The sequence below is a fragment of the Equus przewalskii genome, chromosome 26, assembly GCF_037783145.1.
Source record: "Equus przewalskii isolate Varuska chromosome 26, EquPr2, whole genome shotgun sequence".
NCBI lineage: Eukaryota > Metazoa > Chordata > Mammalia > Perissodactyla > Equidae > Equus > Equus przewalskii.
The window spans coordinates 31825401-32099218 of NC_091856.1; the positions used below are offsets into that span (position 1 = coordinate 31825401).

The 273818-nt window shown below is 52.2% G+C and overlaps 13 protein-coding genes and 3 long non-coding RNA genes across 78 annotated transcripts in view; 9 read left to right on the forward strand and 7 right to left on the reverse strand.

Moving 5' to 3' along the window:
• Positions 1–254: 254 nt before the first annotated feature.
• KYAT1 (kynurenine aminotransferase 1) lies at positions 255–26161 on the reverse strand. Of its 13 annotated transcripts, none has more exons than XM_070596824.1 (15): positions 26022–26104; positions 12774–12858; positions 12401–12529; positions 9369–9427; positions 6484–6631; positions 4451–4600; positions 4284–4370; positions 3933–4061; positions 2587–2707; positions 2166–2242; positions 1947–2036; positions 1677–1863; positions 1518–1597; positions 894–980; positions 255–797 (listed from the first exon to the last, which is right to left on the reverse strand). In XM_070596824.1, the coding sequence occupies exons 3-15, from the start codon at positions 12494–12496 to the stop codon at positions 732–734; spliced, it is 1377 nt and encodes a 458-aa protein (XP_070452925.1). In that variant the 5' UTR covers positions 12497–12529; positions 12774–12858; positions 26022–26104; the 3' UTR covers positions 255–731. The 13 variants fall into 13 exon arrangements, with proteins under 13 accessions (XP_070452925.1, XP_008518250.2, XP_008518251.2 ...); XM_008520028.2 differs by having other exon boundaries at positions 12769–12858; positions 26022–26067; XM_008520029.2 differs by lacking the exon at positions 12774–12858 and having other exon boundaries at positions 26022–26155.
• A 51-nt stretch (positions 26162–26212) lies between these two features.
• Positions 26213–54415, forward strand: LRRC8A (leucine rich repeat containing 8 VRAC subunit A). Of its 4 annotated transcripts, none has more exons than XM_008520024.2 (4): positions 26213–26373; positions 29577–29683; positions 44969–47133; positions 52559–54415. In XM_008520024.2, exons 3-4 carry the CDS (start codon positions 44977–44979, stop codon positions 52832–52834), a joined length of 2433 nt encoding a protein of 810 aa, XP_008518246.1. In that variant the 5' UTR covers positions 26213–26373; positions 29577–29683; positions 44969–44976; the 3' UTR covers positions 52835–54415. The 4 variants fall into 4 exon arrangements, with proteins under 4 accessions (XP_008518246.1, XP_008518248.1, XP_008518247.1 ...); XM_008520025.2 differs by having other exon boundaries at positions 26244–26373; positions 29577–29710; XM_070596814.1 differs by lacking the exon at positions 26213–26373 and adding an exon at positions 27127–28991.
• Positions 54416–55781: 1366 nt separating this feature from the next.
• LOC139073304 (phytanoyl-CoA dioxygenase domain-containing protein 1-like) lies at positions 55782–67138 on the forward strand. 15 transcript variants are annotated; one of them, XM_070596859.1, is made up of 14 exons: positions 55782–55829; positions 55937–56142; positions 56232–57415; positions 58702–58723; positions 59511–59681; positions 62190–62265; positions 62401–62448; positions 63486–63541; positions 63624–63686; positions 64322–64343; positions 65425–65553; positions 65652–65768; positions 66448–66574; positions 66676–67138. In XM_070596859.1, exons 4-14 carry the CDS (start codon positions 58709–58711, stop codon positions 66719–66721), a joined length of 870 nt encoding a protein of 289 aa, XP_070452960.1. In that variant the 5' UTR covers positions 55782–55829; positions 55937–56142; positions 56232–57415; positions 58702–58708; the 3' UTR covers positions 66722–67138. The 15 variants fall into 15 exon arrangements, with proteins under 15 accessions (XP_070452960.1, XP_070452957.1, XP_070452967.1 ...); XM_070596853.1 differs by lacking the exons at positions 55782–55829; positions 55937–56142 and having other exon boundaries at positions 57297–57415; positions 62134–62265; XM_070596854.1 differs by lacking the exons at positions 55782–55829; positions 55937–56142 and having other exon boundaries at positions 57298–57415; positions 59511–59698.
• A 2509-nt stretch (positions 67139–69647) lies between these two features.
• Positions 69648–71527, reverse strand: LOC139079747 (dolichol kinase). Its single transcript, XM_070596823.1, has one exon. It carries the CDS (start codon positions 71415–71417, stop codon positions 69801–69803), a length of 1617 nt encoding a protein of 538 aa, XP_070452924.1. The 5' UTR covers positions 71418–71527; the 3' UTR covers positions 69648–69800.
• A 194-nt stretch (positions 71528–71721) lies between these two features.
• On the forward strand, positions 71722–95037 carry LOC139079750 (nucleoporin NUP188-like). Of its 4 annotated transcripts, none has more exons than XM_070596875.1 (9): positions 71722–71874; positions 78082–78136; positions 79381–79454; positions 82013–82097; positions 82619–82699; positions 83430–83465; positions 90506–90598; positions 90744–90863; positions 91562–93123. In XM_070596875.1, the coding sequence occupies exons 1-9, from the start codon at positions 71843–71845 to the stop codon at positions 91565–91567; spliced, it is 582 nt and encodes a 193-aa protein (XP_070452976.1). In that variant the 5' UTR covers positions 71722–71842; the 3' UTR covers positions 91568–93123. The 4 variants fall into 4 exon arrangements, with proteins under 4 accessions (XP_070452976.1, XP_070452973.1, XP_070452975.1 ...); XM_070596872.1 differs by lacking the exon at positions 91562–93123 and adding an exon at positions 94903–95037 and having other exon boundaries at positions 71775–71874; XM_070596874.1 differs by lacking the exon at positions 91562–93123 and adding an exon at positions 90971–91475 and having other exon boundaries at positions 71775–71874.
• Positions 95038–95168: 131 nt separating this feature from the next.
• LOC103550871 (phytanoyl-CoA dioxygenase domain-containing protein 1) lies at positions 95169–106584 on the forward strand. Of its 14 annotated transcripts, none has more exons than XM_070596843.1 (12): positions 95992–96099; positions 97403–97424; positions 98213–98400; positions 101124–101199; positions 101335–101382; positions 102649–102704; positions 102786–102848; positions 103478–103499; positions 104581–104709; positions 104808–104924; positions 105866–105992; positions 106094–106584. In XM_070596843.1, the coding sequence occupies exons 1-12, from the start codon at positions 96067–96069 to the stop codon at positions 106137–106139; spliced, it is 927 nt and encodes a 308-aa protein (XP_070452944.1). In that variant the 5' UTR covers positions 95992–96066; the 3' UTR covers positions 106140–106584. The 14 variants fall into 14 exon arrangements, with proteins under 14 accessions (XP_008518258.2, XP_008518261.2, XP_070452949.1 ...); XM_070596842.1 differs by having other exon boundaries at positions 98213–98383; positions 101068–101199; XM_070596845.1 differs by having other exon boundaries at positions 95999–96099; positions 97403–97439; positions 98213–98383.
• Positions 106585–106587: 3 nt separating this feature from the next.
• On the forward strand, positions 106588–107290 carry LOC139079753 (uncharacterized). 2 transcript variants are annotated; one of them, XR_011533672.1, is made up of 2 exons: positions 106588–106674; positions 106806–107290. It is a non-coding gene; the product is annotated as an uncharacterized lncRNA (long non-coding RNA). The 2 variants fall into 2 exon arrangements; XR_011533671.1 differs by having other exon boundaries at positions 106611–106679; positions 106806–106999.
• Positions 107291–109101: 1811 nt separating this feature from the next.
• Positions 109102–111022, reverse strand: LOC103550872 (dolichol kinase). Its single transcript, XM_008520042.2, is given in 2 exon segments — positions 109102–110495; positions 110498–111022. Coding segments are annotated over 2 exon segments (1614 nt in total). The 5' UTR covers positions 110871–111022; the 3' UTR covers positions 109102–109254.
• A 194-nt stretch (positions 111023–111216) lies between these two features.
• On the forward strand, positions 111217–158958 carry LOC103550873 (nucleoporin NUP188). Of its 5 annotated transcripts, XM_070596808.1 has the most exons (45): positions 113428–113524; positions 113913–114008; positions 117266–117320; positions 118056–118129; positions 120684–120768; positions 121290–121370; positions 122092–122136; positions 122903–122995; positions 123141–123260; positions 131189–131400; positions 132155–132269; positions 133142–133342; positions 134230–134319; positions 137405–137470; positions 138471–138590; positions 139134–139260; positions 141024–141176; positions 141376–141502; positions 141717–141804; positions 141897–141973; positions 142720–142834; positions 144248–144368; positions 144495–144561; positions 145265–145393; positions 145723–145862; positions 146821–146927; positions 148191–148397; positions 148515–148684; positions 149383–149452; positions 149855–149922; positions 150350–150545; positions 152234–152311; positions 152640–152725; positions 152987–153132; positions 153441–153622; positions 155075–155275; positions 155447–155539; positions 155956–156114; positions 156454–156591; positions 156994–157068; positions 157155–157388; positions 157500–157631; positions 157898–157971; positions 158108–158237; positions 158364–158958. In XM_070596808.1, the coding sequence occupies exons 9-45, from the start codon at positions 123258–123260 to the stop codon at positions 158538–158540; spliced, it is 4674 nt and encodes a 1557-aa protein (XP_070452909.1). In that variant the 5' UTR covers positions 113428–113524; positions 113913–114008; positions 117266–117320; positions 118056–118129; positions 120684–120768; positions 121290–121370; positions 122092–122136; positions 122903–122995; positions 123141–123257; the 3' UTR covers positions 158541–158958. The 5 variants fall into 5 exon arrangements, with proteins under 5 accessions (XP_070452906.1, XP_070452907.1, XP_070452910.1 ...); XM_070596805.1 differs by lacking the exons at positions 113428–113524; positions 113913–114008 and adding an exon at positions 111217–111318; XM_070596809.1 differs by lacking the exons at positions 113428–113524; positions 113913–114008 and adding an exon at positions 111271–111349.
• Positions 141074–147233, reverse strand: LOC139079751 (uncharacterized). Its single transcript, XR_011533669.1, has 3 exons — positions 147102–147233; positions 144669–144740; positions 141074–141201 (listed from the first exon to the last, which is right to left on the reverse strand). It is a non-coding gene; the product is annotated as an uncharacterized lncRNA (long non-coding RNA).
• Positions 151512–154104, reverse strand: LOC139079752 (uncharacterized). The gene is made up of 2 exons (XR_011533670.1): positions 153874–154104; positions 151512–152809 (listed from the first exon to the last, which is right to left on the reverse strand). It is a non-coding gene; the product is annotated as an uncharacterized lncRNA (long non-coding RNA).
• A 1001-nt stretch (positions 158959–159959) lies between the features above and the next one.
• On the reverse strand, positions 159960–177675 carry SH3GLB2 (SH3 domain containing GRB2 like, endophilin B2). Of its 9 annotated transcripts, none has more exons than XR_011533662.1 (12): positions 177479–177636; positions 172989–173130; positions 172095–172223; positions 167195–167328; positions 166823–166915; positions 164520–164582; positions 162741–162764; positions 162156–162245; positions 161714–161814; positions 161062–161302; positions 160449–160719; positions 159960–160335 (listed from the first exon to the last, which is right to left on the reverse strand). XR_011533662.1 is itself a non-coding variant. In XM_070596818.1 (12 exons), the coding sequence occupies exons 1-12, from the start codon at positions 177539–177541 to the stop codon at positions 160612–160614; spliced, it is 1203 nt and encodes a 400-aa protein (XP_070452919.1). In that variant the 5' UTR covers positions 177542–177636; the 3' UTR covers positions 159960–160611. The 9 variants fall into 9 exon arrangements, 6 of the variants coding, with proteins under 6 accessions (XP_070452919.1, XP_070452918.1, XP_070452921.1 ...); XR_011533661.1 differs by lacking the exon at positions 164520–164582 and adding an exon at positions 165861–165938; XM_070596818.1 differs by adding an exon at positions 161429–161443 and having other exon boundaries at positions 159960–160719.
• Positions 177676–181974: 4299 nt separating this feature from the next.
• MIGA2 (mitoguardin 2) lies at positions 181975–206312 on the forward strand. The gene is made up of 16 exons (XM_070596878.1): positions 181975–182090; positions 184553–184791; positions 185703–185913; positions 187515–187627; positions 188343–188460; positions 188851–188987; positions 194233–194350; positions 195767–195867; positions 196452–196567; positions 197587–197659; positions 197847–197933; positions 201813–201911; positions 202248–202382; positions 203225–203278; positions 203953–204069; positions 204300–206312. Exons 2-16 carry the CDS (start codon positions 184696–184698, stop codon positions 204504–204506), a joined length of 1782 nt encoding a protein of 593 aa, XP_070452979.1. The 5' UTR covers positions 181975–182090; positions 184553–184695; the 3' UTR covers positions 204507–206312.
• A 13449-nt stretch (positions 206313–219761) lies between these two features.
• DOLPP1 (dolichyldiphosphatase 1) lies at positions 219762–228758 on the forward strand. Of its 2 annotated transcripts, XR_547796.2 has the most exons (9): positions 219901–220058; positions 223201–223301; positions 223545–223629; positions 223727–223826; positions 224035–224133; positions 224685–224813; positions 225309–225398; positions 225561–225620; positions 227283–228758. XR_547796.2 is itself a non-coding variant. In XM_008538241.2 (8 exons), exons 1-8 carry the CDS (start codon positions 219983–219985, stop codon positions 227317–227319), a joined length of 717 nt encoding a protein of 238 aa, XP_008536463.1. In that variant the 5' UTR covers positions 219762–219982; the 3' UTR covers positions 227320–228758. The 2 variants fall into 2 exon arrangements, 1 of the variants encoding a protein (XP_008536463.1); XM_008538241.2 differs by lacking the exon at positions 225561–225620 and having other exon boundaries at positions 219762–220058.
• Positions 228759–232140: 3382 nt separating this feature from the next.
• On the reverse strand, positions 232141–246067 carry CRAT (carnitine O-acetyltransferase). Of its 4 annotated transcripts, none has more exons than XR_011533674.1 (15): positions 245462–246062; positions 243121–243258; positions 242164–242427; positions 239907–240025; positions 238626–238679; positions 237919–238084; positions 237361–237535; positions 236691–236869; positions 236058–236158; positions 235542–235661; positions 235271–235393; positions 235023–235172; positions 234609–234671; positions 233741–233878; positions 232141–233110 (listed from the first exon to the last, which is right to left on the reverse strand). XR_011533674.1 is itself a non-coding variant. In XM_070596877.1 (15 exons), exons 2-15 carry the CDS (start codon positions 243145–243147, stop codon positions 232895–232897), a joined length of 1881 nt encoding a protein of 626 aa, XP_070452978.1. In that variant the 5' UTR covers positions 243148–243258; positions 245462–246062; the 3' UTR covers positions 232141–232894. The 4 variants fall into 4 exon arrangements, 2 of the variants coding, with proteins under 2 accessions (XP_070452978.1, XP_070452977.1); XM_070596877.1 differs by having other exon boundaries at positions 235037–235172; XR_011533673.1 differs by lacking the exon at positions 243121–243258.
• The window catches only part of PTPA (protein phosphatase 2 phosphatase activator), a 31149-nt gene continuing 3398 nt past the window's right edge, over positions 246068–273818 (forward strand). Inside the window, exons 1-9 of the mRNA XM_070596879.1 lie at positions 246068–246392; positions 250986–251083; positions 254235–254321; positions 260678–260803; positions 262515–262632; positions 264429–264528; positions 265427–265551; positions 266547–266647; positions 271627–271734. Coding sequence (XP_070452980.1) covers positions 246362–246392; positions 250986–251083; positions 254235–254321; positions 260678–260803; positions 262515–262632; positions 264429–264528; positions 265427–265551; positions 266547–266647; positions 271627–271734 — 894 coding nt within the window. The 5' untranslated portion in view covers positions 246068–246361. The remainder of the gene's footprint in view (positions 246393–250985; positions 251084–254234; positions 254322–260677; positions 260804–262514; positions 262633–264428; positions 264529–265426; positions 265552–266546; positions 266648–271626; positions 271735–273818) is intronic.

The following is a 273818-nucleotide window of genomic DNA, read 5'->3' on the forward strand; positions in this document are numbered from 1 at the left end:
ACACACACACACACACACCAGTAACACAGACCATCTGAGCCCTGGTTCAGGTTCGAGGCCTGGCTTGACCATTAACTAACTGTGTGACTTTGGAGAACTCCCAGGTCCCCATCTTTGGGCCTCAATTTTACTCCACAAAACATTTCTGTACAAAGAGGGGCTGGGATCTGAGTTCGCTGGGGTGCCTTCCATCCTGACCACGTCCCCATCCACAAGTAGCACCCGAGTGTGAAGCATAGAGAAGCAGCTAAGAGTTTGGTTACTTAAAAGTTTATTACGGGCAAAAGGTACTGGCTCGAGGACTCAAGCCAAAGGCAACTTCCCAAGGCCGAGGTTAGATAAGGAAAGGGAGGGATGCCCGAGCCTCAGCTGGGGCCAGCTCAGGGCTGGGGGTCAAGGCCAGAACACTGTCGTATTCTGCCCACTGAGTCCCAGCCAAGACAGGGGAGGCCCAAGGGGACCCAAGACCCTATGACCCAACCTGGGGAGGGGCAGGGAAAGGCACAGGTCAGGCCTCCCTCACCTCTGTGACAGGAATATAGGCACCATGGGGAGGTGCTCCTGACTCCCCCAAGACCAAGAAGGGGGCTCTTCCCTGGGGACATTCTGTGTCACAGAGAAGGTGTCCACCAGGACCATCTATCCCCAACCTGGGAGTGGCTCAGACTTGGACAAACACGGAGGCCTGCAGAGCGTGCGGGACCAGGTAGGGCGGGGCCGAGGGGGCAACGTCAGGGCCCGAGCTCATCCTTCCACTTCTGCAGCTTCTTGTCCATGGCCTGGAGTGTGGATTCATCCTGCACCAACACAGACGGGTCTGACCCTCTCCCCACACCCCCAGCGGGCCTTGGGAAGCTCGGGGAGCCCTTCCCTCCTCCAGCCCTGCCCTTTACCTTCACAAAACAGATGCGGATATAATGGTCAAAGTGCTTGCGATGGGGCGCACTGTAGAAGATGGAGACCGGGATGGCCCCCAAGCCCTGGAGAGGAGGGAACGCATGCTCAGCACAGCCCCACAGCCCGCAGGCCTCGGCGGGAAGCTTCCACGATGGGCGGGGGAAGGCCAGCTAGCTTCAGTGCAGCGCCCTCCAGTGCCGTGTCAACGTCGGAGGAAAAGAAACCCAGAGCATCATTCCAAGTCCCTCGTTGTGTACAGAGGGCAGATGGGGGCCGAGAGGGGGGACAATTATGTGGCAGGTCCGCGCAGAGCCAGAGAGGAAATGAACCTTAGAACCGTAGCTCTGAGCTGGATGGATCAGAGTTAATGGGCCAATGCCTCACTGAACAAAGGGAAGACCAAGGCCCTGAGAGAGCAGGAATTCTTGCCAGCCCACATGGTATCTTTGTGCAAATTAAAAATAGACTCCTTATTCCTTGAAATGGATGCAACCCTGTACCAGGGCTCCTCGCAGAGGCTGGGCTGGATTTTGGCCCATGAGCCCCTTGGTCGGGCACCCTTGAACAGTGCACAACCTGTAAAACCATATCCTAGGGGCTCCGGCAGAGGCCCAGCCTACCTTGTTCTTTATCATCCACTTGACGAAGCGGCTGTCGTACGGCTCATCTGTAGCGCCTGGCAAGTCAGGCATCTTGCTCTCTGCCGGACAGAGGCCATGCTGAGCCCTGGGCAGCCTCCAGCCCCCGGGACTCTGCCCAGCCTGGCCACTCCCACTCACTCAACTCCGAGATGTCCGTGATGAGGAAGTAGCTGCCCTGCGGGATGATGGGCCTCAGGCCCACGACCTGCAGGCTTCGCATCACGTGGTCGCGGCTGCGCTGTGAGGCCTGTTGAAACTGCACAAAGTAGCTGCTGGGTTGGCCAAAGTGCAGCTGCTCCCACTCGAAGCTCTCGGCTACTGCGGCCTAGGGGGATGGACGAGCAGTCAGGCGGGACCTGACCCTGGAGCCCTCCTCCCCCCACCGAGGGGTCCCCTGCCCCTCCTCACCTGGGCCTGCGTGGGACAGTGAAAGATAGAGTTCTGGTGTACAGTGTGCAGGTGCTTCAGGAGACGACCCGGGCCCAGCACCCAGCCCACCTGGACCAGGAGCACAGGTAGGGGCTGAGGTCCTTCAGGGCCTGGCCAAACCTGTTCTTAATTCCCAGGCCAGCCTCACCTGCCAAGGATCATAGCGGGGAGGGGTTACACCCACCCTCATCAACTCACCTTCCAGCCAGTGGCACTAAAGGTCTTGCCAGCGCTGCCAATGGTCAGGGTGCGATCCCACATGCCAGGAAGGCTGGCTGCCCAAAGTCAAAGAGAGTAGCTGCTGAGATGGGGGAGGGGCGTCAAAGGGCTGGGGGGGGGGTCCCCGTGGGCACTCAGGCTCTCAACACCCTCACTCCGTTCTGTGCTAAGTTATTTACAGGACTTATTTCAGCTCATCCTGACGGCAACCCTGGGAGGCAGGTGCCATTGTGTTTTCCTGTTCTCGGAGAGGTGAAGTCACTGCCCCAGGTCAACCACTTGTGTGGCTCCTCCCACCCCTCAGTCCCAATCACCAGGCCTCTGCTGACTCCCAGATTGGGCTCAACGTCCTGCCACAAGTGTCCAGGGGAATGGGGGCACCCTGGCTAGCTCGGCTCACCGATGCTGACGTGCTGATACCCGTCGTAGACCAGCCACTGGTAGACCTCATCGGCGATGCAGACCACGTCATGCTGTTGGCACAGGCTGGCCACCAGCTCCAGCTCTGCCCTGGAAAACACCTGTGGGGCCCGTCCCCAAACAGAGAGCCCTGCTCAGGGAGATGCAAGGATACAGCCAAACCCAGTGCTAAGGGCTTTTCTGCTCCATCCTACTGAATCCCCGTGTTGACCCTGCGAGGCCTGTGTGAGATCATAGAAAACACATGTATTGGTCTCTGCCCCCAGTTCCTGGCACAGAGCTCCTGAAACCCTTGTAAATTCCTAAGTGCCAAGAGCACTAGGAGCATCTTTTGCTCTAATGAGGTGACTCTGGGTGGGCTCCTGGATGGGGGCTGCTCACCAGAAAGGGCAAGCCATGATTAGAAGTTTGGAATTTTCAGCCCCGCCCCCCATCCTTCAGAGAGGGGAGAGGGGCTGGAAACGGAGACAATAATTGATCCCGCCTACGTGAGGAAGCCTCCAGAAAAATCCCAGTCGTACGAGCTTCCAGGTTGGTGAACAATCCACGTACTGAGCGGGTGACACACCCCAACTCCACAGGGACAGAAGCTCCTGTGCTCAGGACCCTCCCTGACCTCACCCTGTGTATCTCTTCATCAGGTTGTTCAGCTGTGTCTTTATCACCTAAGTGTTTCTCCGAGTTCTGTGAGCCGCTCTAGCAAATTAATTGAACCTGACGAGGGGGTTGCGGGAACCTCAGATTTATAGTCCCAGGTCAGAAGCACAGGTGACAACCTGGACAGCATCTGAAGTGGGCTGGGGGCAGCCTTTACCTGTGGGAGCTGACGCTATCTCCAGACAGACAGCGTCAGATTTGAATTGAGTTAAACTGTAGGACACCCAGCTGGTGTCACAGAATCGCTTGGCGTAGGGGGACCCCTCCCCCCATATCCGGCGTCAGAGCGTTGTGAGTGAGGAAGTAGTGTGAGAGAGAAGAAGAAACACAGGTGGAAGATGGACCATTCCTTTACATGGATTGGTTCTGTCATGTTCCCATTTTACAGATGAGAAAACCCTCCGAGAGTTGAAGTCACTGTCCCAGGGTCACAGGGAAGTAATGGGGGCACCCCTTGGTGGTGCTGGGCTCTGCCAGCCCAAACCCTGACGCCTTCCCCAGGGATTCCTGCCCTGTCCCTGGGACCCCTGGGAGACCTGGTCCTCTGAGCTCATTGCAGGTAGTCCTCCCACCTCACAGATGAAGAAACTGAGGCCCCGTGGCAGCACAGCAGTAACAGAGCAGGGACACCTCGTCTGCAGGGGTCTGCGGAAGGGGTGTCTCAGGTACCTTTCCTAGGGGGTTGCTGGGAGTGTTGAGGATTAGGGCTTTGGTGCGAGATGTGAACTTGCTGGCCAGCTCCACGGGGTCCAGCTGCCAGTCGCTGCAGGAATCCAGTTCCCCATCCCGAGTGGGGCTCTGCAAGAGGAGGTAGGGGGGGATGGCAGTATTCACCTCCCTGACATTCAGCACTAGGCATTTGTCCCCACCCTCTCTCCTCTGGGGCTCTGGACACCGCTCTCCCCATCCTGGAGGAACTGGCCTCCTTCACTTCCTTCCCCCCTTTCCCATCTCCCAGGGTCCAACGCAGCACACTCCTTGGACCCCGCTGCCCACCCAAGCCCCAACCATCATCCTCACCGGCTTCAGCGACACAAACACAGGGCGACCCCCCGCCATCAATGTCATGGGCTCATAACAGTCAAAAAACGGCTCAATGATGATGACCTGGTACAAAGGTCGGATCAGCTGGGGTCAGCACCTCTGTGACCCCTCACTCCCACCCAGCCCTAGCCTTGCCCACTTGCCTCATCTCCTTCATCCACCAGGGCCTGGAAGGCTGTGAACAGGGCCCCGTAGGCACCCACGGTCACCAGCACGTTCTTGCGCGGGTTTATCTCCTGTCCGAGAAGCTTCCCAAAGAAACTTGCCAGGATCCTCGTCAGTGGTGGGTAACCCTGCCAGCACAGCAGGGGTCAGCTGCCTGGCTCAGCCTGGCCCTCCCTCCTGCTCAGTGGCATCCAGCCAATTCTAGCACCTTCCAGAAGCAGGCCTGGGGGCAAAGTCAGCTCCTGTGGAGTGGGTTCTTTCATTTCTTCTGTCAGCGCTTGCCAGGGAGCCTGATCTGTGCCAGGCCCAGCGCCAGGGCTGGGACTTGGTGGAGAACCAGACAGGGTATGTGCCTTCCTGGGGCACAGTCCAGCGGAGCCCCAGCGTAGGAGCAGCTCCACACTTGAAACACCTCCCTTCAAGTTGAAGAAGCACATTCGTGCCATCTGATCCTCCCAGCAGCCTTGCTGGAGAAGTATTATTTGATCCCCACCATTTGACAGGTAGAAAAATAGAGACCCAGAGGAAAGGAAACAACTTGCCCAAGGTCATGCAGGAATAGGACTTTTGTTGCAGCTTTGGAAGCACCCTGCTTTGAGAGGAAGATTGGATCCATATGCCTGTTTGCTGAGGACACTTATAAAACACTCAAGGCCAAGCCAAGCAACCGAAACCTGAGGTCTAGAACCTAACTAAATCATTCACTAAACCAGATGCGACTACATAAAAATTAAAAATTTCTGTACAGCAAAATATACCATGAGCAAAGTGAAAAGACAAAAAAACACTGCAACATAAGAGAAAGAGGTAAGATATTTAATATATAAAGAGCTCTTACAAAGCAACAAGACAACGTAGACACCCAAATGAAAACATGGGGTAGGTCTTGAAAGAAAAAGTGCTGATTCCCAATAAGCAAATGAAAAGAACTTTCCTGCCAGCTCTGAGACTAGTCTGTTGGTAGGGATGTGAGTAAACCTTACTGGAGGGCAATTTGACAATATCCATTACGTTTCAATGCTTACAACGTTTGATTCCCCACTTTTACTTCTAGGGATTTATCTGAGAGAAACACACGTATGTGTGCAAAGACATACACACAGATATTCACTGTGGCATTGCTTATAATAGTGAGATATGCAAACCAGCCCATCAGTGCAGGACTGGTGACATAAATTACAGCACATGTAGGCAATGGAATACTATGCAGCCACGAAAAAGCATGAGGCTATTTCGACATGTTGTCCAGGACATATTATTTAGTGAATTCCGACAGGTAAACTTGTCCATGACATGCTGTTTAATGAGATAAACATGTTACAGAAGATTATTTATAGTATGAGTCCATTTGTATTAAAAAAATGCAAATCTCACGTGTGAGTACATGCGTGTGTGTGTGTGTGAGGAGGTATTTATATAGCATCTAGTAAAGTTAAAAGTTAAAAAGTCTAAACACTCTCGGCAAAGCAGCCAACTGCTGGCAGTGGTTATCCGTGGACGCTGGAACTGGAGGGAACTTCATCCAGGAAGTTCTCATGCATGCCAAAGTTTAAGAATGAGGCTCTCCTCCAAGGGGTGCCAAATATTTACTCTGACACTTTGCAGAAAGAGTTTGGATTTAGAGTCAAATCAATCAGCAGCTGTCTCTTAGGGCTCAGCTCAGGTGTCACCTCCTTCAAGAAACCTTCCCTGATCTCCCGGGTTTCATTCCCTCCTTCCTGCTCCCACAGATAACCCCATCCTCCTCCATCACAGTGTATCAACTGCCTTTGTTTTCTGCTTTTGTGTTGTTTTTCTGTCTGCCTTTCCCCAGACCATGAGCTGTCCCAGGGCCTGCAACACAGGGGACACTAAGTGAACACTGAACTATGGTCAGACTCAATTTCCTGGGCTCTGCCCCATGAACCCTGACACCCAGGAGGGCTTGTGCCCAGAAAGGCCTGCTCCTTCCTCCCCCCGGGCCTCCTAGAGGCTTGTGTCCAGGGGCCCCGGGAGGCATTGGGAGACTCACAAATGCCGTGGTGTACTGGTTGAGCATGAAGTCCCCGCTGACGGCGTGCTGAAAGGCCTCCACGGCGAAGGCTGGGGGTGGGAAGTCGGGAAAGCCTTGGCCCAAGTTCACAATATCGTCCTCACTGGACAGTTTGATAAACTCCACCCTGGGGAACAAATGGAGAGTTGGCCGGCCCACCCCTCCACCCCGACCTGGATTTCCACCTGTTTCCAGGACAAAGAGCAATGCACTGGGCTCATTCTAGAACAACTGGACAACTAGCATCTGCCCTGGCCTGAAGGTCTGTGGAGGCTCAGGACTTGTCCCACACTTTTTTTTTTTGAGGAAGATTAGCCCTGAGCTAACATCTGCATCTGCTGCCAATCCTCCTCTTTTTGCTGAGGAAGACTGGCCCTGAGCTCACATCCGTGCCCATCTTCCTCTACTTTACATGTGGGACACCTGCCACAGCATGGCTTGCCAAGCAGTGTCATGTCTGCACCCGGGATCCGAATTGGCGAACCCCGGGCCGCCGAAGCAGAATGTGCAAACTTAACCGCTGGACCACCAGGCCAGCCCCTGGTCCCACGCTTTGAGATTAGGTGGGCCAGGGACTGTGCCAATGACTTGTCTCAGCCCGGGGGCTTTCAAACTCTTGACCATGATCCATCATCTTTACATCCCAAACCCTGGAGAGCACAAACATGGAATCAGCATTATCCTTCTGGCGTGATCTGCAGTATTTCCAACCCTATCCTACGCTGTTTAGAAATACTTGTTGAGACCCTCTAAGTGGATTGCATGACCCCTTAATGCATTTGTCAACACCACAGTTTGAAATGCGTGCTCACATAACCTTCCAGTAGTCTCTGGGGCACGTCCTGTTCCTCAGTCACAATGGGAAGGGAGAAACTGAGGTTCGGGGTGACGTCCCAAGGGCTCCTGGTTAGTGCACGGCACAGCCAGCCTTTGATTCCGTCTGTCTGAAGCCAAGTTTATGCTCTTGACCTTTACCCTGGATAGAATGGGTCCCCACCAGCCCTGCCATCTGCCATCTCTGGCCCCCAACAATCTTTCTTCTGGCCCTGCCTGGTGGCCAATTCTTCAGGGAAACTGGGAGACAGGCTGAGACGCTGGATGAAGGGCTGGTATGTGCTGTGAGGTTGGTTGAGGGCAGAGGAGTCAGGCTGGGCTGAGTTGAATTTGCATAACAATAAATATCATTATATCTAAAATTGGTCATTTTCTCCCCAGAGCTTCACAATGTCTCTGAAGACACACAGCTGCTGAGGCTCAGAGAGGCCGGTGGCCTGCACAGAGTCACACAGCAGCTAACGGCACAGCCGAGGTAGAAAATCAGGTGGTGGATGTTTCATGGTGGTTGGGACAGGGGAGCCAGGCTCAAAGGCCCTAGAGAGACTGGCTGGCCTCTAGGTAGGGTCTCTAGGGTCCTGATCCTAAGGCCACCACCCTGGGGCCAGCAGGAACCTGGGATCTTCCTTTGCCCTGACTCTCACGGCCCTCATCCCTCCTGACACTCCCCTCCTGTCCCGTGCATTCCTCCCAGGCTTGGTCCCACTCTGCCCTGCCTCTGCATGAGACTTAGACTCCCCTGGCCTCGGTCTTCCCCTCTGCACAGTGGGGGTGAGGGGGTCGCATCTGCCGGGTCTGTGGGCCAGGACAGGTTCTTGCTGCCTCTCCCAGCCATCTCCTCGTCTCCCCACTCTGAGTTGGACTTTACCTTATCTGCAAAATGGGCCACAAGGCTGCCCAGCCTCTTCAGAGAGAGGACAGAGGATGGCAGCCTGCGGATCAGGACCCCGGAGGCCCAACCTATAGGGCAGCCGGATCCATAGGGCCTTTGGGCCTTGCTCCCTCTGTCCCAAAGCCCCAAAAGCCACGAGACATCAAAGGAGAAGATGGAGGTGGAAGATCTTTGCAAAACACAAGTGCTGTCCATGAGGAGAGTTTGAAAGAAAAAACGGTCCCATTTTTTGTAGAAACAAAGAGCAATATATTTTTTTTTTTGAGGAAGATTAACCCTAACTACTGCCAATCCTCCTCTTTTTGCTGAGGAAGACTGGCCCTGAGGTAACATCCGTGCCCATCTTCCTCTCCTTTATATGTGGGACGCCTACCACAGCATGGCTCTTGCCAAGCAGTGCCATGTCCACACCCAGGATCCGAACCGGCGAATCCTGGGCTGCTGAGAAGTAGAACGTGCGAACTCAACCACTGCGCCACCAGGCCGGACCAGCAATAATTTTTTTAAAGTGTAGAGGTGTCTATGTTCCTGGCCAAAGGCGGGGGGAGTGGGAAGATCATTAAATCTTTCTTATGCATCTTCCCACTGCGTCTACTGTGTCACTAGTAACAACGGGCACGTATGCCTTCTGTGTTTGGAACAAGTCAATGAAGGAAAGACGGTAACCTCTGCAAAGGTCTGGGAGGAGCTGCATGTATCTCACCTTCTTAGCTTACTGAGCTCACCCTACTCTGTACTGAGTGTGGAAGAGAATCACCCCTGGAAAGCCCTCAGCCTGGTGCCTGGGTACTGGCTATGGCTGTCATACAGCATTTCACCTTATCCTCCCAAGGCCCTTCAATTGAAATCGAATTATCTCCATTGCGCAGCTGGGGGGCCAAGGCTCAGAGCAGGTGCCTTTTCAGCCCCAGCGCCACAGCCAAGCAGGGTGAAGCTGAGGTTCGGACTGAAGCCTGTTGTTTCGGGTCTCGCCTCTCCCGCCCTGTGGCTGCAGGGCTCTGGCTGCAGCTCTCACAGTCCAAGTACTGCAGCTGCTCCGGGTACCACTGAGTCCCTGCAAACCCAAGGACCGCCAGCCCCTTCCCGCCCCTGCACCCAAGGGGACAGCCAGGCACCTCCCCAGCCCTGCCCGCCTCACCAGGGGTTGTAGTCAATCCCGTCCAGCCTTCGAGCCTGCAGCCTTTTCGCCATGGTGAGCTGGAGACAGAGCAGTGGAAAGTCAGAGTGGGAGGGGCAGCAGCCTCACTGGCCCTGGGAGACGGCTGTTTTCTGACTGCAGCCTCAAGCTGTCCACTCGCAGGGAGGAGGCGGCCCTCAGCGCTCCCCAGGTAGCAGGGCAGCCTCGAGCCTGCCTCCCCAGAACCTGTCCCTGCTCCCTGAGCCCCCGTCCCCACCAAGCCCCTGCACCTGTCCCTGCCGGCCCCCGCACCTGCTCCTCCTCATTCACCAGCCTTGACTTGCCCATCTGCCAGCGCGGGCTCCACATGTCCTGACATGCACAGCCCGGATTCAGTGGGGTTAAAGTTTGACCCAGGACGGGCTGGAGGCTGAGGAGGAGGAGAGGGAGGAAGGAGGATGTGGGGGAGCGGGGGAGAGATCCTAGCAACAGTGACAGCAGCAGCTTCCCTTTATAGAGGTCTGGCTAAGCTCTTCCATTTACTTCTCAGAACACTCTGATGGGCCCATTTTATAGAGGAGAAAATCGAAGGGGGAGGGAGGGGAGTGATGTGTTCAAGGTCACCCAGCAAATACACTCAGACTCAGGCCTGAGACAAGGCACATTCTGACTCAGGGAAAGGGGATCCTTGCTCAGTCCTGGGGGGCTCAGGGGCCCTCCTCCAAGCTGGCCCCTCCCCTCCTCTATGTTCCTTCTAGGCCAGCTTTCCCCTCATCAACAGGTGCGCAGACACTGGCCAGGCCTGACGGCTGCCAAACTCGGGTCCTAAGCCCGCCTTGGCTGGGTGACATTGGACAGGTGACTTTGCTCCTCCTGGCCTCAGTCTCCCCATCAGTACAATAGGTGCACGGACTTCCCGTCCCTGGGAGCTCCGCTCCTGCAGGCGGGTGGGTCTCAGACGGCTGGCAGAGGGTGGGGCCCGGGCTCTGGTGTTCTCCTCAGCCGCCTGCTGTGGCTAACACTGAGCCCTTCCTGCTTCTCATGCTCTTGCTAGGTTCCCACAGCACCCCTCTCAGAGGTGCTCTGATGATCCCGATCTGAAGATGAAGACACGGAGGCTCAGAGAGGTTCAGGGACCTGCCCAAGGTCGGAGGAGGAGCTGGACAGGACCCTGGTCATGGGGGCGGCAACACAGGCCTGGGGACTGTCTGTATATGGGCCAGGTTCTTCCATAGCCTAGGGGTCCTGCTCATGTGAGCGCTGCGCAGAGCCCAGCCGGGGGCCTGGCACCTAGTGGGCGCACTGCCAACATTGCCAGCCCTGTCCCTTCACTGGATCCCTGACAGGATCACCAGGCCTGGCACTCATTACACGTTGAAATAGTTTTTTTTCTTTTTTATAAGATTGGCACCTGAGCTAACAACTGTTGCCAATCTTTTTTGTTTTTTTCTGCTTTTTTTCTCCCCAAAGCCCCCTAGTACATAGCTGTATATTTTAGTTGTGGGTCCTTCTAGTGTGGCATGTGGGACACCACCTCAACATGGCCTGATGAGCAGTGCTAGGTCCGCACCCAGGATCCAAACCAGTGAAACCCTGGGCCGCCAAAGCAGAGCACATGAACTTAACCCCTCGGCCACGGGGCTGGCCCCCAAGATGCTTTAAAATGAGGGTGATCTCTGCCAGGGAGAATCACGTTATCCCCAAAATGTGAGTTAACGGTGATTACCTTTGGTTGTTTGGTTAACAAATATTTTTTCTTCTCTATAATTTTCTTATTTTCCAAGTTTTCTAAAATAAACGTTTTAGTTTCATGATTAAAAAATGTGGGAGAGGGGCTGGCCTTAGCAACTCACTGGTTAAGTTCGGCACACTCCACTGCTTCCTGGGCGTGGACCTATGCCACTCATCAGTGGCCATGCTGTGGTGGTGACCCACATGCAAAAAAGAGAATAGCACAGATGTTAGCTCAGGGCAAATCTTCCTCAGCAAAAAAAAAAAAAAAAAAAAAGTGGGAGAAAATCACATTTTAGGAGAATATTTATCAATGTGATATACTGATATCAATAAAATAGGCTACAAAATAGTGTGTACAGTATGATTATATTTTAATCATAAAAATATACCCTGATATACATAATTTTTTCTACGACCATATATGAATAGGAAAAAAAAGTCTGGAAGGAAATATATCTAAAATGTTAAGTTCTCTCTGAGTGGTGGAATTATAGGTGATTTAGCTGCATGTGTGTGCTTCTCTATGTTTCCAAGTTTTTTGGACAGAGACCACACCCATATTTGATCGATTCTGATACATGCATTCTTTCGCATTGTCCTTTCTCTGAATTCAGACGTGTCTTACGATGTATAGCATGAGTTTCACTGGCATCTCCTTCCCTTACTAGTTCATAAAATAACAGTGCATTTACAAGTGACGGCATCACGGATTCAAAGACGTAAGGAATTACTTTCGAATTGCGGATGCATGATATTAAAAGAAAAATAAAGTGAACATGAGCTGGGGCAGTGAGGGGAGGTGGGGGATAGAAGTGAAGTGAGGGAAGTTTGAGGAGGGTGGGGTGGGGAAGGAGTAGAGGGGTGCAGAGGCACAGAGAGAGGCAGAACAAAGGAGGCAAACAGAGTTGAAAGTGTTTAGGAAGGAGATACAAATAATGCGGGAACTCCAGAACCTTGGGGTGCTCAAAGAAGTGACCTTCAAATACGTGCCATGGAGAAGTGAGGAAACAGTGCCTGTTCCTGGGCTTATGCATAATGTATTCATTCAGTCACCATTTATTGAGTACAAACTGTGTAGCGAACACTGGGCTGGGCACAGGGGATGGTGGGGAGGCAGCAGCACCAAGTCGACTACTCAGATGCAAGAATGCAAGTTCTAGACTAGAGGCAAGGGCAAGGTAGGGGCCACACCCAGGCTGCAGTCAGGGAAGGCTTCCTGGAAGAGAAGGCTCATGCACAGCTTTGAAGCCAGGACCAAGCCAGATCCCAGGAGCCCCAGGTTGTGCAGGGGGCAGAGCAGCTGGGGTTAGAACACTTACAGTCTGGTGAAAGCACTGGGTGAGGGAAGCTCCAGTCTTCTTTCCCCGGAGGGGCCCCACCAGGTGCAAACAGATGGCTGCCACATTCTTGAACATGCCTCCCAAAGCCACGGGCACTGACAACTCCTCCTCCACAGGGAAAGGAGAAGGGAAGAGAATGTCCCGGCCAGAGAATGGCTCTGAGTCCAGGACCTGGGTCCCAGACACAGCAATCATAACAACCACAACAAGGGCTAATATTTATTGCGTGGTCACTGTGCACCAGGCATGGCCACAAGTGCTTTGTTGTAGGATTATCCCTCAGTCCTCAAAAACCCCCTGAGACCCCCTCCCCCACCAGCAACCAGAGTGACCTTTTCAAAACGTACATCACCTCTAATGAAAAAAATCATCCAGATGAAGATCCTGGATGGCCCCTCGCATCACAGAGAGAGTTGACCCTACGCCATGTTCTGACTCTGAAAACATACACACCACCTGCAAATTATTCCTGTGCTAAAACCAAATCTAAATCACATCGTGATCATGCCTCTGAGTTACCAAAATACAAGGGACAGAAGAACATGTTAAATGACACCACGCAGATGCAATCAACAAATTCAGAATGATGGAAAGTCTATAGAATAAATGACCCTGTTTCTTCAACAAATAAAGGGAAAGGGGAAAAAATGTCCAGGGCACTAGATTAAAAGAACTTAGACATATATAAAAAACTGAATGCCTTGAAAAAGAATAAAAATGTTGGAGGACCCACTGTGCAACTTCAAAGCTTACCAAAAAGCTACAGGCACTGAGAAGGTGTGGTAGCAACATAAGGACAGACATATAAGTCAATGGAACAGAACTGAGAATCCAGAAATAAACTCTCTCACATTTATAGTCAATTGCTATTTAACAAAGGTGCCAAGAAAATTCAATGAGGAAAGAACAGTTTTTTCAACAACTGGTGCTGGGACAACTGGGTATCCACACAAAAAAGAATGAATTTGGACCCCTACCTCACACCATACACAAAAATTAACTCCAAGTGGATCACAGACCTAAATAGAAGAGCTAAAACTTTATATAAAACTCCTGGAAGAAAACCGGAGTAAATCTTGGTGACCTTGAGCTAGGAGATACAACACCAAAAGCACAAGAAACAAAAGAAAAAATAGATATACTGAACTTCATCAGAACTGACAACTTTTGCTTTTCAAAGGATACCATCAAGAAAGCGAAAAGACAACCCGTGGTATGGGAGAAAATATTTGCAAATCATAAATCTGAATTTCTCCAAAGAAGATATATAAATGGCTAATAAGCACATGAAAAGATACTCAACCTCATTAGTTATTGGGGAAATGCCTTATCAAGATACCACTTCAGAGCCCGCCCTGATGGCCAAGCAGCTAAAGTTTGGCGTGCTCCACTTCGGTGGCCCGGGTTTGGTTCCCAGCACATGGAACTACACCACTCATCTGTCAGTAGCCATGCTGTGGCGGCAGCTCACACAGAAGAACCAGAAGAACTTACACATGCAACCACAAGAAGTACATATGCAACTATGTCCTGGGGCTTTGGGGGCGGGGGGAGAAAAAAGAGGAAGACTGGCAACAGATGTTAGCTTAGGGTGAATCTTCCCATACAAAAAAAAAAAAAAAGATACTACTTCATATCCATTAGGATGCTGTAACAAATAAGATGGATAATTATAAGTGTTTTGAGGATGTTGAGAAATTGGAACTTTTTTTCTCTTTTTGCTGAGGAAGATTGCCCTGAGCTAACATCTGTGGCAATCTTCCTCTATTTTATGTAGGATGCCTCCACAGTGTGGCTTGACAAGTGATGCTAGGTCTGCACCTGGGATCTGAACCTGTGAACCCCGGGCCACTGAAGTGGAGCATGCAAACTTAATCACTATGCCACCGTGCTGGCCCCCAATCTTCCTCTTTTTTTGCTTGAGGAAGGTTAGCCCTGAGCTAACATCCACACCAATCTTCCTCTATTTTTTTGTGGGACACCTCCACAGCATGGCTCATGAGTGGAGTAAGTCTGCGCCTGGGATTCGAACCCACGAACCCTGGGCAGCTGATGTAGAGTGTTTGGAACTTTAACCACTTGGCAACCAGGCAGGGCTCGAGAGACTAGAACTCTTGTATGTTCTTTCTGGAAAAGTAAAATGGTGTAGCTGGTGTGGAAAACAGTCTAGAAGTTCCTCAAAATGTTAAACATAGAGTCAGTCTATGACCCAGCAATTTCCCTCCTTAGCATATACATAAGAGAAATGAAAACATATGTCCACACAAAAACTTGTCTGTGAATGTTCATAGCAGCATTATTCCTAAAAGCCCCAAAGTGGAAACAATCTACCTGTCTACCAGTTGATGGACATCACTTGACAAACGAAATGTGACAAATCCATACAGTGGAACGTCGTTCAACAGTAAGAGGGTAGGAAGCACTGATCCATGCCACAACTTGGATGAACCTTGAGAACATACGCTAAGTAAAAGAAGCAAGGCACAAAAGATCATGAGTGTATGATGCCATTTATATGAAACAGGCAGGTCCGTAGAGGCTTAATAGTGATCGCCTTGGGCTGGGAGTGGGTGTCGAGGGGTGGGAATGCGGAATGACTGCTAATGGGTGCAGAGCATCTTTTTGGTGTGATGAAACTGTTTTAGAACTAGATTGTGGTGATGGCTGCATAAATGTGAATACACTAAAAACCACCGAATGGTACACTTTAAATGGTTGAATTATACGGCGGATGTATTATTATATCCCAATAAAGCTGTTTTTAACAATTCCCAAGCTTTGGGGGAAAAAAAGGCAGTGCCCTTGTGGTGGCCATGGGAATGTGTCGCTCTGACTGCCAGGAGCCTAACGGACGGACGGAGGGGACGGCTGCGCTCAGAAACCCAACCCCAGTCCTCAGCACTGAGGCCAGGCTCTCACGGGCTGCTCCAGCCAGTGCCTGAGGGACTCTCCAAGACGCTCAGTGGCTTTGCCGGAACTTTCTGAGAACGGCACCTCAGTCTGAGACTTCTCCTTCCAGCCTTTCTTCCTCCCTTCTCTCCTCCAAGGGGGTCAGAGCACAGCCCTCAAAAAGGAGTGGGTGTTGGAGGTTGGGGTGGGGGGCGTTCTAGATTCAGAGACTAAAGGGTCACAATAAGCAAAGGCAGCATGTGAGTCTTAACTGGATTCTGGACTGGCGATGACAACAACAACAATGAAAGCCCACAAAACACAGTTTTGGGACAACTGGAGAAATCTGAATGTGGCCTGCATATCAGGTGACACAACAGACTCAATGGCCAACTTCTCTGGTGCGACAATGTGGGCGGGTTACATAGGGGACGGTGTTCTCAGGAGGCACATGCTCAAGTACTCAGAGGGGAAGTGTCAGGATGTCTGCAACTTGCTTTCAAAAGATTTAGCCAAGAAGACATTTCTCTACAAAGGCAGGGCAGGGAAGACAGAGACATGGGCAAATGGGGTGAAATGTTACCTAGTGGTGAATCCGGGGGGTAGGCACACACGCGGCCACTGTCTGGTTCTTTCGCCTTTCCTGTATGTCCAGCTTTTTCAATAAGCCGAGAGGGAAAAGAGGCAACGTCCAGACCTCGTCTGGGATAGTGATGCAAAGACGCGCGATTCTGACTGGTGCTGCCCTCAGTATAAGTCTCTGCTTTAGGGAGCTGCACCTATGACAAACACTGAACTAAAAGACGCTAAGGTGGGGCCGGCCCGGTGGCGCAGCGGTTAAGTGTGCACGTTCTGCTTTGGCGGCCCGGTGTTTGCTGGTTCAGATCCTGGGTGCAGACATGGCACTGCTTGGCAAGCCGTGCTGTGGCAGGCATCCCACATAGAAAGTAGAGGAAGATGGGCACGGATGTGAGCTCAGGGCCAGTCTTCCTCAATAAAAAGAGGAGGATTGGCGGTAGATGTTAGCTCAGGGCTAACATTCCTCAAAAAAAAAAAAAAAGTCGCTAAGGTGCTTATTTTCTTGTCAGGCTCTTAAGGAAGGTTTGTAAAGTTTGGTAACTGACTGAGTAAGAAGGGTTACAGGAGAGGGAGGAACAAGCTGAGAGAGAGAGAGAGAGACAGCAAGCACGCACACAGTGGGCATTGTGGGTGGAGAAAACCCCACCACTGCTCTGAGGAACCAGAGGAAAAGCGCTGCTTGGTGGGCTCCATTGTGGCCCCACAAACGGGAGGGGCAGGTCTGATGGGACAGACGTCAACAGTGACCGGGCATCCTACGATAGGAAGGGATCATTAACTTTTTAGGTGTGCTAATGGTATTGGGGATTTCTTTCTTCCTTTTTAATAGTCCTTATATTTTAGAGATATATCCTGAAGTATTTATGACATAATATCTGAGATTTGCTTCAAAATAATCCAGAACGATCCAGATGGAGGAGGTAGAATGAAGATGGGCCATGAATGGAGACTGGAGGGTCAGGATGCTCGACTCTCACCTGTTTATATTTGGAATGTTCCATCCTCATGAGATGGAAGTCAGAGCCACAACATGGAAGGAGCCCGAGCCCCTCGTGATGGAGGAAACTTCCCCCCCTCTGGAGTTAGTTGAGAAGAAAGCAAGTGAGAGAGAGAGTTAGATCTTGTTTAAGCTACTGTTATCTTGGTTTCTCTTTCATTCACAGCAAACCAGGCCTGACTGATAAACCCTGTCAGTGCCCTCAGCCACAAGCCACCAGGAGCACAGCTGTGACTGAAAAAGTGCAGCGAGGGCAAGCGCACACAGGGAGCCATGGCACGTCTCAGTAAGAGGGTGCTAGAACGTACAGGGTTAGGACTTGGCGGGGAGTGATTTGGGGGAGGTTCTATAGCAGCCAGCATCAGCAATCTTTTTCCGTACAGGGCCAGAGTAAAACGTCAGGCTTTGTAGGACATACAGCCTCTTTCACAGCTTCTCAACTCTGCCGCTGTAGCAGGAAGGTAGCCTTCGCGTGTAAACAGATGAGCGTGTTTGTGTTCCAACAACCCTGCATTTACAAACACCAGGGGCAGACTGGATTTGCACCGAGGGTGCCCCCTGGAGTTTTTAACTCTCAGATCTGTTCACACCGAGCTTCCAGCACATTGTCAGCCTCAGTTTAGGGTTCCTACTCCCTCGCTGGTCCCTGCGGAGGTTTCTGCTCCTGCGGGTTGTGATTCTCTGAATCTGCCTGTCTGTCTCTCCAGTTCCAGGGGCAGCGGTTTGCCCTGTGACCTCACTTCTCTGATGGAACCAGGAAGAGGGCAATTTCTCAGTTTGTTCAGCTTTTCACTTGTAAGGACAGACTGACGACTTCCAAGCTCCAGACACGCAGGGCTGGAAACCGAAGTCCAATAGAACCTACCTATTCACAAGATTTCATAACTATCAGTATAATGCTCTAATGTCATTATAGAGGAGAAATAAAGGAAAGTAATGTATAACCCAATAATGTATATTTTAGTATGTAAATGCTCAGGCTCGCCCACACTAGAAGATTCCATGAAGTAGTGAGCTGCTGGCACCTGCTTCTAAGAAATAAGTTCAGTGTGCCTGGGGCAGCCCCCTGGCCGAGTCCTTCTAAACCCCCTCCCAACCCAGCCTCTTCAATGTCCTTCAAAGCATTTCAGAGCTCTGGAAATTAGCAACCTGCCAAAAGGCGGGGCACTTCCTCCTCTGTTCTTCAATCGCCAGCCTCTCCCCAGAATGTTCCCTGGCACAGGGCTGAGACTACGGTGGGGACCAGGCCCACAGGGCCCCGCCATAGGGGCTCACAGTGTCACGGGGGCGAGAGACATCCCACAAGCACTGTCTCCTTCATTCATCCAGCAAGTACTTCCTGACAAGTGCTAAGAGTGTGTTATGGCTTGAACTGGGCCCTCCAAGAGGACGTGTTAAAGTCCTGACCTCTAGTACCTGTGAAGGTGACCTTATTCGGAAAGAGGATCTTTGTAGACGTAACCAATTTAAAATGAAGTCACAGTGGATTCGGGTGGACCTTAGTCCAGTATGACCTGTGTCCTTCTAAGAAGAGGAGAAGAGACACAGACACATAGGGAGAATGCCGTGTGAAGACAGAGGCAGAGAGAGTGATGTGTCCGTAAGCCAAGGAAGACCGTGGGCTGCTGGCACCCCTAAGGCTAAGAGAAAGGCAGGGGACAGATTCTCCTCCAGCGCCTTCAGAGACAGCATGGCCCTGCCGACACCTTGACTTTGGACTTCTAGCCTCCAGAACTGGAAGCCTCTAGAACTGTTGTTAAAACCACCCAGACTGTGGAAGAGAGCTGGGAGAGTCCAGGTGCTGGGGAGTCAGCTGGCCAGAGTTCACCCTCTGTTTTCTTAGAATTGAGAGCCAGCTCCCGGCGGGGCCGTGCAGGAAGTACTCCTTGATCCCTGTGGCTAAGAACCAGAGCTGGAGCAACAAAGAGTAGTGTGATCATTACCCGAGGAGGGACATTCCATGCTGTGTCATCAGGGGGAGGGGAGGGTGTGCTTTGGCCTCACTCAGTCAAGGGACACAAGGCCCAAGGCCAGGCCTGAGCCCAGCGCTGGTCACAGTCCACACCCCGTGCCTGCTGTGTGTTCTAGGCGGACCAGCCATGGGGGGACTTGCCTGGGATTGAGGGGTTTCTTGGGATATGGGACTTTCAGTAATAAAACTGGGACCATCCTGGGCAAATGGGACACTTGGTCCCCTTAGATTGGCCAAATGCAGGGCTGGCTGCTCCTGTCCTGTACCTGATGTCCTGCCAACTCCTCCAGATGGACTTAATCCTAGAGGGACCCCTGCACCCCCCACCACCTCCTGATCACTTGGTTCAAAATCTCCAGAGGCCTGGTAGGCTGACCCTCTCTCTGACACCGTCACCCACATCACTCCATGTCTATCAATTCTGTCCTTTCTCTGAAAGTGATTACACCTCCTGTGCCCCACATCATGCCTTTATCATCTCACCAGATTACAGTGGTAGGAACGACATTACCACTAATATTATATAGCCGTAATTATACCACTAATAAATAGACCTGATTGCTCTAATTTGTTGAGTGCTTGCTCTGTACCAGGCACTGTGATAAGGACTATACATATGTCATTGGACCCTTTCAACAATCCTGGAAAGTAGGTGCTATCCTCACCCCCATTAATAATGTGGGGGATCAGAATCAGTCACCCCAAAATGTGTCTCTTTGGCTTGATTATTATTATTGGTATTATTATTTTTTTTTTGGTGAGGAAGATTAGCCCTGAGCTAACATCTGCGCAAATCTTCCTCTATTTTTTTTCGCAGATGGGTCGCCACCTCAGCATGGCTGACAAGTGGTGGAGGTGTGCGCCTGGGATCCAAATCTGGGGTGCTGAAGCAGAGAACACCAAACTCAACCACTACACCACGGGGCCAGCCTCTGGATTGATTATTTTTAAGAACAAAAGATGCTGTAAGAAACTTTGACCTTCCCCCTAATTGCCTAAAAAAATTTTAGAAGGCCTGTTCCAGGAAGGAGCCAATATCACAAGGTAACATTGTCTATAGCCAGCCCAGTAAACATTTGTTTATCAAACATTTGCTTTGCCATCTCTATGTAAATTGCCTTCCTCCTCTGTGAAGCCCTAAGCCACTCGCCCCAAAATCCTCCTTTGTCTTTAGCTGAAGATGGTATTTAAGGGGGCCACTTTGGCCATTCTGGCAAGTCACTCAGTTTTCCTGGGTCTCTCCCATGTATGCATGTTATAGAGCTTTGTTTGATTTTCTCCTGTTATTCTGTCAATTTAAGTTGTAGACCAGCCAGAAGGACCTAGAGGGTAGAGGCAGTCTTCTGCCCCTACATAGGCAAGGACATTCGTAATAACGATCTGATAACAGCTGACAATCCTGTGGAGCTCCTGGAGGTCAGGGGAGGGTCTGCACCACCCGGTGCCCTGCATGGGGCAGAAACTCACACGGGAAAACATCCCCGCTGTGGCCCTCTCCCCTCCTGTGCCACAACCTCAGCCCCTCACCCTCTCTGGGCACTGCCAGATCTTGGGAAAGCTGGTGCCTTGGGGCTGGAGGTGGCCTGGCTCCCCAGAGGGCAAGGAGAGCCTGTGTTGGACAAGGATACGCTGAACGAGTCTTGAGGCTGGGGCTGAGGCTGGAAACCAGATTGGGCTTTCCCCTCAGGGGGCTGCCAGGGCAGGGGCTGGTGAGTGCTCCCTGGGCGAGTCTGTAGGCACAGGAGTGGGCATTACACTGCACCCTCCATGGGGCAGGTCTGTCCTGCCAAACTCTTGGTACCCACGCAGGACCAGGCCCCAAGCAGACCCCCAGGAGTGGATTAGAACACAGGCTTTGGAGTCACACAACTACATGCTTTGCTGTCTGTAAGAGGCATGATGACCAGCCAGTGACAGGCTTTGAAAGAAGTGCTGTGATTGGTCACTGACCATTAGGCACACCTCTCATTTCCATAGCGATTTGTGGACTGAAGAGCTAGCAAGCAGCAAAGCCCATGCGTTATGCAATTACAGATAGTGAATACTTAGAACATGGCAACTCACATTTGAACCGTGTTGTCGAGGGTCTGGCGTTACTTAAATCGAGGTGCCTAAAACTCGTTCACATCAGAAGCGTGCAAAGCAAGGACTGTTGATGATGTGCGTGTTTGTGCATAAGGATGTTTCTAGGGCCATCACTAAATTATTAACGGTGGCTTTCTCTGGGATTGGGATGGGGTCTTATAAACTTCTAGACAGCTTGACTTTTTTTCTTTTTAAATGAGCCTGTGAAGCTCTGAAATCAGACGGACCTCAGACTGAAGCCATTTACTTACTTGCTGTGCGACTTCTGGCAAATTACTAAACCTTTCTGAGAACCATTTCTGAAATGAGAATAATGACAGTAGCTGCCTCATAGGGTTGTACTGAGAATCAGGGAGTAACACAAGAAAATCACTTAGCGTGGTGCCTGGCAAAGAGTGCGTGTCCGGCAAATGTCATCATTATTCTTGTTACGACTTACAAATCAGTTTACAAAGAGGTACCGCCGTGCAGGCAGGTCCAGCGCTGTGGCGAGGGGAGCAGAAACGCACCAGGTGACCTTTAGGACACCTTCCAGTGCAGCTTCCCAAGCATCTAAGATCTCAGGATTCCTTGCTGCCAGGTTGGGGGCCAGTAACCTGTGGTCCGTGTCCTCCCCCAGCACACGCCTCCTTCAGCCTGGGCAGCTACTGGCTACCTTCTTGGCCAGAAGGCACCATGACCCGTTACCAGCAAATGGATGACCCTAGGGAAATGCCGCAGTAACCAATACTCTGGTGGCTGACATCAGCTGCATCTCCTATTGCAGTGGCCTTGCCAAGCAGCCTGTCTTGATACCGGATAAAGTCCAGACCCTCCTTAGCCTTGTCAGCAGCTTCCATATGCTCTCCTCTTTCAAATGGACAAATCCTTTGCTTCTGAATAGATGTTGCCCACCTTTGCTCAACTTGTGCCCCTGCCTGGCATGTCCTCCAATCCGATCCCCTGGCAGGGCCTAGCCCCAGCCGTCCCTCCTCTCTGAAGCCTTCTGTGTCCATGTGGGCCCTCCTCTGAACTTGGAGAGCACCCACCATGTGCCCGACCCTTGTGGTAAATTCTCTCATTTTCCCCTCTCATCTTCTCTAATCTTCCACGATCACTAGGAAGGTATGCTCATTCCTATTTTTCTCAAGAGGAGAAAGAACAAAGCTCACTCAGCTGAGACGGCCTGAGCTGGGACTCAACCCTGGTTCGTCTGTTTCCAAAGTCAAAACTCTTTCCCCCCAAATCCCTCTCTCAGGAGGTGGGTGCTGCTGCCTCCCGGGGGACAGGAGCCATGCCTTGCCCCGCTTCCACCCCACATGGCAGCTTGCAAGGGCAGGCAAGGTGACCTCGGCTTTGCAAGCTGGCCCCACGTCACCTAAGTCAATTCTATGCAATGAGGATTCTTGGTTTCAGTGAATCTCAATAGGGGCACACTTGGTATTTGGGGTGAGTCGGTTGTTTATTGGGCAGATCTGTCCAGCGCCTTGAAGGATGTTTAGCATCCCTGGGCTCAAAATGTCAGGAGCCCCCCAGTTTCTGAAAAAACACAAACCACACCACCTCTGGAGAAGGGGCCTGGGGAGCAGGTACGACGTGTGCGCAAAACCAGTGTGTCACATGAACAACCACAGAAGATGAAGGCTCAGACTTGGATAACGTGGTCCCAGCTGTACTCTGAATTAGCTATGGGACCTTGGTCATGCCGTACCATAGCCTCTCCAGGCTCAGCTTCCACATCTATACAATGGGGAGAATAATGATAATGCAATCACGCACAGGAACATCTAGCACAGGTCCCAGCTCACAGTAAACTGTCAATTACAAGAAGCTATTAACATCTAAACCGGTAAGGTTTTCCATAAACATTAGTTAACCGAGCATACCGACAAAGTCTCTCGCTGGATAATGAATTCTGACTTTTTTTTAGCTCTAAAAACAGTGTCCCTGGGGCCGGCCCGGTGGCGCAGCGGTTAAGTGCTCACGTGCGCTTTGGTGGCCTGGGGTTTGCTGGTTTGGATCCCAGGTGCGGACATGGCACCACTTGGCAAGCCATGCTGTGGTAGGCATTCCACATATAAAGTAGAGGAGGATGGGCATGGATGTGAGCTCAGAGCCAGTCTTCCTCAGCAAAAAGGGGAGGATTGGTAGTAGTTAGCTCAGGGCTAATCTTCCTCAAAAAAAAAAAATCATACAGACTTAATAAAATATTTTTTAAAAAACACAAAAAACAGTGTCCCTATAAGACAACTGTTTGGTGAAAACTTGTCAAGTCAATGGTTCTGCCGCAAGAGAGGTGACAGCCTGTCTGGGGAGATCTAACAAGCACACTGACTTATACACAGTTCCAGAAGAGAGAGAAATGACTTCTGGAGCCTTGACTGCACATTCTGGGGCCAGGGGGGTTGGTGGCGAACCCTGAGTGACACAGACAGTAGGTAGACCACTCTTTATCCCTCCTGGCACGGGATCCAGATCCAAACTCAAAATCTCACTCTTCAGAGCAGTTTTACATACGGAGGGGAAAAATATATATATTATATAATAAATAAACACATAAATATGTATATTTAATGCCTGGCAGGAAAAGTAGGGAGATCACATCAGTTTTACAGATGGAGAAACTGAGGCTCAGAGTGGGGGAATGACTTGAAGTCAGAGTCCTGGAAAAGCACAGAGGGACCGCAGCTGTGAATCCACAGCTCATACCACTGTCTGGGAATGAAGAAGTGGGATGACTGTCTTGGAAATTTTTCAGGGAGCTGGCAGTGCCATCCGGGAGTGGGATGTGGCCCGGTGACTGTTAGGGCAGGAGAGACGTGACTCCTCTCCCGCTGCAGCTGGTGTGACTTTGGCCTGCTGGCTATAGAAGGTGGCGGGTAATCAGTGTGAAGGACTTCCTCATGGCTATTAACTCCCCTGTGTTCTTCTGTCACCTCCACCTGGATTATAAAATTAGGGAGTCCTACCCTTTGGAGATGCATGAGCTTAAGTGTGGGGTACAGGGTGGGAAGCCACAGATGTTGCCACATGGAGGCTTTCTCCAGGAGGGAAGAGCGATTCACACAGAAACCAGAATGAACGTTTCTAACCTGCAGAGTCTCTGATCATGTCAGGAACCTTCAGGTATGAGTGCGTCTCTGCTCGAGTCTCCAGCCTCATCATTTCCCCTTCCGGACATCCTATGCATCTCTCAGTCACAGATTAAAAGTCACTTCCTTTGAGAAGTCCTCCCTGACTGCCCCTGGGCCGAGCCAGGCGCTCCCTCCTCCATGCTTCCAAGGCCTCAGCTTCTGTCTACTGCAGGCCCATGACAGATGCTAACTGCTGGGTAGTCTGCCGCCCTCACTAGACTCCAAGGACAGGAACTGTGTGTCTGTCCTGTTTCCACCTGATGCTCAGCCTCTGGCAGTTCACTCAGCACATTGTACGTCCCCCAAAGCATTAGTGCTGATGATCCCGGGAGGCTGAGGAGTCGGGGAGCAAGGCCTTGTGGAGACCCCCTTTGGGCAACTTTCTTTACTTTTTAAAGATCGGCGCCGGAGCTAACATCTGTTGCCAATCTTTTTTTTCTCTTCTTCTCCCCAAAGCCCCCCAGTGCATAGTTGTATATTCCAGTTGTAGGTCATTCTGGTTGCCCTATGTGGGACGCCTCCTCAGCATGGCCTGATGAGCAATGCCATGTCTGTGCCCAGGATCCAAACGGGAAAAACCCTGGGCCACTGAAGCAGAGCGTGTGAACTTAACCACTCAGCCACAGGGGTGGCCCCTGGACAACTTTGTTAACCTCTCTCTGCTTCACTCACTCATCTGTAAAACTGGGCTCATCTGAGTGTAAAACACAAAGTGGGACACATGGGAGCCCTCGGGTCAGCTACTATGGTCATGGCTGTTAGGTGTACAGGCCAGGACACGGAATTCAGGGAGGGCTGTGCCAGGTCCACAGTCTCAAAGTTGGAAAGGGGCCGCCCTGGATTCCAGTCTGGACTCTGGCCTCCAATGTTTGCCTCTCTTCATTCTACACTTCAGGTTGTCTCCTGTTTGTTGCACATATTCAGTCAGTAAACAGTTAATAAACAGTTACCGGAAGCCTGCTGTGTTCCAGGCCCCAAGCTTGGTACTTGGATAACTAAAAAGCTTCTCAGTGGGGAGTGGGATAAGTGAGAACGTGGGCATTAGTGTGAAATCCTCCAGGGCTCCAATTCCAGCTTCTCCACTTCCTGGCTATGTGATATTACTAAGGTCCCTAATCTCAGAGCCTGTTTCCTCCTCTAAAAACAGGGAAAAATAAGACCCCCTGACGGGAGAGCTGAAACCAAGCACTGGCTCAACACTTGATGGATGGGATTATCTTCATCATCCTATTTTTAAAATAACCAATCTGTGCACAAGGTAGCAAATTCTTCCCCCTTGCCCAGGTACCCAGGACCCCAGTTCTCCTAACCGACGCCACCACAGTTAACTTCTTGCGCATCGTAGAAGCCGGCGGGTGCGCACACCGGCAGACATCCACACCCCACACACCTTCTGTTACACAAACCGTAGCGCCAATCAACACTGTTCTTTTTGTCCCTTCCTTTTCTCCTCTAAGTTATCTTGGAAGGCGTCCTATATGAGTACATGTTGAACACGTTTCGTTTTAGTGGCTGCACAGTATGTCACTGTATGGGTTATTTTTTAACGTAGCTGCCGTTACTATTACCAGTCTGGGAACTGAGAGGACTCAGGATCCACAGAGCTGTAGAGCTGGAGTACGGGACGGGGTTCCAGCCCAGGCTCTGCCCAGAATTCGCCCAGTTCCCTTGGGCTCCATCTTCCCCACCAGTACGATCGCGGGCGGTTGGGGGCGAGGGATGTGGGTGCAGAGAGGACCAGCCTGGCAGGTCCCAGTGTCCGAGTGAGGGTCAGCGAGAAGCGCACGCAATTTATTCTCACCAGCTGCTCCCGCTGGGTCAACATTTCGGCACAGCTATTTCGCTATACCAGAAGCATCAAAAGCCGAATGGACTCTGGTATAATCGAGCTCGGAACCGGCTACCAGGCCCTCCAGCCGCAGCACCCGACCTCGGGGCAGCAACAGTTAAGCACCAGCTACTCACCTCCGCCTCGCTCGCTTCACTCCTCGTCCCCAAGAGCGCCCTGAAGGTTACAGCCGTCCGTGGCCCTTTAAGAAGGTCGAGCCCGGGCTCAGCTACTTCCGCCCCAAAGCAACATGGCGCCAGCACGGTACGGAGGGGTGTGGACGCGAAGAGAGCCCCCCTCAAAAAGATGGCGACGCCCTGGCCGCCGCGTTCGCGCCCGGCGGTGACGTCACTTCCTGGGCGGAGGAGGCTGAGTGGTGCAGTGAGGGACAAACAAAAGGAGGCGCCGGAGGGGCGCAGCGGCCGGCCGCGGGACGAAGCGGCAAGGGCCGGGTGCTGCCAGCTGGGCGGCCGGGTGCGGCGGGCTCAGGTGAGTGGGTGGGGTGGGGAAAAGGGCGCGAGCTGTCATCTCTTGAAACCCACTCCTACACGTCCCTGGCCAGCTGCCCGGCCCCAGGCGCTGGGCAGCTCGGGCTCTGCCCGGAGCCAGCTCCCTGGGGGCTTCCCGCGGCAGTTCAGTTCGGCCTACCTCCGGGCTCCCGCATCCCCGGGGTCTCCGGGGCCCCACCCTCTTCTCGGTGCCGCGGCGCGCGAGCCCCCTCCCAGGCACCCCAGTGCTTCCCTGCGCTTTCCATTCCGGGAGTTTCCGCCTCGGCTTCTCCGGGTCCTCTTGTCATCCCCTGGGTTCCCCCAGATCCTCACCCCTCCACACACACACTCCCCCCTTCCTAGAGGTTCCACCTTTGGACTGTCTCCTTGGCAGCTTTTTTCGTTTCCAAAGGGTCCCCCTGCTGTCTTCTCCTGCGCTCCTGGCCCCCTCCTCTTTCCCCGGACCCCTCCCTCCTCTTGATCCGGCGGGAACAGTGCCCTGACTTGAGGGCAGGATCCCTGGCTAGGCTCTTGGGGCCTGTCTGGGCTGGGGTTCCTGGGAAGATCGGCCCAGGGTCCGAGACTCCGGACCCTGCCCGTGCCCTTTGCGTCTTGATGGGCCGGAGAGGCGGATCTGATGAGGTCCGGGCTGGAGATCTAGAAAAGTTGGCTCCCGGTCGGAAGGAGCATAGCTGCCGCTCCTTGGGGTTCATGATGATTCTGCTCCTTTCTTTGACTGCCTCTTGCCCTTGGTCTGGACTGGAGTGAACCAAGGGCTAGTTCTTAGCTGATGCAACTGCTGCCTTTTTTGGGAAGGAGGAGAAATGGTTGGGGGTGTCGACAACCTCCTCCTGATGGGGACTTGCCTGGAAGGGTGGGGCCGTTTTTCGGTGACCACACTCTGACGCCTCTTCCCCAGGAAGCCTTTTGGGGATGAGGTGTGAGGATGGAGAGGGAGAGAGCTTGGTGAGGGAAAGCGAATTTCGGCCTCAATGGCGGAGGACGGGTTTGAGGGAGCTGAGAGGCTACCAGAGGCCTCTCCCACCTTTTCCATTAGGAGGACCTTAAACCTCTGCCAAACTGTTTCCTGCCCTCTGAGCAGACAGACTAGCAGACAGACAGACTGAAGGCAGGAGGAGTGCTGCTGGTGGTGATACTTCCTGTGGAGGGGATGGGGGAGTGGGAGTTTGTGCAGAGGGCCTGGGCAGTCAGTGCCCGTGGCTCAGTCACACTGGCATTGCCTTCGTGAAGGTCAGGTCTTCCTCTGGCTCACGGGGAGAGGCAAGGACAGGTGACTTGTGGTGGAGGACTGGCTTTTGGAGAGATGCTGGGGCATGAATCACCAGCCTTGGCTTCCCTGTCTTCTCGGTTTGAGAGATTCCTTGGGGTTGGGTCTGATGCCCCTCTGCCTGTGGGCTGTGGGACACAGAGCAGGATCCAAGAATGTTTGTGACTTCTCCTGGGAATTCAGCTAGGTGGTTTGCACTCCATGTCTTGGGCACACCCGCTAGGAAGCAGTTTCCTCTGCAAACTTTGAACGGCCTTTCTGGACTGTGGGGTATCCTGAGGACTGCCCTGGTAGGTCAGAACCAGGGGAGGTCGCTGGGCCTTGGGTGGCTGCCTGGCTTGGCTCGGACCTCCCCTATAGGAGCTGGAGGGAAGGAATCAACCTGGTTCCCCACTCCCTCTCCTGAGAGTGGAGGTGATGCCAGGTTTCCACATGGGGACCCTGAGGCATGGGCTAATGGTATAAGACCTCATGGGGAGTCAGGTGGGATGGATATGAGGCCCTAGAGCCCAGCACACTATCTCGCCACCCCTTGACTCATTCATTCATTCAGTCAGTCAGTCATCCTTTAGTAAGTGCTTGGCCTGGGCCAGGAATAGTGGTAAGAGAACACAGTCCCTGGCCTCCTCTGAGCTGCCATCTAAGACGAGAGGCAGATAGGGAAACAGCAATACGGTGGCCAATGTAATAATGGCGACACAGAGACAGCCCAGAGGAAGGAGGCCTCAGCTCTGGGGGAATATGCAGGGGTGGTCAGCCTGTGTTTCTTGGAATAGGAGGGACTAGAAGAATCAGTGACAGGGAGTCCAGAGCTGGAGTTCTGGTCCGGGCTCTGCCACGGGCGAGTGACTGGACAGCCCAGCGTCGGTGGGCATCCCCATCCTTGCCGAGGAGGGTGGGTAGGGGCAGAGGCTGGCTTGGATGGCCTCTGTGCCTCTGCAGCTCTAAGTGCTTTACGGTCACAGTCACCTGAGTGGGGTTGCTGGCTTATTGACCTGTCCCCCTGTGAGGCTGGAGGCTGCCTTCTGCTTCTTTTCTCCCAGTGGAGTGCCTGGTGCTGAGTAGATGTGATAAATGCTCAGTGGCATCCATGGTTGCAAGGCTCCACAGTCCCTCAAAGAGCCGTTCGGGTCCCTTTGTCTGCCTGTGTCCCCTCTTCCCCCACTTCCTCCTTCCTGCTAACTCCTCCTTCTCCTTGGGCCACACTCCCAGCTCCTGGCTGGTGGAGGTGCTCCCCCTTCCCCTGCAGTGGTCTGATCACACTTCTCTCCCTACCCTGCCAGCTTGTCTTGTTCACGCGTGTGAGCAGTTCTGAGCAGAGTGCCTGGCATGTAAGTAGATGCTCGCTCAATGCTCCTTGACTAATCAACGATGGTTGGAGTTGTGTTTGAGTCGAAGTGGTGTGTCTGGGCTGAGGCTGTGTCTTTGCCTGGATCCAGCTCACCCCACCATAGCTCATCTCTCCCCACTTCCCACGTCCAGTGGGATCTAGCCAGGCCAAAGCACTCAGCGTTCTCTAGATGTCACGTTCTCTCCCCTCCAGGCAAACATACTGTTCCTTCTGCCTGGAATTCTCTCTCCCCAACTCCTCCTCTTCCTCGGGAGTCAACTCAGGCAGCACTTTTTCCAGGGAGCCTTCCCTGACCCCCTTGGTCAGGATCCAGTGGTTCTCCCATGTTCCCATAGCTTCTGGGTTCCGCCCAGCAGAGCCCTGGGCTCTTAAGAGCCAGTCGTCATTTTTGACTTGGCGTGTCCCCAGTAGACTGTCTAATTCTCTCTTGTCAGCCCAGAGCCCAGCCCAGGGCCTGGCACCGGTCAGGTGCTGAGAAAACGTTGGCCGCACAGCAGGTAACGCTGATAGTCACACTCAGCCCTTCACACTCAGCCCTGTTGACGTAGCTCTTGCTTCCTCGTAGGGAGGGAGCTTCCATGGAGCGAAAGGAATGCCAGGACCCTGCCCAGACAGATGTGGGCCAGCCTCAGCGCCGACAGCCAACACGCAGATAGCAGAGCCGTCCACGGGGTAAGGACTGGGCCCCTCTCCCTCCAGGTCAGCCACCGCCTCCGGTCAGGTGCCTTCCCCACCCTGGGGAGCACAGGGCAGTGTTTCCTTCTCTGTGGTCCTTTGCTCTTATTGCTGTAGGTCCAAGGCATCTAGGGCAGAGGTGGTGGGAGACAGAACTCTTCCTCCTTCTCCTGCCTCAGTGGCCAGCTGAGAAGTATATGGTTGCTGGACTCTTTGAACGCCGATGTCAAGCTTCGTTGCGAACCTCTGTTTTTTCTCGCTCAGCCCAGATCTTGTCAGTCTGGATTGTTGCTGCTGTCTTGTGATCACATTTCCCAAGGTGTGTTCCATGGAACACCAGTTTTTTTGGTCACGGTGGTTAGATAAGTCTGGAAAAAATAACTTATTGTCTTTGCCGCAGGACTTCTCAGAGCCTTGAACACATTGACCTGAGTATGATGAGGCTCTGAGAGGGAGCTAGCAGGTCGTGTTTCCCCACACTCGCTTGATCACGTGGACATATTTGGGGACTGGTTTCTTGGCCTACACTTTGGTTCCCAAAGGCAGGAGAGGGCACTGGTTAGGACCCAAATTTTGTAGTCACACCTGGGTTTGAGTCCCAGCTGTCACGTGCTTGAGGAGTGACTCTGGGCCAGTCACTGTACTTCTCTGAGCTTCAGTTTCCTTATCTATAAAAGGAGATAATATTAGCACCTTCCCTTCCTTTAGGATATTTTCAAAATTAAATATGTTGATAGAGGGAAGGCACTTAGCAGAGTGTGCATCCCAGAATGTGCTCCCTAATCGGAGTGGGGTGTGTGTAGACTGCTTTATAATTCGTAAAACACGCCCTCATCAATGATCTCCTTTGGTCATTTGAAGAAGCTCACGCAATGGCCTTTATCCCATGTACAGATGTGGAAACAGGCTCAGAGGGAGGAAGCCACTTGTCCCAAATCTTCAGGAAGGAAGGCAGGGACATGGGACTTGAACTAGACCCCAGGATCCTGAGCCAGGGTCCTTTATCCTGTGCCCGAGACCTCCCTGCATCTGCCTCCCAGCTCGGCTTTTTGTTAAGGAAGACCTGGCCGTCCCCAGCCTGGATTTTAAAAGAAAGTTATCTTCTTATTTTTGTTTTGTAATTACTCATACAGTTGAAGTTCATTATAGGTTCTTCTGTTTTGATCTTAGTGTCACATGGAAAGAGAACGTCTCCTGTGATCCCCATCTCCAGAGGTGCGAAGGGGAGGGGTGCGCCCTTCCACGGGTCTTATTACCATTTGCTTGTTTTTCCAAAATTGAGTGCTGTTAGAGCCGCTGGTTCCTACTTCCTCTTGCTCCGTTCACTGGTTCGGGCTGGACCTCTCTCCCAGGCCAGCATGGATGCGTGAGTCCTGTCAGCAGGGCCGATACCTGCCCGCCCGCCCACATTCTCACGTCTGGGGTTTTTGAGCTCCTTGTCGGGCATTGGGGCATTCGCAGCAGTGGAGCGGGTGGGAAGTGCCTGGTGGGTGATGTTGTTGACGCTCCTGTTTATTGGGACAAGGTCAGCAGATCCTGGCCCTGCCCTGTAGGAGTTTCCTGTTGGTTTTGAGGAATTCTGCCCCCTGCAGAGAGGAGGCCTGAGCTGAAGCCTTGCTGGCTGCTGTGAGCAGGAAGCAGCGGGTCCTGCTTATCTGGGAGCAGAATTCCTCCTCCGGGCCAGAGACGCTGGAGGGTGGCACGCTGGCCTGAGAGCTTTTGGCCTCCAGGTTTTAGCCTCCGCTGTGTGCCTGAGGCAGGGGTCGGGGTGGGGGGTAGGGAGGGACATGCATGAGTTCTTGCCTTTGCCTGAGTCTGGCTCTGACTCAGTTTACCCAGGCAATTCCTGGTGGAAGCCTCAGTCTTTGTCCCCTTGGAATGCTCCTTTCAGGTTTTCGCCTTGAGGGTGGGCAGGCGAGGAGAAGGCAGAGGGGCTGCCCTGTGATCCGGGTCTAAAGACACTCTGTTGGGGGGCTGGCCCCATGGCCGAGTGGTTAAGTTCATGCGCTCTGCTTCGGCAGCCCAGGGTTTTGCCGGTTCGGATCCTGGGCGCGGACATGGCACCGCTCATCAGGCCATGCTGAGGCAGCGTCCCACATGCCACAGCTAGAAGGACCCAGACCTAAAAATGTACAACTATGTACCAGGGGGCTTTGGGAAGAAAAAGGAAAAAATAAAATCTTTAAAGTTGCTCTGTTGGGGCTCAGGCGACCTCAAGATGGGATTCGGCAGGGGGATTTCTGGCCTGGCAGCCTGGTTTCGTGGAGCCGGGAGAGCGTGGTTTGGAGGATCAAGCTGGAAGTGGGGTCTGTGCCAGCACTCCCTGTCCCCTCCCTGGTGCCCCCTCAGCTCACTGTCCTCACCCTCTCCCTCTCCTGAGTTTCTTCCTCCCGTTCTTTCCCTGGAGTCTCTTTTTCTTTCTCCCATGAGGCCCTCCTGGCAGGGAGCCCCAGGAGCTGGCCCAGTAGACGATGCCCAGCCCCTCCGCCTTCCCCTCCTTCCAGCAGCAGGACCCGCATGGCCTGGGCTCGTCCTCAGTGGCTGTGGGCCTCGTGCTAGGCTGCGTGCCGGTTCCCTGCAGACCTTTACCAGCTTGCCCGCCACAGCTCCTGTGGGAGGAGGGCCACCATGTCACAGGCAGGGTAGGAGACCAAGGCTCGGAGGCACTTGCCCAAAGTTGTACAACTTAGGTGGCACAGCCAGGACTCGAACCCTCTTTGCCTCAGCAGCCTGTGCTCTCTCTATCCCACTTTCTACTTCCCTTTTTCTCTAGGTTCCCAGAGTCGCCCAGGAGCTTGCTAACAGTGCCGGTTCCCCTGGGTCCACCAGCACACGGCTGCAGAGTCAGAGCCTGGGGGCGGGCCCGGGAATCAGCTCGTTGAAGAAGCTCCCAGGCTTTCGCGAGGCAGGCCGCAGACCCTGCCGGGGTACACTGCCCAGGGCAACCCTGCAGCCCCGGGCCCCAGCTCTGGTGAGGTCCGTCCGCCGCCAGAACTGACACCTTGGGAGTGGAAGCAGGGCCGAGCTTCCTGCAGGATGGTGGCTTATCGTGACTTCCCAGTGTGTGTTGGAGGTTAGCCTTCCCTCCTCGAGGATGTGTGGGGCGAGGTTTCTCGAAGGGCTTTTACTCCCAGCCACAAACATCCTCTGCTCTCTTTCCCAACACGTTTCTGCTGCATCTCGCATCTCGTAGCAAGTTCTATGTTTAACTGTCTCTTGAGGGCCGAAAACCTCAGAATTAAATAGGCTGCTGCACGATAGCCTCATGCCTGGAGCGGCCTCCACCGGAACCAAGCTGGCTGTAAAATTCCACGGCTTCACGCGCCACCTGGACACCCTCAGAGGTGCTGCTGCCAGGCTCCCGCCCTCTGACAGATTCGGCGAGCTGACCCAGGCGCTGACCAAGCTGGGGCAGGGCGGCGCAGGAATCCTGCCCTTCACAGCTCCCAGCCGGCACTTAGCATCAGGGTCCCCGCCCAGAGAGCCGGGCCCCTCGGTCCCAGTCCCAGGGGGCTCGGCAGAAACTGCATCTGCAGCCCCCCTCGGGGGCTCCTGTCCACGTTTCATAACCTGTCCAGGAAGGCAGTGCTGGGGGCCAATCAAGCCCCGTCTCCAAGGCCCGTCTGCCCCGATGGGCCCAGGCCGGACACCTGGCTTCTGGGCCCAAACCCAGAGCTGGGCTCCCTTCCAAAGTTTCCTTAAAGCCATACCTGAGAGACCAGAGGCATCTGAGCATGGCCTGCGAGGGTTCGCCGCAGAGGCCTTGAGTCCATATACTGTTAGGAAAATTGGGTGTTGTCCCACAAAGCATTTCTAGCGTTCTAGGTGCCCAGGGAGGCCCAGGAGACCTGCTTGCCTTTGAGGCAGATTGGCATGATGGAAAGTCAGACCTGGGATGCTCTTTCCCACCATCTTCTAGCTGTGTAGCCTTGGGCAGGTCACTTAACCTCTCTGGACCTCAGACTTCGCACCCATAAAGGGACTGATAAAACCTGTCATTAATATTAACAGCAGCTAACGTTACAGTCTTACTTTGTGGCAGGCACTGGGCCAAAAGCTTCCCATGGACTGGCTCATTCAGTCCTCGCTACAACCCTGTGAGGAGTAAACTCGTCAGCCGTTTTATAGATGAGGAAACCAGAGCCCCAGAGGTGAAGTGACTTTCCCAAAGTCAAACGCTGGTGAAGTGGGGAGCCGCCTCACTGATGCGCGTGGAGATCAGGAGCTGAGGCGGAGGGAGTGCTGGGTGCAGTGCTGGCACACAGTGCATGTCAGGGACCGGGAGCTCGAATGCCAGCCTGGTGGCGTGAGGGGAAGGCCTGGCCTGCTGCCTTGTGTGCTTGGCGTGGGGAGCCAGTGGGAGGAGCCCCAGCTGGGTGTCCCTCACCTGTCACCCTTCACCTTGAAAGCTGGCCACGCCCTTGCTAGTTTTCGTGAGGACAGACCTGTTTGGGAGGCTCAGCTCGAGTGTGAGAGCAGTTTGGAACTGAAACTTGTTTCCTCTGCCTCCTGCCCCAACTGTCTCCCCTCTTCCTTTCCCCCGGAAGTGAGGGTGTGCCCTTCTATGCAGGGTGAGCACCAAACCAGGCAGCGCCCCCAGCCGCTGACTCACCCCAGACAAGTGTGGGGGCCCAGAAGGCCACGCTCTGCTCTTGGGTGGGTGGGGGCTGTGTCACCAGGTGACGAGATGAAACCTCTCCTCCCCCTCCTGGCTCTGGGACCAAAGGAGGCCACTGAGCAAGGAGCAGATTCACAGGCCCGGAGCTCTCCCAGGACAAGGCCAGTGACCCAGAGTCTTCCTTGGGCCTCTAGGGAATGGCCCTTCCCCCGGGACGGGGCTGGAGGAACAGCCTTCCTGAGAGCGGCGGAGCAGGGCCGCCTCCCGCCTCCCCCCTGCCCGGGAAGTCTTCCCAGCATTGCTGTTTGGGCTTTAACAAAAGGCTCTCTGTGCCATGTTTACCCGCGGCCCGACCTGCCTGCCACGCTCAGGTGTGAGCGCCAAGCCTCTGGGACGAGGGGTGGCGTGTCAGGCCTGGACTCCCTTCCCCGTCCATAAGGAGCGTCCAGAGGAAGTCAACAGCGCAGCCCAGGCCTGACACCTAAGGGGTGGTTCTGAGAGCAAATCGCCAGCTCTCTCCTTTCGTCCTTTCCCGGGGTCCTGACCCTGCGAGGGTCCCCAGAAGTCCACGCTCCTGAGTGTGGTTGGTGAGTCCTGGAGGCTCTGGGGGCCCCTGGCCGTCTGGTCTGTGCTCAGCGGTGTTTGTCCTTGCGGCTCAGCCCTCACCTGGGTGTCCCCCTACTGAATGCTGGAGGGTTTTCTGCGATGGCAGGTGGGTTGTAGTAACTATAGCCCCGCTTCCTCTGTGCCAGGTGTTGGACTGTCAACGTTAGATGGTGTTATTTTCAGTTCTCACAATAGGCTTCCGGGATGGGTACTGTAACGTTCCCATTTTACAGTTGAGGAAACTGAGGCTCCGAGAGGACACGTCGTTTGTCGCGGGGTCTGAGCTCACCCCGCTGCTTCCCTGTAGGGAGGCGTCCTGTTGAGGAGCCCGTGTCCCTGGGGAGGGCAGGCACGGGCGCGCTAACCTTTCTCTAACCTCAGAAACCACGTGGTGAGGGAGCTCTTCTGTTTTTTTCCCAAGTATTTTTTCTACTCAGAAGCACTAAATTTCAATCATAGGAGAATGTATAATGTAGGCGACCCTCTACAACCTTACCCACCCTCAGACTCACCCACATAGAGTTCTGTGTATAGCTTTCCAGATGTTTCTATGTTTACAGTGGTAAGTTTGTTGCTGACATAATTTTTTATAACAAGAATGGGATCCTACCTGTTTCCCCTAATTTTTGTTATTATAGTAAAATATATATAACGTAAAATTTAACATCTTAATCATTTTTAAGTGTACAGTTCAGTGGCATTTAGTTACATTCAAACATTATGCAACCGTCACCGCCATCCACCTCCAGAACTTTTTTCCTTGTGCAGAATTGCAGCTCTGCACTGTTGGACACTAACTCCCCTTCATCCCCTCCCCCGGCCCCTGGTAGCCCCTGTTCTACTTTCTGTCTATGAATCTGACGACTCTGGGTGCCTCCTGTGGTTGGGATCAGCAGTGTTTGTCGTTTTGTGACTGGCTTCTTCCATGGATCATACATTTTATATCCTGGGCAGCTTTTTTTTTTTTGAGGAATATTAGCCCTGAGCTAACATCTGCTGCCAATCCTCCCTTTTTTTTTTTTTTTTTTTTGCTGAGGAAGACTGGCCCTGAGCTAACATCGGTGCCCATCTTCTCTCCTTTTTATGTGGGACGCCTGCCACAGCATGGCTTGCCAAGCAGTGTATAGGTCCACACCTGGGATCCGAACCACTGCACCACCAGGCCAGCCACCCCTTTTTTCTTTTTTTTTTTTACTACTCAATATCTCTTGGACAGCTTTTGCATCACTGTATACAGATCTATGAGGTAGGGAGCATTATTCTCATTTCAAAGTTGCCAGAACACAGGCTCGGGCTAAATAATTTGCCTGAGGTCAGGGAATTAGCTCATCCTGGAGCTGGATTTGAACCTGTGTGCTCCTGACTCCAGCGCTCTTGGCTTTGCACTCCTCGACACCCGCCTGCCACTGAGGGGATGATAAGGCTGTCTGGGTTGCTTTATCTGACTCCCCTGGGACAGGGCTGCTCCAGCCCTGCCGCAGGAACCTGGTCGCGCTCCTCCCCACCTGCGTGTGCTGCACTGTGGGAAGGGGCTAGCTTCTTCCTACCCACTTCCGCGCGTCTCCCTGGGGCCGGGCGGGCGGACCAGGCAGGGTGCTGCTGCCCCGTGCTGGCTGTAGTATCCTCAGAGGCCACAGGTGCTGCTGCGCCAGGGAGGAGCAGGCCAGTTGCAAGGAGGAGCCGAATCTGCTGCCCTGGCAATTGGTCCACGCGGTAGCCGCTGCCTCCCGCTGAACCTGGCCCGGGTGAGGACCAGAGGGAGCACCAGCCAGGAGGAGCAAGAACGGATGATTGTTTTGGTAATTTGTATGCAATAGTTTAAGCACAGAGAAAAGTATAAAACTAGAACAGATGTCTTTGTATGCAGGACTCAGCTTTGTCAGACCTTAAGGTTTTGCAAGTCACACACACTCTCTCTCAAATTATTTCAGACACAATCCCATCCTCCTCCCTCTCTCTGGGTGAAATTATTATCTTGATTTTGGGGCTCTCCACGCATGTTTTTATAGCTTCCCTACACTTGGATAGATAGGTTGTAGAAAACCTTATATAGTGTGCGTATTATTCTACAGCTTGTTTTTTGGCTCAGCGTTGTTTTTGATGTCTATCCATGTGGATATGTATAGCTGTGGTTCGTTGACTTTCATTGCTTTCACGTTCCGTTGTATGATTAGAGCAATTTATCTTTTCTCCTGCTGATGGACATTTCGGTTCTTGCTAATTTTTTACTGTTAGGAACAACTCTTAGCATTCTTGTCGGTGCCTTTCCAGGGCTTCACACTTATGCATAAAGCGACTCTCTAAGGTCTGTAACTAGGAGAGAAATTGCTGGATTGTGGGATGTGTGCATCCTCATCTAGGATTTCAGCATTTTTGCCAGTTGCAGGGAGTGGAATATGTTGTAATTTGCATTCCCTGACTAGTAATGAGGTTAAGAATTATTTCACGCCTCAATTTCCATTTGTGTTTTTTTCCTGTGAATTGTCTATTTTTTCCTGTTGGCTTGCCTTTGTGTGTGTTTGTAGGAGTTCTGTATTCTGGATGTTAATCCTTTGCTAGTTACGTTGCTGTCAGTGCTGCTCACTCCTAGTGACCCTGTGGACAGTGGAGCAGAACCCTGCCTGGTCTTTCTGTGCCATCCTCTGACCTTCTGGCGCTATCAGACAGTGCTCCTATTGTCTGCTGTTCATAGGTTTTCATGGCCAGTTTTTCGGAAGTGGATAGCGAGGTCCTTCTTCCTAGTCTGTCTTATTCTGGAAGTCCACCATGGGTGACCCTGCTGGTATTTGAAATACTGGTGGCATAGCTTTCGGCATCACAGCAACACAGAGCCACCACAGTGTGACAACCTGCAGACGGGTGGTGTGATTCCCTGGCCGGAAATAAACCCGGGTTGCAGTGGTCAGAGCACCGAATCCTAACCACCAGACCAAGTCTGTGGGTTCTTTTCGCTTTCTTTTTATTGTATCCTTTGATGTGCATACATTGTAAATTTAATGTGATCGGTATATCAATCTTTTCCTGTGATGGTTCATACTCTTTGTGATGAGAAATCCTTCCCTGTCTTAAAGGCATTAAGATGGTCTTTTAGACTTTTTCTTTAAATGTTTTCAGGTTTGCCTAGGTGTTTAAGTCACTGGAATTTATTTTCCTGTGAGGAGGTAGATGGGCTATGCTTTTTTTGTGTACGTAACTGACAGCCGGCTCTGTTTATGGACGCCCATTCTTTCCCCCTGACCTGCAGAGCCAACACTGTCATGTCTAATTTTCCAGAAATTTGGGTGTCTGTTTCTAGGCTTACTCTTCTGTGCCTTTGGCCCACCAATCTACCCCTCCATCAGCACCACGTTGGCTGAATTCCTATAGCTTTGTAGTAAGCTTCCTCCCACCTTATTCTTCCAAGTTGTCTTAGCTCTTCTTGATCCTTCAGAATCATGATTTTAAAAAATCTTTTTTCTTAATTACCTGAGTAACATGTGCTTATGAGAGAAAATACAGGTAAGTTTGGGGTGAAAAAAGATTATAAGTAGCAGTCTAATCTCACTGCCAATATTGTTCAAATATATATACGTATGTGTATATATAAAACTTAGCGCAGAAGCGTTGCTCTGTCACGGTTTTGTCACCTACCTTTTGCATTTCACACACTTTGGACGTTTTCTCATTCTTTAAGTCATGAAGCGTTTTGCTCTAACGTGTTCCGTTATTTCGTGGTTTTCCATCATCTGATCATTTAATAAATATTCAACCGTTCACTTAATACCGGGCATCTGGGTCGTTTACAGTTTTCCTGGGGTATAAATAACACTGGGATGAACATCCCAGTCTTTCCCAGACAGTGGCCGTCCTCCCTCCTGACACTTCTCCATCCTGGGCTCAGCCCAGTGCAGCAGCCCTGCTCCGCCGTCTGTACTCCGGGCTCTGCACAGGGCTGGGATGAATCTAGAGGGTCCGGCAGGGCACCCAGCCTCCTCACTCCCCCCGACCCCTCGGCGGTCCCTTGCCCACTGCCTCCCTAGCTTTACTGGGGTGCAGCCAGCAGTCTCCCCCCTCACTGGTGGGTGCTAATCCCCAACCTCTAGGAGGGCACAGCCTCCAGCTTAAAGTGACACATCTTTCTGGAAGACGGGGAGTTAGCTAGACCAGAGCTCGGAGGACAGCGGCACGTGCCTTTTTGTCTTTTCTCAGCCGCCCTGATTTCAACCCTTTAATCTTTGTCCTCTATTCAGAATCCTGTCCAAATTCTCCATCTCTTGGGGCAGAGACCTGACCTGACCCGGCTCCCCATCGCCCGCTCAGAGCTACAAAAGAACATCCAATCCCCACACTGGGGGCCAGTTTTTTCTTTCTTTTTTTTTTTTTTTTTGGCTCTATTTATTTTAAATTCTGTGCTATTTTTCAATCACAAAGATAATGCATGCTGGTAACAAATTACAGTTTCCTTTCATTCTGCCCCTGTTCCCACTCTTAAGAGGGAGCCTTCCCCACCGTGCGGGGAATGTTGGTCAAAGGTTTATCAAAATGGGATTGTCTTTATTTATTATTCTGGATCTCGCTTTTTTTCAAAATGACATTACGTACAGAGCTACTTTGTTCCACTGAGAGGGCCCTGTTACATTCGAGTGACTCCTTCAATGTCCCAGGATGTGCTGATTGCCCACCTGCCGTGTGCCAGGCCTTAGCTAACTCTGTGTCTGCGAGCCCCGTGGGCGGTCTCCTTCTTGCGTTTCCTTCCTTCATGCTCTGGGTCTGCACACTTTTCGTTCACCCGTCAACGGTCTGTTGAAGTCAAGATTGCAGGCTTGTGTCTGTTTTAGCCCCATTCCATGCATGGGGGGCCTAAGGCTCAGAGAGGTGAAGTCACCTGCCCAGTGTCACTCCACTGCTGGGTGGCAGAGCCCAGACTGGCCCCGGCTGTCCCTCTGCCTCTAAGCTCTCATCACCGCTGCTCAGCACTTGCTGTCCACCTGCCTGAGGTCGCACACACAGCAGTTTGGGAAACCTCATTCCTATGACTTCTTGATAGTCCTGGGAGCTTGGCAGGGCGTCTGTTACTGTGCCTGTTTTATGGGTGGGGAGGCCAAGGGGCCGAGAGGGGATGGAGTCCTGGCTCCTGGACAGCGCCTCTCCCTCCCTCCTGGCTGGCTGGCAGAACCGGCCGGGACAAGGGTGTCTGTGGCGGCGTCAGGGCTCTAGAGCTGGAGCCCTGCCCTCTGACCTGGGGGTGGGCTGCAGTCAGTGTAAGGGAGGCCCCAGGATGGGCAGGAGCCTGGGATCACACGCTGCTTGGTACTTTGACCACCTTTTACAAAACATGGCACATCCATGACACATTCTCTGCTCCCTTCCAGACGGGGAAACTGAGGCCCTGGGGGAGAAGCTGTCGCACTGCCTGCAGGAAACTTCCTGAAGAGGACGCTTTCCATAACTGGGACTAAAGGTCCCCAGTGCCCTGAATCTGCCCCTTTCCCTTAGGGGTGCTCTCCTGACCGCACCCAGGTGTGCCCCGGGGCAGCTGTCAGGTGGGATCTGCTCCGTCTGAATGGCCCCCCGGAGGTGCTGCTTGTCTGGCGCCATCACAGATCCGGGTTTGAAGGTGGCCTCTGTCACTTACAGGCGGTGTGAAGTCGGGCACATGACTTCTCTCCCTGAGCCTCAGTTTCCCTATCTATAAAATGGACGTGAAGAATATTATTCAGCCTTAAAAAAGAAGGAAAGTCTGACACATGCTACAACACGGATGAAATTTGAGGACATTATGTTAAGTGAAATAAGCCAGTCACAAAAGGACAAGTGCTGTATGATTCCACTTCTGTGAGATACTGGCGTTGTCAGAGTCATAGGGATGGAAGGCGGAACGGTGTTTGCTGGGGTCAGGGGGTAATGGGGAGTCATTGTTTAGTGGGGATAGTTTCCGTTTTGCAAGATAAAAAGAGTTCTGGATGGTGGTGATGGTTGTACAACAATGTGAATATACTTCATGCCACTGAACTGTACACCTACAAATGGTTGAAATGGTAAACCTTATGTGTATTTTACCCCAATAAAGAAAGAATTTTGAGGGAAAAAATGGCTGCAAAAACTATAGGCCTCCTGGGCTTGTGAGGGTTCTGGGTTGGCCTTTGTCATCAGTCTGGGAACCAGCAGCTGCTCCAGCTGAGGGTGTGTAGTCACCTTGAGCTCCTGGGTGGGTCCCTGCCCTGGAGCTCCCTTCCTGGGCTCCGGCTGCTTCCCCCGGGCCCTCAGGGTTGGGCAGGGGCAGGGAGAGCCCGAAGCCACGCCTCTGCTGCGTCCCTTGGCCCCGCCCTCATCCACCTGAAACTCTGCCTTCCCCCCCATCCCTTCCCTGTGCCCCATTCCTGCCCCGGCCCCCTCACAGGCACTCTCTTGAGACCCGCTGAATTTATTGAGCACCTACTGTGTGCTGAAGACTCCCATCCTCAAGGAGCATCTGACCTCACCCGGGTGACGGGTGACGAGGAGGGTGAGGACAGATGACATCAGCCAAAACCATCTGCCCGCCCCACTCTGCCCTGAACGCTTTAAAAGCGTGAATTCGTGGACTCCTCCCAGTGGCCCTCTGAGGTACTGTCCCATTGTGTTTGTGAAGAACCTGAGGCCGGCAGCCGGTGAGGACCTTGCCCAAGGCCGTGCAGCAAGGCCCAGGCTGCAGGCGGCCAAGCCCAGGCCTGCACCTACGTCTCCGGCAGCAGCCACTCCAGAGGGGGCCCTGGCCACCTCCTCCTCCCTGGCACCCCTGGGGGCTAGAGCCTGGGGTTTGGTGCCTGCACCTGCTTTCTAGATTCCCCCCAAAACCCCATCAGAGAGGGGCAGTGGCTTGTCCAGGGTCTCACAGTGAGTTGGAGGCAGAAACCTGGGTGCAGCGAGAGGGCGACCCCCCTCAGACAGGTCACCCACACGAGGCCGGGCCTGCGCTGGACTCCCAGTCCTGCCCTTTTAACCTCCGTGACCTGGGCCCCAGCTCTGCCCCTCTGAACCTCCGTGGCCTCCTCTGCGCAGTGGAATGGTGACACCAGGGGGGAGCCTCAGGGACCGGCACAGGACTGTCGCCTCCACGAAGCCCTTCTCAGCGGGAGGGTGGCATTTGTCCCTCCTCTTGCAGCCAGGGCTGCCCCTGCCCCCACACAGGGTCCAGTGTTTCCGGCCTTCGTCTGTCTCTCCCACCTGCCTACGTGCTCACACTAGACCGAGAGGCAGACACACCTTAGTCACTCTTGTTGCCCCCAGGGGACCTAGCCCAGGGCTGCACCGAGAGCTCGCCATGTGCTTCCAGACTGGGTGTTGCGGGTGAGGGCGGTTAGAGCCATCATACCCGAAGGGACTGGCTGTTCTGCCTCTCTGAGCCTCAGGCTCCCTCACCTGTAAGGGAGCTGTGAACCTTCCCGCTTCAGAGCCAGCAGGAATCAGGAAGGCCACACGGGCAGAGCCCAGGACAGCGGGCCCAGGTGCAGCTCCTGCCTAAGAGCTGGCGCTCCAGTGGGTCGACACACCCACTCCCCTCCCAACTGGTGAGGCAGCAACCACATCCTGCCTGGTCATACATGGCCCCCACCCCCCGTGTCTGTCATCCTGCCGTGGCAGTCTCCTTCTGGACTCTCCAGGGCAGGCTGTTGCATGCCCTCAGGCCCTCTGTCTTGGCCCCTCCTTCCTTCCGGTCCCCAATCTTTGGGCGCCTGCCTGGATGTGCACTCGGGGATCCGGGAAGGGAGGGACGAGTATCTGGGTGTCTTTCAGCTGGAGGCCAGCCGTGTGATTCAGCAGGCCCTCCCTGGAGTGCCACTTTCCCAGGAGTGTGGGTGGCGTGAGGAGCCAGCTGGTCATTAGAGGGCCCGGGCCTTCCTGGGGGGTGGTCACTCACCCTGGCCTCTGAGTCCTGGCCTTAGCAGGAGGGCTGACCCCTGGGCTGGAGCCGCCGGCCAGGGCGGGTGGTGGTGTCTGCTGGCCCCGTGGTGACCTGAGCTCTGGGAAACCCCAGGGGGTGGGGATGCTGGACTCCTGCCCGTGTGTGGGGCCTCGGGCAGGTGGACAGGGTGCCTGCGCAGTGGTGAGGACCTGGACAGGGAGGTGGAGAGACAGGCCTGGGCTTGGTCTCGGCTCTGCCCTGAGTGGTACAGGGGCTTGGGCAGGTGACTTCACCTCCCTGAGCCCTAGTTCCCTCATCTGTGGAAGGGGGACACAGATAGGCCCTACATCTGGGCTTCCAAGGGATTCCATGAGGCAATTCCACATGGGGTAAGGGCTGGCCTAGCGCCTGGCACATGTCCATCTGTTAAGTGCCCCGCTTCCCTCCCAGGGTCTGGCTTGCCTTCCTCCTGTCCTCCCCACCCATCCCTGTGTGTTCTAGACATACGGCCTGGGAAGCATTTGACTTTTGCAGGGAGGCCCTGTTTTCTGAAGTGTTCGTTACCATGGTCATTATTAATATTACCAGTAATCAGAATGAGGTGGCCCAGTCCCATAACCTGGGCCCCCTTGTTCTTCTCCCAAAAGAACAGACCCATTTGTCAAAACACAAGTATGTAGGGGGCTGGCCCCACGCATAGTGGTTAAGTTTGGCACACTCTGCTTCAGCAGCCCAAGTTCACAGGTTCAGATCCTGGGTATGGACCTACACTACTCGTCAGCCATGCTGTGGAGGCATCCCACATGCAAAATACAGGGACGTTGACACAGATGTTAGCTCAGGGCTAATCTTCCTCAAGCAAAACAAGAGGAAGATTGGCAACAAATGTTAGCTCAGGGCGAATCTTCCTCAGGAAGAAACAAAACAAAACACTCCACAGGTATTTAAACCTTGATTTAAAATGTAGATTCTAGATTAGAAAATAGGGAGTAAAGTAAAATCACACTATTATTTAAAAAAATATACACAAAAAGAACCAGAAGGTTATTACTCCGTGAAAAGTCAGCAGTGGGTAACCCAGGCCAGTGTTCTTCAAGGAATTTCTCTTGTGGTCCTTATGCTTTTTTATATTTTCCCAGCATTCTCCAGGGAACATCCAGTACATTTTTTATCTCGTTACAGCCTCACAGGCTGTTCGTTACAAGCAGCATATCGTGGCAGGGCGGTCCTGGACGAGGTGATCCGAGGACGGGATTCCTTCCACAGGATTATTTTGTTGTACAGCTCCTGGATGTCACTGGCTGGATTTCCTGAACGTGGCAAATCATTTGTGGCACTGAAGTCACGTGTTGAAAATCAGATTCCTAGGCTCTGCCGGAGACCTGCCCAGTTGGACTTTCGGGGAGAATCTGCTGCTGTCGATTTAGTTTCTTTATACACACCCACGTAGACGCACACAGCCAGAGATGATTTTACAGAAATGCATAAGTGTGATCATGTCATCCAGCTTGGGCTGGATAGCCGTCTGGTTTTCTTGTCCTCCCCCTGTGTGGCCCCTCCCCCGGGAGCCTGTCATTACACCTGCTGTGTGTGTGTCCTTCCGGTTTCCCCTTGGAGTTCCCAGAATCCTGTATGGACATAACTGCATGCACACAGGTACAACTTTTAAAATCTCCCTATTTTTCCTACAAAAGTGAGTGCATATTAAACTCTGTCTTCCGCATTTGGCTTTTCTCACACTCCGCATAAATCTCTTTGGGTCACTGGTGCAACTTCACGGCGGCTGGTTCCTAGTGAGCCGGAAGTTTTCGCCAAGCCCCTCTGGTCAGTCTGATCATTAGGAAGATGGGGTCTAGACCGGAATTCCGAATGCTCTTGCTGGAAAGCAGGGGCTGCCCCTGTGAGGCTGCAGGAGCATCTGTCAGCGTGGGCCCTGACCTCAGGGCTCGGTCTTCCGTCTGTTAAGTGGGGAGGCTGCCTGCCTTCCCCTGGGGTGGTTTCCCAGCCTCCCAGGACCATGTGGTTTCTGGAGAAAGGCCAATCCATGGGCCGCCCAATGAGTGGCAAAGCTATGACTCCCAGCTAGACTACAGGTGGAATTTTGGATCACGGCCCCGTTGTCTCCTTCCCCTGACCCCTGGATCCCAGAAAGGCAGGCCACCCTGCAGTAACCCCTTGCTGTGGTCTGTTTCAGGTTGAACCATGATTCCAGTGACAGAGCTCCGCTACTTTGCGGACACGCAGCCAGCGTACCGGATCCTGAAGCCGTGGTGGGACGTGTTCACCGACTACATCTCCATCGTCATGCTGATGATCGCAGTCTTTGGGGGCACGCTGCAGGTCACCCAGGACAAGATGATCTGCCTGCCTTGTAAGTGGGTCACCAAGGACTCCTGCAATGACTCTTTCCGAGGCTGGGCAGCCCCTGGCCCAGAGCCCACCTACCCCAACTCCACGGTCCTTCCAGCCCCTGATACAGGCCCCACGGGCATCAAGTACGACCTAGACCGGCACCAGTACAACTACGTGGACGCCGTGTGCTATGAGAACCGCCTGCACTGGTTCGCCAAGTACTTCCCCTACCTGGTGCTTCTGCACACGCTCATCTTCCTGGCCTGCAGCAACTTCTGGTTCAAGTTCCCACGCACCAGCTCGAAGCTGGAACACTTCGTCTCTATCCTGCTTAAGTGCTTCGACTCGCCCTGGACCACGCGGGCCCTGTCGGAGACAGTGGTGGAGGAGAGTGACCCCAAGCCGGCCTTCAGCAAGATGAACGGCTCCATGGACAAGAAATCGTCAACTGTCAGCGAGGACGTGGAGGCCACTGTACCCATGCTGCAGCGGACCAAGTCTCGGATCGAGCAGGGCATCGTGGACCGCTCGGAGACGGGCGTGCTGGACAAGAAGGAGGGGGAGCAAGCCAAGGCGCTATTTGAGAAGGTGAAGAAATTTCGGACCCACGTGGAGGAGGGGGACATCGTATACCGCCTCTATATGCGTCAGACCATCATCAAGGTGATCAAGTTCATCCTCATCATCTGCTACACCGTCTACTACGTGCACAACATCAAGTTCGACGTGGACTGCACTGTGGACATTGAGAGCCTAACGGGCTACCGCACCTACCGGTGTGCCCACCCCCTGGCCACGCTCTTCAAGATCCTGGCGTCCTTCTACATCAGCCTGGTCATCTTCTACGGCCTCATCTGCATGTACACGCTGTGGTGGATGCTGCGGCGCTCGCTCAAGAAGTACTCGTTCGAGTCCATTCGCGAGGAGAGCAGCTACAGCGACATCCCCGACGTCAAGAACGACTTTGCCTTCATGCTGCACCTCATCGACCAGTACGACCCGCTCTACTCGAAGCGCTTTGCTGTCTTCCTGTCAGAGGTGAGCGAGAACAAACTGAGGCAGCTGAACCTCAACAACGAGTGGACGCTGGACAAGCTGCGGCAGCGGCTCACCAAGAACGCGCAGGACAAGTTGGAGCTGCACCTGTTCATGCTCAGCGGCATCCCCGACACTGTGTTTGACCTGGTGGAGCTGGAGGTTCTGAAGCTGGAGCTCATCCCCGACGTCACCATCCCGCCCAGCATCGCTCAGCTCACGGGCCTCAAGGAGCTGTGGCTCTACCACACAGCAGCCAAGATCGAGGCGCCCGCCCTGGCCTTCCTGCGTGAGAACTTGCGGGCGCTGCACATCAAGTTCACGGACATCAAGGAGATCCCGCTGTGGATCTACAGCCTGAAGACGCTGGAGGAGCTGCACCTGACGGGCAACCTGAGCGCAGAGAACAACCGCTACATCGTCATCGACGGGCTGCGTGAGCTCAAGCGCCTCAAGGTGCTGCGGCTCAAGAGCAACCTGAGCAAGCTGCCCCAGGTGGTCACAGATGTGGGCGTGCACCTGCAGAAGCTGTCCATCAACAACGAGGGCACCAAGCTCATCGTCCTCAACAGCCTCAAGAAGATGGTGAACCTGACGGAGCTCGAGCTGATCCGCTGCGACCTGGAGCGCATCCCCCACTCCATCTTCAGCCTCCACAACCTGCAGGAGATCGACCTCAAGGACAACAACCTCAAGACCATCGAGGAGATCATCAGCTTCCAGCACCTGCACCGCCTCACCTGCCTTAAGCTGTGGTACAACCACATCGCCTACATCCCCATCCAGATCGGCAACCTCACCAACCTCGAGCGCCTCTACCTGAACCGCAACAAGATCGAGAAGATCCCCACCCAGCTCTTCTACTGCCGCAAGCTGCGCTACCTGGACCTCAGCCACAACAACCTGACCTTCCTCCCCGCTGACATTGGCCTCCTACAGAACCTCCAGAATCTGGCCGTCACGGCCAACCGGGTGAGTGGCCCTGCAGCAGCTCCATACACGGGCTAGCGGGCAAACTGGCCGTGGCCCATGGTGGGGGTGCTCAGGAGGCCCAGTGTCGCTGGACCGTCAGGTGCGCCCAGCTTTGGAGTGCTCACCTGTGGTTCCCACAGCCACCCAGGACGAGCTTGTTGAAAATACAAATTTCTGGGCCCCACCCCAGACCTGCTAAATCAGCATCTCTGGAGTTGGGAGCCTGTCTTTGTCACAGAATGCTGCAGAGTTCTCCTGCCAGGAGGGATGGTGTGGTCAGATGGGACCTGTCCCCACGGTGACCTTGCGCTGGATCCTCATAGGCAGGCATGTGCATGGGGAGGAGGTCCAAGGCCTGTGTTCTCTCTCACACCCCTTTCCTGTTTGCGTCGTAGGGGTGGTGGAGGGCAGAGTTGGGCTTAGTTGGGGCTGGCTTGTCACCATCTGCCTTTCTGGAGAAGAAATTGCGTAAACCCCTGCGGGCCAGCAGTGTGGGAGGCCATGCCCTAGAGATACTCTTGAGACCGTTGGCAACCCCTCTGCACCAGCCCTTGCCTGGCCAGGGAAGCCCCTCACTGAGGGGCCCCTCCACGGAGGCAGGTGAGTGGGGTGGAGGGCAGGGTGCTCCTATGGCTTTATGGAAACAAAGCTGTGGCCACTCGGGGGACCTTCCCCTGCCCACCTGTCCTGGGGACCTGCAGGGACGTTGACATTAGGAAGAACAGATCTTCTGTGTCCATACCTTCATGCTGGAGACTCTCAGAGTGAGAGTGAGGCGGGTGGTGTGGATGCCCGAGGCCAGGGGCTGGGAGACGGGGGAGACCCGATGCAGTGGCCACCTCTGCGCCTCCATTGCACGCAGCAGCACGAAGCAGCCCCATGGTTTATGGAGCACTTGCTCTGTGTCAACCCTGTGCCGGGCACAATGCCGCCAGCATCTTGTAGGGTCCTCGCAGCAGGAGCTCTCTAGAGGCTCAGGCCTAGAGGCAGGTGGCCCCTGCAATGCCCCTGCCCAGGAAAGGATGTGCCTTCTCCAGCCTCACTCAGAGTGGAGAGTCCGGGCACCCCAGACCTCTGACTGCTTCAAAGCCCCCCTCCCCTCTTCCCTAAGCCTCTCTAAGGGCAAACCAACCTGTCTCCTCCATATATCAGAGATTGTGACGAGTCCCTCCTCCCTTCCCCAGATCGTGACTCTGCACATGTGAGAGTGTGCGAAGGCAAAGGTCAGGTCCTAGGTTGCTTTACTCTGGAGAATCTGCCCCCAGGACCTGGCACAGGCTCCTGATCAGGAAAATTGGACTCCTGGGGAGAAGCCACGTTTGGCGAGCACTGGACAACCCAACCCCTTCTTTAATGTGTGGAGGGAGCAAGTGGCTCCCAGAGCACAGCGTGGGGCCAGATTGCCCCTGGAGTTGGTTCAGGCTTGGACACCCCACGACTTTCTGTGACACGTGCTCTGTCCTTGAACTGTGTGCCCTGGGGCTTGACGGGCCCTCCTACTGGGTGGAGGGTGCAGCCGGCCTCCAGCCTGGCTCCCCGTCCTCACCCCCAGCTCCTCACCCCCAGCTTGCCTGTTAGGTCAGGCCTGTTGGCTGAGGTCAGCCCTCAGGAAAGGAGCTGGCGGCAGGCGCGCCATCCTGAGGAAGGAGACCATCTGGCATGGTTTATTGTGCTGCTTACTCACATCCTGTTCCCGCCCCGACCCTGGAACGCCAGCGGCCTTCGAGGGAGAAGAGCTCCCGGGCCAGTCCTGTTCTGGCTCCTCCTGTTCAGCTGGAGCCCTTCTCCCTGCTCCCTGTCGGGCCTGGGGGTGTTGGAGACAGGACCGTAAGGGCCAGGCAGGGCCGGGCTGGGTGGGTGTGGCCCGGCTTAGGCCCTCGGCCACTGTTTTCCCAAGCTCAAACTCCTACCAATGAATATTTTGACAAGGCAGGCACTCATTCATTTGTCCACTCGTTCATTCGTCCACTTATTCATTCCTTTGTTCATTGATTTGGCAAATGTTTTTGAGCACTCCTAGTGTGGAGCAAGGTGCCCAGGACACAGGGATGAACAAGACCCCTGGGCTGCCCATCCTAAGCTCACCCTCTCGTCGGGAGAGACAAGTAACCAGCGGTTAGCACAGTGCGGCAAGAGCTACCTGGGAGCACAGAGGAGGGCCTCAACCTAGACTTAACTGAAGGCAGGTGGCCTCCTGGAGGAAGGGACCTTTCACCTGGCCCTGAAGGATGAGGAGGAGTTAGCCAGGGGACGAGGAAAGGGAGAGGCCAGTACCCTTCTGTCCCTGAGGAACTGGAAGCTGGCGGGAGGAGCGGTGAGCTGGAAATTGGACTTTCCCTTCAGGGCGGGGGCCAGGCTGTCCTCCAGGGCCTGTAGGAGCGTGATTGTATCTTCCTTATTCCATGTGCACTCCCCCTGCCGGGCCATAACCTCTGATGACAAAGACCTTAGCTCTCCCGTCAATGCCTGACGTGCAGCAGATGTTTACCGAAGTCTTGCTGACTGAGCAGATGCAGGAACGAGCTGACTTGCGATCAGAGAGGCTGTTCTTGCTGCAGCAGGAGGGGCTGGGTTTGAGGAGGCAGGAGGAGAGGTCAAGAGCGGATGAGGCCTGGAGGCAAAGGCTGCCAGGGGTGGAGAGAGACGTGGGCAGATCTGGGGGAGACTGGAGGCAGACTCCGCAGGTTGCGGGCTGTGTTTGATGGGGGAAGCCGGGGAGGTCTGAGGTGACTCGAGGTTTCTTGCTTGGCTCCCTGGGCAGATGGAGGAGCATTGAGACAGGACGCGGGCTCTCAGAAAAGGTTTTCAGAGAGGAGAGTGTGTGTCCGTGTTGGGTGTCTGGGGCCCCTGGGATGTCCAAGAGGCCATGTTGAGGCAGGCTGAAGCTCAAGAGTCATCGCCCCAGGCCTCATGGGTGAAGAGGGCTCCTTGATGAGGGAAAGGATAGAGGGGGAAGGAAGGGAGTCTGGCTCGAGCCTTCGAGATGGAGGGCGGAGGAGAAAGGCCAGGCAGAGGCGTGTGGGCTCACAGCACATGGTGCAGTCGGGTGAAAGGAGACCAGGTTCAGGTTCAGTGGATTAGGAGTGACAGCTGGTGACTCTGGCCAGACAGTTTCAGGGGTGGACGGGGCAGAAGCCAGATCATGGTGGGCTGAGGAGAGAGACAGCGTTTGTCAAGATGGTTTGTCAGGAAGTCGGAGAGTGATGGAGCAGCCCTGGAAGGCTCCTGGAAGGGTTGTCTGGGAGGGTTGCAGACCTGAGGCCACTTCACTGCTGATGGGGGAGCCACTGAGGTCCTTGAGGAGGTAGGAGAGAGGGGGATTGGGGGTGACAGGAAACGACTTCAAGCCTTCAGCAAACGAGCGACACCTTGGCAGGACGGACAGGTCCAAAGGACAAGTGTGGCTCTGGTGACATGCTAAGCCCCTGAGGCCATCTTCTCTTTTCCCTGTGGGGCCTGGAGAGAGCTCACTGGCTGGGGCGTGGGGTGTTCTGGGCTATTCTGAGGAGCGAGCATTTCAGGGAGGGAGCTCTGGAGCCAGGCCGACCTCATATGAACCCCAGCTCTGCTACTCACTGGCCGGAGCCTTTCCCACTGCCTCTGACAACTGTGTGGTCAGAGGAGGACGCTGCGGGTGAGAGCGGGGTCCCTGCGAGGCTCGGGTGCCTCAGTCCTGCCAGAGCCCACTTCCCGTCTGTCCTCTCACCTTCATGTCCCTGAACTTCGGCTGTGTTGGCTGGGAAGCCACCTCTACCCCATTCTTGACCACTGGGCACAGTGGTGGCAATTTTGGAGGCCTGAGTCAGGCATCTCCTTTAAAATGTCCACATGGCCCAGCCGTGGCCACACTGACTTCCCTGCTGGGAAGGGCAAGTTCCTCACCTGGAACCAGCGTCCTCTCCCAAAAACAGACAGACAGGATGAGAGCCTGGGAGGTCCAGGTCTGCCCAGAGGTCCTCAGCCACAGAACATCTGAGCCGAGAGGTGTTTCTATCCTGCCCTTTCATTCTACAGATGGGGAAACTGAGGCCCGGGGAGGGAAAGAGCCTTGCCCAGGGTTACACTGCCAGTGAGCGCCCTATTTGGCAGAATGGGGATACAGCGCGGCCCTGAGTTGGAGGGAGCAAGCCTTGCACCCTCTCCTGCCCCTTGCTGGCTGTGCGGCCTCGGACACGCTGCCTCTCACCTCTCCAGACCTCAGCCTCCTCAGCAGGAAAATGGGGACAGCGACAGAGCAAGCCCAGAGAGGTTATTGTACAGTCTTCCCATCGTCCTCACATGCGATCGGAGCCCAAGTCTCCTGGCTGCTGCCCTGCTGGTAGGGTCTGTCCTGCCCATCATTTCTGGAGGAGATCGTTTCAGGGCACTAGGCTCCATAAGAACCCTGAGCACTCACAGAAGGGTAGGGACCTGGTGTTTGTGGAGCTCTTCCTGTTTGCCAGCAGACTCAGCATGTCCCCCCTCGGGCCACAGTGTTCTTGCTCCACCAGCAGTGTGGACAGTGGGCTGTTGAACCCATGGGTTCAAATCTTGGCTCCACCACTTTCCAGCTGTGAACCTCTGGGCTTCTTCAGGGCCTCAGTTATCCCACCTGTTAAATGGAAGGAGTCTCTACAGAGTATTTACAGGTAGTCCTGAGGGTTCAATGAGTTAATAGTTATCGGTGCTCAGAGCGAGACTGCCACGGAGTAAGCTGCTTATGGGTGTTGCCCATTATTCAGGTTTTGTAAAATCAGAAGGAAGGGACTCTGAATGGCCAATACTGGCCCCCCTGCGCTCACGATCAGCCTGTGACTTGACAGACGAGGAAAGTGAGGCCCAGGAAGGGGAAGCGACACAGCCAGGGTTCTCACCTCTGTTGGTGAGCTCTCTCTAGTTCTCAGAAACAGTTTGGGGTGTGGAATGTTCTCAGCATTCCACTCTGCTTTCATAGCTTGCTCTTAAACCAGGCAGGACCGACAGCCTAGCTCCTGGTGAGTCCTGGGCAGTGGAGGAGGGGGATTGGTAGTAGCTGGCTCGTGTGATATGCTTCTTAGGGTGCCAGGTGCTAGGAGACAGCAGGGAGCAAGGCGGACCCAGTCCTGCCCTCTCAGAGCCCACAGTCCCGGTGTGACAGGCGATCAAGCAGTCTCACTATAGAGGGACCAGTGCTGGGGGGGTGGGGGTGCCGTAGGTTACCCAGGAGGTCATGGAAGGCTTCCTGGAGGAAGTGACTCCAGAACCAGGACCTAAAGTACAGGTGGAAGTGAGCCAGACTTTGGTCTAGAGTGTGCTGGTGCCTGGGGCCCAAGGGAGCTAAAACGGGCCTCAGAGAAGGTGCTGGTACCTGGGGGAGGGAGGGAGGAGGGAAGGGAAGCCTCAGGCCTGGAGGCCCCGGGTCTGAGCCTGGCTCACCTCACTTTGGCCCCTGCTCCTTCCCCTCCAGATCGAAGCGCTGCCCCCGGAGCTCTTCCAGTGCCGGAAACTGCGGGCCCTGCACCTGGGCAACAACGTGCTGCAGTCGCTGCCCTCGAGGGTGGGCGAGCTGACCAACCTCACCCAGATCGAGCTGCGGGGCAACCGGCTGGAGTGCCTGCCCGTGGAGCTGGGCGAGTGCCCGCTGCTCAAGCGCAGTGGCCTGGTGGTGGAGGAGGACCTGTTCAACACCCTGCCGCCCGAGGTCAAGGAACGGCTCTGGAGGGCCGACAAGGAGCAGGCCTGAGCACAGGCAGGCAGCCGAGCACGGAGCCAGCCCTGAGCGGCCAGCAGCAGGACCCCGAGGAGTCCGCAGGCCCAGGAACCCAGAAACCCCGGGACTACCATCCCAGGGCCAGATGCGAGCTGGGCCTGGTGACAGGACAGTACCTAAGGGGCTGGCCCCTTCTCTCCCTCTGAGACACGTGCCCCCGGGCAGGCGCCTTGGGGGATCAGAGACCTGTAGTCCATCCCAGAGCACGGTATTCGGACAATCAGGGCCTCCTCCCTGGAGGCCACCTCTGCCCCAGAGGCTGAGCCAGTGCCAGAGGTCCAGGGACATCTACTTAGCTCTTGGTATTTATTTTTCTCCACCTCATGTCCCCTCCTTGCAGATAACTTATACATTCCCGTGGAAGCTCAGCTCGGATGGGGGTGTTGGAGGAAGGGTGGGCTGTGTCGCCTTCTCCTTTTTCGGTGATGCTGTGGCATGTACTGCCCACTCAGAGTGAGCAGAGTGTTCCAGTGCAAAGCACCTGTGGGGCAGTTGCCCAGTGGTGCTGGGTGGGCTTTGGCGGCAGGGCCTGTGGGAGAGCAGGCTGCCAGGTGGAAAGGCCAGGCCTGGGACTTGCCTCATCCATTTTAGATGTTGGGTTTTTTTTTTTAAGTAAAAAAAAAATTTTTTTAAGCTTTGAAAATTGAGGGTTTGGGTATTAAAAAGAAAAAACTTAAAAAAAAGACACTAAAGGCCAGTGAGTTGGGGTCTCAGGGTGGGGCAGCATTGTCCTTCAGCAGACCAGCAAGACCTGAATTGTGTCTCCTCCTCTCTGGTGGGCACAGGCTGCAGGATGTCTTCCGAATCTGCTGTGACCTTGGTCCAGGAGTTCTGTTTGTTCCTCTCCTAGGGTGGGGATTTTTGTTTTGTTTTTGGTGTCTTGTTTTCTTTCTCCTCCATGTGTCTTGGCAGGCGCTCATTTCCGAGGCTGTTGGCCAAAGGGAATGTTCTGGAGCGGCCAAGAAGGGGGGAGACGTGGGCTGACAAATTCCTGGATGAACGGTGCTCCATCCCACCCTCCCTCATCGCAGTGTTAAGGAGCTGAGAGGAGCTACCTCGCCCGGACTCTGCCTTCCCACCTTGTGTGTCATGAATTTGCCACCGCTAGCCTCAGCTGCTTACATCAGCCCTGTCACCACCTGGTCCCTGAGAACAGACTGTTGGAGGTGGGGTCGTGGGTGGGGAGGTCACCACTGGGAGGGCAGGCTCCCCACGTTTGGGTTCCAGTTTCTGTCCCAGGCGCCCGGTGCACACAGCCCCCTTAGGGCCTGGGGGTGGGAAGCCAGCTCGCTTTAGATCAGTCACCGGGGTTCCCGCCTTAGAAGGGTCCCCACCTTAGATCACTCACTTGGACACTAAGGCACGTTTTAGCGTCTCTTGTCTTAATGATTATGTCCATTTGTCTGTCCATTTGTGTTTTCTGCATCATGTCGGCAGATGTAATCCTCAGAAATAATGCACACTGGCCTCTGACAACCATGAAGCAATCTGTTACATGTGGGTCTGAACTTGTAGACTTGGTTCAAACATCAAATAAACCTATAACAGAAAGTACCTCTGGAGGCCTCCATCTCGTGGGGGTCCCTTCCCTCAGCTCTCAGGGGCCCAGTGGGCCCTGTGCACTAGTTTGTTGAGTGACTATTCGTTGGGCACCTACAAGATAGTTAGCTCTGCTCCTCTCCCTGCCCCATGCAACTGTAAGCTCCTTAGAGGCAGCTGCTGGACGACAGCTGGATGGAGCGTCTGTTACAAGTCACGTGTGGGCCCAGGCCGGGATCCTGCAGTCAGCACATTGTCTGCAGGCCCAGTGGCCTGTGGTTTGGGCCCTCGTGAGCTTTGCTGGATTGGGGGAGGGAAGGGAGGGCAGTGGAAAGGGAGGCAGTCCTTGTCCCAGCTCAGTCATCCCCTGCCTGGAGCTGGGCAGATGCCTTCCCTCCCGTGGCCTCCATATCCCATCTGGAATGGGCATTGCCACTCCGTGCCCTCACAGGTCCCTTGTGATTCCAACAGCCAGTCCCAGGGTTCTGCAGAGGTGGGGCAGAGAGTCACCGTGAGAGGGCCTGAGCTGCTCGCAGCCCCTTTGGGACATTGGGAAAGGTGCTGGGGTCCAGGGCAGAGGCTCAGAGAGGTGGACAGGGCTGCCTTCTAATCCTAGCTCTGCCATTTATTTGATGTGGGGCCTCAGTTTCCTCATTGGTAACATGAGGATGGTGTTGGCAGCCATGCAGCATTGCTCTGAGGCTGACTCCTGATGATTCTGCATTTGGGTGGACTTTTCAGCAGAGGGCCTAGCTCCCAGTACCCAGTCACGGATATCTTCCTCCCAGACCAGAGAGGCTTGTGCTGGACTGACTAAGGGGCCCTGGGACAGGGGTCTTTGGGGGAAGAAGAAAGGCCATCGCTTCTGACCTCAGCCTTACGGTGAAGCCTTAGCTGCTGCATGGGCACTTCCTCTGGAACAGGCCGGAGTCTGCCTTTCCTCCCTCCATGGGACTCTGACCCCTCCAGGTGACCTCAGGACTGAGCAGCTGGACTGTGACCCCCCTCTCGGACCCTCCTGTGTCTCCAGAGTGGAGGTCTTCCCCTCCTGTCTGGTGCTACCTCTCTCTCCCCAAACTCCCATGCCCGGACCCAGCCTTGGGGCCTCCCAGTGCCTGGAGCAGCACTGTTCCATCTGGAGCTGGTTAGTTTTTGGAAACAACAGCAATGTGCAAACGCCTCCCACCGCTTCCCAGAGCCTGAGCAGAATGAGTAAACAAACGCCAGGCCCAGCACCACCCGCCACATTCCCTCCCTGACCCCGTTCCCTCCCTCACAACCTCCTAACAAAAGCTCCCCACTCCACTTAAACCACAGGGGTGGTCTCTCTGACTCCAAGCGCAGTTTGAAAACCTGGGGAAGTTCAAAAAACAAATGAAAAATACCCTCACATTCCACCCAGAACAGCCCCACTAACGTTCGGTGCACGGTGAGTACGCACTCACTGAGTGCCCAGCTCTGTGCCAAGCTCCTTGTCAGCAGTAAGAATTCATCTTCCTCCTTACAAAACGAACTTCTGTTATCCCGAAATTGCAGATGGGGAAAGTAAGGCCTGGGCGTGGACTCGACCCCAGTCTGCCTCACTGAGCCTCCACCGCGAGTCTTCACTGGGGGTTCCCAGGGCAGTTGCTAGCCCAGCACGACAGGCCCTCCCTGTACTGGTGGCACATGGCAGGTGTCTCTGTGTTTTTTGGAGGACCCCCTCAGAAGGGGCCAGGACAGCTGGCCACGCCCTGCCTCCCGTGAGCTGAGTCTCAGCTGTATTTCCCGTGGTTCTGTCTTCAGCCTGCCCTCCTCGCCCAGCTTAACCCCTCTGACCCTCTCCTTCCAGCCTCGAGAGCCCAGTGGGGCTCAGCCCTCCCCCGGCCCTGGGCCCTCGGGAAGCCGGCATGAAGCAGCTACTCCCAGTGCAGTGCACTGGCCCAGAAGACACGACTTGACTGGGGCCAAAGCTCCTGAAGCCTGAGCTGTGTCCCCCTGCTCATTCTCAAGACGCTCTGTGTCTTTGCCATTCAGAAAGTGTCATTTCAGGGAAGGCTGGTGGCCAGTTTTCGGAAGCTGAAGCCAGAATTGCCCTGTCAGCTGCCAAGCAAGGCCGGCTAGAAGGGTGGGTGTGCATGTGCTTTTCCCAATGTGGACAGCAGACATGTTGGGGCTGGGGGTGGGGAAGTGGGAAACAAGAACCACGCTTCTCTCCCTCATCCTGAAGGCCCAGGCCCCCACTCTCCAGCCCCTTCTTTCTAAGATCCTCCTGTCTTCTGCCCTCCTCTGAGCTGCAGACTCATCTGTACATCGCTTCCATAATCCTCCCAGCACCTAGAGTTGCAGGGGATCAGAAGTGGGAGGGGCCCTGACAATTCTCGGAGGACCTCTTCCACCTTTGGAATGCACAACCCTTCAGCGGGGTCTGATGTGCATGTCCCCCAGACCCACTCTGCATCCCACCCCACCCAGGGGTTGATGTGGGTGGCCCAGGGACACTCTAATCCTCCCCTGAGGCCCAGAGAGGGACAGATTGGTTGGAGGTCACAGTTAGTGGTGGCACCTGGGCTCAGGTGTCCTGTCTGCTGGATTCTCCTAGAACACAACTCCTGGGCACCTGGTAAGCAGCCAGTGAGCTGGGAGCTGTGTCTGGAAACCAACTGGGAGGGAGCAGTTAAAAACCAAGAGGGGGATCAGAAAGGGCTAATCCTGGCTTAGCTGGGGGATGAACGTAGGTGTGGGGCTGGGGCTGAGGCAAGGGCCCATCCAGGGGCAGGAGTGACAGGGTGCAGGTGAGGGCTGGGGCTCAGCCTGGAGGGTCCCAGGCTGGTCTGTGTGTGTTCGGGGGAGGGAAGCTGGGGGCCCCAGTTGGGTTTTCTCTGGGTAGAGATGGGTTAAGTCCTCCAGGGCCTCCTAGGCTCCACCCTTTCTCCCCGCCCAAACTTCCTCTCAAGCCTTAGGCACAGCACACAGATCCACCCTGCACCCTGTCTTGACATCATGACCGGCCTGAGCCCCTCACAGCTCCAGAAGGTAGGTGCCTGCAGAGAGTGGGGACCCAGAGGGTCAGATAGGAGTCGGGAGTCCCTTGGGATCTCCAGTAGTCCTCGGGAACTCAGCCCCACACCAGGCCATTTTTCCATAAGAAGAAAGTGAAACCTAGAGTGTTTAGTCCCAATCATGACCCCTAACTTCTGTGCATGGAGCCAGGGGCGTCCAGGCTGCAAGACCTAGCTGGCAATGTGTGTGTGTGACCAAAACTGGAATAAAGCACCAGGATCAGGCAGTACTGGTCTAGGCGGACATATGAAGGGCTCCGGGCCCCTGGGAGCCTGGCACAGGGCAGCCGGTCCGCATGCATTCCAACACAAAAGGCTACCCCGTGGGAATTAGAGCGAGCAGACTCTGAAAACAACATGACCCTTGTTGGGTGTTCCTGAGAGCAAGGGAAAAATGCAGAAAAATACAGAAAAGCTCAAAGAAGAAAATGGAAAACCACCCATAAATTCCTACCGTGAGACAATATTTTGGTAAATAGCCCTAGAATCTTTAAAAGGTCCATCTTACTGCTCACGCTTATGGAGCGCTCGCCGTGTGTTTCATAAAGGAGGCACTAGTGTCCTCCCTGTTGGATGGTCTGAGGGTCAGAGAGGGGAAAGCACTTGCCCAAGTTCTCAGAGTGTCTAGGACATTAATTTGCATTTGGCTGGTTTTTTCATCTCAGAGTAGACCGGGGACGTGTTCCCATGTCGGTAAATATTTTTCTACCACGTGATTTTCATCAGCTGGGTTGTGTTCCGGGTAGACGAACCACACTTTGTTGAACGAATCCCCTGCTGCTGAGCATTCAGGTTGTTTCCAACTTATTGCTTGTTTAACAAGCCTCCGTCAGTACCCCCCATACATACACCTTTGCTCCCCTCTTTGCTGATCCTCCACCTTCTCATGTCGGGGAGTCCTAGCAGTGTGTTTACTCGATCACGTGTACACCGTTTGTGTGGATGACCCAGTTGCCAAGGAGGCAATCACTGTTCAGCTTGCTGCTGATATGAGGATCAAGGTTCTAACATGCAGAGCTGCCCAAGGCAGAAGGGCCTGTGGTGGGTGGTCATGAATGCTCCAGCATCCTGTGTGTGGAAGGCAGAACTGGGCATCCATGGGACAGGGAGGGAGGGAGGGAATGGGGGTCAGTAACTGGAAATCAGACACTTCACAGTGGTTTCTAGAGGGGACTTCCAAGGCTCTTGTTAAGGTTAAGACTTTACACTTGTCTGCAAGGAAACACAAAGATATTCTTTCTCTCCTCCTTGTCTCTATAGCCTCAGAATGAGAGGAGTGGAGGCAAGTCAGAATAAGGCATGTGTTTTCACTGCCCACTGGCCGCCCACTGCACTCAGGATCAAGCCCAGCTTCTTGCCTGGCCCGGCTCGGGTGCCACTTTCCTGCCTCCCTTCCACCCTCACTCTGCTCCATCGGGTCCCAGCTCCTCGTGTCCCTCCCGCACTCCCTTGGCCTGGAATGCTCTTCCCTGTCTCTTCCACTCCCAGTATCCTGCTGGTCCCCATAACATGTCACTTCCTCAAGGCTGCTGCCCTCAGCCCCTGTGCCCTCCCCATCTGGTTGACAGTAGACTCTTCTGCCTTAGCTCTCAGCCCTGTCCCTCCGTGCACTAAGCAGCCTGTGATAGTGTGCTCCCCTGTGTGCTGGTGTCTTTGATGTCAGGCTCCTTGCCGAGATGGTCAGTTCCGGGAGCACAGCCATCATGGCTGGCTGGCTGGCTGGCTCGTTACTGAATCTCCGGCTCCTAAAACCGTGTCTGGTGCACAGTAGGTGCTCAATCAATTTTAGCTGAATAACTGAGTGAGGTTGTATTCCCATGTGACCCAGGCCCCTTGGAGGGGAAGGGTGAGGACATCTCTCCTTCCCCTCCCTCCTGCCTTCCTTCAAGCAGCCGATACTGATGGCTCCTCACTGGGTGCCAGACAGCATGACCAGGCTGGGGCCAGAGCAATGAACAGGACCCTTGGTCCTGCCTTCACAGAGCTTCGGGTTGGGGGAGAGGTCCAATCTGTCCTCAGAAAGAGCGGCTGAGGGAAGGGGGGAGCCTGAGTGTCCTCGCTGCCCGCAGTTCCAGGAGGATGGATTCCTGGTGCTGGAAGGATTCTTGTCTGCAGAGGAGTGTGTGGCCCTGCAACAGAGGATTGGCCAGATAGTGGCCGAGATGGATGTCCCTCCCCACTGCCGTGCGGAATTTCCTCCTCGCATCCTCAACAAGGCAGAAGAGCAGCAGAAAACCCAGGTGGGCACCTGGGGCAGGTGAGGAGGGGATGTGGTCTTTGTTGGGCGTCCCCGTCTCCAGCCAGAGCAGCAGCCCTTGGGCTTGTTCTGGTAACAGTCAGGCCAGAGCCTTCCCCGTGCCGGGCTCCAGGCCAGGCCCCTTATATGCACGTTTCCTTCACTCCTCACTATGAATGTATGAGGTCGGCATTATTGCCCCCCTTTGACAGGTGAGGAAAATGAAGCTCCATTCTTTGGCCCCAAACCTGCACGGTTAGTAATTGATAGTGCGAGGATTTGAACCCAGATCTGGCTGATACCAAGTGCGTGCTGTTCCCTGCTTGCTGCGCTTCCTCAGTATTTCTCCTCCCCCAAAAGGGCCTTTATCAGCCAGTAACCCAGCCCACGCCAAGTGATTCTGTGGGCCCACCTGTGTAAGCCTTAGGACCCAATGAGACTAGAAACTGTGTTTCCCCCTAGTGACTTAACATGACTCAGTACAGTCTAAGATGGGTATATTGAGACTCACCGGTTCTCCCACACAGTTCTCTTAACTTCCATAGTCTGGATTTAGGAGCCTGTCTGTGGCCGGCCCCTAAGTCAAAGCTGCAGGCCAGGCTCACTGATGGGGCTCACTCATGCTGAGGAGCTCCTGCCATCTGGTGGGCACAAAGGAAACAACAACAGCTGGAAGCCCTGCCACCCAGAGAACAGGCTCTTGGGAAGGAAAAAGGGTGACAGAACGATAATTTCCTCCCAAAGGTCGGTTTCATTGGGCGACATGGCAGCCTTCTAAGTGAAGAAAGGAGATACGGGGGTCCTATGTCCAGAGACAGGTCACTCAAAGGCTCCGAGGAGTGAGGGGGCCGAATCTTGTGCCCTCCAAGCTGCCTTCTGAGAATGCTCCAGAGACCAGGGAGGGGGTGGGGGATGGAGGGGAGAAGAGTGTATATGCCTTGGTTTATACTGCTTGCGAAGAGCTCGGCACCGTGCCTGGCACTCAATAAGCCCTCAATATTCACTACTGATATCGTGAAAGACTTTGAAACGGGTATTAAAAGAAAATCAGACCAGTGGATGTCCTGTCTAGATCTCCCTGCCGGCCGACCTCCACCGTTCCTTGTCTTTGAGTTATTGGACAACTCTGTGAGTTGTACAGAACCGATAATCATGCACAAGATACTTGTCCACAGAAAGGGACATAAACTGGGTCCAGCGGAATGCAGTTGTTGCCCCGCAGACAGATCAGTTTTGCATCGATGTGTAAATTGGTTTCAGCATTGGTTAATGCCTATATGTATGTGGTTCTTGGAATTCTCCTTCGAACATCTTACTGGTTCCCCCTGTGAATTAACGAGTTCAGTAAAATCCTTGACACATTTAGCACCACTGCTGTACTATCATTGTTATCTCCTTATGCTTCCCTGACTGGTTTGCCTCATCCTGATCCTAGTGCAGAGGAGCTAAGAATGTTGAAAAACACTTCTAGTTTCCAGTGGGAAGGGCTTTGAAAGGGCCAGGCAGGCACCCGTGAGAGCAGATGTGTGCACGTGAGGGAGTGGTGGGGCTCTGCCACCTGGGGAGCCCGGGTAGGGGGTCGGTGCCACTCAGCTCCACTCATGAGGCCATGCAGGAAGGTAGGGTGATATATATGATGGTGGTCAAGGGTGGCGAAAGCCACAGGGAAAACACGGGGCATCTTCCTGGAGCCTCTCTTTCATACGATGCTAAGAAATTTAAAACCTGATATTAAAATTAACAAGGAGAGGTTATTAATAAAACGGAAAAAGAGCCATAGCAGCTTACATTTATCGAACATTGAACCATGTCCTAGCTGAGTATTTCCTATGTAGCAGCAGCAGTAGTAATCATAATAAAAGCAAACATTCACATGGCACATAGCACATTCAAAGGACAGTTCTAGTGCTTTCTATATACTGACTCATCATCCCTACAACACCTTCTGAGAGAGGTACCACTAATAGCATCTTTGTTTTATGAGGAAACTAAGCCCAGAGAGGTTCAGGAAGGTGGTGTGGTCACACAGCCAGTGAGTGGCAGAGCTGACATTTGAAGCCAAGTCTTCTAGCTCCAGGGTCTGTGCTTTCAGCTGGTATAAGATCCAGCCTCAACTTGAAGCCTCCAACCATGCGGGGGAGGTCAGTTCTATTATTATTCCCTTTTACAGATGAGGAAACTGAGGCTTTGGGAGGTAAAACAAGTGGCCCAAGGCTACCTGGGGAATCTGTTTGACCGTAGTGCCTGTCTTCTGAATCACATCATATGGAGTCTAAGAGTGCCGTGACTTACGGAGGGGTTTGCAAGAATTCCACGCTTGTAGGTTCCAGCTGTGCTTCCAGGCAGTAGGGTTCCCATTCACTGTCTGTGCCTCAGTGGACAAGTTAGAGAAGCGCCAGCGGGGTCTGTGGACCTGTGGGGTGGGAAGCATCTGAGTCCTCTTCCCTCTCTGCCAGGCCCAGCTGTGACCCCGTGTCGCTGTCTCAGTCCCTCTGATACCCCCTCTCCACAGGACAACACAGAGTATTTCTTGAGCAGCGGCGACAAGATTCGATTCTTCTTTGAGAAAGGTGTTTTTGACGAGAAAGGTTCGGAGCTGGAGCCCTAGAGGTGTGGGAGGGGCTGGACCCGGGTATGGGCCCCAGGGCTGGGGGGCACTGAGACAGCTGCCCGGGGCAGAGTGGACTGCAGCTCTTCTGTCTGTACCTGCTCCTTTGCTACAGGAAATTTCCTAGTCCCTCCGGAGAAATCCATCAACAAAATTGACCACGGTAAGCAGGTGCCTGGAGGAAAGGAATTGGGGAAACTGAGGCTTGCAGTGTTTAGGGCCTTTACCCAAAGCCCACAATAGGTTAGTGGCCCAGCAAATGGCATTTCTGGCTGCGGCTCCCCCTCAGGCCCTGCTTTTCTGCATCTTATGATGCTAATCACATGGCATGCCCCAGAGCACTGGGAAGAGGTTCCACTTGAGCCTGCACGCAGGTGGGCACGTGCAGACCCCTCAGCTCTCTACTGCCTGGCCTGGGGATGATCCAGGCCCCAGGGAATGGCGTCGCCTGTGTCCCACTGCTTCCTGGAGCCTCCTTAAGGAACACCGAACATGTGGACGTGGTCCCTGTCCTGAGACCCCAAACCAAGCTAGGAAACTGTCTCCCTTTTTTTTCTCTTTCCGGGATGATACATTATAATTTATTTTCTAGACCACTTATTTTTAAACTTGAAGATATCTCATGGTAGCTTTGTAAAAAATTGTGGTAAAATACATATAACATAAAATGTATCATTGTAACCTTTTTGAAGTAGGCAATTCAGTGGCATTAAGTACATTCAATGCTACTTTTTGTAATAATAGCAAATAGTGAGAAGAGGGGCTATTCTGCGCAGGGCCGGCTGTGGTTGCACCCGCATTAGCCCATTGGGTCCTACGGCGGCCTAGGGGCAGGGCCACTCTTCCAGTCCCATTGCACAGAGAGGAGGCTGAGGCTTAAAGGAGAGAAACGATGGCTCAAAGTCGCATACTGTAAGTGCCAGTACCAAGATCGCTAGCAAGTTATGGGCCCTGTGAAGTCAGAGCTGTGAGGTTCCCAGATGGCTGGAAGGTCAAGATGAAGGTCATGGGTGGGTGGGTCCTGGGGTGGGATGAAGCATCTGTGGGGCCCATTCCTCAGTTATAAACAGGCACAAAGCTTAATGCACACAAAATAGGTGAAAATGTCAAAGTGAGGCCTGAGTCTAGATGCTCAGGGTTAGGCCCGGAAGGGACTCATGCGGGTGGGACACTGGCCCCTCCACTGTCTCTGTCCCGCAGCTCTGCACGCCCACGACCCTGTCTTCAAGGGTGCCACCCACTCCTCCAAGGTGCAGGTGAGCAGGGGTGGGGCGAGGGCAGGTGCGTGGGCCAGATGTGAGTGTGGGCAGGCCGGCAGTGACCTCTGCCTCCTTCCAGGCCGTGGCCAGAAGTCTGGGCTTCCATATGCCTGTCGTGGTGCAGAGCATGTACATCTTTAAGGTGAGCTTCGCGGCCTCCCCAGGCCTCAGCTGACCCTCTGTAAAATGGGCAGAGTGCTCTTCCAAAGCTCCTCCTTACAATGGGCCAAAAGCTGCTTCCCTGAGGAATTTTTGTTAAGTTGGGGGAGAAGACACAAAGTCAGTCTTCTCTGGTTAAAGTGCCAGGCACTTAGTTGGTGCTCAGTTCAAATTCGGTGGTGGGAAGGAAGGGGATTCCCAGGACTCCTTCCTCCCTTCATTGGCTATTGAAATGCTCTGCTCTGGGCTTTCAAGGCCCAGCTCAGTGCCATCTCGTCCAAGAAGCCTTCCAGGTCCCTTAGGAAGAGAGGGACCCATCTCTGACCCCGGCTTGACTTCACGCCTGGGCCCCAGCCTCTCCTGCTGCCCATCACTCATGCCTCGTGTCCTTGTTAGGCATGCATGTGCTCACACTGGGAGCGCCCCATCAGGCAGCGTGCTCATTCTCTCTGAAGCCCTCCTGGGCCTGGCACACAGTAGGTGCTCGATTCTGGTACTCATGTGCAATGCTTGGAGGTCAACACCTGTGGTAGGGAAGAGCATCTCCCAGACTCAGAGCGGGCCCCTGCTCCCCCCAGCTCTCCTCTGGCCTCAGCTGGCCCTTCGTCTCTCTTGCAGCAACCTCGTATTGGAGGCAAAGGTGAGCTGAGAACAGGCTGTGGGGCCCAGCAAAGGCCACGGAGGGAAGTCTGGGCCATTAGTGGTTATCAGGTCTTTGTGAGGAGGGAAAGTAGCTGCTGAGATGTCTGTAGGCAAGAGCCTGGGCCATTCCTTCCTGGAACCATGGATTGGGAGTGCGACCTGGAGGCCTGGGAGCAGTGGTTCCAGAACCTGGCAGCAAGTCCCAGCTGGTTAAAAGTACACATTCCTGTGTGCCATTCCCTGAGATCTTCCAGCAGGACTGCAAGGGCCTGGGAATCTGGATTTTCACAAGTTCCCTGGAGGACTGGTGTAACATAGACTTGCTGATGTAATTCCAAACCCCGGCCTGCACAGATGCCCTTGACAGCCTCCCCCGGGTGGAGGGATGACCAGCCCCTCCCCAAGGCCAGCACCCCACTTCCTTCAGCCAATCCACCTCAGAAAGCTCTGGAGTGCCACCACTAGGACACCTTCCTCTGGACACTGTCGGATTGTCACAGTCCCTCTTAAAGTTTGGTGCTCGGAAAACACCCAGCTCCTCGGGGAGGAAGGAGGAGAGATGAACACCCTCTACTTTGTTATTAGGGGCTCAGGTCCTCTGTTGGGTGGTCTGCCATCCGGGCTGGGCCCCAGCAGCACGTGGCAGGTTAAAATGTGGAGGTTTGGTCAGTTGCCCCCTGTTACCGCAGCAGCTGGATTCTCTGGTGGCTGGAGATCCTTGTCCCTGGCTCAGGACAGTGGCTTTCGTTACCTGGCTGGAATTAAACAATAGCAGCTACTTTGTAGCAAGCCATTTCAATGTTGGGCCCTGTACCGAGCACGTCTCACACTGTCTCACGGACTCCTCCAGCAGCCCTATGAGGCAGGTTATTGTTGGGGCCACTTTGCCCTTTAGGACCTGGAGGCCTTGAGAGGGGAACTCTCTTGCCCCGAGTCTGTGGGCCAGGAAAGTGGGGAGACTGGAACTGATCCCGGGATGGGAAGGCTGGACCTGGAGTGCTCTGAGAGGACTGGGGAGAGGGAAGTGAGCTGGGGTGAGGGGAGGCCGGGCTCCTCATGCCAAGGCGGGCCTGCTGCAGTCCCTGCCCACCAGGATGCCACCTTCCTGTACACGGAGCCCCTGGGCCGGTTGCTGGGTTTGTGGATCGCACTGGAGGACACCACGGTGGAGAACGGCTGCCTCTGGTTCATCCCTGGCTCCCACACCAGTGAGAACACCTGTTTCTCCCTGCCCACTAGTACCCCACCCTCATGGGAGAGGGACCAGGGAAAAAAGAGAGGCTAAAGGCTCCATCTTTGCCTGCAGGTGGAGTGTCCAGAAGGATGGTCCGGACCCCTGCTGGTTCCATGACTGGGATCTCCATCCGGGGATCAGACCCAGCCTGGGACAACAGCCTCTATGTGCCCACAGAAGTGGGGAGAGGTAGGCAGGATGCAGAGGACAGTGAGGCAGGGCCCTGAGGCCATGCTCGTGGGCGTGTGCTTTTAGCACCCAGCTCACCTGAGGGCTATGAAGTCACAGAAAGAGGGAAGGTCAGACTGGGAAGTCAGGAAGCAGTGGGAGCAACAGTTCTCCCAGATCAGGCTAGAATCCAGACTCGGCTATGTTGGGGCTGTCTCTTTGAGCAAATGACTGAAACTCTGCAAGCCTCAGTTTCCCCAAATGTAAAGCGGGGAAGTCAGTGGGATGATGTATATAAGATGCATACATGGAAGCTGTATGGTGCACAGCAAGTGCTCAACAGATGCTGGCTATTAGGACAACCCCTTCCTTTTAGAAAAGGGAGAATTGAGGTCCAGCTCAGCGTCCACTGGCGAGGTCCCAGCTGCCTGGCACAGAACAGACAGCTTCTGCCTGGGTCTACTAATACCACGCAGGGGATGCCCTTGCTCAGGCTTGCCCAGGGCATGGGACACAGCAGAAGGGACTGATCCCAAGGAACCCAGGTTCAACAGCACAGCCTCCAACCCTGGGGCAGGCTGCAGGCCCCTGAGCCGTCAGGGACGAGAATGGGTGTGAATAGGCCACAAAACCTCTTGAGGGAGGGGGGCCCCATGTCCCTTCCTGCCCTGAGTGTTCTGACCTGCTGTGTCCCTGCCAGGATCCCTCATCCTAATTCATGGAGAAGTGGTGCACAAGAGCGAGCAGAACCTGTCTGACCGCTCGCGCCATGTCTACACTTTCCATCTCATGGAAGCCTCTGGCACCGTCTGGAGCCCAGAGAACTGGTAGGTGGCAGGGTGTGTTGCAGCCCAGGCTCCTGAAGACGTCCTGGAGGCTGAGAGCAGTGGTGCTGGCATTTCAAGGTCACCTCTTCTATCCTCTGCAGGCTCCAGCCAACAGCTGAGCTGCCCTTTCCCCCACTGTACACCTAAGTGCCGTCTCAGGGTGGGGACACTGCCCCTCCTGGTGAAGCCGTGGGCTGCAAATACCAGCGGGTCACCTGAACCCCCAGCTGCAACCAGGAAGCCGTCTCTCTCCTCCTGGGCTTTCCTTATGCCAGTATCTGCACCCCTCGGCCCTGCAGATGTGGCTGGAGGTGACAGCCGGGCAGCAGGAGCCCGGGCTGGGTGGCCTTCTCAAGATCTCTGTCTCTCTGCCTCCCCGCTGCCCAACACCACCTCCCTCTAGAGCCAGCCTCTCAGCCGTGAAAGGGTTCTGGCCACTTCCCTGCCGGCTTCTTACTCTTCTCTCCTCTCAGATGGAATTCTGATGATTGCAGTGCAAGATACTGAATAAAAATAACCCCTGATTACTGATGTGCTAGATATTGAATAAAAATGACCCCTAAATGCAGCTTCTCCATCCTTCTTTCCCAAGCAGCCTCGCTCTCAAGATCAGAGCCCAGCTGAAAATCATCCCAGACACCCCAGCCCAGCCTGGTGAGGGCTGCATGATTTTAATACCAATACGTGACATTTTGTGGGCACTCACCGTGCCGACCGCTCTACATGCTTCATCTTACTGAGCCCTCACACCTTCCAGGTCTGTGCTCTAACCACCCCCATTTATAGATGAAGAAGCTGAGGCATGCGAAGCTTAAGAGACCTGCCCGTCACAAAGCTGTGCAGTTGTTCAGCGATGGCAGCCTGATCCAGAGCCTGTGCTTCTGCCCTCTCCGTTCCTGGGCCTCCTTGCATGCGGAGGGGAAAGAAGCCCAGGACTGGGAATCCAGAGTCCCACATTCTGGTCCTGGCTCTGTGACCAACTCGCTTTCTGGCCTCAGGCCAGGCCCTTCCTCTCTCTGGGCCTGTTTTCCCACTTGCACAATCAGGGGGCCAGATGAGGGGCTCCATGGGTCCCTCCATCTTCGACATGCTTCCTTCTGCAGGAACAATGACCGAATCCAAAACCTGCTTAGCCGGGGCCTGGCCTGGAGGGTGCAAACTGGGGGCCACCGGCTGATTCCAGCCCGCAGACATGTTTTGTGTGGGCCTCAGCATTTTCATAAACACTTTTGAAATTTGGGAGATTTCACATAGCGATCCAGGTCTCTAAGCTTCCTTGAACGGGAGGTCAGCCACACTGGGCGTGTCGCCTAGCGTGGTGACGACTGGCTGGAGCTGCCTTTTAGAGGCACACGAGCTGCTTCCCACTTCCACTGTCCTCCTTCGTGGCGTTACCTGCAAGGCCTGAGCAGCCATGTAAGTTTGTAACCTTGATTTCCGGCCCCCACTGTCTACAGGACAAACCAAGGCCCAGAGGACAGAGCCCTTTCCCGAGGCCGCCCGGGGAGTCGCAGAGGCAAAGCCGGTGCTCCTCCCACATTCAGCCACCTCCTAAGCAAGCAGTAGAAGGGAACCTGAGAGAGGGAGGATTTGTTAAGGCTCCTCGAGCCCCAGGGCACGTCCTCTGAAGGAAACGACTTGGAGTGATTCCCAGGCAGGACCATAGTCTCCCGAGAGCTCTGCTCCGGGCCTCTGGCCTTGTTGGGCCAAAGTTCTCACGTCTTCCTGGTAGGCCCCTCCCTGTTAGGCTGCGTGAGATGGGGGGGATAACCTTGTCCAGCCTCATGAAAGCTGCTGTGCTCTTCTCCCACTGATGGGCAATGTTCATCCATTTGGGGAACCTCTGCCGAGATCGTGCTAAGTGCCAGGTTCCTCTGGCACTGGGGGTTGTGGTGGGGAACCAGGCAGATCCAGACCATGCCCTCACAGTGAGCAAGGCCAGAGCATGGCCCCCACAGGAGAGCCATTCTGAATTCTCAGTAACCTCTGCCGGCTCCCCAGGCTCTAATTCTTGCCAAGAGAAGAGACAAACACAGGTTTGGACAAGACTGGAGTGTGAGAGGGTCTCACGAAGGACCCGCTGACAAGGACCCCGTGCTGTCCAGCCCATCTTTCTTCAGCACCACTCAGCCAGGCAGCAGAGACCCTGAGGCAGGGGTGGGGTTGGCTGAAATGGGAAGTCAGCCCAGGGCCTGATCCTCTTCCTCCAGCCCTTTCACATGTGCAGTGAGGAGATCCCCTTTCCTCTCAGCTCCTCCTGGGTCCTCAGTCCCAATGGGAGAAACCACAGGCACTTGGCTCTTGCCTCTTGGCTTCTCCTCCAAGTGAGGCCACGGGAGGAAGGTCACTCTGGCCTCCAAGGACAACCCAGAAAACCCCTTGGCTTGCCTGGCTTTTTGCTGAGGTGAGGACTGGCCTTGGGTAACAGTGACACTTTCCCTTACTGATTGCTGATTATGTGCAGGACCTGGGCTGGACACTTCACACACCACACCTCACCGCGTCCTCACGACACGCTGGGAGGTGCAGGTTCTTATTATTCCCATCTTGTAGACAGGAGAATTGAGGCCCAGAGCGGTTAAGAACCTCACACAGTTAAGGAGGGGCGCAGCCAAGGATTCTGATCAGATTAGTGTGACACCAGAACCGTGAGTCTTAGCCACTATGTTCTAGTGCCTCCAGTGTCTACTCTGCTGCCCTCTGAGGACTGCAAGGTTGAGGTGGGGGGGTCTACCGCACACTCAGGTTCTTTGGTTGTTGCACTGCCTTTTCAGCCTTTTAGCTTATGTTTTGTTTTTGTTTTGTGGTGAGGAAGATGGACCTGAGCTAACATCCATTGCTAATCTTCCTGTTCTTGCTTGAGGAAGATTGTCACTGAGCTAACATCTGTGGCAATCTTCCTCTATTTTGTATGTGGGATGCCGCCATAGCATGGCTTGATGAGCAATGTGGTCTACACCCAGGATTTGAACTGGCGAATTCCTGGCCACAGAAGTGGAGTGCGCAAACTTGACCACGACACCACCAGGCGGCCCCTCTTTTTTGCTTTTTAAATATTAGCAAAACTAGAAACTAGGAGAGCTTTGATTTTTATTCTGAATCTGAATCAACTGAAAAGTCAAATCTGCTTCTCACCCTTTGGTTCTTCATGCCCAAGTGGGTGGCTGCTGCGTGGACCATTCATCCTACCCTTGTGCCAGTTTCCTCCATGGCTGTGGCACAGCAGCTAGGCCATCAGTAATATCAGCAGGTAGAGAGGCAAAAGGAGATTGTCTATCTGCGTAGTGTATGCTTCTAGGAGGGACACGATGCTGATGGACCCCAAAATCCAAGCATAACTGTAGTTTAGGTCCACTCCACTGTCAAAGATTAAGATCAGAGCCACAGAAATTATCTGGGCAAATACAGACGTCATGGTCCCCTCAAAGGTCTTTTTGGTTCCAGGCCAGTGGATCTCCCCCATGGTGCTGCCGAAGATGGAGGCCACAGTGTCACCCACACCCACAGCCAGGACACCCGCATAGGGGACCAGGGCCCTTGCTCCCCCCAGGCTACCCTTCTGTGTGCAGGGTCTAGGGACTAGCCAAATGGGAAGAGACATCCCCAGCAGCAGGTAGATGTGTGTCAGGATGAGTGGTCCACTGTCTCGTTCATCCAGGAAGAGGGACAGGAGGCTCCGCAGAGTATGGCCCAGGGGCTTGATGCGGAAGTAGCGCACGTACTCCAGGAAGAGGAACACTGCCAGACATACAGTGGCGGCCACATAGAGCAGAGACCGGTCAAAGACGATACCTGGGACGTAGGTGGCCACTACAATGAAGTGGAAATACTTCCGGGCAATGGTGGGGGCCTGGTGCTTTTTGGACTCAGAAGATGACCTCTTGGCATTCTGGTACAGCACCACCAGGCAGGCTACGGTGGCCAGCAGAGTCCAGTAGGCCAGCAGGTAGATGCGGGTGTTTGTCTGGAAGAGGAACTGAAGAAGCCAGAGCAAGGGGTTCCTGTGGATGAGCCGGTGCAGCCAGGGCAGCACCACGCCCAGAGCCAGAACACAGGTCATGAGGTGGAAAAATATGGAGGAGGCCCAGGTACCTGAGTCCATGAAGACAAAGAGGGTGCTGAAGAAGACGCCCATGAGCACCATCCCTACCACCACGACCAGCAGGAAGAAGTCCACCGGATCGCCCTGGCTTTCCACCACAGTCAGAGAGCGCTTGATGAGCTGGTTAAGCATGAAGCTGATGCCACCCAGTACCAGCAGTGCCTCCCCAGGGGTGAAGCAGCGGGGCAGCAGGTACAGCAGGATCATGTTGAGGTAGACGAAGATCAGCAGGACCTCCAGGACCTCGATCACCTCGCCCACACTCAGTGAGTGCTTCATGATATAAATGATGACACCTCCAGCCAGGCCCGAGATGACACAAGTGTTGCTGGGCACCGGGCGAGTGATGCCAAGCGCCAACACTGATGAGAAGAGGGCCACAGCCATGCCAGACGCTGCCACCACAATTCCAAAGCGCTCGAAGTATGGGTTCCCCGCAGACTGGCAGCGCTCCTTCATGACCAGTCCGAGCAAAGGCATGACCACTGAGGCGGGCAGTAGGCCACTGTTTGCGGACGTTCGGAACCGGAAGACAGCGCTTCCCTGCTGCAGCAGCCGGTCCCACTTGTATTGGACATAGAAGGCCTGCACTGCGAGGGCCACGGCGCACCACGAGTATCGGTCCCACACGGCCGCGTGGATGCTCAGCACCACCGCGAACACCACTGCCGCCTCTGCCAGCACCGACCCGCTCAGCGGAGCCCCAGTGCCCGAAGCCGGGGAAGCGCACTGTCGGGTCATGTCACTAGACCTGGGACCTCGGAGAAACCGAGGTAACTACGGACGCCTCGGACTCTGGGAACCCCAATCCCTGCCAGACAGAAATCGGCAGCTTCACCCAGGCAGCACCTTCTCTCCCCGTTCTCCGGCAGCGGGAGGGAAGCTTCACTGTAGGCCGCTCTTTTCGGCCTGGGAGCTGGTGCGTGGTCACCGCCACCGTCTCTCATCTACGCAATGCACGTCGCCACTCGGCCGCCTTCTTCACACACTCGGCCGCCCTCGCCGTAGGATACTCTGCTACCTGGGCATCGCCATCTTGGCTCCGCCCTGCGCCACCGTCACGTGACCGAAGGGCCCGCCCACGCGCTCGCAGGGACGGTCGGGTCACGTGGGCGCGGCGTCTCGGGGCGGGGCTGGAGCGGCGCCGCGCGTGCGCGCGCGCGAAGATGACGGCGGCCGCCAGAGGGCGATGTGTGAGGTGCAGAGCTGCCAGAGTCAGCGGGACGGGTGTGAGGCACGGAGCATAGCCTAGCGGAGGCGGGGCGGGAGAAGGGCGAGATGGGGTTGTGGCAACGGGGCGGACCCAGGCTAGCTGGACGGGCGCCGACACGGGAGGCGGTTACGTCCAAACGGTGCCCACGCGCGGGGATCTGAGGCGCCTTCTCGGAGAGGGGCCGGTGCCTGGGCCCTCTGCTCGGCGCCGGCCTCCGTCTCTTCACCCGCTCTTTCCCTGCCCTCGTCCCCAGCGGCGCGTCCCTCGGCGGCCCCCGCGCCTACTCGTGCGGCGTGACGCTCCCTCGAGGCAGGACGAGGCGCTTCGCTGTCGCCGCGACAGCCTCAGCCCGGACCGCCGCCGCCCCCCGCTTCCCTGGCGGCTACCCGGTGCCCATGTGCTCCGGCCGGAGTCCGCGTGTCGCCGCCCCCGGGCGGCCCTGCCCTCCGTGCTCGCAGCCTTCCCTCCATCCGTCTGCTCGTCCTCCCGTGCGCGGCGTGGTCCGCCGACCTGCCCGCGGCCCCCAGAGAGCCAGGCGCCGTCCCGGGCTCGGGGCGAGGAGCTGCCGTCGACGGAGGGGAGCCGGTGCTTACCCAGCGGCGCGTCGTCTCCTCGTTGCCCGACGCCGCGCGCCCCGCTGGTGACAGACGCCTCGCGGCCCAGCCCGCAGCTCCGGCCGGATCCCCGCGGCTCCGGTTTCCCCGTCGCGGCGGTGTCCCCACTCTCCCCGCCGCCCGCCCTCCCGAGTTCGCGGACGCCCCTGCCGCTTCCTGCTCCCTGGCCCGCGGCGCTGCCCCGAGTTCTGTCCGGTCGCCGCTGTGTCCCCAGCCCGCGAGCGCGCGTGAGAGGCGCTCGGTCAATAGGCGAAGCGCCGGGCCCCGCTGATGGCGCCGCCCTCGCCGGCGCTCGCGCGAGGCCGTGGCGTCCGGGCCCCCGCTCCGCGTGTGCGCCTGGCGAGCGCCCGCTGCGCGTCCTCCGCCGCTCCTCCACGGCAGCCTCGCTTCGGGCAGCCCCGCGCTTGCTGGCCGGCCTGCCGCAGGCGCCGGTGGCAGTCGGCGCGGCGCCGGGGGCGAGCTCAGCTGGGCGGGGGGAGGCGCGCTCCGCGAGGACAGCGCGAGGCCGGCGCGCGGGCGCTGGTTTGCCTGCAAGGTGCTCGGCTGGTCCTGGGGACCCTACCCGGCTCGGACCCGAAGGGGGTTTTCCAGGCGCCGCCCCGCTCCTAGCCCGTGTCCCGAGAGTGACCCTTTGTGAGCTGGAGGGCCCGTCGCGACGACTGGGATCGTGCTGGGCAGCAGCCTTCTGCGAAATGCCTGGCGGTCTGCACTAAGAGAAAGCTTAGATTCCGTTCCTGGGCTGCTGACTCGCAGGTGACCTCAGACAGGCCAGCTGCCCCCTGGAGCCTGTTTCTGCAGATGTGAACCCTTTTGAGAGCAGTGCTGAGCATGGAGGGAAGTCACTGTGAAAATGCAGTAATATCCTGACATCAGTCACTCAGGGCTTGGGGAAAGTCAGTTGAATATTGGCATTTTTGCGTCTCTCCTACGGTCTTCACTTAGTGTGTCTGTAGAAGTCTGAGTGGTGTGTGAGTTGAAAAAACAGCTGTGGTTTGAAAAGCTTGCTGCTAAGCGTGAATCTCAGTACACGCGGAAGAGGCGGCCTCATCCTTGGAGTCAGCATCCGTGGGCAGCGGCCACTTCTAGCTATCGTGTCCATGTGGGCTATGACTCTGTTCCTCGAGAGAGCCATCTCAGAGTGGGCTGGCTGTGTCTCAGCTTTCCACCGAAAGGACTCTGTTGTAGAGACTGGTACTCCCAGCCCCCTGGGAGCTTCCGCCCAAAGGTTTCCAGCCGCGTGGGTCTCTAAGGAAGGTAACTTCCAGGTTCCGTTGACCCTGGCTCTTTCAGGAATGGAGTTCCTGGTGTCTTCTAGAACATTGGACTGGAAGTCAATAAGTTTTTTAACTTTACCTTTGAGGCACGTCGTTTAATTTCTGTGCCTCAGTTTCTCCCCTAAATACTTAGCTCGGATTTATTCGTTGTGCAGATGAGCGAGAGACAACGTAGCACTTCGTTTGTTCCTTAAAATACAGGTAGAGGTGTTACCCTGAGGCTTTGGATTGCAGAGCACAGTTCCGGTCGTGTGTGTTGTGTCTTGAGAATCACCTGTTGAAACCTTCAGGTCTGCATTTGAGGTGAAGTCTCTCCTTGATCCCTGGGTCGGTTCCCAGTGAGCTCTCTCTTCGCTGACTCTTTTCTATGTCATATGGTTATATTCCTTTGTAGCGTCCGATTGTTAGCATCCTGCTGTTTGCTACTTTCTACTTTTTTGCTGATTGTGTGATGTGTGTTTAATGTCCTTTGTCATTCCCAACACTAAGCTTCTGAGCATCGTGAAGGTCTTTGATTTATTTGTGTCCCCATCATTCTTTGATCATAAATGTGTAGGAATTGAGGAAGCAGTAACACTCATTTCCACAATGATTCCCTTCCTGATGAACGACCATTTTCTCCTTTATTCGTCCTTCTCTTGGCACTTCTGTATATAGTATTTGTTTTCCGTAATTTTTCTGTTCCAATTAGAGTACAAGTGTGAAAGGGCCTCGTGGTGTTCTGCTTTGATGCTTGTTCATCGCACGTCTTTTTGAGCCTCTCCTATGTTCCATCCAGCGTGTTAAGGTATGGTCTGCTGATGTAGACAGGAACGCTTCGCTTCAGTGTTTGCTTGCTTGCAGGGTGAATTCTTGGGTGCAGCTTGAGGCCGTGTAATGCCCTGGTTAAACTCGGGAGTCATGTAGGCCTCGGTTCAAGCCCTGGCTCCAGTATAGATTAGCTTTGTGATCTCAGGCTAGTTCCTTAACCACTCTTAAACCTGAGTTTCCTGCTCAGATAGTGGGAACAGTAAGAGTATCCGCCTCATAAAGGAAGTTGTCAATATTCAGTAAGACCAAGTGTTAAATACTCACTTAGGACAGTGCCTGACAGGTAACTGCTCAAGAAATGTTGGCTGTTCTTGTTATCAAGAACTCACCTTCAGCAAAGATTGTTCTTGACACCTTATAACAAAAAGACCATAACATGACGTGGTTTTACCTGAGTTGTAATTTGCCAGAGTTGTAATAGAGGGACCGTTACATTTCTAAAGTATAAAAGTTACTGCTTTGGACCGGCCCCGTGGTGCAGCGGTTAAGCGCATGCATTCCACTTCTCAGTGGCCCGGGGTTCGCCAGTTTGGATCTCGGCTGGGGACATGGCACCGCTTGGCAAAAGCCATGCTGTGGCAGGCGTCCCACGTATAAAGTAGATGAAGATGGGCATGGATGTTAACTCAGGGCCAGTCTTCCTCAGCAAAAAAGAGGAGGATTGGCAGTAGTTAGCCCAGGCTAATTTTCCTCAAAAAAAAAGAGTTACTGCTTTGCTCTAGAGCTTGATCTCCAATCTTGTTAGTAGGAGAATCTCCCCCCATCTCCTCCCCGTAAAACAGCTAATATGTCCAGCGGAAAAGGCAGAGAGGCTCTGTACTGACCAGGCCTTTAACCTGCTCCTCTGAGGCAAACTGATGCCCTAGAGCAGTGGGAATTGAGGGATGCATTTGGGTACTGGTTTTAAAGTGTAGATTTCCCGTGCTCAGCCTCTGAGAAAGAGTAGCTGTAGGTGGTGAGGAGGATTCTGAAGTGTTGCTGTGTTGTTCCCAGGTGATTTTGCTCTTTGTGGTCTAAGGACCAACTACATGTTTGAGAAATCCTCCTTAGGGACATTGTATCTTTTCCCCTCCCCAAAGCAGCAGGGCATGGTTGTATATCCTAGTTGTAAGTCCTAGTTCTTCTATGTGAGCTGCTGGCACGGTGAGGCTACTGACAGGCGGGTGGTGTGGTTGTGAGACTGCGAAACAAACTCGGGGATGTCACCGAGCTTTAACCACTAGGCCATCAGGGCTGGCTTAAGACAGTGTACTTTTTCCAAAAACTATACAGATTTTGGTGTAAGAAATACCCAGAGCTTGAATTTGAGAAAACAAGGAATTCTTGACTGTATTGGTCTTCTTAGTCTCTTCTGCGACTCACTGCTACCTAGCTTGTTATAGACCTGAGTTCTGAAAGCAAATGCAGATAAATTAAAGGTCATAGATGCCCAGGCTGTTTGAAATTGGAAGATGGATGATCAAGAAAGAGTGATTTAGGGGCTGGCCAGTGGCGTAGTGGTTAAGTTGGCATTCAGTCGTGAATGCTTTCTTGTTATCAGGAAAACGATTAGGGATTCCACACTGATTTTCTTTTTCTCTTCAAAGCCTTAACCCCTAGGAAAGAGATTTATAATTTTTAGGTGTGTTTAACTGTTTTGATGGGAAGGTACTGAGAGACAATTTTAGATAGATTGAGCTAGTGCTGTGTATTACAGTCTTAATGGGGAAAACATTTTCAGTTGATGCTCATAGTTAATACAGGTTGCATTCTTTTTGTTAAATGTTTAGTCCATTTTATGAGGATGTTTTTGTCTTTTCTCTGCAGATAAGCTTTCTAAGAGTGTTAATTATTTCCGGTTACTATTCTAGGGCTGATTTAGGTTCTCGCAAAATATAATCCCCATAATTTTGTTTATTTGTTTTGGTGAGGAAGATTGGCTCTGAGCTAACATCTATTGCTAGTCTTCCTCTTTTTTGCTTGACGAAGACTGTCCCTGTGTGCCATTCTTGCTCTATTTTATATGTGGGATGCTGCCACAGCCCTGGTTGCCGAGTGATGTGTAGGTCCTTGTCCAGGATCCAAACCTGCGAACCCTGGGCCGCCAGAGCAGAATGGGCAGACTTAAACGACTATGCCACTGGGCCAGCCCTCCCTAGGCTTTATACCCCTTTCTTGAGAGAATTTCTTAATGGTTACATTTTGAAATTTAATTCTAGTCTTTAAAAAAAACCCCAAAGTATGTTTCCTGAAATTCTAATTGCATGGATTTGGGATGAAGGAAGGAATTGGGGTAAGCCCATGGTGGGCAGGATATCTGAAGAGCTCACTGGGGGCAGGGACTGTATCTGCTGTGTGTTTCTTTATCCTATGTGTGTAGCGATGCATGTGACACCTAGTGGGAATTCATTCATAAATTAATGAACATAGTACCATTGATCATGACTGTTCCACTCTACTTGGTTGAGAAAGTGAATTATAGCATGAAGTTAGAAAATTTTCTGGAGGTGATGGGGGTCCTGAAATATACAAAGTCCTTTTCTAGATTGTTCTTCCTTATCGGTCACTACATTTTAATAAGGAAGGAGATTGAAATACTAAATTGAAGCATCTTCTTAGCATAGAAAACGTACTGTAATTTCTTAGTGTGTTTCATTAATTCTAAAGTACACATTTTTTCACACTTTAAATACCTCTGAAATTGGAATATGTTTTCTTGTTGATGACTTGTAGAATGTAGATAATCATGTGTCCTGCAATTAATGGCATCTTAAATGTGTTGAAATATGGTGGCCATCCTCATTTGTAGCACAATATCTGCTTGGTTTAGGTTAAAATCCTATATTTTAGGGTGTTTTTTTTTTAAGGTTTTATTTTTTCTTTTTCTCCCCAAAGCCCTGTGGTACATAGTTGTGTATTTTTAGTTGTGGGTCCTTCTAGTTGTGGCATGTGGGGCGCTACCTCAGCTTGGTTTGATGAGCAGTGCCGTGTCCGCGCCCAGGATTCGAACCAACGAAACACTGGGCCGCCTGCAGTGGAGCACGAGAACTGAACCACTCGGCCCCAGGGCCAGCCCCACATTTTAGTTTCTTAATGTTTATTTTTTATTTATTTTTTTAAAGATTTTATTTTTTTTCCCCCAAAGCCCCCCAGTACATAGTTGTATATTCTTTGTTGTGGGTCCTTCTAGTTGTGGCATGTGGGACACTGCCTCAGCGTGGTTTGATGAGCAGTGCCATGTCCGCGCCCAGGGTTCGAACCATCGAAACACTGGGCTGCCTGCAGCGGAGCGTGCGAACTTGACCACTCGGCCACGGGGTCAGCCCTACTTAATGTTTATTTTGAACATCAAACTTCCAAGAACAGTAAAACAGGAATACCGTCCAAAATTTTAACAAATTGTTTTGCGTGTTGAGTTCCTTGCTTTCAGAGAAGACAAAATAGCTGTGAGACAGCTTAGTCAAGTTTGTACAATCTAAAAGAGCAAAATCACCACTGCTTTCTGTAATTTTCAGGAGCAGTAGAGAACTGTGGACAATTCTGCTTGGAAGGTCGGCTCTGAGAGAACTGGTAAGTGGTGGTGTTCTTGAGTGGATTCTATCGTTCTTTGTTTGTGTAGCTTATATTAGGGAAAAACCCTGCCTTCTCTTTGACCTGGGAAGTAAACACATTTTCTTATTCCTAAAACTTTGTAAACATGCATTCCCTTTTTCTCTCTGCTGAAATGCGGTATGTCTTAGAGCCTGGCTGCTGAAGATTTCTAAATCTCCACCTTTCTATGTCCCTTAGTGATTCCTTTTCTGAAAAGCTCCCAGTGCTGCTTGACTGGCTACTGAGGGTAGAGGTACAAATACCACTCCATTTCCTCAGGCTAAGAAAGATTCTCAGACCTTTGTTCCATCTCATACTTGACTTGCCTTTTTTTCCTTTTCCGTCTAGCTAGCTCCTGAGGTCACAGAGGCTGTGGTTTCTAGGACTCTTCCAAGTGTATAATCAATAAAGGACAGTTCTTTGTGTTGATCCTTGGGTGTTCTGACCTGTGAGGGTGAAGTGTGAAGACAACATTCAATTATTGCTCCTTTTGTTATTGTAATTAACATAGTGAATGTTACACTTTTTTTAGAGCCTTAACATTTTTGTGATGACCTCATCTGATCATTCCACTTCTCGGAATTTATTTTATTCTATTTTATTTTTTTTATTTTTGAATTTTTTTAAAGATTTTATTTTTTCCTTTTTCTCCCCAAAGCCACTTGGTACATAGTTGTATATTCTTCGTTGTGGGTCCTTCTAGTTGTGGCATGTGGGACGCTGCCTCAGCGTGGTTTGATGAGCAGTGCCATGTCTGCGCCCAGGATTCGAACCAACGAAACACTGGGCCGCCTGCAGCGGAGGGCACGAACTTAACCACTCGGCCACAGGGCCAGCCCCTCGGAATTTATTTAAAAAAACTGAATCTTGAAAACGTTTTGTGCACAGAGCTCTTTACCATAGCGTTATTTATGTTAATAAAGAATTACTGTCAGCTTAAGTGTTTCTAACATTAGAGGGATGATAAATAAATTATGATCTATCCACTTGGTAAAATATTATGCAACTACTAGAAAGGATGTTTATCAAGATTTTCATAAGAAGGTCAAGTCATTTTGTTAGAGTTAAGCAAAGAGAAGGAGGCTGCAGAATTCTGTATTCAAAATGATTTCAACTGTGGGGGAAAAGGCATATTAAATAGACTCAAAGGAATATGTTACCCTCAGTGTGATCCTGGAGTATGATTCAAATTGCATTTTTATAATTTCCTTACTCTTTTCCAGAATCAGATTGAGGCAGAACTGAGTAAACATTGGCAGCGGCTGTTAGAGGGGCTTTCTTACTACAAACCTCCCAGGTATGGCTCTTCTGTGCGTGTGGTTAGAGTGATTCCCCTGAGGATCCGGCGTGGATGGACCCATCCTCATGTTAGGAGATTGCTGAGAGAACGCAGTTTGGTTACCAGGGACAAGAGTAAGGCACGTGTTTCTGTCTGTTGAAAGGAGGGGAAATTCCTTCTAGAAATACGGTATTGTTGAATCCAATTATGTAGCCCAAGTGTCTGGGCATGAGGACTTATTAAATATTGAGTCACTATTCTTAATATTTATTTTGGTCCATCAAGTTTGTGTGAGGCACTGTCAGCACCACATTCTGGGGTGTAGCAGTGAACGATGATAATAGCAGCTGATGTTTATATAGTGTTTACTATGTACCAGTTACTTTCCTAAGCATAGACTTAGCATAAGTTATTTAATCCTCACGTCAGCCCTTTGAGTTACGTACTATTTTTATTCTTTGTTCAAATATATAGATTTTCTTTTACTGAGCAGTTGGAAACAACAATGGTAAAATATAAAGTGGTTACAAAAGAGAATGCACCTTGTCGGAGTAGACTCTTGTTAATTCCTAGTCCAGATCTCATTCTGTCATGGATCATAGTTCCCAAGCCACCCTCATTTCCCTTCTACTTCTGAGCATTGGTTGATTTTGTTACGTCTTCACCTTCCATCTTCATTCTCTTAGGTTAGTGAGGATCTTTCATTTTTCATCCTGTCACCCCTTCCCCCATAATTGTTCTGAAGTAGCTCCCAGACGTCATATTATTTTATCTGTAAATGCTTTACTCTGTATCTAAAATATATGGACTTTTAAAAAGGATAATCAGTATCTTATCACATTTAGGTACTTTTATTATTGTTTCCATTTTACAGATGGGGAAACTGAGGCACAAACAGGTTAAGTAACTTGCCCAAGGTCACACAGTAGTAAGTGGTAGAACCGGGATTTGAACCTGGCAGTCTTACTCCAGTGTCTGTGTTCTTCATCATCATTCTGTGTTGCCCTTTCAGAACTTATTGTTTAACCTTATGCTAGCCTTTGTGTTGGGGATTTTCTGTGAAATGTGAGTCTCTGTAAAAAAAATGCAACAAGAACAACATGCTTTAGTTCACAAAATGGACGTTTGTGGCGTTAGTTTCCTTTTTGAAAGCGAAAAGTTCTGTTTGTGGTAGCATGGGATTTGAAGTCTGACAGAAATGATTTTTTCATTTTTTTGTTTTTTTGACTGCAGGCTTTATTTGAATCTAACCTTTCTTTCTTTCTTTTTTTTTTTTTTAACGTCCTCTTTCTTTCCAGGATACAATCCAGGGTACCAAATTGCATTTAGTTGTCATGTCTCCTTAGCATAGCTGTGACAGTATCTCAGTCTTTCCTTGTTTTCATGACCTTAAACAGTTTTGAGGAGGACTGGTCAACTGTTTTGTAGAAGGCCCTGAATTTGGATTTGTCTGCTGTTTTTCTCATTACTAGATTGGGGTTGTGGGGTTTGGGGAAGAATACACAGAGGTGAAGTAGCATTCTTGTCACATCATGAGAGGATGCATGTTGTCCATGGAGTCACTGGCGATGTTAACCTTGCTCACTCGGGTGGGGTAGCATGTGCTCAGCTTCTCCTCTGTAAAGTCCCTTTTCCCCCTTTCCCTCTTCTGTTGTTTGGCAGTGAGTCACCGAGTGTAGCCCACTCTCACTGTGGAGGTGTGGTGGAATTCAGCTCCACCTCCTGAAGGGGGTAGCATCTATGTATATTATTTGGACTTCTTTACAGATTTCCCCTTCTCCCCATTTGTTTAGTCACTCATTCATTTATGTCACTATGGACTCATTTATATTTATTTTACACTTCGTTTATACCTTGTTCCAACTTTGGCCATTGGGAGTTCTTTTAGTTTGGCTTCTGTGTCATTTTGACATGCCCCCATCCTTTTGTTTTCTGAGTTTTCCCTTACTTTCTGACATTACCAGATGCTCCAGGCTCATCTAGTATATTTCCCCATGTAGCTCTAGAATCAGCTATTTCTCCAAGGAGTCCTGGTACCTTTTATTAGAGTATAATATTAGAAACCAAGATTTGGGTGCTGAGTGTGCTTGCTGCTACGGGGGTGTCGTAGCTCCTGGGCTTTCTCAGTGGACGGAGCTGGGTAATATATGTATGTATACTAACGGACCTGGTTTTAAATGTCACCTCCACTTTGTGTTAGCTGTGGGATTTTTGGTAAGTTATTTATCTTCCTCAGTGTTGGTAATTCCATTTGTAAAATGGAGATCATAATACTTACCTTTCAGGATACTTTTAAGCATCAAAATGAATTACTGTAACGTAATATATTTACAAATAATATCTTTAAAACTATAGTTTGTAACAGACGTATACTATAATTATTACTTGGGCATAAATAGTTCTTTGTTATGAAGTCTGTAAGGATGAACTTGTGTGTGTGTGTGTGTGTGTGTGTGTATTTTGTAGGCATCTAAAAGGCAGAAAAAAGTATGTAGTAAAAGTATCTTTAAGTGCTTTTATTTTAAACCCTAGGGGTCATTGAGAAAGAGGAAATGATTCATTGGTTTTTTTCATAGTCCGAATTCCGCTGAAAAAGTGAAAGCTAATAAAGATGTAGCTTCACCTCTGAAGGAACTGGGTTTAAGAATCAGCAAGTTCTTGGTGAGTAAAAATGAGCACCAGCTCAGTTTATTACCTGCAGTGTGGATGAGAGTGGTTATATCGTTAGTGATTTTGGTGAAAATTCCTTTTATTTCAGTTTTGGAGATGAGATTGAGCATACTGTGTTTCAAAATACCCAAGTTGCAACTCTTCTTGCTAAAAGCCACAGATCAAGTTGCCTGACCTGGTTACTTCTATCACAGAGTTTTCTTCAGCACATGTGGTGGTCTTTAAATTGGCTAGATTGTATTTAAATATGTAGCTGTTTTCTTTTCATTTTGGAAACTCAGATCGCACCTCTATAGTACTGTTCTTGGGGAATCAGCACGGTTGTTTCTGACCTGTAAATTACATGTCAGTGACTGCCTCCTTTTTTCTCCTATTTGGGTTAAAATTGTTATGTTGTATGGAATCTTTTGAAAGGGTTTTGCTGATTCAGGTTCTGTGTCCATTGCAGAGGACAAACCTTTAGAATGCTCTCATGGTGTGTGGTTTCCTCACTGAGAACCTCTGTGTTTCAGGGTCTTGATGAAGAACAGAGTGTACAGTTACTCCAGTGTTACCTTCAAGAGGATTACAGAGGTACCCGGGGCTCACTGAAGGTTGGTAGTTACGTGCAGCTCCCTTCTACTTTTATCCTTTTCCTTGTTGGTTTGAGATAACGTAGGGTTTTGGTATCAGTTCTTTGCAGCAGGGGGAGGTGATGAGATATAGTCCTTCTCAGGAAAGACTAAAGGCTTAAAAAAACATACTTAAGGGGCTGGCCCCCGTGGCCAAGTGGTTGAGTTTGCTCACTCTGCTTCGGTGGCCCGGGGTTTCACTCGTTTGGGTCCTGGGTGTAGCACTGCTCATCAAGCCATGCTGAGGCGGCATCCCACATGCCACAACTAGAAGGACTCAAAAGTAAAATATACAGCTATGTACTGGGGGGCTTTGGAGAGAAGAAGGAAAAATAAAATCTTAAAAAAAAAAACCCAAAATCAAAGAAACAAAACAACATACTTAAGCTGAGTTCTGTCCTCAGACTTGGAGGGGTGGAGAGGTCAAAGATTGACGTGTTAATTATAGAATCTCAGGGTATCAGAGCTGAAAAGGACCCGACATCTGGCCTTTTCAGCCCCTCATGTTACATATGAGGAAATGGAGCCCAGAGGAGGGGGGCCGAGAATTGAGCACAGACTTGGATGTGCTTAGGTAAAAACTGTTTCCAGAAATGAGTGGGCGTTTATAATCTTGAAGGGTGAGGTGAGGGTGTTTACCTTTTTCTTTGTTAATTGAGTTTTGCTTATAAGACGGCTTCTTGACTGTTCTTTTTTCCTTCTCTCGGTACAGCAAGATGAGAGGCAGAGCCAGGCCCTAATCCTGAAGGTCAGTAGTAGTCACCCTTTCCATTGTTTGGTGTAGAATTGGGTAATGGCTTCTTGACCTTGTTCTCCCGAGTATTGCTGGCCTTTGCCTCTTGTGTTAGGTGAGCATTGAGGTCTTAATGGAGAAGCTTATTAACTCATTTGTGAAAGGAGGCTCTTTTATCCCCTGGACCCAGCTGATGGCTTTTTCCGAAGGAGATTCTTCAGCCCCTGGGGGTGAGAACTGGTTGATGGATATTTCTTCTCTAGGTCTAAGTGCAACGGGATTAATTTGTATTTCTTGATTACTTAACATTCCCCCTCCCAACCTCCCAAAGCAAGCTTTTCACGTAGAATCTCATTTTATTTTATTTTGTTATTTTTAAATTTTTATGAGTTAATGATAGGTTACAATCTTGTGAAATTTCAGTTGTACATTATTGTTTGTCAGTTGTCTTGTAGGTGCACCCCTTCACCCTTTGTGCTCCGCGCCCCACCTTTCCCCTGGTGGCTGCTAATCTGTTCTCTTTGTCTACATTTTTAAATTCCTCATATGAGTGGAGTCATACAGAGATTGTCTTCCTCTATCTGGCTTATTTCACTTAACATAATTTCCACAAGGTCCATCCATGTTGTTGCAACTGGGACGATTTTGTTCTATTTTTATGGCTGAGTAGTATTCCATTGTATGTATATATATATATATATATCTATATATCTATATATAGATATATCTATATATATATATCACATCTTCTTTATCCAAACATCAGTTGATGGGCACTTAGGTTGCTTCCATGTCTTGGCTATCGTAAATAATGCTGCAATGAACATTGGGGTGCATGGGACTTTTGGAATTGCTGACTTCAAGTTCTTTGGATAGATACCCAGTAGTGGGATAGCTGGATCGTGTGGTAGTTCTATTTTTAATTTTTTGAGGAATCTCCATACTGTTTTCCATAGTGGCTGCACCAGTTTGCATTCCCACCAGCAGTGTATGAGGGTTCGTTTTTCTCCACAACCTCTCCAACATTTGTTACTATTTGTTTTGGTTATTTTTGTCATTCTAATGGGTGTAAGGTGATATCTTAGTGTAGTTTTGATTTGCATTTCCCTGATGAGCAGCAATGATGAACATCTTTTCGTGTGCCTATTGGCCATCCGTATATCTTCTTTGGAGAAATGTCTGTTCATGTCTCCTGCTCATTTTTTGATGGGGTTGTTTGATTTTTTGTTGTTGAGTTGTGTGAGTTCTTTATATATTATGGATATTAACCCTTTGTTGGATGTATGACTTGCAAATATTTTTTCCCAGTTAGTGGGTTTTTTTTTATTTCAATCCTGTTTTCCCTTGCTTTAAAGAAGCTCTTTAGTCTGATGAAGTCCCATTTGTTTATTCTTTCTATTGTTTCCCTTCTCTGAGAAGACATAGTGTCCAAAACGATCCTTTTACAACTGATGTCAAAGAGTGTACTGCCTACATTTTCTTCTAGAAGCCTTATGGTTTCAGGTCTTACCTTTAGGTCTTTGATCCATTTTGAGTTTATTTTGGTGAATGGTGAAAAAGAATGGTCAATTTTCATTCTTTTATATGTGGCTTTCCAGTTTTCCCAGCACCATTTGTTGAAAAGACTTTCTTTTCTCCATTATATGCCCTCAGCTCCTGTGTCGAAGATTAGCTGTCCATAGATGTGTGGTTTTATTTCTGGGCTTTCAATTCTGTTCCATTGATCTGTGCACCTGTTTTTCTACCAGTACCATGCTGTTTTGATTACTGTAGCTTTGTAGTATGTTTTGAAATCAGGGATTGTGATGCCCCCAGCTTTGTTCTTTTTTCTCAGGATTGCTTTAGCAATTTGGAGTCTTTCATTGCCCCATATGAATTTTAGGATTCTTTGTTCTATTTCTATAAAGAATGTCATTGGGATTCTGATTGGGATTGCATTGAATCTGTAGATTGCTTTAGGCAGAATGGGCATTTTAACTATGTTTATTCTTCCAATCCATGTACATGGAATGTCTTTCCATGTCTTTATGTCATCATCTGTTTCTTTCAGAAAAGCCTTGTAGTTTTTGTTGTATAGGTCTTTCACTTCCTTAGTTAAATTCACCCCAAGGTATTTTATTCTTTTTGTTGCAATTGTGAATGGTATTGTGTTCTTGAGTTCTTTTTCTGTTCATTTGTTATTAGAGTATAGAAATGCTACTGATTTATGTAAATTGATTTTATACCCTTAAACTTTGCTGTAGTTGTTGATTACTTCTAAAAGTTTTCCAATGGATTCTTTGGGGTTTTCTATATATAAGATCATGTCATCTGCAAACAGCAAGAATTTCACTTCTTCCCTCCCTATTTGGATTCCTTTTATTCCTTTTTCTTGCCTAATTGCTCTGGCCACAACCTCCAGTACTATGGTAAATCAGAGTGGTGATGAGGGCATCCTTGTCTCGTTCTTGTTTTCAGGGGATGGTGCTCAGTTTTTGCCCATTAAGTATGGTGTGGGCTGTGGGTTTGTCATATATGGCCTTTATTATGTTGAGGTAGGTCCCTTCTATCCCCATTTTGTTCAGAGTTTTTATCATAAATGGCTGTTGGATCTTGTCAAATGCTTTCTCTGCATCTATTGAGATGATCCTGTGGTTTTTATTCCTCAGTTTGTTGATGTGGTATATCACGTTGATTGATTTGTGGATGTTGAACCATCCCTGTGTCCCTGGTATGAATCCCACTTGATCATGGTGTATGATCCTTTTGATGAATTGCTGAATTTGGGTTGCCAAAATTTTGTTGAGAATTTTTGCATCTATGTTCATCAGCGATATTGGCCTGTAGTTCTCCTTTTTCGTGCTGTCCTTGTCAGGCTTTGGTATCAGCGTGATGTTGGCCTCATAGAATGTGTTAGAAAGTGTTCCATCCGCCCTAATTTTTTGAAATAGCTTGAAAAGGATAGGTATTAAATCCTCTCTGAAAGTTTGGTAGAATTCCCTAGGAAAGCCACCTGGTCCTGGGGTTTTATTCTTTGCGATGCTTTTGATTGCTGTTTCAATCTCTTTCTTTGTGATTGGTCTGCTCAAATTGTCTGCTTCTTCTTGACTAAGCTTTGGGAGATTGTAGGAGTCCAAGAATTTATCCATTTTCTCTAGGTTATCCATTTTGTTGGCATATAGTTTTTCGTAGTATTCTCTTATAATCCGTTGTATTTCTGTGGAGTCTGTTGTTATTTCTCCTCTTTCATTTCTGATTTTGTTTATTTGAGCTTTCTCTCTTTTTTTCTTTGTAAGTCTGGCTAGGGGTTTGTCAATCTTATTTATCTTCCCAAAGAACCAGTTCTTTCTTTCATTGATCCTTTCCACTGCCTTTTTTGTTTCAATAGCATTTATTTCTGCTCTGATTTTTATTATTTCTCTCCTTCTGCTGACTTTGGGCTTTGTTTGTTCTTCTTTCTCTAATTCAGTTAGGTGTAGTTTAAGATTGCTTATTTGGGATTTTTCTTGTTTGTTAAGATGTGCCTATATTCTGATGAATTTCCCTCTTAATACAGCTTTTGCTGTATCCCATATGAGTTGGTATGGCATGTTATCATTTTCATTTGTCTCCAGGTATTTTTTGATTTCTTCTTTAATTTCTTCAGTGATCCATTGCTTGTTCAATAGCATATTTAGTCTTCACATCTTTGTGCCTTTCTCAGCTTTTTCTTGTAATTAATTTCTAGCTTTATAGCATTATGATCGGAGAAGATGCTTGTTATTATTTCGATTTTTTTTTTATTTGTAGAGGCTTGCCTTGTTTCCCAACCTATGGTCTATCCTTGAGAATGTTCCATGCCTAGTTGAGAAGAATGTGTATTCTGCTGTTTTTGGAAGAAGTGTTCTATATATGTCTATTAAGTCCAACTGTTTTAGCTTTTCGTTCAGCTCCACTGTTTCCTTGTTGATTTTCTGTCTGGATGATCTGTCCATTGATGTGAGTGGGGTGTTGAGGTCCCCTACTATTGTTGTGTTATTTTTGATATCTTCTTTTAGGTTTGTAAATAGTTGCTTTATGAACTTTGGTGCTCCTGTGTTGGGTGCATAGATATTTATAAGCGTTATTTCTTCTTGATGAAGTGCCCCTTTGATCATTATATATTGGCCCTCTGTGTCTCTCTTTACTTGCCTTATCTTGAAATCTGTTTTGTCTGATGTAAGTACTGCAACACCTGCTTTCTTTTGTTTGCTATTAGTTTGGAGTATTGTCTTCCACCCCTTCACTCTGAGCCTGTGTTTGTCCTTGGAGCTGAGGTGTGTTTGCTGGAGGCAACAAATTGTTGGGTCTTGTTCTTTAATCCATCTTGCCACTCTGTGTCTTTTTATTGGAGAGTTCAATCCATTTACATTGAAGGTGATTATTCATGCATGAGGGCTTAATGCTGTCATTCTGTTGCTTGTTTTCCAGTTGTCCTGCGTTTCCTTTGTTTCTCGTCCTGTGTGTTTTAGCCTACCCATTGACTTCTGCAGTTTCTTATGCTGGGTTTCTTAGCTTTTTCCTTATTTATGTTTTGTGTCTCTGTTCTGTTTTTTAGTTTAGTGGCTACCTTGAAGTTAGTTTCAGAATCTCGTGCATAACAGTCCATTTTCTGGTGGTCTCTTACTTCCTTAGCCTAAACTGATTCAGTCCCTTTCCTCCTCCCCTCCTAAATTGTTATTTTCATCTCTTATTCCAACTTGTGATGTGAGTTTGTGGTTAAAGTGATAAGATTGTCTTTGCTTTGGTGACTTCCTTCCCTTTATCCTAATGCTATAGTTGAATATTTGCTATCCTGTTCTGATTCTATCTGTTTGTCTCCCTACTGTGTGTTTTGTGACCCTTTCTCCCTTTTTTTCTTTTTTCAGGTATGAGGGCCTTCTTGAGGATTTCTTGGTGGGGGACGGGTCTTGTGGCTACAAAGTCCCTTAGCTTTTGTTTGTCTGGAAAAGATTAAATTTCTCCCTCATATCTAAAGGATATTTTTGCTGGACAGAGTATTCTTGGCTGAAGATCTTTATCCTTTAAAGTTTTGAATATGTCATTCCAGTCTCTCCTAGCTTGTAAGGTTTCTGTAGAGAAATCTGCTGAAAGTCTGATAGGGGTTCCTTTGTAGGTTATTTTCTTCTGCCTTGCTGCCCTGAGGATTCTTTCTTTGTCATTCATTTTTGCCATTTTTACTACTATATGCTTTGCAGTGGGTCTTTTTACATTGACAAACCTAGGAGATCTGAAAGCTTCCTCCACACATTTCTCTCTCAATCCCTAGGTTTGGGGAGTTCTCTGCTATTGTTTCTTTGAGCATGCTTTCTGCTCCATTTTCCTTTTCCACACCCTCAGGAATACCAATGATTCTTAAGTTGCTTTTTCTCCTTTAGTCGGCTGTTTCTCGGAGTTTTTCTTCAGTTTTTTTTTTGCTCTTCGTTCTCTTCCTTCCTCTGTCTGGAGCCATTCAGCCTGTCTATCTTCAGTTATGCTAATTTGCTCCTCTGTGGTGTCAACACGAGCATTCCGGGAATCCGTATTGTGTTTTATCTGATCCATTGTATTTTTCATCTCTAGTATTTCTGATGGATTCTTCTTTGTAGTTTCAATCTCTTTTGTGAAGTAACTCCAGAACTCGTTCACTTGTTTCTCTATATTTCCCTTTACGTCATTGAGTTTTTTGATGATAGCTATTCTGAATTCATTGTCACTTAGTTTACCTATTTTCAAGTCCTCAGGACATACTTCTGTGTTTTTATTGTTTTCCTTCTGGTCTGGAGCTTTTATAAATTGCTGGATGGTAGAGGAGCGGTTTTTGCGCATAATACTATTCAGTTGCAGTCACTGCCTGTTCCCACTAGATGGGGGTTGAGAGCAGCGCATTCTGAGCCCTCCACCTTCAGCCGCGATGGCAGTGCACAGCGTGGGTTGGGGGAGGAGGGGCACTTTCTTGTGCGCAGACCTGGATTCCCATCAGATCTCGCTCTCTGCTTTCAGCTTTCGCTCTCTGGTTTCCTGGGGCCCTGGCTTGATGGGGTTCCCCCACGCAAAAGCTTTCTCCTGTTAGAGAGTTTCCGCTGCATGGGTCTGTGGGAGTCCCAGACGATCCCCTGGACGGGCGGCCCCTCCCCTGCCCCTTCTCTCACCTGCGGCAGCCATCCAGTCTCTAGGGGAGGGAGCGAAGTTCTCTCTTACCCCTTCCAGCTCCTCTGAGGGGGGCTCCAGCCTCTCTGCCATCCGTTGTTTGGCTGCTGTGGGTCTCTGATGATTTCTGTGCTATTAGGATTTTTGTTGGAATGTGGTTGCTCCTTTTGGTTATAATTTGGAGGAGAGAGAATCCCAGGCAAGCTCACTCTGGCATGACGCTTACGTCCTAATCCTAGAATCTCATTTTAAAATGATATTTGACCATGACTTCTGAAGTAGTTTCCTATTTGGTATTTAGTGAGAAGTAAGTACATTAGTTACAAACAATTAGGACATATAACACTGGTATTTTTATATTTTCTTTTGTGTATTTGGCCTGTCAGTTTATAGCATTGTGTGTTACTTGAATGCTCTGAGAAATCATGCTAGAAAACTTACTCATGTTATAAATAATTCCTTTTATCTTGCATGACTTTACTCGTATACTAGTTCATGAAGGTCTTTTGCTTTCTTTTGAGCTAACAGTATGCTTCCATTTCTGTGATTGCTTATAGAAACTGACCATTTCCATTCATACCCTTTTTTTTTTTTTTGAGGTAGATTAGCCCTGGGCTAACATCTGCTGCCAATCCTCCTCATTTTGCTGAGGAAGACTGGCCCTGAGCTAACATCTGTGCCCATCTTCCTCTACTTTATATGTGGGACACCTACCACAGCATGACTTGCCAAGTGGTGCCATGTCCACACCTGGGATCTGAACCAGTGAACCCTGGGCTGCCAAAGTGGAATGTGAGCATTAACTGCTGTGCCAGCGGACTGGCCCCTCCATTCATACTTTTAAGTGATCTCTTTATAAGCAAATTTAAAATTGAATATCTTCTTTACAAAGGTGAGTTACTGATTTTGAATCTTTGGGTTCTTCCCAGATTGCAGATTATTACTATGAAGAAAGAACCTGTATCCTTCGTTGTGTCTTACACCTTCTCACTTACTTCCAAGATGAAAGACACCCCTATAGGGTAAGCCCATTTCGTCATGTTGGTTCTCTTTACCCTATAAAATTCAACTCTTGTTAATAATTTTATATTATTCATATTCGTTTTCATTTGAATATTTACCTTTTACTGTAGGCATAAGTTGCTCTGCTTTGGATTTTCTTTTCAGGTTGAGTATGCAGACTGTGTTGATAAATTGGAGAAGGAGCTAGTTACAAAATACAGACAGCAGTTTGAAGAGCTTTATAAAACTGAAGCACCAACGTGGGAGACACATGGAAACCTCATGGTATGTGGTTAGTGGCCCCTCCTATAAGTCTTAGGAGGATTGTATACTCCTCCCCATTGAGCTCCAAGTAAATTATTTATTCATTTATCAACTTAAAACACTTATAGATTATCGTTCTTCAGAGAAGTTTAAACATGTTATATGGACCAAAACGTTGATGACTTCAACTAATGGTACTTACTTTTGGACATTTTCCCTTGTCTTTGTCTCTCCAGTTACCTAAAGTATTCTGTTAGTGGTTAAATGGTTAAGTCTAAAAGCGAGATTTCATTTTCTTTATTATCGTTATCAAGTGTGTGACACTAGTTTGATTATTTTATCTTAAATCTTAAACCACTCTACATTTATAGTTTGGAAGATGACCTTTTTTGTTTTGAAAATAATACGTTTATTAAAACAATTCAACGAAAACACAGACAGTAGCTATTTAAAATATTTAGTAGAAGAGCCCATTTACAGTATCAACGAAAGCATAAATTCCTCAGGAATAAGCTTACAACAGTGAAAATCTAAATGAAGGGGACTTTAAAATGCTGTCAAGGGTGTATCAAAGAAGTTGTAACCAAATAGAAAGACATGCTACATTTTGAATAAAGAGTCGGCTCTGTGAAAGTGTTAGTACTTCCTATATTAACTTGTAAGCTTAGTGCCGTCCCAGAAAAAATACTAACAAGTGTTTGTCTTGCCTTTTATTTTAGAACTAGACAGACTGATTCTAAAGTTCACCTGATGGGGCTGGCTTGGTAGCCGAGTGGTTAAGTTCTTGCACTCTGCTTGGGCGGCCCAGGGTTTCGCCGGTTTGGATCCTGGGCTTTGACATGGCACTGCTCATCAGGCCATGCTGAGGTGACATCCTACATGTCACAACTAGACAGACTCACAACTAGAATACACAACTATGTATTGGGGGGCTTTGGGGAGAAGAAGGAAAAAAAAAATTAAAAATAAAATTCTTGTGAAAAATAAGAATAGCCAGGAAATTTTTGAAAAAGGAAAATAATGAAGGAAAATTAGCCTTAGTAGATAATAAGACTACAGTAATTTAAAACATGGTATTGGCACTTGAATAAATAGATCGACGAATAGAGCGTAGTAGGAAGTCTACCTATAGACCCAAATACTGATAGAGAATTAGTGTATACTAAAGCTGCCATTTCAGATCAGTGCGGAAATGTTGGATTATTCAATAAATGCTGTTAGAACCATTGGGTAGCCATCTGGAGAAAAATTGAACTGTATCTGTTTCATACCTTCTACCAAAAGAAAATCAGATAGATCAATGATTTAAATTAAAAAGAAATTCAGCTATGAAAGTACTAGAAGAAAACATGACAGGTGGTTTTTTTTGTTTCTTTGTTTTTTGGAGGTTTCTTTGTTAGGAGTTTTTTTTTTTTAGATCTTATTTTTCCTCCTTTTCCCCAAAGTCCCCCGTTATGTAGTTGTATATTTTTGCTGTGGGTGCTTCTAGTTGTGGTATGTGGGACGCCACCTCAGTATGGCTTGATGAGTGGTGCTAGGCCTGTGCCCAGGATCCCAACTGGCAAAACCCTGGGCTGCCGAAGTAGAGTGCGCGAACTTAACCACTTACCCGTGGGCTTGCCTTATTGTTTGTGTCTTTTTGATGAGGAAGATTGACCTGAGCTAACATCTGTTGCCAATCTTCTTTTTGTTTTTAATTTCCTTTTTTTTTTTTCTTCTTCTCCCCAAAGCCCCCCGGTATGTAGTTGTATATTCTAGTTGTAGGTCCTTCTGGCTCTGCTACATGGGTCACCGCCTCAGCATGGCTTGATGAGTGGTTCTAAAACCATGCCCAGGATCCGAGCTTACATCAGCCCTGTTACCACTTGGTCCCTGAGAACAGATTGTTGGAGTTGGGGTCATGGGTGGGGAGGTCACCACTGGGAGGGCAGGCTCCCCAGGTTTGGGTTCCACTTTCTCTCCCAGGCGCCCGGCGCATACAGCCCCCTTAGGGCCTGGGGGTGGGAAGCCACCTCACTTTAGATCAGTCACCAGGGTTCCTACCTTAGAAGGGTCCCCACCTTAGATCACTCACTTGGACACTAAGGCACGTTTTAGCGTCTCTTGTCTTAACGATTATGTCCATTTGTCTGTCCATTTGTGTTTTCTGTGTCATGTCAGCGGATGTAATCCTCAGAAATAATGCACACTGGCCTCTGACAACCATGAAGCAATCTGTTACATGTGGGGTCTGAACGTATAGACTCGGTTCAAATATCAAATAAACCTATAACAGAAAGTACCTCTGGAGGCCTCCATCTCGTGGGGGTCCCTTCCCTCAGCTCTCTGGGGCCCAGTGGGCCCTGTACACTAGTTTGTTGAGTGACCATTTGTTGGGCACCTACAAGATAGTTAGCTCTGCTCCTCTCCCTGCCCCGTGCAACTGTAAGCTCCTTAGAGGCAGCTGCTGGACGACAGCTGGACGGAGCGTCTGTTACAAGTCACGTGTGGGCCCGGGCCAGGATCCTGCAGTCAGCACATTGTCTGCAGGCCCAGTGGCCTGTGGTTTGGGCCCTCGTGAGCTTTGCTGGATTGGGGGAGGGAAGGGAGGGCAGTGGAAAGGGAGGCAGTCCTTGTCCCAGCTCAGTCATCCCCTGCCTGGAGCTGGGCAGGTGCCTTCCCTCCCGTGGCCTCCGTATCTCATCTGTGCAATGGGCATTGCCACTCTGTGCTCTCACAGGTCCCTTGTGATTCCAACAGCCAGTCCCAGGGTTCTGCAGAGGTGGGGCAGAGAGTCACCGTGAGAGGGCCTGAGCTGCTCGCAGCCCCTTTGGGACATTGGGAAAGGTGCTGGGGTCCAGGGCAGAGGCTCAGAGAGGTAGACAGGGCTTCCTTCTAATCCTAGCTCTGCCATTTATTTGATGTGGGGCCTCAGTTTCCTCATTGGTAACATGAGGATGGTGTTGGCAGCCATGCAGCATTGCTCTGAGGCTGACTCCTGATGATTCTGCATTTGGGTGGACTTTTCAGCAGAGGGCCTGGCTCCCAGTACCCAGTCACGGATATCTTCCTCCCAGACCAGAGAGGCTTGTGCTGGACTGACTAAGGGGCCCTGGGACAGGGGTCTTTGGGGGAAGAAGAAAGGCCATCGCTTCTGACCTCGGCCTTACGGTGAAACCTTAGCTGCTGCATGGGCACTTCCTCTGGAACAGGCCGGAGTCTGCCTTTCCTCCCTCCATGGGACTCTGACCCCTCCAGGTGACCTCAGGACTGAGCAGCTGGACTGTGACCCCCTCTTGGACCCTCCTGTGTCTCCAGAGTGGAGGTATTCCCCTCCTGTCTGGTGCTACCTCTCTCTCCCCAAACTCCCATGCCCGGACCCAGCCTTGGGGCCGCCCAGTGCCTGGAGCAGCACTGTTCCATCTGGAGCTGGTTAGTTTTTGGAAACAACAGCAATGTGCAAACGCCTCCCACCGCTTCCCAGAGCCTGAGCAGAATGAATGAATGAACACAAAGCCCAGCCCCTCCCCTTCTTCCATTGCTCCCCACTCCACTTAAACCACAGGGGTGGTCTTCTCTGACTCCAAGTGCAGTTTGGAAAACCTGAGGAATTTCAAAAAACAAATGAAAAATACCCTCACATTCCACCCAGAACAGCCCCACTAACGTTCGGTGCACGGTGAGTACGCACTCACTGAGTGCCCAGCTCTGTGCCAAGCTCCTTGTCAGCAGTAAGAATTCATCTTCCTCCTTACAAAACGAACTTCTGTTATCCCGAAATTGCAGATGGGGAAAGTAAGGCCTGGGCGTGGACTCGACCCCAGTCTGCCTCACTGAGCCTCCACCGCGAGTCTTCACTGGGGGTTCCCAGGGCAGTTGCTAGCCCAGCACGACAGGCCCTCCCTGTACTGGTGGCACATGGCAGGTGTCTCTGTGTTTTTTGGAGGACCCCCTCAGAAGGGGCCAGGACAGCTGGCCACGCCCTGCCTCCCGTGAGCTGAGTCTCAGCTGTATTTCCCGTGGTTCTGTCTTCAGCCTGCCCTCCTCGCCCAGCTTAACCCCTCTGACCCTCTCCTTCCAGCCTCGAGAGCCCAGTGGGGCTCAGCCCTCCCCCGGCCCTGGGCCCTCGGGAAGCCGGCATGAAGCAGCTACTCCCAGTACAGTGCACTGGCCCAGAAGACACGACTTGACTGGGGCCAAAGCTCCTGAAGCCTGAGCTGTGTCCCCCTGCTCATTCTCAAGACGCTCTGTGTCTTTGCCATTCAGAAAGTGTCATTTCAGGGAAGGCTGGTGGCCAGTTTTCGGAAGCTGAAGCCAGAATTGCCCTGTCAGCTGCCAAGCAAGGCCGGCTAGAAGGGTGGGTGTGCATGTGCTTTTCCCAATGTGGACAGCAGACATGTTGGGGCTGGGGGTGGGGAAGTGGGAAACAAGAACCACGCTTCTCTCCCTCATCCTGAAGGCCCAGGCCCCCACTCTCCAGCCCCTTCTTTCTAAGATCCTCCTGTCTTCTGCCCTCCTCTGAGCTGCAGACTCATCTGTACATCGCTTCCATAATCCTCCCAGCACCTAGAGTTGCAGGGGATCAGAAGTGGGAGGGGCCCTGACAATTCTCGGAGGACCTCTTCCACCTTTGGAATGCACAACCCTTCAGCGGGGTCTGATGTGCATGTCCCCCAGACCCACTCTGCATCCCACCCCACCCAGGGGTTGATGTGGGTGGCCCAGGGACACTCTAATCCTCCCCTGAGGCCCAGAGAGGGACAGATTGGTTGGAGGTCACAGTTAGTGGTGGCACCTGGGCTCAGGTGTCCTGTCTGCCGGATTCTCCTAGAACACAACTTCTGGGTACCTGGTAAGCAGCCAGTGAGCTGGGAGCTGTGTCTGGAAACCAACTGGGAGGGAGCAGTTAAAAACCAAGAGGGGGATCAGAAAGGGCTAATCCTGGCTTAGCTGGGGGATGAACGTAGGTGTGGGGCTGGGGCTGAGGCAAGGGCCCATCCAGGGGCAGGAGTGACAGGGTGCAGGTGAGGGCTGGGGCTCAGCCTGGAGGGTCCCAGGCTGGTCTGTGTGTGTTCGGGGGAGGGGAACTGGGGGGCCATGATTGGGTTTTCTCTGGGTAGGGAAGGGTTAAGTCCTCCAGGGCCTCCTAGGCTCCACCCTTTCTCCCTGCCCGTGAGAGGAACTTCCTTTTGTTTCTAACCCTTGGTACAGCACCCAGAGCCACTCTCCACCCTGTCTTGACATCATGACCGGCCTGAGCCCCTCACAGCTCCAGAAGGTAGGTGCCTGCAGAGAGTGGGGACCTGGAGGGTCAGATAGGAGTGGGGAGTAACTGGATCTTGAGTAGTCCTCGGGAACTGAGCCCCACACCAGGCTGTTTTTCAAGAAGAAGAAAGTGAAACCTAGAGTGGGTAGTTCCAACATGACCCCTAACTTCTGACACAGAGCCGGGTGCTTCCTGGCTACAAGACCTGGTTGGGGTGGGAATGTGTGTATGTGACCAAAATGGGAAGAAAGCACCGGGATCAGGCAGTATTGGTCTAGGCCTGGACCCTGCAGGGGCGGACATATGAAGGGCGCCGGCCTCTTGGAGCCTGGCACAGGGTGGCCGGTCCGCGTGCATTCCAACACAAAAGGCTACCCCGTGGGAATTAGAGCGAGCAGACTCTGAAAACAACATGACCCTTGTTGGGTGTTCCTGAGAGCAAGGGAAAAATGCAGAAAAATACAGAAAAGCTCAAAGAAGAAAATGGAAAACCACCCATAAATTCCTACCGTGAGACAATATTTTGGTAAATAGCCCTAGAATCTTTAAAAGGTCCATCTTACTGCTCACGCTTATGGAGCGCTCGCCATGTGTTTCATAAAGGAGGCACTAGTGTCCTCCCTGTTGGATGGTCTGAGGGTCAGAGAGGGGAAAGCACTTGCCCAAGTTCTCAGAGTGTCTAGGACATTAATTTGCATTTGGCTGGTTTTTTCATCTCAGAGTAGACCGGGGACGTGTTCCCATGTCGGTAAATATTTTTCTACCACGTGATTTTCATCAGCTGGGTTGTGTTCCGGGTAGACGAACCACACTTTGTTGAACGAATCCCCTGCTGCTGAGCATTCAGGTTGTTTCCAACTTATTGCTTGTTTAACAAGCCTCCGTCAGTACCCCCCATACATACACCTTTGCTCCCCTCTTTGCTGATCCTCCACCTTCTCATGTCGGGGAGTCCTAGCAGTGTGTTTACTCGATCACGTGTACACCGTTTGTGTGGATGACCCAGTTGCCAAGGAGGCAATCACTGTTCAGCTTGCTGCTGATATGAGGATCAAGGTTCTAACATGCAGAGCTGCCCAAGGCAGAAGGGCCTGTGGTGGGTGGTCATGAATGCTCCAGCATCCTGTGTGTGGAAGGCAGAACTGGGCATCCATGGGACAGGGAGGGAGGGAGGGAATGGGGGTCAGTAACTGGAAATCAGACACTTCACAGTGGTTTCTAGAGGGGACTTCCAAGGCTCTTGTTAAGGTTAAGACTTCACACTTGTCTGCAAGGAAACACAAAGATATTCTTTCTCTCCTCCTTGTCTCTATAGCCTCAGAATGAGAGGAGTGGAGGCAAGTCAGAATAAGGCATGTGTTTTCACTGCCCACTGGCCGCCCACTGCACTCAGGATCAAGCCCAGCTTCTTGCCTGGCCCGGCTCGGGTGCCACCTTCCTGCCTCCCTTCCACCCTCACTCTGCTCCATCGGGTCCCAGCTCCTCGTGTCCCTCCCGCACTCCCTTGGCCTGGAATGCTCTTCCCTGTCTCTTCCACTCCCAGTATCCTGCTGGTCCCCATAACATGTCACTTCCTCAAGGCTGCTGCCCTCAGCCCCTGTGCCCTCCCCATCTGGTTGACAGTAGACTCTTCTGCCTTAGCTCTCAGCCCTGTCCCTCCGTGCACTAAGCAGCCTGTGATAGTGTGCTCCCCTGTGTGCTGGTGTCTTTGATGTCAGGCTCCTTGCCGAGATGGTCAGTTCCGGGAGCACAGCCATCATAGCTGGCTGGCTGGCTGGCTCGTTACTGAATCTCCAGCTCCTAAAACCGTGTCTGGTGCACAGTAGGTGCTCAATCAATTTTAGCTGAATAACTGAGTGAGGTTGTATTCCCATGTGACCCAGGCCCCTTGGAGGGGAAGGGTGAGGACATCTCTCCTTCCCCTCCCTCCTGCCTTCCTTTAAGCAGCCGATACTGATGGCACCTCACTGGGTGCCAGACAGCATGACCAGGCTGGGGCCAGAGCAATGAACAGGACCCTTGGTCCTGCCTTCACAGCAGCTTCGGGTTGGGGGAGGGGTCCAGTCGGTCCTCAGAAAGAGCGGCTGAGGGAAGGGGGGAGCCTGAGTGTCCTCGCTGCCCGCAGTTCCAGGAGGATGGATTCCTGGTGCTGGAAGGATTCTTGTCTGCAGAGGAGTGTGTGGCCCTGCAACAGAGGATTGGCCAGATAGTAGCCGAGATGGATGTCCCTCCCCACTGCCGTGCGGAATTTCCTCCTCGCATCCTCAACAAGGCAGAAGAGCAGCAGAAAACCCAGGTGGGCACCTGGGGCAGGTGAGGAGGGGATGTGGTCTTTGTTGGGCGTCCCCGTCTCCAGCCAGAGCAGCAGCCCTTGGGCTTGTTCTGGTAACAGTCAGGCCAGAGCCTTCCCCGTGCCGGGCTCCAGGCCAGGCCCCTTATATGCACGTTTCCTTCACTCCTCACTATGAATGTATGAGGTCGGCATTATTGCCCCCCTTTGACAGGTGAGGAAAATGAAGCTCCATTCTTTGGCCCCAAACCTGCACGGTTAGTAATTGATAGTGCGAGGATTTGAACCCAGATCTGGCTGATACCAAGTGCGTGCTGTTCCCTGCTTGCTGCGCTTCCTCAGTATTTCTCCTCCCATCGAGATAGGAACTGTGTGTTTCCCCCTAGTGACTGAATAAGACCAGTACAGTCTAAGATGGGCATATTGAGACTCGCGGGTTCTCCCACACAGTTCTCTCTGTAAAAAAAAAAAAAATTATTTATTTATTTATTTATTTATTTTTGAGGAAGATTAGCCCTGAGCTAACATCTGCTGCCAATCATCCTCTTTTTTGCTGAGGAAGACTGGCCCTGAGCTAATATCTATGCCAATCTTCCTCTACTTTATACGTGGGACTCCTACAACAACATGGCTTGATAAACGGTGCGTATGTCCTTGCCCAGCATTGGAACCAGTGAACCCCAGGTCACTGAAGCTGAGCGTGCGAACTTAACCACTGAGCCACCTGGCTGCCCCCCGCCCCAACACAGACACACACACAGTTCTCTTAACTTCCATAATCTGAATTTAGGAGCCTGTCTCTGGCCGGCCCCCAAGTCAAAGCTGCAGGCCAGGCTCACTGATGGGGCTCACTCATGCTGAGGAGCTCCTGCCATCTGGTGGGAACAAAGGGAATTACAACAGCTGGAAGCTCTGCCACCCGGAGAACAGGCTCTTGGGAAGGAAAAAGGGTGACAGAACGATAATTTCCTCCCAAAGGTCGGTTTCATTGGGCGACATGGCAGCCTTCTAAGTGGAGAAAGGAGAGACGGGGGTCCTATGTCCAGAGACAGGTCACTCAAAGGCTCCGAGGAGTGAGGGGGCCGAATCTTGTGCCCTCCAAGCTGCCTTCTGAGAATGCTCCAGAGACCAGGGAGGGGGTGGGGGATGGAGGGGAGAAGAGTGTATATGCCTTGGTTTATACTGCTTGCGAAGAGCTCGGCACCGTGCCTGGCACTCAATAAGCCCTCAATATTCACTACTGATATCGTGAAAGACTTTGAAACGGGTATTAAAAGAAAACCAGACCAGTGGATGTCCTGTCTAGATCTCCCTGCCGGCCGACCTCCACCGTTCCTTGTCTTTGAGTTATTGGACAACTCTGTGAGTTGTACAGAACCGATAATCATGCACAAGATACTTGTCCACAGAAAGGGACATAAACTGGGTCCAGCGGAATGCAGTTGTTGCCCCGCAGACAGATCAGTTTTGCATCGATGTGTAAATTGGTTTCAGCATTGGTTAATGCCTATATGTATGTGGTTCTTGGAATTCTCCTTCGAACATCTTACTGGTTCCCCCTGTGAATTAACGAGTTCAGTAAAATCCTTGACACATTTAGCATCACTGCTGTACTATCATTGTTATCTCCTTATGTTTCCCTGACTGGTTTGCCTCATCCTGATCCTAGTGCAGAGGAGCTAAGAATGTTGAAAAACACTTCTAGTTTCCAGTGGGAAGGGCTTTGAAAGGGCCAGGCAGGCACCCGTGAGAGCAGATGTGTGCACGTGAGGGAGTGGCGGGGCTCTGCCACCTGGGGAGCCCGGGTAGGGGGTCGGTGCCACTCAGCTCCACTCATGAGGCCATGCAGGAAGGTAGGGTGATATATATGATGGTGGTCAAGGGTGGCGAAAGCCACAGGGAAAACACGGGGCATCTTCCTGGAGCCTCTCTTTCATACGATGCTAAGAAATTTAAAACCTGATATTAAAATTAACAAGGAGAGGTTATTAATAAAACGGAAAAAGAGCCATAGCAGCTTACATTTATCGAACATTGAACCATGTCCTAGCTGAGTATTTCCTATGTAGCAGCAGCAGTAGTAATCATAATAAAAGCAAACATTCACATGGCACATAGCACATTCAAAGGACAGTTCTAGTGCTTTCTATATACTGACTCATCATCCCTACAACACCTTCTGAGAGAGGTACCACTAATAGCATCTTTGTTTTATGAGGAAACTAAGCCCAGAGAGGTTCAGGAAGGTGGTGTGGTCACACAGCCAGTGAGTGGCAGAGCTGACATTTGAAGCCAAGTCTTCTAGCTCCAGGGTCTGTGCTTTCAGCTGGTATAAGATCCAGCCTCAACTTGAAGCCTCCAACCATGCGGGGGAGGTCAGTTCTATTATTATTCCCTTTTACAGATGAGGAAACTGAGGCTTTGGGAGGTAAAACAAGTGGCCCAAGGCTACCTGGGGAATCTGTTTGACCGTAGTGCCTGTCTTCTGAATCACATCATATGGAGTCTAAGAGTGCCGTGACTTACGGAGGGGTTTGCAAGAATTCCACGCTTGTAGGTTCCAGCTGTGCTTCCAGGCAGTAGGGTTCCCATTCACTGTCTGTGCCTCAGTGGACAAGTTAGAGAAGCGCCAGCGGGGTCTGTAGCCCTGCGGGGTGGGAAGCATCTGAGTCCTCTTCCCTCTCTGCCAGGCCCAGCTGTGACCCCGTGTCGCTGTCTCAGTCCCTCTGATACCCCCTCTCCACAGGACAACACAGAGTATTTCTTGAGCAGCGGCGACAAGATTCGATTCTTCTTTGAGAAAGGTGTTTTTGACGAGAAAGGTTCGGAGCTGGAGCCCTAGAGGTGTGGGAGGGGCTGGACCCGGGTATGGGCCCCAGGGCTGGGGGGCACTGAGACAGCTGCCCGGGGCAGAGTGGACTGCAGCTCTTCTGTCTGTACCTGCTCCTTTGCTACAGGAAATTTCCTAGTCCCTCCGGAGAAATCCATCAACAAAATTGGCCACGGTAAGCAGGTGCCTGGGGGAAAGGAATTGGGGAAACTGAGGCTTGCAGAGTTTAGGGGCTTTAACCAAAGCCCGCAATAGGTTAGTGGCCCAGCAAATGGCATTTCTGGCTGCGGCTCCCCCTCAGGCCCTGCTCTTCTGCATCTTTTTTTTTTTTTAAGATTTTTTTTTTCCTTTTTCTCCCCAAAGCCCCCCATACATACATAGTTGTATATTCTTCGTTGTGGGTCCTTCTCGTTGTGGCATGTGGAACGCTGCCTCAGCGTGGTTTGATGAGCAGTGCCATGTCCACGCCCAGGATTTGAACCAACGAAACACTGGGCCGCCTGCAGCAGAGTGTGCGAACTTAACCATTCGGCCACGGGGCCAGCCCCTCTTCTGCATCTTTTGATGCTAATCACATGGCATGCCCCAGAGCACTGGGAAGAGGTTCCACTTGAGCCTGCACGCAGGTGGGCACGTGCAGACCCCTCAGCTCTCTACTGCCTGGCCTGGGGAGGATCCAGGCCCTGGGCATTGTGGTGTCCTGGGCCCCAGTGCTTCCTGGAGCCTCCTTAAGGAGCACCGAACATGTGGACATGTTCCCTGTCCTGAGACCCCAAACTAAGCTAGGAAACTTTTTTTTTCCCCAGGATCATACATTATAATTTATTTTCTAGACCACTTATTTTTAAACTTGAAGATATCTCATGGTAGCTTTGTAAAAAATTGTGGTAAAATACATATAACATAAAATGTATCATTGTAACCTTTTTGAAGTAGGCAATTCAGTGGCATTAAGTACATTCAATGCTACTTTTTGTAATAATAGCAAATAGTGAGAAGAGGGGCTATTCTGCGCAGGGCCGGCTGTGGTTGCACCTGCATTAGCCCATTGGGTCCTACGGCGGCCTAGGGGCAGGGCCACTCTTCCAGTCCCATTGCACAGAGAGGAGGCTGAGGCTTAAAGGAGAGAAACGATGGCTCAAAGTCGCATACTGTAAGTGCCAGTACCAAGATCGCTAGCAAGTTATGGGCCCTGTGAAGTCAGAGCTGTGAGGTTCCCAGATGGCTGGAAGGTCAAGATGAAGGTCATGGGTGGGTGGGTCCTGGGGTGGGATGAAGCATCTGTGGGGCCCATTCCTCAGTTATAAACAGGCACAAAGCTTAATGCACACAAAATAGGTGAAAATGTCAAAGTGAGGCCTGAGTCTAGGTGCTCAGGGTTAGGCCCGGAAGGGACTCATGCGGGTGGGACACTGCCCCCTCCACTGTCTCTGTCCCGCAGCTCTGCACGCCCACGACCCTGTCTTCAAGGGTGCCACCCACTCCTCCAAGGTGCAGGTGAGCAGGGGTGGGGCGAGGGCAGGTGCTGGGCCAGATGTGAGTGTGGGCAGGCCGGCAGTGACCTCTGCCTCCTTCCAGGCCGTGGCCAGAAGTCTGGGCTTCCATATGCCTGTCGTGGTGCAGAGCATGTACATCTTTAAGGTGAGCTTCGCGGCCTCCCCAGGCCTCAGCTGACCCTCTGTAAAATGGGCAGAGTGCTCTTCCAAAGCTCCTCCTTACAATGGGCCAAAAGCTGCTTCCCTGAGGAATTTTTGTTAAGTTGGGGGAGAAGACACAAAGTCAGTCTTCTCTGGTTAAAGTGCCAGGCACTTAGTTGGTGCTCAGTTCAAATTTGGTGGTGGGAAGGAAGGGGATCCCCAGGACTCCTTCCTCCCTTCATTGGCTATTGAAATGCTCTGCTCTGGGCTTTCAAGGCCCAGCTCAGTGCCACCTCGTCCAAGAAGCCTTCCAGGTCCCTTAGGAAGAGAGGGACCCATCTCTGACCCCGGTTTAACTTCAGGCCTGGGCCCCAGCCTCTCCTGCTGCCTGTGGCTTCTGCCTCGTGTCCTTGTTAGGCATGCTCACACTGGGAGCGCCCCGTCGGGCAGGGTGCTCATTCTCTCTGCAGCCCTCCTGGGCCTGGCACACAGTAGGTGCTCAATTCTGGTACTCATGTGCAATGCTTGGAGGTCAACACCTGTGGTCAGGGAAGAGCATCTCCCAGACTCAGAGCGGGCCCCTGCTCCCCCAGCTCTCCTCTGGCCTCACCTGGCCCTTCGTCTCTCTTGCAGCAACCTCGTATTGGCGGCAAAGGTGAGCTGAGAACAGGCTGTGGGGCCCAGCAAAGGCCACGGAGGGAAGTCTGGGCCATTAGTGGTTATCAGGTCTTTGTGGGGAGGGAAAGTAGCTGCTGAGATGTCTGTAGGCAAGAGCCTGGGCCATTCCTTCCCGGAACCATGGATTGGGAGTGCGACCTGGAGGCCTGGGAGCAGTGGTTCCAGAACCTGGCAGCAAGTCCCAGCTGGTTAAAAGTACACATTCCTGTGTGCCATTCCCTGAGATCTTCCAGCAGGACTGCAAGGGCCTGGGAATCTGGATTTTCACAAGTTCCCTGGAGGACTGGTGTAACATAGACTTGCTGATGTAATTCCAAACCCCGGCCTGCACAGATGCCCTTGACAGCCTCCCCCGGGTGGAGGGATGACCAGCCCCTCCCCAAGGCCAGCACCCCACTTCCTTCAGCCAATCCACCTCAGAAAGCTCTGGAGTGCCACCACTAGGACACCTTCCTCTGGACACTGTCGGATTGTCACAGTCCCTCTTAAAGTTTGGTGCTCGGAAAACACCCAGCTCCTCGGGGAGGAAGGAGGAGAGATGAACACCCTCTACTTTGTTATTAGGGGCTCAGGTCCTCTGTTGGGTGGTCTGCCATCCGGGCTGGGCCCCAGCAGCACGTGGCAGGTTAAAATGTGGAGGTTTGGTCAGTTGCCCCCTGTTACCCCAGCAGCTGGATTCTCTGGTGGCTGGAGATGCTCGTCCCTGGCTCAGGACAGTGGCTTTCGTTACCTGGCTGGAATTAAACAATAGCAGCTACTTTGTAGCAAGCCATTTCAATGTTGGGCCCTGTACCGAGCACGTCTCACACTGTCTCACGGACTCCTCCAGCAGCCCTATGAGGCAGGTTATTGTTGGGGCCACTTTGCCCTTTAGGACCTGGAGGCCTTGAGAGGGGAACTCTCTTGCCCCGAGTCTGTGGGCCAGGAAAGTGGGGAGACTGGAACTGATCCCGGGATGGGAAGGCTGGACCTGGAGTGCTCTGAGAGGACTGGGGAGAGGGAAGTGAGCTGGGGTGAGGGGAGGCCGGGCTCCTCATGCCAAGGCGGGCCTGCTGCAGTCCCTGCCCACCAGGATGCCACCTTCCTGTACACGGAGCCCCTGGGCCGGTTGCTGGGTTTGTGGATCGCACTGGAGGACACCACGGTGGAGAACGGCTGCCTCTGGTTCATCCCTGGCTCCCACACCAGTGAGAACACCTGTTTCTCCCTGCCCACTAGTACCCCACCCTCATGGGAGAGGGACCAGGGAAAAAAGAGAGGCTAAAGGCTCCATCTTTGCCTGCAGGTGGAGTGTCCAGAAGGATGGTCCGGACCCCTGCTGGTTCCATGACTGGGATCTCCATCCGGGGATCAGACCCAGCCTGGGACAACAGCCTCTATGTGCCCACAGAAGTGGGGAGAGGTAGGCAGGATGCAGAGGACAGTGAGGCAGGGCCCTGAGGCCATGCTCGTGGGCGTGTGCTTTTAGCACCCAGCTCACCTGAGGGCTATGAAGTCACAGAAAGAGGGAAGGTCAGACTGGGAAGTCAGGAAGCAGTGGGAGCAACAAGTTCTCCCAGATCAGGCTAGAATCCAGACTCGGCTATGTTGGGGCTGTCTCTTTGAGCAAATGACTGAAACTCTGTAAGCCTGTTTCCCCAAATGTAAAGCGGGGAAGTCAGTGGGATGATGTATATAAGATGTTTACATGGAACCTGTATGGTGCACAGCAAGTGCTCAACAGATGCTGGCTATTAGGACAACCACTTTTATTTATTTATTTAGTTTTTTAAAGATTGGCACCTGAGGTAACATCTGTTGGCAATCTTTTTTCTTCTTCCCAAAGCCCCCTAGTACATAGTTGTATATGCAAGTTATAGGTCCTTGTAGTTGTGTTATATAGGACGCCACCTCAGCATGGCCTCATGGGTGGTGCTAGGTAGACATCCAGGAACTGAAGCAGCAAAATCCTGGGACGCTGAAGCTGGAGCACGAGAACGTAATCACTCAGCCACAGGGCCGGCCCCGCCTTCCTTTTAGAAAAGGGAGAATTGAGGTCCAGCTCAGCGTCCACTGGAGAGGGCCCAGCTACCTGCCACAGTACAGACAGCTTCTGCCTGGGTCTACTAATACCACGCAGGGGATGCCCTTGCTCAGGCTTGCCCAGGGCATGGGACACAGCAGAAGGGACTGATCCCAAGGAACCCAGGTTCAACAGCACAGCCTCCAACCCTGGGGCAGGCTGCAGGCCCCTGAGCCGTCAGGGACGAGAATGGGTGTGAATAGGCCACAAAACCTCTTGAGGGAGGGGGGCCCCATGTCCCTTCCTGCCCTGAGTGTTCTGACCTGCTGTGTCCCTGCCAGGATCCCTCGTCCTAATTCATGGAGAAGTGGTGCACAAGAGCGAGCAGAACCTGTCTGACCACTCGCGCCATGTCTACACTTTCCACCTCATGGAGGCCTCTGGCACCGTCTGGAGCCCAGAGAACTGGTAGGTGGCAGGGTGTGTTGCAGCCCAGGCTCCTGAAGACGTCCTGGAGGCTGGGAGCAGTGGTGCTGGCATTTCAAGGTCACCTCTTCTATCCTCTGCAGGCTCCAGCCAACAGCTGAGCTGCCCTTTCCCCCACTGTACACCTAAGTGCCGTCTCAGGGCTGGGACACTGCCCCTCCTGGTGAAGCCGTGGGCTGCAAACACCAGCAGCTAACCCGCCTCCCCCCTGCCCCACGGCCACCCCCACCCCCCTCCCCCCAACCAGGAAGGCACATCTCTCCTCCTGGGCTTTCTTTCTGCCAGTGTCTGCACCCCTCAGCCCTGGAGATGTGGCTGGAGGTGACAGCCGGGCAGCAGGAACCTGGGCTGGGTGGCCTTCTCAAGATCTCTGTCTCTCTGCCTCCCTGCTGCCCAACACCACCTCCCTCTAGAGCCAGCCTCTCAGCCGTGAAAGGGTTCTGGCCACTTCCCTGCCGGCTTCTTACTCTTCTCGCCTCTCAGATGGAATTCTGATGATTACAGTGCAAGATACTGAATAAAAATAACCCCTGATTACTGATGTGCTAGATATTGAATAAAAATGACCCCTAAATGCAGCTTCTCCATCCTTTTTTCCCAAGCAGCCTCGCTCTCAAGATGAGAGCCCAGCTGAAAATCATCCCAGACACCTCAGCCCAGCCTGGTGAGGTCTGCATGATTTTAATACCAGTACATGACATTTCGTGGGCACTCACCGTGCTGACAGTTCTACATGCTTCATCTCACTGAGCCCTCACACATTCCGGTCTGTGCTCTAACCACCCCCATTTACAGATGAAGAAGCTGAGGCATGCGAAGCTTAAGAGACCTGCCCGTCACAAAGCTGTGCAGTTGTTCAGCGATGGCAGCCTGATCCAGAGCCTGTGCTTCTGCCCTCTCCGTTCCTGGGCCTCCTTGCATGCGGAGGGGAAAGAAGCCCAGGACTGGGAATCCAGAGTCCCACATTCTGGTCCTGGCTCTGTGACCAACTCGCTTTCTGGCCTCAGGCCAGGCCCTTCCTCTCTCTGGGCCTGTTTTCCCACTTGCACAATCAGGGGGCCAGACGAGGGGCTCCATGGGTCCCTCCATCTTCGACATGCTTGGCAGGCACCCAGACCTTCTGCAGGAACAATGACCGAATCCAAAACCTGCTTAGCCGGGGCCTGGCCTGGAGGGTGCAAACTGGGGGCCACCGGCTGATTCCAGCCCGCAGACATGTTTTGTGTGGGCCTCAGCATTTTCATAAACACTTTTGAAATTTGGGAGATTTCACATAGCGATCCAGGTCTCTAAGCTTCCTTGAACGGGAGGTCAGCCACACTGGGCGTGTCGCCTAGCGTGGTGACGACTGGCTGGAGCTGCCTTTTAGAGGCACACGAGCTGCTTCCCACTTCCACTGTCCTCCTTCGTGGCGTTACCTGCAAGGCCTGAGCAGCCATGTAAGTTTGTAACCTTGATTTCCGGCCCCCACTGTCTACAGGACAAACCAAGGCCCAGAGGACAGAGCCCTTTCCCGAGGCCGCCCGGGGAGTCGCAGAGGCAAAGCCGGTGCTCCTCCCACATTCAGCCACCTCCTAAGCAAGCAGTAGAAGGGAACCTGAGAGAGGGAGGATTTGTTAAGGCTCCTCGAGCCCCAGGGCACGTCCTCTGAAGGAAACGACTTGGAGTGATTCCCAGGCAGGACCATAGTCTCCCGAGAGCTCTGCTCCGGGCCTCTGGCCTTGTTGGGCCAAAGTTCTCACGTCTTCCTGGTAGGCCCCTCCCTGTTAGGCTGCGTGAGATGGGGGGGATAACCTTGTCCAGCCTCATGAAAGCTGCTGTGCTCTTCTCCCACTGATGGGCAATGTTCATCCATTTGGGGAACCTCTGCCGAGATCGTGCTAAGTGCCAGGTTCCTCTGGCACTGGGGGTTGTGGTGGGGAACCAGGCAGATCCAGACCATGCCCTCACAGTGAGCAAGGCCAGAGCATGGCCCCCACAGGAGAGCCATTCTGAATTCTCAGTAACCTCTGCCGGCTCCCCAGGCTCTAATTCTTGCCAAGAGAAGAGACAAACACAGGTTTGGACAAGACTGGAGTGTGAGAGGGTCTCAGGAAGGACCCGCTGACAAGGACCCCGTGCTGTCCAGCCCATCTTTCTTCAGCACCACTCAGCCAGGCAGCAGAGACCCTGAGGCAGGGGTGGGGTTGGCTGAAATGGGAAGTCAGCCCAGGGCCTGATCCTCTTCCTCCAGCCCTTTCACATGTGCAGTGAGGAGATCCCCTTTCCTCTCAGCTCCTCCTGGGTCCTCAGTCCCAATGGGAGAAACCACAGGCACTTGGCTCTTGCCTCTTGGCTTCTCCTCCAAGTGAGGCCACGGGAGGAAGGTCACTCTGGCCTCCAAGGACAACCCAGAAAACCCCTTGGCTTGCCTGGCTTTTTGCTGAGGTGAGGACTGGCCTTGGGTAACAGTGACACTTTCCCTTACTGATTGCTGATTATGTGCAGGACCTGGGCTGGACACTTCACACACCACACCTCACCGCGTCCTCACGACACGCTGGGAGGTGCAGGTTCTTATTATTCCCATCTTGTAGACAGGAGAATTGAGGCCCAGAGCGGTTAAGAACCTCACACAGTTAAGGAGGGGCGCAGCCAAGGATTCTGATCAGATTAGTGTGACACCAGAACCGTGAGTCTTAGCCACTATGTTCTAGTGCCTCCAGTGTCTACTCTGCTGCCCTCTGAGGACTGCAAGGTTGAGGTGGGGGGGTCTACAGCACACTCAGGTTCTTTGGTTGTTGCACTACCCTTTCAGCCTTTTAGCTTATGTTTTGTTTTTGTTTTGTGGTGAGGAAGATGGACCTGAGCTAACATCCATTGCTAATCTTCCTGTTCTTGCTTGAGGAAGATTGTCACTGAGCTAACATCTGTGGCAATCTTCCTCTATTTTGTATGTGGGATGCCGCCATAGCATGGCTTGATGAGCAATGTGGTCTACACCCAGGAACTGGCGAATTCCTGGACACAGAAGTGGAGTGCGCATACTGGACCACTACACCATCAGGTGGCCCCTCTTTTTTGCTTTTTAAATATTAGCAAAACTAGAAACTAGGAGAGCTTTGATTTTTATTCTGAATCTGAATCAACTGAAAAGTCAAATCTGCTTCTCACCCTTTGGTTCTTCATGCCCAAGTGGGTGGCTGCTGTGTGGACCATTCATCCTACCCTTGTGCTAGTTTCCTCCATGGCTGTGGCACAGCAGCTAGGCCATCAGTAATATCAGGAGGTAGAGAGGCAAAAGGAGATTGTCTATCTGCGTAGTGTATGCTTCTAGGAGGGACATGATGCTGATGGACCCCAAAATCCAAGCATAACTGTAGTTTAGGTCCACTCCACTGTCAAAGATTAAGATCAGAGCCACAGAAATTATCTGGGCAAATACAGACGTCATGGTCCCCTCAAAGGTCTTTTTGGTTCCAGGCCAGTGGATCTCCCCCATGGTGCTGCCGAAGATGGAGGCCACAGTGTCACCCACACCCACAGCCAGGACACCCGCATAGGGGACCAGGGCCCTTGCTCCCCCCAGGCTACCCTTCTGTGTGCAGGGTCTAGGGACTAGCCAAATGGGAAGAGACATCCCCAGCAGCAGGTAGATGTGTGTCAGGATGAGTGGTCCACTGTCTCGTTCATCCAGGAAGAGGGACAGGAGGCTCCGCAGAGTATGGCCCAGGGGCTTGATGCGGAAGTAGCGCACGTACTCCAGGAAGAGGAACACTGCCAGACATACAGTGGCGGCCACATAGAGCAGCGACCGGTCAAAGACAATACCTGGGACGTAGGTGGTCACTACAATGAAGTGGAAATACATCCGGGCAATGGTGGGGGCCTGGTGCTTTTTGGACTCAGAAGATGACCTCTTGGCATTCTGGTACAGCACCACCTGGCAGGCTACGGTGGCCAGCAGAGTCCAGTAGGCCAGCAGGTAGATGCGGGTGTTTGTCTGGAAGAGGAACTGAAGAAGCCAGAGCAAGGGGTTCCTGTGGATGAGCCGGTGCAGCCAGGGCAGCACCACGCCCAGAGCCAGAACACAGGTCATGAGGTGGAAAAATATGGAGGAGGCCCAGATACCTGAGTCCATGAAGACAAAGAGGGTGCTGAAGAAGACGCCCATGAGCACCATCCCTACCACCACGACCAGCAGGAAGAAGTCCACCGGATCGCCCTGGCTTTCCACCACAGTCAGAGAGCGCTTGATGAGCTGGTTAAGCATGAAGCTGATGCCACCCAGTACCAGCAGTGCCTCCCCAGGGGTGAAGCAGCGGGGCAGCAGGTACAGCAGGATCATGTTGAGGTAGACGAAGATCAGCAGGACCTCCAGGACCTCGATCACCTCGCCCACACTCAGTGAGTGCTTCATGATATAAATGATGACACCTCCAGCCAGGCCCGAGATGACACAAGTGTTGCTGGGCACCGGGCGAGTGAGGCCCAGGGCCAACACGATGAGAAGAGGGCCACAGCCATGCCAGACGCTGCCACCACAATTCCAAAGCGCTCGAAGTATGGGTTCCCCGCAGACTGGCAGCGCTCCTTCATGACCAGTCCGAGCAAAGGCATGACCACTGAGGCGGGCAGTAGGCCACTGTTTGCGGACGTTCGGAACCGGAAGACAGCGCTTCCCTGCTGCAGCAGCCGGTCCCACTTGTATTGGACATAGAAGGCCTGCACTGCGAGGGCCACGGCGCACCACGAGTATCGGTCCCACACGGCCGCGTGGATGCTCAGCACCACCGCGAACACCACTGCCGCCTCTGCCAGCACCGACCCGCTCAGCGGAGCCCCAGTGCCCGAAGCCGGGGAAGCGCACTGTCGGGTCATGTCACTAGACCTGGGACCTCGGAGAAACCGAGGTAACTACGGACGCCTCGGACTCTGGGGCCCCCAATCCCTGCCAGACAGAAATCGGCAGCTTCACCCAGGCAGCACCTTCTCTCCCCGTTCTCCGGCAGCGGGAGGGAAGCTTCACTGTAGGCCGCTCTTTTCGGCCTGGGAGCTGGTGCCTGGTCACCGCCACCGTCTCTCATCTGCGGCGTAGACGTCTCTACGAGGCCTCTTCCGTCACCGCCTCCGCCATCCTGGCCGCAGGTTCCCTGCCTTTCTGGGCATCGCCATCTTGGCTCCGCCCCGCCCCGCCGTCACGTGACGGAGGGGCCCGCCCAGTCGCTCGCTGGGAGGGGCGGGTCACGTGGGCGCGGCGTCTGGGGGCGTGGCTCGGCGGGCGCGCGCGCGCGAAGATGGCGGCGGCCGCCGGCGGGCCGTGTGTGAGGTGCGGAGTGGGCCAAGTCGGCTGGACGGCTGTGAGGCACCGAGTTCTAGACGACCGGATGCGGGGCGGGAGAAGGGCGAGATGGGGTGGTGGCCGCAGGGCGAAGCCCGGCTTGTTGACGGGCGCCGACACAGGAGGCGTTTACGTTCAAACGGTCCCCGCGCGCGGGGATCTGAGGCGCCTTCTCGGAGAGGGGCCGGTGCCTGGGCCCTCTGCTCGGCGCCGGCCTCCGTCTCTTCACCCGCTCTTTCCCTGCCCTCGTCCCCAGCGGCGCGTCCCTCGGCGGCCCCCGCGCCTACTCGTGCGGCGTGACGCTCCCTCGAGGCAGGACGAGGCGCTTCGCTGTCGCCGCGACAGCCTCAGCCCGGACCGCCGCCGCCCCCCGCTTCCCTGGCGGCTACCCGGTGCCCATGTGCTCCGGCCGGAGTCCGCGTGTCGCCGCCCCCGGGCGGCCCTGCCCTCCGTGCTCGCAGCCTTCCCTCCATCCGTCTGCTCGTCCTCCCGTGCGCGGCGTGGTCCGCCGACCTGCCCGCGGCCCCCAGAGAGCCAGGCGCCGTCCCGGGCTCGGGGCGAGGAGCTGCCGTCGACGGAGGGGAGCCGGTGCTTACCCAGCGGCGCGTCGTCTCCTCGTTGCCCGACGCCGCGCGCCCCGCTGGTGACAGACGCCTCGCGGCCCAGCCCGCAGCTCCGGCCGGATCCCCGCGGCTCCGGCTTCCCCGTCGCGGCGGTGTCCCCACTCTCCCCGCCGCCCGCCCTCCCGAGTTCGCGGACGCCCCTGCCGCTTCCTGCTCCCTGGCCCGCGGCGCTGCGCCGAGTTCTGTCCGGTCGCCGCTGTGTCCCCAGCCCGCGAGCGCGCGTGAGAGGCGCTCGGTCAATAGGCGAAGCGCCGGGCCCCGCTGATGGCGCCGCCCTCGCCGGCGCTCGCGCGAGGCCGTGGCGTCCGAGCCCCCGCTCCGCGTGTGCGCCTGGCGAGCGCCCGCTGCGCGTCCTCCGCCGCTGCTCCACGGCAGCCTCGCTTCGGGCGGCCCCGCGCTTGCTGGCCGGCCTGCCGCAGGCGCCGGTGGCAGTCGGCGCGGCGCCGGGGGCGAGCTCAGCTGGGCGGGGGGAGGCGCGCTCCGCGAGGACAGCGCGAGGCCGGCGCGCGGGCGCTGGTTTGCCTGCAAGGTGCTCGGCTGGTCCTGGGGACCCTACCCGGCTCGGACCCGAAGTGGGTTTTCCAGGCGCCGCCCCGCTCCTAGCCCGTGTCCGGAGAGTGACCCTTTGTGAGCTGGAGGGCCCGTCGCGACGACTGGGATCGTGCTGGGCAGCAGCCTTCTGCGAAATGCCTGGCGGTCTGCACTAAGAGAAAGCTTAGATTCCATTCCTGGGCTGCTGACTCGCAGGTGACCTCAGACAGGCCAGCTGCCCCCTGGAGCCTGTTTCTGCAGATGTGAACCCTTTTGAGAGCAGTGCTGAGCATGGAGGGAAGTCACTGTGAAAATGCAGTAATATCCTGACATCAGTCACTCAGGGCTTGGGGAAAGTCAGTTGAATATTGGCATTTTTGCGTCTCTCCTACGGTCTTCACTTAGTGTGTCTGTAGAAGTCTGAGTGGTGTGTGAGTTGAAAAAACAGCTGTGGTTTGAAAAGCTTGCTGCTAAGCGTGAATCTCAGTACACGCGGAAGAGGCGGCCTCATCCTTGGAGTCAGCATCCGTGGGCAGCGGCCACTTCTAGCTATCGTGTCCATGTGGGCTATGACTCTGTTCCTCGAGAGAGCCATCTCAGAGTGGGCTGGCTGTGTCTCAGCTTTCCACCGAAAGGACTCTGTTGTAGAGACTGGTACTCCCAGCCCCCTGGGAGCTTCCGCCCAAAGGTTTCCAGCCGCGTGGGTCTCTAAGGAAGGTAACTTCCAGGTTCCGTTGACCCTGGCTCTTTCAGGAATGGAGTTCCTGGTGTCTTCTAGAACATTGGACTGGAAGTCAATAAGTTTTTTAACTTTACCTTTGAGGCACGTCGTTTAATTTCTGTGCCTCAGTTTCTCCCCTAAATACTTAGCTCGGATTTATTCGTTGTGCAGATGAGCGAGAGACAACGTAGCACTTCGTTTGTTCCTTAAAATACAGGTAGAGGTGTTACCCTGAGGCTTTGGATTGCAGAGCACAGTTCCGGTCGTGTGTGTTGTGTCTTGAGAATCACCTGTTGAAACCTTCAGGTCTGCATTTGAGGTGAAGTCTCTCCTTGATCCCTGGGTCGGTTCCCAGTGAGCTCTCTCTTCGCTGACTCTTTTCTATGTCATATGGTTATATTCCTTTGTAGCGTCCGATTGTTAGCATCCTGCTGTTTGCTACTTTCTACTTTTTTGCTGATTGTGTGATGTGTGTTTAATGTCCTTTGTCATTCCCAACACTAAGCTTCTGAGCATCGTGAAGGTCTTTGATTTATTTGTGTCCCCATCATTCTTTGATCATAAATGTGTAGGAATTGAGGAAGCAGTAACACTCATTTCCACAATGATTCCCTTCCTGATGAACGACCATTTTCTCCTTTATTCGTCCTTCTCTTGGCACTTCTGTATATAGTATTTGTTTTCCGTAATTTTTCTGTTCCAATTAGAGTACAAGTGTGAAAGGGCCTCGTGGTGTTCTGCTTTGATGCTTGTTCATCGCACGTCTTTTTGAGCCTCTCCTATGTTCCATCCAGCGTGTTAAGGTATGGTCTGCTGATGTAGACAGGAACGCTTCGCTTCAGTGTTTGCTTGCTTGCAGGGTGAATTCTTGGGTGCAGCTTGAGGCCGTGTAATGCCCTGATTAAACTCGGGAGTCATGTAGGCCTCGGTTCAAGCCCTGGCTCCAGTATAGATTAGCTTTGTGATCTCAGGCTAGTTCCTTAACCACTCTTAAACCTGAGTTTCCTGCTCAGATAGTGGGAACAGTAAGAGTATCCGCCTCATAAAGGAAGTTGTCAATATTCAGTAAGACCAAGTGTTAAATACTCACTTAGGACAGTGCCTGACAAGTAACTGCTCAAGAAATGTTGGCTGTTCTTGTTATCAAGAACTCACCTTCAGCAAAGATTGTTCCTGATACCTTATGACAAGAAGACCATAACATGACGTGGTTTTGCCAATGAGAGTTTTAATTGCTAGAGGAACAGCTGTATTTCTAACGTATAAAAGTTGCTTTCGGGCATGATCTCCAATCATGTTTGGTAGGAGAATCCTCCCATCCCCTCTCCCAAAAAGAGCTAATATGTCCAGCGGAAAAGCCAGAGAGGCTCTGTACTGACCAGGCCTTTAACCTGCTCCTCTGAGGCAAACTGATGCCCTAGAGCAGTGGGAATTGAGGGATGCATTTGGGTACTGGTTTTAAAGTGTAGATTTCCCGTGCTCAGCCTCTGAGAAAGAGTAGCTGTAGGTGGTGAGGAGGATTCTGAAGTGTTGCTGTGTTGTTCCCAGGTGATTTTGCTCTTTGTGGTCTAAGGACCAACTACATGTTTGAGAAATCCTCCTTAGGGACATTGTATCTGTTCCCCTCCCCAAAGCAGCAGGGCATGGTTGTATATCCTAGTTGTAAGTCCTAGTTCTTCTATGTGAGCTGCTGGCACGGTGAGGCTACTGACAGGCGGGTGGTGTGGTTGTGAGACTGCGAAACAAACTCGGGGATGTCACCGAGCTTTAACCACTAGGCCATCAGGGCTGGCTTAAGACAGCGTACTTTTTCCAAAAACTATACAGATTTTGGTGTAAGAAATACCCAGAGCTTGAATTTGAGAAAACAAGGAATTCTTGACTGTATTGGTCTTCTTAGTCTCTTCTGTGACTCACTGCTACCTAGCTTGTTATAGACCTGAGTTCTGAAAGCAAATGCAGATAAATTAAAGGTCATAGATGCCCAGGCTGTTTGAAATTGGAAGATGGATGATCAAGAAAGAGTGATTTAGGGGCTGGCCAGTGGCGTAGTGGTTAAGTTGGCATTCAGTAGTGAATGCTTTCTTGTTATCAGGAAAACGATTAGGGATTCCACACTGATTTTCTTTTTCTCTTCAAAGCCTTAACCCCTAGGAAAGAGATTTATAATTTTTAGGTGTGTTTAACTGTTTTGATGGGAAGGTACTGAGAGACAATTTTAAATAGAAATAGATTGAGCTAGTGCTTTGTGTCACAGTCTTAATGGGGAAAACATTTTCAGTTGATTCTCATAGTTAATACAGGTTGCATTCTTTTTGTTAAATGTTTAGTCCATTTTATGAGGATGTTTTTGTCTTTTCTCTGCAGATAAGCTTTCTCAGCAGTGTTAATTATTTCCGGTTACTATCCTAGGGCTGATTTAGGTTCTCACAAAATATAATCCCCATAATTTTGTTTGTTTGTTTTGGTGAGGAAGATTGGCTCTGAGCTAACATCTGTTGCTAGTCTTCCTCTTTTTTGCTTGACGAAGACTGTCCCTGTGTGCCATTCTTGCTCTATTTTATATGTGGGATGCTGCCACAGCCCTGGTTGCCGAGTGATGTGTAGGTCCTTGTCCAGGATCCAAACCTGCGAACCCTGGGCCGCCAAAGCAGAATGGGCAGACTTAAACGACTATGCCACTGGGCCAGCCCTCCCTAGGCTTTATACCCCTTTCTTGAGAGAATTTCTTAATGGTTACATTTTGAAATTTAATTCTAGTCTTTAAAAAAAACCCCAAAGTATGTTTCCTGAAATTCTAATTGCATGGATTTGGGATGAAGGAAGGAATTGGGGTAAGCCCATGGTGGGCAGGATATCTGAAGAGCTCACTGGGGGCAGGGACTGTATCTGCTGTGTGTTTCTTTATCCTATGTGTGTAGCGATGCATGTGACACCTAGTGGGAATTCATTCATAAATTAATGAACATAGTACCATTGATCATGACTGTTCCACTCTACTTGGTTGAGAAAGTGAATTATAGCATGAAGTTAGAAAATTTTCTGGAGGTGATGGGGGTCCTGAAATATACAAAGTCCTTTTCTAGATTGTTCTTCCTTATCGGTCACTACATTTTAATAAGGAAGGAGATTGAAATACTAAATTGAAGCATCTTCTTAGCATAGAAAACGTACTGTAATTTCTTAGTGTTTCATTAATTCTAAAGTACACATTTTTTCACACTTTAAATACCTCTGAAATTGGAATATGTTTTCTTGTTGATGACTTGTAGAATGTAGATAATCATGTGTCCTGCAATTAATGGCATCTTAAATGTGTTGAAATATGGTGGCCATCCTCATTTGTAGCACAATATCTGCTTGGTTTAGGTTAAAATCCTATATTTTAGGGTGTTTTTTTTTTAAGGTTTTATTTTTTCTTTTTCTCCCCAAAGCCCCGTGGTACATAGTTGTGTATTTTTAGTTGTGGGTCCTTCTAGTTGTGGCATGTGGGGCGCTACCTCAGCTTGGTTTGATGAGCAGTGCTGTGTCCGCGCCCAGGATTCGAACCAACGAAACACTGGGCCGCCTGCAGCAGAGCACGAGAACTGAACCACTCGGCCCCAGGACCAGCCCCACATTTTAGTTTCTTAATGTTTATTATTTATTTATTTTTTTAAAGATTTTATTTTTTCCTTTTTCTCCCCAAAGCCCCTTGGTCCATAGTTGTATATTCTTTGTCGTGGGTCCTTCTAGTTGTGGCATGTGGGACGCTGCCTCAGCGTGGTTTGATGAGCAGTGCCATGTCCGCGCCCAGGGTTCGAACCATCGAAACACTGGGCTCCCTGCAGCGGAGCGTGCGAACTTGACCACTCGGCCACGGGGTCAGCCCCACTTAATGTTTATTTTGAACATCAAACTTCCAAGAACAGTAAAACAGGAATACCGTCCAAAATTTTAACAATTTGTTTTGCACATTGAGTTTCTTGCTTTCAGAGAAGACAAAATAGCTGTGAGACAGCTTAGTCAAGTTTGTACAATCTAAAAGAGCAAAATCACCACTGCTTTCTGTAATTTTCAGGAGCAGTAGAGAACTGTGGACAATTCTGCTTGGAAGGTCGGCTCTGAGAGAACTGGTAAGTGGTGGTGTTCTTGAGTGGATTCTATCGTTCTTTGTTTGTGTAGCTTATATTAGGGAAAAACCCTGCCTTCTCTTTGACCTAGGAAGTAAACACATTTTCTTATTCCTAAAACTTTGTAAACATGCATTCCCTTTTTCTCTCTGCTGAAATGCGGTGTGTCTTAGAGCCAGAGCCTCGCTGTATATTCTTCGTTGTGGGTCCTTCTAGTTGTGGCATGTGGGACGCTGCCTCAGCGTGGTTTGATGAGCAGTGCCATGTCCGCGCCCAGGATTCGAACCAACGAAACACTGGGCCGCCTGCAGCGGAGTGCGCGAACTTAACCACTGGGCCACAGGGCCAGCCCCTCAGAATTTATTTAAAAAAACTGAATCTTGAAAACGTTTTGTGCACAGAGCTCTTTACCATAGCGTTATTTATGTTAATAAAGAATTACTGTCAGCTTAAGTGTTTCTAACATTAGAGGGATGATAAATAAATTATGATCTATCCACTTGGTAAAATATTATGCAACTACTAGAAAGGATGTTTATCAAGATTTTCATAAGAAGGTTAAATCATTTTGTTAGAGTGTTAAACAAAGAGAAGGAGGCTGCAGAATTCTGTATTCAAAATGATTTCAACTGTGGGGGAAAAGGCATATTAAACAGACTCAAAGGAATATGTTACCCTCAGTGTGATCCTGGAGTATGATTCAAATTGCATTTTTATAATTTCCTTACTCTTTTCCAGAATCAGATTGAGGCAGAACTGAGTAAACATTGGCAGCGGCTGTTAGAGGGGCTTTCTTACTACAAACCTCCCAGGTATGGCTCTTCTGTGCGTGTGGTTAGAGTGATTCCCCTGAGGATCCGGCGTGGATGGACCCATCCTCATGTTAGGAGATTGCTGAGAGAACGCAGTTTGGTTACCAGGGACAAGAGTAAGGCACGTGTTTCTGTCTGTTGAAAGCAGGGGAAATTCCTTCTTGAAATACGGTATTGTTGAATCCAATTATGTAGCCCAAGTGTCTGGGCATGAGGACTTATTAAATATTGAGTCACTATTCTTAATATTTATTTTGGTCCATCAAGTTTGTGTGAGGCACTGTCAGCACCACATTCTGGGGTGTAGCAGTGAACGATGATAATAGCAGCTGATGTTTATATAGTGTTTACTATGTACCAGTTACTTTCCTAAGCATAGACTTAGCATAAGTTATTTAATCCTCCCGTCAGCCCTTTGAGTTACGTACTATTTTTATTCTTTGTTCAAATATATAGATTTTCTTTTACTGAGCAGTTGGAAACAACAATGGTAAAATATAAAGTGGTTACAAAAGAGAATGCACCTTGTCGGAGTAGACTCTTGTTAATTCCTAGTCCAGATCTCATTCTGTCATGGATCATAGTTCCCAAGCCACCCTCATTTCCCTTCTACTTCTGAGCATTGGTTGATTTTGTTACGTCTTCACCTTCCATCTTCATTCCCTTAGGTTAGTGAGGATCTTTCATTTTTCATCCTGTCACCCCTTCCCCCATAATTGTTCTGAAGTAGCTCCCAGACGTCATATTATTTTATCTGTAAATGCTTTACTCTGTATCTAAAATATATGGACTTTTAAAAAGGATAATCAGTATCTTATCACATTTAGGTACTTTTATTATTGTTTCCATTTTACAGATGGGGAAACTGAGGCACAAACAGGTTAAGTAACTTGCCCAAGGTCACACAGTAGTAAGTGGTAGAACCGGGATTTGAACCTGGCAGTCTTACTCCAGTGTCTGTGTTCTTCATCATCATTCTGTGTTGCCCTTTCAGAACTTATTGTTTAACCTTATGCTAGCCTTTGTGTTGGGGATTTTCTGTGAAATGTGAGTCTCTGTAAAAAAAATGCAACAAGAACAACATGCTTTAGTTCACAAAATGGACGTTTGTGGCGTTAGTTTCCTTTTTGAAAGCGAAAAGTTCTGTTTGTGGTAGCATGGGATTTGAAGTCTGACAGAAATGATTTTTTCATTTTTTTGTTTTTTTGACTGCAGGCTTTATTTGAATCTAACCTTTCTTTCTTTTTTTTTTTTTTAACGTCCTCTTTCTTTCCAGGATACAATCCAGGGTACCAAATTGCATTTAGTTGTCATGTCTCCTTAGCATAGCTGTGACAGTATCTCAGTCTTTCCTTGTTTTCATGACCTCAAACAGTTTTGAGGAGGACTGGTCAACTGTTTTGTAGAAGGCCCTGAATTTGGATTTGTCTGCTGTTTTTCTCATTACTAGATTGGGGTTGTGGGGTTTGGGGAAGAATACACAGAGGTGAAGTAGCATTCTTGTCACATCATGAGAGGATGCATGTTGTCCATGGAGTCACTGGCGATGTTAACCTTGCTCACTCGGGTGGGGTAGCATGTGCTCAGCTTCTCCTCTGTAAAGTCCCTTTTCCCCCTTTCCCTCTTCTGTTGTTTGGCAGTGAGTCACCGAGTGTAGCCCACTCTCAATGTGGAGGTGTGGTGGAATTCAGCTCCACCTCCTGAAGGGGGTAGCATCTATGTATATTATTTGGACTTGTTTACAGAGTTCCCCTTCTCCCCATTTGTTTAGTCACTCATTCATTTATGTCACTATGGACTCATTTATATTTATTTTACACTTCGTTTATACCTTGTTCCAACTTTGGCCATTGGGAGTTCTTTTAGGTTGGCTTCTGTGTCATTTTGACATGCCCCCATCCTTTTGTTTTCTGAGTTTTCCCTTACTTTCTGACATTACCAGATGCTCCAGGCTCATCTAGTATATTTCCCCATGTAGCTCTAGAATCAGCTATTTCTCCAAGGAGTCCTGGTACCTTTTATTAGAGTATAATATTAGAAACCAAGATTTGGGTGCTGAGTGTGCTTGCTGCTACGGGGGTGTCGTAGCTCCTGGGCTTTCTCAGTGGACGGAGCTGGGTAATATATGTATGTATACTAACGGACCTGGTTTTAAATGTCACCTCCACTTTGTGTTAGCTGTGGGATTTTTGGTAAGTTATTTATCTTCCTCAGTGTTGGTAATTCCATTTGTAAAATGGAGATCATAATACTTACCTTTCAGGATACTTTTAAGCATCAAAATTAATTACTGTAATGTAATATATTTACAAATAATATCTTTAAAACTATAGTTTGTAACAGACGTATACTATAATTATTACTTGGGCATAAATAGTTCTTTGTTATGAAGTCTGTAAGGATGAACTTGTGTGTGTGTGTGTGTGTGTGTGTGTATTTTGTAGGCATCTAAAAGGCAGAAAAAGGTATGTAGTAAAAGTATCTTTAAGTGCTTTTATTTTAAACCCTAGGGGTCATTGAGAAAGAGGAAATGATTCATTGTTTTTTTTCATAGTCCGAATTCCGCTGAAAAAGTGAAAGCTAATAAAGATGTAGCTTCACCTCTGAAGGAACTGGGTTTAAGAATCAGCAAGTTCTTGGTGAGTAAAAATGAGCACCGGCTCAGTTTATTACCTGCAGTGTGGATGAGAGTGGTTATATCGTTAGTGATTTTGGTGAAAATTCCTTTTATTTCAGTTTTGGAGATGAGATTGAGCATACTGTGTTTCAAAATACCCAAGTTGCAACTCTTCTTGCTAAAAGCCACAGATCAAGTTGCCTGACCTGGTTACTTCTATCACAGAGTTTTCTTCAGCACATGTGGTGGTCTTTAAATTGGCTAGATTGTATTTAAATATGTAGCTGTTTTCTTTTCATTTTGGAAACTCAGATCGCACCTCTATAGTACTGTTCTTGGGGAATCAGCCCGGTTGTTTCTGACCTGTAAATTACATGTCAGTGACTGCCTCCTTTTTTCTCCTATTTGGGTTAAAATTGTTATGTTGTATGGAATCTTTTGAAAGGGTTTTGTTGATTCAGGTTCTGTGTCCATTGCAGAGGACAAACCTTTAGAATGCTCTCATGGTGTGTGGTTTCCTCACTGAGAACCTCTGTGTTTCAGGGTCTTGATGAAGAACAGAGTGTACAGTTACTCCAGTGTTACCTTCAAGAGGATTACAGAGGTACCCGGGGCTCACTGAAGGTTGGTAGTTACGTGCAGCTCCCTTCTACTTTTATCCTTTTCCTTGTTGGTTTGAGATAACGTAGGGTTTTGCTATCAGTTCTTTGCAGCACGGGTAGGTGATGAGATATAGTCCTTCTCAGGAAAGACTAAAGGCTTAAAAAAACATACTTAAGGGGCTGGCCCCCGTGGCCGAGTGGTTGAGTTTGCTCATTCTGCTTCGGTGGCCCGGGGTTTCACTTGTTTGGGTCCTGGGCGTAGCACTGCTCATCAAGCCATGCTGAGGCGGCATCCCACATGCCACAACTAGAAGGACTCAAAAGTAAAATATACAGCTATGTACTGGGGGGCTTTGGAGAGAAGAAGGAAAAATAAAATCTTAAAAAAAAAACCCAAAATCAAAGAAACAAAACACATACTTAAGCTGAGTTCTGTCCTCAGACTTGGAGGGGTGGAGAGGTCAAAGATTGACATGTTAATTATAGAATCTCAGGGTATCAGAGCTGAAAAGGACCCGGGACGACATCTGGCCTTTTCAGCCCCTCATGTTACATATGAGGAAATGGAGCCCAGAGGAGGGGGCCGAGAATTGAGCACAGACTTGGATGTGCTTAGGTAAAAACTTTCCAGAAATGAGTGGGCGTTTATAATCTTGAAGGGTGAGGTGAGGGTGTTTACCTTTTTCTTTGTTAATTGAGTTTTGCTTATAAGATGGCTTCTTGACTGTTCTTTTTTCCTTTAGTCAGTACTGCAAGACGAGAGGCAGAGCCAGGCCCTAATCCTGAAGGTCAGTAGTAGTCACCCTTTCCATTGTTTGGTGTAGAATTGGGTAATGGCTTCTTGACCTTGTTCTCCCGAGTATTGCTGGCCTTTGCCTCTTGTGTTGGGTGAGCATTGAGGTCTTAATGGAGAAGTTTATTAACTCATTTGTGAAAGGAGGCTCTCTTATCCCCTGGACCCAGCTGAGGGCTCTTTCCAAAGGAGATTCTTCAGCCCCTGGGGGTGAGAACTGGTTGATGGATATTTCTTCTCTAGGTGTAAGTACAACAGGATTAATTTGTATTTCTTTATTCCTTTATATTCTCCCTCCCAGCCTCTCAAAGCAAGCTTTTCACCTTAGAATCTCATTTTAAAATGGTATTTCACCGTGACTTCTGAAGTAGTTTCCTATTTGGCATTTAGTGAGAACTAAGTACATTAGTTACAAACGATTATGACATATACCAGTGGTAGTTTTATATTTTCCTTTGTGTATTTGGCCCATCCGTTTATAGTGTTGTGTGTACTTGAATGCTCTGAGAAATCATGCTAGAAAACTTATTCATGTTATTAAATAATTCCTTTTTATGTTGCATGACTTTACCCGTATACTAGTTCATGAAGGTCCTTTGCTTGCTTTTGACCTAGCAGTATGCTTCCATTTCTGTGATTGCTTATAGAAACTGAACTTTTCCCTTCATACCTTTAAGTGATCTCTTTATGAGTAAATTTAAAATTGAATATCTTCTTTACAAAGGTGAGTTACTGATTTTGAATCTTTGGGTTCTTCCCAGATTGCAGATTATTACTATGAAGAAAGAACCTGTATCCTTCGTTGTGTCTTACACCTTCTCACTTACTTCCAAGATGAAAGACACCCCTATAGGGTAAGCCCATTTCGTCATGTTGGTTCTCTTTACCCTATAAAATTCAACTCTTGTTAATAATTTTATATTATTCATATTTGTGTTCATTTGAATATTTACCTTTTACTGTAGGCATAAGTTGCTCTGCTTTGGATTTTCTTTTCAGGTTGAGTATGCAGACTGTGTTGATAAATTGGAGAAGGAGCTAGTTACAAAATACAGACAGCAGTTTGAAGAGCTTTATAAAACTGAAGCACCAACGTGGGAGACACATGGAAACCTCATGGTATGTGGTTAGTGGGGCCTCCTATAACTCTTGGAGAATTGTATACCCTGCCTTTCGAGCTCCAAGTAAATTATTTATTCATTTATCAACTTAAAACGTTTGTAGATTATCATTCTTCAGAGAAGTTTAAACATGTTATATGGATTAAAACGTTGATGACTTCAACTAATGGTACTTACTTTTGGACCTTTTCCCTTGTCTTTGTCTCTGCAGTTAATTTACTTTCTGTTCTTACCTAAAATATTCTCGTAGTGGTTAAATGGTTAAGTCTACAACCGAGATTCCATCTTCTTTATTATCATTATCTATTAAGTGTGCGACACTAGTTTGATTATTTTATCTTAAATCTTAAAGCAATCTACATTTATAGATTAGAATATGACCTTTTTTGTTTTGAAAATAATACACGTTTATTAAAACAATTCAACGAAAACACAGACAGTAGCTATTTAAAATTCTGAGTAGAAGGGCCCATTTACAATGTTAATGAAAAAGCATAAATTCCTCAGGAGTAAGTTTACAACAGTGAAAATCTAAATGAAGGGGACTTTAAAATGCTGTAAAGGGTGTATCAAAGAAGTTGTAACCAAGTAGAAAGATGTGCTACATTCTTGAATGTAAAGACTCGGCTCTGGAAGTGTTAGTACTTCCTGTATTAACTTGTAAGCTTAGTGCCGTCCCAGAAAAAATACTAACAAGTGTTTGTTTTGCCTTTTAGTTTGGAACTGGACAAATTGATTCTAAAGTTCATATCAAAAATAAGTAGGAATACTAGGAAATTTGTTTTCTAATAGATTGGCATCTGAGCTAACAACTGTTGCCAGTGTCCTTTTGTTTCTTCTTCTTCTTCTCCCCAAAGCCCCTCAGTACATAGTTGTATATTCTAGTTGTGAGCGCCTCTGGTTGTGCTATGTGGGACGCCACCTCAGCATGGCCTGATGAGCAGTGCTATGTCCATGCCCAGAATCTGAACTGCTGAAGTGGAGCACGCGAACTTAACCACTCAGCCACAGGGCCAACCCCAGGAAATTTTTGAAAAAGGAAAATAATGAAGGAAAATTAGCCTTATTAGATAATAAGACTACAATAATTTTAAGCATGGTATTGGCACTTGAATAAATAGATCGATGAATAGAGCATAGTAGGAAGTCTACCTATAGACCCAAATACTAATAGAGAATTAGTGTATACTAAAGGTGGCATTTCAGATCAGTGGGGAAATGTTGGATTATTCAATAAATGGTGTTAGAACCATTGGGTAGCCATCTGGAGAAAAATTGAACTGTATCTATTTCATACCTTCTACCAAAAGAAAATCAGATAGATCAATGATTTAAATTAAAAAGAAATTCAACTATAAAAGTACTAGAAGAAAACAGATTTTTTTTGTATGTGTGAGGACAATTGTCCCTGAGCTAACACCTGTGCCAGTTTTCCTCTATTTTGTGTGTAGAACACCACAGCATGGCCTGGTGAGTGGTGTGTAGGTCTGCACCTGGGATCCAAACCTGCAAACCCCAGGCCACCAAAGTGGAGCATGCAAACTTAACCACCACGCCACTGGGCCAGACCACAGGTGGTTTTGTTTTTATCTTTTGAAGTGTAGAAGACTTTTTATTTTATTTTATCTTTTGAGGAAGCTTAGCTCTGAGCTAACATCTGCTGCCAATCCTCCTCTTTTTTGCTGAGGAAGACTGGCTCTGAGCTAACATCCATGCCCATCTTCCTCTACTTTTTATATGTGGGACGCCTACCACAGCATGGCTTGCCAAGGGGTGCCATATCCGCATCCAGGATCTGAACTGGTGAACCCTGGGCTGCCAAAGCGGTATGTGCAAACTTAACTGCTGCACCACTGGGCCAGCCGCTAGAAGACTTTTTAAAGTAAAAGTCAGAAGCCATAAAAAAAAAAAAGACAAACACAGTAACATCAAATCAAAAACTTTTTCAAGGCAGAAACCAAAAATAGCACTATAAAATTGTCAAAAGATTCACATTACAAAGGATGTGTAAAATAGAAAGAACTCCTATAAATCACTAAGTAAAACCAAATTGAAAAATAGGCAAACCAATGAACATGTTCACATGACAACACTCTTGTCTAAGGGATGAGATAATGGGTTCTCACTCATATTTCACTGTATACATTGGTATGTTTTTAGTGGAAAACATTATCACAGGATCTAAAAATTGAAAAGCACGTATTTCTTAACCTAGCAGTTCCACTTTAAGTTTATCCTATGAATACATTCACACTTCTGTGAAATGACTTGTGTAAATGACAAATCTGTAGTACCTCCTCCCCCCGGCTTTATTCAGGTATAATTTCCATCCAATAAAATTTACTCATTTTAAGTATACAGTTTGAATTTTGGCAATTGTATATAGTTACATGCAGTAGCCACTTGTATGATCAATATATAGAACATTTTGTCTCCTCAGAAAGTTTGCAATCAATCTGTGACCTCTGGCCCCAAACAACCACTAATCTGCTTTCTGTCACTATATTTTTTTTAAATTATGATTTTGTTTATTATGGTAAAATATACATAACTTGAAATTTATCATTTTAACCATTTGTAAGTGTAACTGTCACTATATCTGCCTTTTCTAGAATTTTATATAAATGGAACCATACAATAGGTAGTTTTTCTGTTTAGCTTCTCTCACTTAGATTAATGTTTTTGAGATTTGTCCATATTGTACTTCATTGCACTATACTTCATTCCTATTTATGGTTGAATAATATTCCATTATTTGGATATACACGTTTTGTCTATCCATTGATTAGTTGGTGGACATTTTGGTTGTTTCTGTTTTTTGGCTATTATGAGTAATGTGGTAGATCTTGGTGTGGACATAGGTTTTCATTTCTCTTGGATGAATAAATACCTGAGAGTTGGATTATTGGGTCATATTATAAGCATATATTTTTATGTGTATAAGGCACTGACAAACTGTTTTCTGTAGTGGCTGTACCATTTTCCATTCCTACCAGAATGCATGAGAATTCTTTTTGGTCCATATCCTCACCAATACTTAGTGTGGTCACCGTTTTTAATTTTAGACATTCTAATAGGTGTTTAGTGGTATCTCATTGTAGTTTTAATTTGTGTTTCCTTGATGACTAGTGATGTTGAGCATCTTTTCACATGCTTATTTGCTTATATCTTTTTTGGTGAAGTGTTTATTCAAATCTGGTCCATTGTTTTTATTGGGATGTTTGTCTTATTATTGAATTTTAAGAGTTCTCTATTTATTGTGGAGACAAGCCGTTTGACAGACAGATGTTTTACAATTATTTTTTCCCACTTCATGGCTTGTTTTTTCTCACCTTAATGTGTCTAAGAGCAAAAATTTTAAATTTTGATAAAATCTGTTTTATCAGCTTTTTTCTATTATGATTCTTGCCTTTTGGCCCTTGTTTAAGAAATCTTTGCCTAACCTAATGCCACAAAGATTTTGTTTTCTTCTAGAAGTTTTATAGTTTTAGCTCTTATATTTACGTCAGTAATTTTTAGTTTTTTTTGTGTATGGTGTGAGGTAAGGGACAAGATTCATTTCCTTCACATCTAGAGAGCTTCTTCCAGTACCATTTATTAAAAAGACTGTCTGTTCCCATTGACTTATCTTGGCATCTTTGTAAAAAATCAGTTGATCATGTAAGTGTGAGTCCATCTCTGGTCTGTTGAACTCTACATCTGTCTTTATGCCAATATCACACTGTCTTAAGTACTGTAGCTTTATAGTAAACCTTGAAATCAGGTAGCGTAAGTCTTTCAATCTTGTTTTCTTTTTCAAAATGTTTTGGCTACTCTAGGTTTTTTGCTTTTCCATATCTACTTCAGAATAAGCTTGTCTCTTTCTTCCAAAAAAAGGGAAGCTTGCTAGGATTTTGGTTAGAATTTTATCAAATTTGTAGGTCAATTTGGAGAGAATTGACATCTTAATAATGTTGATGAGTCTTCCAATCCGTGAACCTAGTATATCCCTTCATTTATGTACATCTTTAATTTCTCTAAATGGGGTTTCAGTGTTTTCAGTATTCAAGTATTATCCATCTTTTGCTAATTATTCTTAAATATTTATTTTACTTCTTTGGATGCTATTGTAAATGTTGTCTGAAAATTTCTTTCCAGTTGTTCATTGTTAGTATTTAGAAATACAGTTTATTTTTGTACATCACTCTTGTATGTTGTGATGTTGCTAAATTCACTTATTCTAGTAGTTTTTTCTAATATACGTGATCATGTCATCTGTAAAAAGGACACTTTGACTTCTTTTCAAATCTGTATGTTTTTTATTGTGTTTTCTTGCCTTATTGTCTGATTGGGACCTCCAGTACAATATTGAATAGAAGTGGTAAGAGAGCCAACGTTTTTACCTACCTTGTTTCTGATCTTGGGTAGAAAGCATTTAGTCTTTTACCATTGAGTATGCTGTTAGTTGTAAATTATTTTTTAAGCTGTCCTTTATCATAGTGAGGAAATTGCATTCTATTCTCAATTTTCTGAGGGTTCTTCATTTTTATTAGAATGAGTGTTAAATTCTGTTCATTTTCTTTTGTGTCTGTTGAAATCATCTTAGGTTTTTCTCTTTTACTTTACATAGTGAATTACATTGAGCTTTTAGATGTCAAACTAATCTTGAATTCCTGGTGTAAATTCTAGTTTGTCATGATATATTTTGGTTTTTATATATTGTTGGATTTGACTTGCTAAATTGTTTTTTTGTGTGTGTATGAGGAAGCTTGGCCCTGAGCTAACATCTGTTGCCAATTTTTCTCTTTTAGCTTGAGGAAGATTGTCACTGAGCTAACATCTGTGCCAGTCTTCCTTTTCTTTGTTGTTGTTAGTTAGGAAAACGTTATTGCTCATACAGTTTGCAAACTGGGGAAATGTGGCCTTCACAGCAAAGCAAAAGTATGCTCCCAGAGAACAAAGAAAGTGGCTCTTTTAAAGAAAAAGTTTCTACCCAGGTTCCCACTCAGGTCTGCTTATGCAAGTGAGAGCTGCAACCCTGCTTAGTCCTGATTGGTTGGTGCAGGTCACAGTTTTATTTTTTAAGATTGGCACCTGAGCTAACATCTGTTGCCAGTCTTTCTTTCTTCTTCTTCTACTCCCCAAAACCCCCCAGTACATAGTTGTATATTCTGGTTATAGGTCCTTCTGGTTGTGCTTTGTGGGACGCTGCCTCAGCATGGCTTGATGAGCTGTGCCATGTGTGCACCTGGGACCTGAACCAGTGAAACCCTGGGCCGCCAAAGCAGAACACATGAACTTAACCACTCTGCCATGGGGCCGGCCCCAGGTCACAGTTTTATTGGTTGGGTCCAGGTGGCTGTTAGGAGTTTTGTAAAATCAGGAATTTTGGCGGAGTCAAAGCTTAAGAGTGCATTCTGTGGTGTTTTTTGAGAACAGAGTATGTGACTGCATCCCAGTCTGTCGCGGCCACTTGTTTTTTTGCCTTGTTTTGTTTTTGTTTTTGCAATTTTGTTTTTTGTCTTTATTTTGCAGGGTAAGATTTGCCCTAAGCGAAGTTTTCTCTTATCCTGTTCCACTTCCTCTGAGGGGGGCTCCAGCCTCTCCACCCTCTGTCATATGGCTGTGTGGGTCTCTCAGGCGTGTTTTGTGTTGTATTTGGATGTCCTCTGTTGGAGTATGAATGTCTTTTTCATTGTATGGTGGAGGGGAGAGATTATTGGGAAAGCTCACTCTGCCATGATGCTGACATCACTCCCAGTTTTCCTCTATTTTATGTGGGATGCTGTCACAGCCTGGCCTGATGAATAGTGCTAGGTTTGCACCTGGGATCCAAACCCACGAACCCCAGGTGGCCAAAGTGGAGCATGTGAACATAACCCCTAAGCCACTGGGCCGGCCCCATTGCTAAGATTTTGTTAAGGAATTTTGTCCCTAGGTTCATAAGGGGTGTTGGTCTGTAGTTTTCTTGTGATGTCTTTGTCTGGTTTTGTTATTAGGGTAATATTGGCCTCATAAAATAAGTTGGGAAATGTTCCTTCTTCCTCTGTTTTCAGAAAGAATTTGTGTAGTATTGGTATTATTTCTTCCTTAAATATGTGGTAGAATTTACCAGTGAAGCCATCTCAGCCTACAGTTTTCTTTGTGGGAAAGTTTTTAATTCTGAATTCACTTTTCTATAATTGATACAGACTTACTCAAGTTTCTTGTTTCTTTCTTGTGTCAGTTTTGGTAATTTGTGTCTTTCAAGGAATTTGTCCATTTCATCTAAGTAGTCAAATTTATTTGCATAAAGCTGTTAATCTTATTATCGTTTTACTCTCTGTAGGATCTGTAGTGATGTCTCCTGATTCATTTCTGATAAGGGTAGTTTTTGTCTTTCGTTTTCTCTCTTGTTTGTCATTTTATATTTCACTGATTTCTGCTCTTCAGTATTTATTTCTATTTACTTACTTTGGATTTAATTTCCTCTTTTTCTATTTTTTTTAAAGTAGAAACTTAGATAACAGATTTTAGTTCTTTTCTAATAAATAACCATAAATGTTGCTTTAAGCATTGCTTTTAGCTGTATCCCACAAATTTTGATATGTCATATTTTCATTAGCATTCAGTTCAAAATAGTTTCTAATTTCCCTTGTAATTTTCTTTGACCCTTGTATTATTTAGAAGTGTGCTTAATTTCCAAACATTGGATATTTTCTTAGATATCTTATTAGTATTGATATTTTTTCCTACGTTTTCTCCCCAAATCCCCCGAGTACATAGTTGTATATTTTAGTTGTAGGTCCTTCTAGTTGTGGCATGTGGGACCCCGCCTCAGCATGGCCTGATGAGTGGTGCCATGCCTGCACCCAGGATCCAAACCAGTAAAACCCTGGGCTGCCGAAGCAGAGTGCACAAACTTAACCACTCGGCCACAGGGCTGGCCCCATTATTGATTTTTCTTTTCTTTAAGATTTTATTTTTTCCTTTTTGTCCCCAAAGCCCCCTGGTACATAGTTGTATATTCTTCGTTGTGGGTCCTTCTAGTTGTGGCATGTGGGACGCTGCGTCAGCGTGGTTTGATGAGCAGTGCCATGTCCACACCCAGGATTCGAACCAATGAAACACTGGGCCACCTGCAGCGGAGTGCACAAACTTAACCCCTTGGCCACGGGGCCAGCCCCCATTATTGATTTTTAATTTGACTTCATTATGATCAAAGAACACATTCTGTATCGTTTTAGTCTTTTAAAATTTATTGTCCCATGATTTATGGCCCATGATATGATCTGTCTTGGTGAGTCTACTATGTACACATGGAAAGAATGTGTATTTGGCAGGAGTTGGGTTTGGTGCTGTATAAATATCAGTCAGGTCAAGATTGTTTAGATCTTCTACGTCTTTGCTGATGTTTTTGTCTAGTTATTCTGTCAGTTGTGTAAGATTGATTTTAATAGCAAAAGATTGGTAATAACCTATATGCCCATCCATGTGTGTTGGTTAAAATAAATTATGGCATTTCCATGCAGTGGAATACTATGCAACGTAAAAAACAATGAGAGGACTGGTTGATAGATTACTATGCAGCTCTGAAAAAGAATGAAAAATAAGGAAGTTCTTAATATACTGTTAGAGAAATAATCTTTATGATATATTGTTAAGTAAGATGCAGAATAGTTTGTGTAATATGTTATTTGGTTTAGGGATGAATAGACAGGCAGACTATTGAATGAATGAATGAAGGAATGAATATGCATGGTATTCCTGGAAGGAGAGACAGAAACCTCTAACCTTGGTTGCCTCTGGAGAAAGGTTTGGAGGCATGGGCAATAGGAATTGTAGGGAGGGAGACATTTTTTTTGCTTTATTCTTATATGTGTATTACCTAATAAAAGTAACTTAAAAATGTTAAATATGGTTTTAAATCTGCCTTATTTTCTTTATTTTTTTCCATTGGTTGTGCAGACTGAGCGCCAAGTGTCTCGCTGGTTTGTTCAGTGTCTTCGGGAACAGTCCATGCTGCTAGAAATCATTTTCCTTTATTATGCATACTTTGAGATGGCGCCTAGTGACTTACTGGTATTAACCAAGATGTTTAAAGAGCAAGGATTTGGTAGTAGGCAGACCAACAGGCACCTGGTGGATGAGACCATGGATCCTTTTGTGGACCGGATTGGGTAAGTCTGAATGAATTGAGGCCATAGAACTTGTACAATGTTTAGAGCATTGATATTATAGTAGTCCTGTGACTACTGTGACTGGGAGGCAAGTGGGGGTAGGTGTACTTTTCCCTTAATGAGTGGGTAAATAGATGGGTGTACCACCATGTTCCAAGTCATAGGGGGAGTAAAGACTGGGATTGAGAGGGACATAGTCTCTCAAAAGAAATATTGCGTTCTATTCTTTTACTTACTGTCTTCATCTAAGAGATTCATCCATTCATTCAACAAAAAATTTGTTGTGCAACTGTTGTAGGCCAGGCACCACGCAAATGCGAAGACGACAGTGATAAACAAGGCAGATGTGTTCCCTGCCCTCTTTGAGGTGTCATAGTCTATGGACTTCGAGTTTTATGGCAATGGGTATATCCACATTTTAAGGCCTGTTCTCTCTGTGAACAAAGATACACACTTGAGCAGTGAGGCAGTTTATCCGGGTCAGATGTCATTGGTGGCTTTAGAAACCTCCAGATCTGCCCCCTGGTAGGCACAAGTGACGTATGACTGCTGAGCACATCAAATGTGACTGGTCAAGTTGAGATGTGCTGGAAGTGTAAAATACATACTGGATTTAGAAAAGTTAGTGTGAAAAAAGAATGTAAAACAACTCATTAATGGTTTTTTTTGTATTGTAGTGTCCTACATTTCACCTTATTCTCCAATGAGGGTCAGAGTAGCATTTATGACAACGTGATGCTATATTTCTTTCCAGCTACTTCAGTGCCCTTATCCTGGTGGAGGGCATGGATATTGAATCCTTGCATAAGTGTGCTCTGGATGACAGGAGAGAGCTGCACCAGTTGGCCCAGGACGGGCTTATTTGTCAGGTGAACTTGGAACAGCCTCTTTTCTTTTTGCAGACAGCTTACAGTTTTAGTATGTTTTTTAATCACTCAACTATACTGCTGCATAAAACGTTCCTTGTTGTGGAACTTGAGGTTCTACATTGTTAAGAAGTTAACTGGACCGGGAAGAAATCTTGGATTTGTCAGTTAGCTGCCCAGGAGTGATAGTTGAATCTGTGAGAATGAGTGGAGTCACTTGGGGAGATGCTATAAGGACAAATAGGCCCAAGGACAGAACCTTGGGGGTTGTGTGCATTTATGGATCCTGTACAAGAAGAAGAAAGGAGAAGAACATTGAGATGGGATGGTTAGAAAGATAGAAAATGAGGAGAGATCACAGAAAGTACAAGAAGGATCAGGGGAAATTTTCTAAAAAGTCTCCATTGAACATGTATTTTAAAATCTTAGGGGCCAGCCCCATGGCTGAGTGGTTAAGTTTGTGCGCTCTGCTGCAGCGGCCCAGGGTTTTGCTGGTTTGAATCCTGGGCATTGGACATGGCACCGCTCATCAGGCCATGCTGAGGCAGTGTCCCACATGCCACAACTAGAAGGACCCACAACTAAGAATATACAACTATGTACCGGGGGGTTTGGGGAGAAAAAGGGGAAAAAAATCTTTAAAATCTTAGATTAGGAATACTTAAAATCAGAAGAAAACAATTGTGGGTAAGGGAAGAGTAATTGAGGGATTTATTAGTGAGATGGCTAGGGATTTGGGAAGAGTAAAATATCAGAATGGGAGAGTGGGCTACCATGGATGAATGGAAGATTTATCAAGCACGATGAAGGAGCCTATGGAAGGGTCTTGACCCTTTCTGTTCAGTGACACAGACGTTGTTTTCTCTTTTCATTAGGATATGGACCGTTTGATGTTGACCTTTGGGGACATTCCACATCATGCCCCAGTGCTTTTGGCTTGGGCTCTCCTCCGTCACACCCTGAGTCCAGATGAGACAAGCAGTGTTGTCCGGAAGATAGGTGGCACGGCCATCCAGCTGAATGTATTTCAGTACTTGACCCGACTACTCCGCTCACTAGCCAGTGGAGGAAATGATGTAAGGCTCAAGCTGTTGGTGTTTGAGCATGAGAATGGCAAAGAGCAGTGCAAAGCTCATTAATGAATCATGGGAATAGTAATTGTAATAGTGACGTGAATAATGATGATAATGTTGTAACTAACCGCTATAGAGCATTTACTATGACCAGACACTGTGCTCAGTGCTTCTGTACATTATCTTATTTCATCCCTACAACACTTCTTTACACTAGGGATTATCATCCTGTTTTACACATTAGGAAATTGAGGGAGACGTAATTTCCCCATAGGAGTAATAATCGCAATTAGTGGTGGATACGGTTTGAACCCTCTTTGCCAGTGTAGTGTATTGTGTCAGTATAGTTTATCTCCTGAAAGATAGTTTTGGAGATGTTGACTGGAGAAATCTTTTTGGGGGGCTTACTCATTCAACTAGAACAGGATGAATTAGAAATTCTCTTGAGTCTTGTGTTGGGGCTTAATTTGAGTGGCACAGTTTAGTCAGCTTGTTTTGACATGCTGAAATGAAACCTCAGCCGACAGGCCCCACTTTTTGGCACTGGGTGATTTATCTTGGTTACAGTTCAGGCAGCTGTGTCATTCTTATCAGCACAGAGACTCTTTATCTTTTCTCTAGGCTGGATGTGGTTTTCTTCCCCACAAAAACTGATCATTTTGAAAAGAGTTCCCTTTTGATTTTATTCTTGACTGTGTTGTAATATTTGTGGTTCCTGATTTCTCTTTCTCCCTTTGTCTTCCTGATGCTGGGACTAAATTAGGAAAATTATGAATCCTCGGATTCTCTTCCTGTTTGTAAACAGAGACTATATTAATGTGATAGGCATGTGCTGAATCTGGGGAAGAATTTGTTATTCAGAATTATTAGTGATTCCTTTGCTGTTACAGTGTACCACCAGCACTGCGTGCATGTGTGTCTATGGACTCCTTTCTTTCGTTCTGACCTCGCTGGAGCTGCACACGCTGGGCAATCAGCAGGTCAGTATCTGGCTTTCATGAAGCTGTCTATACTCCCCAGCTTTGTAGTCATAGCCATAAGATACCCTTTTAAAGCTGATGTAACACACACCCATATACCCGAGATGTACTTTGTTTATTGCTGTTTGTTTTCATTTATTGTATTATATACATGATACGTATTAATAATAGAAAAATCAGAAAGTGCCAGTAACAAGAAAAAAAGTGTAATCCCACCACACAGGGTAACCTCTGTTAACATTTTGATGTGTTTCCTTCCGAACATTTTCGGCATATATATATACATAATAATATGATAATTCTTCTCTAGAAATGAAATCACCTGTATATACTGTTTTGTAACCTCATTTTTTTTTTTAGCTTAACTCCACCTTTTTTATTTATTTATTTTTAAAGATTTTATTTTTTTCCTTTTTCTCCCCAAAGCCCCCCGGTACATAGTTGTATATTCTTCATTGTGGGTCCTTCTAGCGTGGCATGTGGGACGCTGCCTCAGCGTGGTTTTATGAGCAGTGCCATGTCTGCGCCCAGAATTCGAACCAACAAAACACTGGGCCGCCTGCAGCAGAGTGTGCGAACTTAACCACTCGGGTATGGGGCCAGCCCCTAACCTCATTTTTTTTACTCTGTAGTGCATCTATCCAAATGTCCGTGGGTGCTAGTATCTTCTGCAATAGGTTTTTTTTTTTTTTGAGGAAGATTAGCTCTGAGCTAACATCTGCCACCAATCCTTTTTTTGCTGAGGAAGATTGGCCCTGAGCTAACACCTGTGCCCATCTTCCTCTATTTTATATGTGGGATGCCTGCCACAGCATGGCTTGATAAGTGGTGCGTAGGTCCGTACCCGGGATCTGAAGGGCGAACCCCCGGCTGCCAAAGCAGAGTGCGCGAAGTTAACCGCTATGCCACCATGCTGGCCCCTGCAATATTTTTTTTTTTTGAGGAAGATTAGCCCTGAGCTAACATCTGCTGCCAATCCTCCTCTGTTTTGCTGAGGAAGACTGGCCCTGAGCTAATATCCATGCCCATCTTCCTCTCCTTTATATGTGGAATGCCTGCCCCAGCATGGCTTGCCAAGCAGTGCCATGTCTGCACCCGGGATCCGAACCAGTGAACCCTGGGCCGCAGAGGTGGAACGTGTGAACTTAACCGCTGCACCACCAGGCTGGCCCGCAGTATTTTTTAAAAATGAAACATTTCAAGCTGATACCAAAGTAGACAAAATTTTATAATGAGCCTTTATGATCCCATCACTAGCTTCCAAATTATCAACTCACAGCTGATCTTTCTCATTTCTGCCCCTGCCCTCCTTGATTATTTTGAAGCAAATCCCAGACATTGTTTAGTTTCATCTGTGAATATTTTACTAAAACTTCACAACCATTATCACATCTAAAAATACGTTATCTGCAAATATCAAGTCAAGGTTCAAATTTCTAATTATCTATAAATGTCATAAGTTTGTTATAATTTTGTTTGTTTGGATCAGGATCTAAATAAGGTCCACACATTATTTGTTGGTTAAGTCTGTTGGGTTTCTTTTAGTTTATAACTATGCTGTGCACTATGGTAGCCATGAGCCACATCATTGTTTGGATCCATTAGTTCCTTAGGGGTTACAAAATGGCACTATTCTAATTCTATCTTTCCTCTTTTGTTTATTGGTTGGAACATTGCTATAAAAAATTATGTTTCACGATATATACAAATATCAAATCATTATGTTGTACACCTAAAAATAGTATATATCAGATATACCTCAATTGAAAAAAAAAAAGGAAATTTGCTCTCATTAACTATCTGATACTCTGGTGTAGAGTACTACATGCTTCTTTTCTATGTTTACCAGTTTTCCCTAGCATCCTCCAAAGGTGACTAACAAGATTTTTTATTTTTACAGATCATTGTGAACTCATGGATTTAAACATACTAGCTGTGTTTTAATCCATTTTAGTTATTATTTTTATGCTCAGATTGCCCCATCTTTGGCCAGTAAGAGCGTTTTCAGATTAGCTTCTGAATCTGTTTCACACTACCCTTATGTATTTTGATAGCTCTGTTGCTTTCTGGGATGCCAAACTATTGCAGGATTACCTTGTAAGATTCTTGCCCCAGACCTGGAATCTGCCATTTCTCCAAGGAACCCTGGTTCCATTTAGTGGGAAATGATATTTGAGGAATTCTTTATAACTAAGTCATTGTATTCATTTTTAATGATTAGTGACTTGTTTTGGAAATTGAAGAAATTGAGGAAGTTGATAAAAATGAAAATTTCTTTTCATTGGAGAGAAAAGAAATTGGTGTTAATTGAAAGACTCGATTTCCAAAGCTCTAGAGGCATAGAACAAGCGTTGCATCCTTTGCCAAAATTCTGGTCACATTTGGACCCTACTATACACCTGGGGGATTGGTATTAACATATTGGGGTTGCAAGAGTCCTAGTACTTGGGTTTTTTAAAAAAAATCATTCCATAAGCCATTATTAGATTCCCATTGTGTGCCAAGCTCTGTGTTAGGTGCTGAGGATAAAAAAGTAAAAAGGCCTTATTCTTGCCCCCAGGAGAATAGTTTAGCTGAGCCTAGAAATACTTCATGTTTACATGGCATTTACATGGCCACTTCCCCATACGTTATCTCATTTAATCTTTACAAAGTGGGTAATGTCACCATTTTACAGATAAAGAGTTTGAAGTTCAGAGAAGTTAATTTGTGTAACATTGTACAATAGATATAGCATACACCCTTGACAGGGTGTAATCTTACTTTTTAAACCCAGAGGGTTTTTAAATTTTTCTTTCTTTTTTTTTGCTGAGGAAAATTTGCACTGAGCTAACATCTTCTGCCAGTCTTCCTCTTTTTGCTTGAGGAAGATTTGCCCTGAGCTAACATCTGTGCCACTCTTCCTCTACTTTTTTGTATGTGGGTTGCCGCCACAGCATGGCCACCGACAAGGAAACCCAGAGTTTTTTCTGACATGCTATATGAAGGTATTATTGGTGTTTTTATTTCAACAGAATACAGTAAAAAAAAGATAGACTCATTCAACCAGGGAAAATAAGCCATTTTCTTCCTCCTCCCCCAACAGGATGTAATCGACACAGCATGTGAAGTCCTGGCAGACCCTTCTCTTCCAGAACTGTTCTGGGGAACAGTACGTATTTCATAGGGAGTCATGCTATGAGATTCTCTGTAGCAAAAGAATTTATCAAGCACTTACTTTGTGAAAGGTCTTATACTAAGCATTTATGTCTATTTTCTCATTTAATCTTTACAAAAATCTGTGAAATAGATAGTAGTATTATCATCATCACGTTGCATATGAGGAAAGGTGATGCTGAGACATGTGAAGTGACTTACCCAAGGTCATACAGCTAGACCGATAGCCAGGATCAGGGTCCATTTCTGTCTGACTTGAGTCTGTAGCCCACATTATTAACCAGCATGTTATCTGTTCTACCTACCAAGTGTTTTTTCCTGTTGGGAGTCCCAGGCACAGGTGTTGCTGTAACTCTTGTAACTCTTGCGCTTACTACTGGGGGATTGTAACTGTGTCTTCTGTCACAGTATTGTAACTGGTTAGAGTAATAATTTGGCTTTGGAGAGAACAGTTTCTCACCAGTACTTAGTCTCAGAGTTGACAACAGCCTTAAGCCTCAACGTCCAGCCGATGAATAAATCTGTTTTCCCTTGCACTGTGGCCTGACTGCTCTGCCCATATATGTTGTTCTCTTTTTTCCTGAGATGCTATCCAGTCATAGAGAATCACAGTGTTCCTGGGAGAAGGTAGTATGAAACAATGTTTAGACTGAGGATCTGTTGCTTATGTGTGGTGGCTAAATGCTCACATTTTGTTGGGTGCTTTTCACTAGTGGAAACATGTCATGCAGAGGTGAACATTGTTGTTTTCCTGTAGAGGGGATGGCCAGGAAGAGGTCACTGGTGGCAACAGTAGTGTCTTTTCAGGTCCTGAGTAAATCAGTTGTTGATAGTCTTTTTCGGTGGAAGTATGGAAGTCTTAAATTATTAGGGAGGAATAATGTCTGCCTAAAGGAAAGGATTCATTTTAGATTTTCTTAGGATTGCTGCACAATCAGAGATGTGTTAATTCGTGGATAACGTGAAGGTCAGTGACTTCTCCCCTTCTACCATAGGAGCCAACCTCTGGTCTTGGGATCATTCTGGACAGTGTGTGTGGAATGTTTCCTCATCTCCTCTCCCCGCTCCTGCAGTTGCTACGAGCCCTTGTATCAGGGAAGTCTACTGCCAAAAAGGTAAGTTGTTCAGTTAGATGCCTACAGAGAGTGGCAGATATTTTTAGGAATCCTTTTTGCTTTCCACATTGAAATTCCACTGCCATGGCAAGAGTTAGTCTGAAGTTGAATGAAATGCCAAAGATAGTGCCTCAATTTCATAAAATTAAAGTCTTTTTATTAAGTACCTATTGTAGATACTGTGGGAATAAGACAAAATATTAAATTCCTTAGTATCTAATTGGAAGAGAATAATAGATATGAGAAATAAATAACTAATAAAGCCAGGTGGTATATAGTAACTGTCATTTGAGTAGTAAAGACCATACACTTCAGGAGAGGCAACTCTGGGGTGAGGGGGGCCTTGAGTTGGGTGTTAAAGAATGGTGAAGATTTCGCAGGAGTGCAGAGGCAATTCCAAGAAGAGTCACAGTGGTGGGTTTATAAGAATTTTGAGGGTCAGCACATACACAGTCTGGCTGAAAGAGCAGAAAAGCAGATGTGGGACCCCTTCCATGTTCCCTAGGTAAATGTGTGGCTGGGTTTTTTCCCTCATGTTGGCAGGTGTATAGTTTCTTGGATAAGATGTCTTTCTACAATGAACTTTATAAGCACAAGCCCCATGATGTGGTCTCCCATGAAGATGGAACTCTGTGGCGGAGGCAAACACCTAAACTCCTTTATCCTCTTGGTAAGATAAAGAGATCCTGGTTCAGTAGCCTCTTTTCCATGGCCTCTAGACCTCATTGCCGTTTTGATTATTTCATGCAAGGTGCCTTTAAAGCAGTTCCTTCACGTCTCCACTGTGCTTGTTGATAAATTATTAGTTTCTCACTTTTTTACATCATTAGATTGCTTTATTTAAAAAATAATGCATATTCATTGTAACAGGGAGAACAACACAGAGATATATTTTAGAAAGTTAAACTCTCTTCAGACCTGTCTCCATCAGATAATTAATGTTAAGAGTTTGGTGTCCTTTTACACATTTTTGTATACTCTCATAAATGCATTCTGCAAGTTGATCTTATTACATATGGATCTGACTCATTCTTTTTAGTAACTACATAATTATTTTTGATGTTCCATAATTTTTATCTTTCCCCTTCTAAAAGACATTTTGGTTGTGTCAGGTTTTTGCCACTGCAAACAATGCTACATTGGGTAGATATAGCCGTATATACTGGTGCTTTTAGTTTTAGTACATAGAATCCTCAAAGTGAGATTGTTGGGAAAAGGATACACACAGTAGAAATTTTAAATACATGTTCGCCAACAGGTAAAATAGATAAACAAGATGCGGTATATATGTACAATGGGATATTATTCAGCCTTAAAAAGAAAGAGAATTCTGACACATGCTATAACATGGGTGAACCTTGAAGACATTATGCTAAGTGAAATAAGATCATCATAAAAGGACAAACACTGTATGATTCCATTCATATGAGGTACTTAGAGTAGTCAGATTTGTAGAGACAGAAAGAAGAATGGTGGTTGATGTGCTGAGGGTTGGGGGAATGGAGAATCATTGGTTAATGGGGACAGAGTTTCAGTTTTGTTTTTTGTTTTTGGTTAGTGGGGAAGATTAGCCCTGAGCTAACATCTGCTGGCGATCCTCCTCTTTTTGCTGAGGAAGACTGGCCCTGAGCTAACATCTGTGCCCATCTTCCTCTACTTTATATGTGGGACGCCTGCCACAGCATGGCTTGGCAAGTGGGGCGTAGGTCCACAGCCAGGATCCGAACTGGCAAACCCTGGGCCGCCGAAGTGGAACATGCAAACCTAAGCGCTATGACACCAGGCCAGCCCCCAGAGTTTCAGTTTTGCAAGATGAAGAAAGTTCTTTGGATGGACCGTGGTGATGGTTGCACACGATGTACTTAATGCCACTAGACTGTGCACTTAAAAATGGTTAAAGTGGTAAATTTTATGTCATGTGTATTTTACCACAATTTTAAAAAGATAAAGAATTAAAAAGTTTGGAATAGATAGTGTCCAATTAAGTTGTAGAAAAAAGTTGTAGCAATTTATTTTCCTACTGGCAATCTGTAAGAGCAGCCCATTAGTACCTGTAAGTCCATGGATATTCCAGGTGCTCAAGGAACAAACCAGAGAAGGAATAGCCTTAGTCTTCGAATCCTGCACCCCACCTACTTACCCAGTGAGCTGGGCACTCACCATCCCATGAGATGGTCTTTTCTGTTATCATCCTTTGCATGAAAAGCCACTTTGCATTTAGCTGTTTTTCAGACACATGGAGTGACTCACTTCCCCAAATGACAAGAGAAGTGTTTTTTTTTCTTTTTAGTGGGAAAAGCTGTAGCAATGTTAGACGCCAAGAAGAAACTCTGTATATCTCTGTGTGATTAAATATTGGCGTCTTGTATAGGAGTTACGTCTTCTTCTTATGTCCTCAGATATTAGACTGATTTCTCTTCCTACTTTCCTTAGGGGGTCAGACCAACCTTCGCATACCTCAAGGCACTGTGGGCCAAGTAATGCTGGATGACAGGGCTTACCTGGTGCGCTGGGAATACTCCTACAGCAGCTGGACCCTCTTTACCTGTGAGATTGAAATGCTGCTTCATGTTGTTTCCACTGCAGGTGAGGTCACCTTTGGGAGACATCACTAAGGGGAAGAAAAACAGACATGCTTAGAGGATATGGAGGATAGACAGAGAATTTCAAGATAAAATTCAGAACCATCCAGATTGCAATTAGTGTTAACTTGTTTATCTGAGTCTCAGAGAGTGTTCAGTGTTTTCCATGAGGTCATATACAAAATGGCTCTCTTTCTCCTCAGACGTGATTCAGCACTGTCAGCGGGTCAGACCCATCATTGATCTGGTCCATAAGGTCATCAGTACAGATCTGTCCATAGCAGACTGTCTCCTGCCCATCACGTCTCGCATCTACATGCTGCTGCAGCGGTGAGTGTCTGGTCACACCCTCCCTGGGTTAAAGTCCACACACGTTCCTCTATGGGAAGCCCTGGTTTGGTGTCTGTCCCCAGCTGAGAGGGCTTTCCTGTTTTTACATCCCTGCTGAGAGGAGGGCCTTGGGAAGAGAGCACTGGGAAATATTTGTGATGGAACAAACAGTATTATTCATTTTACTGAGTATAGTGCGCTGTTCCCCAACCAGGTTAACCACAGTGATCTCCCCGCCTGTGGATGTCATTGCTTCTTGTGTCAATTGCTTGACCATTTTGGCTGCCCGGAACCCTGCAAAGGTGAGACACTAAGTCTTCCTAACAGCCAAACAATGTTGCACTTGGTGTACCTGAAGACACATGGACATTTGACGCTTCTTTTCCCTTCTCAGGTCTGGACTGATCTTCGTCACACAGGCTTTTTACCATTCGTGGCCCACCAGGTCTCCAACATGAGTCAGATGATTAGGTGAGTCAGGTCTTAGGGTGGGGAGAGTGTATTCCCTGGGAGTACCATATCCATTTCAGGTCTAGGCTAGCTTCATTAGTTTTAAGGAAGCCTCTCTGTGCCCATTTACTCTGTCTGCTCCTTGCCTGTTCAGCCCTGTGACCCGAAATAGGAAGAATGAGTGAGGACAAGGCAAAGGAGATGATGGGACTTGAGGCAAGAGGCTGCTCTCCTCTTAGGCCAGCACTGATGGTTCACAGTCTTTAAAGCCTGAGAGAGAGAAAGAGAGGTATTTGTCATCTAGCAGCAGCCGACTTAGGTATGTGGGAGTTAATTTTCCAGCCTAGAGAATCCAGAGGTATGTGGATCCAGAGACTTGGCTTCCTTTTCTTAAGCCACAGTCACTCTGTACTTTTCCTTGTTTCATGGCTACTTGAGCTCGCCTGGTAGACCAGTTATTAATACACGGGCTCTATCTTACTACCTGAGCATTAGCTCCTTGCTCTCTCTTGCTTATAAGACAAGGATGTTTTCCTGATGTTTATTTGATTTTTCACTTTAAACCTCTTGATTTTGTATATCAATAAAACATATTCTTAATGTTTACCCTGGGTATAAAATTCCCTAAATTTGATTAATTCCTTTGCTGAGCTTTCCTCTTTTATGCTCAAGCCATCTAGACAATAACAAGAATGCTCTGTGATTACAGTTTCCTGAAACCTTGAAATTGCCACATCATATTTTCCCCTCTGCCTCTGTCTTTTCAGTGCAGAGGGAATGAATGCTGGAGGGTACGGAAACCTCTTGATGAATAGTGAACAGCCCCAGGGCGAGTATGGGGTCACTATTGCCTTTCTGCGCTTGATCGCCACTCTTGTCAAGGTAAAATCTGGTCGGATAGAATCATCTGAAATAGTTTCCCTGCCCCCTGCTACTGTAATCATCCTGTGTGTAGGCAGAATAGTTGTTCTGAGGTTACGGTGATAACAGTTTCTATGTACTGAGTGTTTACTATGTTCCGGATTCTATGGTAGGTGCTTTGTCTGTGTTATTTAATACTCAGAGGCAGTATGCTGTAATGTTGTGACTGTTAAGCAAGTTTTACCATAGCCCAGGGTAATACATACATATTGTATCACATCCCACTATACACATGCATGTGTGTATGTATCCTCTTGAAGCAAAGTTTTTTTTTTTTTTTTTTTTAAGATTTTTTTTTTATTTTTTTTTTATTTTTTCCTTTTTCTCCCCAAAGCCCCCCGGTACATAGTTGTGTATTCTTCGTTGTGGGTTCCTCTAGTTGTGGCATGTGGGACGCTGCCTCAGCGTGGTCTGACGAGCAGTGCCATGTCCGCGCCCAGGATTCGAACCGACGAAACACTGGGCCGCCTGCAGCGGAGCGCGCGAACTTAACCACTCGGCCACGGGGCCAGCCCCCTTGAAGCAAAGTTTTATACTACAACACTACTCTTACTAAGCAAGATGCACTGTGATATTTTCTAATAACCTAATCTCACAATCCATTAAAGGATCAGAACTCAGTTTGAAAAATTCTGGTGTAGCATGGATTTTGGAGTCAGACAGAATTAGGTGTACATTTCAGGTTGACCACTTACTACCTGCATGACCTTGGGTAAGTATAGAATTTCTCAGAACCTCTGTAAAATAGGAATGGTAAAGGATCTCTACCTCATGCAGTCGTTGAGAGGGTCATGCCTGAAAAGCACTCAGCACACTTCCTGCCTGCAGGAATCAATCAATAAATGCTTGAAAAGATAGAAACAGTCCTATATAGGGATAAGGATAGAAATATAGATGTTTTTATATAAATAAAGAATCTCGTTTTTAAGTTAAGGAAATTGATGTTAACAAGTAATATTAGGACAAAGAATTTTGAGTATCAGATCTTTCTGGTATTCTAGTGATGGGGTGGAGGTTAGGACGATGGCTGGTCATCAGGACAGTGAACCTGGCATTCTCCATTATTGACAGTCCTGTATCCTGCATGTTTAAGGTGCCTCCCTTCTGCCCAGATTTAGCCTTCATCCCTCTCTCTCGTAGGTGCCTTTTGTGACGCTGTCACATTGTCTTTTTAGTCCTTTTCTCTATTCTAGAGAAACCCACCTCTTGGACTCAGTTGAACTAGAGTAGAGTGTTTTGATGTTTCTTTTTTTTCCACTGATGGTCAAGGTCTGCCCAGATTCCCTTTGGACCTATGGTTTTGGAGTTAAATCTCTAGGAAGTAAATGACTCTTCCTTAAATGGCATAAGCCCTCACAGCATGGTTTCTTGTAGGGGCAGCTTGGCAGTACCCAGAGCCAAGGGCTGGTGCCCTGTGTCATGTTTGTGCTGAAGGAGATGCTTCCTAGCTACCACAAGTGGCGCTACAACTCACATGGTGTGAGAGAACAGATTGGTAAGGAAAGTGTGGGCCAGGGAGATCTGAGGAATTTCTGGGTCCCTGGAGATCTTTCTCTCCCTTTCTTGGGATAAGGGTCATCACACAATGCCACATCATTCCTGTGTCTTTTCTGGAGTGCAGGTTGCCTGATCCTGGAGCTGATTCATGCAATACTGAACCTGTGCCATGAGACAGACCTGCACAGCAGGTATGAGGGGCGTGATGATTACAGCTTGTACTCTTAATGCTGCCGCTCGCCAGGGGAAGACATGGGCTTCTCTGGGCAAAGCCATTTCATTCTTCCAGAAAACTCACCTTGGGGTGAGCCCAGACCTCAGTACTCTGAGGCTCTGATTTGCTTTCCACTAGACTCTTGATCCTTTCTCCCTGTGGAGAGAAAACACATGAACTGGGTATGAGATTGTATCCCAGAGATTGTACACACACACTCCAATCATTTTTTGTTGTCTTTAGAAAAGTTATGCATGTTCATTGGAAGTCAGTGCAAGATGCCCTTCATAAACCTATTTCCTAAAGATGACTTTTAACAAGTTAGTGTATATTCCTCTAGATTTCATCCTCTGCTTATGCTAACTGGTCTGTATCTTTATTTCCATGCCACTGCATATAGATATGTCTTGTTATAATGGTTCCATGCATTCCATTGTATGGATTAATCATGATGCATTTCCCTAAACGTATCCACTAATTGATGGATATTTAGATCATTTCTCAGGATAGTCTTTAAGGTCAAGTCTATTTAATAAAGAAAGTGATCAGAGTGCCTTCATCTGGCAAAGAGAGCTGATCTGTATCACTGATGCCCAGTTGGTTAGGTTTGGATAATGCCCTTTCCTTCCAGTAAAAAACTTGGTGGCTCTCTAATAACTCGGAATGTGTCTGTCTTCCAGTCACACCCCCAGCCTGCAGTCTCTCTGCATCTGCAGCCTGGCCTATACAGAAGCAGGACAGACAGTTATTAATATCATGGGCATCGGCGTGGACACCATTGACATGGTGATGGCTGCTCAGCCACGCAGGTAGGGCTCCCTCTCCACCTTCCCCCATTTCTGTCTATTGTGCCTGCACATTGTGAAAACTCTGGTTTAAGATAGCATGTAGTAGCTTTTTTTTAGGACAACCTTGTTCTTCCTAGGACATAGCCTTTATATAACCTAGTCGCTACTGTATAGACTGGCACAGAGCAAAGGGAGTTGATTGCTCCTCCTCTCTCCTAGTTTGGACTGGGGCCTCTAACAGAAGCTGTTGAACTCTGGGATTATTGTTGGAATCTAATTCATGAGAGCACATATATTGCGAATGAAGTCATGTTGTCTGAATCAACTTTGGTTTCCATTTGGCACCCTAGTGATGGGGCAGAGGGCCAGGGGCAGGGCCAGCTGCTGATCAAGACAGTGAAACTGGCATTCTCCGTTACCAACAATGTTATTCGGCTGAAACCTCCTTCTAATGTGGTATCCCCTCTGGAACAGGCTCTCACACAACATGGTATGTATTTTTCTTCCAATCAGTAACATTTCTGCCCATAAGTACATACTTCAGGCTGTGCTTTTGGAGGTCAACAGTATTTTCTGATTAACTCCTTGAGGAAATTCGGGAATGATCACCAGCTCTCATCCTGGACTTAGAAATAAGAGGAGTGGATCATACTTCATTTCTGCCTCCTATTGATGACAGAATAGTAGTTAAGAACCACATGTTCAAAGTCAGACTGTCTTGGTTCAAATTTTGACTCCAACCAGCTGTGTGACCTTGGACACATTATTAAACAACTCATTTAATCTCTTTGGGACCCAGTTTCCTCATTTTCAAGTAGGTGTTTGGATTATGTCTAAGACCTATCCTGGCTGTATCATTTTGGGATTTTTATGATTTTTGCCATGCTTCAGTGTGATATCTTTTTCTAACTTATTTATTAAAAGATTATCTATTTTCTTTGAAGTGTATCTTTTTCTGCTTTTTTTTTTAAGATTGGCACCTGAGCTAACATCTGTTGCCAATCTTCTTTTTTTTTCTTCTTCTCCTCCTCCCCAAAGCCCCCCAGTACATAGTTGTATATTCTAGTTGTAGGTCCTTCTAGTGTGGCATGTGGGGTGCCGCCTCAGCATGGCTTGATGAGCAGTGCTAGGTCCATGCCCAGGATCTGAACTGGCGAAACTTGGGCCGCTGAAGTGGAATGCAGCACGTGAACTTAACCACTTGGCCGCGGGGCCAGCCCTCTTTTTCTGCTTTTAATGAATTGCATTGAGTTGTTTACCCCCAAATGCCACCTATCCCCTTGGCTACTGAAAACGAGAGATAGATATGGCCACCTGGGTTCGCTCTGGCCCTCCAGGTAGTTGAGGGTAAATTCCCTCGCATATACGAGCCTTTTTGAACAAGCAGCCTCCCTAAGAGCCAGAGGCAGGCACTCTTGGTATCTCAGCTGTTTCCTGTGCTGTTTCAGGTGCCCATGGGAACAACCTCATTGCTATTCTTGCCAAATACATCTACCACAAACATGATCCTGCTTTGCCGCGCCTTGCCATCCAGCTGCTGAAACGTCTGGCCACGGTAGGATCCCACTTAACCAACCAAAGCCTCAGAAAACTGACTTTGTGCTTGAGACCACTCTTGCTTTCTCCCAAGAGAAGCAGCTAACTTGGACTTTTAAAGTGACGTGCACACATGTACATCTTGTGTTTTATGAGGGTTTTTTTTCCGGTTACCAAAGACATACATACTCACTTTAAAATATTTAAATGTAGGGGCCGGCCTGGTGGCGCAGCGGTTAAGTTCGCACGTTCCGCTTCTCGGCGGCCCGGGGTTTGCTGGTTCGGATCCCGGGTGCGGACATGGCACTGCTTGGCAGCCATGCTGTGGTAGGCGTCCCACATAGAAAGTAGAGGAAGATGGGCACGGATGTTAGCTCAGAGCCAGGCTTCCTCAGCAAAAAGAGGAGGACTGGCAGTAGTTAGCTGAGGGCTAATCTTCCTCCAAAAAAAAAAAAAAAATATTTAAATGTTACAGATAAATGTAGCACAGAAAGTTAAGGTACCTTATGATCTCCTCATTCCAAGAGTCCCTATGAGCAGGTTGGTACGCATTGCTCCAGATTTCTTTTTATCTGTGCTTATATATTAAAGGGTATTTGGATGTGCCCTTTTGTTCTTTACAAAAGTAGAATTCCACTAGACAAACTGTTTTGTGACTGGTTTTCTTCACTTCACACCATATCTTTCAGTCTTTCCATGTGGTACTGCTGGAGCTACTTCATTCTCTTTATTGCTCGTGTGGCATGCCATAGGATGGATGCATCCTAACTTATTTGAGCTATTTTCTGTCTCTCACTATTGCAAACAGTGCTGCAGTGAACATTATAATCCATAAAACTCTGAACTTTTGTTTACAGTTGCTAAACATTGATATCAATGAACATTTTAATTTTTATTAGACATTTCCAAATTGTCCTTTAAAAAGGATTGTAACAGGTTATACTCTGAATGCCAAGTCTTATATCCTTGCCACAATGACTTCATCAGTTTTTTAATCTTTGCTAAGCTAATAGCAAATCAGTATTGTCTCATTTTTTATTTTGCATTTATTTAACCATGAGAAAGATTGTACATCTTTTTACGTTGATTACTATTTCTCTTGTAAATTGTGGGGCATCTTGTCCTGTCATTTGGGGTGATAGCCCTTTTGACCCAGAACTATGTATCTGGATGTTTCCCTTTGTACCCATTTTCTGAGAGTTCTCCAGCACCCTTCTGTAGGAGCTTGTTGAGGTTTTTCTGGAAGTAGAACCTTAAGTCTGTGTATCCTGGTCTCCACCAGGTGGCCCCAATGTCAGTGTATGCCTGTCTGGGCAATGATGCGGCTGCCATTCGAGATGCCTTCCTGATCCGACTACAGAGCAAGATTGAGGACATGCGCATCAAAGTCATGATTCTAGAATTCCTCACGGTTGCAGTAGAGACTCAGCCAGGCCTCATTGAACTATTTCTGAATCTGGAGGTGAAGGATGGCAGTGATGGCTCCAAGGTGCGCCTGTACCTGGGATGAAGTTGGGAGATGGCTTCCTGGGAGGTGGGTGTGGGGCTCTACAGGTGCTTGTTGGCAGCGGCTGTGGGACTGAACTCGCGCTTGCCCCGCTTACAGGAATTCAGCCTTGGGGTATGGAGCTGTCTCCATGCGGTGCTGGAGCTGATTGATTCCCAGCAAGAGGATCGCTACTGGTGCCCACCCCTGCTGCATCGTGCGGCCATTGCCTTTCTGCATGCCCTGTGGCAGGACCGTCGGGACAGTGCCATGTTGGTCCTCAGAACCAAGTAAGTCTGCCTCTGGAGTTACTTTACCTGCAAGGCTCACGTCCTTGTCTGTAAGATGAGGGTAACAATAGTTCCTGTCTTAGAGGTTTGTTGTGACAGCTCACTGAGCATATGCGTAAAAAGTGCTTAGTGCCTGGTCAATGTGTGGGAGTTTTATTCTTAGTTATTCTCTTTTTAATGCTGCCACTAGTAGGTGTCATCTTTACTCTAAGGTAAAGCTGTATTTACCTTAGAGTTCTCACCTCTTATGTTCCCTGCCAACCCCCAAAATCCATTGCTCTTGAGAAAGAGTAGATTCAGATGAGAGTGGGTTGCTCAAGCCATTGAACTGCATGAAACACTCTATTCTCATGGATCCTGTTTGCACAAAGGGAAGAAACATTACAAAGGCTAAACGTGGGAGTCTGCTGTCCTTATTTCCCTCCTCACTCTCTTCCTTGTGAGACTATTGGAAATGCACAGTGGAATGAATCATGAGAGTTGTTATTGGTCGACTCTGTAACATACAATTGTGCTTCTTAAGGGGAAAACATAATTTTATCTATGGAACCCTTTATATTTATGTAGGAGCAAGAGACCTGTGAAAAACATGTTAGGGTTGGGACTGGTAAAATAGGAAGTAACCACCAAAGGGACATGGAGAGAGAAGGGACTATGTGGGAGAAAGTGTGATTCCCAACTTGTATTTTCTTTTCTAGACCCAAGTTTTGGGAGAATTTAACCAGTCCACTGTTTGGCACCCTTTCTCCTCCCTCAGAAACATCTGAGGTAAGCTGTGGTGGAAGGTGGGACAGTGACTGTGAGTCCCTAGGAGGAAAGGCCGAGCTCTAGAAAATGACAGCTCTCCTAATTAAACACCCAGAACATTTTCTTCACTAGAAACTTCTTTCTTAGAGAAGTGCTTGCTTCCTTTCCCTGTGATGCCTTGCTTTGAGAGAGAAAGTGGCATGCCCTGCTCTGTGCTGATGGCTGTCTGGGCTTCTCCACGCTCTTGGAGACACTGTAGGCCTGGCGCTTCTGCTCCTGCAAGTTAGATGCCTCTTCTCATTTGAGAGGGAATGTGCTTTCTTGTTCGCCAATTTGGGGCCTCTGTTCTGTTACCTTGCGGGAGGGTACCAGAGAAGACGTTCTCCTCCTGATTGGTACCTGCTCCGCTCTCTTCCTCCACAGCCCAGCGTCCTGGAAACTTGTGCCCTCGTCATGAAGATAATTTGCTTGGAGATATACTATGTAGTTAAGTGAGTCCTTTTCCCTTTTGAGATTTTAATTAAAGGTGTTTGGGGGACTGTGGTGGCCTCCCACTGGGTGCACGGCTGTGTAGGCCAAGGCAGAGGAGAGAGCTGGTTTGGGGCCATTTGTGGAGGGCCACTGAGCTATGTCCCTGGCCAATCCATTGATGGCGTTTATGATTGTCAGAAAGAGTTGTTGTGAAGCAAACTCCATGTGCTCGGGATTTTATGGAGGAGGAATCCTGGAAAAGGCCTCAGCCTAACTCATTATGTTGAGCAAGAAGTATGAACCCCACACATTGGAGATGATCCGGAGCCGACTGCCTTTAAGCCCATGTGAGGTTGCTTTCTCTGCCTCAACAAGGGTCTCTGCCCATCACATTCCCATCTGTTTTCAAAACCTAACTGTAGGTTTTGTTTTTTCATGACACTCTAGGGGCTCATTAGACCAGTCATTAAAAGATACACTCAAGAAATTTTCCAGCGAGAATCGCTTCACCTACTGGTCAGGGTATGTCAAGTCCTTGGCAGTTCACACGGCTGACACAGAGGGCAGCAGCTGCACCTCCTTGGTAGAGTATCAGATGCTGGTCTCCGCCTGGAGGATGCTTCTCATCATTGCCACAAGTCACGTAAGAACCTCCTGGGACGAGTTTTCACTTTGGTATCCTAGCAACGATGTGCCAGGATGCCTAGCAGATACAGCCCCTTGGGATAAAGAATGAATCGGGATTTTTCCCTGAGAGTTAAAATGTAACAGGTTCTGTGCCAAAAAATGGGAGCTAATATGGAGTGTTTGAGGGTGTTGGGTCTGACAAGAGACCCTAAGAAACGTGCAGAGAAGTAATTTTAAATCCCTTCAGATGTTCATACAAGCCTCCAGCAGCTCCCCTTGTGGCCTTGGATGGGTCTTAGGGGCTCTCTTCCTTCCTCAACCTCTTGTGCACATTTGCCTTGTCGGCAGTGGGCCCTATGGACACTAGGTAAATATTTGTTGACTAGTCAGCAGGTGGCTGTGACAGCTGCAGCAGCACCCTCTCCAGAGGGCAGTTTGTTTTCATTGGTTCTAGGAACAGTATTTCCTGGTCTTCTTAGAAAATAGAGGCCATTGTTTCTGCAATGTGTATCTACTGAGAGTTGGTTTTTAGAGAGAGAGTTAACATCTGGGAAGAGTTTGCATTTTTTTCTTAGCATTTTTTTTGTGGTTTGACACCATCATGCTGTGTAGTGAGGAGTTAGTGTTGGACTGTTCTCCCCTGGGGAATCCAGATTAATATCTTGACTTGATGAATAGCTTCAGCTTGATGGATGCCCCTTGTTCCCAGCACACTCTCACATCTTCTGCAACTTGTTCCCTAGTGCCAGAGTGCCCCTGGCCTTGGAGCTTTGCTGTGGCACAGTGGTTTTGGACCCTTGAGGCTACAAACCCATCAGAAGGCTCAGCCGTCTTTGGGGAATGATTGATTCCCCAGGGAATAACTGTGTGTCAGCTGCCTTTTAGGCCCTAGCTGGGCAGCACTTCTTGAATCGTACTCTGAAAATCCACCATCCTCTTCTTAGGAAGCCTGTCTGGTTAAGTCTAGGATATTGATCATTCATTCATTCATTCATTTAATGGATATTAATGAAAAGCTTACCTTGTTCCAGGCACTGGGGATACAGCAGTGAATAAGGCAGATAAGGTCTTTGATCTCATGGAGAGTGGCCTGGGAGGGAGGCAAATTGTAAACAAATTCACAAAGAAATATAGTTCCAGATTATGAGAATTCAATATGAAGGAAAGAATCAGGATGCTGTGGTTGTGAACACTAAGGTAAGATAGGAGTAGTCAAGGAGGCCCTCTCTGAGGAGGTGATGTCCAAACTGAGATCTGAATGTGCAAAGGAACCTTCCAGGTAGAGAGTGTGGAACAGAGTAGTCTAGGCGGAGAGACTGACTAGTGCAGGGTGCAGAAGTGGAAAGACTTGGTATGTTCAGGAGGAGGAAGGAGTCGATAGGGCTAGAATAGAGTGAGCACAGGTGGGCGTGACACCAAAATCAGTTGGACCAGATGCTATGGGTCCTCCTAGACCTTGTATTTCCCTTGCACTGGGAAGCCTTTAAAGAGTCTGAGCAGAGGAAGGATGTCATAAGGAGGGGGAGGTGAACCTGGGCTTGATTCTCACCATAGCTAAGCATGGGCAAAAAAACAGCAGGGCCCTCAAGCCCCATTTTAATCAGGGAGACAATGACTAATTGCCTGATAGAGGACCCCACATTTCTTGGCTTCTAAAGTCTGGGAAATTTTCCCAACTGATGTTTTTTCTCTGTTCCTTTGCAGGCGGAGATAATGCACCTGACCGACTCTGCAGTGCGTCGCCAGCTCTTTCTTGACGTGCTTGATGGGACCAAAGCGTTAGTAAGTGTGTCTGGGAGATTTTGCATTGCTCCCAGGGAGAAGGTCTCCGAGGTCAAATTGCAGCTCATGAGTCTGCAGCTGTGTGAGTGGTCAGGTCAGAGGGTTCAGTTGGCCTGGGAGGCCTGAGGCTGCGATGGGGAGTGGGGAGGCAGGGGTCTGCTGCTGCTGTGCCAGCCCCTGGCCTCTCCCTGTGTCCCACCCCTGTGAGCTCACTGCTAGGATAGAAAGGCATGAGGCTGAAAGGAGCTCTCTGGATGGAGCTCGAATCTTCTCGCCATGTCAGCTCACAGGAAGCCTGACTTCTATCTGGTCTGCTGTCTCCCTTCAGCTCCTAGTCCCGGCCTCAGTGAACTGCCTCCGCCTCGGCTCCATGATGTGCACTCTGCTGCTCATCCTCCTCCGGCAGTGGAAGAGGTGAGCACTGTGCCAGGAGAGGTGGTCTGCAGCCAGAGCCTGCATCAGGGCCTGCTCGTTCCTCTTTGCTGACCCGTCAGCTTCCTGAGGGGGAGAAAATGGGTGTGAAAAAGGCTGGCTTTCCATTGTAGGGAGTGGGGCTGACAGCAAAGCCAGGATGAGAGGCAGGCTGCCCCGCGGTGTCCTGGGATGGAGCGGTGCAGTTGTGGCCTCTCTATGAGTTGTGTTCTCCCCTCCCTCTCCACCCCATGTTATTTCTAGAGAGTTAGGTTCTGTGGATGAAATCCTCGGACCGTTGACGGAGATATTGGAGGGAGTGCTGCAGGCAGACCAGCAACTCATGGAGAAGACCAAGGCCAAGGTGTTCTCAGCATTCATCACAGTGTTGCAGATGAAGGAGATGAGAGGTGAGGGGCAGAGTGGAGTGGGAGGAGTGGTCTCCTCGCCCCTGCTGGCAGCCAGCCTGGGCAGGGCTTCCTCCAGCTCAGAGCTGGACGTTTCTCCTGTGAGGTTTGAGTTTTCAGTCTTAGAACTCTTGTCTTTAGGAAAATTCTTTCCCTCCCTCACTTGTTTCTCCTCCTCTCCCCTGGGACAGATACTCTCCTTCTTAGCACCATGCTACGTTCCCAGCCACCTGTCTGGGAAGGAAACCTTGGTGTGCAGTGAGAGTTGGCAGGGTGAGCATGATAATGTCCCCTCCCTGTCTGCTCTGCAGTGAGTGACATCCCTCAGTACTCCCAGCTGGTGCTGAATGTCTGTGAGACCCTCCAGGAAGAGGTGATTGCACTCTTCGACCAGACCCGCCATAGTCTGGCTTCGGGCAGTGCCGCGGAGGACAAGGACAGCATGGAGACTGATGACTGCTCACGGCTCCGCCACAAGGACCAGCGTGATGGGGTGAGGGAGTGCTTTTGGAAGCAGCCTGTCCTTCCCATGCGCATCCAACAAATATGAGCTGCCTGCCTGCTCTGTGGCAGGGCCTAGGGGGGATTAGTGAATAGGACAGATAGTCATTGCACTTAGGCGGAGTTTACAGCCTGGTCGGTGGAAGCTAACAAATCAGAGACTGCAGAGAAGCATCAGAATTCCATTGTGGCAAGTCCTGCATGGGAGAAATACAGGGAGACCATACAGCGTGGAGTTCTCACCTATCTAGGGCCTCAGAGAGAAAGCGCCCTGCCAGCAGTGACTTCAAGCGTTGGTAGAGTCAGGCAGGCACAGGGGCAGGGGAGATTCGGGCAGCAAACACAGTGTGTGGTGAGCTGTGGGGAAGAGTCAGCTGGTGACCTGGAGAAAGGCTGGTGTGAGCGAAGATGTTGAGGCCTGGACAGCTGAGGGCTAGACAACCGGCAGCCTTGTCGGGGTCTTTCATCTTGGTCCTAAGTGAAATAGGAAGCGATTTAAGGATTTTAAGCAAGGGAGAGAAACGATCAGGTTTGAACTCTAGAAAGATCATTTTGGATGGAGTCTAGAACAGTGTTTTTCAAACTGTGGGCCATGACCCACATGGATCTCGAAATTAGCTCATTTGGTTATAACTAGCAGTTTTTAAAAGTGAAGTGGAATAAAATGTAAAGGAAAATATGAGCATGCTTTGTGAGATGTAAGGGTAGGTACCATTCACTGAAATGTAAATATGTGCATGCTAGGGCACAATGTAAAAAATATTTATTGCTTTGGGTTGTGGTCAAAAATAAGTTTGAGGGGCTGGCCCCGTGGCCGAGTGGTTAAGTTTGTGCGCTCCGCTGCAGGCGGCCCAGTGCTTTGTTGGTTCGAATCCTGGGCGCGGACATGGCACTGCTCATCAGACCACGCTGAGGCGGCGTCCCACATGCCACAACTAGAAGGACCTACAACGAAGAATATACAACTATGTACCTGGGGGCTTTGGGGAGAAAAAGGAAAAAAATAAAATCTTTAAAAAAAAAGAAAAAAAGTTTGAAAAGCCACTGGTATCGATCAGAGAGCATGAAGAAGGACCATTTAGGAGGTGATTGCAGGAGTGCAGCACGAGGGGAGGTCACTGGCTCCACGCAGTGGCACAGCTGTGTGGAGTGACAGATGTGAGACGGGAAGTAGCACTGACTCGTATTGGTGGCAGTTGGGCAATGGGAGGGAAGAGTCAAAGGTAGTCTTGTCAGTGTGGGGGTGGCTCGTTCCCATGGAGGAGTTGCTGGTCCCCGAGGGGTAGACACAGAGCAGAGCAGGATTGGGAGAGGTCATGAGTTCTGTTTCTGTCAAGTTTACTTGGAGATGGGTGTGACCTGGCTGTCCTCTTCCTGTTCCTCCTCCTCTTCCCCTGCCCTGCTTCCTTCCCTTTTACCCGTCTTGGCCCCTGGGCCCCAGCAGGTGTGTGTCCTGGGCCTGCACCTGGCCAAGGAGCTGTGTGAGGTGGATGAGGATGGTGACTCGTGGCTGCAGGTGACCCGCAGGCTCCCCATCCTGCCGACCCTCCTCACTACCCTAGAGGTGAGCCTTCGCCTGAAGCAGAACCTGCACTTCACTGAGGCGGCGCTGCACCTGCTCCTCACCCTGGCTCGCACCCAGCAGGTAGGAGGCACGCCTGAGGGTGGGAGGGAGCCTCGGTGCTTATGCTGGGCAGGTTCCGAGACTGCCTGTGATTCTCCCAGAAGCTGCGGTCTAGCCTGAGAGCTCCACCTGCCCCTGGGCGGGGTGGCTGCAGGGACAGGTTCCCTCACCTTCAGTGTCTTTCCCTCCCAGGGAGCCACAGCAGTGGCTGGAGCCGGCATCACCCAGAGCATTTGTTTGCCCCTCCTGAGTGTGTACCAGCTCAGCACCAATGGGACGGTGCAGGTGAGCGCCAGTCAGGAGGCTAGACTGGCCAGACTGCAGTTCCACTGGGAAAGTTCCCCCTGCCCCTGTGCTTTCGCTTGCCCCAGAAGTTGTTCTCTTTAGTGGCTGATGCACTAATAGTATAGAATTCTCCCTGCCCCAACACTGAGCTCTAGCAAGGGAAGCTAGTTAGTGGCAGACCCGAGTCTAGAACCCAGGATTCTTGTATTTCTGCCTAGTACTCTTTCCTTGCGACCACTGGCCTCAGACCCTCTCTGGCCCTGCTGGTTGCTAGGCAGTGGCAGTGCCCATCAGGAGCTTTTCTCCTCCGAGCAGCCAGGCTGCATTAGCTGCTGTGCTGCAAGGAGGCCCCGCTGTACCTGTCAGCTGGGTTCCTGGGCGCCATGTCCTGATCTTGTCTGCTGTTTGTGTTTTAGACACCCAGCACTTCTCGGAAATCCCTGGATGCCCCCTCTTGGCCGGGGGTCTACCGCCTGTCAATGTCTTTGATGGAGCGGCTCCTTAAAACTCTGCGCTACAACTTCCTCACCGAGGCCCTGGACTTCATGGGCGTTCATCAGGAACGGACCCTACAGGTGAGGGGCTGCCAGCACCAAAGGGGTGGGGGCTGGGGGCTAAAGGGGGTCTGAGCCATTCAGGGCTTGAGGCTTGGCAGTGGAGGGGTGTCTGTGCCCCCATTTCCGCAGTGCTCTAAGGACTGCTAGCTGACTGGCCAACCAGTGCAGCTGCTTTGGTAAGTGAGAGGAACGGTCTGGGATCAGCTCAGACAGAAACTTGTTAGTCATAATGCCAAGCCGCCTGTTGTGCCGCCACCTCAACGTTTGTGGGCCCAGGACCTGTCCTTCCCACGGGAGGACAGGAGCAGGCCTGTCAGGTCTGTGAGTCACCCCATCCTCCCGTCTCTCCCCTCCCAGTGCCTCAGTGCGGTGAGGACAGTGCAGAGTCTGGCCTGCCTGGAGGAGGCGGACCACACTGTGGGCTTCATTCTGCAGCTCTCCAGCTTCATGAAGGAATGGCACTTCCACCTGCCTCAGCTCATGCGGGATGTCCAGGTGGGGCCTTAGGCCTCATTTCTTGGAGGGGTCAGGGCAAATGCTTGGGGACGGGGCGGTGGGCACCTCCAGTGAATTGCAGGCCTGTTCTGGAACGTGGGCTTTTTGCTTAAGGAGCATGGGATTTGGTTTCATGGTGCTTTCTCTGGAGCCAAAGTTTTCCCTCCAGAGCAAAGGGCAGCCTTGTAGTTTAAGAACCTAGGCTGTATCGGACAGACCTTGGTTCACATCCCTCAGGAACAGGCTTTAAGGTAGAAAGTATAGAGAGGTGAGCATTAGGAGGCGCTCAGTGAGAGACAGAAGTGCATTGGTGTTACGTAGAGACCTGTGTCGTTAGTCTGGTCAGTTGGCCGAGGCCGCTGCTAAGAGAACCCGGCCCCCCCTCCCCCGTGTTTGCTCCAGGTCAGCCTGGGCTACTTGTGCCAGGCCTGCACCTCCCTCCTGCACAGCCGCAAGATGCTGCAGCACTACCTGCAGGTAACGGCCCTGCCTGTCCCGGCTGCCGGGAGTGCCTCTCCCCTGGCTTCTCTGGGCTCCACCTCCATTTCTTGTCTTTTCCCCAGAACAAAAATGGGGACGGTATCCCCTCGGCTGTCACCCCTCGAGTTCAGCGGCCACCCACAGCTGCCCCTGCTGCCCCCTCCTGCTCTTCCTCCAAGCAGCCCTCTGCTGACACAGAGGCCTCGGAGCAGCGAGCCTTGCACACAGTCCAGTACGGCCTTCTCAAGATCCTCAGCAGGACCCTGGCGGCCCTGCGCCACTTCACCCCGGACGTCTGCCAGATCCTGCTGGACCAGGTACCAGCCTCCCAGCACTGAGCCACAAAGGCTTTGCTGCGCTCTGCTCTGCACTGAAGAGCTATCTGGGGTCCTAGCTGGGCCCTAGACCGCTCTTGTCTTACTTTGCAGTCCCTGGACCTTGCTGAATACAACTTCCTATTTGCCCTGAGCTTTACCACTCCCACCTTTGACTCTGAAGTGGCCCCTTCCTTCGGGACCCTTCTGGCCACAGTGAATGTGGCCCTAAACATGCTTGGAGAGGTAAGTTGGGTGCTGTCTAGCCACTCAACCCAGGTCTTTCTCCCAGTCTGCCACTTCCTAACCATGACCTTGGGCACATTCATCTAGCCTTCCCAAGCCTGTTCTTCATAAAATTAGTATGAGAGTCTACCTGTGAGAACTATTGCAAGGATTCAATGAGGTAACTGATAAAAATTGCTGGCACACGACCTGCCGACAGGAAGAAGCTCTCAATGAGTCGGAGCTGTTACTGTTACCTTATATTTTTACCCCTTCTCTTCCTCTAGCTGGACAAGAAAAAGGAGCCACTCACCCAGGCTGTGGGGCTCAGCACACAGGCGGAAGGGACCAAAACACTGAAGTAAGAAAGCCGTCCTTCTGGAATTAGTCTGGGGCTGGGGCAGTCACGGGCCGGCTATTCTCTTGGTTCAGCAGCCTACCTTGCACCTCCCGGCTTGGCCCTCTGTGACGGTACCAAAAACCTGCTCTTCTCCTAGGTCTCTCCTCATGTTTACCATGGAAAACTGCTTCTACCTGCTCATCTCCCAGGCAATGCGTTACCTTAGGGACCCAGCTGTGCACCCCCGGGACAAACAGCGGATGAAGCAGGAGCTCAGCTCAGAGTTGGTACGGATGGCTGGAGGGCTATGACTGGAGGAGGCAGGGCCAGTGGGGAAGAGTCTCGAGGGGTCCTGCCCCCGAGGGTAGCGGGAAGCAGGACCTCATCTCATCAAGGTGCTTTTTCTCTTGTAGAGCACGCTGCTTTCCAGCCTCTCGCGCTACTTCCGCCGGGGAGCCCCCAGCTCCCCTGCTGCTGGTGTCCTCCCCTCGCCTCAGGGCAAGTCCACCTCTCTCTCCAAGGCCAGCCCTGAGAGTCAGGAGCCTCTGATCCAGCTAGTGCAGGCCTTTGTCCGACACGTGCAAAGATAGGGCAGTGGCATGCCACCTTCCTACCACTCGCCACCAGCCTGCACAGCAGCCCTGGGCAGCAGGGTGCTGCTGGCCCTATGGGGCCCTGTTTGGGACTGAGAGCAGCTCCTGTCACCCTCTCCCCAGAGTGGCCACGACTCCAACCACCCTGCCCACTGGCATTATTTTTATAATAGATCAAGAGGTCAGCAGCAGGGGCGGGGAGCCAGGAGTCTGCTGTGCTCACGTGCTCATGTTCCAAATGCCCCAAAGAAGTGTATTCCTTTCCTTCAAGCATTCCCCCACAGCACTTGAGCCCAGCCTGGGGAGAGGGGGGCGCTGTATGCACGGGTTTGAAAATGTTTTCCATGCTCTGTTCTTGCAGTTTTTTGGTAATACTGTGGTCTATTTATACAAATATTAAAGTACTGTTTATAGACACCTGTGTGATGTGTGCCTTCAAAGCCCAGGAACGACCAGCCAGCTCTCAGAGCATTGAACAACAATCTGCCTCAGCCAGGGCCCTGCGAGTGGAGCACAGGTTTGGGGAAGGCAGGGTATTTACTGAGGTTGACTCACTCCCATCCCTCCCATTAATGTTCTGGGGGTCGGGGATGGGTGGTGGACACTGTCAAATTGTCCCTCCCTTGGCCTGCCCAGGTCTTATCCCCCTGCCCCTGCCACAGACTTGTTTACCAGCTGGCTGAGCTTACTGCTGAGTGTAGCCTTTCCTGAAGCTCTGCTCTGTGCCTCTGCCTCCCTTCCCACTCCCCCTCCTGGGAGAAGCCCCAGCTGTAGGGTCTAGCAGCCTTTGGCCTCAGGACCTCATCATAGAGTGCTGGGCTCAACCAAGGGCCTTAATCTAAAACCTGGCTTGTATCCCAAAGCCACCACTCAGTTTCTAGAATCTGACTGACCTGGGCTAGACTCCCTGTGTGGCCACTTGCCAGTTATGGAACCTTGAGCAGGTGACTCTTTCTGCTCTCCTCTTCCCTCACCTGTGAGGACAACATGAGAGTACGTGGTTCCATGCCATGTACAACATGCCTGGCTCCCTGCCAGGCACACAGGAGGCACTGATGGCCATCAACCCCATGCAGGTTTTAACAGTCCACTCCACTCTGCCCGAATTTAGGAAAGTTTTGCTTAGGAATAAAATGTCTCTTATGCAGCTTCATGGACAGGAACAGTGCTCACTCCCATGGGAGCAGCTCAGGCCCTGTGGGAAAAGGGAGGGCTGTGGAGGATGTACTTCCTGCTTCAAAGAACTTTCCTTGCCCTCTGCCCTCCGCCCCAGTGCTTCTGGGAGGGGGCCAACTGCTGTCACCCTTCCTGTACATCAACCCCAGCCAGGAGGCGCAAGGTGACGTCTTCTCTTCCCTCTCCCGCCCTCAGCACCAGCCCTGCGAGGTCTGCGCCCAGACAGGAGCCCAGACAACGTGCACACGAAGGATGGTTTATTCGTCACTGGCTAGAGAGCAAGCAGACAGGCAGAGTAAAAAGATCTGTTAAAAAGTGAGTGTGAAGAGGCGCAGGCTTGAGCTGTGGGACGGGAGGGGAAGGGCAGTGCCGGCGAGATGTTGCTCCATGGCCCAGCCCTGCCTCCCGGGCCAGGCTCCCCTCTGCTCCAGTTCATCCAGAGGGGACAGCACCCGGTCCCCGAGGCCTGCCACACACCTGCCTGCCTTCCCCCTTTGCTGCTTTTGGCAACTAAAAGGCAGGTGCTCTCTTGCCAAGGGTGCACCCTGGGCTTCCTCAGGCCGTCGGCGCTGACCCCCATCCGGGCTGAGGCGAGTGCAGCTGCTGCAGCCAGCCCCTCCCTCCTGAGCGGAGCTGGGAGGGCTGGGGTGCTCCGGGGATGCAGGCAGGGCTGGGGGCTCCAGAACCAGGTCAGAAGCAGGGCTGAGGGAGGGGCTGGGGTCATTCAGCCTCTGGGGCCCCCTCCCAGCTGGGTGACCGGGGGCAAGGACAGGATGGGGTTAGTCTCCCCACCCTGAGCAGCTGGGTCACCAACAGACAAGACAAGTGGCAGGGCTGCACTGGTCCTCTCCTGCCCAGGCCAGAATGGGCAGGGGCCTGGGAGGGGGCCTGTTTAGCTGAGCAGTTCCAAGTAGGTGACAGGGACCTTGCCCTTCTTGTTGCCTCTCTCGCCAATGAGCCAGTCAGGGTCCATGCCAGGCAGGCTGTAGACAGTGATCAGCTGAGGAGGAGGGTGGTGGGGGGAGGTCATGCCCTGGCCAGGGCAGAACTAGCCCCAGGACTAGGTGTGGACAGAGCTTCGATTTCCCTGATACATGGCACCTACACACCTCCAGAGGCGGGCGCTCACCTCCTCATCTGCGCTACCAACATGGCAGACTAGAGGTTACTTCCTCGGAGCTGGAGCTGCCTCCACGTACCCCCCTGGGCCTAGCTCTACCCTCAGGGCCCCTCAGAGACTTGAAGACACTGGTGTAAGTCTGCAAGCCCAATGCTCCCAGTTCCAGTTCCCTGGTGCTCCTAAGCCAGTCCTCTCCCACCATCCTGTGGCACCCAGGCCCACCTCATCAGCCAGCAGGGCCAGCTCACTGCTGTCAGCCGCCTCGTAGTCATAGAGCACCCGAGCCTTCCGCGTTCCACTGGCAGGTGGGGCCACCTCCTCCAGGCAGAGAGCGGCCTCCCCTGGAGGGCCCAGGCCCGCCACAGAGGGCCCCACAGGCATGGTGGCCGCGGTGGTGGTGGGCGAGGTGCTGCTGAGGGGCGGGGAGGTGGGCTCTGTGGTGCCCACGAAGGTGCCTGGAAATCTGGAGAGGACAGCGGGGGGCACATCTCAGCAGCCAGGAGCCATATCCCCATGGGAGTCCCACGTGCCCCACAAAACTCCAGCTGAGCCCACTGCCACAGAGGCAAGGAGACCCCCAACTACTCACATGGCTCCCTGGGAGCTGGCAGCATGAAGGGCGGAGTCAAAGAAAGGGAAAAGTGAGCTCTCCCGCCGCGCCCCCCTCCCCGCCCACACACTTGGAGAAGCCCCTCTCAAAGCTCTCCAAGGCCAGCCACTTCACTGTCATCCTGATGGGGTGCCTGGGCCCAGTCGGCAGCCCTCTGACCCACCCTGTGTGTCATGGGGCTTTCTGAGCTCGGGGAGAAGGTTCCTGCCCGGGGCAGGTCAGGCTGCTCATTGAGTCTGGGAGCCAGGGGACCCCAGTGGGCACCTGCCCAGCTGTTTCTGTAAGTCCAGCATGTGGCGGTAGCACTGTGCATAGTAGGTTGTCTGAGACTCGACGAACTCATGGAGGCAGCGAAGGTGGTTCACCTGCGGGGAAGAGGCCCTGCTGACGGGACGTGAGGTGTCTCAGGGCACGAAACCTCCACCTCTGCCCCGGCCTCTGCTAGACCCTCGCCCAGCGTCCCCACGTCTTCTGCCCCAGCTGCTTGCTCCTTGGGGGACGAGAGAGGCACCTGCCCTTTGGGACTTGCTCCATCAGGCTAAATTCCACCCTTCTGGCCCACAGGCTCAAGCAGTGTCCCGCTCTTCCCTGCCTGCTTCCGAGATCCAGGTTCACTCACTGCCTCATTATGGACCAGTCTAGTGGGTATGTGAGGGCAGGCAGAAGACGGTGGATGAGGGAAGGAGGAGGCAGGGGCAGGACTCACGTGAGTGCTACTGATGCCCTCCAGCAGGAGACGGGTCACTTCTGCCTGCCGGTCAAATTCTGTCTGGGCCACTCGGAGCTCCTGCTCAGCCTGGGAAGAGCGAAGTGTGAGAGTGTGTGTGAGTGAGGCTCGCCCCCAGCTGCCCTCCCATCTGCCTTCTCCCAGGCCGGCGGCCCGCCCAGGAGCGGGGTCCTCTGCCCTCACTGCCCTGGGGATGCAGACAAACAGCAGGGCGGCAGCAGTACACCTCCCACCCTGCCTTCAGGCCTGGAGCCCAGACCCCTGGAGGAGCTAGAGCCCCACTTGGACGCCCAGGGCCAGTTCCGCGATGAGCAGTCGCAAAGACAGACCCTTGGGGACTCTGCCATGGGTCACTCTTTTGCCCATCTGACATCACCACCCATCAAGGGGAAATCCAACCAACAATCGCCTCATAAGGGCTTACAGGTGTGCCTCGAGGCACTGAGGAGGGGAAGTGACACCCCCTCCAACGACCAGGGGCATGGGGCAGAGCCCAGAACCAGAACTAGACCTGACCCTGCGGCAGCAGGCGGGCCCGGACTCCACCCTCAAGGCCCGACTCACCTTGTCCACCTCATCATTCCAGAGCTGCGGAGACCACAACAGGACCGCTCAGCAGGGCAGGGAGGGAGGGGGGTACCAGTCAGCAGGGGAGGCAAAGGGGGGTGGCGGAACGCCAGAGCCCCCGCCCTGCCTCAGCTCACCAAGACCCCAACCTCTTCCCACCCATTCCCTTCCCAACTCCCTCCCCCAACCCGACCAGGAGCTGAGGCTGGGGTGAGGCCTGGTATGAGAGGGGACACTGACCACCACAGTCCAGTCCAACATGCCACATGCAGGGAGGGGGACAGCCAGCTGGGAAGTCCTGCTTGGGTTTCTCCTATAGTGTAAGCCCCCAGGCTTTGACTGGGGTCTCAAGGGAGACTGAGCATCCCACACCCAACCCTCACACTTGGCTAAGGCTGGTGGGCTGGGAGGCAGGACTGTGTGGCCCTGGGCCAGTCACTGAACCTTTCTGTCCTTCGGCAGAGAAAGGCAGCCTCGTGCCCGAGTCACACTGGGGTTCAATGGCAAAAGAAATAAACAGGGCGGTCTCCACCCTCCAGGATATTGCTCCTTCCACTCGGCCCAGGAAGGGGGACAGGACGTGTCATCCAGAGTCTAAAGAAGAAAGACCCCCTCCCCCCACCACAACTTAAGAGACCCACTTCTCCTGCCAACTGCAGGAAATGCACCCTGAGACGATAACCTGACACACGGACACAGGCCAGCCCTGCAGACAGAGGTGTCCCGTCACATGCCTCCCAACATGGGAAGCCACCTCCACATGGACAGAGGCAGGGGACCCGGCAATGGGGGCCTGGTGACTAAACTGTGGTTGACACCCCCGAGGGACGACGGCCCAGCCATTGAATGACTGCATGAATACACGCAGCAACATGCTTATGACAGAGGGGAGAAGAGCCAGAGGGTCTGTGCGGGAGGATGTCACCCATGGGGCGCATGGAGGCCAGAGAAAGAGGCAGAAAAAGGCAGAGCGGTGGTTGCGATGGGCATGATGGGATAGATGTGATTTGCCTACTTCCCAAACTAAATAGTAAATACCAAATATCTCAACAAAGCTGTAGGAAAAAGAGATAGCAAGGCATTCAAAGTCTTCACGACCCAGCCCTGCCCAGCTCCTGCCCCACGACTGCCCCGGCCCCCACCCTGCCCCGCACATTCAGCTCCAGTCCCTCAGGACACGCCCCACTCTTCAACCTCTGGGCCTTGGCACCAGCTGCTGCTTCCACCCGCCATGCCCCCCCTCTCCCTGCTCATTCTCAAGGCCTCCTGGCGCTCCCACGACACCTCGCAGATGTGCCACGAAGGCAGCTGGATGAACAGTGTTGTCCTCGCCACCTGCCTTTAGGGGTCTGTGAACGTGTGGAAGGCCAGGCCCAGGCTTCCTCTCTCCTCGGGGCAGTGCAGGGCCTGGCAGTCGTGATGGTGAGTGGGGCTGGGCAGGAGTGTCTGCTTTCAGAGGGGTCAGGGTTGTGGATGGGGCGGGCAGACTCTCAGGTCCCCTGGGGATGGGACAGCTGCCATCCTAAGTTTACCATGCTGTTCAGCACAGCTGGTCAGTCTCCACCTTCAGCATTTTGTAGGGAGAAGCGAGGCCAGCAACCTGGTCACGGGGCACAGGGGAGAGGCAGGGGACAGAGGTGGGCTGCTGCCTTCCTCCAGCCTCTCGGGACTTGTCCGGCCAGGTGGGCAGAGCCCTGCCTTACCCTCTGGTTCCTCTTTGCTGTGGGAGGGGGTCGGGGGAGAGCCCAGGGGTAGGATGGGGCGGGGGACGCTTACCGCGGAGGCGCTGGCCGAGAGAATGTAATTACGAGGTCTAGTCTCCTGAAAGTCAGGCACCGTCTGGCGGGGAACAGAGTTCATGGGGAGAGGGGGGGTCATGTGGGGCTGAGGCTGGGGCCAGGAGGCTGCCCCAGAGTCTCCCACAGGGAGATGCCAGGAGCCCCGGCCCCAGGGACGGAGGCTACAGACAAATACAATATGGACCCCCTTCTCCCCGTGCCGACCACCTGGAAAGGAGGCAGGCTTAGGGACTTGGAGAGTTGAGACAAAGACCAAGTGGGCAGACACACGGGTGCCCGGGAGAGCAGATGCGATGAGGAGACAGCCCGCAGCTGCTGTCACAGCACTTGCCTCCGGGCACAGACGGGCCAGCCCCTGGCCCAGGGGTCTCGCTCAGATGCCCCAGTTAGACCCACAGTCCTCCAAACAAAGCCCTCCCGGCGCCCCCCAGCCCAGCTTTCTCCATCCCAGAATCTGCGCACAGCACATCTCTCACTCCTGCAGCAAGGACCAGGCCCCTCCCCCACAATGAGGGTGGACAGATGGATGCATGGATGGACAGAGTGACAGGCTGTCAACATTTGCAAAGAGCTGACTCACAGGCTCCAACGCCCAGTGTCCCCCAGACCAGAGGCCACACATGGTGGAAGCTCTGATGGGGAGACCAGCTGCTTGCAAAACGCCCGAGGACGTGCCCAGGGCCGCCACAGCACTGTGGCCCGAGGCCGCGATGGGCGAACCGAAGCAGCACGGCACGCGGGACAGGTATACTCACATCTCCCTCACACTGAGCAAGTTACCCAAAGCAGAACGGGAAGGAACAAAAACAGAGAGTTAGTGAGTCCACAGCGCAGGCGGGAGCAGGCCCCCCAGGCCCTAGCGGGAGGGGACACTGGCTGGACAGGCGAATGGACACATACGGCCCCACCCTCTGGAAGGAGTCCTGATCTGTGTATGTGTGTGAGTTTAGAGGGGTAAGGATGAGGAGCAAACTGCTGGGTTTGAGTTCCCTGGGATGCTGTACCTGGGCTGCCCAGGTCCTAGCTGTGGAGAGGGTGTCCTGGCCTAATCCAAAGGCTTGAGGTTGTCCGGGCCAATCAACTGGAGAAAAGGTTGTGCCATTCCAGTGACTAAGGAAAGGCTCCCCTGGCCGGGCTGATAGAGGAAGAATTTGTTCTGGCCAAGTTACTCCAGAGAGGTTGTCCAGCCCTGAGTGACAGGGAGACTGTCCTGTCCAGGTGACTTAGAGAGATCATCCCAATAGCCATAGGTCATCCTACCCAATCCCAACAAGACTCCAGTGGCTGAGCCCCTGCCTCCAGTATGGACCCCACACACCTGGATGAGCTGAGATCCTGCCCACGGCTCTTGCCAGAGGCAGTGCAGGCCCAGGCTCCATGGCCCCAGGTGGCCACACTGTGGGAGGGGAATGCAAGGAAGGTTTGGGGCTGGAACTCTCCAGGGCAGCTGGGAGCCTGGGCTGGGCCTTGCCTTCTCGGGCGAGAGCCTGGGAGGCAGTGGTGGCGGTATCCCTCGCGCATGCCCTGGACATAGGGATTCCCTCCCTCCTCAGGGTGTGAGGTGGCCTTTAGGCCCCATACACCCAAGGAGCCTGGCATGCCAAGAGTGTGCTCACCCTCAGGCCCAGCTCTCCCAATCCTGGCCTAGCCCTGGTCAACTTGTCCCATGCTGTGTCCCAGAGGCCCAGCCAGGCTGAACCAGCCTCAGTGGGCTGCGAGTGAAGGGGGGCCAAGGTGGCCCAGGCCCTACACTAGTCTCACGGGGCTACCTGGAAGGCCCCTCAGACATGCCCCTGAGCAGGCGGGCGGTCCAGCTCCAGGCTTGTCCACACCATCACAGGTGAGCCTGAGCATAGGACGCCCTGGGACCAGCGCTAGAGCAGCAGGTGGCAGAGTTAGTAAGGGGAGCCATGCCCGGGCAGAGCCGGGAACAGAGCCGAGCATCCAGGGAGGGCAGGGCAAGGGCATGCGAGAAACTCCAACTGGCTACCTGTCTGGGGAGGCTGTGGGGTGCCCTGAGCCCAGGTCAGGGCACTGCTGGTCGGCCCACCCCATAAATGTCTGCCCTGGCACCCAGAGCTCTGGGCTGCCAGGGTTCCCTTGGGGGTGGGGACAGAGAGGCGTGACCTGAAGTGGCCAGCCCAGACCAGCGTCCTGCAGCCAGGCCTCTCCAGGCAGGGACAGGGGAGAGGGGTCATGCCAAACACCAGGTCCCTTCACCCCTACCCCCCTGGCTCCAACCAGAGCTGGGAGGAGTGGGAGGCCGGCAGGGACACCTACCGTGGCTTTGGCTTCTGCGGCCTTGGCCTTCTTCAGCCGTGCTTTGCAGGCGTCCAAGTCCAGACGCCGGTTTTGGAGGAGCCGCCTCTCCTTCTGCAAGGTGGGGAACAGAAAGCAGTGAGACAGACCCTGGGCAGCCCTGGGGACCCTCAGCCATGGAAAGACTGGCCCACAGGGCCATTTGGTCAAGACAAGGAAACTGAGGCCCAGACAGGGGAAGTCATCCACTCGAGTCACTTGGTCCACAGAGCCACATCTGGGGAGACCCCAGCAGTGGGAGGTTCCTAGCATGAGAGGAGAACCTATGCTCAGCAGCTCTGAGGACAGGGTTGCCATGGTTACCAGAAAGTGGAGTGGTCCCAGGTCGCTCACCGAGATGGTCTTCCAGTCCCCTTCCAGGAAGTTGCGCAGGGGGGTGAGGAAGTTGATGGAGGCCGTGTGGATAAAATCCCTCTCTGCAGCTCCCAGGCGCTTCTCAGCTTCTGCCACCTTGACCAGGGTCTTCCCTGAGAAGAGAGGTGAAGGGTGAGGAAGAGGGTCAGGCTCCGGCTGCCCTGACCCCCAGCGGGCAGAGGAAAGAGCATGTGCTGCTAGGAAGATGTGCTGAAGAGGCCAGAGCAAAGACAGTAAGTGCAGAATGGCTGCGCTGGAAAACTGTGGAGGCAATCTACACATCCATGCACTGGGGACTGACAAATAATTAGTGGGACATCCCAAAAATGAAACACAACACAGCCATTGAAAAGATTGGGGGGTGGTGGGACTTCTAGAACGACAGAGAAAGGATTAATAAATCCTTTCCCCAAAGAGGACTAATAAAACTGGACAGAATTGTCAGAAACAACCATTTCCAGACTCTGGGAACTGACCAAAAGCAAAGAACAGACTGAGAAGCATTTATTCGAGACCTGCTGGACCTTGGTAAGAACAACGGAGTCTACGGCTCTTTAGTCTGGGGGTGCTCCCATCTCCTCAGGCTCTGGGTGCTGCAGCTCTACCAGGGCGGGGCAAGCCTGAGGCTGGCAGCTCACTGCGGGAAGAGGGTGATTTGATGTGGGCTGGAACACAGAAAAACCCATGGGATGCTTTGAAAACAATAATGATCTCAATGGCAAATAATCCAGAAAGGCCAGTATCACGGCTAACCTGAAGTTGGAATGCTGGCTGGAACAAGCAACAGACCTGCTAGAAATTTAACAGGAGATCTGGGAGATGAGATAGTCATAGTGGGTCTTGATAAACTCCCAGGCATCTCCAGTGGTCTGGAAGGCTATGCACGTGTGGAGCACGCTCAGAAGGACTGGAGAGAACCCCCACTATCTACTCATTCTTGGCTGAGCGGGAGGCTGTGCATGCTGACAAAGTAAAAGCCGGGCAGACCTGTAAACTTCTTGAACTTTGAATGTGTTCCCCAGCCCACACACAAATTCGTAACTGAAGTCTTAATGGTGCAAGACATTAAGCACAACCTCTGACCAATCGTTGGCTGACCACTGACATATGCTGACCTAGGAGCAACCCCCAGGAAGCTAGGCTTAAAAAGAAAAAGAGTAATTCAAGAGGGAAAAAACAGCAGAGACACCAGTGGCTGCATACTGCCAGGGACACAGACTAAACAATTAGCTCAGGAAGTCTCTAAACAAACAGATGGCAATAATAACCCCCAGGGGGATCAGAATCCAGAGCTGCTATATTACGTAAAATGTCCAGATTTCAACAAAAAATTATGAGACATGCAAAGAAATAAGGAAGTATGGTTGATACACAGGGAAAAGAAGCAATCAACAGACACTGTCTCCAAGGAGGCCCAGATGTTACTGAGCAGACAGACTTCTAAGCACCTACTACAAATATGTTAAAAACAAACAAAAAACAACGAATAGAAACCAAGTTTAAAGATTTAAAGGAAAGTATGATGATGACTCATCAAATAAAGAATATTAATAAAGTTATAAAAATTATAAAAAAGAAATGAAAATTCTAGAGTTGAAAAGTACAATAGTTGATAGGAAAAATTCATTAGAAGGGCTCAACAGTAGATTTGAGTTGGCAGAAGGAAAAATCAGCAGTTTTGAAGATAAATCAATAGAGAGTATCTAATCTGAAGAACAGAAAGAAAAATGAATGAATAATAATGAATATAGCAGGGCCGGCACAGTGGTTAAGTGTGCACATTCTGCTTCTGTGGCCTGGGGTTCACCAGTTCAGATCCTGGGTGCAGACATGGCACCACTTGGCAAGCCATGCTGTGGTAGGCGTCCCACATATAAAGTAAAGGAAGATGGGCACTATGTTAGCTCAGGGCCAGTCTTCCTCAGCAAAAAGAGGAGGATTGGTGGTGGATGTTAGCTCAGGGCTAGTCTTCCTCAAAAAAAAAGAAAAAAAGAATAGAGCTTCAGAGACCTGTGGGACACCATCAAACAAACCAACATATGAGTAATGGGAGTCCCAGAGGAAGAGGAGAGAAAGGGGCAGAAAAAATATTTGAAAAATAGCCCCAAATGTCCTGAATTTGATGAAAAACATTAATCTATAGGCAAGAAACTAAACAAACTCAAAACAGGATAAAGACAAAGAGATCCACAGCCATGACATCATAGTCAAACTGTTGAAAGACAAAGACAAAAAGTCTCAAAAATAGCAAGAGAAAAGCAACTTCTCACATATAAGCGAGCCACAATAAGATTAACAAACGACTTCTCATCAGAAACAATGGAGGTCAGATAGCAGTGAGATGGTATATTCAAAATGAGGAAAGGAAGATCTCTCATCCAAGAATTTTATATACAGCAAAACTGTCCTCCAAAAGTAAACAGAAAATAAAGACACTCCTAGATAAACAAAGATTGAAAGAATTCATTGCTAGCAGCCCTACCATAGGAGAGATACTTCAGGTTCAAAGGAAATTACACCAGATGGTAACTTGAATCCAGATAAAGAAATCAAGAGCTCCAGTAAAGGTATGTATATAGGCAAATCTAAAAGATAATATAAAATTTTTTTTCTTAACTGATTTAAAAGACAATTGAATAAAACAGTTATTATAAAACTATATTATTGAGCTTATAAGATACAGAGATGCCGGATGTATGACAATAACATCACAGAGGAATGGGGAGGGAATGGAGCTATAATGGAGCAAAGTTTCTATATTTTACTGGAATTAAGTTAGTATTACTTGAATCAGATTGTGAAAAGTTAAAATGCATATTGTAATTCATATTGTAAAACCACTAAAAAAATTTTAAAGTTGAAAGAAAGCAACAAAGAAATTAGAATGTTACACTAGAAAATACAGTATCTATTCAACACAAAAGAAGGCAGTAAGCAGGAACCAACAAAAATGACCTGAGACATACAGCAAACAGTAACAAAATGGCATATGCAAATTCAACCACATCACTAATTACATTAAATGTAAATGGATTAAACACACCAATCAAAAGGCAAATATTGTCAGACTGAATTTTTTTTTAAAGATCCAAACATATACTATCTGTAAGAGACACACTTTAGATTTAAAGGCATAAATAGGTTGAGAATAAAAGGATAAAAAAAGCATAGCATGCTAACAGTAACCATAAAAGAACAAGAGTAGCTTTATTACTATCAGATAAAATGGACTTTAAGATAAAAAGAAAAAGTTGCAAGAGACAAAGAGCACTACTTTACAATGACAAAAAGAGTCAATTCATCAGGAAGATATACAGTTATAACCAGACAGACCTAACAACAGAACCCCAAAATATATGAAGCAAACACCGGCAGAATGAAGACAGAAACAGAAATTCAACAGAAATAATTAGAGACTGCAATCCACTAAAAAATGGAGAGAACAAGACAAAATCTGCAAGGATACAGAAAACTTGAACAACACTATCAACCGATTTGTCCTGACAACACTTTACCTGCAACAACATAATACACGATCTTCTCAAGTGAACGTGGAACCTTCTCCAGGAGAGACCATATACCAGGCCATAAACAAGTCTTAATACATTTAAAAGAATTAAAATCACACAGAGTATCTTCTCTGACCACAGTGAAATTAAATTAGAAATCAACAACAGAAGGAAAGTTGGAAAATCCACAAATATCTGGAAATTAACCACGCCTCTGCTGGTGGGGATGTAAAAATCACAGAAGCACTTAGGAACACAGTTTGGTAATTTCTCAAAAAGTTAAACATCAATTTACCATATGGCCCAGCCGATTCCGCTCCTAGGCGGATACCCAGGAGAAGGGCCAGCATACAGCCACACGAGGTGTGCATACAAACGTCTGTCTCATGATGAAGGGATAAAGAAAATGCAGTCTGTCCATACGATGGAATGCTATTCAGCAATAGAAAGGAATGGAATCCTAAAACGTGCCACAACATGGATGTACCTCAGAGACATTATGCTGGGTCAAAGCAGCCAGATGCAAAGCAATATACTGTAGGATTCCATTTCTAGGAAATACTCAGAAAAGGCAAATTTACAGAGACAAAAGCACACTGGTGGTTGGCTGGGGGTGGGAGTGGGGACTGACTCTGAGTAGACACAAGGGACTTTTTACGGGTGATGGAAATGTTCTTTAAATTAGGTTGGGGGATGTTTGTACAATTCTGTAAATTGACTAAAATCCATTGAATTACACACTTAAAACAGATGCACCTTATAGTAAAACTTAAAAAATAAAAAATAAAGACTGAGGTGGCTCTGTGCGTGTATTGTGAACAGATATCTCTAAGGCAAGCCCAAGTGTAAAAACCAGGTTGCAGAATAGTACACGCAGGATGATCCCGTTAAAAAAGGCCCACAAACCAAACTGGTTAAGAGAGGCTTCCATTTTCTACTTTATTTTGATCTCCACTGACTGAAATTTTTACAAGTAGAATGAAGTCAGGTATTTGTGTAATTAAAAATAACAGGGGCCAGCCCAGTGGTGCAGCGGTTAAGTGCGCATGCTCTGCTTCGGCGGCCCAGGGTTCGCTGGTTCAGATCCCGGGTGCAGACATGGCACTGCTTGGCACGCCATGCTGTGGTAGGCGTCCCACGTATAAAGTAGAAGAAGATGGGCATGGATGTGAGCTCAGGGCCAGGCTTCCTCAGCAAAAAGAGGAGGATTGGCAGCAGATGTTAGCTCAGGGCTAATCTTTCTCAAAAAAAATAAAAAATAATAAATAAAAATAAAAATAAAAATAAAGAAAGGAAGGGAGAGAGAAAGGGAGAAAAACTAGAGGGCGAGAGACCTTGACCCCTGACCCCAGCTGTGGGGCCTGGCTCACCGTAGGGAGTGGTGGGCCCCAGCTCACTGGCCGCCTCCGCCATGTACTGAGCCAGCAGCTCCCCATTGGTGACCCTCGAGGGCACCTTCCTGTCCAGTTTCTCATACAGGAACTCCTCCACTCGGGCACCTGTGGGGAAACAGCAGTCAAAGCCACAGGGCTCTTTGGTACAAGCCTAAGGATGAAAGCCACGGTGACAGAAACAGACCCAGACCAGGGCCTGCCCACAGGAGTGCCCAGCCTGTGACTTTCAGAATATTCTCTTGCTGACACCCACTTTGACCCTGTGGAACCCCTCACTCTAGAGAGGAGGAAGTCACGGCTCAGAGACATGAAGTGCCTGCCTGAGGTCACACAGGTGGGGGTGACAGGCCAAAGTCAAAGCCCGCCCACTTCTCCCTCATTACAGTATGATTTATGGAGCACAACACACAGATGACCAATGCTCTGGCCCCGGCCCCAGAAAGCTCGCAGCCACTCAGCTGCTACACAGCAGACTTATAGGCAGATAAGCATCTTGAGCGCAGGCCACCCCTCTGTTCCCATATGTTCCCCGCAGTCGTGCTTCTCAGTGCTCACGGTGTGACTCTGGGCAAGCCCTCTTCTCTGAGTCTCGCTGCCCTCTCTCAAATGACCCGGCTTGTGTTCTTCCTGCCTCTCCTCCCAAGTGTTTTAGTTTCCAGGCATTTCTTCAACTCCTTTGTGCAAAACTTAGCACTCCCACTGCCCCAGAGGGTGCGTCTTGGAGCCCAGCACCGAGTCTGCTGTTTTCTTTAACTCAGACCCCCCACCGCAGCCTTCGGCCCCAAGCGTCTGACCCAAGTCCCGCCTGCCGCCCAGCCCCACCTGCCTGGCCTCCCACCCCTCACCCAGGGCCACCCCGCGTCCACTCACTGGGGTTGGGCTGCAGGAGCACTTCTGTCTGCCTCAGGATTTTCTCTGTCCAGTTCTTGGTGCTGTCTGCCCGGGCCAGAAGGTTTTCAAAGTTGGCATCAAGCTCAGTCTTCTCGGCCTGGCCGAATTTCTCCTCTGTGAACTGTGAAGGGAGGGCTCAGAAGGGAGAAGGGAGGACTCCCCCTGCCCCACCCACCTACCCCTCGCCCCCAGCTGGAACCCAGGCCCCAAGGTCAGGAAATTTGCTCTGTCCCTAATCTTCTCTGCAACCCTGATCAAGTTACAACCTGCTCTAAGCCTCAGTTTGCCTCTCTGTGACCCGGGTTTGGGGAGCATGGCTTCTTTTGGAAATCCAATGAAAACAATAGACTTGCTCCCCACAGAAATGCACATTTATACAAAATCTGGCATACAACTTGGAGGGGTAAGGAACCACAGGGAGCTCACCGCTGAGAGTCCTCTGAGCCTGACCCTGAAGGAAGTGCTCAGGGAACCAATGAGGCACAAGGAAAGGTCTGGGGTTATCAGGAGGCCCCATGGGGGGCTGGGAGCCACTGGGGATGGGGTGCCACGGGTGTGAGTGGGAGGAAACAGGTTCCAGAATCAGAGAGCCCTGATTCAAGTCTCAGTTCTGCTACTGATGAGCTGTGTGACTTTGGGCAAGTGGCTTTGCCTCTCTGAGCTTCAGCTTCCTGAGCTGAAAAATTGGAATAATAAGTAATAGCACCTCCCTTGTAGGTTGTGAGGATGAAAGAAGAAAGATGTGGGCAAGACATGAAGGCCGGGGTCTGGCAGAGAGTCAGTGTTCAACGTAAGATGCTGCTGCTGCTGTTAAGAGCTGATGGGGAGAGAGATGGCTGGGAAGGAAGGGGAGTGTGTGTGTGGCGGAGGGAGGACAGCCACATGGCTGGCCTCTGGTGGCCTGGTGTGATGGGCGGGGAACACCGCCAGCCCATCAGAACCAACTCTGGACACACCAGGGCCCAGAAAGCTCGGCAGCCCCACCCCAAGGTGAGGCGGGGACCAGGATGTTACATAGGTCCCCCATCAGAGCTGGAAGAAGCCATGTGGGCCACCTAGGAACAACCAGAAGCTGGCCCAAGTCCTGGCCCCTCGGGTCTGGAAGGCCTTCTCCAGCCAGGGGAAGGAGTCTGCTCAAGGTCACAGCCAAACAGCAAAAAGGAGAAGACCCGCAGGAGGAAGCTGGTAACAACAACAGATACTGCCGGGCGCACCTGTGGCCCAAGCCTGTGCTCAGTGCTTTCCCCCAAGGACCCACTGACTCCTCCAACAGCCCGCCAGGGCGGGGCGAGGCGGGTTTCCCATTTCACAGATGCCACTGAGGCCAAGCAAGGGGCAGACTGTGCTGGAGTCAGGGTCATCATGGGCTGGGGGTCTGGAGGCCCTTCCGAGACTACTTGGCAGTGATGAATCATCTAGAGGCTGGGGACAGGAGCAGAGGCAGCTGACAGGCTGCTGGTCAGGCCGCTCCTGCTTGGCAGCCATCAATTATGCAACAGGGCTTGGGTTTCTCCCTGGAGGGCGGGGCAGATGGGGGGCGGGTAGGGTTATAGCCTCAGCTCCCGACCTGGGTACCAGCCGCTCCCGGTCTCCTGGGAGCTCTCCTTACTCCTGCTGCCCTGCTGCCACTGCCTCCTCTTACTCCTCATACTCCCCAAACTGGAGCCTCCCAGAGCCAGGCCCTGAACAGGCTCACCTCACCAGCCCTTTGAGGGGGTGGCATTAGCCCCATTTTCCAGATGAAGAAATCAAGCCTCAGAGGGGCAAAGTCACCTCTCTAGTCCTCAGTTTTCCCCCCTGAAGAATGGGGATAGCAGGACCCAGCTCACAGAATATTTGGAAGGTGCTTAACTCCATGGCCAGCACACAGCACAGGCCTGATAAACGTTAGCTAGTGCTACCATCACCGATAAAAGGCCTCTCTCATAACCCTCCTCAGCTCTCAGGAGCTACCTAGAGACCTCTTTACCCCGACAGCACCAGTGCATGTCACCCTAAACGTGCACCCCAGCCTCTCCCGTCCTTATCAAGGCTAATGGCAGCGCTCCCCACGGAGCCACCTGACCACCCGTCCCTCACACACCACATCCACCCAGGTTCAACATCCTACCCGGCCTCCCTGACCTCTGGGGCATCCATCCCACGTCCACGGCTGCCTGCCTGGCTCGGATGATGACGATGCTGCCACCTCCCTGGCTTTATTTTCATCATTTCTAACACTACCATTACTGTTACTGCAATTACTACAAATGGTTAGTACTCTCACTTCTATGCCCACTCCCACCCCCACTGGCATCTTACCCACATATGCCTTGGTTTTCCGGCCTTGGTGCCCGTAGCTGGGCAGTTTCCCACCACATGGACCAACTTCACAAACCCCTCCTGACTTTCAGGGTACAGTTCGGGGATGGAGAAGCCATCCCAGAATCACTCGTGCAAAAGGGATCCTGCCCTCCAGATTCTTATCCCAAGGCCAAGGGCTGGTTCCCGACCAGATGGGGGTGGGGTGAGGCTCTTAAAGGTGTGCCAGTTCTCGGAGGGGCTGGCGCTTCCCCAGCATGTCCTGGGACCTGGCAAGGTGGCACCTATGCAGAGGCGCTGCCCACGCATTGATAATAACCACCCCCCCAATCCTTCCTGGCTGATTTCTATCCCCTGGGCAGGCTGGCCTCAGGAGGGTCCCCTGAGTGTCCTCTCCTGCCCAGGTCACATTTCAGGCCCCTGTCTCCTCTGGCCTGCCACCCTGCCCCATCCCTGCCAAGGGGAAGGGCCCAGTGCTTCAGAAGCTGATGCCCGCAGAGTCCCAGGCTGCTCCCTGCAAGATGGCAGCAGCAGGGGGTGGGCGTGCAAAGCCAGAGAAAGCCTCTATTTATAAAGCTCCCGGCTCCCTCCTCCACACTGGAGGCTGGGGCCTGGGCACTGGCTCCCACTCCAGTATGGGCCACCCACTGGGCCTGCCCCCGTCAGGCCAGGCGAAGAGAGGCCACAGGCCCCAAACCTCCCCACGCCAAGAGGCTCTGCAGGCCCTGGCCAGGTCAGGTGCCAGGGCCCCACAGTAGCAGGAAACCGGCAGATCAGGTTCTTCCCAGATGTGGGAGATAGAGCGGTTGCCATACCAACACCTTCCAGATTCCCCACCTTCCAGATGGACTGGGGCTGGCCATGGGCTCTGGGGTCCTGGCATCTCCACTAGGGCTGGGGTCACCTGTGGGGCTTGGAACATCAAGCAGCAAATCCTCACTGGGGCGCTAATCCCCAAAGAGACACTGCACTTTCTAGTAAACATGGCCACATGGGCTTCCAAGAGGCTGTCTGCGGCCGAGCTCCTCTAGAGAGTCAACAACAACGCAAGGCGCAAACAGCAGGGCCTGTCCCCAGAGCACTGCGACGGCCAAGCCCCGAGTCTGCAGCCACCCTTGGTTACACCTGACTGGCAGAAGGGGACAGGAATGCTCCAAGAGAAGTGACTTGCCCAAGGTCACATGCTGCACAGGTGCAATATTAACCACATTAACACCAATCTGGGAGCCTGCCTTTAGTGAGGACGTTCATGCAGAGCGCCACGGAACCCTCACATCCATCCTGGGAGGGGGGACTGCTAATCCCATTTTTCAGATTGAAAAATTGAGGCCCAGACCGGAGGTCCCCGTCACAGAGGGAGCATCCACGCCCATAGCTGACTCTAGGTCTTCACCATTACATTAAGCTGCCTCAGTTTCTCTCCTTGCCCCTAAATGGATAGGATTTGCTCCAATCCCAGCATCATAGGCCTGGACAGCTTCCCGAGGAGGACACCCAGCCAGGCCCCAGCCCTCTCTCCGCCCCCAAGAAATAAGAGGAAACAGGCCTCCCACCGAGCAGAAAGGAGATAACCCCGTCCCTCCAGGCTTCCTGCCTGACTATCCAAGCGTGTAAAAGGGACCGAGGCAAGCATAGTACCACCTTGGACAGCCCAATGCACAGGTGCGGAGACTGAGGCTCAGAGGAGGGGTCGGGGCGGTGCATGAGTCCTTGGGCCTGGGACTCAGGCATCCAACCGCCTGTCCGGGAGTCAAGAGTCACTGCTGGGCAAGGACAGGGAGGCAGGAGCCGCCTGGTGCCCTCGCTCCTCCCCAGTGGAGACCCACCGGGGCCTGCGGCAGGCGCCAGGGCAGCGGGGGAACCCAGCCGGTGGAAAGGGTGGACACTGACACGTCCCCGCAGGGAACAGGGCCGAGGCCGGCTCAGCCCCCCGCGGCGTGCCACGGTGAGGGTGCGGCCAGGGGGCCCGGCCGCCCCGGGCTCGCTCTCTCTTCTGGGCAGCGCAGGAGGAGGGATGTCGGGGGCTAGGGTGTCCCCGCAGCGGGGAAGGGGGTGCGGCCTCGAGGGGCTTCTCCTGCGCCCCCGGACTCTGCTGCAAGGCGCTCCCGGCCCGCCCCACATCCGGGCCCCGGGAGCCGGCGCGCGCGGCCCAGGGCGCCCGGCCTCACCTGCACGGCCCGGGTGAAGAAGATGCCCGCGTCCGACGCCAGCTTCTTCATGTTGAAGTCCATGGCGCGCCCACCGCCGGCCGCGCCCGGCCCCAGCGCAGCCTGGCAGACCCCGCCCGCCGCCGCCGCCGCCCGCCCGCACCCCGCCCACCTGCTGCCAGGCCGCCCGCCCGCAGCCGCCGCCACCGCCGCCGAGACGGCCGAACGCGCAGGGCGGGGCCTCCGGAGGGGGCGGGGCCTCGGGGCGGGGCGGGGCCTCGGGGCGGCCCGGCTCGCTGCTGCCCCCTGCGTCCGCCGCCCGGCCGGCCTCCTCCGTTCCTCACGCCGTGGCGCCTTGTTCGTGTGTGTCTCTTCGTCCCTAGGACTAGGCCCTCTGTCTCCGTATTTCTCGGCCTCTTTTGCCCCGGGTCTCGCTGTGCCGCCCACCACCACCGCCTTGACCTCTCCAGCCCCGTCTCTTCTTCTGCCCCTGAACATGGTGACACTAAGGACAACTGAGCCGGGACCCAAATCTTCTACGGCTGGGGAACGGCTGTTTGTCCGCTGGAAGCCCTCTGGATCCCCAAAGTTGGGGGAAGGTGTGCCGAGGGGTAACTGGGAGGGAGGAGAGGTTCTGCCCAGGTGGCGGATTGGGCTGCCCTCGGGGCATGGACGTGGCTGACCTTGAACCTGGCTCCTCACCGCCCCGGACAGGCAAGGGGATGGCTTGCACGTACATCCCTCCTCCCGTGGGACTTGGAAAGGGGCTTACAACCTGTCTCCACCTCTCCCTGCTCTTGACCTCTAGGCTTCATCTCTTAACCTGGTGGAGGGCTCTGTCCCTGAACTGGTTCCCTTTCCTCCCTGGCTCTGTCCCCTGGATACCTGGCTTTGTTGATCTCCCTACACTTACTCCAGTTCCCCATGACCCACCCCAGCCTCTCCTGCAGGGGAACCCTTGAGCCACCTGGGGGTTTGTTCAAAATCCAGACCTTGGTCCCACTCCCAGCCCTGATTCTCTCGGTGCAGATGGGGCCCAGGCAGCTGGAGTTTTGAAAAGCTTCCAGGTGATTTAAATGTGTGTCCCGGGTTCAGAACCACTGGTCTGTATTATTATCTCTATGGAGCCATCATCAACTCTCACGTCACGCACATACCTTCAGTTCGTCATCTGTATGTGTTTCTTTCTGTTCACTATGTGTTTCTATTCGTCTGTATTGATCTTTGACTTATTTACTGGTGTCTGTTGTGGGGGACTGGAATTGGCCACGCCAAGATATGTCTCTTTGGCCTGAGGATTATTTGAGGCTGGTTGCTTTTGATAAACTGGGACAGGGAAGGAGGCTCTGAGGGGTGGAACTTGCTTGCCCTTTGTTAGGAGACATTTACATTGTAAAGGAAATCTCTATCTGTAAAGGTGCCTCCCTCTCTGTACCAGGAAGAAGAAAGGGGATGACCTTCTCTCTAGAAACTCTTAATCAATACCAAAGGCAAGGACTTAAATCTGCATCTTGTTTACTGTACTTGTGTGGTAATCTTAAGAGGGGACTTCAGCCATTTTGGCGAGTTGCTCAGCTTGCCTGCCCTCTCCCATGTATACATATTATAAAACTTTGTTTAATTTTCTCCTACCATTCTGTCTCATGTGAATTTAATTCATTCTCTGGCCAGAAGAACCCAGAGAGGGTAGAGGAAATGTCTTCCTCCCCTACGCTATCTATAGCTGACTATATCATTCATTTAGCCAGCATCCAGTCATATCCTGCAACAGCCTTGTCAATATAGTTATATGTTCGTTCGTTCATTAACTCACACTGAGCACTGTTAAAGAAAAAACTATTCACGATACTTATGAAAGACTGCAAAGAAGACTTTATTCAACAGAGACTAGTAAAGTGGGGGTTTTGCAGTAGGGGTGAGAAATCAGGCTCAACTCCAAATGCTTCAAGGACAAGTGGAGATTTACAGCTAAGGAGCCGGGTGGGGGTCGGTGATGGAAAATAAGTAAGAGGAAACATCAAGGCTAGCGGGCTTCTTGCTGAAGGCACGCCAGGGCAATAAGATAGTGAGGGTGGAGGATGAGAAATTTGATCAAATATGGAGGGTGACCAGATACCAAGGGTGGGGGATTCTTGCTAAACTGACTCAGCAGTGTTCTTGCTACAACCGTACTCCACAAGGACAGAAATGGAAGCCCAAGGTCAAGCCGGGTCAAGCAGAGGGCTCAGAGGAGCCTGACTCAGTTTGGTCAAGGAGAAAGTCTTTGCCAGCACCTACTATGTGCCAGGCACTGTTTCAGGCGCCAGGGAAGCAGTGGTGAACAAAACGGACCTCCCCTCTTGGACAAACAAATATATAGCATGTCAGGTAATGAGTCCTGGGAAGACAAACACAGCAGGGTAAAGAGGAGAGAGAGCGAGACAGTAGGTGCTAGTCATTGCTGATCTTACAGCTTCCCAATCCATATGTTTCATCCATTTATCTACTTTCCCCTTGGCTATTGCAGTTTTTCTCATAGCTGTGGCCAAAGTGTCCTGAGCCCATGCCAGGCTCAGCGCTGAGCACTTTTAAGTGAATAATCATCTGAGAGCCTCATAACAGCTCAGAAACCATCCTCCTTCTCATTTTAGGGTGAGGAAGCTGAGATTCAGAGAAGTTAAATTGATGAGGATTTTTAGGCTGCTTAATTTTAAAACAGTTTATGATGAGGATTTTTAGGCTGATTAATTTTAAAACTACGGATGAGAAGCAGGTTCTGAGGAGTGGAATTTGCTTGCCCCTTTGTTGGGGAACATTTACATTTCTAAGGGAAACCTCTATCTGTAAAGGTGCCTCCCTCTTTGTGCCAGGAAGAAGGGGGATGGCCTTATCTCTAGAAATTCTTAATGCCAGAGGCAAGAATTTAAGTTGGTTACTGTCTGGCAACCTCATGTAACTGATTTAGGGTGGTGGCTTCTGGCCTTTACTTAATCCGATTTGGTTCTTATCTAAAAGTCGTGGGACCACCCAATGGCCAGACCCCACCTGCACTGATACCATTTTAACTTTTTCCCATGTTCTTTCCTTTGTCTTGGTAAAGAGATGACTCACATACCTATGCCTTAAATTTAGCCTTACTCTCCACTCATGTTTGCAGCAGCAGCGGCTCTGCCTGCCCATGGGTCCTGTCCCCATGCCAGCGGGGGCAGCAGAAGCGGCAGCAGCAGAAGCTCTGACTGCCCATGGGTCCTGTCCCCATGCTATTCTATTCTCTAAATAAAAGAGCACTACTGCCAGATCTTAAGAGTCTAAGAAATCTTTCTTTCGACTCCTCGGCTCACCGACCCCGCATCAAAATGATTTGCCCAAGGTCACAGGGGAGGAAGCAGCAGATTTAGCCCAGAATCCAGGCAGTGAGTCCAGCAGTGGAGATGCTCCCCTTTGCTCTGGCTCTCTCTTCCATGGCTCATTGGCTGCCACTCTCCCCTGTCTCTGCCACCTCGAGTCAAAGATGCCAGATTCTCTCTTGCCTCCGGGTCACAGCCCATGCTGCTCCTGGAACACTCCTCCCTCTCCTCTCTGCCCAGCTAATTGCTGCTCATCCTTAGGTCTCGGTTTGGACCGTCCTTTTCTTTCAGCAGTCTCACCTCCCCGTGGGAGCCCAGGTGTCCCCACATTCCTGGGTTTCCCCCATTAGAGCAATATCATGCAATTGTGATTAAGTATCTCAGTTACATGTATCTCGTCCACTACTGTGCTCCCATGCCCAGCCAAACTGCTGGCACACAGAAATATTAGTTATCGAATGAATGAAAGAATGTGACCTTACTGATAATTATATTTTAAAAACTTAGATGTGCCCAGCTTTTCGCAGTTTTGAAAGGGCTGCCACACCGTTTTCTTCCTATTCTCACCAAAGCCCTGCAACTCAGGCAAGGCAGGAATTGCATCCCCATTTCACAGAGGGGTAAGCTATAAACTCTGAAGAGCTGAAGTGGCAGAACTTGATTCCAACTCAGGTCGGTCTGATTCCAAACCCAGTGATTGGTGTCAGGCAGTTGGGCGGTCAGATTTGAGTCACTTCACTCCAGCTCTCAGGGACACAATGTCTGGTAGGGGAGACAAGGCACTTTTGCGAACGCCTCCAGAAGAAGATGGAGAGTGGCAAGGCTTTAAGAGGATGCTGTGGGTATTTGAAAATGGGCGCTTGAAGAGCGGGAAGGACTTGTCCGTGTGGGGACCAGTAGGCATCGAGGAGCCAAATAAGAGGGCGCAGAGCGCCGCCACCTCCTTCCGCAAAGCCCCTTCCAAACCCAGTTGCTCTGTCTCAGTCCGTTTAAGATTAGCTGCCCTGCCTCACTCAGCCGCCCGTGTCAATCTAATCCCGATGGCCAATCATAGGAGAGAAAATAGCACTTCCGCGCCTCAACCGCACTTAGGGGGCGGGGCAGAGAGCGCCGAGAGGCGACACCAGATTGGTCATGTGACCCACCCCATTGGTCCGAGGCAGGAGCAGCGCGGGGCGGTTCGGCGACGCTGATTGGCCAGAGAGGGATTGGCCCCTCGTGAGGCCACGCCCCTCGATGGCCCGCGAGGTTGGTTGCGCGGGCGCCAGGGAAGGAGACGCTGCCCTTCCGCAGCGATGGGATCCCGGGTGAGTGGCGGCCCGGGTCGAGCGGGCAGGCGGCGCGGCAGGGGCCGGGAGTGAGGCTGGCGGCGGGCGGGAGCCGGGCCTACGCGAGGCGCTGGGTGGGCGCGCAGGTGTCCGGGCTCAGCCGGACTGGAAGGGCCCGCATTGGAATGAGCAGGTACCCGGGCCGTGGGCGGCGCGAAAGGTGGAAGGAGAAGGTACCCGATCAGTGAGGAGATGCGGGCCTGGAACGTTGCGGGGATCGGACGACCCTCAAGGATGTTCTGGTGTTCGGGGGCAGGAGAGGAGGGGGCTTGACCCGGGGCTGCGCAAAGAGATGTCTGGGATGGAATGAGCAGATTCTGAAGACAAAGATATTGCTGAGGTTCAATTCGGGAGTGCCCCGTGCCTGACCTGGTCGGCCTGGTGAGGTGTCCAGGCTGGAATGGGCAGAGGGTGGCTCAAGGGAGTGCCCGGGCTGGGGACGTTGCTGGGGTCAATGCAGAAAGGGGGGCTGCTCAGGCCAGAATCATTAAGGGGGTTGTCCAGGCCAAGGGAGGAGGTGGGCTGGTGGAAAGTGTGGGCATCCAGGCTGGGGGTGTTGTAAGTGCCATGGTGGGGGTGGAATGAGGAGGTTCCTGCCCGAAGTTATATGGCGGGAAAGACCACTGCCCAGGTTGGGGCACCAGGTGGGGAACATATCCATGGGCTTCTTATTGCGGAGAAGATGTGGAGCCCTCTCTCTGGATCATGCCAGGGGGATGAACAGGGCACGGTTGGGCTGGCTCTGGATCCGTCCCCGGCTTGGAGCAGGCTTGGGGATGGGTGTTGCCACCTTACACCTGCCGCTCTCCTCGAAGTCGGTCCAGCAGAGAGCGCTCTTCCCTCTCCTGCAGACAGGTGCCGGGCCGCCCCGGCTCACCATCTTCACGCCTTCACGTGGGCTCCTCACTGGAGGGTGCAGAAGTCCTTCAGGTGCAGCACGGAGGCACACGTGGCAGTTGTAGCTGGCAGCTCAGGGGAAACACCACAGCCTTGGGGTCTCCCGGAGCTGAGATCACATCCTAGCTTGGCCATTTACTCAGTGACCTCGGTCAGGTCGCTTATCTCTCAGAGCCTCAGTTTCCCCATCATAAACAGTGGTTGTTGCGAGGGTTCTGTCAGTGACTAGACTCGAAATCCTCTGTGGAGAGCCTGTTGCAAGCCTGGCCTGTAGTAAGAGCTTGGGAAAGAGTGGCTGTTGATCTCGGATGTTCTGAGGCCTGGGCCAGGCTGGGAGAGTGAGAGGGGTGGCTTATGATTTTAACCTGGGCCCTGAACCCTGGAGGTCACTTAGCTCAATTTGCAGCCTCCTGGCAAGATGTCCCCCACCCTTGACAACATAACAGATTCCTCAGCCCTAGGATATTTCTCTGCCACCCCCGTCACACACACACACAGCTCAGCCCTAGAGCTACGCTAATAGGATTGTCCATCCTTTCCTCTCACTGGGGATAAGCCATTTCTCGTGCTGGTCCAGTGACTTTGGCAGCCATCCCGGGTACAAAGGGTCTGTCCCAGGCTGCATATTCCTTCCGCTTGAGGTCCCAGGAAACCTTGAAGGCATCCTGGGCCTTGGTGGTGGCGGTTGCTGGTTGGTGCCCTGTAGGATCTTGGGGACTGGGCTATGTGAAGTCAAGCCACTGGTCAGTGAAGGCCATTTGTTGGCCTTGGAATGGGGCAGTGGGGTACCCTGGGGGTCTCAGAAGGCCCCAGGGCAAAGTTGCCCTTGTAGTTGGTGGTTCTGCTAGGGGCTTGCCACTTCCTGCTCCATATTCAGGTTAGGAAAAGGGGAGTAGTCCAGGAGATCTTGGTCCAAGTCCTGACTCCACCTCATTCCAGCTGTGTGACTTTGGATGCCTGACTTAGCCTCTCTGCGCCTCAGTTTCCTCGTTGGAAATTGGCAGGCGTAGGGGGTGGGAGAGATCGATAGCAAGTAGTTCACAGAATTGTAATGATTCAGTGAAATAATGTCCGTAAAGAACTCAGCAAGAAATACACACATAATGTGTAGTGGTTGTTATTATTTGAGGAAATACCCTGCTGTTTTCGTACTACAGTCTACCGGAAGTAAAGCATTCTTGGCTTCGTGGGAAGTGGAAAAGAGGTGATGATTCTCATCAGGGGCCTGACCCTTGGGAGGCCTGAGATTTTGTTTGGCACATGGGCCATGGGTTTGAAAAGACTGAGAAAGCGTGGCAGAAAGCCCCATCTTCCAGGCCTGGGGTGCACTCTTGGGCTAGTGTGCCAGAGACGCTGCCTTCTGCTCCCAGGGCGCAGGGTGCAGAGTGCCTTCTGCTGGCGGGTGCAGAGGGCCGGGGCCTGGTTGCAGGCCTGGCATTCCAGCCATAGGCTTGCTTCCGTCTCATTTCCCAGAGCACTCTTGTGTGCGTTTCTCTGCTCACGGGAGCACATCCTTGTGTCTGACTTGGTCGTCTGTCTCTCAGCTCTGTGGAGGGAGCCTCTGGTATGTGTGTCGCTGTCCTTTCGCGGTGTGGATGGTGCCCGGGACCCAGCCAGCAACCAGGTGAAGACGTTCTCCTTGGAAGCTCTCGGCCCCGAGGGCTGTTGCCTGGGCTGCTGTCTTGCCATGGCATTCCGGAGGACTGAGGGCATGTCCGTGATCCAGGCCCTGGCCATGACGGTGGCCGAGATCCCCGTGTTCCTCTACACGACGTTTGGGCAGGTAAAGACTGGGGTGGGCTATGGGCTCGTCCTATACACCCCTGGTCCCTGAAACACTGAGCCAGTCCTCCAGGCTCCCTCAGCATCCGAGAAAGCTGGGCCCTCCATGCTCTCCCAGGTGTCCGGTGTCTCCTCTTTGATCAGAGTGAGAAGGGCTGGGTTAGGAGTCTGGGGCCCCGAGCCCAGTCTTCACCCACCGTCCTGTGACTCTCGACCTCAGTTTTTCAGTCTATAAAAGGGGACAATAAAGCCCTTCCTGCCAACCTCAAATGTTTGTGGCTGACCAGGCCTCTCGACACTTCCTGAAGTTCGGCCCTGAGGGATGCAGCCCCTCCCGGGGGCTCGCAGGCCAGCAGGCAGAGAGCGAGGGAGGAGCAGCGAGTGGTAGGATGAGACTGCCTGGTGGAGTGAATGTTGAATGTCATCATCTTCGAGGAGTCGTTAAGAAATGGGGTCAGCCAGCCTGGGTTCGATTTCTGTTGCTCTGTCATCTTGAGCATGTGTCTTAATCTGCGTGAGCGTCAGATCTCTCACCTGGAAGGTCCCAGGCCTTCAGACAGGTGGCACAGTAAAATCCTGGTGCAGTGCCTGGCATAGCGAGCGCTCAGTCGCTGGAGCTGTTAGAGTCACGGCTGATGGTGTTCAGATACCTGCTGGACCCCAGATGCAATCTCCTTGGCATTGTCATTTTGCCATCCCCAGTGCCCCTCTTTACATTGCTGTGGTCCACATTTCACAGGGGCTGGCCTGGTCCCCCCTGTCGAGGTGGTTCCCTCTCCATGGTTCCTGGCCAGCAAGTAGCTCCAAGTGCCCCATGCGTCCCCGCCCCTTGGGCGCTCCTCAGGGCAGCTCGGCCTGCCTCAGGGCTCTCTGGGGGAGATGGAACCCAGCTGCCTCCCGCTTCTCCTGCAGTCTGCATTCTCGCAGCTGCGCTTGACACCAGGCCTGCGGAAGGTCCTCTTTGCTACGGCCCTGGGGACTGTGGCCTTGGCCCTGGCCGCCCACCAGCTGAAGAGGCGACGGCGGAGGAAGAAGCAGGTCGGCCCCGAGATGGGAGGCGAGCATCTGGGCACAGTGCCCCTCCCCATCCTCATGGCCAGGAAGGTCCCGTCGGTGAAGAAAGGTAGGTGTGAGGTGGTGGGGAAGGGCCTGACCTGGAGTTACCTCCCAGCTGGGCCCCTGTTAACCGTGGGGTCTTGGGCTAGTGACATTCTGTCTCCAAGCTCTGTTCGCCCCATCTGTGAAGTGGGGGTGACAGCAGAACCTCCTTCTCTGAGTCACTGTAAGGATTGGTGGGTGATGTGGCCAATGCTCGTCTCCATCGGTGATGGTTGTTCTTGTTATCAGACGACCCTTTGGGAGCACCCGGGTCCAGAGAGGGCTGGTGGGGCACAGCTCCTCTGTCCAGGGAGGGAAGTGCCCCGGCTTGGGCCCTGGAATGGCCCAAGTTTCCTGGGCCAGATGGTATTTTCCTCATCTCCCTCTTTTTTTAAAGTAAGGTTTGTGTTGCATACAGTAAGAGTCACCCCTCTTGGCATACAGTTCCATGAGCTTTGACGAACACGTGTAGTCATATAATCACCACCACAGTCAAGGACTGTTCTATCACGCTTTAAGCCCCCGCTTTGTGCAGCCCCCTGAGCCTGCGCAGATGCTGATCTGTTTTGTGTCTACTGGCATGGCTTTAAAACCTCTGTGGCCCTGGGGCGGCCTCGTGGACAAGTGGTTAAGTTCACGTGCTCCGCTTTGGCGGCCCAGGGTTTTGCCGGTTCGAATCCTGGTCACAGACATGGCACTGCTCATCAGGCCATGCTGAGGCGGTGTTCCACATGTCACAACTAGAAGGACCCACAACTAAAAATACACAGCTATGTACCAGGGGGCTTTGGGGAGAAAAAGGAAAAATAAAATCTTTAAAACAAAAAACAAAAAAACAAATGCTCGTCTGTGGCCCCGTTAACGCTGTGATCTGGCCCCGCGGTGTGTGCCCCGCCTGACTGTCTCTAGATCACTTTCCAGGGCGAGGGCTTCACCGACGCTCTCCTCTTGGGAGAAACCTGTCTTAAGAAGCAGAAGTCTCCCCTAGTGAAAATGAATTTTAACTGTGAATTGTCATTGCGAAAGGGAAGTTCTCTCTTTATAATTAGGGAAAGAAGTTTTCGATGAGTTGAGAGACGTGCATGTGGCCGGGTTTCCGTGTGGTGTTGGCGCCCGGGAAACCTGGAGCCATTTCCGCACCAGCCTCGCGCTTGCCTCCCCTGGACCACCACCACCACCTCTGCTTTCACCTTATTTCCCTTCCCTGTGTTTCTCACTTTTAAAAAATCTTTTGAGTATGTAAAAAAGTTGTTGCCTCAAATCCTGTTTTGGAAGGAGGAGAATTCCAAATGGGTCACTCAGTCAGCAACACGGGGGAGGCCGAGTGAGGAGGAGGCGAGAGCAGCCGGACCTTATCCTCAGCCTCAGCCCGGCAGGTCGGGGCCCCTCCTCCGGGCCAGGCCCTGTGCTGGGTGACAGGGATGTTTGGTCACGAGCAGAGCGACAAGCAGGAGCCAGCGCTCTTCTGCTGAGTGCACATGCTTGTGGTGCTCTGTCGTCACCCTGACTTCGACGGTCAGGACAGGTCCCCAGATGAAGAGGAAGGGAGGTGGCCCGGAGCGGGGAACGGCCTGTGCAGAGGCTGGGTGGAAGCCTGCGTGACCCCTGCCCTCGTGTTCCTCACAGGCTACTCCAGCCGGAGGGTGCAGAGCCCCAGCACCAAGAGCAACGACACTCTGAGCGGCATCTCCTCCATCGGGCCCAGCAAGCACTCAGGGTCCTCCCACAGCCTGGCCTCGGTGAGGACCTGGGGGAGGGCGCCAGGGTGCCGGTCATGCCTCGGCTCAGTCTCTGGCCTCAGGGGGCTAATGGACTGGTAGGAAGATGGGATAAGAGATTTCAGTCATTCAGCCTCTCAGCCGTTCGTTCATCTATCTGTGCCTTCTGAGATTGTCCTTGATCACTCTCTGAGTGCCAGCCCTCGGTGAGAGGAAGGGGGCGAGGTGCAGGAGAGAAGCTGATGGTCTCTTGGGGAAGATACTGTCTAGGAATAAAGTACATGTGTTCGTTCATTCGTTAGACATTGAGCAAGCACCTGCTCCGAGCCAGGGCCTCTGCTAGGTGCCGAGGATGTAGAGATAAATAAGACAAAGGGACATTTATTTTCTCATGGGGAATGGCTTTGGCTCATTCACTCAGCTGGTCATTCATTCATTCAGCAAGCACTGAGTGCCAGCTGTGAGCCAGGCACCGCCCTGGGGACCCAGAGGCGAGCAAGAGGTGGCTCCTGTCCTGGAGGAGCCCACAGCTGGCAGTTTCTGTGAGGTGTCGTCAGGTGCTTAGAGTTGTCGGTGGAACCAGGCTGTTCTGAGGGCTTGGCCGCTGTGGCGGGGGGCCAGCTTCAGGGGTAGTATTTGGAGAGAGCGTGTGGCATGTGGTCAGGCAGTAGGGGAGGCTCAGAGGTCCTGCAAACGGTCTGGGAAGCCCTCACCTCTTGCCCTGCTTGACGCCCAGACAGTGGCGGTGAACTCATCCAGCCCCATGGCTGCGAGTTCGGGACCATGGGATGCCAGAGGGATGGAGGAGTCCGTGACCACCAGTGACGGCAATGCCGAGAGCCTCTACATGCAAGGTACAGGCCAGGAGGCGGGCCCCAGGGCTCTCCTGGGGCGGGGTGGGGAGGACTGGCCTCCTCCAGAGCCAGGTCAGGCTCAGGACACTTCCCCAGGTGCTGCTTTGCAAACCCTTCGCCTGCCCCAGAACCCCCATTCAGTGGTTTCCAGCCATTTCTGGACGGGGCCAGTCTCCAGGAGCTGATCTGGTCTGAGTGAAAGCCTGTAGACTGACCTGCCCTGAAAACGTGATCAGGACCCAGCCCACATGGTCCTGCCCATTTTTGTCCTTTGGGGCCCTCCTGCCTCCTCGCTCTTCTGAGCCCCGTCTTGAGTGACATTGTATGGGGCCCAGCTGCTCCCCGTGTGCTGGGGGCCTGACTCTCCCTTCTCTCCCTGCCCATGCTCAGGCATGGAGCTGTTCGAGGAGGCCCTGCAGAAGTGGGAGCAGGCTCTGAGTGTGGGGCAGAGAGGGGACAGTGGCAGCACCCCCACACCCGGGGACAACCTCCGGAACCCCGAGACTGCTTCAGAGGCGATGTCCGAGGTAGGTGGTCCTCCCCTGCGTCTTTCCTCCCCACCCTGGAGAAGGTGGCATGGCAGAGGGACAGCCAGACTTTGGGAGGCCGGCCAGCAGCCCTGCCTTCTGCCAGCCAGTCACTTGTCCTCTTGCATGTGAGGGTTCCCCTTGGCGAGGATGTCGATCCAGGCAAGTGAAATATTCTTTTCTTGTAACATGCTTAGCACATCCTGGCCCTGGGTAATTATTCCATAAACGGCAATGGTGCTCACACCTGGTCCCGACTCTGAGGCATACTTGCCTTCAGGAAAGACCAGAGGGAAGTGGCTGTGTCCTTAGTGGAGTGGCTCACATGGCCTCGATCTTGGCTTCACAGTTTTTGGCACCGTCCAACTTTTCTACAGTGAACATTTATTTCAATATCAGGAAAAAGAAAGAAAGTAAAAAAGCTAAAATAAAAAATTTTTGTCAAAAGCACATCAAATATATATCCTAGGATGGGTGTTCACTGAAGCATTGTTTTGTAATAGTTGAAAACATGAAAAGCTGGAAACCATCTAAATGCCCATCAGTAGTGTCTGGAATACTACACAGCCGTTAAAAGGCTGAGGGAAAGCTGGGTGGGCTGATCAGTTGCTTTCTCCACTGATGTATCGTTAAGTGAAGGAAGCAAGATGCCCCATGTCTATAGTGTGACCTGAGTGTGTCCACTTTTGAAAACACATCCGCGCATATGGGCACCTGTTGGTAACTGCTGGGGTGTGTGTATGCTTTTATTTTCCTCTGGGCAGATGCACGGGAATTATTAGTGCTGATCTGTGGGGACAGGGTCTGCAGGCTTTTGTTTTACTCTATTGTACGTTTCAGTCTTTCTTTACTGTTTGACTTCTGTAATTTCAAGCACATGCTTATAGGCAGGGTTTGTGTAGGTGGTGGTATTGTGGGCTGTTTCTATTTTATTCTTTATACTTTTTGTATTAAAAAATACCCCCAGGGCCGGCCCGGTGGCATAGTGGTTAAGTCTACGCACTCTGCTTTGGTGGCCCAGGGTTCATGGCTTCGGATCCTGGGCACAGACCTATACACTGCTCACCATGCTGTGCTGTGGTGGCATCCCACATACAAAATCGAGGAAGACTGGCACAGATCTTAGCTCAGTAACAATCTTCCTCAAGCGAAAAAAGGAAGATTGGCAACAGGTGTTAGCTCAGGACCTCTCTTCCTCACCCAAACAAACAAAAAACCCCAAACGCCCTTGAGCTCCTGTCCTCTGCTGGAGCGAGGTAAAATGTGGGGACACGTCTTTGGGGAGCAGTCTGACAGTATCTGGAGAGTCAGTCCGAGACTGGCCAGGAAATGGGAACAACTTCAGGTGTTGAAAAAGGAGGGCGTTGAATCTCGGGCATTGGTTGCACAGGTGAGGGAGTCACTGAGAGGCCCAGGGCTGGCGAGGGTGTGCCCAGCGCTCAGGAGCCAGGGACCTCTTGTGGGAGCTAACACCACGATGCAGGCTGACCAGCAGAGGTTGTCCCCACTTGGTGTGTGGGTGGGGGCAGGGATATGGTGTGAGGCAGGACAAGGAGAGGAGAATTGTCATGTCCTGTCCCTACCCACACCCCCCATCCCCGGCCTTCTTTCTTCCACCTGTGCCTCTGTTGGCCGGGGGCCAGTTGGCAGGGGATCTGGGAAACAGAGTTTGCAGTACGGGAGTGGGGGCATGCCTGGCACAGCCAGTAACGAGTTGAAGGTGTGTGTGCTGGGGGCATTAGCTCAGAGGCCTGTCACCCAGGCATGACCGCTGTGGTTGTGGACGTGAAGGAAGCGTCTGGGGCTCAACAAAGCCTTCAGCACCCGGGGGCACAGCTGCATCAGGTCACCTCTGCCTGTGGCCAGATGACGGGCGCCTGCAGGGGTGCATCAGGGCAGCGAGAAGAGGGCAGGTGGCTTGGCTGCAAACGTTCTATGTATTGTTGATGCTATATCTTAAAATTATAGAACTTCCGTTGTCTTTCTTGTTGTGAAAACAATTAAATATTCTTCCTAGAGTAGTGAAAACTACAGAAATAGAAAAGAGAGGAGAACAAAAGCACCTGGGCTCTAATCAGACAGCTCATGGTTGTGTCGCGTGGGCAAAGGCCCTCCATCTCCCTGAGCCCTGGTGTCCTCCACGGGACAGGGTACCAGCTGTGTGATCCTGGCCCCTAGTCAGCGCTCAGTGAATGAGCTTTGTCATCAGCGTTATGATGCCTGTAACCCTTCATTCAGACAGAACCACTTTGTATCCTTCCAGGCATTTTTCTCTGCTAAACGTTGTTCAGCAGGTCTGTTGAAATATAATTCACATTGAAATATAACCCGCATGCTGTACATTCAGCAGGTTAAGTTGTGCAAGTCAGTGGCTTTTAGCATAGTCAGAGTCATGTGAATACATCACACCACCACAGTCGATTTCAGAGCGTCCTCATCACCCCAAACAGAAATCTCATAATCTTAGCAGTCACTGCGCCCCGTTCCTTCATCCCCCGCCCCAGCCCTAGGCAACCACTGATCTACTTTCTGTGTCTATAGAGTTGCCTGTTCTGGACATTTCTATAAGTGGAATCATCTAGTGTGTGGCCTTTTATGACTGGCTCCTTTCACAGTTTAATGTTTTCAGGGTTCATCCTTGGCGTGTGGGACCCTGTTTTGTTTCTGGTGATGGCTGAATGATATTCTGTTGTGTGGGTCGACCACATTTTATTTATCTGTTCATCAGTTGATGGACGTTTGTGTTATTTCCACTTTTTGGCCGCTACAAACATTTATGTACAAGTATCTGTGTGGACATATGTTTTTAATTCCCTTGAATATATCCTCAGCAGAGGAATTGCTGGGTCATATGGTAACTATATTTCACATTTTGGGGAGCTGCCAGACTGTTTTCCAAGGCAGCTGCACTGTTTCACATCCCAGCAGCGGTGCACGAAGCTTCCAGTTCTCCACATCCTCGTCAACACTTGTTGTTATCTGACTTTTTGATTCTAGCCATCCTGGTGGATGTGTCTAGCCGTCTCGTTGTGGTTTTGATATGTGTCTCCCTGATGGCTAATGATGTTGAGCATCTTTTCATGTGCTTATTGGCCACTTGTATATCATATTTAGAGAACCGTCTATTCAAATCCTTTGCTTTATTTTTAAATTGGTAATTTATCTTTTTATTATTGAGTTGTAAGGGTTCTTTATATAGTCTAGATACAAGTCCCTTATCAGAGATAGGATATGCAGATCTTTTCTCCCATTCTGTGGGTTGTCTTTTCCCTTTCTTTTTTTTTCTTTTTCTTTTTTTTCCTTTTTCTCCCCAAAGCTCCCCGGTACATAGTTGTATATTCTTCGTTGTGGGTCCTTCTAGTTGTGGCATGTGGGATGCTGCCTCAGCATGGCTTGATGAGCAGTGCCATGTGCGCACCCAGGATTCAAACCAACGAAACACTGGGCCACCTGCAGCGGAGCGCACGAACTTAACCACTCGGCCACGGGGCCAGCCCCATCTTTTCCCTTTCTTGATGATGTCCTTTGAAACACAGAAGTTTTTAGTTTTGGTGAAGTTCAGTATATCTATTTTTCTTTTGTCATTTGTGCTTTTGGTGTCATATCTAAGAAACCATTCCCTAACAAGGTCACTTCACAGAGAAAGAGCTGGCAGATCTCTGCCCAAGGGACAAGGCTCTCCAGGCCACGTGGGACGCAGTCTGGCCCTGTTGGAGAACTGAGCAAAGTGGCCACTATGCCTGGGGTCCCTTGGGCCTGGGGTCGAATCCTAGCTCTGCCAGGCTCTAGCTGGGTGGGTGCAGCCTCTTAACCTCCTTGAGTTTTCTCTGTTAAATGGGGTCACAGAATACCCCCCTTTGAGGGCAACCGTGAGGCTGACAGCGAGGTGCCTGGTCCAGGACAAGAGCTCAGTGAAAGGCAGCCATTTCCATCTTTACCGGCCCCTTTGAGCTCCTCCGGCTCTTTCTCCCCATTGGCCTCGGGCCCCAGCCAGCCCTGGTCTCCTCCCTGGGGTCTGGTTACCTGCAAGTGCAGCATCTGGCAGCCTTTGTGGAAAACAGAGTTGGGCCTGCCCTTGCCTGGCCCCTCGCCCCAGAAGCTCCTGGGTTCGAAGCAGCAGTGGCCTCTTCTTCCCACGCCTTGACTTGGAGGCAGAGGGCAGCAAGGGTCACCAAGGGGACAGGCTGCTGAGCCTGGGTGCAGTGCCTTCGCAAGCACGCATGGTTAATAGCAGTGGCGTGGTTTGAACCCAGCTCTTTCTGGGCTCCTGGCTGCTCCCTTATTATAGTAACAAGTACAGGAATTACGGTAATAGCTAACACGTTCTGATTGTCACCCTATGCCAGTCTTGTGTGAAGGACTTTGCATCTCTTATCTCCTTCGTGTTTTCCCTGAAATCCCAGGGAGTAAGCACTCTTATCTCAGTTAACAGATAAGGAAACTGAGGCTCTGAATGGGGAAGTTATTTGCTTGAGGTCACACAGCTCAGAACTGGTGGTGCCAAGGTTGGAACCCGGGTCTGCGTGGGTCCAGAACAGTGCTGTTCAGCAGGAAGCCCCAAATCTCATTTAAGTTTCTAGAGGGCCGGCCCGGTGGCACAGCGGTTAAGTGCGCACATGCTGCTTCAGCGGCCCGGGGTTTGCTGGTTCGGATCCCAGGTATGGACATGGCACCACTTGGCAAGCCATTCTTTGGTAGGCGTCCCACATATAAAGTAGAGGAAGATGGGCACAGATGTTAGCTCAGGGCTAGTCTTCCTCAGCAAAAAGAGGAGGATTGGCAGCAGTTAGCTCAGGGCTAATCTACCTCAAAATAAATAAATAAATAAATAAAAGTTTCGAGAGACCACAATAAAAAGCAAAAGGAAACAGATTAAATTAATTTGAATAATATATCTTATGTAATCTAGTATACCCCAAATATGATCGTTTCAACCTGTAATCAACATGGAAAATCACTGAGATAGTTTATGTTCTGTCTCTTTTTGGAGCTGTTTCGAATTGGTGTGTATTTATGCCTACGGCACATCTCAGTGGAACTGGCCACATTTTGGGTGCTCCCTGGCCACATGTGGCTGGTGAATCCTGTCCTGGGCAACTCGGGTCTAGATCTCTGCTCTCGCTGCTGGACCCCAGAACCTTCTCCCCTGTCCCCAGAGGCTAGGCCCCCATCATTGGTGAGGGAAGGGGCGGTTAGCACGTGGAGCTGGGAGGGCCTGGGGTGACGGTCATTGTGTTAACTGTAGCCAGAGTCACAGCGAAGGGAGTTTGCGGAGAAGCTGGAGTCCCTGCTGCGCCGGGCCTACCACCTGCAGGAGGAGTTTGGGTCCACCTTCCCGTCTGACAGCATGCTGCTGGACCTCGGTGAGCTGGGCCCAGGCACAGGCGGCGGGGTGGAGGCAGACGGGGGCAGTGGGAAAACCAGGGTGTGACTCCCTCAGTGCCTCAGGCAAACCGGGATCCCCAGGGCCCTCGGACCTTGTCTGATCCAGGGCCTCAGGGCACAGACAGGGAAACCGAGGCCCCTCAAGGGACAGAGGAGGCAGGCAGGAGCAGAGCTGGCATGAGGCCCCAGTGTGCTTTGCCCCATGGCCTTGGGAGCAGGCCTGGGGTTTGTGTGTCAACATCTCCCCGATAGCTGCCCCAGCCTTTTGTTTTGAGCCCTGTCCTGCAGGCGCGGGGCAGGCGGAAGGGACGGCTTGCATGGAGATTAGCCCAAGGCAGGCCAAAGGGCCAAGATCACAAGTCCTGCTGTGTCCGTCCCATTGAGGGAAAGCGGCATGGCCTCGCTATGAGGAAATGAAGTTACTCGGCCGAACAGCCCGTGTTGTCTGGTGCCTGTGGCGGGCCAGACCCTGTGCGCTGAAAGCTACTCCAGGTTCCTTTCCTGGGTGCTGTCAGCCCCAGGGGGCGACATTAGACCCTGAGTGTCCAGCTCTCTGTTTCTACCAGTGGGGACACAGGCCCAGCAAGGGCTGGCCAAGGTGACATGTCCTCCCGCGACCTGTCCCTGAGTGACTTTGCCTATTGGAGGACTCCTGCTTCCTTTGACCTCCCCACTTGGCAGAGAAGGCTGGTGGGCATTCAAGGTGGTGGCCTCTGCTTGTTTGTTCGACAAAACTTTCCTAAATGCCCTTGAAGTCCCACACCCCCAGCCCTTGACTGCGTGGGGATGATGCCAAGTGAGTGGCCTGTGGACTCCCTCGAGCCCTTTGGTGTCAGTGGCTAAGTTTCAGCTTGTCAGAGAGGGGAAGCAACTTGCCCAGGGCCACACAGCATGAAAGAGTCTGCTCCTCAGAGGAATTTAAAATTATGGACTAAGAACAGTTTAGTGGATACCAGGGGAAAGGTGGAGTGGGCACAAAGGGTGAAGTGGTGCACCTACAACATGACTGACAAACAGTAATGTACAACTGAAATTTCACAAGATTGTAACCTATCAATAACTCAATTAAAAAAAAAAAAAAGGAGTCTGCTCCTCAGAGCTCAGGGGCCACGAGGCCTCATGGTCCAGTGGTGTGGCTGTGAGCAGGTCTCCTCAGCAGCTTTGTTTCCACACGTAGCTGTGCCCACTTCCAGGGATGTCGTAGGATGGGAGGAGGTCATCCCTGGGAGGCGGTGAGCCCAGAGTCCTCCTGCACAAGTGCCCCGTAAATGGGAGCTTTGCCGTCGGCAGCCTCGTCCGCCCCAGAATTGGGCGTTAGTGGACTTTTCTATGTGCATTCCGCAAAGCTCGGTCATCTGGGGAGTCTCAGTTCGGCCCTTCTCTTGCCTCCCCAGAGCGGACGCTCATGCTGCCCCTGACCGAGGGCTCGCTGCGTCTACGCGTGGACGATGAGGACAGCCTGACCTCGGAGGATTCCTTCTTCTCCGCCACTGAGGTGACAGGGCGGGGGGATGGGTGCAGAGGGAGGGAGTGGAGTGAAGGCCAGGCCCCTGGCGACCCTCTGACCCTCCTGGTGAGCACTGGGTTGTGGGAACGTGAAGGCATTTCCTCTGACGGGAGCAGAATTTGGCAGTCACCAAATGCTGCTCCCCCCGGGACTCAATGCAATTGCTGGGGACAGAGAGGCCTGAGAAGCCAGGGGCTGTAGGACCTGTGGGTGAGGGCAGGGGTCCCCGCCCCCACTGGCTCCAGCCCACGCTGAGCTATCCCTTCTCCAGACCATGTGTCCATTGCTTTGCATTAGACTCCTGCCATGGCCACTTGTGTCCACCTGGCCATCCCAGTCTGCGGTAGGAGGATGTGGCCGAGTGTCCAGTACATGGTCCCTTCAGGAAGGAGCCCTGGAGATGGGGATGCTGAGGGCCAGAGCTGGACTCGAACCCAGGCCTCCTGCCTCTTGGGCCAGTTCCCTCTGACACCCCGTCTGAGAGGTGGGCAGACGCCCTCACCCCCTGGGATGCTGCTGACACAGGCTTTGACGAGCTCTTCCTCTTCCTCTTCCTCTGCACCCTCCCCCAGCTCTTCGAGTCCCTACAGGTCGGAGATTACCCGATCCCACTCTCCAGGCCGGCCGCCGCCTATGAGGAGGCCCTGCAGCTGGTGAAGGAGGGCAAGGTACTCTGCCGGACCCTCAGGTGAGCATGTGGGGAAGGAGGCAGGCGGGGTGGGCCCCAGCCCCCGTGGAGGAGGCCGGAGAGGCCAGCGTTGCTGCTGAGGACGCAGCTGGGCCAGGCTGGCCGAGGGCTGTGGGAGGCTGGCCGCCGTTCCTGCTCAGCCGGGGAGCCTAAGATGCCCCGGAGTGCCGAGACAGGCGGCTGTGGCATTAACAGTGACAAATTAATAGAATTAACTAATAAAATAACAATAGTTGGTGCTTGTTCTGAGTTCTCAGAGAGGCCCGGCCACAGAAACACAGTGGGCACTGTTCCTAAGCCCTGTGTCCCAATACACCGCTTTCAGTGGCAGCCCGGAAGCCAGCTCCGGGGACACACAGACCCTGACTCTCTCCACGTTCTGCCACTTGGTGGTGTGTGGCCCTCGACAAGTCACCTAACTTCTCCTAGCCTGTTTTCTCATCTGTGGTAGATTCGAGCTCTTATGCATCTTACGTTCGTTCTTCTGTATGATTTGACACTCAGAATTCGGCTTTTGGTCATGACTCCAAACGTAAGCGTGTGGATAGAGTTCCCTGAGTGAAGATGGCGGAGAGCCCCGGGTGAAGCCTTGGCGATCTGGTTACAGGAGAGCCAGGCCAGGGTGCCTCCAGCTGCCCGGCAAGGCCAGCCCAGCCCAGAGTGGGTAGTGACCCCTGCCCTGGCGTCCTGCCAGCTGGCAACAGTTTAGCCATTTTGGTCTTTTACCCATGAGGTTCTTTTGCTGGTTGAGGCTGAAAGGAGGCCGAGGTCAGCCCCACCCCCAGTGACCAGACTTGCCAGCTCCGCCCCATGCCATTGAGGCGACATGTCCTCCTCAGAGAGCATCCAGCCAGCCTCTGCCTTTGGTTCGGGGGAAACTGAGGCCTAGAAGGGGGCAGGCAGCTGTCTGAGGTCACACTGCCAGGCCAAGGCAGGGCCACCCAGGGCTCCCCCCGACCCTCATGGGGGCCTCACTGGGCGGGGCCCACATGGTGTGACTGTCTGTGCTTCCCCCTCAGGACAGAGCTGCTGGGCTGCTACAGTGACCAGGACTTTCTGGCCAAGCTCCACTGTGTGCGGCAGGCCTTTGAGGTGCGTGTGGTCCAGGCCGCCTGGGGAGGATGGAGCCGGCACTGGGGGCGGTCACACAGGTCTCCCGCCGGGCCTGCTCCCATACCTGGCTCCTCTGGGCAGATGGGTCACCCGCCCAGCCCCTTCTACTGCCCTCCCCATCGGCTCTGGGGCCCGCCAGCCCAGTGCTCATTCCCCCCTTCCTTAGGGCCTTCTGGAAGACGAGAGGAACCAGCGTTTCTTTGGGGAGGTCGGCCGGCAGATGGTGACGGGCCTGATGACCAAGGCTGAGAAGGTAGCTGGGCTGCGGGCTCCCTTTATTCAGCTTTTCTTCCCTCCTCGCCTTTTTTATTTTTATTTTTTTAACTTTTATTTGGTTCTGTGAAAAAAAAAAAAAGCCCAACTGCAATCCAGCTGGGGAGCTTGGACTTCCTCCTGTGGGTGTCAGGGAGATGGGAAAGCATCGGGGTTTCTTCCTGTGCTGATTTAGAAAAACGTGAATCTGTATTGCTTTTTATTTCTGATCACAACATAACGCAGTTTTACAAAATTCACCGACCATGAAATGCAAACCATAGGTCCCCCTGAACCCGTCCTGCTCGAGGGAGCCGCTGCGCCAAAACTCCCACGTCAGGGAGTCTGACATGTCCCTCCCACGCACTTTCATGGACTCGAATCCTTGAACATCGTTATTTAATTTCCAGAGCTCGGTGTGTGCCCTCCAGACTGGTCTGCAGCTTTATTTTGTTGTGTCAGAGTAGATTCTGTCCATCTTTCCACATCGGGAGAAGCAGTTACTTTTACTGACTGCGTAGTATTCCGTTGGGTGGCTGCCTGTGGTTTATGTGGTTCTCCTGTGGATGGACATTCGGACTGTGTCTGATTTTTCCTCATCACAGACACCACTATGATAATCTTCTACAGCTCTTTAAAGGTACCTGTGAGGTTTTCCGTGCGACAAAGCCTGAAATGTGGCAATAACTGGTCCTGGGCTCAGACATTTAAACCAAACCAAATCAAACCATCTTGCTGGTTTGCCCTCTGAAACGCTTTGACAGCTCACGTCCCCACCAGCAGGATGAGAGTGTGTCTCTTTACATCTTGGCCGATGCTGAGTATTCGTAATCTTTTAAATCTTTAGTTTATCCATTGTGCCACATCTCTTTGATCATTAATGAGGTCACGTGAATTTTCGTGTTTGTCAGCCGCTTGTGTTTCTTTTGTTGGGTTGGGTTCGAGTAAAGCCCTTGAACACGGCTCTCCCCGCTGAGTCCCTTCTCCCCACATGCTGGAGCAGTGGTTCCAAAGTGCACCTCTGACCTCGTCACCCAGCGCTTGAAACCCTCCTTGGCAGCTCCGGCTGCCCTTGGTGTGCAGACCAAGCTTCGTGCCACAGCTGCTGTTCTGTGCGCTCTGCCCTGCCCAGGCCAAAGGCCTCGCGAGACTGTGTCCCCGATTGGGGCCTTGGCATGTGCTGGTTCTTCTGCACCTGCAACACTGTTCTTCAATTCTTTTTTGTTATTGTTAACAACTTTATTATAAAATATACATAAGAGACTGTAAAAGTGTATCTGTAGGATTTGATGAATAAAAAGATGAACCCCTGTGTACCCTGCACCCACGTTAGGAAGAGGAACACATACCAGTATCTCGAAGCTCCCAGTCCCCCCCCCGCCCCTTCCTTGGTCACCCATCTTCTGAGTCCCCACCAGCCGTCTCTTTCCCCGGGAGGGCTCCGCCTGATTCATCCCCTCGGGCCCGAGAGCCCCTGTGCTCATCCCACCTAGCATGGCCCCATCACCCCGTGTCCTGCTTGCGGGTCACCGTGTGCTTCTCCTCGTGACTCTGAGTTCCACAAGGGCCGGGCCCACAGCGTTCCTGGCATAGGCGTGTGCCCGGCCCACGGCCTGGCCCAGGGCAGTGCTCTGTAGACATTGATGCTCGTTCTCTCCGCAGCTGCTCCTCACCGAGCAAGGAGCCCGCACCTTATCGCATTTCCGTACCTCCCGTGGCTCATTCAGCTTGATCACAGTCTCTGCCTGGCGGATAAGGAAGCTGAGCCTGGGGAGGTAAAGGGCCTCGCCAGGGTCGCTGAGCAAGGGAGAGGTAGAGCCGGGGTCTGAACCCAGGTCAGCCTGGCTCTGGCTGTGCCCTTATCTGTCCTCTGTGGCCGCCCCAGGAGGGTGAATGACGGACGAGTGAAGGACAGGAACGTGGGGCTGCAGTGGGCGCCGGGCGCGCAGCACACCGCTCGCTCTCTGTGCTTGCTCCCACAGGGGTCCAGAGGCGAGACTTGCCTCTTCCCGGCCTCCGCCCAGGGCAGGACTTAGGTTTCATTTTTATTAAGAAATCAAGAAGAGGGGCCGGCCCTGTGGCCAAGTGGTTAAGTTTGCGTGCTCCGCTCTGGTGGCCCAGGGTTTCGCCTGTTCAGATCCTGGGCATGGACGTGGCACTGCTCATCAAGCCATGCTGAGGCGGTGTCTGCATGCCACAACTAGAGGGACCCACAACTAAAAAAATATACAACTATGTACTGGGGGGCTTTGGGGAGACAAAGGAAAAAATAAAATCTTTAAAAAATCAAGAAGAGGGGCCAGCCCTGTGGTGTAGTAGTTAAGTTTGGCGCACTCCACTTCAGCGGCCCAGATTTGGATCCCGGGCGTGGACCTACACCACTCATCAGCCATGATGTGGCGGCAGCCCACATATAAAGTGGAGGGAGACTGGCATAGATGTCAGCTCGGGCTAATCTTCCTCAGAAAAAAAAGGAAAGAAATCAAGAAGAAGTTCAAATGGCTGTGTAGTGGCTCCTGGGTGCCAGAGCCTGCGCCAAGCCCTGGGACTGGAGTGGTCATGGATGCGCCCTGTTGGGTCCTTCCAGGCAGGCGGGGCTGGGGCAGGTGCGGTCTGGGAGGACTGGCTCTGTGGGCAGCGCCCAGGCCCTGGAGCTGTGGAAATCGGCCCACTTCCTCACTGTGTGTCCACAGCCAGATGTGAAAGCTCTCCAAGCTTGGGTCTCCTCATGTATGAACAGGTGTGTCCCAGGGACATTCTGAGATGATGTCAGACATGCTCAGCAGCCCGCAGAAGCGGCAGCCCTTATCGTCGTCGTGGTCATCATTTACACATGAGGAAACAGGGTCGGAGAGGTTAAGGCACAGCCCCGGGGTCATCCTAGCAAATTCTCTTTAAAAGTTAATGAAAATAGTTTTGTTTTTTTTTTTAATGAGTACAAAAATGATTCATGCTCATTGCAGAAAAAACTATGACAGTACAAAAGAGTAAAAGGAAAGAAAGACAAATTGTCCCCATTCCCATCTTGTTCACATTTTGGTGTACATCTGTTTGACATCTCCTCCGCCCGTGGTTCTTTATGAACCCGCCTGTGCTCTTCTGTGTCAGCTCCACCCTTCCTGGCTCTTGGGCACTTCCCTGACCTCCCGAAGCCTCCGTATTCTCATCTGTAAAGTGGGTGTAATCTGGACCGTCCCTCGTAGGACCGTAGGGATTAAATGGGTTGATTCGTGTTAGAACAGTTCCTGGCACATACTGGCTTTCCTCCTGTCCATAAATGCACGTCTGCAGATCCTGTCATAAGCCCCAGCTAAACCTCATGGGCTCAGAGAGTGAAGGATTCGTCCCACGTGCTGACAGACTTAGTCCCTAGCAGCAGCTGTCTGACACGCTGTTCATTGCTTAGGTCCAGGCGCTGGGCTGATGGTGTTACCTCATGAGCTCATCAACGCCCCCGGAATAGCCCTCTGAGTATGGGGCTGTCACTTCTCCTGTTTCACCAGTGAGGTCCAAGGTCATGGAGATTTGAACCTTTGGCTGCTGGGCTCATGTCGTCACGCATCTTTCCAGAGCGAGCTCACGCTGTGGCGTGTGCACATCTCCTGGAAGGCAGGCGGGGCTCGGTCACGAGCTGGTCTGAGACACTGCTATGCGCCCTGGTGTTGGGTCTCTCCCAGACATGCCCTGGTCTCTGCAGAGGCACAGCGAGGTGGGCAGGGGACACTTCCTGCCTCGTTTTCCCCACGGCTGCTGCTCAGGGATAGGCCCTGGCCTTGCCTTGGCGTGTCCTCCATCCGTGGGCCAGCCTGTCCCTGTGCATCTAGTCCAACGGGGTTTGGGCCCCTCTCATGACCGGAAGAGCCTGTGCTTCTCCCCACAGAGCCCCAAAGGCTTCCTGGAGAGCTACGAGGAGATGCTGAGCTACGCCCTGCGCCCGGAGACCTGGGCCACCACGCGGCTGGAGCTGGAGGGCCGTGGGGTGGGTTGGCTTGTGCTGCGCCCTGGCATTCTGGGGTCCCTCATAGCGGAGATCCTGGATCAGGAAGGGGGTACCTGTGCTGAGCTCTGCCTTGATTCTGGGGTCTGAGATGGTGCCATCACTGCTACAAGCCCCAAGTTGCTGCCCTGCCTGGGCCCAGGCTGGGAGGGAGATGGCCCCGGTTGCCCCCATTGCAGAGCAGAGATGTGTCTGCTCAGCCGTGTGTTCCCACCCAGGCCCCTACACGCCCTAGCCTCCTCTGGCCTCAGTCTTCCCATCCGACAGCGCCCTGCAGCTCGGGCACTCTGGGCCTCAGAGTGCCCCTCCCTCCCACAGGTGGTGTGTATGAGCTTCTTCGACATCGTGCTGGACTTCATCCTCATGGACGCCTTCGAGGACCTGGAGAACCCCCCGTCCTCGGTGCTCGCCGTCCTCAGGAACCGCTGGCTGTCGGACAGCTTCAAGGAGACGGTGGGTGGCTGCCCCCACTCCCAAGTGCACACACACTCAGGTGACCCCATGTGTTTGCCTGGACCCCGCTTCCCTCTGTCCCTGGCTTTGGGCACCAGGGCTCCCCACCGTCAGGCAGCAGTCACCCCTGGGCAGGTTCCCTCCCTGCTGTGATTTGGGGCTGCAGGGCCTGGAAGACCAGGCGGCTGCCCTGGAGAAGCTTCAGGGGATCGCACTGCTCTCCTCTGCACCAGTGTCAAACAGCCTGCTGTGCGTTTTCCATGTGTTCTATGGTTTCACCGAGTGGTTAATTCGACTCATTCTGTGCTGGCATGAATTCTCTTCAATTTTAATGCATCCTAGTAAATTAAGTTAAACTATGGGGAAGAAAACAGGACGAGCAGGAGAGCATCCAGCGCAGGGCCCCCACCGGGGAGGTGTGCCACTCGGGCAGCTATGCTGTGTGGCATGGGAGCATTGGTGGGGCGGGGGGGGGGGGGGGGGGCGGGTGCTGGTCATTTACTGGCAGTTTACAGGCAGTAACCATGGATCCCCACAAACACCGAAGGAGGTGGGGGTGCCGGGATATGGCCATTTTACAGAGGAGGATACTGAGGCCCAGAGAAGTTAAGTGGCTAGTCCAGGGACCCACAGCAGTAAGAGTTGGAGTCAAGATTCAGATTTAAGTGTTTCTGAGTCCTGATCAAGGGGAGGGAAACAGCAGAGCTCAGGCACCAAGCCCCATCTTCCTGCTGGGGTGGGGTGAGCTGGGGTAAGGGCTTGGTCCGGGGCTGAGGGATGGGTAGGGGCTGCAGGCTCGGCCCGTTATTCTGACACCCGGTGGGGTCCCATCTTTGATTTAGGCCCTGGCCACTGCTTGCTGGTCAGTCCTGAAAGCCAAGAGGAGGCTGCTGATGGTGAGTGACCCACAGGGTCCCTGGGGAGGCCGTGCTTGGCCCTAGGTGTGGTGCCCAGCTCAGCTGACCTCCATTCTGCATGTGCTGGCCCCTGATCTGGGGCGGGGGGGTGGAGGCAGAGGAATGGGGCTGGTGCAGGGAGGTCTTGCTGAGCCCAGGGGGGAAGGGTGTTGTCAGAGGGAGGAAGGGCGCATGCAAAGGAGTGGCGGCTGGCTTGGCTGGCTTGGCTGGCTTGGCAGGGGCAGCGGGGTGGGGGTGGGAGGCCCCTGAGGCAGGCAGAGCAGCCCCCTCCCACCCATCAGGCTGCTGTTATCTGCACTCCCAGGCGGCCACTGGCTGCGTCTCTGGCTGCCATCCATGTTCCCTCTGCCAGCCGGGCGCTGCTGCCCAGCTGATGCTGATACCAGCTGCCACTGCCACTGCCACGTGCCCCGGGCACTTCCTGAGCTGAGCCCCCTGGACCCCTCCTCGGGCAGTCCTCATAGCAGACCCATGGATACCCTGTTGTGCAGAGGTGGAAACCTGGGCTTCGGAAGCCCCAGTTCCTTGCCCGGGGTCATCCAGCCAGGGCGTGAGTGAGCCGGGCCTCCCTGTGAAGCCCAGCTCTTAACACGACCCCAGGGCCTGGCCGCCTCTCCCCGCTGGGTCCCCGCTCAACCTCGTGCCCTCCGCAGGTGCCCAACGGCTTCATCTCCCATTTCTACTCCGTATCGGAGTGCGTTAGCCCCGTCCTCGCCTTCGGCTTCCTGGGACCCAAGCCCCAGCTCTCTGAAGTCTGTGCTTTCTTCAAGGTGAGCAGGGAGCGCGGCGGCGGCTGTCCCCCAGCTCTGCCCGAGCCCTGGGACAGGAGCTCCGCGAGGTGCCAGGAGTGGAGCGAGGGCCTGGGGCTGCTCCCAGAAAGGGCTGGGCGGGGGTGCCTGCAGGGGGTGTGCTGCCCCTTCCCCAGGGGCTCTGGCTGGTCGGGAGGACACGGTGCAGGGGGGCAGGGCCTCGCCTGGGCCCACACCAGTGCTGTCCCCAGCACCAGATCGTGCAGTACCTGAGGGACATGTTCGACCTGGACAACGTGCGCTACACATCGGTGCCGGCGCTGGCGGACGACATCCTGCAGCTGTCGCGGCGCCGCAGCGAGATCCTGCTGGGCTACCTCGGGGCACCAGCGGCCAGCAGCGTGGGCCTGAACGGCGTGCTTCCCCGCGAGAACGGGCCCCAGGACGAGCTGCAGTAGTGGCGGCGCAGGCTCGGGGAGCAGGGCTGCTGGGGCCTCGTCCATGTGGCTGAGAGAAGGCTGCCTCTTCTCCTCCTTTGGGTCAGCATTGAAGGGCCCGGGTGGCCATGGCCGTCAGCAGTGGCAGAGCCCAGGCTGTGGTGGCCAAGGGCAGTTGCCCCTCACCTTGTCACCCCCCCCCCGTCATCTGGGAGCCCCCAAGGCCTGGAGGGCAAACTTCCTTGGAGAAGGATGGAGCCCCTTGGGGCCTGCCTGACTGTCCTCAGGTGTCCCTGGGGGAGGCAGAGGCTGGACCTGGCCTGTGGGGCCTGTGGGAGAGGAAGGTAGCGAGAGAGAGGAGAAGGTGTCGTGACAATTGGGACCAGCAGAGCTGGGATGCCCTGGGCGTGGGACCCTAAAACCTCCCACCACCCCAGGGCTGCTGACAAGCGGGGCTGGGAAGGTGGAGGTGAAAGATGGGGGTGGCAGCGCTCTGTGGTGTGAAGGTTATGGATGTTCTGAGCTAGAAGGAACCTGGGCTGGACAGTCAGAATTTAAGCCTCTGGCTGGCCAGTCCTGACGGCCCCCCAAACCCTGCCACCACCTTAGAGAGTTTGCAACTCCAGAGAGTGATGCTGGGGGGCACCGTGGTGGATGGCAGGCCTGGACTTTCCAGAGGTGGACCTGCTTTCCTTGTGCTCACGTCTGGGCAGGGACTGGACCCTTGACAAACCCAAGCGCCAAACCAGGAGGCTGTCCCCTGACATTCCCTTGCCCTGCCAAAGATTCTCATTTATCTTCCCACCTCTGCCACCACCAAAGATGGAGGAGGCAGGGCTGGTCCTCCCGTCCCCACCCACCTCCTCTCTGAACCTGGAACTCCCCGGGTGGGGCTAGGCGCTGAGCTGGGGGCTCTGACCAGGGGTCATCCCAGGCTCGTCACCTGTGCTGCCATCAGTGGTGACCCCAGGAGTGAGGAGGCCCGGGTACCATGTGAGGGGAGATCAGGGATGTAAGTGGCTGGCCCAGCTCCCCAGCCCTCATTGGGACAAGAAACTTTCCTGGCACTTTGCCTTCAACTCGACGCACAAATGCTCTCGTGCACATGCTCTGAGCCGTGCAGCGGTGTGGAGCCTGCCTCGCTGCTGCAGACAGGCTCGTGGGCATTGTCCCTGTGCCAAGGGTTTGTCAGCCCTGCAGACGCACTTCTCTCAGTGTTTTCACCTGCGGTGAGATGTTTTATTTATTGCCTTAACACTTTATTTTGAGGTTCTGCCCCTTCCTAGGTTGAGAGGGCTATGAGAGAGAGAGACTCCTGGCTCCTCAAACTCTGGAGTTGGAGGACTGGCCATCAGTCTGCCCTGAATGGCAAAGGAGCCCCAGGGGCCGGCGAGCTTGCCCACATGGGCAGTGGGAGAGGGGATGTGGGAGGGGTGATGCTGGGCGGGGCCCACCATCTCTCAGCCCACTCCCCTCCCCAGACTGGAGGACCGCTGTGCACTAATGCTGGTTCTGTCTCCCACCCACCTCTTCGAGGTTGATGGGTGCCGAGGAGGGAGCAGCCTCCCGGCAGGAGGGACCCAGGGTGGCCTTCCTTCATCCCGACATTCCGCTCATTTGCACTTACCCTGCGCTGTGAATGTAATCTTGGGCCTGCACTCCGGCCCGCTCTGATTTGCTCCCGAATCACACAGAAGTGGCATTTTCATTTCATCTTTGTTTACACGCCCACGCACTGCCTCTGGCACGCGATCTGTTGCTGCTTCCAACTTTTGTATAGTAGAGCCCGTGTGCGTCGACTTTGAGTCAAATAAATGATTTAAAAGATTTCCTTCCATGTTGCTGTGCTGCTGGGAACACGTGGGGCCATTTGCTTCCTGGGCCAGAGCTGGGGACCCGCTCTCGAGGGTGCGGCTGGTGGCAGTTCCAGGACAAAGGTTGAAGGTGGCCTGGTGGGGGGCTGTGAGTCAACTTTGTGCCACTTGGCAGCCTGGCAGGGTCCACGTGTCCCTAGGCAGGGAGGGCCCCTGGGGATGGGGGGTGAGGGGAGGGAGTGGCCAGTGCAGAGCTCAAGGGCACAGATGCGGATGGGCAGCCTGGGTGCGGATCCAGCTCAGGCGGCATCCAGGCGAGGTCGCCCCTCCCTGGGCCTCCACGTCCACATCTGTAAGATGCAGGGCTTGGACCAGGGGCCACTGAGGGGCTGGCACAGGCAGAACAGAGCAGATCCGAGCCTGCCAGATCTTCAAGTGTTTCCACAGGCAGACGGACATCACAAAGTTTATTTGAAAGGTACTTTTAAAAACATCTGCACTTTGAAAATTTTAAATGTACAGAAAAGTTAGCAAGAAAACTACATAAAGAACACCCATAAAACCAACACCTCAAGTCAGTAATTAACATCTTGCCATATTTCTTTCTTGTAGATATTTCTTTTGTAAAATATTTTAGAGTAAGTTTCAGGTAGTACTTCGCCCCTGAACACTTGAACAAGCAGATCTTACAAACAAGATAGTTCTCTGGCATAACCACAATACTGTACTCACACCTAAACAATTGATCAACAATTCTCTAATACCTGCTGGGATTCTGAAAAGAAGAGCTTTTCCTGGTCACCTAGAGATGGACTCCCGTTCCACCTAAAAAGGGTAAATGCTCTAATCGCCCAATTTTAGAGACACAAGCTGATAGAGTCACCACCAATGCTGGCAAATAAGTGTGTTTGGTTTAAACAGCTTTATTACGGTTTAATCTGTATGCCGTGTAGTGCACTCACTTTAATGACTTTTTTTTAGTAAACTTACAGTGGGGTGTAACGGTTACCACAACACAGTTCCAGAACATGTCCGCCACCCCGGAAAGATGGCTTGTGCCCGTTTGCAGTGAATCCCTCAGCCCCCAGGCTGCCACCAGTCTGCTTCCTCTCGACTTGCCTTTTCTGGACATTTCCTGTAAATGGAATCACAGAATATGTGGTCTTTTGTGCTTGGCTTCTTTACATAGAATACTGTTTTTGAAATTTGTCCATTTTATGGCATGTACCAGTATTTTGATTCTCTGTTGCTGAGTAGCATTCTGCAGTGAGTTTTTCCCCTTATTTTTTGAGTACCACGATGGACTCAGGTTTTCATTTATTCGATATTTAGAGTTAGTTACAATCATTCCGATGCTCAAATGGTCACCAACTTGGCCAGTGGGAGCCCATTTGAGCTGGCTCCTGGGTCCTTTTACCCTGCCCTACCCCCCCATCAGTCTTCAAGCACTTCCTTTCTAGCATAACAAGATGTCTCAGGAAGCCCAGAATCCCAGGGACCTCAGCTGGGAAGGCCCGAGGGGAGCCCTGGCCCATTTCCATGGCAGACAGTGGACTATTAGAATCACAGCCCCCAGGAATCATGCCTCTCTGCATCACGTCCTTGGATAATGCTCTCCCATATCGGCGCTGGACTTGGCCACGTGACCTGCTTTGGCCAGTGGGCCAAGAGCGACGTTGATGCAGGCAGAGGTTACATGAGCAGCTGTGCACTGGGGCTTGCCCTTTGGGGAGGCAGCTGCGGCCATGAAGGAAACCTGGCTCCTCTGCTGGGGAGGCCAGGCGGAGGAGGACATGGGCACCCTGTCCAGCAGCCCCAGCTCAATGCCAGACTTGAGGGAGACCCTCTCGGACCACACAGGCCCAGCCGAGTCGCCAGCTGCATGAGTGACCCCAGCAGAACTGTCCAGCTGAGTCCTGCCAAAATTGCAGCTCTTGAGCAATAAAACAGTGATGGTTTTAAGGCAGTAGGTTTTGGCCTGGCTTGTTACACAGTAGTCAATAACTGATTCCAGCTCCCTTGTTGATGAAAGGGGAAGTTGAAAGGGGAGGGGGACCACCCCAGTGCATACAGCGAGTCCACGGCAGGCCCAGGGGCACTCCCAGGTGTCCTGAACCCAGCCCAGTGCTGTCCACGCCCTGTGTCCCTCACCTTGCGGTTATTTGTATTTCTGCTGCGTCACGAGCAGCCCTGGAGCTTCTGCTGCATCCCCATGAACTGCTTCTCACCAGCGTGAGAAGGGCTGTGGAAGGTAAGGTGTCGTAGTGCTGTCCTTGTCCCGTGATGGGGCTCACACTCTGAGTGCTGCATAAGCAGTTGTTTGAATTACAATATAAATGGTTCCCAGGACAGATGCACAAATGTGACAGGACAGTTGGAGGATGATCACGCATCTGTTCACCAAGTCTTTATTGTGCACTTACTGTGTACCAGGTCCTGCCCAGGGGCTGCAGAGGTGGTGATGGCGTGCCCTGGGGCCAGCTTGTGAGAGCTGACTACGCTTCTCTCCCAACTCCCTGTTCAGTACCTCATGGTGGTGGCTTGAAAGTGACCCCAGGAGACAGTATTGACACCCTAAATCAGCAAATGCCACAAACCAGGGGGCCTTGCAGCCCAGGGGATGAGCCTGGCAATTTGTCTTGAGGACTTTGCCCCATGGTGTTTGGAACCCCAAGCCCTGCCTTCCAGAAGCTTCTATCCTAGGAGACAATGATTGCCTCCTCACAGAGGTTTTGACAACCAAAACTGTCACTTCTAGTTTGAAACCACTTGTCTTTCTCATCTTCAAGATCCAGGAGTTCCACAACCGCCATGGGAACGACAGTTTCTAGAAGGCAGTGCCCCTGCTGGTCATGTTCTGTCTTCATCCCCGATAAGAAATTTTCACCTATCAAGGTATATGGGTAGCTATTCTGGTTTAAACCTGATTCAGCCTGAACTAAAGAGGGCTGACTTATGGCCTGTCAAACATACATTGTCCGTCTGCTTTAACTGTTAAAGATAAAGGATCCATTAAACATTATCTCAAAGTAAAAGCACGTACTCTCCGAAGATAAGAATGCACATTTCCTTTCCTATGATGCCCGGATCAGCACTCCTGAAGATAAGTTTCCTTTCCTGGACATCAAGGTCATGTTGACCTGCTAATCTGTAACGAAATATCTCTTCGGATATGTATCCTGGACACATTTGATGTATGTTCTTTGCTCCTTTTTTTTTAGTGTTTTAAAAAGTTATTTTATTGAGGTCATACTGTTTTATAACACTGAGTAATTTCAGTTGTATGTTCTTATGTATCAGTTTCTGTACAGACTGCATCGTGCTCACCCCCAACAGTCTAGCTCTCTTCCGTCACCATACATATGTATGTGCCCCTTTGCCCCTATTGTCCACCCTCCAACCCCCTTCCCCTCTGGTAACCCCTAATCTATTCTCTTTATCCATGCGTTTGTTTGTATTCCACATATGAGTGAAATCATACGGTGTCTGTCTTTCTCTGTCTGGCTTATTTCGCTTAACATAATACCCTCAAGGTCTGTCCATGTTGTTGCAAATGGGATGATTTCGTCTTTTTTTTTTTTTTTTTTTAAAGATTTTATTTTTTCCTTTTTCTTCCCAACCCCCCTGGTACACAGTTGTATATTCTTCGTTGTGGGTCCTTCTAGTTGTGGCATGTGGGACGCTGCCTCAGCATGGTTTGATGAGCAGTGCCATGTCCGCGCCCAGGATTCGAACCAACGAAACACTGGGCCGCCTGCAGCGGAGCGCACGAACTTAACCGCTCGGCCATGGGGCCAGCCCCTGATTTTGTCTTTTTTTATGGCTGAGTCGTATCCCATTGTACATATACCACATCTTCTTTATCCATTCAACGGTTGTTGGGCACTTGAGTTGCTTCCACGTCTTGGCTATTGTGAATAATGCTGCAGTGAATAGTAATAGTGAATAATAGGGGTGCAAAAGTCTGTTTGAATTGTTGATTTCAAGTTCTTTGGATAAATACTCAGTAGTGGGATAGCTGGGTCATATGGAATTTCTATTTTTAATTTTTTGAGACATCTTCATACTGTTTTCATAGTGGCTGCACCAGTTTGCATTCCCACCAGCACTGTAGGAGGGTTCCCATTTCTCCACATCCTCTCCAACACGTTATTTCTTGATTTGTTAATTATGGCCAGGCTGACGGGTGTGAAGTGATATCTTATTGTAATTTTGATTTGCATTTCCCTAATAATTAGTGATGTTGAACATCTTTTCGTGTACCTGTTGGCTATCTGCATATCTTCTTTGGAAAAATGTCTGTTCATATCCTCTGCCCATTTTTTGATCGGGTTGTTTGTTTTTTTGTTGTTGAGTTGTATGAGTTCTTTATATATTTTGGAAATTAACCCCTTCTCGGATATATGATTTGCAAATACTTTCTCCCAGTTGATGGGTTGTCTTTTCGTTTTGTTCATGGTTTCCTTTGCCTTGCAGAAGCTTTTTAGTCTGACGTAGTCCCATTTGTTTATTTTTACTTTTATTTCCCTTGAATGAGTAGCCATGGTATTCGAAAAGATGCCACTAAGACCGATGTCAAAGAGTGTACTACCTATATTTTCTTCTAGGAGTTTTATGTCTTCAGATCTTACAGACAAGTCTTTAATCCATTTTGAGTTGATTTTTGTGTATGGTGTAAAATAATGGTCTACTTTCATTCTCTTGCATGTGGCTGTCCAGTTTTCCCAACACCATTTATTGAAGAGAGTTTCTTTTCTCCATTGTTTGTTCTTGACTCCTTTGTCAAAGATTAGCTGTGCATAGATGTGTGGTTTTATTTCAGGGCTTTCAATTCTGTTCCATTGGTCTATGTGCCTGTTTTTGTGCCAGTACCATGCTGTTTTGATTACTATAGCTTTGTAGTATATTTTGAACTCAGGAATTGTGATGCCTCCAGATTTGTTCTTTTTTCTCAAGATTGCTTTGGCTATTCAGGGTCTTTTGTTGTTCCATATAAATTTTAGGATTCTTTGTTCTATGTCATTGGGATTCTGGTTCGGATTGCATTGAATCTATAGATTGCTTTAGGTAATATGCATATTTTAGCTATGTTTATTCTTCCAATCCATGAGTATGGGACATATTTCCATTTCTTTATGTCGTCTTCGATTTCTTTCAATAATGTCTTATAGTTTTCAGTGTACAGGTCTTTCACGTCCTTGGTTAAGTTTATTCCTAGGTATTTTATTCTCTTTGTTGCGATTGTAAATGGGATGTATTCTTGACTTCTCTTTCTGCTAGTTCATTATTAGTGTATAAAAATGCAACTAGGGGCTGGCCTGGTGGTACAGTGGTTAAGTTTGCACGTTATGCTTTGGCGGCCCAGGGTTCGCCAGTTTGGATCCCGGGTGCGGACATGGCACCACTTGACAAGCTATGCTGTGGCAGGCGTCCCACATATAAAGTAGAGGAAGATGGGCATGGATGTTAGCTCAGGGCCAGTCTTCCTCAGCAAAAAGAGGAGGATTGGCAGCAGATGTTAGCTCAGGGCTAACGGTCTCCCCCAACCCCCCAAAAATGCAACTAATTTTTCTAAGTTGATTTTGTACTCTGCAAATTTGCTGTAGTTGTTGATTATTTCTAATAGTTTTCTGGTGGATTCTTTAGGGTATTCTATATATAGAATCATATTACCTGCAAACAATGAGTTTCAATTCTTCCTTTCCTATTTGGATTCATTTTCTTTCTTATCTTGCCTAATTGCTCTGGCAAAACCCTCCAGTACTTTGTTAAATAAGAGTGGTGAGAGTGGGCACCCTTGTCTTGTTCCTGTTCTCAGAAGGATGGCTTTCAGTTTTTCATTGTTAAGTAGGATGCTGGCTGTGGGTTTGTTGTATATGGCTTTTATTATGTTGAGGTACTTTCCTTCATAAAGAGTTCTATTGAGAGTTTTTATCATAAATGGATGTTGGATCTTGTCAAATGCTTTCTCTGCATCTATTCAGATGATCATGTGATTTTCATTCCTCATTTTGTTGATGTGGTGTATCACATTGATTGATTTGCGGATGTTGAACCATCCTTGCATCCCTGGTATAAGTCCCACTTGATCATGGTGTATGATCCTTTTAATGTATTGCTGTATTCGATTTTCCAGTATTTTGCTGAGGATTTTTGCATCCATGTTCATCAGTGATATGGGCCTGTAATTTTCCTTCTTTGTGTTGTCCTTGTCTGGTTTTGGTATCAGGATAATTTTGGCCTTATAGAATGAGTTAGGAAGCATTCTGTCTTCTTCAATTTTCTGGAATAGTTTGAGAAGGATAAGTATTAAATCTTCTTTGAATGTTTGGTAGAATTCTCCAGAGAAGCTATGCGGTCCTGGACTTTCGTTTTTTGGGAAGTTTTTGATTACTGTTTCTATCTCTTTACTTGTGATTGATCTATTCAAATTCTCTAGTTCTTCTTGATTCAGTTTTGGAAGGTAGCATGAGTCTAAGAATTTATCCATTTCTTCTAGGTTGTCCAATTTGTTGGCATATGGTTTTTCATAGTCTTCTCTTATACTCCTTTTTATTTCTGTGGTATCCATTGTAATTTCTCCTCTTTCATTTTTAATTTTATTTATTTGAACCTTCTCTCCTTTTTTCTTAGTGAGTCAGGCTAAGGGTTTGTCAATTTTGTCTATCTTCTAAAGAATCAGCTCTTAGTTTCATTGAGCTTCTCTCTTCTCTATTGTTTCTTTTAGTCTCTATTTCATTTATTTCTGCTCTAATTTTTATTATTTCCCTCCTTCTGCTGACTTTGGGCTTTGTTTGTTCTTCCTTTTCTAGTTCTGTTTAATGTAGTTTAAGATTACTTATTTGATATTTTTCTTGTTTGTTGAGCTAGGCCTGTACTGCTGTGAATTTCTCTTATAACTGCTTTTGCTGCATCCCATAAGAGGTGGTATGTTGCATTTTCATTTGTCTCCAGGTATTTTTTGATTTCTTCTTTGATTTCTTCATTGATCCAATGGTTGTTCAGTGGCATGTTTAGTCTCCACATATTTGTGACTTTCCTAGCTTTTTTCTTGCAGTTGATTTCTAATTTCATAGAATTATGGTTGGAAATTATTTCAATTTTAAATTGCTTGAGACCTGCCTTGTTTCTCAACATATGGTTTATCTTTGAGAATGTTCTATGTGCACTTGAGAAGAATGTGTATTCTGCTGTTTTGGGATAGAATGTTCTTTCTCTCTATATATCTATTAAGTCCATCTGCTCAGTGTCTCATTTAAATCTACTATTTCCTTGTTGACTTTCTGTTTGGATGAGCTATCCATTGACGTAAGTGGGGTGTTGAGGTCCCCTACTATTATTGTGCTGCTGTTAATTTCTTCCTTTAGGGGAGAACAGCACTTTAGGTCTGTTAATAGTTGCTTTATATATTTTGGTGCTCCTGTGTTAGGTGCATATATATTTATAAGTGTTATGTCCTCTTGGTGGAATGTCCCTTGTATCATTATATACTGCCCCTCTTTGTCTCTCATTGTCTTTTTATCTTGAAGTCTACTTTGTCTGATATAAGCATGGCAACACCTGCATTCTTTTGCTTGCTATTTGCTTGGAGTATCGTCTCGCATCCCTTCACTCTGAGCCTATGTTTATCTTTAGAGCTGAGATGTGTTTCCTGGAGGCACCATATTGTTGGATCTTGTTTTTTAATCCAGTCACCACTCTGTGACCTTTGATTGGAAAATTCAATCCATTTACATTTAGAGTGATTATTGATATATGAAGGCTTAATGCTGCCATTTTCTCTCGCATTTTCTGGTTCTATATTTCCATTGTTTTTTGCCCCTTGTATTTCTGACTGCCATTTCAGTTTGGTGGTTTTCTCTTTATTTATGATTTGTGACTTTGCTCTGATTTTTTATTTAATGTTACCATGAGGTTTGTATAAAAGATTCATAGATGAGATAGTCCATTTTCTGATAGCCTCTTATCTCCATGAGCCTAGGCAGGTTCCATCCCTTTCCTCTTACCCTTCTGAGTTATTGTTGTCACAAGTTATTCTTTTCTGTGTTGTGAGTTTGTGACTAAACTGAAGTATTTATAGCTATTTTTGATGCTTTCCTTCCCTTTGTCTTTTATGTTATAATTAAGTATTTACTAACCTGTTCTGATACAAAGCTGCAATTTTCTAATTCTATTTATCTCCTTGCTCAAGGTTTTGTAAACCTTTGCTTTTTAGTTTCAGATGGGAGGGCTCTTTTCAACATTTCTTGTAAGGCAGGCCTAGTGGCGATGAGCTCCCTCAGCTTTTGTTTATCTGGGAAAGCTTTTATTTCTCCATTGTATCTGAAGGATAGTTTCACTGGATAGAATATTCTTGGCTGAAAGTTTTTGTCTTTCAGTATTTTGAATATATCATTCCAATCTCTCCTAGCCTGTAAAGTTTTTGCTGAGAAATCCACTGAAAGCCTGATAGGGGCTCTGTTGTAAGTTATTTTCTTGTGCTTTGCTGCCCTTAATGTTTTTTCTTTGTAATTGACTTTTGCCAATTTTAATATTATATGCCTTGGAGAAGGCTTTTTGCACTGATGTAATTAGGAGTTCTATTGGCTTCACGTACTTGTAAGTCCAGTTCATTCCCCAGGTTTGGGAAGTTCTCCGCTATTATTTCTTTGAACAAGTTCTCTTCTCCTTTCTCCCTCTCTTCTCCCTCTTGAATACTTATAATCCTTATGGTGCTTTTCCTAATTGAGTCAGATATTTCTTGAAGAATTTCTTCATTTAAAAAAAATCTTAGTTCTCTCTCCTCCTCCACCTGAAGCATTTATAGATTTCTATGCTCTAAATCACTAATTCTGTCCTCCATAACATCAGCTCCCTTTTTCTGGATTCTAGATTATGTTTTATCTCATTCATTTTTGGAGTTTCAATCTCTTTGGTGAAGTATTCCTTCTTCTCATTAATTTTACTCCTGAGCTCACTGAACTGTCTTTCTGAGTTTTCTTGTAACTTGTTGAGTTTCTCTATGACAACTATTTTGAATTCTCTGTCATTTAGATTGTAAATTGCTGTGAATTCAGGACTGGTTTCTGGGGACTTGTCATTTTCCTTCTGTTCTGATGCATTAGTGTAGTTCTTCACGGTATTTGATGAAGTGGTCCTTTGCCGGCACATTTGTGATAGTATCAGGTCACAGTTTCCACCTGCCATCACTGTGGGGGGAGGGGAGGGTGGGAGCTGTGTTTTCTGATCCCACCCCACCTGCTGGAAGTTGTGCTGGTAGGGCTGCTCTGCATTTGCATGCTGGCCACAGCTGCTTGACACGTCACGCACACCCACGCAGGCGGGGCCTCTCTGCTCCACTGGTGGGTTGCTCTGGTGCAGGACTGCTATGCTTGGGAAGGGACTGGCTGAGCTGGTGCACAAGGCAGGAGGGGAGGGGTGCTTTCTTTAGTGTAGGAGCTGGCTCTGCACTTGCAGGCAGTTGAACTGAGCTGCAGTGCTTGGTGGGGGCTCCCTCGTGGGGGCTGAGCCATACCACTTAGTAGGGAGCATTCTCACAGGCAGGGCCGCCACAGCACGGTGGGTGCTCCCCCGGCCAGGCAACCACTCCAAAAGCCTTTGCATGCAAAAAGAGCCCCTGCCTCTTCTTACAGTTGCACCAGCTGCTGTGTGAGGACCCATGACCTAGATCATTGCCGCCAGGGAGGCAGAGGCATAGGGGTCTGCTCACCTAGTTCCACTGCTTCCCAGGGATCCAGTCCCCCCATCTTTGGATGCATGGCTGCATGGATCTCTTGGACATCCTATTGTGTCGTGTGGGGAATCCTCTGTTGGTTAATGAAAGTCTGCTTAGTTGTAACTTAGAGGGGAGAGACAAAGGGAACAACTCACTCTGCCATGATGCTGATGTCACCTGTTCTTTGTTCTAAAAAGGTATAAAACTGTACTGAAAACCATGCTTGTCTAGAATGCTTTCTTCCTTTGTAGAAACTGCCTTACTGGGCTAGTCCTCAGCTTGGCTCAAGCAAAACTCACCTTATCTGTCTTATCAATAGATTGGTATTGGTTATTTGCATTGACACCCCTGACACTTATACAGGGTCTGGCTCTTCTTACGAACTCAAGTAATTTCTGAAGCGAATGAATGAACCTCTAATCTAGAGGGCAGCAGCTGCCACATTTTGGGGAAACAGGCCCAGAGAGGGGAAGAGAGTTTCTGAAGGGATGGTGAGCACAAGCCAGGGTGGCTGGGGCACAGAGCACGGAGTTAGACTTTGTGCCTCGGATCTCGGGGCTGCCCTGTCTGTGAACTCCCTGCCAGAAGAGAGGTGAGAGTGAAAGGCCAGCCCTGCCTGGGACAGCTGGGCTCTGGAAAGGAGGGGGTTCTAGAAAAGCTCAGCCTCTGGAAAGGCAGGGGCTCTGGAAAAGCTGGAGCTCTGGAAAAGCAGGGGCTCTGGAAAAGCCCAGGTCTTAGGGCTTGTCTGCGGCCTCCTCCAGGCAGTGGGAGGAGGCAGCTAGCAGTTGGGGTCATGGGATGCAGGGAAGTTCAGAACCTGGGCCTGCCCATCAGGCAGACCTGGGTTCAAATCCTGGCTCTGCCTTATACTAGCCAGGTGACCTGGCAAATGGTGGGGCACTCCAAGCCTTACTGTCCTCAGCTACAAACGGGGAAATTAAGAGCTGCTTTGCAGGCTGTTGGGAAGATAAGCTGAGTGACAGGCTGGAAACCTCCCACAATGTTCAGAGCGATGCCGGGGCATCACTGGTCTAACCCTCAGCTCAGGGAGAGGCAGGTGGCTCCTGTAGCTTCCCAGGGTTTCCTTGCAGCATTCACGCCTGCCCCGCCAAGACCCTCGTCCACACGGCAGGTCTGACTTGTCACCTCTGCCATCTCATGGGACCCTGCAGTGGCTCCTAGGCACATCTCCATCAGAAATGCATCCATAGGTACACCAAAGACATGCACAAGGACATTCCTAGCAGCACTACTTGTAACATCCCAAATCTAGAAACACCCCAAATGTCCATCAAGGGTCAAATGGAAAATAAGCGGTGGTGTGTTCACACCATGGCATACCACACAGCAACGGGAGAGAACAAATTACAAGTAGAGGCCACAGTATGGCTAAACTTCACATACACAATGCCAGTGAAAGAAGCCACACACAAAAAGTACGCACTGTAGCATCCTGCTTATAGGAAGTACAAAATCAGACCAACCTAATATACGGTGTTAGGAGTTGGGATGGTGGTCACCTGGGATGACTAGATGGGGGTCGGGGGCTCCCAGGGCCCTAGTTCTTGATCTGGGGGCTGCTTTCACTTTGAACAGAAAGGTAGTCGGCTTTGTGTGACAAGCCCTCTCTTGATCAGGGGGCTGCCTGGTGTGTTTTGTTTGTGAAATTTCAAGCTGTACACATTCGACTTCTGGAAGTTCCTGAATGAAGGTTATATTTTAATTTTTTAAAAAAGCAAAACGAAACCAACCAACCCACCGATCCTTCAGAGCGCCCCTCTGTCCTCACCACCAGCAGTGGCCCTCAGAGTTTGGGGAGCCCAGGCCCCGGCTGACCCCCTCCTCCCTCAGCACCCCCTCCCTCTCGCCCCTTTCATCCAGCCACACTCCTGCCTCAGGACACTTGCTGGTGCAGTTCCCTCTGCCAGGAAAACCCCATGCGGGATAATGCCATCTCATTCTGTACTTCCTGATCCTTGTCACTTCCTTGGAACGCCTCCCTGAGGTGAGAAGACCCTGGAACCAGACAGGCCTGGGTCTCGGGGTCTTTGTCTCTCTAGGCCTATCTGCTCATCAGTGAAATAGTCACTAATCGGGGCAACGCAGCCAGACCTGGGATGGCTGCCCTGTCACAGGGAACTATTCTGGGAAACTCACAGCCCACTCCTCACACCTCCTGCTCCTCAGAAGCTAATAATGGCAGTGCCTGAGGAAGCCGGGGGCAGGTGACAGGGAGACGGGGCCAGCTGACCCACACAAGCCCAGGCTGGGCTGGCTGGGGAGCTGAGCACAGCCAAGGGAGGCCAGGGGGCCCTCCTGGCTGGCTGGTGGGTTCTGAGTCACCATCATCCCCCCAGCCCCCTGGGCCGAGCCCATAGCCCTGGCTCCAGCTGTCCTGCAGGCTCGGAGAGCGAGCCATTCTGCTCAGTGGGATTCCCTGGTTTATCTTCACTTCTCCCTACAAGCATTTATATCATTTATCAGGCACTTGTTCTAGGTCTGGCCTGGGCCAGGCTCAGATATGTAACGGGCCCTGTCTTCATGTTGTGCTGGGCTTCTCCAGGTGTGGCTAGAACCGCTTGTATCAGAACCCCAGTACATAAGAATGCAGACTCCAAGGCTCAACCCAGATCTGGACCAACCCAGGCCCCACTGGGACCCAGGGATCTGCATTTCCTACAAGCTGATCTTGGTGCTGCATGAAGTCAGAGAACCATTGAACCATTGCTTACTGGGACAGACAGACAAGGAACCGACTGCAGTCCAGTGTGGTCAGTGCTGAGGTAGGAGAGAGGATGCATCTGTGGGAGCCCAATGCAGGCTCCTCACCCAGCCACGAAAACCTCTAAGTGAGAACAAACACCTGAGCCAGACTGGGCCAAGCAAAGTGGGGCAGGAGGGGTGATGCATTCCAGGCAGTGGAACAGCATGTGCAAAGGCTAGGAGGCAGGAGGGGGACGGGCGCTTTACTTGGACTGTCAGTAATTCAATCTAGCCTGAGAGAGTAGGGGTTGGGGAGGGAGAGGTGGGTGGGAAGGTGTGGCTGTTTACGCAGGGCCTTGTAGCCCACCGAGAGGAATGTTTTGGAAAAACCGAGGTGTAGGTGGAAAACCAACCGGCTTCTTGTTTAAAACGCTCCCAAGACACCTCATTAAGCAGCATAAATGTGACTGAATCAATAAATCTTTGTTAATTGAATGAAAGGAGGAAAGAGTCTTTAACTTCAATTAAGCTCCCATTCTTATCATCCCTTAAGCTTCCATTTTTTAAGGCGTTTAGGGCGCCAACTGTGCGCCCCGCCCAGGGAGTTCCCTCTCCCATCCCACACACTTTTAACAGAAAGGTGGGCGGCTTTGTGTGACCTGCCCTGTCGCCAGTCAGTAAATGGGCAGAGAAAAATAAGGCCCCTAGGGGCCCCTATGGCCTCAGTTTACCCATAACTAAAAGTAGGTGGGTTCAGAACCCATCGTACCAAGGATGCTTCCCCGCTTGGAGCATGCGCTCTGACGAGCGCCCAGGTCCCGCCGACCCGAGGCGGGCTCCGGGTACCGGGAAAGCCTTCACTCGGCGCAGGTCTCAGCCAAACCAAAGCTCCCACCAAAGTTCTACACGCCCCCCAGGCTAGCGCCTGATTGGCCCGCCCTGCCCACACTGAGAGCCGGCATCACCTTCTGATTGGCTGCTCTGCTCTCTGCTGTGCGCTGGAACCCTCCTCTCCCCTGATTGGCTAGGCACCTACCTGCGCTCGTCCCGGATTGGGCGCCGGCTTGGCCGCTCGCAGGCTCCTAAGGGCCCCGCTCTCTGATTCGCCGCTCGGGCCGGCCCCACGGCCTGCACGCTGAATGGCTGCGCCGCTACCTGTATCGGCCTCCGATTGGGTGCGCGGCGCCTCCCCGGCGTGATAGGCCAGGACCACCGCCCCCCTGACTCCCCATTGGCTGCTCGGAGAAGCCCGGTCTCCGGGTAAGATGGCAGCGGACGGACAGTGCTCGCTCCCCGCTTCATGGCGGCCAGTGTCCCTCACCCACGTCGAATATCCTGCAGGTAAAAGGCGGCTTTGGCTCCGAGGCTTCCTTCCCGGGGCCGGCCCCTCCGCCCTGGGTGCTCGGGCCCGCGCGAGCCCTCGGAGGGGGCGCTGGGGGGCCGGAGTGGGAACTGTCAAACAGTGAGCCATGGAGGGGCTCGGCCGGCTCGCGCGCCGCGCAGGCGCAGTAGCGCGGCGATGAGCTGGGCGAAATTGTGAGCGGCTCGCTCGCGCACTCTGCGGCTGCGCGGCCGGGGCGCTCCCCCGGGTCCGGTGGCGCGGGTGGTCTGTAGTGGGTCGGGGGTCTGTGTGAGGCGGGAAAGGATCACTGGCCTGGACCTGGGGCTTTCTTCCCCGCCCTCCCCGGAGCCAGGGAGGCCGGACTCCCTCCTCGGCGTGCAGGGAGTGCCTGTTTCCTTCAAACAGTGCTTTGGGGCTGCCTGGAAGAGAAAGAGCTCCCCGTTGCTGGGAGTGTGCAAAGCGAGACCGGGCGACTATTCGTTGTTTGAGTACTTCTGGTGCTACGCCCTGAGCAGGGCATTGCTCCACAACACTGGGGACCCGGTGAGGGGACAGGCAGCCCCCGGGATCTTGACTTCTGGAGCTTTCCATAAGATGCATCTCTAGAAGCGCAGAGTTTTCCAGCTGGGAGGTCCTTTAGCGACCTTTCTGGAGACGGTCTAGTAGAGTGATGCAGAGCTTGGGCCTTGGGGTCCGGGGTATCTGGGCTCAAGTCCAGGCAGAGGCCTTGTGCAGGTGACTTCACCTCTCTGCTCAGTTACTTCGTCTCTAAAGTGGGACTGATTGCAGTGCCTGCCTTCTCGTTGTGGTGTGAGAATCAAATAACAGGAAGCATGAGAAATGCTGAGTGCAGTGCGTGGACACAGTAAACATTTAATGAGTAACTGCAGCTTAATAATGACTGATAATACTTTATCCCGCTTTCCCAGGGCCCTCTCAAGCCCGCCCCACCCTCCCTGGGTAGGATGGTTGGGTGTTGGGGGAGCCCCTCATTGAGACCTAGTTGTCTGAGGAAGGGCCTGCTTGTGCTGTGCTCATGGGCAGAGATGTGAGAGCCTAGCCCTGCTGAGGACCCCAGGGCGGGATGCCAGGGAGCTTTAGGCTGGGAGACTGGGTGTTCTGAGTTATACTGGGGCTAGGGCGGCCCTGCCAGGTCCTGGGCCCTACTTGCCTGCCTGCTCACCCACCATCCATCCAGCCAGCCAGTATCCACTGAGCGCCTCCTGAGGGCTAGGCCCTGGGCTGGCTCTGGTTTAGAATGGTGAGCAGGCAGATATGTCCCCACAGTCCTGGACTGTGGAAAAAAGAACCCACTTTACAGGGGGCAAGCTGTGGCCTGGAGATGGAAGGGACTTAGCTAAGGCCTCAGCACCTTCGTCACTTGCCCCCCACCCTCTGGCCTCAGAGGAGCTCACAGTCTAACCAGCAAGAAGAAAAGACCTGGCAGTTGTGAGCAGTATGATGCAGGCTGTGACAAGGGACCTTTGCAGGAACTGTGGGTGCCTGGAGGAGGGACCTGGCTGTGCCCTGGGGCATCTGGCAAAGTCTGACCCCCGGCTAACTCTTCTGTGGCCCCCTGCACTTCTCCTTCGTACCCCTCAGCACACTGATCCTTGCTTCCTTCATCCATTCACTTAACATCGTTTTTGAGCTCTGCTGGGCTTGAGGGGCCCCATCCTTGCTCTTTCACGGAGCCTACCGTGGAGAGAGAGAGACAGACGCTGGCCCGATATCTACACTAACAAGCATATCGTGAGTGATGCCTGATTACTGATTCCTCCCAGACGGAGGGCACCACAACAGCAGGAGCATATCTTTTTTTGCCACTGTGGTGGGTAAATAATTTATGTTGAGTTAACCTGGGCAGCATCCCAGGTGGAGGAACAGTGTGTGCGAAGGTCCAGAAGTAGGGCAGAGCAACGTGCGCTCAGGGAACCTGAGTTCAGTCCCTAGAATTGGAGCAGAGGGTGGGAGGAGTGCATGGCCTCATGAGCTGGGCAGAGGGAGCCACACAGGGGCTTGGATCAGAGTGGCGGGGCCAGAGTTGCTGACAGCATCTGTAGGAAGGCTCAAGGGTGTTGCTGGCTGTGGGACAGGCCATGGAGATGGCCAAAGGTTTGGAGGCACCAGCTACGCCCTGTCCTCACAGCCCGGTGCCCTGGGCATCAGCTGGGCAGCTGAGAAACCCAGAATTTCAGGGCTACAAGGGACCAGGCCACTGTGTGGATGAAGAGACAGGGGTCCAGAAGAGGGAAGAGCCTCACCCAGTGTCACCTAGCAGGCCTGCAAGTGATGGCCCGAGAGCTGAACCATGCCCTCTGATCCCAGTGTGGCCACGGAGCTGCCCTGTCTCAAATGGTGGGGGTGGCCTTTGGACTCGGCATCACCTTGCCCTTGGGCAAAGGGGAAAGTGGCTCTTGTCTCTTGGCTTCAGTGTCCTCATCTCTCAGAAGGGTTGGTGGTCCCCATGCTGCCTCCCTCCCAGGCCAGTTAGGAGGGGAAGAAGCGAGAGGTCAATAGGTAGCCATTTCTTGCCAGCAGGGAGGCGGTGAGAAGCGGGGGTGGTGCCAGGCAGCCATATTGGGCTATGCACCCTCCACCCAACACTGGCCTTGGGTCAACCCAAGTCTGTGTGGTGTCCAGAGAATACCTGGGTCCCCTGGAGGCTGAGGCTGGGCTGGGGCAGCCTTAGCACAGGACTGCGGTCCAGGGGCCCCCATGCACCTGCCCGGCTGCCTCCTGGTACAGGGCTTGGGCTCAAGGGTCTGACGAAGCCAGGTTCAAATTCCTGCTCCAGTGGGGTAATGAGTATCGTGCCAGGCCACAGACAGGGATTTTAGTCCAGATCCCACCTCCTTCTGGCTGTGTGACTTTGGGCAAGTCACACAACCCCTGTGGGACTCGGTTTCTTCATCTACAGAGTAGGGACAGTGAAGGCACCTGCTTGAAACTCACAGTCTGAACTTCAGTGCTCAGGAAATAGACGCCGGCACGTTGCGCCCGTGACCGAGTTGTTCCAGCCAGCTCGTCGACGGAGGCTGCCACAGCAGCCTGGCCCTGCTCCCGGGCCTGCTGGGACCTCCTTCCTGGCTCAGGCCCTTCTGATGCCTGAGCCCCGTCCTCCTATTCTGTCTCTCCCAGGTGATCTCTCTGGCCACCTCCTTGCCTACCTGAGCCTCAGCCCTGTGTTTGTCATCGTCGGTTTTGTGACCCTCATCATATTCAAGCGGGAGCTGCACACGGTGAGTGAGTCTGTCCCCACCACCCCTCACCGCCCCCCCTGCTCCCCAGTGTCCCCAGCACTGGGAGGAGGGGCTGCACCGCTTCATCCCTGCCGTGCCTCCACCTTTCTAGAGATGTGGGGAGGGTCCTGGCTGCTCCCAGGTTTACCACTTGGGTGGGGAGGTTCAGGTGGAGGCCCCATCTCTGAGGCTGGACGGCGGCCAGCAGGCAGAGTCCCAGCTCATTGCACATCTTCCCGGCAGATCTCATTCCTCGGGGGCCTGGCACTGAACGAGGGGGTCAACTGGCTGATTAAACACGTCATCCAGGAGCCGCGGCCCTGTGGAGGTAGGGCCCGGGCAGCAGGGGTCTGGGGTGCCCCAGGTCGGGGCTTCCCTGGGAGGCCTGCGTCCTCCCATCACTCCCTGTTCCTTCTCTTTCCCAGGCCCCCACATGGCAGTGGGCACCAAGTACGGGATGCCCTCCAGCCATTCGCAGTTTATGTGGTTCTTCTCCGTCTATTCCTTCCTTTTCCTGTACTTACGGTGAGCTTCTGGTCTGGCTGGGGCGGCCCTGCGCTGGCCCCAGACAGCTCTGTGGGGCTCACTGCTAGCCTTTTGGATGCCTCTTGGGGTTGGCCTCTGTGGGGGTGGGAGTAGCTGCAGCCAAGGCAGAAGGTGCCCATGGAGCTTTGGGATGGGACCAGGGGCTCTTTGGGAGGGCTGAGGCTGTCTGACAGGCTTGTTTTCCCAGAATGCACCAAACAAACAACGCCAGGTTCCTGGACTTGCTGTGGAGGCACGTGCTCTCCCTGGGTCTCCTCACCGCGGCCTTTCTAGTCTCCTACAGCAGGTATGGAGGGAGCGAGAGCCCCCCCCGCCCCGACACCCTACCCACTGGGGTCTTGCTGGATTCTTGGTCCCTATTGAACCCCATTGTGGACCCGCATCGCAGAGCCTAGAGGGCAGGGCTGGGAAAGGGGTCCCAGGCCTCTAGTTTTAAAGGGATGGGGCTCCAATTGCCCTTTCCAGCTTAGTCCTTGCTCTCTCCTCCCGGCTGAGCCCAGTGTTCTAGGGGCACCTCCGCACGTCAGCCAGCTGCTCCCAGCATCCTGGAGGAGCCCCTTGTAGACAGACTCAGAGTTCCGGGGCTGGATAGAAGGGAGGAAAATCCCAGCCAAGCCATCCCTTCATTTCTAGACTCAGGGGAGCCCCTGGTGGGGTCCAACCCCCTGCCTCCTTCTGGAAGTAGATCTGAGGCTCTGTGTTCCCAGGAGTCTGTCCTGTCTGTGTGTGTCCCCCGTGTGCATGCACAGGTCCCTGGGAAGCTGGCACTTGGCACGGGGGATTGTGCAGGCCTGCCTCTGGCTTGCTCTCATGAGCTTCCCTCTGTCCTTGGCCCAGGGTCTACCTGCTGTACCACACCTGGAGCCAGGTGCTCTATGGGGGCATCGCCGGAAGCCTCATGGCCATCGCCTGGTTTGTCTTCACCCAGGAGGTCCTCACACCGCTGTTCCCCAGGATAGCAGCCTGGTAACTGTCTCCTGTCCCTGTTGCTGTTCCCGCCTTCCTGGGCACTATGGCCTCTGCCCCCTCCTGCGGATGGAGCCATCAGTGGGAGGACCCAGGCATCTTGACCCCAGCCTCAGTCTCCCTGGGATGACAATAGTGCCCAGATCTCTGAAGGGCATAAGGCTACCGGCCTCACTTGCCTGCCTTCCCCCCCACAGGGGTGCCGTCCCCGGCCCAGAGGCCGAGTGCCATCCTCTGTCTTTGTCAAGGCTCTCTGGGACTTAGAAAGCAAGCTGAGTCCTCCTGGGCTGTCTGTATCCTGTGGCGGTGCCCCTGCCCTAGAGTCACACAGGTGACACATCTGGGTCTCTCAATCTCAGGGGTCTATGGCCAGGCAGAGACTCAGAGCAGTGGGGGAGGGTACAGCGCCAGCCCCAGGCACTGGTGGAGGAGTCTGGCTGGTGACGGGCTCAGGTCCTGATGTGGCCCTGGCTTTCTGGGTGTCTGTCTCTCCAGGCCTATCTCTGAGTTCTTCCTAATTCGAGACACGAGCCTCATTCCCAACGTACTCTGGTTTGAGTACACAGTAACCCGAGCAGAAGCCAGGTGAGTTAAGGGGACGACAGTCACTGGGTCCTGGCTCCATGGGGCACAGCCCCAGGGCAGCCACTGCTTCCATTTTTGGAGGGCTCCCCAAGAGCCAGGCACCTGCCTAAGCACTGTTCTCGCACTGCCTCATTGAGTCCTCCCCTGCACCCCATTTTACAGATGAGGAAACTGAGGCTCAGAGAGGAGAGGAGGAGTCACTTGACTGAGAACTTACAGATGGTGGGTAGGGGAGCTGGGCTGCGACCCAGGCCGTCTGGCCCAGAACCAGAGAGCTGGGCAGCCGAGATTCCCAGGGCTCCTGTGTGTGGACTCCCCTTGGGGCTGTTTAGCCCAGACTCTTTCCTGGAAATGGGTAAACCGAGGCATAGTGGGTGAGAGGCTGCCTGTGGTTGCACAGCAAGTCGAGGCAAAGAGGGTTTTGGAGCCTCTTGACTCGGCTGTCCCACTCCACTGTCCCACTCCACTCACCCCAAATCCTGGGTGGGGTGCCTGCAGGGTGGGGCTAGGCCTGGCTCCTCCCCAGGTTCAGAAGGGAGCTGAGGGGACGTCGGGCTCCAAAGCAAGGCTGGGAGGTTTCCCAGGAGCTGGTGAGAGGAGCCATGGTGGGCAGGGCGTCGGAGCAGCCGGGAAATGTGTCTAGTGCATCATGGTCCAAATTATCCTAACGAGCTTAAGGGTAAAGTCCTGGATCGTGAAGAAAGGGGATTTGAGGGGGTTAGGGCAGGCAATCCCATTATTGGTGGAAAGGGCCCAGCTGGCCCAGGCCCAGCTCTCCACCTGGCTACCGGAGTGTCTCTGCCCCACCTGGCCCCGCCTGGCCCTGCCCTCCCCACCTGGCTGGCTGCCACCTGCCTTCGTTTCCCACAATCTGTGTGCACATCTGCTCTGTGCCTGGCTGTGTGCTGGGTGCAGGCACAGAGTGAGACAGCCACAGCAGGCAGGGGGCACACAAAAGAGGCATCTACCCGTGTGATCAGTGCCCTGTGCTTGGGAGCTCGTGAGAGGAACCCGCTGTCGGGGGAGGTGGTCAGGCCTGATGTCCAGGGGAGACAGACCTGAGTGAGGAGAAAGAACAGGCCTGTTGGAGCTGGGGTTTGGAAGGGAGAGTGCACTCAGAGGGAACAGCATGTGTAGAGCTGCGACGTGGGAAGCTGGTGAGTCCACCCGACAGACAGGCTTGTGTGGCTGCAGCCAGGTAGCTGGGGGTGGGTGAGGCTGGGCCACATCATGCAGGACCTGTGGGCACAGTTAGGCTTCTGGATTCTACCTGGGACCCTAGATGAGCCCCATTCTTCTTTCTGAGCCTCAGCCAGCCCCTCTAGAAAATGGGGTGATTATTCCTACTTCCCTCAAGGATAATCCTGGCCCATCGTGGATGTAGCCACACCCCCAAACCAGGTATCCAGTCCCCTCTGTAACCTCTATCAGTAATCTCCTGCCTTTACTTACATCCCTCCCAGCCGGAGGGCTCACTACTTCCTTGTCTCTTTTGGTTGATGGTAACAGAGCCTGCTTGTGCTGGCTTATCTGTAAAGGGGAACGCCCCATCGTTAGCTGGAACCCAGCCAGGGCCCTCTTGTTCTCTCATCCAGGCCCCCACTCCTGCCCTAATCTCTTGGCTCTGTTCCTGGACTCTAGGGCTTAGAAATCTGCGATACAGGCTCAGCCAGAGAGATTGACCCTCGCTAGATCCCAAGTCCAGGGCAGGAGCTCTGACTGACCCGGCTCGAGTCAATCACGGGCTCCTGGGGGGGGCATTCACCCATCTTGAAGGGACTGTGGATGGGGAGGGACAGCTGAGAGCGCAGGTCGCCGAAAGCCAGGAGGCCCTTCATCTGACCCCCAGGCATTCTCCCATCTCACCCCCTGCCCATTTTGCAGGAACAGACAACGCAAGCTGGGGACGAAACTGCAGTGACGAGTGAGTGTGGCTGGGTCCAGCCTACAGATCTGGCCTGCACGATGCCTTGCAGGATGGACGGAATGACAGAGGGACAAAGCAGAGACCTCTACAGACCCAAGTCACCAAGTGGAGCCTTTTTTTTTCTTATTTTAATTTTAATGAACAAGGTGGACCAAAGGGCCAAGCCAGCCCCTCCACCAGGACCCTGGAGGGCCTGCTGCCAGGGGGCCACATGGCCAGAGAGCCTCGCTGTGCTGCTGCCAGCCCCCGGTCGGGCGGAAAGTGCCCTTGCTGTGGGCGCCAGGGTGTGGGGTACAGGAAGAGGGCTTGCACCTCTGGTCTTGGGGCCAGGAAATCCAGGAAGCGTGAAAAATACTATTTATTTCTTGGTTTTGTCAAAGGCACACGGGATTTTGGAGATGGGGCTGGAAGAGCCTGCTCGGCAGTGGCTGCCCTGCGTACAGAGGGGCCCAGGTCAGCTTCCCAGGCCCTTTGCCCTGAGCCCAGGGGCAGGCTGCCTCTCCCTGGGCCTGAGAGGTGGCCTGGGGGCCCAGGAGGATGGGAGCACCCCTATGCCCTCCCTGCCACCATTGTCATTCCAGAACCTCGTTCAGTGTTTCCTTGTCTGGGGCCAGGGCCCAGAGAGCACGCATCTGGCGGCTGCTATCACTGCGTTCTACCCCATATCAACCCTACACCATAAGGGCTTTTTCTGGTCCCCTGTCCCCAAGACAATGGTCCTTTTCTGACAAAAGAGCCTGCACATGTGGGTGAGCACACCCCGGCTGTTTACAGCCCTTCCGTCCTGCCATCCGGAGCAGTTAGTCTTCATCTCCAGTCGAACAAGACGTGAAGGAACCGGGAGCCGCTGAGCACAGTGGGGCAGTGGGTGCCTGACGTCCCCACACTTCCCCTCCCTCTGGATGCTCTGAACATTCCTCGTCCTTCCTGACCCCCCTCCAAGACGCTGGGAGCCTGCTCGGGGTCACCCTTGAGCCCGGGAGGCAGGCTCAGATCCCCGCTGTCCAGCTCGGAAGACGCCTCTTCCTTCCTCAAGGGAGCTGGTCTCTCAGTTGCTCTGAAATGGAGTTGTGGAGAGGAGATGCTTCGAGACTCTTGCAAGTTTCTCGAACTGAACCAGGCTGCTTGGGTCCTGTGTTTGAATCCCTCTCCTGCCCCGCCTTTTTCTTTATGGAGGTTCCTAATCTGCTGCTGAAGCACAATATTTTGGTGCTTTCTTTTCTCATTTGTTGAAGACAGTGTCCAAAAGCCATTCCAGATGCCAGGACCAGGGGCCTATTTCTGGGGAAGCTTGGTCAGTCCCCACATTTTCCTCCCCTTCCCTTCTTATTTTTATTTTTTACTTTTTGCCTGAGACAAGCCAGGTGTGAGGTGATTTAAGAAAAATCAATGAAATTGTTTACTATTGTTTTAAAATAAAATCTTGAACTCTGGCGGCTTGAGCACATGTTGACTGAGCTCATGGGAGGAGGCTGGGGGCCGTTGTGGGGACATGTGACCCTGAGGGGCAAGGATATGGTTAAGCACATAAAATCACGAGCATCTCCAAGACATCGAGTCCCTTCTAGCCCCCAGAACCGGGGTTTGAATGCCACTGCATATTCTCCACGAGTCTGGGGAGACCTCAGCGCCATTCAGAGTTAGGAAGTTTCCCCTTTTTCCAGTCCCAGTCAGCTCCCTGTGTGGTCCTGGCTGGCTCTGCCCTCCGTAAGCCTAGTTCCTCCTCCACGTGACACTCTTGAGGACCGGGCACAGCCTCCGCCCGGCTGAAGGCCTCCGCTCCTTGTTGAACTCAGTCTTTCGTGAGTATGTGGACAGGGGAGTGTCTTGCTTTGGAAGAAGTAACTCTAAACAGCTGTGTTTTTGGAGGCCTTGGCGAAAGAAATGAAATGTCAAACTCAAGGGCCTGGCCCAAGGCAGGGAGTCTAATCCTTCCCCGATTTGTTAAACCGAGATGTGCAACGGCTGCCCCCGCAGGGTGAGGGTGAACCAGAAGTGATCCCGTCCTCGCCTGGGCTGCAGGCTGGATTTGGGGGCCACAGTGGACCATGGAACCTCGCAGTGTGTTAGGCGGCCGCCCCAGGTGTGTGGCAGAAGTGCACAGATCTCTGGAGGAAGGACCCTTCATCCTGGACTTCAGTTATTTGTATAGTTTTTAAATTACAATAACAAAATATAGACAAAGATGGCCACGTACCCAAGGAAATGACAGCATGATTGAGAACCAGCAGAATAGTAGACCCACAAGTACCTCAGATCCTGGAATGACCAGACACAGACTGTGCATTGTTTTACCGTTTTAAAGAATGAAAAGACAAACTTGAAAATATCTGCAGGGAACAGGAAACGTTAAAATGAGCCCTGGCAGATTTTACAGTGAATCAAAACTGAAAAATATAATAGCTGAAGTCAGAGTTCAGTAGGGAGGCTGACACAGCTGAAGAGGACTGGAGGAAAGCTCAGAAGAGTCCAAAATGCTGCAAGGCGGTGCGGAGCGGGGTGCTGTCAGGTGAGCTGTGGGATGTTCAGCCAAGCTCACTGCTTTCACTCCGATTGGCACACACCCGCAACCCTACCCTCCACCTTGGGCTCTTGGAGAACCGCCCAGCACACCCACCTGTGGGTAACCCAATCCAGCCTTTCCAGTTCAGTTGGTCGCCAAGTCTCCTTGCACTCCGGCTCATAAGCATCTTTGAAATACTCAATTTCCTCCACCTCTCAGGCCACTCTGGGTCCAGGTGCCACCAGTCCCAGCCTGCGGGCAGCCAAGCCTCGCCACAGGCTTCTGTCATCCCCACCCAGTCAGGCCCCTTCCATCCATTCCTCAGCGTCTTCCTGAAAGCCTCCTATGTCTTGGGATAAAGCCCAAGTCTTTCTGTGGCCCTGCCCGCGAAGAGCCAGCGAAGAGCCAAAGTCAAGTTCATGCCAGCCTGCATAGAGACACTTCTAGAGGATCTAGGTAAAAGCCATGTAATCTTTAATTCATTAATTTTATTACATTCTCAAATTTCAAATGATGTATTGCACAAAATATATTAATTTAGAACCGTTCTTTTTCACTCCTTTTGCAAAAAAAAATTAAATCAGTTCTTCATGTGTGTCATTGGCATCAGGGTTTGGTTGCCCAAGGGACCACCTCTGGGTCAGCTGACCGATTATCGTGGGTCCACTGGCTAAACAGTTTGAGATACAGCAGCACCTCTGGGTTCCATGTGTGACGCTGTCACTGGAAAGTTTATCCAAAGCCACAAGTGCCATTGGCACAACATTCAGGCAGCTGGGTTTTAAAAATCAATGGTGTAGGAGTGTGTGACCCCAACGCTTCCCTCCCAGTGCTGAGACCTTAGAGCCCGTGCTTGCCCCGCATCCCACCGTTGCAAAGTCTCAGGTCACATGTCACACCCTCAAGGAATAATTACTAACTCTTTATTGTTTCCTTGCCTTTTTATCCCTTACCTGTTCCACTAGGGGACCTCCAAGTGTCCCATCGACACTGCCTGGGGTTGTTTAGGTTTGAGCGTGTCTTCCCCCAACAGTACTGGGCAGCTCTAAAGAACTGAGCGAGCCTCCGTATCACGAGATGTGTAACAACTCCAATGCAAGAGGATGCTCTCACTTCTGAAAGATTATTTTTTTGGGAAAAAACTCTGCCTTATATTCAGACCCATAGGGTTCTTAGAACCTGAATTCCGGGAGTCCTGGTGTCTGGCCGTGTGGCGGCCTGGCCTGGGTCCCTCTCCCCTCCCCAGCACTGCTCACACAGCACTCCAGCTCCTGCCGTGGGCCCTGCTTCCCGGGACTCCCAGGCGCTGCAGAGGGAGCAGCGTACCTGCACTGTACAGACAAGACCCAGGCTGGGGGACGCCAAGGGCAGCCTAAGCGGGGCAAGGCGCGCCTGCTGTCGTGGGGGAATTCTCTGCCAGGTCCCCATGCTCGTGACCCCTGAACAGGCACTCACATCCCCCTTCCCCTGGCTTTACCCCACCCTGCTGGCCTTGCTGGGGTCCCGAGGAGCCACCAGGCCTAGGACAACGCCCCCCAACCCCCATGGTCTGGGGTCCACTTCTTGTTCCCTGGGACTCTGGGTAAGTGGTATGCCTTCTTGGAGCCTCAGTTTCCTCATCTGAAAAATGGAGAAAACTCGTGACCATTGCAGGTCAGCCAGGCCACGAAGCACCTGGCTCACAGGCTCGGTGACCTTCCCGCCCTATCGCCCTGGCCTCTGCTCTTGGGTTTCACATGTGCCTTCCTCAGGGCCAGAGTGTCCCTCAGAGGGAGACTCTTCTCTCTACAAACAGCCCAGCTGACTTTGGGGGGACACCCTGCCTCTGCCAGGTGCATGGGGCTGGGGGCAGGTAGAGGGTTCTGATCAGGTGGCCCCAGGCAGTGGCTAGCGCTGGGGGTGTGTGCCTGCTCAGCCACCACTCCTGCTGGGCTCAGCTGGGGGTGGCAGGATGAGGCCTTGGGCCCTGGGTATCCATCACACACTTCAGCCCTCCAGACCCGAGGCTACAGGGCCCCACAGCCCCCTGGGAGAGCTGTCCCCACCCACAGCCCATGGGACTGGAGAGGCCCAAGTCATGGGTAGGAGGGAGCTGTCTGTGAACACAGCCCTGGGTCTGGGGCCATTCTGGCCCAGAGCCCTGAGGTCGGAGCTGACCCTTGGCTCCCTGACCCAGGCCTGAAGTCCCTTCCTCTTGGCTCCTCTGGGAGCCCTTGGACCACTGGCTGCTTGGACACCAGCTCCCAGACGCAGAGAAAGCCGGTAGAAGGCGTCCGTCCCCACCCTGCCCTCCTCCTTGGCTGAAACACCTCTTCACCAAAAACTTTCCCCTTTATTAATCACCTCACATTTCTATGATACAACCAGGAAGGTGGGTCAGGAACCGAGCTGAGTGAAAGCAAGCGAGCGGGAGCTCTTGAGCCACATTATTCAAAAGAGCATGGCAGCCACAATGGAGATGGCAGCGCGATGCAGGGTCGGGCTGAGGCGAGGCCTTGGGCGAGCCCTTCACCAGTATACCTCACATCCCGGCATCTTAGCCTTGGTGGGGCCTGGAGCCCCCAGCTCCAGGTAATCCTGCCTCTAGGTCCTCGGGAGCTTGGGGATTGGCGTATAGACCCCAGGTGTGCAGATGGTAGGGACTGGCCAGAGCTGAGCTGGAGAAAAAAGGTCCTCCCAGTCTCCCAGCCTGAGGGACGCTCAGCGGGTTCCTTCCCCGGGGGAGGCCTCGGTGGCCTCGCTGGGCGCCTGGCCTATGTCCTGCTCAGCCTCTGAACTCAGCCCAGACTTGGCCCTGCAGGCACTGGGGATGAGCCGCCACAGGCACGTGGCTCCGGCCTGCAGGCCCTGCTGGGGGTGCTGTCCCTGGTCCAGTCAGACCTGCAGGCCCTGCTGGGGGTGCTGTCCCTGGTTCAGTCAGACCTGCAGGCCCTGCTGGGGGTGCTGTCCCTGGTCCAGTCAGACCTGCAGGGCCCGGGGGAGAAGGAGCAAAGGAGGGGAGCCCTGGTGGGTGGCCCACCCCAAGGTGGCTTGGCTGTGGCATTGGCAGGCCTGAGCAGGGGAGGCTCAGAGCTTGGCCCGGGGGTGGCTCTGCAGCAGAGCACGCATGTCCAGGAGTGCGTTCTCCAGGTAGTGCGCCAGGCGGACAGCGTTGGTCTCAGCACAGCTGTTGTAGGCCGACACGGAGAAGTTGATGTGGGCCTCCATGGGGTTATAGCAGACACCATAGCCGTCTGGGACCACGGGCCCAAAGAACATGACACAGTCTGTCTTGGCAGGGACCTGGGGACAGCACAGGACCAAGGCTCTCATCTTTACCCCGCCGGCTACCCCCAGCCCCACGGTAGCTCTGCTCCAACTGTGCTCTGCCTCAGGTGCCCCGTTCTCTTCTCCAGCAACCTGGTTACTCGCGCTCATCCTTTAGGGGCAGTTCTGGTGTCATCCCTCTGCGGAGCCTTCCTTGACCTTCCTGCAGGGGGCTTCAACTGCTCCCTCCCTGGGACTCCCTGGACCCCCCAGCACTTCCTGGGGGGGGGGGGTCACTAGCCCCTGGGGCAGGGCCAGTGGTCTGTCCCTGATGTGTCCCGTGCCCAGTACAGGCTGGCACGGATCACACATTCCTTCATGTCTGACCAGTGAATGAATGAAGCTGATTCTCCTGTTGGGGGGGAGGGGGGTCCCAGTGAAGCCCCTGACCCTAGCTCTTCTGCCAGAACTCAGCTTCTTCTCAGTGGGCCTGTCGTGGCCTGGGTGGGCCACATCACTAAGGTCTGACCACGTTCTAGACTGGAGCTCCATTCAGTGCAGCCTGTGTCCAGCTCTAGCTCCAGTGGGTTCTTCTCCATCCCCCCAGGGCAGTGGCAGAGGCCCAGAGGGCAGGGACCCCTAGATGGCTCTGGGGCAATGGCCCACCTGGCTGGTGGAGAGGTTGAAGTGCATGGCAATGGCGTAGGAGGTGTCCATGAAGATGTCTGGCATGCTCACCAGGTCCTCAATGGCCTGTAGCTTCAGGCCCAGCAGGTGCCGGTCAAAGGCCTCCCCGCGGATGGCCTGCAGGAGGGGGAGCTGTCAGGAGCAGGGGCCGCGGGCCCACAGGGTGCTGCTGCCCTCCTCAGAACCCGTGGCAGCAACACCTCTTTCATCCACTGGCCCCTTGGACTCATGAGACCAGAGCAGCCAGGCAGGAGAGCCCTCACTTCACAGATGGGGAAACTGAGGCCCAGGGAGGCAGGACACTGCAAGATTTAAGAGCATAGGCCTGGAGCTGGGTGGCCTGGCCCCATCCCGGCTGTGGGATCTTGGCAGGTCACTTATATCTTGGAGCCTCAGTGTTTTCATCTGTACGATGGGGACTGTCACTGAACTCCCCTCATGGGATGTCTGCATGTAAGATGGGCAGAGCCTGGCAAACACAGGTGCTCGGAGCCAGAGCAGATGGGAGCCCAGCCCTGCATCCCCTTGACTGCAGCACAAGCCGTCAAAGGGCAGGAACCCCACTGTCTGCCAGACCGTGCACACCCTCAGCCTCCTGGCTCCAGGGGTACTGGGGAGAGAGCATGACACAAGAGCCAGAGGCCACGCCAGGACAGGGCAGCCACTGGGCTCAGCCTCTGTTTCTCCAACTTAAAAATGGGGATATTCAGCCTCGCTCCGGGTGCACCAAAGCTCAGGGGAGGGATGGCTGATGCTGAGAGGGTGAGCAGCCATTTGCTGCAGGAATGGACAGACAGGTGGGAAATGTCACAGGTCAAGCAAGTAGGGACAAGAGGGGCTTACTCACCCGATCAGTGTAGGCTCGGTGGGCCTGCACTGCCTTCCGTAGCAGCTCCACCTTCTGCTGCCCCTGGGGGGTGAGGGTAGGAGGGAGTTGCTGTCCCTGCCCTGTCCCTGCTGCCCACCTTGGCAGCCCACTCCCCACCTGGACCTAGATGCTGAGCTCCTTGAGAGCAGGAACCGGAACTGCCATCTCTCTAGTCAGTCCCCAGCCAAGGCCTGAATAGGGCAAATGCTCATTGCCGATGAGCAAATGAACGAATAATTCCTTTTTCTCTTTGGCTGCCAGAAAGCTCAGGACTAAACTCATGGCTCCTTTTTCTGTTAGATTCCCACTGCTCACCATAGTAGGTACTCAATGCACGTGTCGACAGAATGAACAGGAAGGGAGAGAGCTCAGGCCCAGCGCCCCCATCCTCACCCCAGACCTCTCACCGCCACATTGGAATCATCCATGGCTTTGACGAAGGTCAGCGAGTCTGTGGAGGCTGAGCGGATGGTGTCGGTACGGCCCAGGTGAAACATGCGCAGGGAGGCGCTTTCGTACGTGGCACAGGCCTGCCCATAGATCCTGGGTGGGAGACGGCGCTAAGCACACCCCTGGCAGGTCGCCCCCACCTCTGCCCCAGGTCTCAGCCCTCCCTCACGGGCAGGCAGGGCAGGGTGCACCTGTAGTAGGCCAGCTGCAGTGCCATCTGGATGAAGGCATCCGGGCTCAGCTTCTCCGACTTGGGGAAGTCCTTCCCAAAGTGATGGAACATCATGACAGTGAGGTCCAAGTCCTGGATCATGCTGGGGCGGGAGAGGGCAGGTGAGGAGCAGGCACCTGGTGGCCCTGCCAACCCCAGGGAGGGCCCAAGAGCGGTCTCAGAATGAGCCAGGTATAACGATAGCCCCGACGGGAGGCTGTCAGGCCTGCGGCCCAGCGCCCAGCACCTACATGCTGAGGTTCTGCTTGGCCTTCTCGATGTCGCTCTTGATCTCAGGGGTGATGTTGAAGCGCAGCTTTTTGGGCATGGGCAGGGGCACCATGGGAGACCGCACGAGCTCAGGCTTCTTCCTGCAGGAGACACGGGGCCTCAGGCTCGTGCTGGTGCTTGGGGAGCCTAGCCCACCCCTGCGATTGGGGTGGGGAGGATGCGTCCCTGAAGCTGGAGGGGGCCAGCCCCAGGAGACTCCTGGGTTTGCTTTTCTGAAAACTGTTTCACTCCAGCTTTCAAGTGGCCAAACGGAGGAGGCCAGGAGAGGGGAAGAGACTTGTCCAAGGTCACGGAGCTGGGAAGTGGCAAAGCCAGAATTCCAACCCAGGTCTGACTGACTCTAAAACCCAGGCCTTCTTCTGGCTCCCTTGGAAGAAACAGATTCCCAGGCGTAAGGGAGGAGCCAGTCTGTTGCCTATGTGTCACCTGTCACTGGAGCTGGGGACCTGGGTGGAGAGTGGCAGAACTACACTCACGTGAATTCAATGACGTGGTCCACAAGGGCAATGATGGGGGGCCCCTCTGCTGCTGCGTGCTCATAAACGAGCCCACAGGAGCCGTCCTCGGCCACGATGAACTGTGGAGGGAAACGGGGCATTAGCCAGGCCCCCGGAACCGCTCTCTGGCTGGGTCCAGTGGGAAGAGCCTCTCTAAAGCCACCTAAGGGGTTGTGCTGACATTACTGTTATGAACAACGGCTAACACTCAGCGGGGGCCCATCCCAGGCCATGTCACGCACGTCCCGTGCTGACATACCCCACTGAGTCCCTGCAGCTACCCTTCCGGGAGTCCTACCACCACCCCATTTCACAGATGCAGAGACGGAAAGTCATGGCTGAGATCGCACTGCTCTGCCTGGCCCACATCGCAGGCTCTCTCTGACGTGCTGCAGGGGTGAGTTGGGGGTGACAGCAGTTTCTGGGCCAGGCCCAGTAATGACATGCTGATGGTCTGGTAATTACAGCCGCGTTCACCTGCTGGCTTCCCACCAGCTTTACAAGCTGGGAGGCCGGGACGCCCAGGTGGAGGGGCAGGAAGTCCCGAGGCTGCAGTGGGCTGAATTTGGGTGTGTGTCTGGGGTGGGAGTCATGGCCCAGCCGGGTCCTCACCTGCAGCGTCTTGTCGAACCAGCGGTTGCCACTGTTGATCTTGCTGCCCCCACCGTGGAGCATCTGGCCGGCCACGCGGCTGCGGTACACGTCCTCTGAGACCCGAGGCACGGGCGCGTCCAGGCACACGGTGAAGATGCTTTTCTGGATGGAGCGCACCGAGTCTCGGTTCACCTTGTCTGTGGAGGCATGGTGGGGGAGACGCAAGACGGGGAGAGTGTCAGGCCTGGGGAGGCCTCGGAGGCCTCCAGAACATTCACCGAGTGCTAAGAGCTGGCTTCAGAGCTGGATACTCACTAGGGCCCTGCAGCACCCCGTGAGGCAGGGCCCAACACCTGACCCACTTTAGAAGCGAGGAAACAGAAGCCCAGGGTCAGTGCGGCAGTCTGACTCTGGGGATGACGCCCGTGACCAACAGAGGATTTGGGGGGAATGGGGAGGTAAAGGTGGGCTCCTCAGTCTGAGGACTGGACTCTCATTGCAACTTGCTACTTAATAGAGGGAAACTAAATTAACCCAACTGAGCCCAGGATCCTCATCTGAGAGATGGAGCCGACAACACCCAACCTGAGTTGAGAGGACTCATTGAGAAATGTGGCCGCCCAGGGCCTAGTGTGGGCAGAGGCTGGGATGTGGGCCTCCCTCCCTTCCCCATGCCCTCCCGGGGCACCTTTGATGAGGGTGTTGTAAGCCTTGGCCCAGGAGTTGCGGTGGTTGGAGGTGAGGATGCCCACGGGCTCTTTGTTGGTCTGCAGTGACGAGTTCCAGATCTTCTCCAGCTGCGTGAAGATCTGATCGGAAGTCAGGGGCGTCCCATCGCTGTGGTACACATCCAGCTCAAAAAACTGTCAGGGTACAGGCAGGTGGAGAGAAGGGGGCTGGTGGGGTCTCAGACTGGCAGCAGTCACCTCCCACCCCAGCCGCCTCCTGGCCTTGGCAGCCCAGAGGTCACAGCCAGCACCGTCCCAGGCCCCGAGGAGGGGATGGGGTCAGGCCAAAGGTGAGACGGGGAGGACGTCCCTGCATTGCTCTCCCCAGGCTGTGGGGTAGGCCCACAGCCCCTCCTGCCCTCCGTCAGGCCAGGGCCTCGCCGGGCCCCAGTGGAGATGCCCAGGGCATGCCTATCCTGGGGAGTCCAGGGGCAGGCGAACTGGGGAAGCTGACTTTTGGCCTGGCCGCCTCCTCCCTGGTAGCGGCGTGGGGGTGAGGCCTCAGGGGGCCCACCCACTTGGTAGTTGTGCACCACGGTGATGTGCATGGGCGGCTTCTTGGTCTTGCTGAAGTTGATGACCGAGTCCTGCTTGGGGCCCGGCACGCGGCAGGAGGACAGGATCTGATAGTACTGGTTCATGCACAGCGGCTTTCCCCCCAGGTACTCCACGGGCAGGGTCTCGCTGTGGGGGCAGGGGCATGGTCAGTGGGGAGGAGGGCAGGACCAACAGGGAGCTGCTGGGCCAGGCCGCGGGGGCTCACATAGCAGTGTCGCGCCCCTCACGTCCCTACTCCCACTCAGCATGAGCAGGGGGTCTGTCAGGGCTGGGCTGGGGTCAGGAGGCCTGCATTCCACCCTGGACAGGCCCTGCTTGTGAGTCACCCCGGATACTCCCTTCCCTTCTCTGCACTTCAGTTTGACACAGAAGACATGAAGAAGCGAGTCAACTCCCGAGGTCCTCTTTGGCTGGGATGCCAATTCCAGGGTCTCTCGGGATGTCACCAGGAAGAGGTCCCAGCAGCTGGAGCAGAGTACCTAGGCATCCCAATGCCCATGCTCTGTCTCCCTAACCCCAAAAGAGGCCAGGCCAACAGGAAGAGAAAGGCACCGGGCTCTGGGTCTGCCCAGCACACGGGCTGACGTCCTGGGCCAGGGCTTGGGGCTGGGCTGTCGCTGGGTGAATAATTAGGTGGGTGGGGCAGGGGCAGGGCAGGGCTGCTCACTTGTCAACCATGGCCTTGAAATCCAACACACCCTCGATCAATTTGGCAGCAAACCTGGGGAAACCAATCAGAGATCAGAAGCTGTGTGAACGTTCCAACCAAAGGAGGTCCCTGGGTCAGACGCCCGCTGGGTGAAGGGAGAGGCCGAGGCAGGAGAGGAGACGAACCGCTCCACTCCTCAGGCGCTGCTGCAGGGTGCTGGGCCGAGTCCAGGCGCAGGACCTGTGTTCAAGTCCCAGCTCACCCTTCTGAACCTGCTTTCTTCTAATTTCTAGTGGGAGGACTGTCAGGAGGGCTCAGGGAGATGCTGGTGGCCAAGCACCTAACAGGATTTAGGTGCTAATAAATGGCAGCATGATTATGGCTGGATTATGGGTCAGTACTGGCTGATTCCACCCCAAAGGGCCTGAGGCTCTGGTCCATATAGCCTAGAGTCTGGAAGGAGGTCACCCAGCTCTGAAGCATCAGTTATGGAGGGACCTGGGACCTCGGGGCAGGGGGAGTGGGACTGGGAGGGCAGTGGCTTGTGGTGTCCCCTTAGCTATGTCCCTTCCTGTTTCTGGGCCTCTGTGTCCCCCAGGCCACCTCCCTCAAGCTGGCCTTCCTCCCTGGACTGTCTGGGCCACACCAACCATGCCTAATGCCTGGGGCTGCCCCTGACCCCCAACATGGGGAACATGGGCTAGAGTTCCTGGCCCTGAACCCCTGGCCCTTCCCGGGGAGCCCTGGTCCCTTTAAGAGAAGCAGGTGGTGGCTGTGAGTGGCTAGCCCTTGGGCAGGAGATCCCTGTCACTGGTATTTTTATCCTAGGTAGGACTGGAACAGAGGCCAGGGCAAGTGACATGGCCGAATGTGGAAAAAGGGACTGTGTACAAAGGTCACCCTGGAGCCAGCTGAGAAGAGAGGGAAGGAGGGGTGAAGAGCCAGAATTGGGGAGAGGGGTAGCTTCAGGCACAGGGGGAGGGGAGGGACCTGGTCCCCAGTTTGGTGGTTAACAGTTATGAAGCTTTGGAGCCGGGAAAACCTTGCTGCCTGTCCCGGATTGGCTAATTCTGAGAGGTGATTTTGGGCAGGTCCCTTCACTGCTCTGAACCTCAGTTTCCCCATCTGTAAAATAGGGATGATGTTCCCTACTTCATAAGGCTGTTTGTGGGGATGAAAGACAATGAACAGGGCTGGGGCCCCTCCAGTCTCCTGGGGGAAGTGGCCCTCAGGGCCCTGAAAATGCCTGGAGCCCTGCTCCTGCTGCCCCCTGGCCCTGCCCCAGCCTCGGCCACTCACCGGAGCTGTCCCTGCAGATCCACAAAGTCCTGCTTGGGCAGCATTACACCAGGGCTGGAGTAGATGACCAGGGGCTGGCGGTACTGGAGGTAGGCTGTCTTAAGCCACCACTCGGACAGCTGGGCAAAGAACCAGAGCCTGTGAGGAGGGGTGGGCAGGGACCTGGTGCCCCATAGCCACCAGGCCCAGGGGACCAGGCTGGGCCCCCTCTGGCCTCTCTATGGAGCACAGATTCTCAAAGTGAATGCTCAGATCTAGAACCCCCACCCGCCTAAACCCACCAGCAGCATTCCATCATCTTCCCCTCAGCCTGAGCCAACCAGCATTAGCAAGAGAAGCAGTGAGGGAAAAGGGCTGTCAGGGAACCGGGTGGGGAGGGCGAGCGGGCAGGAGGAAAGAGGCAGCAATGTGAATCCTTTTGCTTTATCTTACAAATCTTTAGTCAATGATTTTACTACTTTTAGAAATAAAAATGTATGTCTGATAGACAGAAAGGAAAAAAGATACATAAAAAGGAAGTCTGCAGAAGGCGTCTCCATGGAGACAGGAGCCCAGGGCTCAGTGCGGCCCTTGGGACCCTGGTCCTCTGTGGCCTCAGTGTCGTGGGCGGCAGAGTGGGGAGTGGACACCCGCCTGGACCTCAAGGTCAGGGAGATCTGGAGGAAGCTCACTGTGAGCATAAATCATCGCACTAGTGACAAGATGTGGGTGACCCACTCTGCATCTCCACCCAGCGATCTGGCCTTTGCCAGAGGTGAGGCTGTTTCCACCAGGTGAGCAGTGTCTCTCTGGGGACCAGCCATGGACATGCTGTGACAGGCTCCCGTCTTGGGGCTGTGTAACTCACCCTTGGGCCTTATGTGCTGACTGCAACATCCCCTCGCTGTGCCCCAGAGCACAGGGCCAGTACAGCCCTCTCTGGCAGGTCCCTCAATCCCTGGAGACCGGGCTCCCACTGTGTTTCCTCATCCCATCTCAAACAGCAGTGGGACGTGCCTCTTCACCACAGATTCCCCTTGGGGACCTGATGGCCTGTGGCACCAGGCCACTAGTCTTGAGCCTTTGGCAAGAGGCAAGGGAGGGCAACATGCCCAGGTTGCACAGCAGATCACTGGGCAACTGCTGTCTGCTGACTTGTGGCCAGAGAACATGGTCCCTGATCAGCCAGATCTCCTCTATAGCTTGGGACCTCCCTGAGAGCTGCTGTGTGGCTCTGGGCTTTCAATCTACCTCTCTGGGCCTCTGTTTCCTCATCTATAGATCAGAGAGGGGCAGCTAGGAGCTTCTTCCCCTTGGGGACAGCTGGGCTGCCCTTTAGCCAGGGGCCCTCCTCCACCAGGGATCTCAGAGCTTCTGGCCACAGTTCAGGAAATGGGGGGAACCCTGCAGATGTGGGCATTCTCCCAGAGAGAATCTGCTGGGCAGTGGCAGAGCCCTTTAAGGGGCCCTGTGAGTGTGGAAGGTGGGACCTCACCCCTTTAGCCAGAAGCTTCTGTTTGAAGAGGAGTTCTGGGCTAAACAAAGTTGGAAAACTGCCGGACCCCAGACTCTCTAAGCACCTTCTGGGGCCAGCTGCCTGATTCCAGAGACTGAGGCCCGGACCTGCTGAGGCTCAGAACGCACGGCCCACCCTCCTCTGTGCAGCCCCCACTCCCCTCATAGCGCCTCCCACTTTATTGTTCCAGAACTGGCTCGGTTTCCTCCCGCACCTGTCTTCCCCGGCCATCCCCATCTCTCCCTCCCCCAGTACAGTTACGTCAGGCCAGAACTGCTCCCCCCGCCCCCGGCCCCCAGCAGCAAGGGCCACTGGTGCTGCTTCTAACACACGTCCTGGCCCGAAAGCCTTTCTACCCTGTCTGCGCCAGCCTCTCCCTCGGGCGATGGCGCGCCTCTCCCCCGATGGCACCAGCCTCCCCACCTGCCTCCCACCCCACTTTCGCTTCCCTCCCGGCATCCAGGGTGGTCTTTTTCACTCTATGTTGAGGCATAAGACGCATACAGAAAAGTGCATGGAGCATCAGTGTAGACACATTTCCACAAGCTGAACGCACTGGCGGACAGATTGAGACACAGAACCAGGGCGATCTGTCACAAACACCACAAATGCCCTGCTTGAAGCCAGCCTGTGGCCCCCTCTGAGCTCAAGCCCAAGTGACTTCTCCGGGCACCCCTGCCCTTGCTCTCCACTCCAGCCTCTGTCCCCAAGCAGGCCGGGCCGTTGGACCTTTGTCCACGGTGTTCCCTTGTTCTCACTCACCCAGTTCTCCGTCTTCCTGGCCCTGCGCTCCAGCCCTTTCTGCAGGCGCTCCCCCACGCCCCCTGAGGTCTGAAACTCTTCCACCAGCTGCTTGGTTTGGGCCCACTCCTCCTCGCTCACGATGGGCTGCAGCGCCTTGAGGTAATGGTCCAGGGACTGCCGCAGCGGGGGCACGGGCAGCCGGGGCAGGGAGTCCTGGTGCGCCTTGAAGCGGCCGGAAACCCGCGTCAAGGAGGAGGGCTTGAGGAAGCCCAGGGGCTTCACCTGCAGATGGAACATCTTGATCATTCTCTCTCGGCTCTGGGAGGCCCTGGCAATCCCAAAGCTGCAGTCCTGGCACTTATGTGTCCATCCCTGGGGGCAGGGCCAGTCTCTTGGGTGGTGCCCGCCCTGGCTTCCCAGCCCAGAAGCGGTAGTTGTCCCCGCCTCTCAGCGGCTTGGAGATGCAGGTGGGGAGGGGGCGGGGGAGTGTGGCCACTGATCTTGGCAGGGCTCAGTGGAACCAAGGCAGGACGAATGGCACCTGTTGTGGATGGCACAGGTGAGGGATCTCTCACCTGTCTGGATGCACAGAGCCCCGCCTTTCTCATCCTGGGATGACGAGCCAGCCAGCAGTGAGGTGACTGCTCCCTCCCAGAGGTCCCCACTTCCTTTTCTCCCACCCTTGCCAGGTTATAAAATAAGAAGGAAGAAGAGAAAATCAGAGGGAGCCAGATGATGACAGCACCCTTCGGCGAGGGTGGAGGCCTTGGCCTTTCTCCTGTCTGTGGGGTAGGGGTAGGGGTGCCACGGGGACAGCGCTGCAGCAAGAGAGAGCTGAGCAGCCTGGCAAGGAGGGTGAGAAGTGGCAGAGTGAGAGAATCCAGGAGACTCTGGAGGCGGGCAGAAAGAGAGGCGGGAGGGTCTGAGGCTGCTGGCAGCAGTGGAGAGGCAAGTAGCAGAGGCTCCGTTCCATACCTTCTCTTTCTGCTGCCCGTCCTCCATGGCAGGACTGAGGTTCTGAGCCCTGTCTGTCTGCCTTGGCTGGATCACTAAGACTAACTGTGCTACCAAGTGGGCGAGCAGAACCTAGCAAGAGACAGCCACTTGCCCCGGCTGGAAAGAGAAAAGAGTCAAGATTCAGGGGGGAGGCAGAGACGGCAGTGGAGACTGACTCTGGTGGCTGTGGTGGCATCCAGGGTTGTGGCAGCAGCAGGAGCAGCTGCTCCACCCGCCCCAGCTTCTAGAAGCGGAGGAATCAGGAACAGGTGAGAGGGCTGGCTATAGGCACTGGAGTAGGAGAAAACCTGGAAAACTTTCTCCTTTCTTCTCTAGATGGGCCCAGTGCCAGGGAGACAAGCCAAGAGGTATTAAAAAGTTCACCTGTTGAAATCTACAAGGTCTGTTTGATGAGGGAAAACTTGGCTGGAAAGCAGAAACTGCCTGGCTGCTGAGGTTAAACCACAACCCTGAAATCAGTCCTGAAAATTGGGGTTGGTGCAGGGGAGCAGACACGGGGAAGGGCGTAAGCGCACAGTGGCTGCAAAGAGCCCTGCCCACGCCCCGTTTCCCTCCAGGCCTCCTGGGGGTCCTTCCAGGCTACCCTTCCACCAAAGCCTGGTTCTCTCGAACTTTGGCTTATTCAGCTGGGCACCAAGAGTAGAGGACTTGAGGGATTAAAAATAAACCAAAGAGGGGCTGCCCCGTGGCCGAGTGGTTAAGTTCGCGCGCTCCACTTCCGCGGCCCAGGGTTTTCACCGGTTCAGATCCTGGGTGTGGACATGGCACTGACCATCAGGCCATGCTGAGGCGGCCTTCCACATGCCACAACTAGAAGGACCCACAACTATAAATACACAACTATGTACTGGGGGGCTTTGGGGAGAAGAAGAAGAAGAAAATAACAAAATAAACCAAAGGATGCTGGCTTTGGGATTGGGCTAGATTTGAGTCACCAGATCCAGGGGATTCTGGCTAAGTCTCTCCTTGCCTCAGTTTCCCTGGCAGTAAAGTGATCAGGCCAGCCCTGGTTAGGTGGTTAAGATTTGGTGCTCTCAAGCTGGGGATCATTTCCTGGTCAGGGAACTCCACCCTCCATCTGTCGGTTGTGACACTGTGGTGGCTGCATGTTGCTGTGATGGTGAAGGCTCTGCCACCGGTATTTCAAATACCAGCAGGGTCACCCACGGTGGATAGGTTTCAGCAGAGCTTCCAGAGTAAGACAAACTAGGAAGAAGGACCTGGCTACCCACTTCTGAAAAATTGGCCATGAAAACCCTGTCAGTAGCAATGGAGCATTGCCTCATAAAGCCCAGAAGGTGAGAGGATGGTGCAGAAAGATGGGCCAGCGTCCCATTCTGCTGTACACAGGAGGTGAACCTGGCTTGACAGTATTAACAACAGAACAAGTGATCAGGCCACCCGGCAGGTCCTGGACGATGGCCTAGAGGCTGTCTGTGGGATGGGGGACACAACCCAGGTGGCAGTGGCAAGGGCGAGGTGGAGCCTTAGGGTCCTGGAAGACCTGCAACAGGCTCTCCACTACTGGCCCCAGATGGGTACTCTCAGCCCTCTGGGACCGGAATATTCTTCTTGGCCCAGAGGGAGATACAAGCGGAGATATGCTTGGAGTAGAGAGAGCAGGAATCCAAATCAGGAGAGCAGCACTGCTTGCTCCAGGGTGCCCTCGGAGGAGGACTGGAGGCTGGATGTGGCCAGGTTCGGGGAGAGACTGGTAGAGAGGGAGGGCATGGAGCTGCCACCTGCTGCCTCCCGCCAGTGCTGAAGATGTCTGAGCAGCCCAGCCCGATGCCTCCACGTGAGTTTCTCTGGCCACACACAGTTCCCCAGGAGCCATCTGACAAGCCAAAGGAGGCTGACCAGCTGGATGGGGTTGGAGAAGTGGCTCTAGCCTTGGCAGAAACGGCCCAGGCTGAGCGTGCGAAGGGTGTGTGTCAGAGAACAACCGTGAGAGAGGCACTCCCCGTCTCTCTGCTCCTTGGCTCGGGGTCTAAAGGTGAGATGCTGCCTGAGACCAAGGTGCCCACTGTCTTTTCCGGGTCGTTGGAATTTAGCGCCATCGGCCGTGGGTTCGATCCGGCCTCTGACCTTGAGCCTCAGCCTCTTGCCCGGCCAAATGGGGGAAGCCCACCTGTCGACTCCACCCCAGCGGCTGCAGGCTGGGCTGCGCGGCAGCTGCCCGGCCGCGTCGCCTCGACGGCCCGTTTCCCCCACTCGGGCGCAGGTGCACGGCTGGCCCGGCCCGCGACCCGCCCGCCCCGTCCAGGGCCCGCCAGGCCGGGCTCCCGGCAGCACTCACCACGGTCCTGGCTGCGAAGGCCAACATCCCTGCGGCCCGCCCGCGGACACACGGTCCGCTCCGCCCCCCGCACGGGACAAAGTCCGCGCCGCCGCCGCCGTCGGTGGGTCCCCGCTAGAGCTTCCGGGCCAAGATCGCCCAGTCACCGCCGCCGCCCAGGAGAGGCGGCCCCGCGCCCACCCTCGGGGCCCGGAGGGCGGCGGACTGGCAGTCCCGGGGCAGAGGACGCTCGGGGCGGGGCCTCCAGCTGGCAGCGAACCCCGCGGCTGACCGCGGGCGCGGGCGGGGCCGGGGGCGGGGCCCGGCGCAGAGAACAGTTGGGGGACGCGCGAGGCGGTGGGGCCCGGGGCGAGGGGCGGGCGGAGTGATGTCCAGCTCGCTCTCTCCCACCTCCCAGCGCCGTCCAAGCCGTTGGAGGCAGTGGTGTGCGCCCCTCTCATTCCGCTACTCTCACAGTGATAGGAAAGCACAACCAGATTGACAGGGCAATGTCCTCTGCTCTTCCTCGAGATAGGGTCAGAGCCACGCACAAAGATGGCAGGCGCGGACGGCCCCGCAAAAGCATGGCCGCCGCACTCGTTGGCCCCCCCCCCCCCCCCCCGAGCCGGCCGTCAGCGCGCATGCGCCGGGGCGCCCCGCACCAACATGGCCGCCGCCGCCCCGTGAGCGAGGCCGCGCGCGCCGGCCGTTGCCGGGCATGCTCCCTGAGTGCCCCGCACCGACATGGCGGGCGTCTCCGCGGGGTGACTGTAATTTTCGGTTTTCGGTTATAGCCGGCCAGTGCTCATCGCGCTTCACAAAGCTGTGAGCGCGTCGTGGGGCCGGAGAAAGGAAGGGTGGGTTCCAGGGCGAAAGGTGAGCGGGGACTGCAGGCATCCGGGCGGCTCCGGCGGGAGGAAGATGGCAGAGGGCGAGCGGCAGGCGCCGCCAGGTAGGGCGGGCTGCGGGCCGGGGGCGCGGGGGCGGTGCCAGGCGTGGGGCGGGGAAGGGGTGTGGTGTGGGGGCTCGGCAGGGGAGGGTCGGGAGACGCGGGAGCTGGAGGGGCGAGAGCCGCGGGCCCCGAGGCGGGACAGGGCTTGAGGGGCCCTCACGGGGGAGCAAGACCCGGGGCCGCGAAGGGGTGGTGGGTGGACTTGGGAGCCCGGGCTGCCCGGGGCCCGGTGGGCAGCGCCGAGGCCAGAAGGGGGGCCTTGTCCACCTCTGGGCTGCTCGGGCCTAAGTCAGCTCTTGACCTGGTGGGGAGGCTGCCGGGATGGGGCCGCCGCCTTTATGAGACCGTTTACCCCCGGGGTACCGGGTGATGCTCCGTGGGCCTGGGCCTCCTCGACCCCCTTTCCAGCCTCCCGCACGTCCTGCCACCCCTCATCCGCCTCCCCTCTCTCCCTCTTGGAGGCCGGGCTCTGGAGTTTGCGGGGCTGAGAATTTATGGAGAGAAACTGCCCCTGCTCGTCTAAACCAGTAGTTTAAAAAGGCTGGTTGTGCAAGGAGATACGAGAGCCTCTGGCATCACCATCTGTAACTTTCATTTACATTGTGGCCTCTTTTTTTAAAGATTGGCACCTGAGCTAACAGCTGTTGCCAATCTCCTTTTTCTTTTCTTTTTCCTTTTTTTTAAAGATTTGATTTTTCCTTTTTCTCCCCAAAGCACCTGCAGTACATAGTTGTATATTTTTAGTCGTGGGTCCTTCTGGTTGTGGCATGTGGGACGCCGCCTCAGCATGGCCTGATGAGCGGTGCCATTTCCACACCCAGGATCCGAACCAGTGAAACCCTGGGCCGCTGAAGCGCAGCGCGGGAACTTAACCACTGGGCCACCGGGCCTGCCCCTGTGGCCTCTTTTTAATTCATTTCAAATGACTGGTGGAGGTGCTAGGGAAGGGGTCTCATAGAGATCCTTAACCTGGAGAAGGGACAAGCTGTTTGCCCACCCCCTACCTTGAGCTAAAAAGGACTGATCACAGATCAGTTTTAAAATTTTGTCAGAGGGGGCCGGCCCAGTCTGTTAGGTCTGTTATGGTCTGTTACTGCGTTCGGAACCACACGTTTATTTTATGTGGTTCAAAAACTTTTGTGTGTGTCCCCTTAGAAATCCTGGTAATGACTTCAGGAGATACAAGGCAAGGTGAATTATCAGGGAGGTGACTGTCTCTGACAATGGGTGGTGGCTGGAGAGAATCTGCACTGAGAGACGAAGGCTCAGGCGGGCTGTCTATGGCTGGGAAGATTCAGGTTCCCTGGAGGGGGTCTGTCTGTGAAGTTTGAAACAGGATGTTTTGGAACAAATGGAAAGAGCTACTTAACTGTGTGGTGGTGAAAATCTTCGGTTTTGGAGTCACACAGACCTGGCTTTGCCTGGCAAGTCGCAGCCTCTGTGAGTCTGTTTTCTTCTGTCTTAAAATAGGGCGACTATACCTTCTTCAGAGTTGTAGTGTGTGTTCCATAGCTGATGTGGCTGAAACGTGGGCGTGGTGGGCAGTCAGTAAAGGCGGATTTACTGTTAGCCTTCTCAGAGGTGGTCCAGGGTGAACATGTAGACCAGATCCCAAATGGTAGATGATAACACGTTATCCTCTCTGGGGTTTTTAAGGAACATCTCTAAGACTCTGCAGATTTCCATCTTATACTGAGATGTCGTAGGGGGATCCAGCTGTCCTGCGGCACCTTTGTCAGAGACCGAGTCTGAGGCTGAAGAGACTGTGGGTCTGACCATTTATCACAGTTGCGAGTTTGAAGGCTTGTTTTTCTTTTTGATTTGGGATTATATGTTCTGGGGACCTGTGTGTGTTTCATCAGTGATTTGTTACATTGCTTCCTACAAGGTAGCCTCTCCCCTGGGACCATGTTGGGTATGGCCTGGAGGTCTTCCTCTTTGTGAAACATCCCCTTGCAGGTTCTCAGAGAAAGAGCGAGTTCCCGAAAGGGCATTCCCAAAGATCATTTGCAAGTTGATTAGTTGAAATGTGGAACATGCTTTCCCATAAAAACAATGCGGTTAGGTTCCCAGCCTAATAAAGTTTTTTATTTAGCATCTTACTTAGAGTAGCAGTTTACTAATAGCAGCGTCCTCAATTTTGGGTTCTGGGAACAGGACTTGCAGAACAGGTGGGAGGAGGAAGAGAATTTCTGGTCTCTTTCTGGGGCCCTGGTTTGAGTTTTGAATTAGGCAGAGGTTTGCATGGCTCTTATCTCAGATTCTCTGTCTGTCTCCTGAGGTCTTCTGGCACTTTTCCTTTCCTCAGGGCCTCTCCAGGCAGGCTCTATTCCCCCAAATGTCATGTGTTCCAGAATCTTCTTAGGTCCTTGTCCCCTTTTCTCCATGCACCTGATGTCAGTTCGGTTTTAGGAAGACGGTGGGGATGGGACAAATTTATACTATGTTGTGAGTGACTGGTAGTCCTTTGCTCTTCCGGGAGATTTTCATTTTTAGAGGAAGATGCTTATTACTCTAACAAATCTCCAATAGTAGATTCAGTCCGCAAATCCCAACCCCAAACCCTAGAGTCAGGTGCATTTTGGGATTCAGAGTTTTTCAGATTTCAGAAAGCAGTGCCCCGTAATCAAACAAAAATATTCTGCAGCAAAACATAAGTTTCCTACGTGGGATACACAAAGCCTGTAAATGTCATGTCACTTTAGGTTTAAGTTTAGTACCACATGGTTTTGTGCCAAACTTATTAAAAAAAAACCTTTGGGTTTTTAAAACCTTTTGGATTTTGGAATTCTGGATAGGAGACTGAGGGCTGTGTCTCCCAGTGTCACGGTGTGAAGGGATCCTGCAGTGTGGGGAAGATATTTTTGGCTAGGGAGGCCATTCGGAGTAAGCAGTCAGCTTTGGTGCCAAGTGTGTGTCTAGGACGGCTCATTAAACTGCCCCGTGTTTTCCTTTCCCTCAACTTCTGAATATATAGAAACTCCACTTAAAATAGGGTTTTTTGTGGGGGCTGGCCTGGTGGCATAGTGGTTGGGTTCACATTCAGATCCCAGGTGTGGACCTATGTAACACTCATCAAGCCATGCTGTGGCAGAGTCCCACTTACAAAATAGAGGAAGATTGGCAACAGATGTTAGCTCAGGGCTAATCTTCCTCAAGCAAAAAGAGGAAGATTGGCAACAGATGTTCAAGGCCAATCTTCCTCAGCAAAAAGAAGAAGAAGAAGAAGAAGAAGAAGAAGAAGAAGGTTTTTTCTGATTATAAAAGTACTATATGCTAGTTTTGAATAGTAATATGTAGGTTAGAAAACAGAAGTCCTTTATAAATTTCACCTCCTTGAGACAACTATTATTAACTTTGGTGGTTAATGCTTTAGGTTTTCCCAAGGCATATGCTAATAAGTATATGTGTTGTTTATATTAGTATGTAGAGTTGGGCTTTTGTTTTTTTAGTTTTTTTTGGTGAGGAAGATTGACCCTGAGCTAACCTCTGTGGGCAATCTTCCTCTTTTTTTTTTTCTCTCCAAAGCCCCAGTAAAGAGTTGTATATCCTAGCTGTAGGTCATTCTAGTTCTACGTGGAACGCTGCCACAGCCTGGCTTAATGAGCGGAGTGTAGGTCCCTGCCCAGGATCTGAACCGGCGAACCCTGGGGCACCAAAGCAGAGTACATGAACTTAACCACGGGGCCACGAGGCCAGCCCCTGTAGAGTTGTTTTTACAAAAGCGAGATTATATTACATTTGATATAGTACAATTTTCTTTCCTCACTTATGAAGATCTAGGCTGTTTTTCCTATGTCAGTAATTTAGATTTTATTCTTTTTAAAAGCTAGGAAGATTTTCATTATGTGGGCATATCATTATTTGCCCATCGCCTGATCGACTAACGTTTGGGTTGTTTCTGATGTTTTTGATGCAGTTAGCACCTTTTTACACGTGTGTCTCTTTCTGCGAGTACATCTGAAGGGTTGATTCCTGGAGGTGGAACTGGCAGCTCAGTGGGTGAATGCAGGCGGGGCTGAGTTGCCCCCTTAGCAGCTTCTGCCACCTGAGACTCCCCCCAACAGTGCAGGAGAATTCCTGCTCCCCCTTCTGCAGCCACTGCCCGATGTTCTTGATCTGCCAACCTGGTTTGGAAAAGTGATCTCATCTAATTTACATTTCTTTGCTTATTTGGAAGGTTGGTAATTTTTTCAAATGTTTATTGGCCATTTGTTGTTGTTCTTTTTCTTCTTTGAATTGTCTGTTTCTGTCTAAAAGATCAACTTGGTTCTATTTTTCTAACCGTTCTGCTGGTTGGGCAGCAGGAGGTGAGGGCATGGCAGAGCCCCCAAATGGATCAGCTGTTGAGGGGTTGCCACTACGGCCTGGCCCCTGTCGGGCAGGGAGAGGCAGGAGGCCGGTGGGTTTGGCTTAACAAGTCACTGCTCTGTCCTGGGAGCTTGATCTCGTTTATGCTGGCCTTGCGTGTTGGAGTCTTGGTTTAAAAGCGTGTGTGTGTGTGTGTGTGTGTGTGTGTGCGCGCGTGTGCGTGTGTGTGTGCTGGGGGGAGGATTCTATTGATCTGTTTGCCTTTGCATTTTCTTTATCAAGATTCTTCGGAGGATGCCCCTGCAGCCACTCAGAACTTCATCATTCCAAAGAAGGAGATCCACACGGTTCCTGACATGGGCAAGTGGAAGCGTTCTCAGGTGCCGGAGGGGTCTGCCCTGTGGGCTCGCAACTGGGATGAGAAGCTTGGGCTTTTCAAAGCCTGTGGTTTTCTGGGCATGACTGGGGCTGCGCGCTCCTGCCCCTTCTTGCTCTTGGATGCAGAGCTGTTAGAAGCTGGGGAGAGAGGTGACGGGGAGCTGACTGTCCCTCCTCCTCAGGGCAGAACTCAGAGACGCGTTAGTGCGGAACTCTCTGGGGCCGGGGCCGGAGTAACCCCGGAGGGTTCTGCTCCTGGCTCTCATAAGCCGCCGCTCCTTGAGTGTTGTACTGATTGAACGCCAGTGTCCTCAGTCACAGGGTGGGTCCCTTTGATTCTTGGTTGCAAGTACTAGCAAGTCTGGGAGCCAGTGTATCAAAGGGAGAGGGTATCATATGGAAGCCTCGCCAGGGAGGGGGCTGAGCCTAGAGATGCCAGGGAACTGGGACTGAGGGCACTGGGGGCGGACCAGCCTTCTGTGCTGCTCGGTCCACGTGGTGGGCAGAAGATAACAGCCTGTAGCTCCCAGGCTTCTGGAAAGACTGGGACTAAGAAAAAGAAAGCCACTTTCTAATTCCCAGGGAAGGCCTTGGGTCCCGCTCCAGCCAGGTGTCTCCGCCTGGTCTGGTCAGCTGGGGTGGGGACTGTCACTTGTCAGAAGGGCAGGCTCAGGGTCCCAGCAAGCTTGGTGGGCTCTCTTTCAGGAGTCTGCTGTGCTTGCATCGAGCCCAAACCCTACAGCTGCCGGGCCTTGTCCTTGTTGGGCCTGGGGGCCGTGGAGCCTGTCTGGCTTCTCTTTCAGAGGTGGTTATCCTGTCTTTTCTGAGCTGTGTTCCTCGCCGAGGCTTCACCAGGGTAAACACTTCAGCTCCTTTTCTTGCTCAAAGCACATCATTTGAATACTTCGTCGTCCTGTTGCTGTAGCTCAGGGTTTCCCAAGCTCAGCACTGCTGGCATCTGGGGCGGAGGATTCTGTGTTGGCCTGTGCGCTGCGTGATGTTTAGGAACCTCCTGGCCTCTACCCGCTAGATGTCAGTAGCACGCCTGCCCCTGGTTAGCACAACCGAGAATGTCTCCAGACGTTGTCAGCAGTCCCTTGGAGGCGGAGAACACTGCTCTGCCCTGAGCTTGCAGGTTTGTCTGAATGCAGACGTGGCTTCAGCCCCTTGCTTTCCCCCGGACATCCTCTGGAGAGAACTGGGTGTTTGGGCTGTGCCAGCAATTCAGCTCAGTTCATGCTCCCAGAACCGTGGGAGGCGGGCTCTCTACTCAGCTCCATTTTGAAGGTGAGAAAACTTGGGCCAGAAGGCCAAGAAATTTAGCAAGGTGGCAAGGCTACGAGTGGTTGAGCAAGTGAGTGTGACATGGCAAAGGTTCACGCCCCGGTGGCCTGGCTCTGGAGCCCCGTCGGGGGAGCCACTGTGCCCGAGGCTGCAGGTCAGCAGAGGAGCGCCTGTCAGCCTCACCCGGCCCAGGCCTGTTTTTGTGAAGAAAGTGTTGCTGGAGTGCAGCCACACTGCTTCATTGATATGTTGTCCACGGCCTTTCAGGCCGCGAGGGCAGAGGTGAGGACCTGTGCGCCAGACTGTGTGGCCTGTGGAGCCTCACATATTTACAGAGTTGGCCAGCCCTCTCCAGGGGCCAGCGCGCTTTAGGGAGTGTCAGCCACGTTTTCTTCTGGCCTATGTGTTCACTCGCTGGGAAGCTCATCGTTCAAGTGGATGGACCTGTTGCAGCCATGCAGGTGACTCTGTGCGGTGGTCAAGAACAAGGGCCGGGGGTCAGAGAGGTCAGAGCTTCAAGCCCAGGGTTGCCATTTTCTCTTCTTGTGACTTACGCAAGGTGCTTAACTTGACCAAGCCTCAGTTCCTGCTGCCGTAACATCGTCTGGGGGCTTAAATGACTGAAAGGCCGCAAAGCACGCAGCTCAGGGCCAGGCCTCCAGGGAGCCCTACTGAGCAGCACACGTGACCGTCATTCTCTCGTGGTGACAAAATGGTGTCAGTGGAGACTTCGCCATAGTCAGGTTCCTAGGAACATCCTGAGCTTTAGTCACCAAGAGCCCCAGACCTGTGTGGGAGCCAGCACTGCGGAGGGTGACGCAGCCCCTGCTGCTCCCTCTCCTTGCGCCCCAGTGTACTTTGCAGGAATGATGGTGAGCCTGGCCGTAGTCAGGACGAGGGCTCAGACTGCCCTGGGCTAGGAGAGTGGCTGCGGGTGCCCCCCGGCGGCCAGGTGACGCCCCCTTCCCCTGCGGCCACTCCATGGGCTGCAGGAGGACCATGAGAGAAGGATGCTCCCTTCTAGACACTGGGGGTTGGTGCTCAGGGCTCATCTCAGGGCTGGCTGTGGATGCCCCTGGCACCCGTAAGGCTTGGATAAGGAGGAAGGAAAAAGCGAGAGATGAAAGGGATGAAGAAGAAACAAGATGGAAGGGAAGTCACGTGCGCCCAGACCCGCCTCTCCAGGGGCCTGCACCTCCGTGCTTTCTTCACCCTGTGCTGTGTGTGACCTACAGCCCTGCAGCGGGGAGAGTGCCCTGTTGGAAGCTGGTGGGTGTGTTGGGAGACCTGGTCATGCACAGAAGACAATTTCTCCTGGGAGCATGGCAGCTGCACTGCAAGCCGGCAGCCTGGCCCGTCTGATGGGGGAAACATCCGGGAGATGCCCGGGGAGGGACCCTTGGTGGTATTCCTTGGACTCCGGGTGGGCTGGTAGTAATGGCCGAAGACTTGGCCACTCTGCTTTGGAGTTTGGCTGGCTGGGTCCTCCTCCAGTCTGATGAGATCTTGGTCTTAGGAGACCTTGGGCAAGTCACTTCTCCTGCAGTCTTGGTTTCATCTGTAAAATGGGGCCAGTGATAGTGGCTGCCTTGTGGGGTGGTTGTGTCAAGTGCTGGCAGCATCAGTGAGCACAGAGGAAACTCTGGCTGGAGGTCCCGGTGTCATTGTGGTCCCTGGCCTGCCAGCAGTGTGGGAGGGAGGGTGGGGGCGGGCTGTTCGGCATTATCTTTCTACGGCCCCTGCTGCTGGCTTGGGAGCCAGGGGTAGCTTGGAGCCCTTTGATAACGGGGGGGCGCTGGGGGCTGGCCAGGGCATAGAGTCCGGCTCTGACACCACTCTCCGCATCCCCACACCCGCTCTATTTGGTAGGCGTACGCTGACTACATCGGATTCATCCTCACCCTCAACGAAGGCGTGAAGGGGAAGAAGCTGACCTTCGAGTACACAGTCTCTGAGGTAGGCCGGTGTGGGCGGGCACCTCCTGGGCAGGGCCTTTCCAAAAATAGCTCCAGGGTCACGTGTGCTCGTGCCCACAACGGGGCCAATGCAGAAAATGAGATTGCCCAAACACATGTGCAGTTGACATTTTGGTGTCTCTATTGCTAATCCTGTCTTATCTGCAAATAGGTGGGTAGTTATAAAATTGGAATCAAAGTAAATATACTGTTTTATAGCCTGCATTTTTGCTCACTGATGTCTTTATATGACTTTTTAAATTAAAAAAGATCACAAAGAAGTAAATGTGCTCACTGAAGAGATGACTGACAGCGACGTGCATGACACTAACCTCCCGTACAGCCCTCCTCCCTAACTCCCGGGGCAGTCCCGTTCGTGGTGTGCGGAGTGCCACCAGACCTGCCCCCCAGTCCCTTTCCTGCTGCGTACATGGCTGCCTCATTGAGCCAGCCCTCATTTGTTTAAACTGCCCCCTAACTGTGGGCTTTTAGGTTGTTTCCCTAGACATCGCTGCTCTGGACATCCTTGCACACAGATCTGTGGGCGTCCTTTCCTGAGGATTCTTCCCAGAAGCGGAAATACTGAGTGGCAGGGTGCATGCTGCTGTGCTGCTCCGTGGCCGCGGCCGTGCTGCAGAGAGGGGCCTGTTTCTGGAGGGAGGGCGGAGCTGGGAGGAGGCCGATACCCAGGGGAAGGTGAGCGCTTGCAGGCCGTCTGCTCTGGCTGGTTGCCATCTCCCAGGGCTGGGTCCCAGGCCTTTAGTGGCCTCATGGGTTCCTGTCACAGTTGGCCCAGAGCCACCTTGAGCCTCTTATCTCAGACATCAGGGCCTCTCGCAGTTCCTTGTCCCACCCGGCTCTCCAGCCCTAGCCTCGGCCTGTTGGGTAAGGTCTGTGCTGGCCCAGTGCCTCCGTCTGTCCTGAGGCTAGCAGTGCCCTCTTAGCCCTCCTGCTCCTGGGTCCTAGCTGACTGCTGGGTGGCTGAGGTTCTGTTCTGTCACTTCTGGCGAGCCGGGCATTCACAGCTTTCTTTTGGGAGCTGACCCACCAATGACTTCTTGGGTTCCTCTTGGGCCCACCCAGCGCCCTGGGACTTTGGCTCTGGCACAGATGTCTGGGGAGGGAGAGGGCTCCTCCTTGAGCCCATGGCAGGGATGTCCAGCTGTGCTCAGTGGGCTGGGGAATGTGGTGTGGGACGGCTAATTAAAGGAGAATACTGTAATTATCCCAGCCGATCCTGAGCTGCCAGGTCCCTCTCAGGTCCCTTAATTGCCCTTGAGGCTTTGATGGCAGGCGGTCCACACCCACCAGGTGTTGTCTTGGCTCAGGAGCTGTTCTTTTGGCAGAGTTGCAGCGTGGTTAAGTGCTTGGGTTCCAGAGGCAGGCTGACTGGTTTTGATGACCTCTCACTTCTGAGCTGAGTCGCCTTGTCCCCTCTGACCCTCTGTTTCCTCATCTGTAGAGTGGGAAGAGCCGCAGGCCTGCTCATGGCCCCTGGGGAGATTCGCTGAGCTCCTGCACGCTGAGTTTTTCTTTAGCACAGCACCTGGCACACACTAGATGGCATTATCGTTATTAGCTGTTGTTATCATTAACTGTCCTCAGTTCTAATTTCCAGCAGCGTTGTTGTTCCTTCAGCTGGGGCTCTTCCTGAGCTGGGGCTCCTCCCAGTGCCGGGTGGTGGCTTCCTCCTCACTCGGTGGACAGAGGTGACTAGTTTGGTCTCCAGAGGTCTTACAGCTTCTGCCCACAGCTGGCAGGGGCAGCAGGGCCTCGGCCCACAGGTGGGGGCCTCCTCCCGCCTGTGCAGCTGCTGGGCCTCCCTGCAGGGATGGCAGCTGTGGCCGCAGAGAGGGCCCAGTGCCTCTGGTGGCCTCGGGTGGCGGCTTCCGGACCAGCGGCAAAGGGAACAAGGAAGGGCGGTGTAGTGATATTGCCTAGGCCCATATGTAGAAGGCTCTCCTTCATTTTGAAATTGTGTCTGACCTGTTCTTTGGGGGTTAAAGTTTTTGCAACATAAAAGTGATAGGCAGTAGGAGGCTTATTTTTTGTTGTTGTTCTGTTTGAATTTTTAAGTGAGAGCAAAATGAAAAATTGGCAAGTAAAGTTTTGGAGAAAATGTTGCTGGTCCATGAAATCCAAAAAGGAGCCCTGGTCTGGGGAGAAGGAGGGGAGCTCAGAGGATGCTCCGGCCTCCTAGCGGGCTCAGCCCACAGTCCCCCACCCCTCTGCCCCAGCGAGCCGAAAGTGGAGGCAGCCCCTTGCGTTCAGAAAGCCCTCTCCAGAAAGAGGAGCTGGGAGCCTTTTAATGATTCAGTGGCCCAGCTGAGCTAGCAGCTGGGGCAGCCTCCGGAGCGCCGCCTCTGTGCCCTCGGTGTCACCAAAGACTGAGCTCTCCAGGGCCTCGGGCCTTGCCGGTGCTTCCTGGGGCCAGGATTGCTGGGCCAGCCCTCCTCAGTCCTAGTTGCTGCGTGGCGTTGGGCTTGCTCTGTCCTTGTCAGCCGTTCCTGGTGACCTGGTTCTTCATAAAACCAGGCTTTGGCAGCACTTTCTGTCACATTTCATCATGGCGGCTTTATGTCCCCTGACCGCCTGCCTCAGCCAGACGCAGAGGGAGCTTTCTCCTCTGATGGGTAAGAGGGGTGAGGACGGGCTGCATTCAGGGCCGTTGTCCTGTGGCACAATGCCAGGGGGGCTGTACAAGGACTGCGATGTGATTTATGCCTCCTGGAGCTGTGCAGCCGGGGGTGACATGCATTCCTTAGCTCGAGCGCTCCTCTCCCCTCCCCACAAATATGCGGCCGGCTCTCAGACCACTTCTCTGCGGAGTCTCTGCAATGGCAGGCCGGCCATGATGGCCCTGCTGGTCACGACTTTTCCTGTGGGCACCGCCCTGCTGGGTCCTACCAGCGTCGGCAGCTCCTGGAGGTGTCTCCTTGCACCATCTGTGCCAGTCAATGTGGCCAGGTCTGCTTCGGGCAGGGTCCCTCCTCCCAGGGCTGCCTGACTCCCAGTGTCCCTGCGTCTGCACCGTGCGCTCCCCGAGCCCTCCGTTGCCCTTCCTCCTGGCCCGTGCTGCAAGCCTCCTCTGGGAGGAACGCTTTCCTAGCTGCCCTCACAGACCTGTGTTTTGGGTGGACAGTGTCCCCTGATTTCCTCATGGAGTGACATTTTGTGTGCGCATGCACGAGTCGGCCTGTGACACTGGTTCCACTCCTTTGTCCTGCCTTCTGTGGGAAAGGTGTCAGTGAGGCGAGAGCAGGCTGTCACACCCGCAGAGCGTTCCCGCGTCCCTTCCTCTGAGCGGACCTCTCCACAGAGGCTGGGATGCCACGTTGTTCATCACAGTGCTGTTTGTGGTGGTGAACAATCGGAAGCAGCCCAGACATTGACCAGAGAGGGAGTCAGTGAGTAAACGGCAGCGCTTCGGCCCAGGAAGTGCTGTTCACTTGTTACAGGCTATCGTGACGTTGTGTCTGCGTGTGCACGTGCAACGAGGTTCGTGAGGAAGCTGAGCAGGCTGCGAAGCAGTGTGTGCCCCGTGACCTGTGTTTTTGAGTCCGGATGTGTATAAATTTATACTATCACCTCTGCCAGGTGCTGCACTAGGCATTCTTTTTTTTTTTCCCAGAAGAAAACATCACGTTTTATAATCTTGGAGTAGAGGAGATATTTCTGAGCATGACACAAAATGGAGAAGCCGTAAATGAAAAAAGTAATAATGATGAATAGCAATTTTAAATACCTGACAAAAATAAATAAGTACAAACAAACGAAAAAACACAATCCAAGTCAAAGACAAAGGACAGATTAGGAAAAAAACACTTTGAACAGACAATGGGGTAATTTCCTTAGTATGTAAAATGCTCCTAGTAAACAATAACATCAACAACCCAGTAGAAGAATGGGCAAAGAATATGAAATACGAATGGCTTTTAAATATATACGTGTTTATAATAAATTGAGATTTTTCCGGTTTACAAATGAGTATGTTAGTGGTAGAGATGATCACCATGAAAATAAATCAGAGAAAGACATTGAGATGTTCGACTACACTTCTAGGAAACACAAATGAAGCTACAGTGAAGTGTGGTTTCACGCCTCCCAGGCCTGCAGGATCGAGCATTGATTGGCAATGGGGGCATGAGCTCCCTCCTTTGCTGGAGGAGGGGTAGCTTGGTACAACCTGTCTAGGGATCACTTACCCGTTTAGAGATCCAGGGAAAGCCTTCTGTTTCCTCCCCAAAGCCCCAGCACATAGTTGTACATCCTAGTTGTAGGTCCTTCTAGTTCCTCTGTGTGCGACGCTTCCACGGCCTGGGGTCCGCGCCCAGGATCTGAACGGGCGAACCCAGGGCCGCTGAAGCGGAGCACTTGAACTTAACCACTCGGCCACAAGGCCCGCCCCAAGGAAAGCCCTTTGACCTAGCACTTCTGCCCTAAGGAATTTAGCCTACAGAAATATGCCTGCTTGGGTACAAAGACATTTGTACAAAGATAGGCAGTGCAGCACTGCTTGTTACGAAAGACTGGAAAGAACCCGAATTTCTGCCAAAGGGAAACATAAATAAATTAGAGTGCTAGCGAAGTACAGTGCAGTCGTTCAAACAGATGAGTCTGGTCTAGATTTGGGAGCATGGAGAACACTCTGCAACCTGTGCCGAGTAAAAGGCTCACACATCAACACGTTAGATGCACACGCACAGACTTTCTTTGTCGACACCCGAGAAACTGGCTTCTCTCTTCCCCAGGGCACGGGAGCCAGGCCGTGGAGGTCAGGGATGGGAAGACACTGAGTTTTTCCCCACACCCTTTTGTACTCTGAATTTTTTCCTCTGTGTATCTGAAAACGTTTTTGTCCAACTGTAAGCAGTTGCTTTGAATGTGCTGTGTTGTGGGGCCCTGGCTCTCAGGGAGCTGACATTCTGATGGGTGAGAAGACTGCAGGCTCTGTGACAAGCGCAGGGCCGGGGTGGGGGTGGGGGGTGGGGGGGGGGTCGGTGGGTACACAGCAGGGGGTCAGGAGGGGGTGCTTCAGGGAAGAAACACTGTAGCAAGAGACTGAGAAGAATTCAGACTGGTAAGGAACACTAGGCACGCTGGGGGCATCGGCCCAAGACCAGGACATAACGAGGGCATGTCAGTCACAAAGAGCAGCTTATGCAAAGGCTCTGTGGTGAGAAGGGCCGACGAGAGAGAGGACTACAGACGGTCTCTGCTCCAGTGATCACACACTCACATTCAGTTTTGCTTCTAAATGTCCTATATTTTCAAAAATGTCCTTAGGCTCTGAGCAAGAGGGGCCCGTGGGACTTGGGAGGGACAAAGGGACAGGAGCTTCACTGCCCACCCCCAGGCCACCGCGCTTCCCTGTGTTAGAGATGGGTGCGCCGGGACTCCACGACCCCAGAGTTGGGTCAGCCCAGAGGGTGGGTGGTGGCGGGAGGACTCGATAGGAGGGCCCTGGACGGGTCACTTCCCATCTGACGCAGTGGCAGCAGTGGCACAGTCCCATGGCCTGCTCTTTGTGTGCCTGGGGCCCGTCCTAAACTCTTTGGACACCGAGTCTCCATTCCCAACCATGAACAACAAAGAGCTCTGCAGTGCAAAGCGTCCAGTGGCCACGCCTGGCCGGACTGGCGCAGAGTGACCCACTGCCACCCTGTGTGGTGGGGGCGTGGACACACCGGGATACGCAGGCCTGCGAGCCGCCACCTCGGCGCGCCTCGTGGAGGGGCCTTGCGAAGTCTTTATCATCACACCCATTTTTGAAATGGGGAGCAGCCTCTGAGAGTCAGTCACTGGCTCGAGGTCTCGCAGCGACTAAATGGTGTTTCAGCTGGGCTTTGAATCAGGTCCAGCTGCCTCGAAAATTCTTAGCATGGTGAGCGAGAGAAAACACTGTAAAAAGATGAAATAAAAGAGGATGTGAAAGTGTTAGTGGTGTTTATTTCTGGGACAGGATTACTGGTCATTTTTGTTTTCTCCTTTTTCATCTGTTTTCTGGGATGCGTAGATATTGTGTGCTGAACAGCAGACCTCAATAAAATCTCTTAGAGAAGGTCAGGGCTGCGTTCCGCCTGTCCAGCTCCTCCTGGATAGGCTGGCTGGAGAAACCAGGTGCTGAAGCCACACCTGTCCCTTCAGCCTAGTGCTGTCCCTTTCTGTAAAGCTCCCTCTGTTCCCCCAGCCCCTCCTTCATATTCAGGACGTTTGGGAAGAAAGGGGAGAGCAAGGAGAATGCGAGTTAGTGCCGTGGCTTGGGGTCATTGGCCAGCAGCTGTTGGGACTCCTCTGTGGCTCTGGCTCGGGGCCCCTGGTCATTGTGGCTTGGCCCCCTCTATTTTGCCTCCACAGGCCATTGAGAAACTGGTTGCTCTTCTCAACACGTTGGACAGGTGGATTGATGAGACCCCTCCGGTGGACCAGCCCTCTCGGTTTGGGAACAAGGCCTATAGGACCTGGTATGCCAAACTCGACCAGGTGAGGCTGCCGCAGGACAGGCTTGGGGGCGGGGCTGGGGGAAAGCTTGCAGGCAGATCAAAATCACTGGGGGGTTTGTTAAAATGGCAATTCCATTTACCAAAAGTATGAATGCATTTACCCTCTGCCCCAGCCGTCTTCTGGGAATCACCATGTGGATGCACAGTCCTCTGCTCGGGGCTGTTCATTAGGTCATCGTTTGTATTCGCAACAGGTGGAAGTGTCCCTGGTGTCCATTCTCAGGGGAAGAGCTAAATAGACCGATAGGGGATCAGTCAAATAAAATCCAGCCAGCTGGCCACTCTCCCCCCAGGGTCTGTAAGAAAGAATAAGGAGGCCGACTAGGGAAGTCAGGGAAGGGCTCTGCGATTTACTGTTAGGTCAGAGGAGCCAGGGCAGGATGCGCACGGCAAGCTGCCTTTTGATAGGAAAGGAGGAAAGATAAAGAGGTGTGTTTGTATTGGTCAGTTTGCCCAGAGAAGCCTCACTGGAAGGACACACGATGGGCAGGTGCAGTTTCTTTTTGAGGGCAGGGGAGGGGGGTGGACAGGGACGGGGTGGAGTGAGACTTCTCATGCCTCCCTTTTAGAATGTGTTTATTTCTGAATCATAGGAAGGTGATACCTGTTCAAGGCAAACAAAAAATAAAAATGCAGGATTGCAATGCCATCCTTAGAAAGGCCGAGTCTGTGGGTCTGGGCTGGGCCTGGGAGTCCAGCTTCTCCCCAGGTCTCCAAGACACTCTCATGCCTGGGCTACCACAGACTGGACTCAGAGAAACTTGGGTCCTAATTTCTCTGGCCCCGTGTTTTCACATGGAGCAGAGGAGAGTCCCAAGGACCCAGAAAAATGCTGTCCCTGCCTAAGAACGGCCTGGGGCTGCCTCTGGACTCTAAGATGGCATATACTCTTGGTTTTTTAAAAGATTTTTATTGAATTATAACTTAAAGCTGACAAATCATAACTGTATAGTTTGATAGACCTTAACATATGTTTTTACCATTGTACCCACCACCTGTATTAAACCACAGAGCATTCCAGCACTCCAGCAGGGCCCTTGTGCCCCTCCTAGCTGGTATCCCCAAACTTCTCTGACTTCTGCTCCATAGCTCGATTTTGCCTGTTTTCGAACATCATATACATGTCTGGCTTCTTTTGCTCAATGTTATGTCTGTGCAATTCATCCACATAGTTGTGTAGCAGTGGATCTTTTTCATTGCTGTGTAGTATTCCATTGTACAAACATATTACAGTTTATCCATTCTACTGTTGATGGACATCTCAGCTGTGGGTTGTTTCCATGTTATGGCTACTGTAAATAATGCTGCTATGAACATCCTTGCGTACATCTTTTGGTGGACATATGGCACAAACTCCGTTGCTGGAAGTATGAAGAAAGATGACCTCTATGGAGTGTCAATGAGTTACGTGATAGGAGAGCTGAGTGGGTTTTTTTCAGATCCCTCCTGTCTTGCCCCTGGAACCTTGTCCTCTCGAGAAAGTGTCAGCAGACAAAAAGCCACCCCAGGGTAGTCCCTCTGTTGTGTACACATAAATGCTCTCCCTCCTCTTCCTTCTGTGACCAGTTGGAGCAGGGAGCCAGGCCCAGCTCGCATGGCATCCTGGGCTCCAGCCAGATGCTGCCCCTGGGCGCTTGCCATCGGATGCTGCCTAATCTGCTGCCACCACCTTGTGTCTCTTGTGTTATCAGGAAGCAGAAAGCTTGGTGGCCACGGTGGTCCCCACCCATCTGGCGGCTGCTGTGCCTGAGGTGGCTGTTTACCTAAAGGAGTCGGTGGGGAACTCCACGCGCATCGACTACGGCACAGGTACCTGCCTTGCTGTGGTCTTTTCTGGGTTGCGGCTCTGGCTGGCTCCACCAGGGGGCGCTGGCACCACACATGTGGTGCCTGTCTGTACAGAGCTGATTTCTGTTCTTTGTAAAGATGCACTGTGAGCTCATCATCACCCAAACAATAGCTTACTGAGCACTTACTATGTCTTGAGGCCACCGCTTTCAGAAGCCTTGAGAAATGGAAGAGCTTGGGAGCGTCTGGCAGCGTTGCGGCGCACCCTCTCCCTGGGCCCCTTGCTCTTGGCCCCCGTCTCTGTGCTCCTGAGCTCTTGTGGGGAGGCAGGGGTGGAGCCGTGGAGGGAGAGGGAGGGACCGGAGGGCTGTGGAGGGAGCATTCTCCGGGCCAGGGTGCTGAGGAGGAGCCTGCGTGGGAGGCCTGCCTTTCCTTCCTCCACCCACAGCAGGCTGCACAAGACCTGCTGCTCTGGGCCCGCCCCTCGCCTGGGGCTCAGGATCCTCAAGAGGCGCCTGGACCAGGGGCGGACCGGCCTGGCTTGGGGGAGGTTTGTCGTCTGCTCCCCCTGTTGCTGGGGAGCAGGGGTGTGAAGGGTTTTGAGACTTCCATGGTGGGGCTTAGACTCAGGCCAGCGGGGGCGCCCTGTGAGGAGAGCCGGCCGGCAGGGTGGGTTCCCTCTGCCCTCAGGCGCTCCCGGGTGTGGGAGTGGAGGTTGCCCCTGAGCGAGGGTGGCCTGGACTGGGCTGCTCATGATCAGAAGCCGTGCAGGTGAAAGCCACAGCTCACAGGTTTCTAGGCCCTTGGAGGGGCCTTCATTCTGCAGAAATGGGACAGGAACTCACTGAAAGATTCTCTCCCCACCTCTCTCGAAATGTGTTTTTATGATGCCGTGAACCGTGGGATTCAGTCCAAAGTCCAGTGGGTGGTTTCTGTACTGCTGACCGTTCCTAGTTGACATGACTGGGAAAGGAAGGGGGTGCCTTTTGACCCTGTAATGTGACCATGCTTAGAAGGTGACCTGCTTAGAAGCCTTTGGTGGCTCCCCATTGCTCTAAGGAAAACATCTGAACTTTTTACTCTGGCTATGAAGGCCTATCTGATCTCCAGCCTCATCTTGTTACACTTTCTCTCTTGCTTGCTCTGCTTTAGCCATACCGGCCTTCTTAGGGTTCTTCAAATATATCAATTTTTTTTTTTTTTTTGCCTCAGGACGTTTGCACATGCTGTTTCTGCTGGCTAGAAGGCTCTTCTTGCTCCCCTCACCTTCTGTGCCTTGCCAAGTCTTATTCATCTTTCAGATTTCAAATTAAATATTACTTCCTTAGAGAAACCTTCTTGAGCCCTTATATCAGGATCTCCCTGTGATATCCTCCAGTTATCACCCTATACTTCTCCTTCAGAGCTGGGGTCATAGAAGTGACTGTATATTTAATGTCTGTCATCCTGATAGATCATAAACTGTCGAACGAGGGCAGGGACTTCTTCCCACTGTCCCCCTAATGCCTGACGTGGACAGTGACCCACAGTGGGTGCTCAATAAATAGGGTGGCATTGATGACTGACTTAAACCTACAAAATTCAAGAAAATGCCTATTTAAAGAAGTCAACAGCCCAGCCCTTTTAGGAGTAGAATTACAGTGCTAGGAGCTCCTAAAAGCTCCTAAAAGGTCTTTCTGGATAAGGAGGAGGCCCCGTGGTCTCCATGTCGGCCTCCCCCCTTCGAGGGCAGCTATCAGCGGCCTGGGCTCTAGTGAGACAGGGCATGTCCCACTGCTGTTTCCGGAAGGCTGTCAAGCTCGGCGGTTCCTCCCCAGGACACGAAGCTGCCTTTGCTGCCTTCCTCTGCTGTCTCTGCAAGATCGGGGTGCTCCGGGTGGACGACCAGATAGCCATCGTCTTCAAGGTGTTCAATCGGTGAGTGCGGGGAGGGCGGGGGGTGGCTACCTGGCGGTTGAGCGAGGGCTCTGCCCTTGTTCTTGTCCGGCCGGGGACAGGTGCCAGGGTTCCCTCGTCCTGTCCTCATCAAGCTCTGGCTGTGGACAGGTGTCCCAGACTCCTCACAGGTTCAACTTCCAGTCCAGACAGTGAAGGGAACGCCGCGTGATGACGGCTTGTGCTCCCGTGGCGGATGCCATGAGGAGGTGCATTCTGAGCGCTTTCTGTGCGGCTCACGTAATTCCCACTGCAGCCCTGGAAGGAGCAGCTCTCGTTTCCATTTTATCCATGGGGAGGCCGAGGCACAGAGAAGTCGGGTCTCTTCCCTGAGGTCACGCAGCCATCTGAACCCAGCCAGTCCAGCTCTGACCTGCTCCCCTCACCGCCCAGACTGCCTGCCCGGCAGCACGGCTGTGTTTCAGTCACCAGAGAGTGACAAGTGCCTGTTCTGGGCCCCCCTGGCGATGCCAGCACGGGGGCTCCTGGGGCAGTCTGATGCACCTTTGATGACACTGGAGCTCGGCGCTGCGAGGGCCTAGGAGGTGACCTGCCCCGCCAGCGCTCCAACAGGCGAGCCGAAGTGGGGGAGGCTGAGGCTCCTGCCCAGGGCCTTACGTTGTCAGGAGTTGACGGCACTAACCGCACCCCCTCCATCCCAGTCGGTGTCTGCCCCTTTCCTGGGCCAGGAGGAGGCTGAGTAGGGGAGACAAACAGCTGCGTGATCTGAGAGTCCCAGCTGAGGCGTAGCTTGGACACGTGGGTTGTCCCTGCAGTGGAGGCCAGCTCCAGTCTGAGGTGGGCCCTTCTGGCCTCGATCTCTGAAGGGTGAGACTGGCTTTTTCCTTTTTGCTCCCCCGTCCCCCCTCCTCCTTTGTAGGTACCTTGAGGTTATGCGGAAACTCCAGAAAACATACAGGATGGAGCCAGCCGGCAGCCAGGGCGTGTGGGGCCTGGATGACTTCCAGTTTCTGCCCTTTATCTGGGGCAGTTCGCAGCTGATAGGTACTGAAGCGGGGCAGGCGTACCCCTGCGCCCCCCAGGGCGCGTTCTGTACCCTGCCCCGCCCTTCTCTCTTCTCTCCTCCCTTCTCTTCCTGCTCAGCACGGACAGTGACAGCTTGTAAAGCAGCCATTAGACCGGCTGTTGATGGGGGCTGCTCGCTGTCCACCTGCTGCTGCCAGCCAGTGTGGCAGGCTGGGGGCGGTGGGGGCAGGGCGCCTCCGAGATAATGGGAAGTGACGTGGCTGGAGCAGGGCGCTCGCCTGGCGCATAATGGACTGCTGTGCAGTCCGCCCAGCTCCTGGCAGCAGCTGCGGGGTTTAATGTTGAAAATGAGGGGCTCCTTTGACTCGGTGACCAGTGTCATCTGCTGTTATTATGGAGCCATGAGCAAGTGAGCCCTTCAGGGAGCTGCCACCAAGTGCTGCGCGGTGGGCTGCTCACTGTGGGCCGGCTCTGGGGGTTGCCCCCCACTTTCCCCAGGCAAGCCGGAGCGAGGGAGGGATCTGCCGGTGGGCGAGGCAGGTGCTAACTTCTGGTTTGGGGTAGGTTAACTCCCCTCACAATAATGCTAATAAGTGACTGCTTGTGGAGGCCTGGCTCTGGGCCAGGCGCTGCTCTGACGGCTTCAGGTCAGTTGGCTCCCGGAATCTTCTCCGGGACCCTGCCACCACTGAGCAGCACTTCCTGTGCAGGCCCCATGGCAGTGCTTTACGGTGGCTGTGATTGTCAGGCGCTACCCAGCAGCCTATGAGGGAGGTGCTGCTCTTAGCCCCGGCGCACAGATGAGGAAACTGAGTCACACGGCTAGACAGAAGCAGAGCTGCAGCTTAGTACACTAGAGTACACACGCGGCCATTTACTCTTCCTGCAAGGCCAGGTGTTGAGGGGTGTGGGCTGGGCTGTGGCCCTGAGCTGGGTGTGGCCCACCCTGGGCTGAGGCGCCCTGAAGGTGTGAGCGCCTGGTTCTGAACTCCAGGCCTTTGTGCTGTTCCCAGACCACCCGTATCTGGAGCCCAGGCACTTCGTCGACGAGAAGGCTGTGAATGAGAACCACAAGGACTACATGTTCCTGGAGTGTATCCTGTTCATCACTGAGGTGAGGGCAAGGGGGTGCGGAAGAAGCGCCAGCCGCCTCCGGGCTGGGCGAAAGGAGGTAGACAAGCCAGAGCTGCTGCCCAAAGGTGGTGGGCTGGCCGCAGGAGGCGGCTTCTTGCAAGGAAGCCTCTCCGGGAACTTAAACAGCTTCTGACCATCCCAGAGCTCCTCCTGCATCAGTGGTCTCGGGGTCCCTACCTGAGCCGAGGACTAAGACTCAGTCACTAGGCGGACTCGGTTATCCATAGAGCGGGTCTGAAGGGAGGGCGGCTATTGTTGGGGGTGCGTGGGTGTCAGCATCTTGTGGGGGGGCCCACAGGTCTGGGAGCTGTGTGTGTGTGTGGATGTGTAGGGTGAACCCATTGCAGGAGTGGGAGGGACTGGAGTGGACAGGACAGACTTCTGCTGAAGGGACACATCTCTGTCAGTGCTGGAGGACATGGGCCAGGTGACGTGGCGGAGGTGAAAATGAGCAGGCCTGGTCCCCCAGCCCACCCCGTGGGGGTCGTTTAACTGGGTGGTGCTGTCTTGCTAAGGCAGGATCTCCCACAGTGCGGCCTTAGACCACTTCCTCAAGATTGCCTGGGGAGCTTGTTAAAAAGCAGGTTCTTGGGCGCCACCCCAGCTTTCTGGATCAGAATCCTAGGGAACGAGAGCTGGACCTATGTTTAAACACACTGGCCACATGACTGTGCATGAAAGGTGGGGACCCACTGTTCTCAGGGCCTCTCTTTCGGGAGGTGTTGGGACCTTTCATCCTCCCTTCCTGGTATACAGTCGTGTGTGCCGCCCCCCCTTCGCACAACTCCTGAAGCTCACCCCAGCTGTGCTGTCTGGAGAAGTCCTTCCCCCATTCTCTTCCCTGATGCCGGCATGCATGTCTGCTGGCCCAGTGACAGCCCTGGCACAGCCATGGACCTCGCCCCCTCCCCCGTGGGGGCTGCTCTCTCCGCTGCCCATTCTGAGCCCCCGGAGAGGGGCAGAAGCCTGGTTAAGCAGCCGGGGCTCCAGGCTCCTGCTGGTCAGCATTCGGCTCAGGCCTCCACCAAACTCCAGAGGCCAGAGGGGAATGACACGTTTTTCTAAGTCAGCAAATGGCGCGGGGCTGGCGCTGGGGGCCACCACTTCATTCTGCGAGATCTGCTGCCTTCAGCAGAGTAGCCGGCCCAAGGTCGGGAGGACTCCAGGGCGGCCTGGCTCACTGCCGGGAGCGCAGTCACGTGCGCTCCCTCCAGAGTGGGATGCGGGGTCTGCGGAGCCCCGGGAGACCCCGGGAGGAGCTGGAGGAGCAGGGGGACGGGTGCGCGTGCTGCGCGGAGCTGCGGCCTCAGCCCTGCTCCGGTCGGGGTGAAAGGCGGCGCTGGTTTGGCTCCCTCTGGTGGCTGGCCGAGCGCCTGGTCCCCGTCAGTGACTGACAAGGACGAAGGTCAGGCCGGGCCTCGGGGGACGTGGGAGCTGACTCCAGGTTAAAACTTTGTATTTTTGTTTGGTTGGTTGATGGTGCCGGTATAAAAAACCAAAAGCTTTCCCAAAGTGTGGGACCCAGTTCCCCTGCTCGAGGAAATCCTCCAGTGGCCACTAGGTGGCGTTAAAGGCACGTTGAACCAGGAGAGGGTTTTGTGACCTTTGCTTGGGGAGAGGCGTGAACTGGGAGGGGGCAGGCCGAGAGCTCCTGGGGGTCCCGCACCCTCTCTGCAAGGCCTGGTTTTCTCTTTGGGGCTGGGTGCTCAGGCTTGGTGGTCCGCCACGGGGTGCTGGCGGTGTGCCCCAGAGCCGGGGTGGCTGTGATGAGGCCCCCTCCACCCCTGGCCAGGGCGCCCACGCCAGCACACCTTGCGCTAGTTCTCAGCTCTGTCTGCCCCCCTCCCACCCCCCCGCCCCTGTCCACCTCAGACACGTTTGCAGCCCCTCGTCGGTGGGTGGGTGACCTGGCCTGGCTTCCCCTGACAAAGGGAGGCCGAGGGCCTGACCCTGGGGCCCAGGGACCTGGAGGCCTGCGTGCAGTCTTGCGTGCTAGGGTCGGCAAGGGGGCGGTTGCCCCTGCAGACCGGAGGTCTCCAGGGCCCGTGCCACTAGGAGGCTAAACAAAACAAGAAGTTGGAAATGGAACCACCTTCTTTTCCTGGTCTCACCCCAGGGACGGCCGGGACCGCTCTGGGAGCCCAGGGCATCCCGGAGGATGGCCGCCCCAGCAGGGCTTCTGCCGCCTTGGGAAACGCAGCCCTGGCGCCTTTAAGAGCCCAGGGCAGCAGGAACAGAATTTCAGCCTCAATCTGGCTTCTAAATTTGGAGTTTTGGGAAGGGAGGGATCGGATTTCAGCTGGAAGGGAAGGAGCTGACAGGAAGGCGCTGTGCAGCCTCCCACCCCCGCCCATCCCCCGTCACTGACAGAGGAGCCATTTACAAAAGGCCGATTCTCCCGGGAGTGGAGAGGCAGGAACGCGCCTGTGAGTAATTTCCTGCTCAATATGGCTGCTCTGACTCACACGATTCCCCTGGGGTCACTGCGGGACTGCGGCTGCCTGCTCCTTCTCGTTCTTTCTCTTCTCCCTTTGTGGCTAGAATGAGCTAGATTTTTTTTGTCTTTTCGCCCCTGATTCCTCTTTTCCCTGTTTCCCTTTCCCAGAGTTGCACAGTCTCCTTCTGAAGGACTTAGGGAGACTTGGCACCCTGAAGGGGGTGCGCAGCCCCTCTGGAGAAACAGCATCTCGGGCCTTTCCACGGTGGGGGCCCAGCCATGGGGCTCCGGAGCTCGGCCTCCCCTGGCTCTGCCAGTAGGCCAGAGAGGCCTTTTGGGGCCCCCCTTCCGTGCCCCTAGTGGATGAGGCTGGCCCAGGAAGCAGAACCTCTTGGTTCCCCGAGTCCACCCTCCGGCCCTGGCCTGGGAGACCTTGCTGAGCAGCCCCCTGGGGCTGCTGCTGTGGGATGAAGCCAGTCAGGGTCCCTGCTGGGTAGTGTGTCATGGGCCCTGTCCAGAGTGAGCCTGGTTACACAGCTCCAGTGGTCCCTGAGCTCCTCAGTGCCTGGAAGTGTGCAAGAGAGAGCTGGAGCCTGGTGCTTGCCCCCGTGGCAGAGATCCTGGGGAAGGGGCGGGGCGGCCAGAGGGTGGAGCCTGACTGAGTGGGACTGTTGGAACAAAGCTCCGAGGAGGCCTGGCCCCAGTAGGAGGAGGGAGCCTTAGAGCCAGGAGCGAGCCTTAGATAAAGAGAGGAGGGGAAAGATTCTGGGTGAAGGGACTAGCCCAGGAGAAGCCCTTCCGGGACCAGAATGGGTTTTGTCTCTGGCACCTTGGGCTGTGGCCTCAATGTTGGTGGAAAGTACTTGTTGTCCCTGTTACTGAACCCATGGGAAGAGACAGGCTTTTTGGGGACTTGGACTAGGGGAGGGAGGTGACCAGGGTAAATGTCAGCTTTTTTTCTTCTTTTTTTCCTGACGAAGATTCGCCCTGAGCTAACATCTGTTGCCAATCTTCCTCTTTTTGCTTGAGGAAGATTCATCCTGAGCTAACATCCATGCCAGTCTTCCTGTATTTTGTATGTGCGTTGCCGCCACAGTGTGGCCACTGACAAATGGTGTAGGTCTGCACCTGGGGAACTGAACCCTGGGCCGTCAAACTTAACCAATAGGCCATGGGGCTGGCCCCGAATGGCAGCTTTTTTTGACTTAAGTCTTACATTTTTGGAGTTGGCCTGCTGGAGAAGTGAGGGGCCTTCAGGAGTGGGCCACCAGGTAGAGACTACAGCCAAAGGGTGGGGCTTATTTACTTCTGGGCCTTTACACTTAAGATGTCCAGTATGGAGAGATGGCTTTGGCCCATCCTTTCTGCCTGGACCAGCTCTCCCCCAGCCCCACCTCCACACACAGCTTCTTCTGGAACCTTCTACCCGCTTGGGTCCAAGTCTCCTCTTCCTTGCCAGCTCAGCCTCTTTGCTTTTCAGGCGCCTTCTTCTGACGCTTTCTGGGGCTCGGGGTGCTGAGCCCTGTACCCCAGCGTCAGGGCTGCTTATCAGCACGGGAGGGGACGTGCCGAGGGGGACTGTGAGCTGCTCGTTAGTAAATACAGGTGTGCTGTCTGCGGGGACTCTCAGGCACACAGGCTTCCCTGTCTCGGTGCTGTGGTTTCTGATGTCATGGGAACTCCACTGGGCTCGCTGCAGAATTTCTCTCTTCTTTCTCAGAGACTCAAACTCTTTGGCAAGAGGAGGGACCAGGAATGGAGCTGTCCTTCCTCCTGCCTGTCCCTTGCCGCCTGGTTGCCCTCCCCTCCCCAGGTCAGGCTGGCTTTCTAAGCAGACCCTCCTCCCGAGCCTGCTGCAGGGCCCTGGCCATGTCTGCCCCTCTTCCTCCTCCCCTCTGCGGGCAGTGCACAGGCCAGTGGGATGTGTGGTTTGCTCTTACCCGCCTCGGCCCTCCCCTGAACGGCCCCTCCCTCGGCTCTTCCCACTCCCCCTGTGGCAGACGCAGACTGAGTACCCTATGGTGGAAGCCCCCTGTGTGCGGGCCTGGGGGTCAGGGTCCAGGCTGCTGCCGCTGCTGTTTACCTGAGTGGGAGGGGGTCCCGGTGCTGGCGGGCTCTCTGTGGTTCTGGCGAGTGGTGGGAGCGCACCAGAAGCTTGGGTGGAGCGTTGATTTTTCTGAGGCTGCTGGATGCGGTGGACAGTGGGAATCATTTCCCTTTTTTGGCTGTGGAAGAAAGAGGGTGACTGTGGGGCTCACATTTTCCCGGTGGGTCTTACAGGCCAGGAGGGTCCATGTCTTTGGCACTTATGTGTGCCTGTGTGTGTGCACTCCCCACAGGCAGGTGTTGTAGCCTGGTCCCCTTGTGTGCAGTGTGTGTGCACGAATCTGTGCATGCATGTGTGTGTGTGTGTGCGTGTGCGTGAACCTGCGTGCATGTGTGCACGCATGACCTTGCTGCAGGGGAGCAGGGGCTGGGCTCCCAGGTGGCCCGTTCTCCAGCAGAGGGACTCTCTCTTGCAGATGAAGACGGGCCCCTTTGCAGAGCACTCCAACCAGCTGTGGAACATCAGCGCGGTCCCCTCGTGGTCCAAGGTGAACCAGGGCCTCATCCGCATGTACAAGGCCGAGGTGAGCGGGGCTTGCGCTGCTCTTGGCCTGAGGGCTGTTGTTCCCTCAGCCTGGCTCTGCTGTTTGGCTCTGCATCTTGGGCCAGCCCCTCTGACACTGGAGGCCTCAGTCTCCGTCTGTGGGATGGGCTGTCAAAAAAGCACTGGCCTGAGGCCCAGCTCTGCGCTGTGACTGAGCAAGGCCCTGCTGCTGGGGTGGGGGTGGGGATCATCTCTCTTCCCACCTGGTCCCCCGCAGCTCTGTCTCTCTTGGGGACACGAAGACCCAGACACGCTCGGAAATGGTTTTGTCCCTTGGACGCCTCATCCAAAGTGGCGCTTCTCACACTGGTGTGTCTGATCGCTGGGCAGTGGGAGGTCTGTGGGCCCAGGAGCTCTCCCCTCAGAAAGGCAGGGAGAGGCCGGTCTCCCAGAGCTCCCCCTGCTGGGAGGCGGCCCTGGGCTCCTGGGGCATCTCATGCTCTCTCCTTGTCCTGCTTGGCACTCTTCTCCCGGCCAAGGACGTGGCTTTTTCTCTTGCGAGTAGGGAGGGGACATTCTCTTTCCATCCTGTCCCTTGCACTAGCTCCTTCCACATCTTGGGCAGACCAGTCCTGGAACTGCTTCACCTTGGCCAGGGGAGGGGCTGGGTGTGAATTCCCTCACCTGGAGCAATGGGTCCCCAAAGTCCCCTCTTTTCGCCCTCTGGCTGGTGGTCTCAGATGCCCTGTGGGTGCCCACCTCTTGACCCTGGGCCATCCCTCTCCCGTGGAGGGAGGGAGGTGCTTGGTCTGCTTCATTACGCCCAGATCTCACTCAGACCCGGTCTCCAGAGGTGGGGAGCGGGGAGGAAAGGGTGGTAGAGGGCTGGGTGTGGCTTGGTAGGACAAGTGCCTCCAGTTGGCCAGCTCCTCTGCCTGCCTGAAGGGGTTAACGGCGCTGGCACTGGCGGCCTGGCCCCTCTCCCTTCCGCCCCTCCCCCTCAGTCCCTTCCTCTGGACTTCACATCCTGTGTTTAGGCTCCAGCCCACATACCTCTCTAATCGGAGAGGAGCGTTTGCTGGGGCTGTGCAGGCCCCTTCCGCTGCAGTTGCTGGCCCTGTCCCGCCTGGAGAGCACAGGCCATTGCCCTCTGGGTGTCCTGTTGTTCCTGACACCCCCACTCCCACAGGCCCACAGTGGGTGCTGATGGGGAACCCCGTCACCCTGCCGAGCCCTCCCTACTCCTGCACACGGCCCCCCAGCCTCCCACCCCACCCCGTGTGTCCCAGGCAGAGCTCGCTGGGATCTTAAACACTGTCCTTCCTGCAGGCTCTTATTTGAGTGACAAAACTTCTGTTGACCCAGGCCCCTGAGGGCAGAACAGGGGACCCTGCCACCTTTCCCTACCTGCCCCTTCCAGAGGCAGGAGAGGTCCAGGCTGACAGGAGGAGGGAGGAGCAAATTCAGATCTGAGGTGGTGACAGGAGGGCAGGGACAGAAGGTTCCTGGGGTGAGCGCTGTCTGTATTTCTACGGATGGTCAACATAAGCAGGGCTCCACTGAAAACTCCCCCAGCTCAGGACCAGACAGGGAGCACCAGTGGATGACAGTGCCCTCCTGAGAGCAGGGCCAAGCCCACTCGGGGCACGTGGGCGCGGCGCGAGCTTGCTGCCCGGCTGGCGCTGTGGGGCGGCCAGCCTCCTTTGTAGGGCCGCACTGGAACTCTGACTAGTTTGGGAACACCACGTCTCTGGGGTGTTGGCTCTCATTTGACAGCCTCCCGCGGGTAGCCCATAGTCTCTGGTCCCCGAGAGCCCAGGGGGTCGCATTCTCCCTGCCCAAGGTGTGAGGAGAGGACTTGCTTTTTCGTTCCCGTTCTCAGCCCACAGGGAGGGGCTTCAAGGCCCACCAGTCTTGAAGTCCAGAAGGGGGTTAGAAGGGAGTTAGCAGGGCCAGGGCCGCTAGCCAGAGTTGGCTGCTGGAGGGCAGCCTTGTCCCTGAGCGGCCACAGAGGCCTGACCAGGCCTGGCATTAGGTGGCCTCCAGATTTGGGCCCAGCTGTCCGCATCTCCACACTGCCTGGCCTGGCCTTCCTGAACGAAGAGCCAGATGTGTTCGGGGCCC

Coding starts and splice junctions, on each gene's coding strand:
- KYAT1 (XM_008520028.2), bottom strand. CDS start 12,792: ATGATTTTTTTCATTAGAGGTGAT. Junction 4,371..4,450: donor TGGTGGATGAAGGAGATGAG/GCAAGTGGGCAA, acceptor CCTTTGTACCAG/GTCATCATCATTGAGCCGTT. Junction 4,062..4,283: donor TGTTTGTGTCGCTGAAGCCG/GTGAGGATGATG, acceptor CTCCTCTTGCAG/AGCCCCACTCGGGATGGGGA.
- LRRC8A (XM_008520024.2), top strand. CDS start 44,977: ATGATTCCAGTGACAGAGCTCCGCTACTTTGCGGACACGCAGCCAGCG. Junction 47,134..52,558: donor TGGCCGTCACGGCCAACCGG/GTGAGTGGCCCT, acceptor CTTCCCCTCCAG/ATCGAAGCGCTGCCCCCGGA.
- LOC139073304 (XM_070596853.1), top strand. CDS start 57,383: ATGACCGGCCTGAGCCCCTCACAGCTCCAGAAG. Junction 57,416..58,701: donor GCCCCTCACAGCTCCAGAAG/GTAGGTGCCTGC, acceptor TTGTCTCTATAG/CCTCAGAATGAGAGGAGTGG. Junction 63,542..63,623: donor CCCACTCCTCCAAGGTGCAG/GTGAGCAGGGGT, acceptor GCCTCCTTCCAG/GCCGTGGCCAGAAGTCTGGG.
- LOC139079747 (XM_070596823.1), bottom strand. CDS start 71,417: ATGACCCGACAGTGCGCTTCCCCGGCTTCGGGCACTGGGGCTCCGCTG.
- LOC139079750 (XM_070596872.1), top strand. CDS start 71,843: ATGACGGCGGCCGCCAGAGGGCGATGTGTGAG. Junction 79,455..82,012: donor TCTTACTACAAACCTCCCAG/GTATGGCTCTTC, acceptor TTTTTTTCATAG/TCCGAATTCCGCTGAAAAAG. Junction 83,466..90,505: donor GCCAGGCCCTAATCCTGAAG/GTCAGTAGTAGT, acceptor GGTTCTTCCCAG/ATTGCAGATTATTACTATGA.
- LOC103550871 (XM_070596842.1), top strand. CDS start 96,067: ATGACCGGCCTGAGCCCCTCACAGCTCCAGAAG. Junction 98,384..101,067: donor AAGAGCAGCAGAAAACCCAG/GTGGGCACCTGG, acceptor CCTCTCTGCCAG/GCCCAGCTGTGACCCCGTGT. Junction 101,383..102,648: donor CATCAACAAAATTGGCCACG/GTAAGCAGGTGC, acceptor TCTGTCCCGCAG/CTCTGCACGCCCACGACCCT.
- LOC103550873 (XM_070596805.1), top strand. CDS start 111,287: ATGGCGGCGGCCGCCGGCGGGCCGTGTGTGAG. Junction 149,923..150,349: donor GAGATATACTATGTAGTTAA/GTGAGTCCTTTT, acceptor ATGACACTCTAG/GGGCTCATTAGACCAGTCAT. Junction 157,069..157,154: donor TGCTGCAGCACTACCTGCAG/GTAACGGCCCTG, acceptor TCTTTTCCCCAG/AACAAAAATGGGGACGGTAT.
- SH3GLB2 (XM_070596817.1), bottom strand. CDS start 177,541: ATGGACTTCAACATGAAGAAGCTGGCGTCGGACGCGGGCATCTTCTTC. Junction 162,765..165,860: donor CAGGATCTCAGCTCATCCAG/GTGTGTGGGGTC, acceptor TGGTCTCCGCAG/CTCTGGAATGATGAGGTGGA. Junction 162,246..162,740: donor GGAATGATGAGGTGGACAAG/GTGAGTCGGGCC, acceptor CGCTCTTCCCAG/GCTGAGCAGGAGCTCCGAGT.
- MIGA2 (XM_070596878.1), top strand. CDS start 184,696: ATGGCATTCCGGAGGACTGAGGGCATGTCCGTGATCCAGGCCCTGGCC. Junction 197,660..197,846: donor GTGTGCGGCAGGCCTTTGAG/GTGCGTGTGGTC, acceptor CCCCTTCCTTAG/GGCCTTCTGGAAGACGAGAG. Junction 202,383..203,224: donor CGGACAGCTTCAAGGAGACG/GTGGGTGGCTGC, acceptor TCTTTGATTTAG/GCCCTGGCCACTGCTTGCTG.
- DOLPP1 (XM_008538241.2), top strand. CDS start 219,983: ATGGCAGCGGACGGACAGTGCTCGCTCCCCGCTTCATGGCGGCCAGTG. Junction 223,630..223,726: donor GGAGCCGCGGCCCTGTGGAG/GTAGGGCCCGGG, acceptor TCTCTTTCCCAG/GCCCCCACATGGCAGTGGGC. Junction 224,814..225,308: donor TTCCCCAGGATAGCAGCCTG/GTAACTGTCTCC, acceptor CTGTCTCTCCAG/GCCTATCTCTGAGTTCTTCC.
- CRAT (XM_070596876.1), bottom strand. CDS start 245,488: ATGTTGGCCTTCGCAGCCAGGACCGTG. Junction 238,680..239,906: donor GATCTGCAGGGACAGCTCCG/GTGAGTGGCCGA, acceptor TGGTTTCCCCAG/GTTTGCTGCCAAATTGATCG. Junction 236,870..237,360: donor TTACAACACCCTCATCAAAG/GTGCCCCGGGAG, acceptor ATGCCTCCACAG/ACAAGGTGAACCGAGACTCG.